At 40.7% G+C, this 276,518-nt stretch overlaps 3 protein-coding genes, 2 long non-coding RNA genes, 1 other non-coding gene and 1 pseudogene across 30 annotated transcripts; 4 read left to right on the forward strand and 3 right to left on the reverse strand.

The window, feature by feature from the left end:
- Positions 1–5,914: 5,914 nt before the first annotated feature.
- Positions 5,915–8,688, forward strand: STBD1 (starch binding domain 1). Of its 2 annotated transcripts, XM_072810832.1 has the most exons (3): positions 5,915–6,116; positions 7,656–7,835; positions 7,953–8,688. In XM_072810832.1, exons 1-3 carry the CDS (start codon positions 5,930–5,932, stop codon positions 8,513–8,515), a joined length of 930 nt encoding a protein of 309 aa, XP_072666933.1. In that variant the 5' UTR covers positions 5,915–5,929; the 3' UTR covers positions 8,516–8,688. The 2 variants fall into 2 exon arrangements, with proteins under 2 accessions (XP_072666933.1, XP_072666932.1); XM_072810831.1 differs by having other exon boundaries at positions 7,656–8,688.
- A 4,105-nt stretch (positions 8,689–12,793) lies between these two features.
- CCDC158 (coiled-coil domain containing 158) lies at positions 12,794–140,206 on the reverse strand. 22 transcript variants are annotated; one of them, XM_072810821.1, is made up of 25 exons: positions 139,981–140,205; positions 135,214–135,281; positions 110,750–110,792; positions 101,845–101,989; positions 94,733–94,950; positions 89,993–90,102; positions 89,551–89,878; positions 89,113–89,189; positions 88,168–88,278; positions 87,424–87,538; positions 80,168–80,287; positions 78,180–78,377; positions 76,334–76,816; positions 72,105–72,294; positions 69,971–70,123; positions 66,910–67,022; positions 65,049–65,207; positions 63,989–64,069; positions 63,082–63,207; positions 27,287–27,447; positions 24,467–24,526; positions 20,526–20,593; positions 17,385–17,543; positions 15,344–15,443; positions 12,794–13,035 (listed from the first exon to the last, which is right to left on the reverse strand). In XM_072810821.1, the coding sequence occupies exons 4-25, from the start codon at positions 101,912–101,914 to the stop codon at positions 12,915–12,917; spliced, it is 3,321 nt and encodes a 1,106-aa protein (XP_072666922.1). In that variant the 5' UTR covers positions 101,915–101,989; positions 110,750–110,792; positions 135,214–135,281; positions 139,981–140,205; the 3' UTR covers positions 12,794–12,914. The 22 variants fall into 22 exon arrangements, 18 of the variants coding, with proteins under 18 accessions (XP_072666922.1, XP_072666914.1, XP_072666923.1 ...); XM_072810813.1 differs by having other exon boundaries at positions 63,989–64,081; positions 139,981–140,203; XM_072810822.1 differs by having other exon boundaries at positions 15,344–15,451; positions 63,989–64,081; positions 139,981–140,202.
- Positions 68,784–68,890, reverse strand: LOC140624076 (U6 spliceosomal RNA). The gene has a single exon (XR_012023611.1). It is a non-coding gene; the product is annotated as a U6 spliceosomal RNA (small nuclear RNA).
- LOC140624028 (uncharacterized) lies at positions 99,856–125,122 on the forward strand. Of its 3 annotated transcripts, XR_012023574.1 has the most exons (4): positions 99,856–99,901; positions 107,722–107,847; positions 114,764–114,843; positions 115,462–115,749. It is a non-coding gene; the product is annotated as an uncharacterized lncRNA (long non-coding RNA). The 3 variants fall into 3 exon arrangements; XR_012023576.1 differs by lacking the exons at positions 114,764–114,843; positions 115,462–115,749 and adding an exon at positions 124,043–125,122; XR_012023575.1 differs by lacking the exon at positions 114,764–114,843.
- A 22,126-nt stretch (positions 140,207–162,332) lies between the features above and the next one.
- LOC140624026 (small nuclear ribonucleoprotein G pseudogene) lies at positions 162,333–163,074 on the forward strand (annotated as a pseudogene).
- Positions 163,075–210,038: 46,964 nt separating this feature from the next.
- On the forward strand, positions 210,039–210,897 carry LOC140624024 (small ribosomal subunit protein eS1-like). Its single transcript, XM_072810833.1, has one exon. It carries the CDS (start codon positions 210,054–210,056, stop codon positions 210,846–210,848), a length of 795 nt encoding a protein of 264 aa, XP_072666934.1. The 5' UTR covers positions 210,039–210,053; the 3' UTR covers positions 210,849–210,897.
- A 7,245-nt stretch (positions 210,898–218,142) lies between these two features.
- LOC140624029 (uncharacterized) lies at positions 218,143–275,245 on the reverse strand. Its single transcript, XR_012023577.1, has 3 exons — positions 274,816–275,245; positions 267,696–267,851; positions 218,143–218,477 (listed from the first exon to the last, which is right to left on the reverse strand). It is a non-coding gene; the product is annotated as an uncharacterized lncRNA (long non-coding RNA).
- Between the last annotated feature and the right edge of the window lie 1,273 nt (positions 275,246–276,518).

Below are 276,518 nucleotides of genomic sequence, written 5' to 3' on the forward strand. Positions count from 1 at the left end.
TAAAATATGTAATTCTTTGAAGTCTGATGACATTATTAGTTTGAGAGCTGAGGGCTGGGGAATGGGACTGTGGACTGGGGTAAAGTTTCATGGAGGTAAGTGGCTTTTAGGAAGTCTCTAGACCAAGGAGTGAAGGTTTCAGCAGGAGAGTCCCAATTTGGCTGGAGTGCAGATCAATGGTAAGGGAATGGCCTGGACTGGTCCTTCGGGCTGTATCATAGTGACCTTGGAGGCTAACATGGGGTTGAATTTAATCTGGTACACCAAAGAGTTGCCCTCTGGAGAGCTGTAGTTTAGCAGGATTAAGTCAGAGTGGATCACGGCCAGAAGGGAGGGAGATGCTGACAGGAACTGGGAAGTGGTTGTGGTCCTCTGGCCAGTTAGGTGGGATCTGAGTGGGGGCAAGGATACTGGAATGTCAGGGAAGGGAGCAAAGCAGAAGCCCAGGACGGAAGAATCCATGTAATGCAGGAAGGACAGATCTCCTGCTAGGTGGATCTCTTCTCCCAGTGGTGATTTCGTTTGTTTTCCCTCAAACCTCAGCTGGACCTCCTTTTCCTCACTCAGCTGATAACATCCCTCCCTGCCCCTTTGGTACCTCAAAGTGTTTCTTATGTTCCTTCTTTCCTCTATGCATGCTTGTCTCCTCTCCTTCATTCATCGGAGGCCAACCCTTGCCCGGGAGTTCTGGAGCCACTGCCTCCTCTTTCCTTATTGAATTCCCATAAACTATTTCTTCTTCTCACATCTTCAGGTGTGATCTTATTAATCTTAAAACTAACACTGCCAGTTACTTTACCAGCAAAATGGGCTTATTCGGGACTAGGAGAGAATTGCAACGTGAATGCAAGACAATCAATGGGTAGCAAAACCAGAGACTAATCTGAAGAACAAAGGAAAGGAACACCCCTTTATAGAGGAAAGGGGCAAGTTGGAAGGACTATTAACAAAAAGTCCATTGGAGTAAACCGGGAGATGGAAGTATAATGGCTTCTCATTGGCTGAGTTGTGACAGTCTCTCATTGGCTGGCCTGTTGCTGGGAGAGAGAAACATTTCTTCCTCCTGGCGGGCTGGTGCACTAGTTGATCACAGATGGAGCTCTCCCTTCTGTCTTCCCAACTCCATTTTAAAGGAGGTTTTCCTTTTATTAATTTTCAGACTTCGCTGGCTCTTTCCTCCTTACAAACACGCCTGGGTAGGTCTTCCTTGGTCTGAAAGAAATTCCTTTGGACCTTGTTCTATTCTTAAAGGATACTTCTATTTCTTTCCCACCCTTAGCCTCCAAATTTCTTAAAAAAAAAAAAAAAAAGATTTTATTTGTTTATTCATGAGAGACACAGAGAGAGAGGCAGAGACATCGGCTGAAGGAGAAGCAGCCTCCATGCAGGGAGCCCGATGTGGGACTCGATCCCAGGACCCCAAGATCATGCCTTAAGCCAAAGGCAGATGCTCAATGGCTGAGCCATCCAGACGTCCCAGCTCCGAATTTCTGGAGAGAGGGCTAACTCAGTGTTGACTTCATAGCCTTCACCACATTTACACCTCAGCCTTCCAAAATTGGATGCTTACCCTCACAAATTCAGTAAAGTCGATGAGCTCCTATATGTCAAATCCAATCACTTCTCTTTTAATATTCTATCCTCTTAAATTCTGCTGAGTGACACCCCTCTCTCCCCTTCCCACCACCTTCTTGCACTGACTTTGGAAACAAGTCTCCCTGTTTTCTCTTCCCTAACTCTTCCTTCCCATCCTCTTTAATCCTCCAGCCCTGCAAACAAAGGTTTTAATTGTTCTGTCTTCATCCTTCCACACAAGGAGGGAGGAATCTTTTCTTGCATGAAGTTAAAGAAAAAAATATGTTACATAAAAGTATACACATATGTATAGATAATAATACTAACATATTACATATAAGTATGAATAAATGTAAATGGTCTTTAAAAGTCCATCATTGACTCCCTAATATGTATATTGGATATTTTAAATTTTTATATATGTCATATATACATCTCATATACATATATATACTTAAAATATATAAGTATACTTAATATATAAACTTAAAATACCCATCCATATCTATATCTATTTATACTCTTCCTAATAGAATAGTAATCAATTAGAAAGTGGGCACTACATTATGGCCCCTAAAATATAACATAAAGATATAATAGCAACATAAGTGGCAATAGGGATGCAGCGTTCCAATCTTCTTGAAATTATGCCAATGGCTGAAGCTCATTTTTTTTTGTAACATTACTGCTACCTCTCTGTGAGGAATTTCCAATATCTCATTAAACTACATGCCCCCAGTTTCAGCTTCCTGCTATTGCCTCAAATTTAACCCATTCCGGGAGAATGCATCATCTTCCTCCCCTGTTTCTACTGAATCTGCCTTTCTCTTCTGTTTCTGTCTTCCTAGGCTCAAAGGACTTCTATATAAAAGCAACAGTGTTTGCAACTGTATCGTGATAAACATGGTACAGTTACTGTGGAAAACATGTTTTTAGAATATGTAGCCAAAGACTTCTAAGAAATATGGCAGTGAGTGGAGTACTGCCTTTATTTTTTTTTAAAGCAGCAACACAGAAATCAATGAGTCAACATTTAAGTTTAGAAAAGCCAAAAGGAAAGACAAATAATGTTCTTTTAAAATGTTGCATGAGAAATATGATGCAAGATAGAAAGAATTCTGATGGGTGGAAAGAACTACATCATTTACTGGTTATATTTTTAATAAATAGCGATTGATGACAATAAACTTTTACTAAGAGCCTTCTAGTTATTAGAAATGGATAGTGGGGCTTGCTTTCTCTGATTTTACAGATCCGTTGAGGTTTCATTTGTGAGCACAATTGATAAAGAAACTTTGACCAATGAAGCAGCTCACAAAGTTATCCGTGAGGAAATAAAAAGAAAATGTTCAAGAATTTTCATACTATATGTAAAATCACTCTACTTGTTTTAGAGTTTGTAAAATTCAAGGACATCCTATGACATTAAGTTTTACTTTGACAAAAGGAGATAAATTCTAAAATTTTCTACAAAATTCTGACCATTAAACAATTAGAGCTATAATAGTCTTATGACTTAAGAATGAATTAGTAAGAGTCCATGAGAATGTTATTTTATTTTATTATTTATTTTTATTTTTTATTTATTTATTTTTTTTAATATTTTTTTTAATTTTTATTTATTTATGATAGTCACACAGAGAGAGAGAGAGAGAGGCAGAGACACAGGCAGAGGGAGAAGCAGGCTCCATGCAGGGAGACTGATGAGGGACCCGATCCCAGGACTCCAGGATCACTGCCCTGGGCTGAAGACAGGCACTAAACCACTGAGCCACCCAGGCGTCCCAAAAATGTTATTTTATACAGTGACATTCACTTTCTTAAAAATATAGCTTTGATATCACTTTTTAGTATTTTCAATTCATCTCAAGATTTTCTTTTTTTAATCTTAAAGTTGCCTGAATTGAGATGAATGAATGGCTGTTGTTAGTGGTTTTAAATTTTAGAGGTCTAAGGGCACCTGGGTGACTCAATGGTTGAGCATCTGCATTCAGCTCAGGTCATGATTCCCGGGTCCTGGGATTAAGTCCTGCATCAGGCTCTCTGCAGAGCTGCCTGCCTATGTCTTTGCCTCTCTTTCTGTGTCTCTCATGAGTAAATAAATAAAATATTTTAAAAATATATTTTTAAAGGTCTTTAAAAAGCTCATCATTGACTTCCTAATTTGTTTAAGACAGGAAACCTACTTAACAAAAAAATAGCACCTACATCGTGCTAAAAAAAAAAAAAAAAAAAGCAAATAGAACCTATATGAAGAGGATGGCATTAAGCTCTTGACTGGTAATACTTGGAGCTTTTAATCCATTCACTCAACCTGTACTTTTTGAGGGACCAGTCTGGGAATGTTCTGAATTCAGCAGAGAACAAAGGACAATAAAATCTACTTTCACGTAGTTTATTTGAAGATAAGGAAAGAAATGAACCAGAACAAATCCCTGGATTCTACAGTGTATTAGAAGTGATGCCCTAAACACTCAAGAGAAAAATAAAGCAGAGAAGGGTCTAGGGAGGAAGGGGTTGTAATTAAAATTGGGATTATCAGGGAAGGGCTGGGGGGCGGGGGGCGAACAGCCTTGTGCAAACCGCTGTAGAGGGTGAGGGAGCAGGGAAGGTTAGTTACCTGGCTGGACATCTGCAGACTCATCGGCTCACCTTTCAGGGCCCAGTGAGGCGTCCTGAGCCCCCCGCCTGCCTATTAAAACGGCCACCTGCCAATCTGGAGTGGTTTGCCTCTGTCTGCAGCTTCTCCCCGTGCTCCCCACATTAGGGCGGGCTTCAGGTCACACCTGAGAAGCTCCTAGGAGGTTGCGAACTAACCGGACCTTTTGTCCTGAGATACGGAGCAATTGAGGGTCCTGGGCAGAGGCTCTGAGGGTGTTTCAAGGAGTCATCCCGACTGCTGCTTGGCAAGTAGCCTGCAGAGGCTCCAGGGCGGAAGCAGAGACAGCAGCCGGCCGTCATCCAAGTGAGAGGGGCTGGTGACGGACCAGGGGGTCGCTTAGAGCAGAGAAGTAAATTCTTTCTCTTTTTGAAAAGATTTCACTTACTTATTCATGAGAGACACACAGAGAGAGGCAGAGACACAGGCAGAGGGAGAAGCAGGCTCCATGCAGGGAGGCCGAGGCCGATGGGGGACTCGATCCCACGACCCTGGGGTCACACCCTGGGCCAAGGCAGATGCTCAACCGCTGGGCCACCCAGGCGCCCGGAGGAGTAGGATTCTTAATGTGGGATTTTGCAGAGAGAGCAGCAGCTGGCTCCTTCCTGCCTACTGTGAGGGGGAGAGCAGTAGCCGAGGGCGACTGGACATTGCTGGGGTCTGCTCCTGGGGAGGGTGTGGCTGCCACGTCGTCGTCGGGCTGCCGGGGCTGCCCCCGCGGGGTTGGGGAGGAGGTGGGAGGTCACACTCCAGGGAGTTGGGCTTGGGCGGCTGCCAGCGTCCCGGAAGCCGGCCCGGGCTCCTTCCCCCCTTGCCTCGCCCCGTCCCTTAGCCTCTGCGGGCGTCGTGGCCGACCCGGGGGAGGCACGGCCCGGCCCTGCAGGACCTGGGCCAGGGCTGCCGTGTGCCCGAACCTGGGGCCCCTTTGAACGATCTGCTTTGCCAGAGGGAGCCCCTCCGTTCGGTCTCCCCGGGCGGCATTGCCCGCGGGCCGCAGCAGTTGGTGCAGAAGCGCGTGCGCGTCGGGCGAAGGGCTCCAGCTGCACACGCGGGCGAGGGGAGGACGAGCTGGAAGTTCTTTTCTCGCGCGGTTGTTGGGTTTGCGAGGGTCTGGTTACGCTCGCACTTCACCGCAGCGCTTAACAAAGAGGGCCGCGAGTTTTATGAGAAAACCCATCCGTGGGATCCCCGCGGGGCGCAGCGGTTTGGCGCCTGCCTTTGGCCCAGGGCGCGATCCTGGAGACGCGGGATCGAATCCCACGTCGGGCTCCCGGTGCATGGAGCCTGCTCCTCCCTTTGCCTGTGTCTCTGCCTCTCTCTCTCTCTGTGACTATCATAAATAAATAAAAATTAAAAAAAAAAAGCCCACCCGTGGGAGCTCGTCCCTGCCGTGCGCAGTGCGGACCGGAGCGCACGCAGTTTGCAGCCAGCACACCCCAGAGCGGTCGAGGGAGGAGCCAGGACTGGACGTGGCTGCGACGAGCGGCCCTGGTGCGTGGATGCTCTCGTCGCCCGGGCGGGGCTCCCGAGGCTGTGCCCGCCCTGCCCCGCCCCTGGAGAGTCCGCGGGAGGAGGCGCCCGGGGCCCGGCGAGGTCGGGACGCAGCGCGGGGCGGGGCGGGGCGGGGGCGGCTGTGCCCGCGGCCGAGGCGCGTCCGGGCGCCGTGGTCCCCGCAGCGGCCGCCTGGCCTCCGCCATGGGCGCCGTGTGGTCCGCCCTGCTGGTCGGGGGCGGCCTGGCCGGCGCGATCTTCGTCTGGCTGCTGCGGGACGCGGCGGCCGAGGGCGACTCGGAGCGGCAGGACGCGGCCCCGGGGGGCGCCCGGCGCGGCGGCGGGGGACTGAGCTGCGGACCGCCCGGGCGGGAGCCGGCCGCCTCGCCAGGTACTGCCCCCCACGGCCGCAGGGCCCGCCGGCTCGGGGCTCCGGGGCCGCGGGGCGGGGCGGAAACCGCGGGGTCCCCGCCGGCCCCGCCAGGGGGATGCGCACCTGCGCTGGGGCGCTCGGGGCGCTCGGGGCGCTCGGGCGGCTGCGCCCAGGTTCAGGGGTCCCGCGACCCCCTTCAGCTCTCCCGCCCCAGCCCCAAGGCCCACGGCCCCTCCCCGCGCCCCGCGGAAGGGCCGGGCCCGGGAACCCCAGGCCGTGGGCACCTCCCGCCGCCCGGGAGGCAGGGCCCGGGCTGGACCCCGGCCACGGAGGCCTCGGCTGAGCCGCAGAGCAGAGCCCCGGAACGGGCCCACCTAACAGGGCATCCAGCCCCAGCGACCAGGACTGACAGCCGGTTCACGTGTGTGCATGTTGGCGACTGCGTGACCGCGAGTAAGGGGAGGAAGGCCGCTGGCAGAAGCCCCAGGCTCCAGGGCGCGCCTGGACTCCGACCCATTGGTGAAAACGACATCTGGGAACTTTATTTTTAGTGGAGTCAGTGTTCATGTGGAGCCATCCGAGACTCTGCCTCTGTGCCTTCCCCACAGCTGGTGTGGGACGAGCAGGGAGCTCATGTATCTTCTTCTGAAAGCCAGCCTCATGTTTTAGGTTGGAAGATGAGGAATTCAGGGTAATGTTCGTGTCTCACGACTCCATTAAAAAGAGACAAAATTAAACAAGGCCAAACCCTCACAGACCGCCCCCCCCCCCCCCCCATCCGTGCTGATTGTATGACTTTGGAGATTTCGGTCTTGTAGGGAGCTATTCCGACGGAGAGTGAGGCGTCCAAGAAGGAAACCGAGCCTTTAGGGAGCTTGGATCGTGTAACTGCGAGAACATTTTTTTTTAAAAAAGTGAACAGTCCCTGTGGGGATGCAAAAAGCCTATTTTTGTTGAAGATATTCCTAACGCATATGGGGTTGGCAAAGAGAAACCAGTCCTCTTCCCCCACCAGCACCCCCAACTCTTGCACAATGACTCACCACTGTTCCTTGTATTCCCCCACAGTGTCAGCTGCTGGGGGTCTGCCCACATCTGTGAGAGCCGATCCCCAGCGTGCATGCAGTTCCTGGGAGTGCAAGTGTACTCTTAGGGTCCGTAGGGTAGCCATGCGGATCTCTGCCGGAACAACAGTTTTTGATGATAGAAGCAGAACAATGTGGCTGCATGCCAGTACGGTCTGGACTGTGGGGATTGAGGACCACGACAGGGTCACAAGTCTGCTTCTACACTTGCCACTTCATTTACACTCTTGGGTGGGCACACTGACGCTCCCGGATATGCCTTTTATTACTGGATACACATGCATATTCTTAAAGTACACTGTTGGTGCAGTTAGTGTCTGAACTGGGTAATTAAGTACTTGCTTTGAATCGAGATGGATTTTGTGAACTGCAGATAGATTAATGATAAAGTCTTCAACAACTAAATCTATTTTCCCAGCCTTTTTTCTCGCAAGAACTGCCTAACACTATTACATTTTTCCTTTTGTTTTAGAGCATCTTCAAGAAAGCAATGGATGTTTGGTTTCAGAGACCAAAGGCCATGGTAACTTGCAGGAAGCAGCACGGAGACTGCAGAGTCCTTCTGGAAAAGACAGTGGTTGCAACAGTTCAAGAGAGCATGTTCCTTCTGGAGGGTTTCCAGCCACAGAATCTCTAGCTGCATCTGAGACTGGTAACTCTCGGGGTTACTCTGAAGTTTCAAGAAATGAAAGCCTTGAATCTGCTATAAGAGAATGGGGATTCCAGAAAGGACAAGAGACACTTGCTAATGTAGCTTCCTGTTTTGCAGAAAAGTTGTATTCTAGCAACCTGGTCATTGACAGAGCGAAGGAAGTGAGCCTTGCACAGCTGAGCAATCAGGACCGGGCTGACAATGAGGACTGGGAAATGGTGTCCAGGCACTCATCCTGGGGAGATGCTGCTTTGGGTGGCAGCCTTGAGGCTCCAGTGGTAAGCCCAAACCAGGAAATGGACTGTGGCAGAAGCACTCTTATGGAACCAAGAGGTCAGGAAGTGGATGTGAAACGGAAAAAGGTAGTAGCGGTGGTTTCGGGGTCCCAGCAAGTTAGCATCAGGTTCCAGATCCATTATATCACAAGCACTGGTAAGCAGTGTATTGCGATCACTGGAGATCACAAGAGTCTTGGAAGGTGGAGTACCTACCTCCCACTCCAGTATAGCAAGGATGGGTTCTGGTGTCGTTCTGTGTCCCTGCCTGCAGATACAGTGGTGGAATGGAAGTTTGTAGTCGTAGAAAATGGGGAGATTACCCGCTGGGAAGAATGTAGCAATAGGTTCCTGGAGACTGGTCGTGAGGATAAAGTGGTACAAAAGTGGTGGGGGATTCCCTGATTGTTTTCAAAGTAGTGGAGAAGCTGTTGTAGAATCTGGAAAAGGCTAAGTTTGTGGGGCACACTGAATAATTTTAAATAAAGTAGAACTCCAAATTTAGCCATCAGAGTTGTTTCAAATTTGCCAGTGGCTTGCATCTGACGTGCAGAAATATAATGTAGATGATGCTTCCAGTGAGCGTGGACTTTTTTTTTCCTGTGGTGTTGATGGGTGGATTTTCGCTGATCCATGGTTACTTCAGGGCTTGGTCCTCTTGGGGAATGACTTGGCTAAGCTTCTGGTGTGGACTGGCCTGGGCGTAGCAAAACCAACTGGCTGCCCAGGGTTCAAGCTTGAGCCTTTGGGTGGGTAATCCTTAAACCCGGGGAGTGAAACAAGTCTCATTCAAAAAGAGCTGCTTTCCTATTGGTACAACTGGAGAAACTCTCTTACTACATGCACAACTTTTTTTTTTTTTTTTTAAGATTTTATTTATTCATGAGAGAGAGAGAGAGAGAGGGAGAGGCAGAGACACAGGCAGAGGGAGAAGCAGGCTCCATGCAGGGAGCCCGATGTGGGACTCGATCCCGGGTCTCCAGGATCAGGCCCTGGGCTGAAGGTGGCGCTAAACTGCTGAGCCACCAGGGCTGCCCCCATGCACAACTTTTTATTTAAAAATAATGCCATATGCAACTGTGATCAGAAATATCTGGTCGCAAGAGGTGATCACCAAGGATATGAACTTGTAAGACTTCCTGATGTTTTACTTTGTTTTGCTTGATTTCACCTGCTAGTTATGGTTTGAAGGTAGCAAGTAAGTCTTTGTCTTAATGATGGCAAACTGGTGCAGAAACAAGGGGCCTAGTTAGAGTCGGTCATTGGGAGGAGCCAAGAGGAGAGGGAATGGGAATGGGATTCCAGTGTGGGCTGAGTGAGTGGCCTGAGTGATGCTCCTACTACTGCCGGGAGGGACTGCAGCATTCATGTCCCTCTAGGGCCTTTGTAGGACCATCTCTCCCCTGGCTCCTGTTCTCTCACGGGTCTGGACTGACAGAGGGACTGATAGCAATCATTCTCCTGCCCTCTCCTCTCAGACCAACAGCTATCTTGGGTAACAAAATTATAACAGGACAGTGATAGAGAAGTACGACTTTGTTCTGAGAAGAAATTAAACTTCATTATAACTGAACAAATAAAATGTGAGTTTTAATATCTTTATTTGATGTTTGAATTACTTATCTAAACCTTAGTACCATAATAGCTTAGATGTAAAATAAAATACCAATATTTTCCTCCACTATAACAGACACATAGGAAAAAAGCAAACATCAAGAGGCAAGAGGGGTCCGTTTTTCTCCTCTCTTTAGAGAAAACATTTTAGAATTCCTTTTTAAACTTTACCTTTTGGGGAATCCCTGGGTGGCTCAGTGGTCTAGCGGTCTAGCACCTGACTTCAGCCCAGGGCGTGATCCTGGAGTCCCAGGATCGAGTCCCACCTCGGGCTCCCTGCATGGAGCCTGCTTCTCCCTCTGTGTCTCTGCCTCTCTCTCTCTCTCTCTCTCTGTGTGTCTCTCATGAATAAATACATAAAATCTCTTAAAAAAATAAACTTTACCTTTTGGGGGGCGCTTGTGTGGCTCAGTTGGTTAAGCATCTGCCTTTGGCTCATGTCATGATCCCAGGGTCCTGGTATGGAGCCCCGTGTTGGGCTCCCTGCTCAGTGGAGAGTCTGCTTCTCCCTCTCCTTCTGCCCCTACTTGCCTCCTCCCAACCCACCCCAGGCTCATGCACACTGTGTGAAATACATTAAAAAAATTTTAAAGGATTTCATTTATTTGATAGAGACGCAGACTCCCCCCCCACTAAGCAGGGAGCCCAATGTGAGGCTTGATCCCAGGACCCCGGGATCAAGACCTGAGCCGGTGGCAGACACCTAACCGACTAAGCCACCCAGGTGACCTGTGAATTCTTGAAAGAAAAAGAAATAGGGGCACCTGGATGGCTCAGTCAGTTAAGTGTCTGCCTTCGGCTCAGGTCATGATCTCAGGGTCCTGGGATCGAGCCCTATGCCCCCTGCTCATGCTCTCTCTCTTGCTCTATGTCAAATAAAGAAATAAAATCTTTAAAAAAGAAAAAGAAAAAAGAAACTTTACCTTTGTTTGGAAGGATATTATGCATGCCTGTACTTGAAAATGAATTTTTATATGTTAAAACAACTTGTAATAAGTATAACATCTTCTGGCAAAACAGTGTTTAATCCTGGTCACAGGCAGACTTTGCTGAAAAGAGCATAAACCCAATGGAAAATAGTATTAGGAAGTGCCTACAAGAACATGACAGTTTGGGGCACTTGGGTGGCTCAGTTATTTGGGAATCTGCCTTTGACTTGGGTCACGAGCTCAGGGTCCTGGGAGTGATCCCTACAGGGGGCTCTCTGGGGAAGGGGGTGGGGAGTCTGCTTCTCCCTCTCTCTCTTCTTCTGTGTTCTTCTCTCTCTCTTAAATAAATAAAATCTTAAAAGAAAAAAAGTTTTTGGCTCATGGCACCTGTATGTTAAATTCACATATACTTTTAATATTCTTCATAATGAATTTTATATTCTACCAGTAAAGTCTTCAGAGAGCATTTATTGTTACTTCACAGAATGCCCAAGCATTTCTATTATGTAAAATTAAAGGTGAAACAATTTATAGTAAAAATATCTTTAGAATTCTTTCACTAGCAATTTCATCATTACCTGATGAAATAAAAATTAATCTTTCAGTAAAACCAATTGTTTGAGATACATATAATATTAAACTTTGTATTTTAAAGAGTTGTTGTAAAATTGGACATGCTTAGAGTGTTAACACTGCCATTTAGGAGAAACAGGATTTAATGTATTCTCTGTGCTGGGTAGGACTGAACCAGCTGCCATCACAGACAGACACCATACCTGTTAAGGCTGCACCAGAAGCCTATTTCTTGCTCACTAAATAATCAGCAGTGGGGGTTTCTGGCAGGAGGGCAGTTCTCACTGCAGACTGTCACCCAGGCTGCTTCTGTCCTGGACATCCCCTAGGACCTCACTGTGAGGAAATGCACAGATGCTTACTGAAGAGTCTGGCCAGAAAGTGCTACGTCCTGCTCTGTCCACAGTCTTTAGTGAGATCTGATCAGTAAACGTGAGGGGCACCGGGGCTGGGAAATAGCCTCTAGCTGAGCAGCCATTCCTCGGTGGCATCTGTACCATGCAACAGGAGTGTGGACTTTTCTGGACAGCTACCCTTCTGCCGGATTGTCCTGTTGTCTCTGGCACGAAGGCCAGAAAGAGTGATTAGAGGACTGGAACTTTCAGCCCCCCACTCCCACTCCCCCCCCCCCCCCCGGCCTCAGAAGGGGAGGGGGGCAGCAGATTAAGCTCTACAAACACTCTCGAAGATCTGCTGAGCTTCCAGTTGGCAAACATGTCTGGGTCCTGGGAGGGTGTCATGCCCTGAGAGGGCATGAACTCTTCATGTACCAGAATGTCCTCCTTTGCCCTGTGCATCTCTTACATTTTGCTGTTCCTGAGTCGTTGCCTTGAAAATAAACCAGTAATAGTAGATAAAGCACTTTCCTGAGTTCTGTGATCTGTTCTAGCAAGTAGTGAAACTGAGGAGGGAGTTGTGGGGAAGTCCAATTTATAGCCGGTCACACACATGTGGCCCAGGACTTGCAATTGCACCTGAGGTGGGGTGCAGTCTTGTGTGACTGAACTCTTAAACCTGTAGAATCTGATGCTAGCTCCGGGGAGTGCTAGCACTGAAATGACCCTTAGGACACCTAGCTGGTGTCCACAATTAAGTTATTGGTGTTAGAAAGCACTCCACATACAAAACCCCCCTAATAAGAAAACCTCATTAAGGCAGACTGAATCCATTCAATCTAGAAGTTACCCACTGGCTGAAGAAGAATACATTTTTTCCCTTTCTTTCCTTATAGTTATTAATACATAAAAGAGAAACCTTTCTAGAAGTTTTGATTAGGGACCCGAGTGTTCTGTTATCTGATGACATGCATTGATACCAATGGAATGATGAGTTCAGGATCACAAAAGGAATCCCTGTTAGCAAGCTGGAGTTTGTCCTTCTGGGCATTATACCACATATTTTACTTGCATGTGAAGTTTGTTTTTGTTTTTAAAGTTGAAAAGAGTAAGTATTGCTTAAGCACTAGTAAAGATGATAAATTATTCCGGCACATTGGTGTTAGCACAAATTAATACTTTATAAGGTAGGCATACTTTCACATCTAGCTACAACGGTTTTGAGGTTTTACTGTAAGAGCATTCAAGAATAATTTATTTCGAAATAGAGTTTACAGGACAGGGTGTCTTTTATTAAATTTTCACATAAAAAGAAAAAAGTACACAGGGCACTAATTATAAGCAATACCACAATTAATTGGGCATCATCCCTCTGTAAAGAATAGGCAAGCAATGTATCATTTTAGTAACATTTTTTCCTGGTCTTTCACTTTCTGTATCCTCTTTTCTTGATTCCTGATCATTGAAGACATTGCTGAAAATGTTGATAAAACAAAGTTAGATTAGCAACATCTACTCTGGCTTTCAATTCTATAATGTGCTTCTTAAAAGGTCACCTTGCTACTAGAGAATAGATATATTCTGAGCTCAGAAGTTCTTAAAATTTTCAAAGTGGCATATTTTTGAAAAGACTGATGTTAAAGAGCTACGGGTAAATCTTTACTCTTTCGGTTGTTTTAAAGAACCTAATTATTATAGAAGCAATACATACTAATTGTAAATAATCTGAACACCTCAGAAGGGTACAAAGAGAGATGAAGGTGAAGGTCAGTGTCTGTCTCTGCTCCCTCAATCTGCTGAACTCCCCTCAGGGGGCATCACTTAAAACAGTTTGGTGAATATCTTCATGTACATGCACGCATGAGCGCACACACACATACACACACTTTTTTTTGCACACGTGGAAATATGTGGCATAAATTGTTCTGTAGTTTGCTTTATTCACTTAAAAAATGTCAATATTTTTCCAGTTTAGCTCATGTTTTGTTCTGACTGCACAGGATTCCATTATATGGATGTACCAACATGTTAGTAAATAACATTTTAAAAAGTTGATTTCTTAGGCTTCTGATTATTGAAAAATAAGTCACGGGGATGAAAGGTACAGCATAGGGAGTATAGTTAATAGTATTTTAATAGTGTTGTGTGGTGGGTGACAGGTGGTAGCTACACTTGTGAACACAGCAGAAAGTATAGAGAACTTGAATCACTATGTGCTACACCTGAAACTAATGTTAACATTGTCAACTACACTTAAGTAGAAAAAGTTTTCTTATTCTCATTTATAAACAATGCTATTTGTAAACAGGCTTTTGTGTGTACAATTTTTTCTTGAACTAATTGCTGTAAATGGAATTTCTGAGTCAAAGCATATGTACAATTTAAATCTTGATAAATGCTCCCAAAATTCTCTCTAAATCTGTTTCATAATTTCCAAGAGACATTCCATCCAGACAATGCATCAAATAAAAAGGTCTTTTTATTTTTTAAACAAATACAACGTATCTCCCATTTGTATTATTGTATTATTATACTGAGTATATACACAGACATATACTCAGAAATAGAAGCCAAAGTGTGAATAAAAATGGGGCCAATAAAAGGCGTGTGCATCTTTTAAAAAATTCACAATAAACTTAAAATCAAATGTTTTTCTTGATGTTTATATACACAGGGATCCGGAATTATCAGAAGGGATGTGGAGTTTTCCCTAATAACAATTTGGTATAGCCTTAGCAGATTAAAAAATGTGGGCTTTCAAGTCAGCAGTAGCAGCTCTAATACTCATTGTGTGACTTACAACTTATTGATTGTGATGTGATCTTCAGTTTCCTCATTTTCGAATGACCTGATATTAGCACCCACCTCCCAATATTGTTATGAGGCTCACATAGAGAAAACATAAGTCAAGCACTGAGTACAGGGCCTGGTGCGTAGCTGGTAATTGCTCAGTAAATACCAATAGCTACTATTATTACTAATAAGGGTTAAACTTACTTTAGAAGGAATTGTTCTTAGAAAAGTATTTATACCCTTCATCTAGCAACTTATATTTCCTAGAGATGGAACAATAGGCTAAGAATAACAAGTATACTCCAAAATTACTTTTTTTTTTTTTTTCAAAATTACTTCTGACAAAGGCTTCTGGATTCATGGATTCATACCAGAAAAGCACAAAACACGATAGCCCTTCCAAATCCTTGGAACATATCCATAACCTCCCACAACCATGGGAACATCCACTTAGAACTTATGCCCCACAAGTTGCCCACCATCTGCAGAGTACGACAGTTTTCATTCAAACAGCTTTAGTACATTTAAAAGTAGTTTATCTTTTTATTTAGGGATTCATTGGGTGGCACAGTCTCTTCTGGTCTATGCTAATTCAACTCCCGCGTAAAGTGAAACAAATTTATTTTTTCTAGCTATCAACTGCAATGTTATCCTGTCATACAAAGGCTTGTGTACAGACCTAATGGAGATGAGAAAGAGTGTGTGTGGGGAAGTCTCATGTGAAAAACTGCTCAAAACGTGTCCTGAGGATTGCTCAGCAGTATTATCACCCTTATTAGATGACAGAATAGAGCGGGGCTTAAGTGACCTCCTCAGGGTTGTACACCAATCCAGGGGTTAGTCATGGGTAAAATCTTCATATTTTGACTGAGGCTTCTGAATTGCATATTCAATATCCTCCTCAGCCAGTTATAGATAGAAGGCTTAACCTGAAGGGAAGGTGAGTATTCTTTTGAGCAAGGAAGATCTCTCTGAAATGTACACGGTACCTTGGTTCTTCATCTGTAAATCTTCTACCAGAGTTTGCAAGCTTTCCAGTCTGTTCTGAAGCTTTCTGCATGTTTTTCCTGTTGTTTCTATTGGCTGAGACTGTGAAGCTATTAGAAAATTGCTTAGATGTGATATTAAAAGTCTGTTCAGTATTTCTTTTTAGAAATCTTCCAATGACAGGTTAAACAACCTTTCCTCTAGAATAATGGAAACTTTAAAACACTATTTAAAAATAAAAAGTGTTTTATCTAAATATTGCAATACTAGTGTATTTGATTGTTTCAAACCAATCTGATTTGTTATTATTTAACTACATTGCATTAAATGGGATGAGTGAGAGGAGTACTTTAAATGTAATGATACATTCTGCATTATAAATGACAGCTTTTCATACCAAACCTGAGTAGCTCCATTAACTTAGGATTTGGAAGAGCAAGATTTAATACTGATACTGCCAACAATTTTGAATGTGTGTGAGACCAAGTACCCATGTCATGGCTGTCACCTGAATGAGGACAGTGTTCTTTGGTGGGAAAGGGTACAGATGCTGACATGGCTGCAGTGAACCTAGAATAAGTGCAGCAGTAGCAAGTCAAGAGGGGCTAGAAGGATATAAGCTAAACTCTAATAAGCATGCTGTTTTGCCAATCCCTAAAAAGACTGATTGGCAATCTTGAAGTTTTAATTTTGATCCTAGTCCCTGCCTTGCTGTATAATCTTGAAAATATTTTTTGGTGGCTCATTTTCCCATTAAAAAAGCCTTTTCAGGGGATCCCTGGGTGGCGCAGTGGTTTGGCGCCTGCCTTTGGCCCAGGGCGCGATCCTGGAGACCCGGGATCGAATCCCACATCGGGCTTCCGGTGCATGGAGCCTGCTTCTCCCTCTGCCTGTGTCTCTGCCTCTCTCTCTCTCTCTCTCTGTGACTATCATAAATAAATAAAAAGTTAAAAAAAAAAAAAGCCTTTTCAGTACAGAGATGCTAATATTAAAGGCAATCATCTAAGAATCGTTTTAGTTCAGAGGATGAAAAACAGTTACTCAGAGAGTTTTCACATAGATAATATGTATGTGATGAATATCTATCTGACAGTAGAAAAAAATGCCATGTTATCATGTAATCACAATAATGAGGTGACCAGAAACATTGTTCTACTCCTACAATAGTCACTGCTCTAATAGTTAAAGAATTTGCTGCTCTAAAGTTTTTAAAAATACTAAAGGATAACTGAGAAACATTAAGAGAGGAAGGAGAACAAAATGCAGGAAAAAAGATGACAAAAAAGAAAATGTATTAAAATCTGTGATTAGGTTTGATTTTTATTTTGGGGTGAATCTAGAAATGTGTGAGGCAGAGAATTTCTCAGGACTAAGACCTGACTTAAGAGTGATGCAACAGTTTGCCCAGCTTATCCCTTATCAAAGGGAACGATGCCAGAGAGCACTGGGGTTATCGGTGTTGCTGTCATATATTGTAAAAAGACATTTCAAGTTTAATTCAACATATACATACATATCTATCATCCACTTACTCATCATGCACTTAAATCTAAATCAAACATTTTTCTCATCTGTTTTAGCAAATATCAACTTAAAACTTTAAAAATGAGAACATTTTGACAAATTTGTATGATAGATACTTGCACTTAAAAAAGCAGAGACTGAAAAGAGCCATAGTTTTAGAGAATGTAAATAAGAAAACTCATAGCATTAAAAAAAAAAAAAAAAAAAAAAGACCCAAAATCTTACCGTAAAATAGGGGGGAAAAGTTCCTTACTCATGTTAGAGAAAGAAAGAGAAAATATTCACATATGATATTTCTGCATATTTATTAAGGAGAGTGTGTGTGTGTGTGTGCGTGTGCACGTGTGCACGCACAATAGCTATTTTATTTAAATAAGACTCAAGTTACACAGCATCAGTTAGAGCTTGCACATAAGATCACCATGAAAAAGTTTATTAATTCTGATTATGGAAAATAACTTTCAATTCACCAGAGCAGGAAATCAATTAATCTCATCAGTGACACCAGATCATTCTTACCTTTAACAGAAGCAGATGAATGAACAGGTTTTGTGGATCTATATTGTGATGTGGAACCTACTGAATCTTCAACTGAACTAGTTAGGAGTGAGTGAACTGGAGACTTCTTAGGAGAAGAATGGAATGAACGAGAAGCTGAGTTTTTCACAGATGGACTTGCTAAAATTTGGCAAGAACAAAAGTAAAAGGACAGAATTAATTAAAAATAGCATACGGGGCAGCCCAGGTGGCTCATCAGTTTAGTGCCGCCTTCAGCTCAGGGCCTGATCCTGGAGACCCGGGATCGAGTCCCACATCAGGCTCCCTCCATGGAGCCTGCTTCTCCCTCTACCTGTGTCTCTGCCTCTCTCTCTCTGTGTGTCTCTCATGAATAAATAAATAAATAAAATCTTAAAAAAAAAAAAAATAAATAAATAAATAAATAAAATCTTAAAAAAAAAATAGCATACTGCCCCTCTTAAAAAGTCAAACTTTCATGAGTGAATGTTCCCAATGATGGGGTTGAGGGGACATTCTGATAAATACCCAAGGCTTTGGGTTAGAACTGCAAAGGTGTAAGACCTGCCCTTGGGGGTCCTGGGGTCCAGCTTCAAATTCTCTTAATTCCTGTTTGGATTAAACTGACCTGGGGCTATGGTGTTCTTAGTTGTCTACCAGAAGCAAGCACAAATGCTATTTGGAGGAAGGCAGCCTTATTCTAGGCTGCAGAGTATCTGTATAATTTTGCAAATATATCTATCATACGATAAAAATAACTAAGCATAGAAGGGGACAAAATGACACAGCAGAGGGCAGCCCTGGTGGCGCAGCGGTTTGGCGCAGCTTGCAGCCTGGGGTGTGATCCTGGAGACCCGGGATCGAGTCCCGCATCGGGCTCCCTGCATGGAGCCTGCTTCTCTCTCTGTCTGTGTCTCTGCCTCTCTCTCTCTGTGTCTATGAATAAATAAATAAAATCTCAAAAAAAAAAAATGACACAGCAGAAAACCGAGAGAAAAAAATACAGATCACAGACGCAGACCCACAAGGTCTAGATAATGGAATCCCAGACAAGCACAGACTTAAGCAGCATTATTTCAAACCCCAAATGGGCTCTTCTTAATAAAGAAAAACCATAACTGGATATAATAAAAACTGCTAAAAAACATCCTCGAAAAACAAACCAGAGACAAAAACAATCCTAAAGCTGCCAAAAGGGCAAAAACAAATAGGTTACATTTAAATGAGCAACCATTAAACTTAGAGCTGACTTCTTAGAAACAATGGAAGCCAAAAAAAAAAAAAAAAGGAACATTTTCAAAGTGAAGGAAAAATGTCAACTGGAAATTCTATACTCAACAAAAATATCCTTCAAAAATGAGAATGAAATAAAGACAACTGCAGAAAAACAGAAACTGAGAGAGTGTATCACCAACAGACTTCCGTTAAAGGAAAAATTAAAGGCACAAGAGTAAAACGATACCAGATAGAAAGTAAATTATAAGTATGTGGGTATAACTAAATGGATGTTAACTGTACAAAATAATGAAAATTATCCATTGTGGTGGTATTCACCTTTATAGTTAAAATATATATGTGACAACAATTATATGTAACTTGAAAGGATAGTGAATGGAATTAAGATGCTCTGAAGTACTCACAACACAGGAGAAAAGGTAAAAGCATTCGTGTGTATTAATCTAATAAGGCAAAGATATATGTTGTACTCTCTTGAGTAATTATGAAAACAACAGTAAAAACATGTAAGTGAAATTTCAAATAATTTAATTTCAAATAAATGCTTTTTCTTCAAAATATTAGTTCATAAAAGATTTCTCATAAGTTAAAGATTATTTAAAAATTAAAAATTGACATTTTATTTAAAACTATTATGTTGGGATCCCTGGGTGGCGCAGCAGTTTAGTGCCTGCCTTTGGCCCAGGGCACTATCCTGGAGACCTGGGATCGAGTCCTGCATCGGGCTCCCGGTGCATGGAGCCTGCTTCTCCCTCTGCCTGTGTCTCTGCCTCTTTTTCTCTCTGTGACTATCATACATAAATTAAAAAAATAAATAAATAATTAAAACTACTATGTTTTTGATTTTAGATATATATTGACAATCTTGTATAAAAACAAGAAAACCTGGAAACTTATCTTTCTTTTATCTCTTTCACCTCACACCTCCATTTTCCTTGTATCCTTGTCCAGATTTATACCTAGACTTCTGTTGAATATCATTTTCAGTTTCATTCTTTCCCATTCATTTCATTATCTTCTCTAGGATGATAAGTTATACCTTCCAAATCTAATATACTCTCTGTAATTATTTTTCATCTTTCTTTTTGTGTCATTTTCTCTAAGAGGTCTGGTGATTTCAAGTCTATGTGATTTCAGTCATGCCTATTGTATTTCTATCTTTCTCAAGGCTTTCTCTTGTAATGTTTATATTTTTCTCTTCCATTTCCAGTCTGTTATGACATTTTGCTTTTCAACAGCTTCTGTTATCTTTCAATTACTTCCTTGACCTCCTTATTTTGCAGACAGGATTATAAGTCTTTGGAAACGATAAAGAGAACCATCTGTCTCAATTCTTTTTGTTTTCATCCATTCAATAAGTATTTATTGAGCACCTGCTATGTGCCTAGTATATATCAGGAAACCAAACAAAGACATCTGCCTTTGTGCAGCTTTTGTTTAGCAGGAGGTGACACAGTCATCTTTATGAACAACATAAATAAGTAAGTTATGTATTGAAAGATACTAAGTGTGATTTAAAAAAAGAAAAAGGGTGACTGGGAGTATGGCAGAATTACAATCTTTACAGAAGGTGGTAAGAGTAGTCTCAGTGAGTAGGTGGCATCTGAGCAATGCAAGGGACAGTGGCATAAAGGCCTTGGAGGATGCAACAGAGTAGAGGAAAGGGAGGAGGGGGAAAAGGGGGAGGAGGGGTAGGAGGAGGAGGAGGAAGAGGAAGAGGAGGAGGAGGAAGAGGAAGAGGAGGAGGAGGAGGAGGAGGAGAAGGAGGAGGAGGAGGAAATGAGACTGGAGAGTTAATGGGGACTTACAGGCTACATACAGTCATACCCGCTTCTACTCTCATGAAAATGAGAAGCCACTGCAGAGTTTTAGGCAGGCCCAATTTCTGTACTTTCATTGACTACTCACCTGTAGATGGGAATGTAAAGCAACTAGATGGATCTTCCAAGTCTCCTGTGTGTAATGTGACTGGCTCTCTGGAACATAAGGATGGTCATGCAAACATTCCATTTCACAAACACAGTGCTTAGATTTATGGACAGAAGCAAGCTAATGCACACAAAAGTGACATCTTAAATATAAACAAAAGATGGCAGCTATGATCCTAAATTGCAGAAATCCTAAAATACCCTAAGGGGGAGATCCAAAGTTGCATTATTTTTTTTATGCATTCAGTACCCATGAACATTCTGCAGAATAGACATGCAGAATGGTTATACAATATTGGTTATACAATTCATTTTTTGGTGATAATAGCTTATAACCCAAGTATTTCTCTCATAGATTCTAAGAGATACAATCCCAGTAGCTTATTTTAAAATAGAAAAAAAAAAAAAAAACCCCACAAAGACAAAAACAGGAACCTCTTTTGGCAACAGCAATATCACTTTACAAAAGTATCACTTAGTTAAATCGAGTTGCAATAAACCACACTGTTCTCTGTGGTTTGGGTAACGGTACAAGAATATTATGGTAGTAGTTTTCTTGCAGGGGGTTTGTAATGTCAACACTGTTTTAATTATAACACTAAGATATTATTATCATCTTTTTAATTCTCAGTCTCTCACGAGTGTATAGTGGAGTTTCCCAGAGATATCACAGTATCTGACACCACAAGAGGTTAACTGCAAATGTAGACATGAGAACCCAGCTGTCTTTTATTAAGCCACATATTAAACTGTAAAACAATGCCTTCTCAACGATTTTTTGTTTGAAAAAGTTATTTTTATAATAAAATGCCATTATGTCAACATGTAATATAGTTATTTCTAAATGTATATCAAAGGGTTTTACATTTTTAAAATGCTTAATATGATAATTTATTTCCCAATACTTAGAATAGCAATAGAAATGACTTATACAAACAAAAGTTCTTAGGAATCTTCAATATCTGTGACTACAAAGGGGGTCTGAGACCAAAAAGTTTGAGAATAGCTACATTAGGAGAAAAGCCCTGGAAAGGAAGTTTCATGGCTATATTATGGATAGCCTTAATTATCAGAGCAGTTTGTTTCTGCTGCAGTAGGCAGTAGGGTGCCTTTGAATAGTCTGAGGTGTGCTTTAGGCAGATCAATTTGAAATTGATATATAGAAGTGACGAGAACATGCAACAGACTGGAAATTCTAAAACAGCCACACTAAACACCATCAAGGCCACCACCATAGCCTAAGAAAGGGAACAAGGCCTAATGCAGTGTGGTGGGCTCAGTAATGGCCACCATGTAGATCTGCTTCTAAATTTCAAAAACATACAAGTGCTACCTTACATGGCAACAGAGTCTCTCTGCAGATGTGATGAAATTAAGGATCCTGAGGTGGGGAGACTATCCTGGGTTATCTGGGAGGTTAACCCAAGGGTCTATAAGAGGTAGGCAGTGGGGGATTTCATTCGGGACAGTGAAGACAATGTGGCAACTCAGCAGACAGATTTGAGATGCTGTGCTATGCTGCTATCTGAAGATGAAGGGAGAAGTCATGACCTAGAGTGCAAGGAATGAAACTCTACAAGCTGAAAAAAGTAAGGAAATGGGGATCCCTGGGTGGCGCAGCAGTTTGGCGCCTGCCTTTGGCCCAGGGCGCGATCCTGGAGACCCGGGATCGAATCCCGCATCGGGCTCCCGGTGCATGGAGCCTGCTTCTCCCTCTGCCTGTGTCTCTGCCTCTCTCTCTCTCTCTGTATGACTATCATAAATAAATTAAAAAAAAAAAAAAGTAAGGAAATGGATTAACTCCAAGAGCTCTGGAAAGAGTGTGGCCCTGCCAACATCTTAACTTCACCCAGTGGAACTGATTGAGGACTTTGGGCTTCCTTGGAAATGTAAGAGAGATAAATCTGTGTGGTTTAAACCACTAATTTTGTTACAGCAGCCACAGGGAATTAAAACAAGCAGCTGGAGAGGATGTACAAAGAAGAAAATGATTTTGAGAACTGTTTTAGAGTTGAAATTAATGAGATTTAGTGGCTAGAGAAACAAGACAAAGGAGGAAGAAGAATCAAAGATAATGTTAGAGGTGCCCTGGAAAGCAGGACTCCATTGACAGAAACAGAAGACAAGATGGGGGGAATGGTTTTGTGAAATGATTGCCTTTGTTTCATTTTGGTCATTATGATCTTCCAGTCTTTATGTTTCAGCTCCTGAAACATCCATATGGAGATGTGTAAAGGGGAGCTAGATGTTTCGAAGCCTTTATTGGAAATCTTCCTTAGGTCATAATGTTGCTCATTAAGTTTTAATAATATAACAAAATAAGAAAAGTCAATTCTCCACAACACTTCTGAGACATGTAGCTCTCAGAATAATTCAAGCACAAAGCCACATACCAGAGGTGCTCATTTCTTTAATTTTTTATTCTGTTCTGGTATATGGATTATATTGATTTAACTTAAAAGGTTGCAGAGGTTTCTAAGTGAAGAAACGTTGCTGTAAGGTATTGAGTAAAAGCAAAGATGATGCAATGACAGTGAACTGTTGTAGTAAAACAGTAACTATGATATTCTTTCTCATTTCTTTATGTGTGAGTTTTTTAAATGGCCAATTTGCCATTGTAGAGAGTATTTAAATGCATCTTTAATCTTCTAGTGTGTTTCATACATTTCAGAGCTTCTATAAAATATGTGAAAACCTCTTCTTCCCACGGCTTCTGGGCAGCTCAGTTAGTTAAGCACCTGACTTTTGGTTTGGGCTCAGGTCATGATCTTGTGGTCATGAGATCATCAGGCTCCATGCTCAGCAGGGAGTCTGCTTCAGATTCTCTTTCCTTCCTCCTTAGCTCTTCCCTCCTTCTTGCTTGTGCTTTCTCTCTTTCTCTCTCTCAAATAAAATCTTAAGAAAAAAAGAAAGAAAGAAAACCTCTTCTTCCCATTTGAACATAGGAAGGGGCCAGGTCCCAGCTTTTCCTCCTCATTCTCTTGCTTCACAAACACACCATTGCTGAAAGGAACAGATTTCCATGACATGCTGGTCATGGAAAAACTATAGCAGAGCTTCACATATCTTAGGGGAGTAGCCGCTCTGTGCCTCATGTTGAGGACTGGGCTCCTTCCCAGAGAGCTCAGTCTAGACACACAGAGGTGCTCATACGCTTGAGCTCAGGAGCTGGCAGGACCAGAGTTCAAACGTGGTTCCACTGTTTACAAGCTATATGACCCTGGCAAGTTGCTTAAGCAACCTTGAGTCTTCATTTCTAACACATATATGGACATAATAATGCGTAAGTCAAAGATTAAGTTAGATAGACTAAATGAAGTAAGTCTAAAGCACTTAGAAAATGTCAATAAAAATATGCAGTAGATAGCTGCAGATACTATTAATAGGCTTCCACGTCATGTAAGATGGCTAGGTGAGAAGAACACGCCAACTCATTTAAGAGAAAGGTACATTTAGAAAGATTCAAGTTCACTGTATGTATTGATCAAGCAGTGGAGACAGTAAGAAAGTATTTATAATACTGTCTTAATTCACTCACGAAACAAACGTTTTACTAAATGGCTACTCTGTGTCAGGCAAATGGCTGGTGCTGAAGACACCACAATGAATAAGCCTCTGCCTAACTGGATTTAAACATAATTCATGTTCATATTCCCAAGATATATGAAAGGCTCTGATATCTCTATTTCTTTTTAGGAGGATAAAAATCTAAAAGATAAAAGTCAGTTTTTGGGCATTTGGGCTTTGGAAGGCAGTCAGTCAATAAACCGTAAACACATGTAGTCTCGCCCACTGTTACATTTTATGGACCTAACGTCGAGGGTGGCACATCACAGGTAGTTAACAATCTATTGAAATAAGGAGTAAATAGTAGAAATGTGGAGTCCTGTACAGTCAGGGGCTGGTAAGGTCATTTCTTACCTGCTAAGAGTGTCACTGGATTTGCTACCTTCAGTGGAGTCCCTTAATGAGTTGTTGCTTCTGTTGGCAAAAGGATGGCAAAGATGAAGGCTACATGGTGTAATTTTTACTTAATGATAAGACAACACTGTTTCTCTGAATGTTGCTTTTACACCAACACTGATTCAAAGAGTGAGACTGGGCCACTGGCTCTTCCAGGTAGAGAAACAATGTGAAGAAAAGCTTAACAACAAAAGGAATGGGCTCCTTTTGGGAACCAGGAGTAGTCTGTTTGGGTTAGAGCACACTATGGGAGCTAAGGGGGCTGCTGATAAGTTAGGGAGCTCTCCTTCAATGTCAGACCAGGGAACTAGGTCCCTACTGCAGCAGGCAGTGTGGGCTGATGAAGACCCGACAGTAATGTCCTCTGTGTCTTACATGAGTAACAAATTAATATTAGCTGTTTTCCTCCTTGGCTAAAAAAAAGGAGGCTGTCTCTGTTGAGAGGTTACGGATTTCATTTCTTTGTGCTCTTTTTAGGATTTCATTTAACAATTCAGCTATTCAATTACTGAGGAAAACACAATGTTCTCTGTGGGGTTCTTAGAATCCTATACTGAGGTTCTTAGACTTTCCTTCCAGACTACTTTCCTCTCAAAAGTTATATAAGCCATTGTAAATGAGTACAAATATAGAAAAAACTCTTCTATATTTGGTATGGCATACTATGTAAATATCTTCATATGGGTAAACAGCAGCAAAATTTAAAATAAGCCAAAAAAAATTCCTGATTTCTAGAAAATACATTACATTGAATCTGCCTTAGATTTAACATAACAGCCTTAACTTTAAAGCCCAAATGCCCATCAATCCCCATGTAAACTGTCCAGACTTCACAAATTCCCTGGAAATCTAAAAAAATTCTTTGGACAATTAATTAGACTCAGAATCTCAGATTTTCTTACCTATAGATTATCTCTAATCTCAGGCTTGATTCAGTAATGCAATATCTTACTCTATCATCTCTGTATAGATAAATGTTAACTCTCAGTTAATTATACAAAGAACAATTTCCAGATTCCATGTATTTTTAGAATAATTAATTGCTCATATGTATTTAATTCTTCCTTAGGAATCCCTGGGTGGCTCAGTAGTTTAGCATCTGCCTTCGGCCCAGGGTGTGATCCTGGAGTCCCAGGATTGAGTCCCGCGTTGGGCTCCCTGCATGGAACCTGCTTCTCCCTCTGCCTGTGTCTCTGCCTCTCTCTCTCTCTGTATCTCTCATGAACAAATAAATAAAATTAAAAAAAAAAATTCTTCCTTAAAGCACAACAATAGATTTTAGGCCTCCAAGCAAATTTTGCAGAAAGCTGCCCCTGGATTTTATCAACTCAGACATGCTTTCATAGACCCTTAAAAGCTTCAGGCTGAGATGAGGCTTTGGTGACAAGGTCATTTGTACAATTACAGCAAATTAACATACATTCTTTAAAGGAAGGAGCCAAATATATTCATGTTCAATACAGTCCAATAGAGTTCAAGTCCACAATTAGTGGCTAAAGTGCTGGAAACCCTTTGATCAGGGAAATCATAGCAATTTTTGTGGAATGATTAGTGCTGGGAGCCAGGGGCTCTAACTGTTACTTTTGGCTTTTGCTTTGCTTCAGAGAAGAAGGCAACTCAATCTATGCCTCAACCTCCTCATTTGTCAAATGAGCTTAGTAATACTGCCCTGGCTTAGAAGGCATATTATAGAGTTCCCACAAAAATGAAAGTGCTCTGAACATATATGTACTCCTCAGAGGAGCAGCCAGTGGAATGTTTCTGACATATGATTCGGAGAATGCAATGTTATGCTACGTAACCGGGCTGTGCTCTTTCACTATTACGACTAATAATACTATTAATATATATTAAATAAATCCAGTTAATATTTAGCTACTTCAGGTTCACATATAATTGGACACCTTAAGAAATTGGAGATTGTTTATATATGTGTATTATTTCAGAAAGTATTACGTTTAGATATTTGCCAGATATCCAGAAAATGAATATTACAACAAGCTGTTACAATACTAAGAACTAGTATACAATTAGTACTCTGTATTAAATACAGTGTATTTACTGTATACTGTACACTGTGTATCATATAGCGTATACTCTATTCAAATGATTTGTTAATCTAATAATAACACACAATAAAATTTTAAAACATTATTTGAAAAGAATATGAGAATCTCATTGATATCTGCAGGTATCTACAGGGAAGGGCTGGTGAACTGGTTCAGTCATTTTTGGGTGTGACCTTTTACTAATCTGGTATAAGTCATTGGCATGAATCCCTAGAGAACCAAGGATTTTCCTATTAGGTTATACCTGAACCCTATTAGATTATACTTGTAATTCTCATGATTCTGGTTTAGCTCCACCATTGAACTGTGTGGCCGCAAGCATGTCAACCTTGTGAAGCTTACTTTCTTCTCACTTTTTTAGATGAGATAAATAAACTCTGCCCTGTCCTGGTTCAAACAGTTGCTGTGATGATCAAATAAGCTTATGGGTGTAAAATCTGTCGGGAACTACAACTTACTATACTAACATGACTTTGGCTAACACCTTGCTTTGACTTATTTCTTTCTGAACAGAGTAACTGTAATGATTGCTCTTCATATCAAGTTGTTTTACTTTGGCTTAGCTCTTCCACTTTCATATTGTCTTCCCTGGTAACATCAGATACTCTTTGAAGTTAAACCTCAACCTCTGACACAATACCACATAGACAACTAATGGCAAACCCCTGATGAGAGCAGCTCTACCATTCTGCAGTACACCTAGTCTTACACAGCCACATATGAGACTCCCAGGGATGGTGCTCTCCCTTCTTCTTCAGGCTTGCCCAGAGGCACAGCTGGTTCCTCGTTGATCACACTTCTCAACTCTTGGAGAAGTTGTTTCAGGTCCCTTGTTGGATCTTCCTTCAATGTGTTAGGTTTCATAGAGTGCTGAATTAAAACAATTCACAAAACACCTTGGTTTTTTTTTTAGATTTGTATGCTATTTTCTATTGTAAAATTAATTTAGCTGGTAAAATAGAAATTATGGAGGAAAAAGAAGAAAAAAATCACCTGTAATCTTACTACTCAGGGATAATCAATAATAACCAATCAATAATCAACACAGTGCTGTATCTAATTTATAAATATGTGTATACTTATTTATGTATCCATATTTATAAATTAGAGGATATACACATAGGATCAAACTATACACATCTATTTTAAATCATCAAAAAGATTTTAACCATGTAGTATGGATAGCACACTATGTCATTAAGTATTTACAGCTATGGGTGCCTGGGAGGGTCTGTTAAGCATCTGCCTTTGGCTCAGGTTGTGATCCCAGGGCCCTGGGATAGAGTCCCTGCATTGGGCTCCTGGCTCTGTGGAGAGCCTGCTTCTCCCTCTCCCCCTGCTTGCCACTATCCCTGCTTGTGCTATCAAAGAAATAACAAATAAAATCTTAAAAAAAAATTTACAACTATGTCCAGGCAAAAAATTTACAACTATGTCCAGGCAAAATAACACAAAATAACTGTGTGTCTCTCATGAATAAATAATTGTATGTGTCTCTCATGAATACATAAAATTTAAAAAATTAATTCTAATACTTTGTTTAGGGCTGAACTAATTTTATAAAGCTACAGAACTTTTGGACAGCTCTGGTGGCTCAGCGGTTTAGTGCTGCCTTCAGCCCAGGGTGTGATCCTGGAGACCTGGGATCGAGTCCCATGTCGGGCTCCCTGCATGGAGCCTGCTTCTCCCTCTGCCTGTGTCTCTGCCTCTCTCTCTCTCTTTCTGTGTCTCTCATGAATAAATAAATAAATCTTTAAAAAAAAATAAAGCTACAGAACTTTAGAAGTAAGGAACTCTTTAGAGATGAATAATTTACTCCCCCATTTTACTGATGAGGAAAGAGACATTCGATATTTTTGAGACTTTTTGTTTTTTAATATTTTATTTATTTATTCATGATAGAGAGAGAGGGGCAGAGACACAAGCAGAGGGAGAAGCAGGCTCCCTGCAGGGGGTCCAATGTGGGACTCGATCCCAGGACCCCAGGATCACGACCTGAGCTGAAGGCAGACACTCAGCCACTGAGATACCCAGGTGCCCCTTAAATGAGTTTTTTTTTAAATGAGTTTTAGATATATAAGTATTCCCTAATAAATATTTATAATATAATAAGAACTACAGATGTTCCCAATAGGCACCTCAAAAAGGGAAACCAAATGATAATCTGAAGTTGCTCTGGAGAGCAGATGGTCTTAGCTGGACACTCATGGATAGAAAGTCATCAGTCATCATCAAGCTACTTTAGCTGGAAGTATCTGTCCCAATGTAGAGTTAAGCCTGCCATATACATTGGTTGCTGAATGAACACCGGCTTTGCTTTTCTAGGGTCCATGACAAACAAGTGTTGATGTTATTGAAATAAGCCTATAATCCTCTTCTCTTCCTAACCCCACTGACAAACTACATATAACATTGAGCTGAAGATATTAAGAATTCTGATTAACTGAATGAGTGGGTAAGTATGGTCTTTCCAGTTTATTGATGGTCACTTTTCCTGGAAATTGCCATGAGTTCAGAGTTTCATAAATTAGACTCTGTTTAATTACTAAATTTGGCTCCATTAATTTAAAATAATAAAGATGTGAACCAGTTTTAATAGACTATTTTTTAGAGCAGTTTTAGGTTCACAGCAAAACTGAATGAAAGGTACAGAGATTTCCCACATACCCCTGATCTCACATGTGCTGAACCAGTTTCTTATGAGTAAGAGCATTTATCTCTATGCAGATGATCTAATTTCACCAAATACTGGTTTTGTCCTGTCTTAACCCTGGTGGACATAATGTCTGCTATGGAATAAGATAAAAAATTTTATAAAAATAAAACTTTATCCTACTGCGATCTTCAGTTGCCTTAGTTCTAACCTTAAAATCTCAGTGTAGCACCTGGACTTTCATATCATCTGCCCATTAACAAGTTTATTTAATAAGCTTTGATAATTATCAAAAATTTTAAGCCTTGACATTTATTATAAATGATAGCATAATAATCTGGAAACAGAAATATTCTTTTTTCTCCCTGAGATTATGGCACTCAGTTTGAGAGTGACTAGTGCTTTATAAGACATAAAAAAAGAGAGGGAAGCAAACCGAAAGAGACTCTTAACTACAGAAAACAATGGTTGCTGGAAGGAGGTGGGTGGGGGATGGACTAGACGGGTGATGGGGATTAAAGAGGGATTAAAGATTTGAGATGAGCACTGGGTTTTACATGTAAGTGATGAATCACTGAATTCTACTCCTGAAACCAAGATTACATTACATGTGAACTGACTAGAATTTAAATTAAAACTTGAAGTAATAAAAAAAGGTTGAAAAGCATTGAATTCTAACATTCACTTAGCAAATAATCATAATCAGCCCTATGACATTCTCTTATTATGACTTCATCCTAACACTTTTAAGAACTTTTGAAATGTATGCTATTCCTCCAATTAAAATGTAAGGTGTTTTACAGAGGAAGGATTTGGTTTGGTTATCACTATATACTCCACACTCTACACTTGGCATGGGTATAAAAATAAAAAAATATCAAGGTTGGAGAGTCTTGAAGATCATCTAGTTCTAGTTTAATCTCCAAACAGAAATGACAACGAGGGATCCCTGGGTGGCGCAGCGGTTTGGCGCCTGCCTTTGGCCCAGGGCGCGATCCTGGAGTCCTGGGATAAAATCCCACGTCGGGCTCCCGGTGCATGGAGCCTGCTTCTCCCTCTGCCTGTGTCTCTGCCTCTCCCTCTCCCCCCCTCCCTGTGTGACTATCATAAATAAATAAAATTAAAAAAAAAAAAAAAAGAAATGACAATGAATTTCCTTTATGGCACCCTAGCAATATACTTATCTGACCTTTGCATGATCACCAAAAACCAAGGCAGGCAGTCTCAATTTTTATATACATTTATTTTTTTTTCATTTTTATTTATTTATGATAGTCACACAGAGAGATAGAGAGATAGAGAGAGAGAGAGAGAGAGAGGGGCAGAGATACAGGCAGAGGGAGAAGCAGGCTCCATGCACTGGGAGCCCGACGTGGGATCCGATCCCGGGTCTCCAGGATCGCGCCCTGGGCCAAAGGCAGGCGCTAAACCGCTGCGCCACCCAGGGATCCCTTTATATACATTTAATCCCTTGAGAGAAAGGCTAATTGAATCTCTTCCATACAACTTATATCCTGGTCATCATTTTACCTTTTAAGTCACAGGGAACAAGTCGAACATAATCCTTTAGAAATTGATGCTTATTTTATCACTTCAACCTCCATTCCCCTAATCTCCACTTTGTAACACACAGCGCAGGCTAAATCTCTTCAAGCCATCTACTCTTTTCATGTGTCATGGGCTCACGATTTCTTAACACTCTGATTGTGTCTCTTTTGACAGACTGCTTAATCAGTGATTCCCTTAAATGCTCATGCCTTAAAACTGAAACAGAGAATCCAGGGAGAGTCTGTGTGGAGAAGAACTGTCCCTCTCTGGGAGGATCAGGATGTTATCTTTAAAACCTTTTTTGGCTGCTACATAATACTGCTGACTCAGACTGAGACCTCAAGGGAGGCCCTTCCCACATGTTACTAATAAGCCACATCTCCCATACTGCAACTTTGTATTTTTGTGTATTTAGTACCAAGTTCTAGACTACATTTATTCTAACCAAACTTTCTCTTCATAGACTTGGCTCATCATTCCAAAGTGTCTACATAAATAAATAAAAGCACCATTTATCTAGTGCTTGTTATGCATCAGGCATTCTACATATTATCTCATTTGAACTTTAATCTTCAAACCACCCTATAAGATAGAAATAATTACTTCCGTTTTAGAAATAAGAAAACTGAGGCACAGAGAGGTTAAATAGTTTGGTAAAATTACACAAAGGACAAATGGTGAGACTGGGATAAAGACTGTCATCTGACTTCCAAGTCCATGATCTTTCCACTTTGGTACACTGCCTGACTCTCACTGGATAAATTCATTAGGAAATGTGATTAGCAGGCTATAAGGTATCCAAATTTAGGATCACAGAACTACAGAATATGGGCAAAGACTAAATAATATAGTTGAGCAACTGACCTTGAGTTAATTATAGCCTGGTTATTACTGAAAGTAATTCACAAATCACATGAGGGCAATTACCCCGAACGCAGAAGCATTAAACAAAGATCGATTTAGAAGTCAAATATACCTCGGGAGTCTTTAAAACCACTAAAGAGTTATTTACACAAATGCCAGTGCTGTTTCCTAACCCATTCTTGAGGTGACAGGGAGCAGAGAGGCAGTGGGGTACAGTGGAAAAGAGCACAGGCTTTTGAAAAGAGCATCATTCTTTTGCTATGTGATCTAGGGCAAGTTACCTTTCACACTTTAGGAAACCTTGCAGGACACCTACTACATGCCAGACACTCCCTTAGAAACTGAAGTAAAATGACAAATATACCTGGCCTGCTGTGGTGACCATACAGATTAATATGAGAGGCAAATGCATGAAAATATAATTTCATAACAAGAGGAATGCTTATTTTAATCTCCATTTCCTCATCTCTAAAAAGGAAGAAAATACCTCTCACTTTACAAGGATGGTACAAGAAACGAGAAGTGCTTAATGTGTGTGCATAGGAAGTATCCAAGAATGGCTGGTTTGCACCTCACTCTTCCCTTAGTATAGAAATATATTTTATATGCTCCAAATTTACTGATCTAGAATCACCGGAGAGGTGCTATAACTTACAGCGCAGCATGTTAGTACCTGGGTAAGCCACTGCTAAGAAGTTATCAGGGCTAGTTGTGCATTCTAGCTACTATGCTCCTCTTGATGTAAGTAGAAATATCCTCATTCTTTCTAGTTGCAGGGGAAAGTTACATGGTCACAGTCAGAAACTCATCTCCTTTTTGTTTCCAAACAGTTTTTTGAACAGCTTCTTATAAGGGTGAGGGAACATGTTTAATAGTTTACCTTTTTTCTGGAACCCAATTGGGAGGAAAGCATTTACCTTCGTGGTTTTACACTAATACCTTCAACACTGACATTCAAAAAAAAGGCAATATGGTAGCTCTAGAATTGATCCTAATATAAGCCTGGAAGAAGAAAATTCTTTCTCTCTTGAGTTTTCCCAGTACGGTAAGTTTAAGTGAGCCATGGGAGTAAATATTAGGAGCAGGATAAAATGAGATTCTAGAGGCTCAAACTAAATCTCAAAAAATTAAATACTTACACAAAGCAAAATAAGCAGCTAGTAAATTGGGGCAAAAATGCGAGTCTGAAAGTTACTGAAAGTTACATCTCAGTAAATTTTATACCTACCACTTAAAGGAAATATTTCTTTGTTATAAGTATGTGTTCAAATAAAGTATTAGGTCTATTATTTAAAAAGAATAATTACTTTTCTATGCAAACAACATTGTTATTTTTAACTAAAGGAAAGGTAAACTTGACACAATAATAACAAATGTTAACCATTCAACAAATGATATTCATTGAGCTCTTTGTGTGTATGGGGTGGCAGTGTGCATACATATGTCCTGAAATATGTATAAGATTTAGCTACCCACAGAGGTATAAGAACTATCTCCAGGTATCACACATATTTAGCCCAAATCAAGGAATCTGAAGGCTGTGGCAAAGATCCCCTAGAGGTTGTGGAACCAAAGCAGACAATGTAATATACCCAGACACTGTCCTAATTTATCAATAAATTTAGAGAATTTGGTTCCTTAGGTCTTGTGCAGAAAGACCTCTGAGAAATGTTAAGTATTTTTAAAAAAAGCAAGTTGTAAACCAATGTGTATAGTAGTACTCCATTTATATTAAAAATCTCTACAGGTACATATTTAACTACTTTTATGCTGAAGATTTGTTTATACATTACTACTGTATCAAAATTACAGGAGAGTGGCTACTTCTTGGGGGTGGAATGGAGAGGAACACAGTGGTAAGTCACTGGTAGAGTTCGGGTTGTTGGGCTGGGCAATGTGTTCAGTTGTGTTGTTATTTTAAACAATCAAATAAATAAAGCCATATAAGGATCAACAATGAGAGTGTCAACTCCAAGGACTGTGACTAATCCAATCCCATGTACCAATTTTGTAAAAGTTCAATGTGTGAACCAAAAGTCTTCTTTAATACAAACACAGAAAGAGGACAGAGAAAGAACATATAAGTTTTCTGGGAATTTTCAGACAGCACAGCACAAACAGACTTGAGTACTAATCCTGGCTCTGCTGTGTACGAGCTGTGGGACCCTGGGCAACACTACTTCTCTAAAGTGCCTTTTCTTCATTTTAAAAATGGGGACAATACAATCTATCCTGCTAAATTATTGTGAGGATTAGAAATAATGTATATAAGGCAAATGACCTATTGTCAGTATTAAATCACTATTTATTTTTTAATCAAGACAGGATCCATTTTGATGAAAATAATAAAATTTTAAATTTCCAACTTAACAAATTAACAAAGAATTCCTAGAAAGGGCAAGGCCTCAAATGAAATTATACCATTCAAGAACATATTTATTGAGGGATTAATTGCCTGATAATATTTTATAGACAAATTAATTCTTGAAGGGTCACTTTAAAAAAAACACTATTTTCTGAATTATACATGTTTTGTTCTGATGATATAGGCATTAAGTTTTCACTTAAAAATTAAAAAAATTAAAAAAAAATTAAAAAAATACATGATGAAAAAATTCTATGTGCCATAAGATAAACACTGTTAACATTTTAACACTTTGAGGTATTTCCCTCTTGTCTTTTTGCAACATATAAAATTACAGAATGAATGGAGAGGACTGTTTCACGCTTGGAAGGCTTCAATGAACAGGAGTATTAAGTCTTCTTCCTTTTCTGCCCTACTCCTTCCTCACTTGTTAGATGCTGCTTTGGGCCACTTCATGGTTGGAGACAAGAAAGGGAGGAAAGCAGAGGAAGAAGGTGAGGCCCTGCTTGAGTGGTCCCTGGGGTGAACTCTGGGGATTTCACTAGCAAGTGAACTGGTGTATGAGCCCTGCCCAGCCCTGGTCTCCCAGCATTTATACCTTGATGAAGATCATGCTGGCATCCCTTTTAAAATGTTTTTTTTTCGGGATCCCTGGGTGGCGCAGCGGTTTGGCGCCTGCCTTTGGCCCAGGGCACGATCCTGAAGACCCAGGATCGAATCCCACGTCAGGCTCCCGGTGCATGGAGCCTGCTTCTCCCTCTGCCTGTGTCTCTGCCTCTCTCTCTGTGTGTGACTATCATAAATAAATAAAAATTAAAAAAAATAAAAAATAAATAAATAAAATGTTTTTTTTCCTAAGGCCTGTAACTGGGCCATGGAAGCACATGTTTTACCTTTGCCCTCCACTAGGGTAGTACCATATGCCACCAAGGCAGTCCTCTTTTCCACTTTGCCCGTTACAGAGAGGCACTTGACTATGAAATTTTCTTGAAAGGACTCATAAATCAAACCCCAGGGGACACTTGTCCAGCTCTGCTAGAGTATTTCCCTGAAGTTCCTCCATCTCCACTTAAGGTGCGGGAGTGTGAAGGGACTGGAGCATACTGGCAAGTTTCTTCTAAACACTTCTCTGTGGGCCTCTTCAACTTTTAGCCTCCCCTGTTAAACCTTGAATTGACTAGCTAAAAGTAGCAAAACTGGTTTCACAATCTTTTAGCTGGTGCTGCATAGGTGGTCTAGTACCTTGCTTTAGGATGTCTGTATTATTCTTGGCTTTGGGGCCTCAGACAAAACGGAGAGACAGGCTATCTGTATATATATACTACTTTTCCTTGGATTTTTAGTCATTTGACTAACCATGAACATTTCCCTCTAAACATTAGTTAAGGGGGCAGCCCCGGTGGCGCAGCGGTTTGGCGTGATCCTGGAGACCCGGGATCGAGTCCCACATTGGGCTTCCTGCATGGAGCCTGCTTCTCCCCCTGCCTGTGTCTCTGCCTCTCTCTCGCTCTCTCTGAATGAATAAATAAATAAATTTAAAAAAAAAAATAAAAAATAAACATTAGTTAAAAAATAACTGTAAATGGCTACACTGATGTTTCATAATTTTTATACCAAAGCCCTATTGTCAGACACTTGTATTTTTTCCATTTTTTGCTATTATAAATAATGTTCAGTGAATATTTTCATGTATTTACCTTTGTAGCTATCTCTGATTATTTTCTCAAGACCAATTTCAAGAAATGATCTTACTGAATCCAAGGGCATTTTTAGGACTTCTGATAACTATCTTCTAGAGAGGTCATTAACAGTCAATGCAGTATGTGAGGAGCTTGTTAGTTGTCACCTCTGTCCTCACAACACGAAAAGAGCTGAACAAGCTTAACAATCAACAACTCTACTTAGGTCCACCTGAGAAGTGAGGTCAACAGCAGAGGCAAATATACAGAATCACAGCTTATAGGAAGAGAAGTCCAGGAATGGAAACCCTTCTTTTAAGCCAGTAATAGGAAGAAAAATTCTAATTGCTAGAGGCTCACATGGACAAACTTATGAATTAAAAACTCCAGGTTGGGGCTGCATACTTCTGTGAGTTTTACCTTTAGGAGCCCCAGTGGGTTCTCAGGGTGAAGACTGCAGAAAAATCTTGTGTTTCTAGCAGGAATAGGGGAAAAGTACATATTTGGAAATGATGTTCAGAGCATTCTGTTCTTCTTAACAAATCCAGCCTTTAAGAGACACTATTAAATCAGAGCCCCTCTACACCTTGGGTTGTATACCAGAATCTTACCAACTGGGAAGGGAAATACCTAACTCAGCCCCTTCCTCTCTCACCTAAAGGTGGCAGTGGGTGAGGGGAGTGGCGGGTAACAAAACTGAGCACTTGGGAGGGCCTGAGCCCAGTGGCACAGGCTCACTAAAAGACTGAGACCTAATCACAGGACTACAGGGAACGCTTCCCTTCTCCCCACACCTTACCTTGACCCATGACTTCAGTAGGCTTCTATATAATAATGAGATTACAACAGAAATAAATGCATGTCAAAGACCCTAAGAAGTCTCTAGGGAAACCCAAAGACAAAAGGGGAGAGAAAACAAGGACATTTGAGGACATTTTAACCTCTGACATCTATAGTTACAGCAAGCAGCATGCACGGTCTAACTCCTAGTCAAATAAACACAAAACCCTCACACTAAAGGCCTATTTATCTCAGTTCTTTTTATTCAGTACATCATGTCTAGCTTTCAAAAAACTTAAATTCATACTAAAAAGACAAAAAAATGCAGCTGAAGAGACAGAGCCAGCATCAGAATCAGACTCAGATATGGCAGAGATTTTGGAATTATGAGACTAGGAATTTCCTTATGATTAATATGCTAAAGGCTCCAATGGAAAAGGTAGACAACATGCAAAAACAGATAGATAATGTAAGCAGAAAAACAGAAATTCTAAGATGAAATCAAAAGGAAATCCTAGAAAAATACTGTAAGGAAACAAAGGAGGTTTTTTTTTTTTTTTTAAGATTTATTTATGTATTTATTTATGATAGACATAGAGAGACAGAGAGAGAAGCAGAGACACAGGAGGATGGAGAAGCAGGCTCCATGCCCGGAGCCCGACGCGGGACTCAATCCGGGGACTCCAGGACCACGCCCTGGGCCAAAGGCAGGCGCTAAACCACTGAGCCACCCAGGGATCCCCAGCCACCCAGGGATCCCCTGTTTCTTTTTTTTTAAGATTTTTATTAAATAAATAAATATTTAATAAATAAATAAATAAATATTTATATTTATTTTTATTTATTCATGAGAGACACAGAGGAAGAAACCTGTGGGGTTTTTTTTTTTTTTTTCCAGAGATAACCAGCATTATGTGAGAATCTTTATTTTGACAAATAAGTGCAGTATAAAATATTTGGCCTGAAAAGTAAAAAAAAAAAAAAAAAAGGAAAAATAAATATGTTTACAAATTATTGTAGAAAGAATGCAAAAGGGTTAAAATTCTCAATGAGGAAAAACCAAAATGTGTCCAGTTGTATAAAGGCTCTTCCCTTATAAGAAATGCGGATAAAGCTGAAGACCCAGTTTGGTTTCGCTGCTGAAAAATGTACAAAATAACTTAGAAAAACCAGGGGAGCCCGATGTGGGACTTTATCACAGGACCCAGGACCACGCCCTGGGCCAAAGGCAGACGCTTAACTGCTGAGCCACCCAGGTGTCCCAAAAGGTCTTTGATAGGCTTATCAACAGACAACATGAACAAGAAAATAATCAGTGAGCTTGAAGGAATGTTTGTTTGGGTTTTTTAAAAGATTTTTATTTGTTCATTTTAGAGAGAGAGCAAGTGAGTGAGAGAGAGGGGGAGAAAGAGGGTACAAGTGAGCATGCGAGCAGGGATGGGTGGAGGGGGAGAGAGACAGAGAGAAAGAATCTGAAACAGACTCTGCACTGAGCGCACAGCCTGACATGGTGCTCAATCCCACATCCCTGAGATCCTGACCATAGCTGAAATCAAGAAATCAAGAGTTGGATGCTCAACTGTTTAAGCCACCCAGGTGCCCCCACTTGAAGAAATGTGAATGGAAATTTCTAAAACTGAAATGCAAAGACAAAAAAAAAAATGAAGAAGATGGACTAGAATGTCTAAGAACTTAGGACCACTGTAAGAGGTGTAACATACATAAAGGGGGTACCAGAAGGAAAAGAAAGAAATAGAAGAAACATTTGAAGTAATAATGGCTGAGAATTTTCCAAGATTAATGACAGACACCAAGCCACAGATCCAGGAACCTCATGAAACATCAAACAATACAGACATCAAAAAAACCTGCCCATAGGCATATCATATTCAAAATACAGAAAATCAAAGACAAAAAGTTTTTAAAGAAGCCAGAGGAAAAAACACAGAGTAACAAGGATGAGAATTACAGCAGACTTCTTATAAACCATACAAGCAAGAATATTAAATATTAAGAGAAAATATTAAGAGAAAACCTCCCACCAATCTAGAACTATATCCTACAAAATTATCCTTCAGAAGTAAGGGAGAAATAAAGACTTTCTCAGACAAAAATTGAAGGAATTTGTTGTCAGTAGACCTGCCTTGCAAGAAATGTTAAAAGTTCTTCAGAGGGGAGGAAAATGATATAGTCAGAAACTCAGATTTACATAAAGAAAGGAAGAATTTAGAGAAGGAATAAGGGAAGATAAGATAAAAAAAAACTTTCTTTTAATTACTGTAACAGCTGTTGTTCAAATAATAGGAATAATGCATTCAGTTATATATACATGATATAACAACAATATATACAATATATATGTGTATATACATATGCTTAGATATAAGTGAAATGAGTGATCACAATGATACAAAGGACAAGAAGGAGGAATTAGGACTATTTTGTTATTATAAGGTTCTTGTGCTACTATCCATGATATGGTATAGTGTCATTTCAAAGTGGACTTGGATTAGTTGTAAATGTATGTTGCAAACTCTAGGGCAACCACTAAAAAAAAAAAAAAAAAAGGAAATAATTTGTATGCTAAAAAGGGAGAGAAGGGATCCCTGGGTAGTGCAGCAGTTTAGCGCCTGCCTTTGGCCCAGGGCGCAATCCTGGAGACCTGGGACTGAATCCCACGTCGGGCTCCCGGTGTATGGAGCCTGCTTCTCCCTCTGCCTGTGTCTCTGCCTCTCTCTCTCTCTCTCTCTCTCTGTGACTATCATAAATAAATTTAAAAAAAATAAAAATAAAAAGCGCCTGCCTTTGGCCCAGGGCACAATCCTGGAGACCCGGGATTGAATCCCAGATCGGGCTCCCGGTGCATGGAGCCTGCTTCTCCCTCTGCCTGTGTCTCTGCCTCTCTCTCTCTCTCTCTCTCTCTGTGTGTGACTATCATAAATAAATTTTTAAAAAAAATTAAAAAGGGAGAGAAATTGACACTATTTTTTAAATGCTTAATTAAAATCACAAAAGGCAGAAAAAAGAGCAAAAAAAACAAAAACAAATGCAATGAGAAGAACAAACATGGTACAAACATGGTAATATTAATCTAGCTATATGAATAATGAATTTAAATATTGATGGCCCAAGTATACCACTTAAAAGACAGAGATTGGGGATCCCTGGGTGGCGCAGCGATTTGGCGCCTGCCTTTGGCCCAGGGCGCGATCCTGGAGACCCGGGATCGAATCCCACGTCGGGCTCCCGGTATATGGAGCCTGCTTCTCCCTCTGCCTGTGTCTCTGCCTCTCTCTCTCTCTCTGTGACTATCATAAATAAATAAAAATTTAAAAAAATAAAAAATAAAAAAAATAAAAGACAGAGATTGCCAACATGCATCAAAACCCAAGACTGACCATATGCTGTCTATAAGAAACCTACTTTAAATATAAAGACACATATAGATTAAAAGTAAGGAGATGGAGAAAGAAATATCATGCTAATACTAATCAAAAGAAAATTGGAGTAGCTACATTAATTTCAGACAGAGCAAACTTCAGAACAAGGAAAAGAGGGGAATTACATAATGATAAAGATATCAATTCTCCAAGAAGATAAGCAATTCTTATCGTGTATGCACTCAGCAGCAGGGCATCAAAATATGAGACAAAAATTGATAAAACTGCAAGGAGAAATGATGAATCCACTATTACAGCTGAAGACACTTCAATAACTATCAACAATGGACAAATTCAGCAAGTAGAAAATCAGTAAGGACATAGCTGAACTTAAAAGCCCCATCAATCAATTGGAGTAATTGACATATGCAGACTCCTTCATCTAAAAACAGAATACATATTCTTAAGTTTACATGGAACATTCCTTAAGAAAAACCACATTTTGGGCCAAAAGTAGATATTAACAATTTTTAAAGAATAAAAAACATACATTCGGGCAGCCCTGGTGACGCAGAGGTTTAGTACAGTCTGCAGCCCGGGGTGTGATCCTGGAGACCGGGGATCGAGTCCCATGTCAGGCTCCCTGCATGGAGCCTGCTTCTCCCTCTGCCTGTGTCTCTGCCTCTCTCTCTCTCTGTCTCTAAGAATGTATAAATAAAATCTTTAAAAAAAAAAAAAAAAGTACATTGTCTACTCCAGTAATACAACAGAATTGAAACTGAAACCAATAATAAAAAGATAGTTGGAAAATTCCCAAATAATTGGAGATAAAATAGCATACTCCTAAATAACACAGAGACCAAAGAAGAAATTTCAAGAGAAATTTAACAATATTTTTGACACAATGAAAATGAAAATACAACTTATAAAAATTTGTGGCATTTAGCAAAAGTAGTGCTTAGAAGTAAATTTATAGCATTGAATGCATAATTAGAAAAAAAGATCTAAAACTAATAATCTAAACATCTTGCAAAGTCTCTTCTTGCAAAGAACAAATTAAATTCAAAGTAAGCAAATAAAATAAATAATAACAATTAGAGCAGAAATCAATGGAATTAAAAATAGGAAATCAACAGAAAAAATCAACAACCCAGGGGATCCCTGGGTGGCTCAGCGGTTTAGCACCTGCCTTTGGCCCAGGGTGTGATCCTGGAGTCCCGGGATCGAGTCCCACGTCAGGCTCCTGGCATGGAGCCTGCTTCTCCCTCCTCCTGTGTCTCTGCCTCTCTCTCTCTATGTCTATCATAAATAATAAATAAATAAATATTTAAAAAAAATCAACAACCCAAAAACTGATTCTTTGAAAAGATCAATAAAATCAATAAGCCTCTAGCCAGGCCAACTTAGAAAAAAATAGATAATATACAAATTACTAATATCAAAATTAAAGAAGGGATATAATTGCAAATCCTAAGGACATTAAAAAGATAAAGATTAGTATTCCTTTATAGGAGCTAATCTAGGATCATGTGTTGCATGTAGTGGTCACATCTCTTTAGTCTTTTTTCACTCTGGAAGGGTGCAGCATGGGTGGGGTAGCCTTTCATAGACTAATTTATCCTCATTCCCACCTCCTCTAGTGTGCCAGGGGTGTTGCAAAAGGCACAGATTGACCACAACCAAACCCCATCCTGCCAGACACATAAAATAAACAAGTGCTGGGGCTCCTGGGTGTCTCAACCTGTCTTCAGCTCAGGGCATGATCCCAGGGTCTTGGGATTGAGCCGCACATCAGGCTCTCTGCTCAGCAGGAGCCTGCTTCTTCCTCTCCTTTCCCCTCTGCCTACAGCTCTGCCTGCTTGTGTTCTCTCTCATAAATTAAATAAATAAATAGATAGATAAATAAATAAGACAAACCTTTAAAAAACAATGAATAAGTGCTTGACTGTGTAGAGAAAAGCTTGGAAGTGATGTTATGCTTTTATACTCTTTTATTTTTAACATAAAAGTTTTAAAGCAGACTGTAAAAATTGAATTTGTTAAACCACTTACTCTTTTCTTGTAATTCTTCCTAGATAGAATGTTCACAAGAAAACATTGTCTCCCACCCAAGATAGTTCTAAGAAAATCTCTCTTAGGTTAGATTTAACAATCTATCTCTTAAGTCATATGTTTTCAAATCTGATTGGTCTCTAAGTAAATCTGTTAAGGACCCTGTTCTTAGATTAAATTTTAAATAGGCAGACACAGAATACTACACTTATGTTAGATATGAGTTATTTAAATAAGTATGAAAAAATTCTAATCGGATTCTGCTTCAAAAGAAGAAAAAAAATATAGAATTATAAACAATTCTATTCCTACAAATTTTATAACACAGATGAAATGGACCAATTCCATAAGAAGAAACAGATAATCTGAACAAGCTTAAATCTATTAAAGAAATTAAATCAGTAATTAATAACCTTTCAAAACAGAAAGAACCAGACCTAAATGAGTTCACTGGTAAACTCTACCAAACATTTAAGGAAGAAATTACACCAATTCCCTACAATCTCTTTTAGAAAATAGCTGTACTTATATGCTATTTCTGTGAGGTAAGCAGTACCCTAACACCAAAACCAAAACAATTACAAGAAAAGAAAACTAAAGGTCAATATCTCTCAAGAGCACAGATAGAAAAACACTCAACAATATATTAGCATATAGGGATCCCTGGGTGGCGCAACGGTTTGGCGCCTGCCTTTGGCCCAGGCCTTGATTCTGGAGACCCAGGATCGAATACCACATTGGGCTCCCGGTGCATGGAGCCTGCTTCTCCCTCTGCCTATGTTTCTGCCTCTCTCTCTCTCTCTCTCTGACTATCATAAATAAATAAAAATTTAAAAAATATATATATTAGCATATATAATTCAACAATTTATGCAAAAAGTTATATAACACAATCAAGGGGGATTTATCCCAGGTAATCAAAGCTAGTTCAACATTCAAAAATCAATTAATTATAAGATTATATTGAAAACTTATGTCTAAAAAAAAACTTCTGTCTACATAAAAACATGCACACAGATGCTTAAAGCAGTTAAGTTATAATAACAGGCTAAAGAAAGAAAATCACATAATCATATCAATAAATGCAGAAAAAGCATCTGAAAAAATCCAACACCAATTTATCATAAAAAGTTCTCAGCAAACTAGAAATAGAGAAGGAATGTTCTCAATTTGGTAAAGAGCATCTACAAAAAACTTATAGCTAACATCACACTTTAAAAAAAAAAAAATGGGCTCCACATCCAGCATGTAGCCCAATGAAGGCCTTGAACTCATGAACCTGAGATCAAGACCCAAGGTGGTATCAGGAGTCAAATGATTAATCCACTGAGCCACCTAGGTGGCCCACATCATACTTAATGGTAGGAAACTAGGGGAACCCTGGGTGGCTCACTGGTTTAGCACCTGCCTTTGGCCCAGGGCGTGATCCTGGAGTCCCACATCAGGCTCCCTGCATGGAGCCTGCTTCTCCCTCTACCTGTGTCTCTGTCTCTGTCTCTCTCTCCCTCTCATGAATAAATAAATAAAATCTTAAAAAAAAAAAAGTAGGAAACTAGATGCTTTCTTGCTAAGATAAAAAACAAGGTAAGAATGTCCCCTCTCGGGATCCCTGGGTGGTGCAGCGGTTTGCCGCCTGCCTTTGGCCCAGGGCACGATCCTGGAGACCCAGGATCGAATCCCACGTCGGGCTCCCGGTACATGGAGCCTGCTTCTCCTTCTGCCTATGTCTCTGCTTCTCTCTCTCTGTGTGTGACTATCATAAATAAATAAAAATTAAAAAAAAAAAATGTCCCCTCTCACCACTTATATTCAAAATCATCCCAGTAGTCATAGTCCTAGTCATACCAAAAAGAAAAGGTGTACAGATTTGCAAAGGAGGAATTAAAACTTTCTTTCTTCACAAATGACATGATTCTTTATGCAGCAAAATCTCAAAGAATCAATAATAACAACAAAACTCCTGGAACAAATAAGAGGTTATTGCAAGGTGGCAGGACACAAGATTAATATACAAAAATCAACTGCTTTCCTATACACCAGCAATGAACAACAGGAATTTAAAAATTAAAAACATAATACCATTTACATTAGTACCAAAAATGTAAAATACTTAGGTATAAATCTAACAAAATATATACAAGACCTATATGAATTACACGACAAAATTCAGACATAAGAAATCAAAGAAGATCTAAATAAGTGGAGAAATATTCCACATTTATGGATAAGAAGCCTCAGTATTGATTCAGTTCTTTTCAATCTGATTTACGAATTCAATGCAATCTCAATCAAAATCTCAGTAATTTAAAAATTTTGTGGATACTGACAAGTTGCTTCTGAAGTTTATATGGAAAAGCAAAAAACTCAGGATAGCAAACACAATCTTGATAGCAAAGTTGGAAAATTGACAGTACTCCATTTCAAGACTTACCATGATAAGACAGAGTGGCACAAAACAAATAAACAAAAAATAAAATAAACAAATAAATCAATGGGACAGAATAAAGAGCCAGAAACAGTCCTACACAAATATAGTCAACTGATCTTTAACAAAACAGCAAAGGCAACTCAATGGAGAAAGGGCGGTATTTTCAACAAATGGTGCTGGGACAACTGGACATGCACATGTAAAAAAAAATGAGATGCAGACCTTACATCTGGATGCATATGGGAGATTTATTCATAACTGCCAAAGTTCAGAAGCAATCAGGAGTCCTTTAATAGGTGAATGGATAAACTGTGGTGCATCCATACTATGAAATATTATTACGTGGCAAAAAGAAATTACCTATTAATTCATGACAAGACACAGAATTTTGCAAATATATTACTAAGTGAAAGAAAATCTGAAAAGACCACATCTTAAATGATTCCTCTTATATGATACTCTGGAAAAGGCAAAACTATGGAGACAGTAAAAAAGATCACTGGCTGCTAGGGGTTCAGAGTAAGGAAGGGAGTAATGAATAGGTGAAAGCCAGTGCACTTGTAGGGTGGTAAAACTACTCTTTATGATACTATACATTTGTATAATGGCTTTTGAGCCACAGAATGGACAACACAAGGGGCCAATGTAAACTACAGACTTTAATAATAATGTATCTATATCAGCTCATCTTTTGTAATAAATGTATCTAGTATCTGCTCAATTTTTCTGTAAACCTAAAACTACTTTAGAAATATCAAGTCTAGGGCAGTCCCGGTGGCTCAGTGGTTTAGCTCTGCCTTCAGCCCAGGGCAGGATCCTGGAGACCCGGGATCGAGTCCCCCGTCAGGCTCCCTGCATGGAGCCTGCTTCTCCCTCTGCCTGTGTTGTGTCTCTGCCTCTCTCTCTCTCTCTGTCTCCCATGAGTAAATAAATAAATAAAATCTTAAAAAAAAAAAAGAAATATCAAGTCTATTAATTTAGAAAGAAAAAAAAAGAAAAAAGAGATTGTGGGGTTTGGAAGCAAAAACAAAAAAATCATGTCAATCTATACATTTATCAGCAGGGTATAATAGAAGAGGGGCAAGAATGCACACCCTATTACCACTTTACCATTTATATGCAAAATTGGTAGTTTATTTTTGCTTTGACATGTAGTTGTTTATAAATTAACTTGAACTTTTTTTCATGTTTATTGGATATTGGCGTTCCTTATTTGTGAATTTTATATCTACAAAATTGGTATCTTCAGTATACTTTTCTTTTAGAGTGTATACTGTCTTCATCCAGATATGTAAAAACTCTCTATATGATAGATACTAGCTCTTTGTCTATTCAAAATATTTTTTTGTTTTTGATTTCCTTTTAATTTTGTTATGGTTTGTGATTAGTTTTGGTGGTCAGTATTAGTTTTACTTAGTCAAAATTATCTTCTTTAATACATTATTATCTAATTCATATGGAAATATTTTGATTTACAATGTGAGTAAAGTACTTCTTAATATTAGAAAATAGCTAGGAAGTGAAAAATTTTAAAACACTGTTTATGTATGAGTCTTGTCTGGCCGGTAGAGAAATAATTAAACATAGCTAGCTCCTCCTGAAGTTACTGGACTCCATTAAAAAACCATGCTCCAGGCAACCCCGGTGGCACAGCGGTTTAGCGCCGCCTGCAGCCTGGGGTGTGATCCTGTAGACCCAGGATCGAGTCCCACATCAGGCTTCTTGTATGGAGCCTGCTTCTCCCTCTGCCTGTGTCTCTGCCCCTTTCTCTCTGTCTCTATGAATAAAGAAAATCTTAAAAAAAAAAAAACATGCTCCCCCCCACCCCAAACTTTTGACCCTTAGGATACATATTAAGGCTATTTCTAGAGGATCTACATTTTCAGGTTAAAACTTCCATATGCTTTTGGTTTCAAGGGAAGAATATAAGCTTATTCTCTTTTTTATTTTTTTTTAATTTTTATTTATCTATGATAGTCACAGAGAGAGAGAGAGAGAGAGGCAGAGACACAGGCAGAGGGAGAAGCAGGCTCCATGCACCGGGAGCCCGACGTGGGACTCGATCCCGGGTCTCCAGGATGGCGCCCTGGGCCAAAGGCAGGCGCTAAACTGCTGCGCCACCCAGGGATCACAAGCTTATTCTCTTCAGTTAAACTTAAGGTTTATTTTGTGATTGGATTAGTTTCCTATTACATTTTGACTCAGAAATCATTTAATGTTAGATTTGTTGCCAAAATGACTCCTAAATTATATCTCTAATGTACTTCTATCTTTTCCAAATATGGTTCTCTCTAATGGCCTCAAGTCCATTACAGGGCAACGTAGGAGTTATGATGTAAGATAAGTAATGTCTAAGGAGACTATGTACTTCTCAACTGGTCCTATCTCCATTCTCCAAAGATAGAAGATAAATGGAAAAGCTAAAAATAAAAGCTTGATCTCATTCAGTTTGAATTAGACTATTCTATTTTGAGAATGTCTGACCCAAGCCTATCTCTTACACTTATATATCTGTTAGAAGACTATAATAAAACTGCAATATAAATATCTACTTAGAATATAAATATATTATTTATATTGTAAACTGAGAATGAGTAGGAAAAAAACAAACACAAAGTGTTGCTAAAATTCTTGCCCACATCATGGATATTTTGGTGGCAAAGATCAAGCATAACTAGTACACATTACATATAATGTATGTGCATAGATCCTGATATATAAATAAAATAAATTACATTGTCTTGGAAATATTTTATTTTTATTTTTAAAGATTTTATTTATTTATTCATGAGAGACACACAGAGAGAGAGAGAGAGAGAGAGAAAGACAGAGACACAGGCAGATGGAGAAGCAGGCTCCATGCAGGGAGCCCGATGAGAGACTCAATCCTGGGTCTCCAGGATCATGCCCTGGGCCGAAGGCAGGTGCTAAACTGCTGAGCCACCCAGGTGTCCCTGGAAATATTTTATTTTTATATGCAAATAGCCTCTATGTGAAACATTAAAATTCTTCTATATCAAGATATCAATGAACATGTGCGTGTATTTGTATGTATATGTGCATATGTATATGCATGTATGAAATACAATATTAGTTCAGGCAGATAATCTATTTACATCATCAATTATTTAAATTTTTTTTATAAACAGCATTCAGTATTGTAGCGTAGAGAAGCAGTAGAGAATAATAGTTAAGAACACGGGATCTAGGGACGCCTGGGTGGCTTAGCGGTTGGGCATTTGCCTTCGGCTCAGGGTGTGATCCTGGAGACCTGGGATCGAGTCCTGCCTTGGGCTCCCTGCATGGAGCCTGCTTCTCCCTCTGCCTGTGTCTCTGCCTCTCTCTCTCTCTCTGTGTGTATCTCTCATGAATAAATAAATAAAATCTTAAAAAAAAAAAAGAACACAGGATCTAGACTGAGGCTGTGTTGGTTAAATCTTGGCATAACTGTTTTTAATAAGTGAATTGTATGTAAGTCACTTAGTTTTTCCAAACCTCAGTTTCTTCATCTGTAAAATATGGATAGTAATAGCACTTACCTTATGTGGGCAATTGTGGGGAATAAATCAGACAATCTACAGAAAGTACTTTGAACAGTACCTGGTATTCAGTAAATTTCAACTATCATTAGAATTATTGAATAGGCAGACTAAAATTAACAAGATAACTGAAGGAGCAATGCAGAAGAATGCAAACAGTAATATTCCACTTTTGAACATTATGTCTACTCTATCTGCAGCCCAACTGAAAGGACACTAAAGGAATTAATAAGGATAAAGAGAAAAAGAAAGAGATAACATTAGATGAATAAGGATAACAAAATTTTAGGAGATGGAAAGCAAATGCATAATTTGTAACTGATTAAGCATAACAAAGAAAGCTAAAACTTAAAGTAGCTGCACAGAAGTAGACAACAAGAAGCAAGCTGCTCTGCATGAGAGTATTCCAAAAAGGGACAGAAATTGGAGGCCTCATGTATTTCTGAAGGCCAAAATAAGAGAAAGAACAGCAAAATGGGAGGGCTGGCTAAAAGTCTATGGGAGAAGCTGTTAGAATCTCCCCACATAGTCGGGTAATCACTCATTCTTTTCCCCTGAATTTAGAGGCTTAATTTCTACATGAGGTTGAACCAGAGGACTTTAGGCTCCAAAGGCTCCAAAGGTTACAAAGGTTGAACCAGAGGATTTTGCTATGTGGCATAGCAAGAGTAAGGTTGCAAAATGAAAACATGAGCACTTAAGTGAGATTGTATGGATATATAGATACCCCAGACTCCTCACCCCACTCATGTCTCAGAATCCTGGCAGGTGATTTATACCTATAAGCCAGTAGTAAGAGACTCCCTCATTAGGAGAACTCACAGGACCAAGAAAAAAACCTACACATAATTTTAGGGTCCCTCAATAAAAAAAGCAACACTTAACTATCTACCAGCTGACAAATCCTGTCAACCTTACAAAGACCTTTTAAGCAGCTTTTTAGGGCTTCAATCTTTTTTTTTTTTTTAAGGATTTTATTATTTATTCATGAGAGACAGAGTCACAGGCAGAGAGAGAAGCAGGTTCCATGCAGGGAGCCTGATGTGGGACTCGATCCCAGGACTCCAGGATCTCACCCTGGGCCGCTCAACCGCTGAGCCACCCAGGCAGGCATCCCTTAGGGCTTCAATCTTAAATATGAATGAAGAGCCAATGATCACTAAACATTGAAGGAAAGTCTTGAATGACAGATTTCAAACAAAAAACAAATTTGAAAAAAATCAATGATTTTTGACCGGAGAAATTACTGAAAAACTGAAGTTAATATTTTTAAACAGAAATGAGAAGTACTGCATCACAAAAGAATATAAAACTATATAAAGAGAAAAGAGATCCTGGAAATTAAAATATATATGTATACACACACACCTATATGAATGATATCAGAAAAAAATTTCAAAAATGTTTAGAAGAAAGAGTTGAGGAAATTTCCTAAGAGGAAGGAATAAAAGATGAGGAGATTAACATGGAAGTTGGAATTAAAGATGACTACACAGGTCCAAGAGGCCTAATAGGTTACTAACAGAAATTCTAAAAAGAGAGAAGATAAAAATGGAGGGAGAAAATGATCAAATAAATGATACAAGAAAATTTCTGAGAACAAAAGAATACAAGAGCCTGCTAGGTACCCACCACAATGAAAAGAAAAAACCCCACAGGCATCATCTTGAAATCAATCTATGAGGGATAAAGACCCTACAAACGCTAAGAAAAAAGAACAAAAACAAGTCACAGACAAAGGCTCTGCAGTCAAAATAGCACTACCACAACAAGACTTTGAGCATCAATCACATGTAAGTGAAGAATAATGGTATTTTCAGACATGCAAAGTTTTAAAACACTTAAAGAATGAAATTCACCCTTTCATAGTTAGCCCCTGCATCATTTGCCCCACCAAAAGAAAGAAAGAAACCAAGAAAGGGAATTAAAACTAAGGAACAGGGATCCCTGGGTGGCGCAGCGGTTTGGCGCCTGCCTTTGGCCCAGGGCGCGATCCTGGAGACCCGGGATCGAATCCCACGTCGGGCTCCCGGTGCATGGAGCCTGCTTCTCCCTCTGCCTGTGTCTCTGCCTCTCTCTCTCTCTCTCCCTGTGTGACTATCATAAATAAATAAAAATTAAAAATAAATAAATAAATAAATAAAACTAAGGAACAGAAAAAAAGGTGAAGGGAATTCCCTGGATTATGAAAGAAGGAAAATCCAAGAAGGCAACAGTGTGGCAAGCCTAGAGAGTGACCACTCCAGATCAGAAGAGGAATGCAGAGGGCTCTACAAGTATTATGCATAACACATGAATATATGAACAAGGAATTGATAAAATATCTGATTGCTCATACTAAAAGGAATTTTATAGTTGTTTTTCAGAGAATGTTTGAGGGATAACTGGTTCTAGATATCTAGAAAAATAACCAAAGTAAAACAAGACAATTATTAAATCTAAGGGCAAAAAGGAAGTATAATCACAGTTCACTGTACAGTTAAGCTAGAGAACAATATTTACATTGTCAATAATCTGAACAATGTGACTTAAACAAATGTGTATGAATATATAATGGAGAATATGCAGGAAAAGAAAAGTGTATATACATGCATGGTTAAAAGAGAGGTAAATTTTTATATTCTATAGCATAAATTTATAGATAATATCTTTTTTTTGTTTTTTTGTTTTTTTTTTTTTTTAAAGGTTTATTTATTTATTTATGATAGACATAGAGAGAGAGAGAGGCAGAGACACAGGAGGGAGAAGCAGGCTCCATGCAGGAAGCCCGACGTGGGACTCGATCCTGGGACTCCAGGATCGCGCCCTGGGCCAAAGACAGGCGCCAAACCGCTGAGCCACCCAGGGATCCCCTATAGATAATATCTAAAATTGTATCAGCAGAAAGTAACAGTAGAAGAGTTATTTTTCCAGTAACAGTAAAACCACCTTTCTGTTCAGAAATTCACTAGAAAAGTATACACATAAAATTTTTAAGTCTTCTTGACAATGTTAGAGAGCGATCAGTATAGTAAAGAATTATGGGCTGAAGTCTGGAACAAAAGAAAATTCAGACTAGGGAAGTAGTTAAAGCCATCTTCATCTTCTCTGGTAACATTAATCAATTCTAAAAGAACCGGCTGAGAGGCTGGGAAGATGAGATGAGCTTTTTTTTTTTTTTTTTTTTTTTAAAGATTTATTTATTTATTTATTCAGAGAGAGAGGAGAAAGAGGCAGAGACACAGGCAGAGGGAGAAGCAGGCTCCACGCAGGAAGCCCAACGTGGGACTGGATCCTGGGTCTCCAGGATCACACCCCGGGCTGCAGGTGGCGCCAAACCACTGTGCCACAGGGGCTGCCCCGAGATGAGCTTTTGGCAGAATCAAGAAGCTAGGGGGATAAAAACTCTATCAAAGAGGTAGAAGATAAGCCAACTGCTAAACCTCAGGCTTCGGGTAAGAGCCTTATCTGAACCATCTCAGTTCTCAAATGAGTTAAAGTGATGTGGGATTGTTAGTGAGCTTACTTTAGCTACCAGCCGGAAGCTAATGTAAATCCTCTATGAAGGAAAATAATGTCATCTAGAAACTAAAATTATCTAATTTTTCATAGTCAATGTCCAGAACTCAATTATTTAGAAAGAAAGCAAACAATGAAAAAAATGGACTAAAGACCTCAACAGACACTTCAACCAAAGAAGATGTATAGATGTCAAAAAAGCATATGAAAAGAGGTTCCAGAGCATATGCCATTAGAGAAATGCAAATCAAAACAACGAGATACTATTATGCTCTTATTAGAATAGCCAAAATCCAGAAAACAGACAACACCAAATAATGGCCAGTATGTGGAGCAGCATGAACTCTCATTTATTTCTGGTGGAAGTGCAAAATGGTACAGCCATTGCAGAATACAGTTTGCAGTTTCTTACAAAACTAAACATACTATTATCATATGATCCAGAAATCATGGTCCTTGATACTTACCCAAAGGAGCTGAAATCTCAGGTCCACACAAAAAGCTGAATGTCTATAGAGGCTTTATTCATAATTATAAAAACTTGGAATCAACCAAGATGCCCTTCAGTAGGTGAATGAATAAACAAACTATGGTACATTCAGACAATGGAATATTACTCAGTGTGAAGATGAGCTATCAAGCCATGATATGAAAAGACATGGAGGAAACTTTGGTGCATATTACTGAGTGAAAGAAGTCAATCTTAAAATGCTTCATACTGTATGATTCCAACTATATGACATTCTGGAAATATGGAGACAGTAAAAAGACCAGTGGTTGTCGGTGTGGAAGTGAATGGGAGGAATAAATGAGAGGAGCACAGGTTTTGAGGGCAGTAAAAATACTTTGTATAATATAATAATGGATATTATGTCATTATACATTTGTCCAAATCCATATAATATACAATATCAAGAGTGAACTTCAACATAAACTATGGACTTGTAGTAATGATACTATGTCAGTGTAGAGCCATCCTTGGTGGCAAACATACCATTCCAGTGAGTGATATTGATAATGGGGAGGCTGTCCAGTGTGGGGAAATCTCTGACCTTTCTCTCAATTTTGTTGTGAACCTAAAACTACTCTAAAAAAAATAAAGTATTTAAAAAAGAAAAAAAAGAGACTGGACAACCACATGACTAAAAGCCAAGAAAAACAATGGTCATAGGCCCATAGGAGATTCAGATAATGTAGTTATCACATACCAATTTTAAAAAATAATGTTTTAATAGTACAACTATGAGAAGGAAACAAGGGAATGGGACAGAAAAAATAATTGAGAAGGTAAGGGATAAAATTTTTCTAAAATCAATGAAAGATATCAATCCAGATTTCTTTTTTTTTTTTAATCCAGATTTCTATTAAGATCAGTGAACCTCAAGAAAAATAAATATAAAGAAGACCACACCTAGGCACATCACAGTCAAGTTGCTATAAACTGAAATAAAGAGGAAGTCTTAAAAGTGGTCAGAGAGAGGTAGCTGGGTGGCTCAGTTAATTAACTGTCCAACTCTTGATTTTGGTCTTGATTTTGGCTCAGGTTATGATCTCAAGGTTGTGGGATTGGGCCCCATGTGGGGCTCCACACTCACATTCAGTACAGAGTCTGTTTTTCCCTCATCCTCTGTTCCTCTCCCTGCTTGCACTCTCTTTCTCAAATTAATAAATAAAATCTTTAAAAAAAAAAAAGTGGTCAGAGAAACAATCACCTCCAAAAGACCAACAGGAACACTTAAAATTGACTTACCAGTAGAAACAACAGACTCCAGAATATAATGTTCTACAATAAATTCAATTCGTTCAACCACCTGACAAATATTTATTGACTACTATATGCTAGATACTGTGCTAGGTACGTTGGGGTACATCAATGAACAAAACAAAGAATATGTTACTTATATTGTATAAAATTATATAGTAAACATTTTTTTTTTAAGATTTTATTTATTTATTCATGATAGACAGAGAGAGAGAGAGGGGCAGAGACACAGGCAGGAGAAGCAGGCTCCATGCCGGGAGCCCGACATGGGACTCGATACCGGGGCTCCAGTACCACGCCCTGGGCCAAAGACAGGCACTAAACCGCTGAGCTACACAGGGATTCCCCTATAGTAAACATTTTTAAGAAATGAAATTATATAAAGCATGCTTAACAGTTTATTTAGGAAATATAGTTCATTTCTGCAATTAGAATTATTTAAAATTTTTATCCAATAGACATAACTGGTACCTTTTCACTGATGCATGAGATTCTTTATAATCAAGTAGAGTTTATTTATTGCACAATTAGACAAATCTCCTAGGCTGGCTTTTCGGTAATAAAAAGTCATGTAATTTCAGAGCTAATGTTTCCCGATGACGCTAGAGGTCATCTAGTCTAGACTCTTCATTAGAGATGAAAAGAGCAAGGCACAATATATTTGGCTTTCCAAGGTCACAGAAGTAAGTAGGGAGACATGCTAATGACTTCTAGTCAAATGTTCTTTGTTGCTGTTTGGTTGTGAGTTTATTTTTTTTGGGGGGGGGGGGATGATTTAATTTTTATCAATATAACATGTACATAATTTTAAAGATAATTTTATAACACTTAAAACAAAAAGCAGCAGTGTCTTGCTCTTTCTCCACCCACCTCCAAACAGAAGCATGTTTAACTTTTATTATTGTTGTTATTTGATAGAATGTTTTTATTATTTGTTGTGTGATAGCTTGTTCTGTGTACACATCTAAAGTGTGTGAGAGAAATCCTTTTCCACTTTTAGTCATTTCGCAGCCCATGCCTTTCATTTAAATGCACAGGTGGGATAACTGGCAGGTCACTAGTGATCCTGTTGCTATACTGTTAACTACTGAAATAGATTTTTATGTGTTATTTTTGGAATATGTTTCATTTCTTTGGAGATGGGGATGAATACCGGTTGCACGGGATTAGTGGTTCCATAAATATGTATCTTCAGAGCAGACAAAGCCTCAATTTTACATTGCAGGGATCCCTGGGTGGCGCAGTGGTTTGGCGCCTGCCTTTGGCCCAGGGTGCGATCCTGGAGGCCCAGGATCGAATCCCACGTCGGGCTCCTGGTGCATGGAGCCTGCTTCTCCCTCTGCCTATGTCTCTGCCTCTCTCTCTCTCTCTCTCTCTCTCTCTCTCTGTGTGTGACTATCATAAATAAATAAAATAAAATAAAAAGTTAAAAAAAATTTTACATTGCACATACGTTTTTCCTGGAGCTTTAAAGTATAAAAAGTTAAAACTAAAATTTTCCAAAGTCTTTAACATTTTAACTAAAAAGAAAACATTTTATGATGACTAAAACTTTATAATTATACATAAATTCATATCCATGAAGAAACAATACACAGCAAATCATTTTCATCTTGGTAGAATATTAGCTATACCACTAATCTGCCTTTGGCATTTGAAGTGATGCTTATTTTTGCCATCTCACCATTTCCTTTGTAATGGAAAGCACTGAACATAAGACAAATAATTTACTTTAATAATTATTATTCATGGACTGGAAGATGGCAGTGGAGTAGGAAGATTCTAGGCTCACCTCATCCCACAAATACAACTAGATAACTATCAAATCATCCCAAATACCCTAGTAATGACACGAAGAGTGCCAGAACAACCTTCATAACTAAAGGTAGAAGAGGTTACATTGAAAAGGGCAGAGAAAAAAAAAAAAAAAGAAAAGGGCAGAGAATACAGAGATGTGGTTTAGGAGACAAATGGATCCTGGCCAGTGTAGTAGAGAGGGAGCCATGGTCATAGAAAAGGGTGAGAGACAGATTGACACAAAAGGGAGTGGACAGGGAAAATGAATCCCCATAGCAATTGGCTTGGAAAACCAAAGGGGTGGAGTTTTGTGACTTCTAGCAATTAATGGGGCTTAAAGTCTAGAGTTTTAAAGGTCAGTGGGCTTAGATGGATAGAGCCCAGAGGGCACTGCACTGCTCTTGGACAGAAAGTGAACAAACCACCTGTGGACACACAGAATGGAAACTGTGGTCTGAAGAGCACCTGGGGCACATGGTGGGGATGTTATTTACTCATCTTGGAGTGTGTCCCAGAGACAGCATTCACAGAGAGATTGCTCTGGGAACAAAGGAACTGGCTGGTGCCATTTCCCTGCCCTCCCCCTCAACGTAAGCACAGGGCCACCTGTGGGAACCAGCTCAGAGCCAACAGCTACCTAACTTGCTTATACCAAGCCCCACTACCCTTCCCTCCACACTGCAGTGTAACTACCCCACCCCTCCTAGTCATGCTTGCCTCAATCCCAGTGTAGCAGGCAGCTTCTCCCAGAAGACCAGACTAAAACACTACTCATACAGTGCCTCCCACCTTGGGAGTTTTGTGAAGCCTTGGTTCCAGTGGTAGTGGCAATAGGTCTTCATTTCACAAATAGACCAGACCACACCTAGTTAAAACATGCCACCATTCAGGCCAGGGACCAAACATTGTCCACAACGGGGAAAGAGAGCCTCTTCAGACCACTGGTCTGACAGATAAAAGTGTCCAGGACAGGGATCCCTGGGTGGCGCAGCGGTTTGGCGCCTGCCTTTGGCCCAGGGCGCGATCCTGGAGACCCGGGATCGAATCCCACATCGGGCTCCCGGTGCATGGAGCCTGCTTCTCCCTCTGCCTGTGTCTCTGCCTCTCTCTCTCTCTCTCTGTGACTGTCATGAATAAATAAATAAAATCTTTAAAAAAAAAAAAAAAAAGTGTCCAGGACAAAACAGCAGAGCACATGCAGCAAACACTGAAGATGCTCTGGGAAGCACCAGGATCTGGGGAAGTGGGGACACCATAAGGCAGGGCACTACAGGACCTCTTCTTCATAAGGCCATTACCCTCAAGAAAATGAGATATAGCTGACTTTTGTAACATGCAGAAATAGGTACAGAGACTTAGACAAAATGAGAAGACAGACAAATGTATCCCAAATGAAAGAACAGGACAAGACTGTGTCCAAAGATCTAATAAGCAAAACAGATATGTCACATGCCTAATGGAGTATTTAAAGCAATGACCATAAGGATACTCACTGGACTTGAGACAAGAGTGGAAGACCTGAGTGAGAAGCTTAACCCAAAGATAAGGAATAACATAGCAGAGATAAAGACTATAATAGAAACACTCTTAATGGAACGAACAGCAAGATGGAAGAAGCAGAGGAAAAAATAAGTGACCTAGAAGACAGAGTAGTAGAAAGTAATCAAGCTGAACAAAAGAGAGAAAAAAGAATTATGTAAAATGAGAATAGACTTAATTAAAGGAGCTCAGTGACTACATTAAATGTAGTAACATTCATTATAGGAGTCCCAGAAGAAAGAGACAGAGAAAAGGGGATAGAAAATTTATTTGAAGAAATAATAGCTGAAAACGTCCTTATTCTTGGGAAAGAAATAGATATCCAGAACCAGGAGGCACAGAGAACTCTCATAAAAATTAACAAAATCAGATCCACACCAAGACATACTGTAATTAAACTGGCAATATAGTAATAAAAGAAAAAAATCTTAAAAGCAACAAAAGTAGTCCTTAACTCACAAGGGATAACCCATAAAACTAGCTGGACATTTCTTAACAGAAACTTGGCATGCCAGAAGAGATTAGCATGATATATTCAAAGTACTGAATGGGAAAAATGTGGAGCCAAGAATACTCTATCCAACAAGGCTATCACTCAGACTAGAGGAGAGATAAAGAGTTTCCCAGAGGGATCCCTGGGTGGCGCAGCAGTTTGGCGCTTGCCTTTGGCCCAGGGCGCGATCCTGGAGATCCGGGATCGAATCCCACGTCGGGCTCCCCGTGCATGGAGACTGCTTCTCCCTCTGCCTGTGTCTCTGCCTCTCTCTCTCTCTCTCTCTCTCTGTGACTATCATAAATAAATAAAAAATTAAAAAAAAAAAAAAAAAGAGTTTCCCAGATACACAAAAACTAATAAAGGAGATCATGACCATAAAGCAACCTTGCAAGAAATATTAAAGGGGACTCTGAGTAGGAAGGAGAGACTAAAAGTAATAATATAAAGGTAGGAAACACAAAAGCAGTAAAAATATTTACAGAATATTTCTGTAAAAAAAACATTCACAGGACTCACAAAATAAAAGGATATAAAAGGGCAGCCCCGGTGGCTCAGCGGTTTAGCGCTGCTTTCGGCCCAGGGTGAGATCCTGGAGACCCAGGATCGAGTCCCACATCGGGTTCCCTGCATGGAGCCTGCTTCTCCCACTGCCTGTGTCTCTACCTCTGTGTGTGTGTGTCTGTCATGAATAAATAAATAAAATCTTAAAAAAATTAAAAGGATATAAAATATAACAACATACACCTAAAATGTGGGAAGGAGAGGAATAAAGAATGGGTTCAAACTTAAATGACCACCAACTTAATATAGACTGCTGTATGCAGAAGAGGTTATATACAAACCTAATGGGAACCATATATCAAAAAACACTAATAGATATGCAAAGAATAAAGAGAAATGAATCCAATATATCACCAAAGTGAATCAGCAAACCATGAAAGACAAGAAAGCATTAGAGAAAATCTTCAGAAACAACCAAAAAACAAATAATAAAATGATAATAAATACATATACAGACTAAATGGTCCAATCAAAAAACAAGGTGAGATTAGATTAAAAAACAAGACTCATCTATATTCTGCCTACAAGTGATTCATTTTAGACCTAAAGACACCTGCAGATTGAAAAGTGAGGGTATGGAGAAATACCTATTGTGTAAATGGATGTCAAATGAAAGCTGGAGTAGCAATACTTATTATCAGACAAAACAGACTTTATTTATTTATTTTTTTATTTGAGAGAGAGAGAGAGGAAAAAGCATGAGTGGGAGGGGAGGGGCAGAGGGAGAAGAAAAGAGAGAATCCCAAGCAGGCTCCATGTCCAGCATGGAGTCCAACGTGGGGCCCAATCCCACCACCCTGAGATCATGATCCAAAATGAAATCAAAAGTCAGACACTCAACTGACTGAGCCACCAAGGTACCCTGGAGAAAATGGACTTTAAAACAAAGATGATGACAAGAGAGAAAGAAGGACACTATATAATAATAAAGGGGACAATCCAACAAGAAGGTTTAACAATTATAAATATTTATGCATCAACCTAGGAGCAGCCAAATACATAAAACAGTTAATAACAACATAAAGGAACTAGTCAATAATAATACAATAATAATAGGGGACTCCACTTACATCAAGAGACAAACTACTTAAAGAGAACATCAGCAAGGAAACAATGGCTTTGAATGACACACTGGAACAGATGGATTTAACAGATATATTCAGAACATTCCATCCTAAAACAGCAGAATACATATTCTTTTCAAGTGTACATGGAACATTCTTCAGAATAGATTACAAAATAGGCCTTAAAATAAGACTCAACAAATTCAAGAAGATCGAAGTCATACTATGCATCTTTTCTGACTACAGTGCTATGAAACTAGAAGTCAACCACAAGAAAAATTTGGAATGACTACAAACACATGGAAGTTAAATAACATGCTATTAAACAATGAATGGGTCAACCAGGAAATTAAAGAAGAAATAAAGTAAGTACATGGAAACAAAATGACAATGAAAACACAACGGTCCAAAAACTGGAATGCAGCAAAAGTAGTTCTAAGAGGGAAGTGTATAGCAATACAGGCTTAACTCAGGAAGCAAGAAAAATCTCAAACAACTTAAAATTACAGCTAAAGGAGCTATAGAAAGGACAAACCAAACCTAAAGCCAGAAGGAAGGAAGAAATAAATATTAGAGTAGAAATAAATGATATAGAAACTAAAAAGGCAATAAAATAGATCAATGAAACCAGGAGCTGGTTCTTTGGGGAAAAAAAGTGATTCAAGTTGATAAACCTCTAGCCAGACTTACCAAGAAAAAAAATAAAGGACTCAAATAAATAAAATCCCAAATGAGAGAAGAGAAATAACAACCAACACCATAGAAATACAAACAATTACAAGAGAATATTATGAAAAACTATATGTCAACAAATTGGACAACATAAAAGAAATGGATAAATTGCTAGAAATATATAATCTACCAAAACTGTAATAGGAAGAAAGAGAAAATATGAACAAACTGATAATCAGCAAAGACACTGAATCAATAATCAAAAAACTCCCAACAAACAAAAGTCCAGGACCAGATGCTTCATAGGTGAATTCTACCAAACATTTAAAAAAGAGTTAATCTGTTCTTCCCCAAATATCCCAAAAAATAAAAAAGGAAAACTTCCAAATTCATTCTGAGGCCAGCATTACCCTGATACCAAAGCCAGATAAAGATATCACTAAAAAAGAGAACTACAGATCAATATCCCCAGGGAACATAGATGCAAAAATCCTCAACAAAATACTAGCAAACCAAATCCAATAATACATTTTAAAAAAATCATTCACCATGATCAAGTGGGATTTATTCCTGGGTTGCAAGGGTGGTTCAACATTTGCAAATCAATAAATACATATATCACATCAATCAGAGAATGGGTAAGAACCATATAATCATTTCAAAAAATGTAGAAAAAGCATTTGACAAAGTACAATATCCATTCATGATAAAAATCCTCTATAAAGTAGGTTTAGAGGGAACATACCTCAACATAATAAAGGCTGTAGATGAAAGATCCAGAGCTAACATCATCCTTAACGGGGAAAAACTGGTTGCTTTTCCTCTGTGGTCAGGAACAAGACAAGATGTCTACTCTCCCCACTTTTATTCAACATAGTATTGGAAGTCCTAGACACAACAATCAGACAGCAAAAATAAATAAAAGGCCTCCAAATCAATAAGAAAGAAGTACATCTTTCAGTATTTGCAGATATACTATATATAGAAAACCTGAAAGACTCCACCAAAAGATTGCTAGAAGTTATAAACGAATTCAGTAAATTTTCGGGATACAAAATCAATGCCCAGAAATCTGTTGCTTTTCTAAGCACCAGTAATGAAGCAGCAGAAAATGAAGTTAAGAAAACAATCCCATTTACAGTTGCACCAAAAATAATGTCTAGGAATAAACCTAACCAAAGAGGTGAAAGACTTTTTGCTCTGAAAACAATAAAATACTGATGAAAGAAACTGAAGACAACACAAAGAAATAGAAAGAAATTCCATGCTCATGACTGGAAGAACAAATATTGTTAAAATGTCTGTAACTACCCAAAGCAATACATGCATCTTATGCAATCCCTATCAAAATACCAACAGCAGGGCAGCCCCAGTGGCGCAGAGGTTTAGCGCCGCCTGCAGCCCAGGGTGTGATCCTGGAGACCCTGAATCGAGTCCCACATCAGGCTCTCTGCATGGAGCCTGCTTCTCCCTCTGCCTGTGTCTCTGCCTCTCTCTCTCTCTCTCTCTCTCTCTGTCTCTATGAATAAAGTCTTTTAAAAAATTTAAAAAAAAAATACCAACAGCATTTTTCACAGAACTAGACAAACAATCCTAAAATTTGTATGCAATCACAAAAGACTCCAACTAGCCAAACCAATCTTGAAAAAGAAAACCTAAAGACATCATAATTCTGGACTTCATGTTATATTACAAAGCTGTAGTGACCAAAACAGTATGGTACTGATACAAAAACAGGCACATAGATTAATGGAATAGAACAGAAAACCCAGACATTAACCCACAACTATATGGTCAACTAACCTCTGACAAAGCAAGAAAGAACATACAGTAGGAAAAAGTCTATTCAACAAATGGTGTTGGGAAAACTGGACAGCAATATACAAAAGAAAGAAACTGGATTTATACCATACACAAAAATAAACTCAAAATGGATTAAAGACCTAAATGTGAAACCTGAAACCATAAAAATCATAAAAGAGAACAGAGGCAGTAACTTCTTTAACATCTGAGAAAGCAACTTTTTTCTAGATACGTCTCCCGAGGCAAGGGAGACAAAAGCAAAAAATAAACTATTGGGGATAGGGGATCCCTGGATGGCTCAGCGGTTTAGCGCCTTTGGCCCAAGGCGGGATATGGAGTCCCTGGATCAAGTTCCACGTCGGGCTCCCAGCAGGGAGCCTGCTTCTCCCTCCTCCTGTGTCTCTGCCTCTCTCTGTCGCTCTCTCTATGTCTATCATAAATAAATCAATCTTTAAAAAAAAAAACTATTAGGGCTATATCAAAATAAGAAGCTTCTGCACAGTGAAGGAAACAATCAACCAAACTTAAAAGGCAATCTATGGAATGAGAGAAGATACTTGCAAGTGACATATCTAATAAAGGGTCAGCGTCCAAAATACATAAAGAACTTATACAACTCAACAGCCAAAAAAAAAAAAAAAAAAAATCCAGTGAAAAAATAAGAAGATATGAACAGCTATTTCTCCAAAGAAGACATCCAACAGCCAACAAACACATGAAAAGATGGCCAACATCACTCATCATCAGGAAAATGTAAATCAAAACTACAATGAGATATCACCTCATACCTGTCAGAATGGCTAAATCAATCAAAAACACAAGAAACAACAGATGTTGGTGAGGATATAGAGAAAAGGGAACACCTGTGTACTGTTGGTAGGAATGCAAAGTGGTGCAGCCACTGTGAAAAACAGTTTGGAGGTTCCTCAAAAAGTAAAAAATAGAACTATCTCATGATCCAGCAATTGCACTGTTAGGCATTTACCTAAAAGAATACTAGAGCCCGGGCAGCCTGGCTGGTTGTTGGTGGTTTAGCGCCACCTTCAGCCCAGCGTGTAGTCCTGGAGACCTGGGATTGAGTCCCAGGTCGGGCTCCCTGCAAGGAGGCTGTGTCTCCCTCTGCCTGTGTCTCTGCCTCTCTCTGTGTGTCTCTCATGAAAAAATAAATAAAATCTTAAAAAAAAAAAAAAGAATACAAGAGCCCTAATTCAAAGGGATACATAAACCCGATGTTCATAGTAGCATTATTTATAATAACCAGGAAATAGAAGCACTCCAAGTGTCCATGGATTGATGTATGGATAAAGAAGATGTGGTATACATACACACAATGGTCTATTAGCCACAAAAAGAATGAAATCTTGCTATTTGCAATAATATGGATGGAAGTGGAGAGTATAATGCTAAGTGAAAGAAGTCAGAGAAAGACAAATACCATATGATTTTACTCATATATGGAATTTAAGAAAGAAAATAAATGAGCAAAGGGGGGGAAAAGAGAAAGAGACAAATCAGGAAACAGACCCTAATTAAAGAGAACTGATGGTAACCAGAGGGGAGGTGAGAGGGGGGATGGGTGATACAGGTGATAGGAATTTAGGAAGGCACTTGTCTGACGAGCACTTGTCTGATGTATGGAAGTGTTACATCACTATATTGTATACCTGAAATTAATAGGACACTGTATGTTAGCAAACTGGAATTAAAATGAAAACTTAAACAATTTCGTTAACATTAATCACACTGAATATTTCATCTATCTTCCCCAGAGGAAGCACCAAATAGTGTAGTAAACATTTTCACTCATCTGGGCTATATAAATCTAAAATCTAGTAATTGAAAATGTCATAACTATAGATGTATTTTTTAATGAAATTCTTCTCAATTTAAAATTATTTACTGCTTCTCCCTCTGCTTATGTCTCTGCTTCTCTCTCTCTCTCATGAATAAATAAATCTTTTTAAAAATAAAATTATTTACATACTAGGTCATTTGCATCACAAATAATGAGACTAGTCGCTTACATGAGACAGGAAGCTGGCTGTGGACTGGGATGATGGTACATTAGAATGAGAATGGGCGGCTGAGGATGGCTGTAGAAGGCGTGGCTTCACAGAAGTATTTGAGGTGTATCCAGGGCCCTGAAGTTCCTAGAAAGCAATACAGAGGTGAGCAAAATAATTGTCAACCTACACCTAGAATTGCAAAATCAAAATGTATTTTGCAAACATAATTTCAATCTTAGATATTGAACATCTACGAAGTCATAAACCAAAGTATCAAGCAAATGCTTCTGAGTTACTCTTTGAAAACTAAGCATATGCTTAAGAAGATGCCTTCACACTGCTAACTGAAAAAAGCATGAGATGTGAAAACACCTCGATGGTATGCTAGTAAGCTGGTTTCTAGTTTTTACTAAAGACTCCATAGTAGTTCTGGCATATAACTTGGAAAGATCCTGTACAACTATTATTAGGACTTTAATGTATGCCTGCAACTTTAAAATAGAGACATATATTTCAATAGAAAGTGTACTGTTTTTAAAGGACACATGTTTCTGTCATGCAGATGAAATCATTTTTGCTCTTCTCCAAACAAGCTAAACATACTCTCACATTGGGCCTTTGCACTTGCTTGAACTCCTTCTGTATGGAAAATTCTTCTTTCTGGTATCCTCAAGGCATACCTGAAGGTGTTTGCCTCTCTTAATCTAAACTTAACACAGAGTACAGTGCTTCATTTGTTACCACAGGAAAGGAGAGGTATAGAATGTAATGATATTTATTCAGATTTTATAATTGCTAGTATCAGATAATGTTGAAAGTACACTTGAATGTATCCAAGGCACATGAAGAAAATATGTAAGTATATCAAAGAATGGCATTATTTTTTGCTTAAATTATTTATATTGAAAAAAAAAAAAGACCTCACTTTTACATCCAAAGTGTGCTGAAGTTTTAGACGCACAGATTCTTGTTCCTGACGCTGTATGATATCTTGACATTCTGCAAACTGCAAAGATGCCTACAATCAAGCAATCACATGTGGTTTATCCTCCACTCTCTCTAATTTTATTTTATTAATCTATAAATACAGAGTTGCCATCTCTCAAAGGAACTTCACCCACTCTCAACACACTAACTTACATTTATCTATTTATTTCAGTAAACTTAGAACAACTGGAGGTCATGGCTTTATTCTCTGTGTCCCCAGTATCTACACAGCATTTAGTTTGTGAGGGGCATTCAAAAGGATGAAGAGATTAAGGATGAAATGACCAAATAGTTTTAGCAATATAAAAAATGTACAGAGAAATAGCCACAACTCAAATTCTTTAATTTTTTAAATTTTTATTTATTTATTTTTTCACAACTCAAATTCCTATCATGTTTTAAAATCAAAGTTGGCATAGGAGGGATCACAGGTCATTTTACCTAACCATAAAAGCTCTAATTTCTTAAGAATCAAGGACCAGTCCGGGTACATTTTTAGACTTCCAGGGTTCTCAGTGACAAGAAAGATTCATTCCTCTATGATAAACGGCAACTACAAATACAGTGTCATTAATCCTTCTCACTCCTTAAGCTGTTTTCTGCCTCCATTTTCTGGACCACAACAAATGTCAGACATTTAGCATCAAGTTGCCATCTTACTGATATTAACAACAGTATTCTACTTAGTGTTCAAGTATTCTGTGGCAGTAGGTCAGACTGCAGATAGATTTATTCAGTAAACTAAGGACATCAGGAGCATCTTATACCTTACTACTCCTGTGACTGTGTTAGCCTGAAAAAGAGAATTTTGTAAAATGTATGCATACTATACTTTAACACTTAGAAGAGCCTTCTCTATAGGATATGGTTTTTCCTTATACTAGGTGATTGTGATATAACAGAGATTTGGTTCCTATCAACATGAGCTTTTATTCAGGCCAAGGCTACTTAATAGCTATTTAGTTGATAATTACTTTACACATTTAGTTAATAACTACCTTATCAAGAGCAACTTCCATATTAGCAACCTTTTCTTTCAAACGGCGTTCCTGTGATCTCAGGACTTCTAGTTCTCCAGCCATCTTGTTTTTTTCTGTTGCAACAGTACTCAATTCCTGGCTTAATTTAGTCTTCTCTTCTTTTAGAAAATGCTTTTCCTATAATTATAGAGGAAAAAATATATCAGAAATAATGTACTGATGTAGATGCTCTGATGTGATGGAGATATGAAACTTATACAAATATCTGAACTACAGTTAATTCATATGTCATTTAATTGCTTATGAGTTGTAGCTGGGAGCCATTAGAATTGTTACCATGTACTCTCTTATTCTTATCACTACTGGCATTATTACCTCTTTCTTGGCTTATTAAATCTTTGATAAAACCTATAAAATATGTAAAATATGTATTAATTTCACAAGTTGTTTCCCTTCGGTTTGAAGGGAGTGTCTGTGGGTTTTAAATACCTTCCTGTGGGTGGGGGCAGACACCTGTGATGACAGCAGGTAGTGACCTCTTATGCTCTAAGTTTTCTCAGGGAGGATGAGGATAAGCACTCCTTTAGGTCCAAATGGGCAAATAATGGAAGAAGAAAAGAAACAAATTTACGATAAGAGAAAAGGAGGAAAGAACCCAAAAAAGGAAGTAAGTCAGTCCATATGATGAGGGCTCTGCATAAACACATACATTTGTACATATTTGGGACTGTTTAGCCTCACTCTAAAAAAGTACGTCAGCAGCTCCTTTTGGGCATGGGAAAGCAATTAACTTGAGCTGCTGTCTTCTATGCATGTTCTTTACTTCCTCACCTCCATTACAGTCAGTTCTCACGTAACTTCTTTTGAAAATGTTGATTTATTTCAAAGTGACTGATGTATCTGGGAACGTCTGAGCACAACACTGATTTCACTTATTATGCAGTTTCATTTATGAGAAATACTAAGTCACACAAAACTGTGCCGAGCTGAACAGAGCTGTGTAGGAACATACAAAAAGCATACATGCACACTCCTCAAACACCCATTTACTACTACCGCAGTTTACCTTGAGTTATGAGTCACATCCATATACATCTAGTGTTACAGAAAACTCCCCTTATACCCCCCACCGTACCTCACAAGCCACAACCCTCTAATGCACACTTCCACAAGCAAACTTCAGGATAAGATAAACTTCTTCAAGATAAAGGCCCATGTTTATTGTATTACTTATGTATTTTTCTCCTCATTTAACCTGTAAAACTATGCTACCATTTTCATTTGGTTTCTATTTTTTGTATGTCATTGATGAAATCTGTTAGTGTGGTACTCCTTTTTTTAAGATTTTATTTATTTATTTATGAGACAGACGGAGAGAGAGGCAGAGACACAGGCAGAGGGAGAAGCAGGCTCTCTGTGGGGAGCCCGATGCAGGACTTGATCCCAGGACCCGGGATCACGACCCAAGACAAAGGCAGATGCTCAACCACTGAGCCACTTAAGCGTCCCTGTTAGTGTAGTACTCCTCATTCCATTGTACTCATCACTCTGTGGCTTTTACTGCATTGTTTGGCAGACCATAGAGATTTTAAGAATACACATCACATAGCACGGTAGCGTGGCCGAGCGGTCTAAGAATACACATCACATAAAATCATTCCCTATCTCTACCAAGAATGCTCTTTTGCCCATTTTCTGCATTTAAAATACCATCTCTTTCAAGATCCTACTCAAATGTTCCTTCAGGCTCATTCTCTTAGTCAGAAATAACCTCATTTCTCAGCTATACCTTGTAATGCTGCTATGTCTTATCCTGCCTGTAGTATATTAAAGAGTGAACAGTATATTGACTCCTTCCACTCTGAGGACAGGGACTTACCTTATTTGCATTTGTCATTGCCTCTTCCAAAAACTGTATCTTGCTCTGAAGGGCATCTATTTGACCTCTTTTAGCTGTGATTTGCTTTTGCATTCCCATTGCCACTTTCATAGCTGGGGGGAGAAAGGAAGTAAACTGCCTTAGTATTTAAGGTTTCTATATTTTGAAAAGCTATTATAAATTGATGGCTAAACACTGTGAGAAGGTGACAAGATTCTCTAAGGCACTTGGACAGTTTCAAGAGAGTGATCACAGAGAAAGATCTTCAGATTTCACAATATTGGGATATAACAATTTTCAGAGATTTTGAGCTGAGAATGATGTTTTGTGATTTCCTTGCTATTGGTATTAATTTCATTGACCATCGTAGTTTACCATCTCCAATGTTATAGAGTATTGACTAACTTCATACTTATACATATAGAAAACATATACATTAAGTCATATAATGAATAATGTATTTTTAAGCATTTTTACTAAAATAATTTTCCAGAAATTCATATTTAAAATGCCACAAAGACAACTATTAGTTATTTGTTCATATGGTATCCTATAAAAATGTCTTAAGTTATTATATAAGGTGTCTATTATTAAGTGATCTTTTTACAGATTCCAGTGATGTCACAAAGCATTCACATTCAATTTTCATTCCTATGGTCACTGCATGTGTTTGGAACTCACTACTATTTCAACAGTCATATTGGCAGTATAAGCATATATGGAATTGTTTTAATAAAACTAGTGATGGGGATCCCTGGGTGGCGCAGCGGTTTGGCGCCTGTCTTTGGCCCAGGGCGCGATCCTGGAGACCCGGGATCGAATCCCACGTCGGGCTCCCGGTGCATGGAGCCTGCTTCTCCCTCTGCCTATGTCTCTGCCTCTCTTTCTCTCTCTGTGACTATCATAAATAAATAAAACTTAAAAAAAAAAAAAAAAACTAGTGATGGGATGAGAATGTTCAAGGCAGGTAGGAGGCACTGAATACTTCAAACATGGCAGGTCATTGAAAAGATCTATGAAGCTCATCCTTGTTTGGAGATTCAAAACCAGAGATCCTGGGAACGCCTGGGTGGCTCAGCACTTAAGCTTTGGCTCAGGGCATGATCTGGGGTCCTGGGATAAAGTCCCACATTGGGCTCCCCGTGGGGAGTCTGCTTCTCCCTCTGCCTGTGTTTCTGCCTCTGTGTCTCTCATGAATAAACAAAAATCTTTAAAAAAAAAAAAATCAGAGACCCAATGTTGTTTCCCACAGTTAGCTGAGGAAAGAGGTTTGAAAATGTGATGGCTTTGAGTAAGGTCCAAATGGAGCTTAGAGGTTAAAAAGAGAAATTGTACCCATCTCTAGAAACAAACTATCGGAGAGGATGAAAGGTCTGACTTCTTTCTAACAAGATATAGAAAGCTTGTTAGAAAGCTAAACTGTCAAAACAGGGTTGGTTTGACAGAACGCACTGCTTTACTAACAGAGCCACAGTCTGACATTTGCTCACCACTCACCTCATTCAATGAAGAATTCTGGTCTTATTAAATGGTTCAATAAATAAATAAATAAATAAATAAATAAATAAATAAATAAGTGGTTCAGGGCTGGCCTTGAAAGCTTATTTTCTTAAATCTCTTTTATTTTAAGATAATTTGAGCAATAAAAATAAGCATTTGAATGTAAACACAGGTTTACCAAGATAATTTAATCACTATAATGTGACTGATGCTGTGGTGGAAATGCCTCAGGACACTGAGAAAAAGCCTCTCCCCGGTGGGGAGGGGAGGGTATGATCGCAAATGGGCCTCCTAAGTGACTTCTCCAAACCCTACCATTTTCTTGGTGTTAACCAGCAAAGAAAAAGCGGAACCTCCAAGAACTGCACAAAATACAGAATGCTTCAAGAATCTATGTGCATGTTGCCGCCTTTTGGCAGGGGCTATGATAATCTTCTCTGCATAGTTCCAATTTTAGTATATGTGTTGCTGAAACGAGCACAAAAATAAATCTTTTCACATTAAAAAAATAATTGAGAAATTTAAAAACATAGATTTACTTAGATTAATATTTATTCTTATAGTCAGCTAACATATTTGTATATGTTTATGTATATATATATGTATATACCACCAATATGAATTATATAAAACAGCAGAATTAATATGGACATCAAGGGACAAAGGGAACAGGTCTAAGTGGTAACAAGAAACCACTCATTCTGGCAGTTCAATTCCCACAGCTCCATCACATTTTTATCCCAGAGAGGGAATCAGGAACTGACAATGAACCACAGATTTTTTTTTTAATTTTTATTTATTTATTTATGATAGTCACACAGTGAGAGAGAGAGAGAGAGGCAGAGACATAGGCAGAGGGAGAAGCAGGCTCCATGCACCGGGAGCCCGATGTGGGATTCGATCCCGGGTCTCCAGGATTGCGCCCTGGGCCAAAGGCAGGCGCCAAACCGCTGCGCCACCCAGGGATCCCACAGATTTTTATTTTATGTTGATAATGAACATGTGAAAAATAAGAGGTTAAATGAAAATTACTGGTAACTTGTATTTTTTTATCAATACTTCCTTAAGAATAATTAATTGGCACTTATAGACATTGAGATCTGTTAGAAATTCCTGAAACAGCCACAGGAAAAGATTCAGATGGACAGCCCGGGTGGCTCAGCGGTTTAGTGCCGCCTTCAATCCAGGTCGTGATCTTGGAGACCCGGGATCAAGTCCCATGTCAGACTTCCTGCATGAAGCCTGCTTCTCCCTCTCTCTGCCTGTGTCTCTGCCTCTCTCTCTCTGTGTCTCTGTGTGTCTCAATAAATAAAATCTTAAAAAAAAAAAAAAGGCAAAGATTCAGATACTTTAGGGATTACATTAAGCACATGGCATTTTCCCTTAAAAACCCTGAGTAGAATGACTACTATCTCACACTCATCATTGGTGCCTATCACTGTGTATCTCTCACATCATGGGGCACTTGTAAGAGGTGGCAGGGGATGTATCTAGGTTTGTGTTTTAGTAAGTCTAGACCAATGGCATTAAAAACAGAAGAATAAAATCCAGTAAAGCATACCATGACCATCGGATCCTTCCATTGACTTTAAAGTATTTCTTGTTTGTTCAAGTTCAGACTGTGCAGATTTTAACTGCATTTTCAGTTTATTTGTAGTAGCTTCCATTTCTTCAGTTTTGTTTCGAAAATTCCTTTTTAAGACTTCATAGTCCTCTGTCACCATGTGATAATAATAGATGGTTACTTTGGTCTATCCCACTGTATGAAGTGTATTTTATTTGTAATTAATGATCACAAAATTTTAGAGCTGGGAGAGACTTCATTTAGCTACATCTTCATTTGTTTCAGAAATGAGATGTACAGTCACATTTCCTGAGTGGAACCTCCTTCTTTACTTCCTTACTATTCACTGCTTTTTTTTCCCAGCCAGTATGATTGGCTTACATCAACTGCATCTTCAATTTTTTTGGATGGTCATATCCACAATAGATCTCACTACCATCTATCTGTAGGTAGGTGAATCTCCATGACATGATAAGCAACCCGAGGTTACTGTGTGTTCTGTCTTTTTAGCTCTAGTTATTACTGAAATACTTGGCATGCACTCGTCATTCTATACAAGAACACACACACACACACACACACACCTATTCAACTTTCAATATATTTATATATGATAGATTCATATATAAAGGGAACAAACAGAGCCAAGCCATCCTTGTACTGAGACATTTCCACATGCATATCCCAGCGTCCCCCATACCACCTGTCTCGTACTGGCTATATCTCACCTCTGGCCCTCAAGCCTGCTCCCCGAATGGTTTTCCTATCTCAGTTAGAGGTGACCATCATTCTACCGATCCCACGGATTTAAAACCTGCAGGCCACACAATCCCTCGAATCATGAAGCACTGTTGTTCAGTTGCAAAAATACTCCTATTAATTCTTTCATTCTCACTGCCACTGCCTTGATTCCAGTTTCATAGCTCCCTGGGAGGAGGCCAAGAGCCCCTTTAACTGGCTGGACTGGGCCCTAGTCTTGCTTTTCTCCATTTACCTGCTGCTGTCCTTTCAAAATGCAAATTTGATAACAATAATCTCCTACTTAATGTCTTTTGCTAGCTCCACACTGTCTGGCTCTGCCTATCTACTCTACCTAATTTCTTAGCCCCCGGGCCTTTGTGCCTTCACTCAATACTTCTGAGGTCACATTGTTATTTCATTCCTTATGCTTTTGCCCATGATGTTCTCTCTGCCTGGGTTGCCCTTCTACCCTTCTACCTGCTAAATCCCTTTTCTTCCTTCAAATTTAGCAGAGGAACTCTAAATCCTATAGGAGACTGATTCTCTACACTCTTCTCCATCTGCACCCAGCACATCATGCTCACCCACTGTCCTGTAACTGATTCTATAGAAGTCTGGCTCCCAAGTAGGTGGGATCCTCACTGTTGTGCTGCTAGGGTCTATCTCGGTATCTGGCCGAATAAATGCTCAGGAATCACTGATTCTGTGTGTGTGTGTGTGAGCGCGCGCGCACGCGCGCACATGCAGTAAATGATACCTGAACCACACTAATCATGAACTAGAAGTGTTTTGTTTCTTTTTTTTTTAAGTGTTTTGTTTCTAAATTTAAGATCTTGATTGATTTTTCAAGAAATCTATACAGTCTGTGTATACACGTTGCTTCACTATGAAACTTCTAATCAAACTATTTAACTCAAAGGACTCAAGGTTTCCACTTCTCTCACCCTTTTCTTGAAAACTTAGTAAAGAGGGGTGCCTAGGGGCTCAGCCAGTTAAACATCTGACTCTTGGTTTCAGCTCAGGTCATGATCTCAGGGTCATGAGATTGAGCCTGATAGTGGGCTCTTGCTCAGTGGGGAATCAACTTGAGGTTTCCTTCTCCCTCTGCCCCTCCCCCCACTCACACAAGCTCATGCTCTCTAAATAAATAAATCTTAAAAAAAAAAAAACAAGTAAGTAAAGAATTTCATGGACTCTGAGGGTTGACTAAAGTTAACAGTTAATGAGTGTAAGATTTGTAAGCAGAAGCAACAGGATTTCAGGGCAGCATAATTATCCCTGTTTACAATGTGGGATGAGCACCCATTCTTTTGCAATAGTCCTAGCATCCACGCTGGATTCACTGGCAGTGCTCCTAGTTGTCAGCAGAATTTGAATTAAAGTAACATACCTGTAAGACCGTTTAGCTCACTCCTACTGGTTTTCACCTCATTCAATAACTGATCTCTCTCCTGTTTGATGTCTTTTACTGCACGGAGGCGTTCAGACCCTGCGTTCACCAGCTTCACCTTTTCCAGCTCCAAGTCACTTACTCGGGCCTCAAGCTCCCGTATCTTTGCATCTTTTTTATCTTTTAAAATCTAAATATAGGGATAAATACAAGGACAGAGTAAGAAGTAAAAAAAAAAAATGTACATGTACCTATAGTTGACATTCTTTCATTAGTATCCTATCTATATTTACTATCTTTTCACTATTTCCTAGAATATTAAATTTCTATTTTATTATCAAGCCTCAACAGTAAATAGGAAAGCAAAAGGCCTTCTATTGATATTGAAAGGCCTTTATTTTAACCTTAGATGTCAATTTCCAAAAAAAAAAAAAAAAGATGTCAATTTCCAGTATTGTTTGCAATAATTCATTATCCCTACTCCTACTATTTTGCATTCCAAAGAGAAAGGTAGTGAGCACCTACTCTGTGCCAGGCACTATTTTACATATTGGGACAGAGCAGCAGGACAGAGACTGGGTGAGGCAAGTGAGGCCCCAGGTGGGCACCTCTCTGAGTTCTGTGTTCTAGCTGCCTCACTAATCTTACCCAGTCCCAGTTATGAATAGCAGGAAATAAAACAATGGCCTTGTCCCCAGGGAGCTTACATTTCAGTGAGAAGAGATAGACAATAACAAATATTTAATAGGTAATAATAAGTTACCAAAAAAAAAAAAGTGGGGAGTAGAGAATGAATGCAAAGGAGGGGCTGTGCATGTAAGAGATAACTGGGTATGTAGAAAAGAACCCAATTGCTATTCTTTTTTTTTTTTTTTAAGATTTTATTTATTTATTCTTGAGCGTCACAGAGAGAGGCAGAGATAGGCAGAGGGAGAAGCAGGCTGTCTGCGTGGAGCCTGATATGGACTCGATCCCAGGACCCTGGGATCACCACACCCTGAACCAAAGGCAGATGCTCAACCACTGAGCCACCCAGATGTCCCCAAATTGCTATTCTTATTAAAGCTGGAAACAAGGTTGGCCGTTGGCTGGTATCTGGGAACTTGGGTTTGGGAGGGTTCCCATCACTCTGAGGAGAGGCTCACTGTGCCTAAATCAGTTCTGCAAACAATGATTTATGCAGAGCACCTGCTTGTCTTCTGGAAGACTGGAATACTTGCCAGACAATGGGGTCTGTGTGACCAGTCCCTACTATAAAAACCTGGGGATTGAGTCTCAAATGAGCTTCCCTGATTGGCAACATTTGATATGTACTGTCACAACTCATTGCTGGGGCAGTTAAGTACATCCTGCATGACTCTGCAGGAGAGGACTTTTGGAAGCCTATGCCAAGCTGCCTCCACATACCTTTTCCCTTTGATGATTCTACTTTACGTTATTTCACTGTGATAAATTGTACCTGTAAGCACAACTATATGCTGAGTCCTAGCAAATGGGTGAACCGGGGTGGGGAGGTAGTCTTGGGGACCCTGACCCTCTGATGAGCAGAAACCTCAAAGAGGGAGGTGAAGGACCAAGCCATATGCCAGGCTCAGGGGCAGCTCTAGGGACAGGTAATGTGTTCAGGAAACAGTAAGGCCATCAGAATGGCTGGTGGAGGAGACCAGAATATGCTACCTCTCTGCCATAAGGATTACTTTGAGCTGATTATTTTGAGAAATGGCGGACACAGGAGAAGGTCTGAAAACAGATAAGTTGCCCTTTAAGGGATATTTATATTTATGAAGGAAGTCTCCATTTATAAAGGTGTCTCCCTTTCTGAAGCAGAAGAGGAAGGATAACTTTAAATTACAAAAGAATCTTATAAATGGGGAAGGCAAGGCTTAAATCTGCAAAACAAACCTCATTCCTGTTTTCCATTGTTTTCCTAGTTGCCTTCCTATGACCTGCCTCTCCCACATCCTTCTTTTAGCTAAAGATGGTATTTAATATTTAAGTCTCAATTCTAAGCCACCTCTCTGAGTTACTCAATAAACTTCTGTTTACTCTTTTCTTGGTCTGTCTTGGTTACAGGGGCTCAACCAAGAATTGAGAAAGCCAGAGGGAGATGGATTTCTCCTGCCCTACACTGAGCATGGGGAGGAAGTAGTCAGAGATGAAGTCACAGAGGGAGCCATGGGCAAGACTGGCCTTAGAGGCAATGTAAGGATATGAGAGTTCATTCTGAGTGACATAAGAAGACACTGGACAGTTATAAACATGGGAATGGTACAATGTTAACACTTTCAAATATAATTCTGGCTCCTGTGAGAAGCATAAGGAGTGGCAGGGGTGGAGGTAGGAGTGTTCTTGCAGTGGCTGCATTCTCACCATCAGTGCATGAGTGTTCTTTAAGTAGGCTCCATACCCAGCGTGGAGCCCAACGCAGGGCCTGAACTCATGACATTGAGATCAAGACTTGAGGCCAATCTAGAATTGGACACTTAACTGACTCAGCCACCCAGAAACCCTGAGTGTTCCTTTTTCTCCATATCCTTGCCAACACCTGTTGAAAAAAATCCCAGTCTTTTAAAGTGGGTTAACAATGCACATGCCCAACTTTTGCCATCATGCACTGTTTGTGGGAATGCAAACTGGTGCAGCCACTATGGAAAAGAGTACAGAATTCTGTTCCACCTGGGTGGCTCAGTGGTTGAGTGTCTGCTTTCAGCTCAGAGGTGATCCCAGGTCTGGAGATCGAGTCCCACATCATGTTCGCTGCAGGGAGCCTGCTTCTCCCCTCCCTCTGCCTGTGTCTCTGCCTCTCTCTGTGTGTCTCTCATGAATGAATAAGTAAAATCTAAAAAAAAAAGTTAAAAATAGAACTACTCTGTGATCCAGCAATTGCACTACTAGGCATTTCCCCAAAGAATACAAAAATACTAATTCAAAGGAATACATGCACCCTGATGTTTATTTATAGCAGCATTATCTACAATAGTCAAATTATGGAAATAGCCCAAGCATCCACTGACTGATAAATGGATAAAGAAGATGTGGTCTCTATATACAATGGAATATTACTCAACCATCAGAAAGGACGAATACCCACCATTTACATTGATATAGTTGGAACTGAAGGATATTATGCTGAGTGAAATAAATAAGTCAATCGGAGAAAGACAATTATCATATGGTCTCGCTCATATGTAGAATATAAGAAATAGTGGAAGGAATCATAAGGGAAGGGAGGAAACGGATCTGGAAAATAAAAAAAGGGAAGGTGGGTGGGGGGTTGGGGTAACTGGGTGACAGGCATTAAGGAGGGCACATGATGAGATAAACACTGGCTGTTATATGTTGGCCAACTGAACTTAAAATTTTTTTTAAAAGAAGATGTGGTATATATATATATATATATATATATATATATATATATATATATATATAAACATGGAATATTACTTGGCCATCAAAAAGAATAAAATCTTGTCATTTGCAATGACATGAATAGAGCTAGAGAGTTATTATGCCAAGTAAAATAAGTCAGTCAGAGAAAGACAAATACTATATGATTTCACTCATCTATGTAATTTAAGAAACAAAACAAATGAGCAAAGGGGAAAAGAGAGAGAGAGAGAGAGAGAGAGAGACAAGCCAAGAAACAGACTCTGAACTATAGAGGGCAATCTGATGGTCACCAGAAGGGAGGTGGGAGGGAGGATGGGTGAAATAGGTGATGGGGATTAAGGAGTGTACTTGCTGTGATAAGCACGGGATGATGTATGGAAGTGCGGAATTGCTATATTGTACATCTAAAACTAATATTACAAAGTATGCCAACTAACTCTTCTTTAGTTTCATAGTTATGGAAGCCAAGATTTAGTGAACAAAGCAGTGTTTTATAGTCAGGTGGTGAGAGGTGGGGTTCAATGACAGGTCTGTCTGACGAGGGAGAAAATACTTCAAACTGTGGGATGAGACATGGCTTCATGAGGAAGCTGGATTTTTATGATTTTTTTCTCTTTTGTATCAGTAGTCTTGGGTCCATCCACTTCTTTTGGAATCTAATAAAAGTAAGGATCCCTTCTCACAACAACATACAAAGGCACTCAGGCACAAATACTTTTAAACAACCTCAAAGGGTCCACAGACCTTCATAGAGCATCTCTTCAGTGACTTAAATCATACTTCCTTAGGAGGGAAATGATATTTCTGAAGTTAAAACTACCAAAAAACCCTCTACAGACCTTGAATTCCTGTAGCTCCAGTCTCCTATCATTGATCTCCTTCTCAAGCTGAGCTTTTTCAACCTGCATGGCACCAGCAGTTCGTCCGTGCTGGCCAACCAACTGTGTCATGTTTTCAATCTGCTGTCGCAGAATCTCAATCACCTTGTCCTTCTCTGCCATCTGTAGCCTGAGGGCCTCACACTCAGTCTGCACATTTCTGAGGTGATCTCCCTCTGTTTTCAAGTGCTGCAGCTCTTGCAATTTCAAGTCCACTCGGGAGCGTAGCTTTGTGATCTCCGAATTGGTAGCCTCAATGGCTCTCTCTTTTTCCTGGAGGGAAGAGGTCAGGTCCGATATGGTCCTCTCTGAGCTCTCCAGGGTCATTTTCTTAGCAGTCAACTCTTCCACCACTTTGCGGAGCATCTCTTTGGTGGATTCAAGCTGAGCCGTCAAGGAGGACACTTTTTCTAGACTTTCATTCTTTCCCTGAATTGCTGCCATCTGATTGTCAAAGAAGAGAAAATTTCATGAATTTGGGCAGAGGGGTGGAAGCAACCTCAAGAGATATAACAAGTTAGCTCACAAACATGAATTCATGAATCTAATAATAATATCTACCTAAACTGAAATCATTTTTATGTCACAACTCTGTATAGACCACAGACCAACTTAAGTTAGTTAGACCAAGGTGGAGAGACATGAATTAAATAATAATGCTCCTCTAGAATGGCTTTCTAGTGTGGGAGCTTTGGAGGTTTCCTCTGAGAGTATTTCTGTACCAATTTAAATTAGGATAACACTGGCAAAAGTGTGGCATGACTGAAGAAGCTGCCCTTCCTAGGGAGGAAGGCACTCTTGCCCCACTATTCCTCCAACTTGCCCCTTAGTTATACCTCTGAGGAAAAAGTGAATAACGGCTTTCATCTAACACACACTCACATTCTCAGGTCCTTGTCCAGAGAAGTGTTAAGAATCTAACTCCCAGTAACTCCCCTCATCTTTCTTCTTGCCCAGGGTGGGCCAAAGAGTAGAAAAATGGTTTGCCTGAATTCTAACCCAAGACTGGTCCCTTTGGTTTGCTTTCACATTTTGGGAAGCTTACTCTTTTGTGGGATGCTTTCTATGTCTCTGTGGCAATACTGACATTGGAATCATGTCCTCTTGGTACTGAAGGTTCAAGGCTCTTAATAAAGCATTGCCACTGGGGCCCCAAAACAGAGTGCATCCATCTTGTCTACTAGTTTCAATCAGTTTAGGGGAAAACCAAATCATTAAAAAAACAAAACAAAACAAAAAAAACGGCTGTTGGATACCTTCAACCCTGCTGTTCCTCAGTTCTCCCTATGGTTTGATGCTTTTTAAAATAAGCATCTATTAGGTTTCTGATTTCTAGGCAAAAATAAAAAGGCAATTGGATAGGAATTTCATTTCTCAACAATGAACAAAAATGAGATAAAGCTTAGTATTTTGATCAGTCAAAAATATAAAAATAAATAACAGGTTTTTATAACTTGCTCAAAGAATCCATAGCTCTATCTTATGGCCATTTTTAGGCCCATACATTTTTTTTAAAAGCTCTACCAATAGGGACGTCTGGGTGGCTAAGTGGTTTGGCGCCTGCCTTTGGCCCCAGGCATGATTCTGGAGTCCCTAGATCAAGTCCCGCGTTGGGCTCCCTGCATGGAGCCTGCTTCTCCCTCTGCCTGTGTCTCTGTCTCTCTCTCTCTGTGTCTATCATGAATAGGTGAATAAAATCTTTAAAAAAAAAAAGAAAAAAGAAAAAAAAGCTCTACCAATAACACATAAAATACATTTTTCCCTCAGAAGAGGCAATCTGAGGAAGCCATCCCATGTCCTGCCTGACCTGCCGTTCCATCTGGCCCTGGCACTCGCTCTTCATGGCCTTGAGGAGTGCTTCCAGGCGCTGCACCTCCATGTTCCTGTCATCGAGCTCCCGCCGCAGGTGGTCAATGGTGATGCTGTTGCCCGTGTCCCGGTCCCACAGACGCTTATTCTGCTCCTTCTCCAGACTCAGCTCCTTCTCTCTTTTATGTAGATCAGCCTACAGGAAATGAGGTATGTTCCCCAACTTGCATTAAAGAATTAAAGCATAATTCTCATTTTCCTTCTATCATTTTTGGACTTTTTATGCAATTTGAGAAACCTTTGACTTTGGAATCTTATTTTCAATCATTCAGAAAAATGATTTACTAGATACGTAAGTTAACATTTGCTTACTTATAATTTCTTACACTACAAGGAAATCTCAATAGATTAAATCCCAAACAATATAAAATGAAAAGAAAAATGCAATAGATTTTTTAAATCATCCTATTTTTAAGTTTTGGATTTTCTAGAAAAGGCATTATTATGCCTCACATCAAGTGTGCTCCTGTAATAAAGAAATGCTCAAAAGCTTAGCAAATAATGAAAGCATAGCAATAGTAATGTGGTTAACTGCCTCAGAAATGACAGAATAGCATTTGGTACTGAGAGTGGAGTAACAGTTGACTATGAATAGAATTACCTTCCCCTTCAGTAGCTAGAAACAATACATAGTGTTTACAGTTAGCAAAAACTAGAGTAGGAGAGACAAAGACACAGAGATCTTCAAAGGATTTATCACCCAAAGGAAAAGGTGAGAACAGATACAAAGAAATGGAAGTGGTTTTTCATTAAAGAGAGAGAGAGAGAGAGCTAAGCAACAGCAAAGAGAAAGCACAAAGAAGATCAAAATACTTCAACAAGGCATTTGAGTTGGACCTGGACCTCACGAACAACTGGGAGATACAGAGATCAGGAAGAAAGGGCTGGCAAGGGGTGTGTGTGGTCTGGTTGGAGCACTGGGCATATGCAGACAGAAAGGATCACAATGGGAAGCTGGGGCTGGATCATGAACAGTCTTGAAAGGCGGGGAGTCTAGCTTTTATGGGGAATGTAATTTTTAAATCAAAGAGTGACACAGAGTGATATTTGAGCAGAGCAGCACTCCATAGGCCAGACTGAGGAGGGGAAAAACTGGAGGTAGCAATCCTAGTGAGAAGACATGCTCCAGGTATTGTGAGGGGCTTGGGCCAAGGGGTAGTGGCGGTAAGAATGAAAAGGAGGGGAGGGCCGTGAGGATCTTTCAGACAATCTGCAAGATTTTCAAATTCGATCTGAGGACCCAGGGAAACATGCAGGTGGAGGGAAAGTAGTGAAGGATTATCCCAAGGTTTGGAACTTGTCACACAGTTGCCAGCTCTATTTTTAGTGCTTGTTCCTCAAACCCTTTGTCAGCCTATGAAAGATGGCTCCACCGGCTGAGGGCGCTACACCCTACAAAGGGCCTGGGAGTGCGAGAGAAATTTATTCTCCTATACTCCTATACTCCTATATTCCTATACTGCTAACATCACACAGAGGAGTACCAATCGTTTCCTTTCCTAAATTTCTCATCCTCTAGTACCTCAAACAGAGCACAGGCTGTTTCACTATTATTGGAATCTTATTTCCTTTCTTTAAAAAAATTTTTTTAACCTAAACTCCCTTTCCAATTGTGTTTTGACTGTTATTTGGCTTCAAAATAAACAATACTACCTCAACTTAGTAGAATACATTTATCTAATTGAAAGGCCATTTGAAGACTAGCTTCACCTAACTTATAAGCTGTAACTGCTTAAGGGAAAAAAATAGGTAAAATTTAGAATATTATTCATATATAAATTGAATAATGTCAAGATAGTCCATTATGTATATATGCACAAATATTATGTAAAATTTGTAATTTTATAAGTAAAACCAATTTTGTGAAATATTTTGGTGAGAAACTTCCCAGAATTAATTGAATTCATATTTAGAGCATAGTCTTACCAACAGCTTTTGAAGCTGATCATCCAGATTTCCAGATTCCTGACTGAACTGGTCACGTTCCGTCCGTGCCTCAGTTAGCTCCGAGTTAGCAAGGACTAACTGCTTTTCAAGTTCTTCTATCTAGAAGGAAAGCACAAATCAATCTGACTATGAGAGTAGGGAATATAAAATAAATACAGTCTCTGGGAAACAAATGCTATTATTTTTGGGGCAAAAATAAAAGCTTATTACATTTTGTAAAGTTTTCTGAACTTAAGATCTATGTAGAATTTAACTTAGGGAAATTAGCCAAAGTGAAATATTTGATATTGTTAGCTATGGGCATTGTCTGTAATCTTTTTCATACTATTCAAGATTTTTCTTGTGTGAATAGGTGTTCTGTCATTTGGTATTTAAGGAAGTTTGATGTGGTATAAATAAAATTCTGCACAGCCCACACAAATGATCTGTACTATATGTAGAAGAGTTATTTTAAGACTATTAGAGTTTCAATAATAAAAGGCAATGAATATAAAAGAATGAATGGTAATAAGGTTTTCATTATTGTCATTATTAGTCAATTTTGAAAGACGAATTAACATACATATACGTATATATATTAATTTAAAATTAATTTAAATTAAATGTATTAATTTAAAACACTTATATACATATTATATGTTTCAATCCTCATTTCCTTCAACTATAAACTGGATGAATACCAATTTTAAAGGTCTGGCATAGGTGCATTTTTCCCTCGTAGATAGGGCAGCTATTTGATCTGTGTAACTATGCATGTCTAAATGTCAATATACCAGAAGGCCCATCATTGTTAATAGCATTCCCACAGCTCTTGACCTGTAGATGCAAAGTAGGCGAAGAGGTTAAGATCTCAGACAATGGAGGCTCCAGGTTTGGATTTTAGCTGAGCCACAAAAATTCATAATTTACATACTGAGATATTAAAATAATGAGAACATATTGATACTTAGTGTGATCACTAAAATACTATTTCATCAGCCAGTAATAAGAAATCCTTCATGACTACATAAATGGTACATATTCCTTCTTACTTCAACAGGCTTCCAGATTTACTATGTCAAGAATAAAACTTATTGGTTTGGATGACAAACTGTGATTAAAATTTCTTAGAAAATAGGGGCACCTGGGTGACTCAGTCGGTTGAGTATCTGCCCTCAGCTCAGGTCATGATCCCAGGGTCCCTGGATTAGGCCCTATATTGGGCTCCCTGCTCAGTGGGGAGTCTGTTTCTCCCTCTCCCTCTGCTCCCTGCCCTGTTCCTGCTCTCTCTCTCTCAAATGAATAAATATTTTTTAAAAATAAAATTTCTTAGAGAATATATGAGCAAGACTAAGTTTTTTTCTTGATGACTCTATTTTTTTCTGGACCAGGTTCATTTAAGGTCTTCATTTATTAATTTAGCACATATTTATTAGTTTTATATATATATATATATATGCAACTACCACTTTGATAAATGCTAAGTATGAATACACAGAATTCATATACCTTTAATCACACATACATATATATGATTTTTAAAAAGTACTTATATAGGATCATCAAACAGTTTCACATTTACCTACAGAGTAGAATCACAGCCTGTAGAGATTGGAGTGTCTATTTTAATATTTACAGTGAATATATTTTAAAAATGACTATGTCTGAATGTATGTTAGATATAAACAAGTATTTCACAAGAATTAAGTGTACATAAAACATTAGGCTATCACCAGAAAAGTTCAAAATTCTAATAATCCTATAAAGAAGTTCTCACACAAAACTCAACCTCTGGCAGGAGTAGCTTTCTAAGGAAAATGGCTGAATGGTATCAGTTGATATAATCTCTTCAGCTCTACTATTATCAGGAAAGCCCAAATCAGCACAAAGTTAGTAATGACATTAGGAATACTCAGGAAAAAGCCCACAAACTTTTACTGTGGGTGGACAAATGTAATCAGAGAGGGAACATGATCAAGCTAGGACTTTAGGTTATGGTCCAGGTTCTGTCACATGACCTCTCTGAGTCTCAGTATTTTTCATCTATAATTTGAAAAGAGTATTCTAGATAATCTTTCCAAGTTCTTTCAATTCTGCTTTTTTATATGAGAAGAACAGTATTAATAAAGCTGAAATCCTATAATTCCCGCCTGTCCTGAAAACTGTATTTTGAGCTATAAATTTAACAAGAGCACTTTCAATATGAAGAGTTACTCGTATGTCTATAAGGTTTTCTAGTCCAAATTTGGCATAAAACTATTGTCTCTTTGAGCAAAATATTTGTCTATGTGCTTTAAAAACTTAAATTAAAACTTGCTATCTTGTCTGTTTTCATTTTTTAAAAAAAATTCTGGATGACCCTTTGATAACATCAAACTGGATGGTAAAATCCATGAGACCAAAGTTTCAAAAGAAAAGTGAGAAAAGAATGAAGAAAAAGAAAAGAGCCAAGTGTTATCTTTTTGTCTAAGTTTATCAACTGTCAGAAGTTCCTCCAGACCCCTGAAGGAACATTGGTTTTGTAGTTGTCAGTACTGACTCAACTGCTATAGCTCTGCTTTTACCTTTCACTTTTTAGAGCAGAAATACTTCTATTACTTAATCAATCAAGAAGAGAAATGGAGAGTGAAAGGGAAAACCACTGAAGTAGCAGCTGAGCTGAACAAACAGCTGTACAAAACACTACAAAGCCTTCTGAAATGTCCAGAATAAATAGTGATATCCAAGATAGATATTAAAGGTTTTTTTCTTTTTCTTTTCTTTTTCCAATAGCAGCACCGGTTTTCCCTTTCACCATCTATGAATCTACTTTCAGTTTTGGATCACTGGACAAATAAGTACTTGGATCTCATTCAAATTTTTACAGGGATTTTTAAAGATGTTACCAATCAAGCCGAATTGTTTTGTTTTCTGTGCTCAAAAAGACGACACAGACATTGGATACTGAGGGGTGCTGTAGGTCAGCACGGGGGTGCATTGGCAGAACTGTGCAAAGAGGTTTGCACAGACTCTTCCTGCACAGAATATAGCTCCAGCCAGTGCTACTAAATCTTTACTTTTTGAGTACAAAATTCAGCCCCAAAAGCTTTCAAAATAGGAAAAATAAACAGAATCAAGATCATGAGATATTTTTGTTGTCAAAAAGCGAAAGTTAAGAGTAAAGCCAAATCTACAGAGCCAATAGTGACAGCTTCTACTGGTCCAAATTCGTAAAGGGGAATTCTGGAGGTTCTCCTAAAATGGAAAGAGAAGAATAGAAAAAAGCATTACAGTAGGGCACTTTTGTAAGCTACAAAAGCTACATTTACAATTTTCTTTGAAACGTAGTTTCTATTTTCTTCAGTATTAAAATATTTTGTTAACCTGAAGATACATACTGCCCTCCTAAAGGACAATTTATGCCTTCTAGTTAGAAAAGTTTTGTTCAGGGATCCCTGGGTGGCGCAGCGGTTTGGCGCCTGCCTTTGGCCCAGGCCGCGATCCTGGAGACCCGGGATCGAATCCCACATCGGGCTCCCGGTGCATGGAGCCTGCTTCTCCCTCTGCCTGTGTCTCTGCCTCTCTCTCTCTCTCTGTAACTATCATAAATAAATAAAAATTAAAAAAAAAAAAAAAAAAAAAAAGAAAAGTTTTGTTCAGACCTATCATGTCATCATTTTTTTTAAACAATAAAGACTTTTTTACGGAAGGAATCTGACCTCAGGAGAAAATACTAACACTGCTCACTAAAGCAGTAGAAGATAAAATAGATTTTAAAATTTTCAGAAGCTGGGATCCCTGGGTGGCGCAGTAGTTTAGCGCCTGCCTTTGGCCCAGGGTGCGATCCTAGAGACCCGGGATCGAATCCCATGTCGGGCTCCCAGTGCATGGAGCCTGCTTCTCCCTCTGCCTGTGTCTCTGCCTTTCTCTCTCTCTGTGTGACTATCATAAATAAATAAAAATTTAAAAAAAATTTTTTTTCAGAAGCTTTAGCAATGTAAACTCAAGTTATATGAAAATAAAAAAAATTAAACAGAAGAATTTTATATTCAATTCATTACAAGAAAAACATTTCCTAACAATATGATTTTTCATGACCCCAAAATGAAATCCTTTTGTTAACTAGGTTGATGTTTTCTTGCTCGGTTACAACCATGCATTGATGACATTTCAGGCCAAAGTACAAGATAATCATCTCTCAGTGTTCTCTGACTAAAGGGAATCACTATTAAGAAAGCCTACTTAACCACCATCTAGTTGCCAACTCCACAGGTTCAATATGTTGTTATAAATCTCACTGATCTAGATTAAAATGAGCTAATCTAATATGCCCCCCCCTTATTTCTATTAAATGTTGACTATTTAAGACTGACAAAATTATTGGTGATCCACTGTTTACATTAGGGCAAAATAAGAATGATTATAACATCATATTTGTATGTATCATTATATATCTATATGGCCTCAAAACATTCATATGAAAAAGTCTACAGTCATTCATCTGTATGCTTATGTTTCTACAATGCCAAAGATAAATATTTATAAAAACTCAAGCTATTTTTTTGTATTCTTTTGATGTACTGTATTCAGTATTTGTTAAAATTTCCCACCATGCTCAAATTTAGAGTTCGGCAGCACGGTGCTGTATATGAACTGTATGTGAACTAGCAAACAACAGGTGACAGCTGATGGAAGGGTCACTTTGCCAAGCAATGTTACAATGGAAAGCTATAGCACTTTCGAATTATATAAGAAGACACAAGCGAGTTGAGTTTTGCTTAGTACTTCATAGCTTTTCAAAGGACTTCTAAATAAATAATGAATACTTAATCTTCTCAAAATGAGTTGAATAGTAATGAATATCAGTTACTATATTGGACTAGAACACAACAGCTCTCTCATTTCCTCTCTTACTGTCAGACGGTCTGTGCTCATATCCGCGAATGTGCCTATCTCCACTAGACTACCAGGGCTCTGGTAGCTTCCACCCTATAATGTGCTGAAAGCACCCCCATGCTGCAGGGTGAGATCAAGACCTTTTATGTAGGCTTGGTCTGCCCAGAAAGGGGTGGACATTCCCGGTATCAATCTTCAGGGGAAAAGCTCACCCTGAGAAAAGAAACTAGAACCAAAAAGCAGGCCTCAGAGAAGCAGAAAAGAACGTATGTTTCTCTCTGGGCTTCTGCTTCTTGGTTTAGCTTTTAAACAGACAAAGGTATGTATAACTAACTAACTAACTAAATAAATAAATAAATAAAACAAACAGTCAAAGGTTCCTGAAGGCTACTCTTAAATGGTGGTGGTTGAAATGACCTTGACAAAAGGATTTAAGCTAAGAGCTAACTAAGCCCAGTGGTCTAGTAGGGCAGTGTTATTCAAACTGCAACCTGCCAGTGAATCATGGTATCAATTTAGTATCAAATCAGCATCCCACATGTAACACGGGTAAACAACATCCTGTGAAACTTGCTTCAGTCCTATGTGTATAGTAGATCAAAAAGTAAGCTATTTCTTACTATGAGGAGTGATCAAAAATGTTTGAAAGCCACTGCTATAGAGGATCCAAATCTCATAACTGAGATTATATAGTTTTATGTTAGTCTTTATTGTTTAGATTTTAGTAAAGCCACGTCTAAATTTTCCATTCTTATTTTAGCTGTGCCACAGGGAATTAAGGTTGAGGTTTTATACCCTGTGCTTAAACTAGAACCAAGGAGGAAGAGTCCCCCTCCTGTGGCCAGCGGGGCGGGGGGGGGGGGGGACAGTATAATTAAATGACTGTAATTAAACGGCTGTCCGGAAGAACTAGAGCTGCAGTATTCAACTGCTTCTTCCCATGTGAAGCTTTGTCCTTGTACTGTTACCCTGTAGAACTGGGCTACTTTTTAGAGGAATCTGGCGGCTTCCTTTATATTCTATTTCTTCCCAATCAGCTAATGTGTGAGAAGTTGGCTAACAATGATGGTTACAACTGGAGGTTCTCAGATAGGTAGGATGACTTATTAGAGTTTTAGGATGACTTATTAGAGTTTGTCTTCCAAACTGAGTCAATTTGTAGATTTGGTGTTTACAAAATAGGACCCTGGGGGATCCCTGGGTGGCGCAGCGGTTTGGCGCCTGCCTTCGGCCCAGGGCGCGATCCTGGAGACCCGGGATCGAATCCCACATCGGGCTCCCGGTGCATGGAGCCTGCTACTCCCTCTGCCTGTGTCTCTGCCTCTCTCTCTCTCTCTGTGACTATCATAAATAAATAAATTAAAAAAAAAAAAAAAAAAAAACAAAATAGGACCCTGGAGTAGCAGGTGTAAACTGGGCTGTCACAGGCAAACAGGCATGCATAGTTGGCTACCCTTCCTACAGGGAATGAAGAACACAAGCTCCTCTGAATGGTAACTCTCTGCTTGATTTTTAGGGTCTCTATTGCTTTGCATATGCTTGAGATTAACAAAAACATAAGCTCTGGATAATCGGTTGATAATGACAGTGAATAGCTCCTTTTTAGCTGTAGGAAAGTGAGAGAACAAAAAAACAGAATATTGGGATCCCTGGGTGGCGCAGTGGTTTGGTGCCTGCCTTTGGCCCGGGGCGCGATCCTGGAGACCCAGGATCGAATCCCACATCGGGCTCCCGGTGCATGGAGCCTGCTTCTCCCTCTGCCTGTGTCTCTGCTTCTCTCTCTCTCTGTAACTATCATAAATAAATAAAAATTTAAAAAAAAATTAAAAAAAAAAACAGAATATCAAATAAGAATATCTGGGTTTAAGAATTGTGTGAAAAAAATAAATAAATAAAAAAAAATAAGAATTGTGTGATAAAAGATGAAACTTATCCTAATTATTTTTTATTTAGACTGATCTTATTAATTCAGTTTGCTAGTCACACAGTGATTAATAACTGGGAGTTGAAGTAAAACCTAGGAGGTACTCTGAAGTAATGAGTGGTAGGGGGAGACCACCTGGTAGCAAAATATTTGTTAGAGCTAATAAGCCTTGTAAAAATAATTTTAGTAGTCTTATTTTAACTTATTTTTTTAAGAAATTTAACTTGAAATATGCAAAACTTTTCTTCTACAGATGAATTAATTTGAGCAAACAATTTAAATTAAAATTGTTTATAACTTAACATATTGATATTTGGTGTCCTCCTACTCCATCTTAAAAGCTGCTTTTAATTTGACATTACTTTGATTCCTCATTTTCAAATAAACTATTAAAACATGTATAATTAAATCTGTGTATAATAGTCTGTGGAAGCACAGCAGCAAAATCTAACCTCACCTTGTCTTCATACATCCTTTTGGCTTCCCTTAACTCCGAACGTAGCTGGGAAACAGTAGATTCCAGATCACTGAGTTGTCGCATATACATTGAATTTTGGTTTCTTGCTTGTTCTCTAAGAAGGGTTTTAAAGGGGAGTAAAAGCAAATAGCAAACTAAGAATAAGTGTGATACCTAAGCATACTCTAGCATTTAGATACTTTCTCTAGTTCTTTTATATGGCATTAATAGGTCAAAAATCTTTTATTTTCCAAAATTGCTTCTTTAAAGCTTCCACTCAATCACATTGTTAAGTGTTAAAACTAGATAGTGTATATAGGAGTTTATCTGTACTATTTTTTTTCTATTTTCATATATGATTGAAAATGTCCCTATAAAAAGTTTCAATTATATAAGCTCAAATTATAAAATTATTTATATGTATTCATGTGTATTCTATTTATATATATTAATACACACACATATACAGTGCGTGTGTGTCTTTGGTTCTATCAGTTGTAATATGAATAATATTTAAAACATCCAATTCCAAGAGGCCTAAATACCTGCAATAATACTTCCATGTAATCATATAATATTATCTCTTAAGTAATCTTTTCCATTCATTTAAATTAGAAATGTTTTACTTCCTTGTGGAATTTTTAGGCAAATTTTAAAAGATTTTAGGACAGAATATTAATGAAAATGGTATCTCTAAAATGAAGATAAATAACTACCAATTTCAAACTACCAGGACAAACATACTGAATGATTTCCAGTTGACTCTGGATGCTATTGGCTTGGCTTCGAGCACTGCTAGCTTTCTCAGTAAGTCCTGTTATTTCGATTTCATGTTCACTTATTAACTGCTCAATCCTATAAAGAAAATGCAGTGCTTGTTATTTGATACATAAGACTTTGCTTGGCTGATTATTCCAAAAATTAATGATTTTCAACACTCTTAAATTTAGTATTTTGCTTTGACTTTGAAGATGCTGCTCATTTTAGGTTTTAGAATTCAGATCTTTATAAAAAAAAATTCAGATCTTTAAAAAAATTTACAACGGTAGTAAGTTACAAGTACTATATATTATGTGACACACATGGGGGGAAGTGTCCTGTAACATATTGCAAACACAACAACAGGATTTTAAATATTCACACTAAATCATAAAGACTTTACATCATAAAGCTTTACATTAAGCTCAAGTCAGGTTTTGCCAACAAATGACTGACAAAGACTCTCTCCTTGACCAAACTTTAGTCAGGCTCCTCTGAGTCTTCTTCTAAGGCCTTGACCTTGGCACCCATCACCCTCCCATCTCACCCCCACTGGCCTGGCCTGCCCAGGCTTAGTAAGAATCTGGCTAAGTCAGTTCAGTGAGAATCTCCCTACCTTTGATGTCTCTACTGTCCCATTCATCTGCTCCTTGGCTGAAAATCCTTACCTTCCTGGTTGTATTAGGAGAGCTGAGCTTCATCTTTGTCCCCTAACACAGAACCCCTATTGCAAAAGCCTTGAATAAAATTTTCCTGAACCTTTTAAACAAATGTCAGAAAAATTTTCCCTTTCACATGAATTTGCCATAAACCTATGAAGAAAACTTCTTTGTTTCAGAATATTTTAGATTTTGGAATTGCTGATAAGGGATTTTAGTAAACCTATGGTTTAGTTCACTATGACTTTCTATACTTTAGTCAGAAACCCACCTATCTTGATGTTGTTGAAGAAGCAATTCTATTTTGTTCTGTGATTCAGACTTCAGTGCTTCAAGCTGATCCTCTACCTAGTTATATAAAAAAGAGATGCTGATTTATGGATTGGTAAATCTACATCTTGGAAAAGTTGGAGATTTTCCAACTAAAGGAACACTTTAGAAAGAAGCAAATAAAAGTAATACTGAAACTTAATACATTTTATCACCATATTTTATTAGATCACTTACTTTGGTTATACTCTCAGGAAGCCATACAGACAAATCAAGCTAGTTCCCTTAATTTACTGAGACGTCATTGTGGAAATAACTTATTTTAGAAAACAAAAGTGAGAACTTGGTTTGCTTTTAAGAACTTAAAAAAATATACACATCTAATACTATTCTCTTAATGGATTTTAATATAAAATTGAATAGTGTTCTCACCACTTACTGGAAATATCCTCCCTTTTAGATAAGAAATTTCTGTGTCTAATTCTCTTAAGATTTTACTAATAGCCGAGCCCAGGTTGCGGAAGTGGAGAGCAGACATGCTGTCCTGTTCATATATTTTCTTGCCTGAGGCTTCTTCAAAGTCAACTAGGATTGCTCGGATTTCTTGAAGCACTCCCTCATGACTAAGCATTATCTTTCTCAGCTGTTCTATTTGCATGTTGCTATCTTTCAGCATGTCCTCCTTAAGGCATTTGGCAGTTTCAAGTTCATGAACTGTATTTTGAAGCTGATTTCTCAAATCCTCCTGGGACTGACTCTCCCTTCGTCTATGAAATAAGTGAAAGAAGAAGAAATAATATTCATAAAGGTCATATTCACACAAGTAATTTTATACTACAAAAAGTAAAATTTTAAAATAATTTTAGGTAACAACTCCCAACCTGATGTCAGCCATGGCATCTCTCTCCATTTGCATCTCTTGAAGTTTTGTTTGCAAATCAATGACTGACTGCCTTAAGTAAAACTTCTGTTTCTCATGCAATTCATTGCTCTAGAAAAAAATGCCAGGTAAATCAGTCTTTACCAGAGGAACTTCTTTTCTTAACGCTAATACTTTCCAAAAATCCATAGATTATTAATTTATTTTTAGGTGTACTTCCTTCTCCTTTCACCATACTTCAGGGCCTAATTAATCATTTCTCACCTAGATTATTGAACTATCAACTAGTCTCACTGTCTCAAGCTTGGCCCCTTTCAATTTATTCTTTACTTAATAACCAAAACACTATTTCTAAAACAAATCAGACTTCTAGCTCAAGATAAATACAGAAATAATTTTTATTTTTGAAAACAGGAAAATTGGTTAAAATTCTATATACAGAAAAGTCCATCCTCACCTCCAACCCACTTGAAAACTCTACAGCAGACAACCACCACCCAAAAGTCAAGGTGTTCTACTACAGAGAAATTCAGGAAGATCTCTAAAATTAGGCACTGAGAGAGACCTCCCAGCCTAACAACTGATACCACCTAATTATCCCAAAGCCAAGCCATCAAATTCTGCCTATTGAGAGAGCTTGCCATCAGCTTTTTTATTGCTCATCCTTGAGTATGAACAAAAATCAACCAACCAACTAACCAATCAACCAACAAATACTCATGGACACCTGAAGGAAGATTATAAAATACAAGAGTCCAAGATGAAACAAAGAAGCAAACACCAGAAAAAAAAGGATCCTAAGAAACAAAGTAATACAGCAATAGAAGAACGCTTCCTAAAATTTATATTTGCAGAGAGAAAATGACTTTCAATGTTACCCAGCTAACGTTGTTCTCAGAATGCAAAGGTCCATAAAATATATGCCTATGTACCTTTCTTAAGTTTCTAAAGATGTACTTTGACTAAATGAAGCAGATCCAGAAAAAGGAAGACAGAAAACAATGAATCCTAGAAATCATGGATCCAATCAGGAAAGCTGTGATGAGAAGAAAACAGTTATACACAGACCTAAGAAATTCATCTAAGCCAGAAAATAGGACAGATGACTCTTGAAGAGTCCTGGATCAGAGGAGGATTTGAGAGAAAACCTACATGACGGTTCTTTTAAAAAACTTTTTAAAAAAGCATATGATAAAGGCATACACTTTCTGGTGAAAAAAACACTACACTGGAGAGCAAGTGTAAAAGGATACTAGTTGATTCTGCAATTGACAATGTCTATAAAGTCAATATAAAGTTAAGGCCCTTTATCTTTTCCTCTTATAGTCCAGGTGAATAACTACAGTACAGTCTGAACTATGGATGCCAACAGTGGAAATGGAAATCTGACGGGATTCCTGGGTGGCGCAGCGGTTTGGCGCCTGCCTTTGGCCCAGGGCGTGATCCTGGAGACCCAAGATGGAATCCCACGTCAGGCTCCCGGTGCATGGAGCCTGCTTCTCCCTCTGCCTATGTCTCTGCCTCTCTCTCTCTCCTTGTGTGACTATCATAAATAAATAAAAATTAAAAAAAAAAAAGGAAATCTGAGAAATATATATGAGATATACTGGATATGGTGATAAAATGACACCAGGGAAGAGGTATCAAGAATAAATGAGGTTTGGGGGTGCCTGAGTGGCTCAGTGGTTAAGCGTCTGACTCTTGATTTCAACTCGGGTCATGATCTCAGGGTTGTGAGATCAAGCCCCACAGGCTCTATGTCTGTTTAAGAGTCTCTCCTTCTGTGCCCCCCTTAAAAAATATAAATGAAGTTTTTGCTTGTGTAATTATGTAAAGGTGGCACCACATACAATTAGAAGGAACACTGGGAGAAGGGTAGGCTTGGGGGAATGATCATGTATCCAGGCAGAAATGTTGAGTTTATAGACCCTCAGACATTTCAAGTATAAATGTCAAGTAGGTACATGCAGTGCTAAAGTAAGAGGTCTGTACTAGAAATATAAGTTGAGTGTTCATTGATATATAAATGGCAACAGAAGCCGTGGGAATCACTATGACTATTTTCAGATGGTTCTACTGGAACAAAAAAACAAAAACGAATAAGCTCAAGGAAAGTCAAGAGAGTTTATTTTCAAGGGACCTAGGAGAAAAGAATACTTAAGAGGAAGAAGATAATCACCTATGTGAAATGTTGCTTAAAATTCTAAGGAAGGTAAAACAGCAATGGGATTTAGCATCATGGCTTATTCCTACTGCAGCACAGATCTCATTGTTACTATCATTTTCTATATAAATATCTCAGCCACAGACTATAAATGTGCATACAGAAATGACCACGTAGGGCAGCCCCAGTGGCTCAGTGGTTTGGCGCCACCTTCAGCCCAGGGTGTGATCCTGGAGACGCAAGCTCAAGTCCCACGTCAGGCTCCCTGCGTGGAGCCTGCTTCTCACTCTGCCTGTGTCTCTGCCTGTGTCTCTGCCTCTCATGAATAAATAAATAAAATCTTTTTAAAAAAAATGACCATGTATTTTCCATCTTTTTAGACCCAGCACCTAGCACATGTTACATAGGAGTTTTATGCTAAATATTGTAAGTATCCTAATAGCCCTGTATTCATTTAGAGATTTAACACATATTTACTGGGAGCCAATCAAGTGTCAGATCCTCTGCCAGAGAATGGACATGGAAAATGAATTAAGTAATGTGGAGGCCGAGAAAATTAAGGCCATTCCACTTTAAGTTCAGCGTTAGCACAAGTCCAGCCATCCCTGGCCCCTGTGAATAAGAGCTGAAATTTACATTACTTCAGTTACAGAAAAAAAAAAACAGTTTACAGCTTAACATCCTAGAAAGCCCCATATTAGAATGAGAACAGAGCCCAAGCCAGGGGCAGGAAGCCCCTATTAGAATAAGAACAGAGCTCAACGCCCTTGAAAGCCCCATATCAGAATGTAAACAGAACTTGAAAAATGGCTCCACCCCTTCTGGAGGTCCCCTAGACCAGCCCTTAAAACAAGCTAAAAACCACCTCGGGGTCCAAGTCCCTGCTCCACTGTGTCGAGTATACTTGGACCCAAGCTCGAGCTTGTAAATAAACCCTCTTCGGTGTCGGCTCCTTGGTGGTTTCTTGGATTCGCAATCTTGGGCACAACAGTAAGGCACTGTCTCTTTCCCTCATTGGTATCTCTGTGCTTCATCCATCTATCCATCCATCCCACCCACCCTCTTTATTTGCAGTCATCACAAAGTATTGTCACTATTTGTTTATATACCAGCTCTTCTTCTTCAAGTCTATGAACTTCTTATGAGTCCTACCTTATTCATCTCTGTATCCTTGTACATGATATAATAGGTAATGATTCTCGGCACTTAATATTAAGTTGTGGTTTTTTTTCCCTAAATGTATTTACACAGTCTGATAAGGTAGAACAATGTGTGAATAAATACAGTAATGTGCTAAATACTACAGTAGACATGTGCACATAGGGCAACAGCTGTACAGAGGAGAATATACTTAATGCTGTTTAGAGGAAAGGATTCAGAGAAGCAAATGCTTAGCTGAGTCTTGATGGATATCAAGAATTTGCCAGACAGCCATATAAAGAAGAGGAAATTAGCCTGAGCTATTTACATATATCTAAAAACCTACTCTTACAACTGCTTTGTAAAGAAAAATGAGCTATCATGATAGCAGGTCAGTAGGCCTGAACCAATTATTATGATAACATTTTGAGCTATTCAAGTTTCATTAAAATTAACCATGAAACCAAGACATTCTATTAACAAAAGGAAAAAAGGTATGTAAACTTCATGTGCCCAATTTTTATTTTATTTTATTATTATTTTTTTTTATTTACGATAGTCACACAGGAGAGAGAGAGAGGCAGAGACATAGGCAGAGGGAGAAGCAGGCTCCATGCACCGGGAGCCTGACTTGGGATTCGATCCCGGGTCTCTAGGATCGCGCCCTGAGCCAAAGGCAGGCGTTTGTTAAACCGCTGCGCCACCCAGGGATCCCATGTGCCCAATTTTTAATACTGAAATAGAAGGCATAAGCCAAATTAGGGGCACCTGGGTAGCTCAGTGGTTGAGCAACTGCCTTTGGCTCAGGGCATGATCCCGGGGTTCTAGGATCGAGTCCCGCCTTGGGTTCCTGCAGGGACCCTGCTTCTCTCTCTGCGCATGTCTCTGCTCTTCTGTCTTTCATGAATGAATAAATACAATCTTTAAAATAAAAAAGAAGGCATAAGCCAAATTAACAAGTTTAACCAATAAATCCATTGTTAAATGTTTTTGTTTTAATTTTTTTTTAATTAATTTATTTATTTATGATAGTCACAGAGAGAGACAGAGAGAGAGGCAGAGACACAGGCAGAGGGAGAAGCAGGCTCCATGCACCGGGAGCCCAAAGGCAGGCACTAAACTGCTGCGCCACCCAGGGATCCCCCTTGTTTTGTTTTAAAGATTTTATTTATTTATTCATGAGAGACAGAGAATGAGAGAGAGAGAGAGGCAGAGACACAGGCAGAGGGAGAAGCAGGCTCCATGCAAAGAGCCCAATATGGGACTCGATCCCAGATCCCGGAATCACGCCCTGAGCCAAAGGCAGACTCTCAATCACTGAGCCACCCAGGCATCCCATGTTAAGTGTTTATTAAGTTTAGGTTCTGTTCCAAGGCAACATGTCTCACTGCCATCCCCAAATGGCATAGAGTACTGGAAGAAAAGAATGTAACTTACTTCGTTTAGTCTTCTCTGCAGATCTTTGACTTGATGTGAATATTCTTCCAAAACACGTTCAATATGTTCCTTTCCAGGGTAAGGGATGACTTTCCTAGGAGAATCAAGTTCCACTTCATATTTGGGGAAAAAAGGAATTTGTGCCAATGTCCCAGCTGAAGATGTGTTTTCAATTATTGTACCACGAACAGATGACATAAAAAATGGACTTGAAGAACCTAAATATTAAAGAATTAACCAACTTTTAATAAAATAATTTTGTGGTAAACATTATCCTAGGTGTTTTCCTTATTGAACTCTGAAGATGCTCAAGGTCTCATGAAAAGAGACAAGTAAAAGATGAGTAGGAGCTTAGGAGAGACAAGCACTAGGTAAAAAAGAGATTTGGTAAAGCTGATGAAGGAGCAGTAGACGTCCACCCTTCATCAGCTTTGCCAACTCCCAGAGCTCTGAGGACACTAAACAAATGATGAGTAGCTTCATGCTGTCCATCTCTGCTGTGGTCATGTCATATCTGCAGAACCCTCAGTCCATGACACCCCCCTGGTGATGTCAGCCTAGGACTCCTCTCTACACCTTCCCCCAGGCCTGGCCCCTGGCTGCTCAGCCTCTGCCCTCAGCTGCTGTCCTGGGCTTCCCTGAATGAAGTAGTCTCCGGGCTTGCAGCTGGATGGAGGGAACCTGACCCTTTCCCTGAGATTCTACTTCTGTTGGACAGAGGGGAATATCTTAAGCCTACCCCGCCTGCCTGCCTTCCTCATCCTGCCTGCTGAGGGAGATGCTGCCCATGTTTCTACGTGTATCCACTCGTTTTTTTGTTGTTGTTGTTGTTGTTGAAACCAGTAATAAAATTTTGCATTCTGGCTATTAAAAAAAAAAAGAGGGGATCCCTGGGTGGCGCAGCGGTTTGGCGCCTGCCTTTGGCCCAGGGCGCGATCCTGGAGACCCGGGATCGAATCCCACGTCGGGCTCCCGGTGCATGGAGCCTGCTTCTCCCTCTGCCTGTGTCTCTGCCTCTCTCTCTCTCTGTGACTATCATAAATAAATAAAAATTAAAAAAAAAAAAAAAAAAAAGAGAGAGAGAGAGATTTGGGAAGAGGGAGTCTCACTTGATAGTGATCAAGTGATACCTGAACTGAATGAGGCTTGAAGCATATTAAGAAGAGGAAGGGCATTGTAGGCAGTGGGAGCACTATCATTATTGGTGAGAAGGCTGGAGACAGCATAGTATATTTTGGGTGATGGAAAGGAAGTAGCCAGATATGAAAATGAAGATATAGGCCAAATTATGAAGGACCCTGTGGTCATGCCAAGGAATCTGAACTTCATCTTGAAAGCTTTGGGAAATCATTAATGGATTTGAGATTTTAAGAGTAGTTAACTAGGTCTGTGGTTTGAAAAGGCTCTCTGGCTTCAGTGTGGAGAATGCACGAGATGAAGATAAAACTGAAGGTAGAAAAACAAGTTGGGGGTGCCTGGATGGCTCGGTGGGGTCCTGAGATCGAGTCCCACATTGGGCTCCCCGCAGGGAGCCTGCTTGTGTCTCTCTTTCTGTCTCTCATGAATAAATTAAAAAAAATTAAAAAAAAAAAGAGAGAATCAAATTGGAGAAGGCTTTCAACAATGTAAGCAAGAGATGGTAAGGGTCTACCCTAAAGGAGAGGCAGTGGTGACAGACTCAAGAGTGTGGATTTGAGAAATACATGTAGTAAGTAAAAGACAGGGAGTTGTTAAAGGTCTCTCTTGGGTTTTGAGCTTCAACATCCAAGTAATGCTGTTTGACTTGTGAGTTCAGGAGTAGGTGCTGCTTCAGAGATAAGGATTTGGGAATCATCAGCATTTGAATTCTAGCGAATCCTTGATGTCAATGAGATCATCCAGGGGCAGTGTATAGAGTGAAAAGAGAAGAGGAATAAGAAGAGAACTCTGACAAAATACCAATAGTTAAAGGGAAGACAAGGAAGGAAAACCCAGGAAGATTCACAGAAAACCCACAAAGATATTAGAGAATTATATTCAAAAAACACCACTGATTTGGACTGAGCTGCAGAGACAGTGTGAGATGAAAAGAGGCCTTCCTATAGGCAGGCTGGAAGCCCCTAGGCTGAAAACATAAGCTACCTTATATGTAAAAGGAAGGTCGTCTTAGAGTTAGACCCAAGAGTCCAGAGAATGGCACTAAGAACCATGGAGAATTATTTCTAGGCCAGAGTCCCAATCAGGGCATGGTCAACTTGTGCTCAGCTAGATTTCAGAATTGTGATGAACTGTGAGCCTCCTGTTTTCCTCATTTGGAATGGTAGTTTTGATGGCGGTTATCCTAGGCCTGCCTGACATTGTATGTTGGCTGTCACAGGTCTTCAGATGAAGAGGAACCCAACTCAGGGAGCTGTATTTAAGGACTTAGAACTGAGGAGCTTCATCCACATCTGAATCTAATTCCAATAAAGAGATTCTGGCCTTTGAATGAATGGATGCTATAATGGGATGAGACTGTTAGGGGCCTTCTTGGGAGGGAGTGAAGGCACTCCACATGTGAGAGAAATGTAAATTTGTGACCAGAGGTAAACTGTGGTGCTTTGAAAATATGTCCATAAATTCTTTGATAGTCCTCCCTCTAATAGGTAGAGGTTAATATCCCTCCTCTACAAAAGGAGAAATGAGTGTATGTGTTAAGCATGTACATATGTGGGGGGAGGGGTAGCAATTGCTTAATATTGCAAAAAGAAACACTGGAAGAATAAAACAAACTCATGAAAATGGTTATCTATAGAGGTATAGGGGATGGGTAGAAATAGAGTAGAGGGGATAGGGTTGGCAGCAAGACTCTACTAAATATACCTTTCATCAGGTTTTTACTGTATGCCGTACACGTGTTATACATATTCCAAAAATAACATGAGGTTGAATACTAACAAAAACAAATAAACCTAAGTGTATATAGTAAGTTGATAACATAATGTCACAGAGAGAAATAGTTCCTTCAAGTAACGTTAGAACATAGTGCTCTGTGTGGTCTTAGTGAGCTTCCCTTGGCAGGTAAGTCGTTCATGGTGGTAGCACTGTTATAATTCTAGAACTATTCTGTATGTACTGTGGAAGAGAGAAAATGAATAAATATGCTGAAAGTTTTGGAAACTAGAATTTTCACTGTTGAGGAGATGTAGATATGGAATGAGGGAAGACGAGGAAGAACTCCATAGTACTGGATCTGGATTTGAGTTAACTATGTGAACTTCTGATTTAAAAAAATCTATTTTGAAACCTTATCCACTGAATGCTCCCAGGCACAAATGTTACCTCAGTAGCAATATGCACATAAGATCCTGGATTCTATATACTATTCCCTTTTGAAAGAAACCAGAGTTCCTTAGAGAAATGGCTCATTCCAGGCCTGGGGGAACAGGCCAAATACAATGTGAGCCCGGAACACTTTGATGTCCCAGAGAGCAATGAAGTGGGTCATGTTTTAAACACAGGGAGGAGGGAGGAGGGCAGGGGGTGGGGGTGAACTGGTGATGGGCACTGAGGGGAGCACTTGACGGGATGAGCACTGGGTGTTATTCTGTATGTTGGCAAATTGAACACCAATAAAAAATAAATTTATTATTTAAAAAAATTTTTTTTAAAAATAAACAAAGGGAGGGCAGCCTGGGTGGCTCAGGGGTTTAGCGCCACTTCAGCTCAGGGCCTCATCCTGGAGACCCGGGATCCAGTCCCGCGTCGGGCTCCCTGCATGGAGCCTGCTTCTCCCTCTGCCTGTGTCTCTGCCTCTGTGTGTGTGTGTCTCATGAATAAATAAAATCTTAAAAAAAAAAAAAAAAAGACACAGGGAGTCAGGTTAAAAGGACTGGCCAGGGGAACCCTGGGTGGCTCAGCAGTTTAGCGCCTGCCTTTGGCCCAGGGTGTGATCCTAGAGTCCCGGGATCGAGTCCCACATCCGGCTCCCTGCATGGAGCCTGTTTCTCCCTCTACCTGTGTCTCTGCTTCTCTCTCTCTCTGTGTCTTTCATGAATAAATAAATAAAATCTTTTTTTTTTAATTTTTATTTATTTATGATAGTCACACACACACACACACACACACACACAGAGAGAGAGAAAGGCAGAGACATAGGCAGAGGGAGAAGCAGGCTCCATGCACCAGGAGCCCGACATGGGATTCGATCCCGGGTCTCCAGGATCGCGCCCTGGGCCAAAGGCAGGCGCTAAACCACTGCGCCACCCAGGGATCCCCATGAATAAATAAATAAAATCTTAAAAATAAATAAAAATTAAAAAAAAATAAATAAAAGGACTGGCCAAATGTGATACAGTTGAGTATTAAAAACACTAGTGGCAGCAAAGCATTATAGCACTTTGAACTAAAGAACTATCTATGGATCCATAGTGATAATAATTAAAGGAAAGTTCTTCTTGCCTGAGGAATGCCAGCTAATAACTACAGTAAAATTAGAAGATCAACAATGTAATCATTAATTTGAGCAAGGCTCTTCAATAGATACTAAAAGCACTGGAAAAAAAGTTACTTAGTACTAGGATATTCACAAACTCTTGCCAAATGAGTTTAATCTGAATCTAAACATGAGAAACAAGTCTGAATCTAAACATGAGAAACAATCAAAAATCTAGAATGTCGGATATCCTATAATACAACTGGTCTGAATTCTTAAAGCCTATGCCATAAGAAACAACAACAAAGGAGCAAGGATGAAGAGAACCACCACCAAATATAAATCATGAACTTTGATTACATTAAAAAAACTAATGAAGACTTTTTATATACTGACAACTAAGTAAATTTTAATATTAATACAAAGAAGGTGACATTGCATTTGATAGTGATTTTCTTATTTTAATGTGGTGATATAGGAAATCATCCTTATCTAAGGAGATGCATGTTCAGATTTTTTTTTTAATTTTTTTTTTTTTTAATTTTTAATTTTTTTTTTATTTGTTTATGATAGTCACAGAGAGAGAGAGAGAGAGAGAGGCAGAGACACAGGCAGAGGGAGAAGCAGGCTCCATGCACCGGGAGCCCGATGTGGGATTCGATCCCGGGTCTCCAGGACCGCGCCCTGGGCCAAAGGCAGACGCCAAACCGCTGCGCCACCCAGGGATCCCGCATGTTCAGATTTTGAGACAAGAATCGTGATGACTTCAATTTCAGGTAAGTGAAATATAAATTGTAGGTACACAAATAAATCAAATATGATAAACATGTTGACAACCGCTACGGCATTCAATGTACTATTTTTTTCAATTTTTCAACAGCTTAAAAAATTTCAAAACAAAATGTTGGGGTCCAGGTATAGGTCACAGAATTTAGCAAAAAAGGGAAAATTTAGTCACATTGTCAAAGTGCTTTCATTTGAGTACTGGGTTCAAAAGCCAGAAGGCAGTAGTTTGCAGAACCAATGGACAGTGGAGATGTAAAGACACTGAATACAAAATTGTCTTTCAGAAGCCACAGCTATGAAGTAAACAAGAGATAGAGGAGGACAGGCTGAGGAAAAAGTTTTATTTTTTGTTTTTCTGGTTTGTTGTATCTGTAGTGTTTTGAGGGTGGAAGAGATTTAGCATTTTTACATAGATGGGTAAGTGCAAATGGCGAGAAGAGACTGAAGCTAACAGAGTGAGTGGGGATAATCTGTGGAGCCAAATCTCTGAAGCAGTGAACGTGGTGACAGTGGGCAGAGGAATTAGGTCATGGGTAGCAAATTAAAAAGCTGACTCTTACACGGAGCTATGAAAGAATGCAGGCACAGATTATGAAAAATGGTGGGTTTTGGAGCAGGGCATGAGAAGGTAAGAGAGTACCAGCCTAAGGGCATCCAATGTCTCTGGAAATTAGGAAATGATGTTATTTGAGAGTGAGAAAGAAGGGGGCAGGGCATGGGACATGAGAATGGCATAATTTTGAAATAAGTATTATGGGAAATGGGAGAGAAATGCCTAAGATCATGAGAAGTCTCCTCTAGCAGTGTCATGGATACAGCAGAGATGGGAGACTGTGAAGTGGCAAACTGGTGGAAAATCCACAATTTGTATATTTTCTCTAGCAGAAGCGTCCAGAAGCCCAGTACAAAAATGGAGAAGGTGGTCAGCCTGATAAAGATGGGGGTTTTCCTATAAGTGTAACAGAATAATAAGAGAAAAAGGACGTTTAAGAGATTGGCAAGTGATTAACTGAAATAATAATACGAAACAGAAAAAAAAATATATGAAACAGAAAGTGAGGATAAGAAGAGGTTTTAATTTAAGAGTCAATTAGAATGGCAGAATCCAGAGCAGTTGTTTTCAACCCTTATTTGAAATCAGGATTACCTGGGGATCTTAAAAAAAAAAAAAAAAAAAAATCCGGTGGTGCCTAAGCCCCATTCCAGACCTAGTGAATCAGAATCTCCAGGTGTGGGTCTAAGCCATATAAATGTTTAAAATCACAAAAAGTGGGGCACCTGGGTGGCTCTGTCAGTTAAGCGCCTGCCTTTGGCTCAGGTGATGGAGAGGGAAGCCACTGCCTAGACAGGAAGGAGCATGCCCAACTGGATGGGGGTGGGGAGGGAAAAGGAGTCAAAATGATAGGGAAATCTGGCTTCAAGTGGACCAGGGAAGAGAAGGCATTAGGGAAACATGGAGCATGTTGAAATTCCTCAACATGGAAACCATTTTTAAACCAAAAAAAAAATAATGTAAAATTTGCTTAAAAATAGGGTATTTTAAAGGACTAAACATTTTCTTCCTCAAAAAGTAGAATTAAAAAAAAAAAAAAAAGTAGAATTTTAAACAATAAACCTTCATGACCACCATCAGTACCCTGCACAGTTAAAACCAAAACATACTAAAAAACAGCAGCCTGGATGAATATTATAAGGGCTGCTTGCAGGTTAGCGCCTGCCTTTGGCCCAGGGCGTGATCCTGGAGACCCGGGATCGAATCCCACATCGGGCTCTCGGTGCATGGAGCCTGCTTCTCCCTCTGCCTGTGTCTCTGCCTCTCTCTCTCTCTCTCTCTCTCTCTCTCTGTGACTATCATAAATAAATTAAAAAAAAAAAAATAAGGGCTGCTTAATTCCAATCCCCCCCCCCATTTTATTTGATAAAGAATACGCACCTCCATTGGATGTGATACCACTACTTGATAAAAGATCTTCATTATTTGGTTCACCAGCTTTTTGTTCCATATTAATTATTGCTACCTCTTCTTAGAGATCTTGAAATAGGAGTGCTTCCCTGTTTGGTTCTTTAAGTTCTTATCTCTAGAAGACAGGGATTTGATCTTTATTAATAAGGTATTATGAGAACAAAATTCACAGAAGAGGAACTGACTTTGTTCATATTTCAAATTTAGTAATAACTCTTCACCAGGAAAATATTTATGCAGAAATATTTTATCACTACATAAATTAATAAGTGAATATAATCTGATTGCAAAAAATTGTTGCTTTTTCATGTCTAAGTAGCTTATTAAAGACAACCTGAAAATTAAAAACTAGTATTTTAATTAGGTTTATGATTAGTACTCGGCTTCAAAGGGCAAAGTTTTTTCTTAAGTCCCTCTCATAAGGTTACATTGTCAAATAACGGTAGAAAATATCTTCATTAAAAGTCACAAACTAATTTTTAAAAACCCCATAAATCAGCAAAGTGGAAATCATTAATAAAAGTTCAAACAGTGCTCATAATTTTAGATTAGGCCAAGAAGCGTTCTGGGTTTGGAGAACAATGGTGGTGGCCTGATTTCAAATCTCCCCCTCATCCTCTGAAAATAACTATAAAATCAACAAGGAGAACAAATGAATAAAAGCACATGGGTTCTATGCCTTCAGCCTCCCTAGATGACAGAGTACTACAACCTTCAAATTACTTGCTAACAGAGGGAAAGCGCTTTCCAAAACTGTTCCCACCGTCTATCTATCAGCCCTGCGGGCACATACGTGTAGAGAATGGATGGAGAGGCTGGGAAACTGAAAGGGAGCAGAAGGCTGGAGGAAGCACAGACATATGCACCCCTGAAAGTGAACAGGAAAAGCCAAGATGTTAGGTTCAGGTTGCAACTAGGTAGTCCACAGCCCTGGCTCCCTAGTACCAGCTTGAAAGTGGGGGCGGGGGACGAGAAGTAGCAGCTTCAGGGAAGCAGTGTTTTTGAAGAAGAGATTATCGCACAGGGAAAGGAGAGAGGAGGGAAAATTCAGGCACCAGCATAACAAAAGAAGCAAGATAGACCAACCCTCCTTGTATCTCTCCCATTCTTCTATTGCCAAGTGTAATGGAAACCACATGAAAGAGGGAAATCTCAGAACAAGAATTCTATCCACGAAGTGACTAGGAATAGATAAAAAGCAGACCAAAAAAATAAAAATAAAAAATAAAATAAAAAAAAAATAAAAAAAGCAGACCACAACTACACAAAACTATTATAAAATGTCAGAAAATGTGAATAAAATCTTTTCAAACATGAAGTTGAAGAAAACTAATATAACACTGCAAGCTGAACTAGGTGTTCCCAAACAAGTACCTGAGAATGTGAAAAATCACCCTTGAATCAGAAATGTAAAACCAAGAAACACATAAACCAAGCAAGCAAATAGGAGGGAAGGAATGAAAGGAGAGTTGGCTGAGGTCAGGAAAGAAAGAGAAGGAAACGACCGACCATATCATATCAGAAATGAAGCCCAATGACAGAGTACACATGAGAGAACAGACTGTAATGAAGACTTAATCAAGATCCTGAAGAAAATCAGAAAAACAGAAGAGAAAAGGCTGAAAGAGGAAGTGAAAGAAATGGGAGACAGGCAAAAGAGGTTGGCCATCACTGGTGTCCCTGAAGAAAAGAAGTCAAAACAGTGAAACAAAACTATTATTTAAAACTATAATCCGGGGATCCCTGGGTGGCGCAGCGGTTTGGCGCCTGCCTTTGGCCCAGGGCGCGATCCTGGAGACCCGGGATCAAATCCCACATCAGGCTCCCGGTGCATGGAGCCTGCTTCTCCCTCTGCCTATGTCTCTGCCTCTCTCTCTCTGTCTCTCTGTGACTATTATAAATAAATAAAAATTTAAAAAAAAAAATAAATAAAACTATAATCCGGGGCAGCCCCGGTGGCGCAGCGGTTTGGCGCTACCTGCAGCCTGGGGTGTGATCCTGGAGACCCAGGATCGAGTCCCACATGGGGCTCCCTGCGTGGAGCCTGCTTCTCCCTCTGCCTGTGTCTCTGCCTCTCTCTCTCTCTCTGTGTCTATGAATAAATAAATAAAATCTTAAAAAAAAAAAAAAGGAGGAAGCTTTTAAAAAAATAAAAAAATAAAAAAAAATAAAACTATAATCCAAGAAAGTTTCCTAGAAATAAAGGAAGCCATGAATCTACACATTTTTAATACTAGGGAATAGCGACGAAGAATGATCAACTCTGAAACATATCTTAATAAAACTACATTAAGATTTTAAAGATATGAAAACAAAACAAAACAAAACAAAACAAAACAAAACAAAAAAAAAAAAGATTTTAAAGATATGGCTCCCTGCGTGGAGCCTGCTTCTCCCTCTGCCTATGTCTCTGCCTCTCTCTCTCTCTGTGTCTGTCATGAATAAATAAATAAAATATTTTTTAAAAATAACATGCAAAGCAAGGCAATAGTAGAGCAGAATTTTAAGGAAACACAAGGAAAGAGCACACAAACCAAGGACCCTATATCCAGCCAAGATTTTCAAAAGAGTTAAAGCTCCCTCTGCGTAGTTCAGTCAATTAAGCATCTGACTTCTGGTCAGGTCATGATCTCAGGGTCCTGGGATCCAGCTGGTATTGGGCTCTGCACTCAGCTTCTCCCTCTCCCTCTGCCATGTCCTCACCCCAAAACCTGCTCATGTGCACATGAGCACTCTCTCTAATAAGTAAGATCTTTAAAAAAAGAGTCAAAGCCATAAAAAAAGTTTTGAAAGTGCCATAACACTGTATATATGTGCCCCTTCTGAAGAATCTTCTAGAGGAGGTGAGGCTTTATCCAAGCAGAAGATGGCTGGCAAGTATGGCAAAGTGTGAACAACTGGTGAAATTTTTTTGTTTTTTCTATAGGCCTTGTATTTTCCAAAATAAAACTTAGGACAAAAATGAGCATTAAAAAAAATCAAAACACCATGACTGAGGAAAGCGTGCAAAAGGTCTGCTGATGCACATGACCTATTCAGCTGTAAAGTTGAGACTAAAACATAGGAGGGGTAAAGGCATTGAGAAATAACATATAAATATTATGTGTGTGAAAAAGAAATACAAATGTAACTCAAAATGGGAAAATAAATGACAAAAAGGGGGAAAGTATAAGACCACTGGTTGTCAAAAAGTATCATTTAAAACTGACAGAAAGCAAAGAGTTAAGAATATAAACAGTCTGTAGGAGTACTACAAAAAGCACTAATGCAAAGGTAAGCACTAGAATAAAAATACAAACCTTCTTAAGTGACAAAAAAAATTTTTTTTCCTAGAGAGAGAGAGAGAGCAGGGAGGAGAGGGAGAGGGAGAAAGAGAATCTTAAACTGGTTCCATGTGGAGCTTGACAGAGGGTTTAATCTCACAACCCTGAGATCAAGACCTGAGCTGAAATCAAGAGTCAGATGCTTAACCACGTAAGCCACTCAGGTGCCCTGACAAAGAAGTTTTTTGTTTTTTGTTTTTTTTTTATTTATTTATTTATTTATTTATTTATTTATTTATTTATTTATTTATTTATTTATTTATTTATTTATGATAGTCACAGAGAGAGAGAGAGAGACAGAGACACAGGCAGAGGGAGAAGCAGGCTCCATGCACCGGGAGCCCGACGTGGGATTCGATCCCGGGTCTCCGGGATCACGCCCTGGGCCAAAGGCAGGCGCCAAACCGCTGCGCCACCCAGGGATCCCACAAAGAAGTTTTTTTAAAGAAAGAGAAGAAACACACACAAAAAAATAGTAAATATAATATATAGTAATCATATCACCAGAAGATGATGTGAGAATAATGTGACAGAATTTAGACCAAATACTGAATGTGACAGGACTTAACCTGCTTATTCAAAGAAAAGGATTTTCAAATTGGCTGTTAAAAATTTCAATTCTATACTCTATACAAAAGGACACTTAAAGGCACTGATTCAAAAAGACTGCAAAAAAAGTGATAGACAAAAATTTGCCAGAATGAACACAGTAAGAGAGCAATGGTTAAAATCCTGATGCCAGGGATCCCTGGGTGGCGCAGCGGTTTAGCGCCTGCCTTTGGCCCAGGGCGCGATCCTGGAGACCCAGGATCGAATCCCACGTCGGGCTCCCGGTGCATGGAGCCTGCTTCTCCCTCTGCCTCTCTCTCTCTCTCTCTCTCTCTCTCTCTGTGACTATCATAAATGAATAAAAATTAAAAAAAAAAAAAAAAAATCCTGATGCCAGACCAGGTAAGTCTTCAAGGCAGAGAATTAAATAAAACAAACGGCATTTAAAGTGAAAAGCCACAATCCACAATAAAGATCCAGTACTTCTGATCTTGTGCCATATAACACAGCACCCACCTTAGATAAAATATACATTACAGGAGATACAGTAAGAATCAGAAACACAGTGATGATAAGACTTTAACAGGCTGCTCAGTATGAGATAGGTCACGCTGACAGAACATAAGGATATAAAAAATTTAGATGAAATCACTGAGGTAGACTTTTTCAATATACATCAAACACAAGACTTTGATAATAGAGCATATACCTTCCTCTCAAGCACACATGTAAGGAACACTGACACAAAACCAATCATATTCTAGGGCAAAAATAAAAGATTAGCAGGTTCCAAGGCACCTTGGTGGCTCATTCAGTCAAGTGTGGGACTCTTGGTTTTGGCTCAGGGCATAATCTCAGAGTTGTGAGACGGAGCCCCATGTCAGGCTCTGGGCTCAGTGTGGTGTCTGCTTGAGATTCTCTCTCCCTCTCCTGCTTCTGCCACCACACCCTATGCTCTCTCTCTCTCTCTCTCTAATAAATAATCTTAAAATAATCAGCAGGTTTCCATAAAGTAAAAATATTACAAACATTTTCTGTTCACAATGTCATAAAACTAGAAATGAAAAGTAAAACCCCAAAGCAAAAAGGCCTTTCCACCTGGAAATTCAAAGAACTATTAAACAACTGTGTGATAAAGGGAATATAAAGGAAAATTAAAGAATTTTCGTAAAATAATGACAATGAACACAGTACACGAGAATCTGAGAGACAGTAAAGTGGTGTAAAAAAAGAAATTCCTGGCCTTAAACACCTGTTTCAACAAAAATGAGAGAATGAGCTAAATTTCTATGACAAAAAGAAGAAAAAGTAAAACAAAAGAAAGCATATCATAGGAAATAATAAAGATATAAACAGAAATTAATGAAGTAGAGAACAGAAATACAGTAAATCAAAGTAATGAATCAGAATCCTGATTCTTTTTTAAAAAAGCAAATAAATACAGGCAGGGACCATTGAAGTGATAAAAAAAAAAAAAAGGAAGGTCAAAATGCTTATCATTTTTACAGTAATTCATGATTATAAGCATTTTTTGTAAAACTTTGTAAGCTAAAGAGAATTTTTATTGAACAGAATTCCTTTTTATTTCACTCACAGTTTTTCCCTTTTGATTAATGAGGTGCCATCTGTCAAAACTACAGTTAGATAAATTCTACCTTAATGTATCTCATACTACCATTTTTAAGAAATAAGTAGTAGCTAGGGAGACATTTCATAAAGAATTAGAATAAATGTAATGTTAGGATTGCTAGGCAACTCAGATGTTCTAAATAGAAGAAATTGGTATGGGAGTGGGGGAGGGAGGCCCTCATTTAAACAAGTCTTATCAAAAAACAAAAAACAAAAAAAAAGTCTTATCACGAATGTTTGCTATATAACTTACATACTAAAATGATGCATTTGAGGATTCTTTAGGATGATGAAAGATACTAAGAAAATTCAAATTACTGAGTAATGTTAATATTATAAAATACAGACAGATCAAGAATATGAAGGAATGAGCAGGACATGAGCAGGACACGGTTGGGAAGTTACACACTGATCCACTCTCCTAGATACCAATGTTTTTGGTGTCAAGCAGGAAATAGAACCTACGAGTAAGGTAAGTAGAACTGAAACTAAGAGTTGGAGAAGAGAAAAGAAAGGAGGAGGTTTGACTTTAGAATATTCTGATTAAAAAAAACAACATGTACGGGGGCACTTGGGTGGCTCAGTCAGTTAAACATCTGACTCTTGGTTTCAGCTGAAGTCAAGATCTCATTAGTCCTGGGATCAGCTCATCTTGGGCTCCAAGCTCAGTGGGGAGTCTGCTTGAAGATTTTCTCCCTCTGTCCCCCCACCCCCAACTTGCGTGTTCTCTCTAAAATGAACAAATCTTAAAAAAACAAACAAAACAAAAACCCAAGTTTGTTTATTTTGGATAAGATGATGAATGTAATAAACTCATTAATTCAGTATACCATGATAGGTGGCAGCCCTTCAGAAGGAAATTTTTTTCTTAGAAAATTAACAGTTTAAAAAAAGAAAAGAAAGGGATCCCTGGGTGGCGCAGCGGTTTAGCGTCTGCCTTTGGCCCAGGGCGCGATCCTGGAGACCCAGGATCGAATCCCACGTCGGGCTCCTGGTGCATGGAGCCTGCTTCTCCCTCTGCCTATGTCTCTGCCTCTCTCTCTCTCTCTCTCTCTCTCTCTCTCTCTGTGACTACCATAAATAAATAAAAAATATTAAAAAAAAAAGTTTAAAAAAAAAGAAAACTGATAGTTTAAGGAAGACAGCATAGATTTATTTACTTAAACAAGAATTTTTAAATAAACATTTATTTTTAAAGATGTTTAGTTAAAAAAATAAAAAATAAAAAAAATAAAGATGTTTAGTACTTCCATTTGCCAATGCTACCAGTTATGAAATCTGCCTTTTAAAAAGTATTAGACTAACCATATCCTCAATTTGGTCAAATCACTCAGTATTTCTCTACTTCCATGACATTAAGAATTGAAACATTATTCCTATTTCCAGGCATAAAGATTACTAAAATATTAAAGATTTCTGGCAAAAGAAACTTTTTTTTTTTTTTTTTTGCCACAGTAAGACATGAAATTGTATTTTGTTGATTTGGGGATAATAACGTGGACTTACATGTGTTTGATTAAATCTCTGGGTATAGTACAAAGCTGAGATCTTGGCCTCTTCAGGTATGCCCAACACTTATTTTGAACAATTCTGCTATATTTAAAATTATGAACAGGTTCACATTGAAAAAAGCCTTAAATTTCTGACAAGTAACAGCTAAGAAAGGATTCTACTATGATTATCCAATTGGAGTGTTGTAGAAAAGGCCTTAGAAACCACAGACCATGAAAAGACTTTTGTGGAGGATTCCTACATATATCAACTGATGATTTAAGTCCTTAGGATGCTGAACCCATCCTACTTTCCACGAAGCCTGAGACTGGAAATTTTATAAAATTGGTCCATACTCTCCCATCCAAGTACTAACCGCGCCTCTCAAAGAACAAGTCTGAAGGGTTTGTTTTCCTTAGGAAATTCTAAGGCACCCCCAAGACTGATTCAAATACAACATACTTAGGCTAGTGCAATCTCAGAAATGCAATAAGAACAGTTAATGCCAAACACTGCCTTAGGGGCAGCCTGGGTGGCTCAGCTGTTTAGCGCAGCCTTCAGCCCAGGGTGTGATCCTGGAGACTCAGGATCGAGTCCCATGTCAGGTTCCCTGCATGGAGCCTGCCTCTCTCTCTCAATCTCTCTCTCTCTCTGTATTCTCATGGATAAATAAAATCTTAAAAAAACAAACAAAAAAAAAACACTGCCTTCACTGCCTGAGTTACTGTTAAGTGCTCATTAACTCCACATTGCTCTTAATGCTTGCTTTCTCAATCACATTCTTTCTCTCTAGTTCTTGTTCCTTGACTATCAGGGTTCAAATCCTAGCTCTGTGATCTACTGGCTTTGTGAGTGTGAGAACACTATTTAACCTCTTTAATACTAAAAGATGGAGATAAAGAGCGTGCACCTAAAAGAATAACTCACGGGCAGTCTTACTATATAGTACTTGCAGCAATCCCTATGCAAATGGTATCCCATAATAGTGTAGTAATACATCAACAATACTGTCTTTATAATTTAGGCAGCGTATACTAACTCACTTTCCTGTCATAAACGGCTATATCTTTCTATTCATCAAGAAAGAAGCTATTAAGTTTCATATAAGTCCACTAACATCAAAGAACATAGGTTTTTTTTTTCTTTTAATTTTTATTTATTTATGATACTCACACAGAGAGAGAGAGAGAGAGATGCAGAGACATAGGCAGAGGGAGAAGCAGGCTCCATGTACCGGGAGCCTGACGTGGGATTCGATCCAGGGTCTCCAGGATCGCGTCCTGGGCCAAAGGCAGGCGCAAAACCGCTGCGCCACCCAGGGATCCCCAAAGAACATAGGTTTAAACAGCATTGAATAAACACAGATACTATTATCCTCTAATACAGAAGTACGCTATTTAAGATATATTTCTCTAGTACATAATACTGTCTTGTAAAGAGGCAGCATGAAAGGAGGACAAGATTTAAAACCAGGAAACTTAATTCTGTCATTGGTTACCCGAGAGGAGGAGCAAATCTTTTCCTATCTCTGAGCCTCAATTTCCACCATTACTAAATGAAAATGCAGTTGTATCTTCCAAACTTTTTTTTAAGCAGAGGAGGCCTTTCTCTAAATTGTCAGAGTCCCAACCACACACCCTCCCCTCTGCCTCAGAGACACCTTTATGGAATGCAGATGCTCTGCTGAACAGGGTTTGAAAACCACAGAGAGAAAGCCCTTGTAGCTTTATTATCTTAGAAATTCCAGCCAAGGCCTTCATCAAGCTCAAGGCTTCAGGCTCTAAAATAAATAAGATATAGGTAGGCATAAATATAATAAATCAGTATATTGGTTTTATATGTTCACAATTCTTAAATATAATCCAAAGTAAAACAAGAGATACCTTAATATATGGAAATTCTTATTTTCACTTATCCTATTAACACCTGAAAAAGAAAATATTTTAAAATCTGTGTATTAACAGATAGCCATACTTCATTACCTAAAACTTATTATTTTTAAAAGTTCAATCCACAAGTTCATTTTCATCACCTAAGATCCTGACAACACCTAACACACACACAACCATCACCACAAAACCTTTAAGTTCTTTTTCCTTTGTGCTTATCTTGCATATGAAAGTATATTTAAATTAATAGCCTATGACACTTACCTAGGCTATGTTTGTACAACAGAACATGTCTAAGTGTATACTCCCTATTGGTCCAATGCTAATTCTGATGGTACAGATCTCACTGGCATTATTAAGATAACACATCAAGTAAGCCACTTGCCCAGATCTTTCCAGACCAGATCTTTCTAGATATAGTCCAAATTGACTTAAATAGACCACCTGAATGTCTTCTAACCATTTAAATTGCTTTTCAATGTTTGGAGATGCTTTGACCAGGCAACAGTTCTAGAGCTTGGTTACAAAAGTTGCTAAGCAGAATTCCCATCTGGTGAGTCAGAAATAGACCTATAAATTTTAAGCAGTGGAGCTGAGATTACAACCAACCAGGATTTTGGGCATATCTTAGTGCAATCTGAGTGAGCAATTGCCATGTTGGAAAAATAAATGACAATATCCTAAGTGCAGGATTAGGCTTAATGAACAGAGGTAGGTGCTAGTTCAGGGTGGAGACATACTTTCTAAAAGCTAGAGCACCTTGAATATATACGTGGAGAACTTCCTTGTGAGGTGTTCAAGCTGAGAGGGGATGAGCATTTGCTGGGATGACAACTGCCACTGGGTGTCCTCTCAAGAGCAGAGCATTAGACTAGAAGATCTTAAGTCACAAGGAAACAGTGCTAGAATATGAAATTTAGTTTTACTTCTATTCTTTCATGCTTTAATCAGCTCTTGCCAGACCTATTACAAAATACTTCAAAGTGACCTTTCTAGCGTCTGTTTCTTACAATCTTTAAGAGTTTCCTTTAGGGATCCCTGGGTGGCGCAGCGGTTTAGCGCCTGTCTTTGGCCCAGGGCGCGATCCTGGAGACCCGAGATCGAATCCCACATCGGGCTCCCGGTGCACGGAGCCTGCTTGTCCTTCTGCCTGTGTCTCTGCCTCTCTCTCTCTCTCTGTGACTATCATAAATAAAAAAAAAAAAAAAAGAGTTTCCTTTAAAATCAGACTCTTTTGCCATATTGTGTTCAAAGACTAAAATCTGAACTAAAACTGGCACCCAAAGCCCTTTAGGATCTGACCTAATCAACCTCCCAGCTTCATCTCCTGCTTTTCCCCTGACACATTCTCAACTGGAGTCTACCTGCTATGTCCTGAGGGTATCCTGCTCTTTCAGAATTCCGCTTTTATTTATACTCTTTTTTAGTTCTTTCTCTCCTTCTTAGCAAAAACCTGCAGTTCAGTTTTTAGGGCTATGGAAGAAGAGGTTCAATACTATATTGCTGGTGACAATGAACATTGAAAATCAATGTTCAATAATTAAGGGAAAGAAAACTGCCCAATGCCTCTGAATAAAATAATTTACTAGAGGGGACTATATTTGGAAGGCATGCTCTCCTTACTGTTCCCACATCAAAAGTAATAAGCTTCAATCATTCATGCATACAAAGCATTCGGCAAAGGGCCTGGCTGGTACATAGTAAACATTCAGTAATTATGACTTACCACTACTGGGATTCTGATAGCTTACAATGTAGGGCTGCTATGAATAGTGCTTTTGTAAATACTAGAGATAAAGCTAAGATCAAGACTGATCAAATTTCTTCCCTCACAGATCTTATAATCTAGTGGGAAAAGAAAGACACTAAGGAAACAAATAAAAAATATAATTTTGGGGAGGGATTGGGTGCAATGCAGAAACTACCACAGAGAGTGGTATACAGAGAGATGGAGCTGAGGCTACTTTAGTTAGGGCAGGTCAGAGAAGACCTTTCTGAGGAGGTGACATGTGAGCTGAATGTGAAAAAAGAGTCACCCCCACAGAGAAGGGAGGAAGCTCCTAAGAGGAAATACCACATACAAAGGTCTTGGGATGAACAGCAGTGTTTGCTGACCACAGAAAGGAAGCAGTGAGGCTGCCACATAGACAAGGGAAGGTAGGAGACCTGCTTACAAACAGTTGTTTATCGTGCCCAAAGGGGCACTTATTGCCAGTTTCTTTCCTAAATTTTCCTGAGAAAGTGTTGGGGAGGTTGGCAGGGGGTAGAGCTCATAGTACCTTGACAAGGACTTTGGGGTTTATTCTAATTGCAATGGAAAACCACTGGAGGATTTTAATAGGGGGCATATGATTCTCTAGCAGTCAAGTGAAATATATACTGAGCTGAAGTAGAGGCCAGTTAGGAGGCCATTGGAGTAGCCCAGCAAAAGGACAACAGCTAACTCTAGAGTGGGCCAGGGGTCAAAAGTGGGTTGGTGCTGGGTTTGGGAATGGGGACTGACTGCAAGTGGGTACAAAGGCTCTTTTTTGGGGTGATGGACATTTTCTAAAACTGGATTGTAATAATTGCGCAACTCTGTACATTTACTAAAAAGCACTAGATTTTAGGGAATCCCTGGGTGGCTCAGCGGTTTGGCACTTACCTTTGGCCCAGGGCGCGATCCTAGGGTCCCGGGATCGAGTCCCGTGTCGGGCTCCCAGCGTGGAGCCTGCTTCTCCCTCTGCCTGTGTCTCTGCCTCTCTCTCTCTCTATGTCTATCATGAATACATTTTTTTTAAAAAAGCACTAGATTTTACACTTAAAACCAGTGAATGTTATGGTATATAAATTAGACCTCAGAAAAGCAGTTCAGAAAAAAAGCTGATTGACTATTCTTTGCATGTACACTGTTGTCATGTTTTGTGGAGTAAGAGTGTGTGGGGGGGTGCATATTAGCTGCCTGGGTCCTAGAAGTCAGCCAGTTAAACCTGAACACTGTTTTTTTCCTGCACCATGAAAATTCCAAAGTGTGTTCATTCAAGTGTGTTCACCAGAGGTTGCTTTTGGCCAGATTTTAACATCCCCACTCATGGAAGCACTTCTGTATTGCCTACTTTCTCCAAGCTTGGACCTCAATCCTCAGATGTTCAAAACTCTAATTTAATATACATATAATGGATACCCAATAACATATTAGATAAGGACCAAGATTAACTCACCTTTATTCCCTTAACCAGAGCAAATACAGTGACATATTAATAGAAATACAAATAAAAGTCTGAAAATTGCTTTCAGCGTTAGACTAGTTCTTTCCTATGCACCTAATTTATTTTCACTTCTTTATTTTATTTTTATTTATTTATTTTTTATTTATGATAGTCACAGAGAGAGAGAGAGAGAGAGAGAGGCAGAGACATAGGCAGAGGGAGAAGCAGGCTCCATGCACCGGGAGCCCGACGTGGGACTCGATCCCGGGTCTCCTGGATCGTGCCCTGGGACAAAGGCAGGTGCCAAACCGCTGTGCCACCCAGGGATCCCTTATTTTCACTTCTGACCAAATTCTTTATGGAAGTCTTTTCCTTGAGATTTACAGGGTTCAGGAAACTATTTAGTGGTCTCCACTACTACAGACCTGTCACTGTCCCAGCTGGGGAGCTTTAAAATATACACCAATATAGGACTGATTCCATGTGATTTATAACAATTAACATATGGATTAGCTTCCTGCAGTGGCTGTAACAAATTACCACAAGCTTGGTGGCTTAAAATAAGGGCCATTTATCCTCTCACGGTTCTGGAGGCCAGAAGTCCAAAAGCAGTCCCACAGGATTGAAATTGGGGTTGTTGGCAGGGCTGTGCTCTCACTGCAGGCTCTAGAAAAGAATCTATTCCTTGCCTCTTTGAGTGTCTGTCGGACGCCAGCATTATTTATTGATTTATGGCCTCATCACTTGGATCTCTGCCTCTGTGGTACTGCATTCTCCCCTTCTGACTGTCTGTATCAAATCTCCTCTCTCTGTCTCTTAGGAGAACACTTGTGTTACATTGAAAGTCCACCCAGATAATCCAAAATAATTTCACCATTTCAAGATCTTTGACTTCATCATGTATGTAAAGACCCTTTTTTCCTTATAACGTTTACAGGTACCAGGGATTGCGACCTCATGTTTTTGGGTAGCTCTTATTCAAACTACTATACCATATAATTTGGGGTCACCTGGTTTGGGAATATGTGGTTCACAGAGGCCTGATTTCATTAAGTGTGCAGTTTTAAAGTGAGTGATTCTAACGTACTAGACAACACCAAGTCTTCTTTGTCAAACACATTAATAAGGACTGTGCACACACCAAATAAATTGTCCATTTCTGCCCTCAATTTATTTGGAGAGTATCATAGTATCTCTATGGCATAAAAAAAACATTTTACCCACAACACAAATAGATGACTGTGTAAGATTAAAAACAATATGCTCCGGAGGTGGGAGGACCAGGTCTCTCCCACCACTCCCCCCCCCCCCACACACACACAGGCGACTAACACACAGAAACAGTCCTGCCTACCTAGCTAGTCTCTGGGATGCCTGGTAGGCACTGGCCCTTTCTTTCCTGAATCATCAGCTGATAGAGAAAGCAAGAAGTGGTTGCCTAGTCAAAAACAAAAACAAAAAGATCCCGAGAAATAACAACAGGCCTCATTTTTCTTCTATTTTCCCCTGACCTTACAGTACACCAAGATGCAAGAACAAATCCTGGAACGGCCTGAGTGCTGACCTGGAACAAAATTTTATGGAAAAGGCTGGACTCCCTGTTTCTGACTGATGCTCATAATAGGGCATAGCCAGAATCTTTTTTTTTTTTTTTTTAATTTTTTGCATAGCCCGATTCTTTTTTTTTTTATTTTTTATTTTTTGCATAGCCAGATACTTTTTTTTTTTTTTTTTTTTTAATTTTTTGCATAGCCCGATTCTTAAGGTCACTTGCAGAAAGGGCTCCAGCTGAAAGAGTCCCTACGCACATCTTTTTTTTTTTTTTTTTTTTTTTTGTCCCTACGCACATCTACGACAATCTCGTTTTGGACGACAGGTTGGTGACTGTCCACGGCTTCCCTAACCCACCCCCCTGTGCATGGGAGGCGGCGTAGGAACAAGAAGCGCTCCTGTTGGGACAGCATCGCAGTTATTACCCTCCCAAAAGGGGAATGCTTTGCGGAGGGTCCTTCGGTCCGAGTCCCAGCCGCTGTCCCCGGAAGTCCTGCGATCCCCGAACACGGCAGCTGTCCCTTCTGCGAAAGAAACGACTTGTTGGGCATCTGCCACGTGCGAAATAAACGGGAAGGTCCGGAAGGTTCCAGAAATGAAGAGGCGCCGCTGCGGTCCTCAGGAGCGCGCGCGACCCGCCCCTCACCCGGTCTCCGCGCCGAGCCCCGCCCCTGTACCTGCGAGCGGCGCCGCATCCTAAGAAACCTGGCGCGTCCCGGCGGGGGGGGGGGAGGGGCGGCTCCTCCTCCTCCTCCTCCTCCTCCTCCTCCTCCTCCTCGGCGGCGGCTCCTCCTCCTCCTCCTCCTCGGCGGCTCCTCCTCCTCCTCCTCGGCGGCGGCGGCGGCGCGACGCGCTGACCCGGCCTCGCGGCGCTCGCCCTGCGGCCTCCGCCTGCCCCACCCGGCCCGGGCAGCCGTTGGCCACCGCGGTGTGACGTGGCGGCTCCTCCCGCCCGACTCCGCCTCCCGGACGCCGTCGCGGGCAACTGACGTAGACGCCGGCGCCCGAGCCCTGGCCGCGGCCGCTGCCTACGTCACCCAGGGGCGACCCCGCGTCGGGCGCCCGGGCGTCGCGTCCGTCGAGGCCTGTCGCTTCCTCACTCCGCCGTCACCGGGTGTCCGCGTGCTGCGCCCCAGCGGTGCCGCGGTCGTCCCGCGGGGAACCTTCCCGGACCCGTGCGACCCGCGCCGAGCCCTGTCTCCGGGACGCCCGAGGCCCGGCCAGATCGTGGCGCGTGGCCCGTCGCCCTCCACCCGGCGCAGCTCTGCCTTCGTGCTGGTCCGCTGTGTCCAAGGCCTGGCGGGTCCAGGCGCGCCCGGACCGCGGACTCGGCCCCCGACAGCTGCTCCCCGCGCCGCGCTCTCGGTTGCGCTCGGTTGTCCTCTCCAACAGACAGTTTATCAGGTCAGATGGTCCATGACACCGACCCGCTGCGGCCGCCCGAATTAGCGCCCAAGGCGGGGGGGGGGGGGGACTCCAGGAAGGCCCGAGGGTGACACATGCAGCATCAGCAGCCGCGGCGCACACGCCAATGGCAGATTAACTTTCTGAGTCTAAACTGATCGGAAACGTTGATAAATGCCGCATTCCTTAATGTAATCACGGATTTTATTTAAATTTTTTAAAGATTCTATTTATTTATTCATGAGACACAGAGAGAGGCAGAGACACAGGCCGAGGGAGCAGCAGGCTCCATCCATGCAGGGAGCCGGATGCGGGACTCGATCTTGATCTCGGTGCCATGAGTTCGAACCTCACGTTGGATATAGAGATTACTAAAATAAATAAATAAATAAACTTAAAACTATTTTATATTTATATTTCCATGTATTTTCACATGTTGTATGAAATTACGCGCCCTGAATTTTCTTACGCAGTTCTTTGCGTTTGGAAGTGTCTTGCAGTTTTACTTCTCAATATTTTTGTATATTGAATTAAAAAGAGTTTCTGAGCTGTTGAGATAGAGAATGTAAAGATGTGAAGTGTTGTGCCCAAGATTGCGAATCTGAGAAGCCACCGAAGCCACCAAGGAGCCGACACCGATGCAAGCGCACGAGGGTTGATTTACAAGCTCGAACTTGGGTCCAAGTACACCCGACACAGTGGAGCAGGGACTTGGACCCCGAGGTGGGTTACAGCTGGGTGTTTTATAGGCTGGTCTAGGGGATTTTCAGAAGGGGTGGAGGAATTTCTCAAGTTCTGTTTACATTTTGATATGGGGCTTTCAAGGGCGTTGAGCTCTGTTCTCATTCTAATATGGGGCTTTCTACCACCAGTGTGGGCTCTGTTGTCTGTTTTTTTTTTTTTTTTTTTAACGTATCTTTCTTTTTTTTTTTTAATTTTTATTTATTTATCATAGTCACAGAGAGTGAGAGAGAGAGGCAGAGACACAGGGAGAAGCAGGCTCCATGCACCGGGAGCCCGACGTGGGACTCGATCCCGGGTCTCCAGGATCGCGCCCTGGGCCAAAGGCAGGCGCCAAACCGCTGCGCCACCCAGGGATCCCCTCTGTTGTCTTTCTCATATGGGATTACCTGCCAAGGACATTGAGGACATTCTGCAGTTTTTCCCGTAAAGTTCAGCTCTTATTCACAGGGGCCTAAGATGGCTGCACTTGTGCTAATGCTAAACTTGTGGTGGAAAAAAATAAAATAAAATAAAAATAAACTTGAGGTGGAATGGCCTTGATTTTTCTCGGCCTCCACATGAAGGGGTCCAGTTTTCCTCATTCACTCAGTCATTTCACATTTATTTATAAAGTACCTGTCACATGCCATGTGAAGGTGTTGAAAATAGAGCCATGAACCAGATCAATTCTCTATCTTCATAGAGTTTATGTTCTTGTAGAGGAAGATGAACAATGCACAAAGGGACAAGTTCAAATATGTCTGATGATGGTAAGTGTTATGGAGACGGGGTAAGGAAATTAGGGAGTGTGGGGTGAGTCAACACTAAATGAACAAGTCTTTTTTTTTTTTTTTTTTTTAATTATAAAGAGAAAGGAAAAGAGTTTTATTCAAGTTCAAGTTAGGACACAGCTGCCTGGGAGATACACCATCCTCATAAAGAAGAGTGCACTGGGGAAAGAATGCTTGATAGTTATATACAGCTTTTTTTTTTCCACATAAAGAGTTGCAAATCATCATGACGAAGGACATTCCAGAAAGTTACAGGCTTTCTCTTATGTGTTTAGTATGTGCAAGGCGGTATGACTTTAATCTTATGATTAAAGAATGGCTTTTTTCTTTTTTCTATCTTTACATTTGGAATGTTCCTTTTCAGTTATATTTTAATGAAACAGATGTACAATGTGTAGCATGGGGCAAAAATAGAGCCCATGTTTTGAAATTTTGCTGAGTCATTTTTCACCTTGGTAAATGTTAAAGTATAGCTTCCCTGAGAATCCAGAAGCAGGGCCTCCAAACATGAAAAGTCAAAAATGTTATTTTATCAGATGCCATTTCATAGTGTCCTCTGAGAAAGCCTCATTGTTAAAATGACATTAAACAGAGACCCATAGGACTGGAGGGAGGAGCCATATGTACACCAAGTACATGGTTGGTGTATTTGAGAATGAAGCAAACGGCCAGTGAGGCCTGAGCAGAGTGGGCCAACAGGAGAACATTGGGGTTCTAGACACTTAGGGACTACGCCACCAAGAACTCTTTGGTAAGAGTCTATGTCTAGGTTCAGGGTTGTTATTTATTTGTCCTCCATCATTGGCTCCTACTCTGGACCAGATTCTGTGCTGGGCATTGGGTGGGGAGAAGTGGTTATAAAGAAGCTCCAGTTTCTGCCTTCAAGGAGCCAGTATCATCCTTATTGGTGTCAATACAAATGGCTGCTGGCTTTTATGAGGTCCATTTAAGAAGGGTGGGTTGATTCAAGGGTGGTTCAGAAATAAGGAACCCAGATCTGGTCTGAGCTTTGACACTGACTATATAACCGTGGGCAAGCCATTTAACCTTTTAGAGCATTAGTATTTTCATCTGCCAAATGTTAGGTATAGACATTGCTGCAAACCATTTTTTTTAACTAATAAAAAAAAGAACTATAATTCTTTAAAACCAAAGAACTTTATCTTAATACAAAAGCATTTATTAAAATTGTACCAGAAAAGCACTTCATATATCAGAATCATGACACACTTGTAGGGTCACTTAAAATTTAATTCATGATTTGCTTAGTAAAAAAAGATCTTGCAAACTCAAAATGGATGAAAGATCTAAATGTAAGAGAAGAATCCAAAATCCTAGAGAATACAGGAAACACCCTTTTTGAAGTTGGCCACAGCAACTTCTTGCAAGACACATCTATGAAGTCAAGGGAAACAAAAGCAAAAATGAACTATTGGGACTTAATCAAGATAAAAAGCTTCTGCATAGCAAAAGAAACAGTCAACAAAACTCAAAGACAACCTACAGAATGGGAGAAGATATTTGTAAATGACCTATCAGATAAAGGGCTAGTTTCCAAGATCTATAAAGAACTTATTAAAGTCAACACCAAAGAAACAAACAATCCAATCATGAAATGGGCAAAAGACATGAACAGAAATCTCACAGAGGAAGACATAGACATGGCCAACAAGCACATGAGAAAATGCTCAGCATCACTTGCCATCAGGGAAATGCAAATCAAAACCACAGTGAGATACCACCTCACACCAGTGAGAATGGGGAAAATTAACAAGGCAGGAAACCACAAATGTTGGAGAGGATGCGGAGAAAAGGGAACCCTCTTGCACTGTTGGTGGGAATGTGACCTGGTGCAGCCACTCTGGAAAACTGTGTGGAGGTTCCTCAAAGAGTTAAAAATAGACCTGCCCTACGACCCAGCAATTGCACTGTTGGGGATTTACCCCAAAGATACAGAGGCAGTGAAACACCAGGACACCTGCACCCCGATGTTTATGGCAGCAATGTCCACAATAGCCAAACTGTGGAAGGAGCCTCAGTGTCCACTGAAAGATGAATGGTTAAAGAAGATGTGGTCTATGTATACAATAGAATATTCCTCAGCCATTAGAAACTACAGATACCCACCATTTGCTTTGACGTGGATGGAACTGGAGGGTATTATGCTGAGTGAAATAAGTCAATCGGAGAGGGACAATCATCATATGGTTTTATTCATATGGGGAATATAAAAAATAGTGAAAGGGTTTATAGAAGAAAGGAGAGAAAATGAGTGGGAAATATCAGAGAGGGTGACAGAACATGAGAGACTCCTAACTCGGGGAAAGGAGCAAGGGGTGGTGGAAGGGGAGGTGGACAGGGTGACTGGGTGATGGGCACTGGGGGGTGCACTTGATGGGATGAGCACTGGGTGTTATACTATATGTTGGCAAATTGAACTCCAATAAAAAAATTTACAAAAAAAGTTCGTTTCATAAATCACAGTTTTGTAAATAAGTGATAGATAAAAAGATATAGATTATAGAATTTTTTTTTTTACTTTTGTGTTTCCTTTATGATTTTGAACTTAAAGATTTTTGCCAAATCTCTTCAAAACTAAATGCAATGCTAGACCAGAATTGTAGAGTAGCCTGGATTTTTAGGGTATTTTCCCTTTCTGACTATAGGTTTAAGATTTCCTATAGTAAGTCTTATCTGACAGCCATATTTCCCCAGTGCCTGGTACAATGTGGACACAAAGAAGTGACTCAAAATATAATGGAGAGGAAATAAATGGCAAATCATATCCAATACTTTTTTACAAGTTGATAGGGTAAAAATTATTAAAGACCATATAGTTAAAGACCATAGAATGTTCTGATATTCTTCTCTCCACCAAGAATATAAGAAATATATTTAATAAGAAAGCTTGAATTCACTCAGCAAACATTAAACACCAACTATAGGGATCCCTGGGTGGCGCAGCGGTTTGGCGCCTGCCTTTGGCCCAGGGCGTGGTCCTGGAGACCCGGGATCGAATCCCACGTCTGGCTCCCGGTACATGGAGCCTGCTTCTCCTTCTGCCTGTGTCTCTGCCTCTCTGTCTCTCTCTGTGTGACTATCATGAATAAATAAATAAAATCTTTAAAAAATAAAATAAAAATAAAAATATTTTTAAAAAAAACCCACCAACTATATACCAGGAACAAAATAGATGAAACCCTGCCTGCAGGGAACTCAAGATTCTAGTTGCAAGAGACGGGTCATAAATAATCATGATGACCTAGTTAACATATTAGAAGGGATTAAGTGCTATGGAGGCAACGAAAAGGGAGCATGGGATGGATGGAAATTTAAATGGGGGAGGGAAGACTCACCTTCTTCCCAGGAGTAGAGGAGAATAAATTTCTAGGAACATTTCCCAGCAGGATCAGCTAAGATGAACAATTTCTAATTTGGGGTTTTCTTTTGAAACGAGTGTAAAAGAAGACTTTCATATGCCAACCTAAGTGCAGGGAAGTCTCTGCTCTGTAGAGTTGATTGAGGTTTTTGAGATCAAGTTTATTGAGGGGCGCCTGGGTGGCCCTGTCGATTGATCATCTGACTCTTGATTTTAGGTCAGGTCATGATCTCAAATTCCTGGGATTGAGCCAGATGTGCTCAGTGGGGAGTTTGCTGGGCATTCTCTTTCTCCTTTCACTTTAGCACCACTCACCCTGCACTCAATATCTCTCTCAAATAATCTTTTTAAAACAACTTTATTGACGAGATCCTTGGGTGGCTCAGTGGTTTAGCGCCTGCCTTCAGCTCAAGGTGTGATTCCAGATGCTAGGGATCGAGTTCTGCATCGGGCTCCCTGCATGAAGCCTGCTTCTCCCTCTGCCTATGTCCCTGCCTCTCTCTCTGTGTGTCTCTCATGAATAAATGAATAAAATCTTAAAAAAAAAACTTTATTTAGGTAAACTTCATGTACAATATAATTCATAATTCATTCATTTTAAATGTACAGATTGATGACTTTTGAGAAATGTATACACCTAGTATTTAGCTCTCTAATCAAATGTAGAATATTTCCATCTATCCAGAAAGTTATTTTGTGGTCACTCTCTCTTTAAAAAAAAAAAAAAAAAATTATTTGGAAGAGAGAGAGAAAACGAGTGAGGGAGGGGCAAAGGGAGAGGGAGAGAATCACAACCCAATTCTCCAATGAGTGTGGAGCCTGAACACGGGCTTCATCCCAAGCCCCTGAGATCATGACCTGAGCTGAAACCAAGAGTCAGATGCTCCACCAACTGAGCCACTCAGGCGCCCTCATCACTCTCTCTTTCTTTTTTTTTTTTTTTTTTTTTTTTTTAATTTTTTTTTTTTTTTTTTTTTTATGATAGTCACAGAGAGAGAGAGAGAGAGGCAGAGACACAGGCAGAGGGAGAAGCAGGCTCCATGCACTGGGAGCCTGATGTGGGATTCGATCCTGGGTCTCCAGGATCGCGCCCTGGGCCAAAGGCAGGCGCCAAACGGTTGCGCCACCCAGGGATCCCACTCTCTCTTTCAATACTTGTGGAGGCCGAGAAAATTAAGGCCATTCCACTTTAAGTTCAGTGTTAGCACAAGTACAGCCATCCCAGGCCCCTGTGAATAAGAGCTGAACTTTACCTTACTTCAGTTACAGGAAGAAAACAGCTTACAGCTTAATGTCCTAGAAAGCCCCTATTAGAATAAAAACAGAGCCCAAGCCAAGGGCAGGAAGCCCCTATTAGAATAAGAACAGAGCTCAACGCCCTTGAAAGCTCCATATCTGAATGTAAACAGAACTTGAGAAATTCCTCCACCCCTTCTGGAGGACCCCCTAGACCAGCCCTTAAAACTAAGCTAAAACCCACCTCGGGGTCCAAGTCCCTGCTCCGCTGTGTCGGGTACACTTGGACCCAAGCTTGAGCTTGTAAATCATCCCTCGTGTGTTTGCATCGGCGTCGGCTCCTTGGTGGTTTCTCGGATTCGCTATCTTGGGCACAACAATTTAACAATTTATCTTTACCTTTTATAAGTACTTTAAAAAGTTTGTTATTGTGGTAAATGTGCATAACATAAAATTTACTACTTTAGCTATTTTTTAAAAGTAGGTTCCACATGTGGAGCCCAACACGGGGTTCAAACTCATGACCCTGAGATGAAGACCTGAGCTGGGACTCAGAGTCAGATGCTCAACTGACTTAGCCACCCAGGCACCCCACTTTAACCATGTTTAAGTATACAGTTCAGTGGCATTCACATTGTTTTATAACCATCACCACTATCCCTCTCCAGAACTCTTTCATCTTTCCAAACTGAACTCTGTAACCTTTTTTTTTTTTAAGATTTTATTTATTTACTCATGAGAGACCAGAGAGAGAGAGGCAGAGACACAGGCAGAGGGAGAAGCAGGCTCCATGCGGGGAGCCCAACGCGGTACTCGATCCTGGGACTCCAGGATCGCGCCCTGGGCCAAAGGCAGGCGCCAAACCGCCGAGACACCCAGGGATCCCCTAAATAAAATCTTTAAAAAAAATTAAAAGAAAAAAGGTAGTAATGTTAAATTTTATATAACATTATTAAAAATTCTATTGATAAGCTAGAATTAGAATAACATTAAGTATATTCCTTTTCATTTAAAGACTGGATAACAGTCTTCGAGTGGATAACAATGAAAATATAGAAGAAAGCCTACTTCCTGTCCGTTTTGAGTCAAACAAGTGGAAATTTGATTGGAGAGTCAAATTTCAAGATGAGAAGTTTGTCCTATGGGACACTTGGTGTTTTCTTCTAACAACAACAACAAAAATAACGTCCTTATACCACCACCTGAACACTTCTATGTTTACTGAAACTGCTTAAGGCACTGCTTCTCAAAGTGCCTACTGTGGCTACTCAGCAGAATCGCCCAGAGTTTTAAAAAACGCCAATGCCTGTGTCTCATCTCCAGGGATTTTGCTTTAATTGGTACAAGATGGAGGCTATTCTATGTAGTTACTCCTTGGTAATTAGCCATCTGTATGGTATTTCTAAGTTCCTACGTTTTATCAGCTGCAAGCCTGCGAGGATTGGTGGAGTTTTTCTGCTGAACTGAATTCTGCATAGCCGTGCTCACTGTGCAGAAAGGTTGCAGTGCTTCTACTTGCTTTAATCCATTTTCTCTCACTTCCTTGCTCTTTTTCTCAGAGGAGGCAAGTAGCTGCCGTGACAGCAGCAATAGCTGATCATCACAGCAAATACCAAAGAAAAACTCAGCTACCTCCTGGATATTTTTGTTCCACTGAGGATTAATTTACCGTGCTTTTTTTCATTTTTCTCTCCATCCTGCAAAAACTTTTATTTTTTCTTTTCTTTTTTTTTTTTTTTTTTTGCAAGAAACAAACCATGAACTTCTTGCTGAGAAACATAAGCAAAGAGTTTTAGCACAGCTGCTCTGTCTCTTTGGGACAAATTAGAAAATTCTGAAGCAAGCAGAAGCATAGTAAGTGCTTTCTTTTAAAGCTACTTCTGGGCAGAGGGGAGGCTATTGTAATGGTAAATTTCACTTGGAGAGGAAGAAAGGGTTGATAATCAATCAAAAATTCGGTATTCGTTTGAGGTTTTCAATTCTCTTGCTATATTGTGAAACTTTTAATTTTCTCTGTAAAATATACAGAAAAAAGTTTTGTGTGTGTGTGTGTGTGTGTGTGTGAAATAAAAGCAGTTTTGAGAGTGACATAGAAGTTTTGTTTTGTTTTCAAACGGAGTGGGGAGATACCTAGCACTGCGGGGCTTCAGTGAGATCCCGGAATCCCAGGAGGAGAATTTACATTCAGAAATGTTGAAGTGAAAAATCCTCCTGGTTCAGCATCTTGGAGTTAAGCTCAGAAGAACATTTTACATCTGAAAGAATTCGTTTCTCCAAACCTCGCTTTTGGCCGGCAAGTATCACGAAGGATGGGATCAGATGGTATGAATAGAAGCACTGCTCTGAATCGGCTTCAGGCATTTAACATTTAACTGGAGGGATCATGCGTTGGGCACGATGAAGACCACGGACAACTTCGATGAGACTGCGGCCACATTAAGCCTTAACACAACCCTCAGGGGCAGGTACGTTTATCTGGAAGCATTCCTGCAGGGAGGAGCTCCCTGGGGCTTTACTTTGCTGGTGGCCTGGAGCACGGAGAACCACTAATTATCTCGAAGGTATGTTTCATTTTGTAACATTGTCTTTACTCACATTGCTTTTTCAACTTTCAGACTCTGTCAGGTCTGTCAAAAATGCAACCATAATGCCAAGGATTGCCTGAGTATGGCTTAATTTGCTGTTGCATACCTTTCAGATTATATCTGCAAATATTCTGTATGGCTTGGCGTCTGAAAGAAAAAAAATGTGTCTAGCTCATTGAGTCTATGAAATCCCCGGGGAAATAATGTGCTCGCTCAATGGATAATCTCTCTTTGTGAATGAAATAGTGTAAAAGCAGCTACCACATGATCTTTTCAGTTGTGAATCAGATTAAAGATTAACAACATGAAGTAGTGGCATGTATATGCCTTTTTTTTAGCATAAGGCTAGAAAAAGATCTGGTCTTTCTCCTGTCAAATGACAATATCTAGCATTCTAGGATATTTTAGAAGTTGTTTATAATTCTGGAATAATTGGTTACATAAATATTTATTGCTTTTTGCACACTCAGAAAGGAGAAGTAAATCAACTTTCTGTATAAATCAAATGCAAAACACCATTTCTGCCTTTTTTATATACCTATGTTTTTAAACCAATTTTTAAACCGTCATCAATAACACATCTCAGTTCTTTTTCTCTCGTATGACTAGGTATACCCACTGAATGAATCTTTTTTATGTATTAGGCTTAGTATTGCTGCCTCTCTTTTCAACTACAGAGATGAAGAGAGATCACAGAAATTCCTTCTAAATGTTCAGGACATTAACAGTCTAAAACAATGGAATATAAATGCTTCTTACACATATGCATTACTTAAGAAGCATGTGTAATGGAGGGGACAAGTGTTTTATTTTGAGGCTGGGAAATGGATAAATACACATTTTGCCCAAACTCTGTAACTTATTTAGGTTAGTTTCCATATTCCTAAAAGTGTATGTTTTGAGAGGGATGGAAATGGACTCTTACGTGAATAATTGGTTTCCAGCAGTCAGCCAAGATGTGCAAGATGTAAGGTTTGTGACTTTTCCTTGTCTTTTCTAAGAAAACAAAAGATATATGTATACATATGTGTATAAGTTAGGAAGGTATCCAGCTATAAGTAACTGCAAACCTGACTGGTAATGGCCTAATTAAATTGGGGTTTGTTTTTCTCGTATTGTGAGATGTCTGGAGGTAGGCTGTCTGTGCAAGGGGCCACAGGTCAGTTGTGTCAACACGGACTTCGATGATCTCTCCACTCTGCCATCCCTATGATCTTGGCTTTTGTCTTCGTGGTTACATGATGGATGCCATACCTCCAGTATTACATCTTTATTCTGGGCAGAGTTTTGGCATTTTGTTTGGAAAGAGAAACCCTCCCTAACAGACTTTTGCCTATATCTCATTAACTAAAATTGTGCCACATACCTGTCTTCAGACCAGTTACTGGTCAAGGGTCATGAGATTATCATGACTAGTTTAGACCAGTCAGGATTTCTTTCCTGGGTTCTGGAATAGGAGCCTACCTTTCCTGATGTCAAGGAATCTCTGCCCATTGTTTGAATAAATTGGAGTTCTCTTTTCAAGAGGAAGGAGGAAATGGGTGCTACATAGACAACCGAGAATGTCTGCTACAAATATAAGTATCATATCTGAATTTTAGAATTCTGGTTGTATACCCAATTTGCATGGCCTTATGTGACAAGATATTATGTGTCTGTATGCTGGAATGCAGTTTGCTGTAGGACAAGCCAGCTGCTACCACTAATGAGCCACTCCTTTAAAGCTCCATTTAATCTCCTTTATCAGAATGTATGGGGATTATTAAATGAGACAGTGCATTTAGCACAGTTAGCATAATGCCTGGCACATAAAGGAGCTCACAAAAAGATCTCAGCAAAGATTATGGTTATTGCTTTTTATTATTTTAGGGGACATTTGTATTAGGATACAGATTTGGCTGCTATACAAAGATGCAAAATAACACTCAAATAATATGTGAGTTCCTATCATTCTCACATCACAATCTGAGCATAAACCAAACTGAAAGATGGCTTCATGATGTCAGAGACCGAAATTCCTTCTATTTTTCTTATGTTCATCCTTGAGGGGATGCCCCATCTGCACAGTCAAAGGTGACTTGCCACAGCATCTGCTCTCCAGGGAGGAAGAAGTGGATAAGGAGCCAATCAAGGCAATCTCTTTCCTTGTGAGGGTATAGACTGGTGCCATCTGCTCTGTCCAGTATGGTAGCCACCAGCCACATCTAGCTATTTACATGTCAACTGAAAGTAAAATTGTTGTGCCCAAGATTGCGAATCCGAGAAACCACCAAGGAGCCGACACCCATGCAAACACACGAGGGTTGATTTACAAGCTCGAGCTTGCGTCCAAGTACACCCGACACAGCAGAGCAGGGACTTGGACCCCGAGGTGCGTTTCAGCTTAAGTTTTAAGGACTGGTCTAGGGGTCCTCCAGAAGGGCTGGAGCAATTCCTCAAATTCTGTTTACATTTTGATATGGGGCCTTCAAGGGTATTGAGCTCTGTTCTTATTCTAATAGGGGCTTCCTGCCCTTGGCTTGGGCTCTGTTTTCATTCTAATAGGGGCTTTCTAGGACATTAAGCTGTAAGCTGTTTTCTTCCTGTAACTGAAGTAAGGTAAAGTTCAGCTCTTATTCACAGGGGCCTGGGATGGCTGTACTAGTGCTAACGCTGAACTTAAAGTGGAATGGCCTTAATTTTCTCAGCCTCCACAAAATGAGGGGCACCTCAGTGGCTCAGCAGTTGATCTTTTTGGCTCAGGTCATGATTCTGGGGTCCTGGGATCGAGTCCCACATTGGGCTTCCCACAGGGAGCCTGCTTCTTCCTCTGCCTGTGTCTCTGCCTCTCTCTATGTATCTCTCATGAATAAATTAAATCTTTTAAAAAATTAAAAAATAAGTAAAATGAAACAAAATTTAAAATTCTGTTCCTCATATGAACTAGCCACATCTCAAGTGTCGCATTCCTTCAAAGCTCTTTTCTGCCTGGCAAACTGATTTGCCCAAGCTCCATTTCTTCCTTGCTCTCTGAAGTTTTCTTGGTTTCATCAAGCTGCATTAGGTGGTCTCTCTTCTATACTCTTAGAATGAGATTACAATGATTACAATGATTTTTTTAAAAAGATTTTATTTATTTATTCTTGAGAATACACAGAGAGGAAAGAGAGGGAGAGAGAGGCAGAGACACAGGCAGAGGGAGAAGCAGGCTCTACGCAGGGAGCCCGACGTGGGACTCGATCCCGGGTCTACAGGATCACGCCCTGGGCTGTAGGCGGCACTAAACCTCTGAGCCACTGGGGCTGCCCTGATTACAATGATTTTGCAATGAATTACATGCAATGATTACATGAAATTATAATTGTTTAGTCATGTTGACTGTCTTCTCAGAAGTGTAAGAGCTTCTTCAGGGCGGGACTGTTTTCATTTCTACCACCTCTAACACAAGTTGCCCGGTACGCAAATATTTGTTGAGTAAATGAGAAGACATGTCTTATTCATCTTGCATTTCCAGGATCTACTGGAGTGCTTGGCACAGCATATGTGCTCAGTAACTTCTATTGCATTAGTAAGCTTAGATGAAACAGAGCAGTGTGCAGGGGAAGGAGGGGAGGTAGTGTCCAATGAGATGAAGATGCCTGGCAGATCTCAGAGATGGAGCGTTTATTAGTTTCCCATTGCTGCTGCAAAATTTACAACAAACGCAGTGGATTAAGCCATGGTTAGCATAGGTCTTCACTGGGCTAAGATCAAGGTGTCGGCAAGGCTGTGTTCCCTCTGGAGGTTGGAGGGGAGAAGCTATTTCCTTGCCCTTTCCAGCTTCTAGAGGCTGCCCCCAGTCCCTGACATACAGTCCCCTTCCTCCATCTGCAAAGCCAGCAACAGCAGATTAAATCTCTTGCTCTGATCTCTAACTTCTGCCTCACTCTTTTAATTTTAAGGACCCTCGGGAGTATATTGGGCCCACCAAGATAATCTCCCTGTTTTTTTTTTTTTATTTTTTTTATTTATTTTTATTTTTTATTTTTTATTTTTTTTTTAAATCTCCCTGTTTTAAGATCAGCTGAGTAACAACCTTAATTCCATCTGCAAAGTTCATTCCCCTTTGCCATATAATCTAACATATTCACAGTTTCCAGCGGTTAGAACATGGATGTCTTTGCAGGGAGAGGGTTTTATTTTGCCTGCCACCAACCATTTGAGCCTGATGAAAGTCCATATAAGTAGGACCATATTAGAGATGAGACCGAAGTGAAATTTAGTAGTTGATCATGCATATCCCCGATCTTTCTTTTTTTTTTTTCTAAAGATTTTATTTATTTATTTATTCATAGACACAGAGAGAGAGAGGCAGAGACACAGGCAAAGGGAGAAGCGGGCTCCATGCAGGGAGCCCGATGTGGGACTTGATCCCGGGTCTCCAGGATCACACCCCAGGCTGCAGGCGGCGCCAAACCGCTGTGCCACCAAACCGCTGCGCCACCGGGGCTGCCCATCCCTGATCTTTCTAGGACAAAGAAAAAAGGGACCACCAGGTCACGGGCACACCAGCTCATACATGGTAGCCAGATGTCCCCTATTCTCTCAAAGTAGGGTGACCCCTGTTGTAGGGGAAGGGAAAGGATAGTACACATTGAATCATACAGGTGGAAGGCATCTACACTTATATAAAAGCAGTTATGAGCTGCCAGGTATCATGACAATATAATGAATGAAGTATTTTTTCTTTAGGTACCAATGAGGCAGGAGAATGAATGGGGGAAGGAACTACAAAAGGGTGGCAATAAAAGAAATCATTTTCAAATCTTTTTCTTTGAGATTTAATGTCCTTGAAAAGAAAAGGGGTGGGGTGGAAGAATAAGCCTCTGTAATCTGCGAACTTCAAAAAGAAAGGGCAACTTTTTTTTTCCAGTAGTGATTGTATGTGGAAGCTCAAGTAATTCAATAGTTTGGGAAGTTGGCAGCATGATTATTATGACTCACTCTGCATTGTGGCTGAAAACAGCAGCTCCACCTGCAGTAGGAATGCACCTGTTCCAGGGTTCATAAATCAAGTTATAAGTATAATAGCAATAAAGAACAACTAATGTCACTTACTGTGAGCCCTTACTCCTTGACAGGCTCTATTCCAAGACATCCACATGTGTTAACTCATTTAATTTCCATAGCTCCATGAGGAAGATGATAGATTTTGCAAATTTATCCATAAGAAACTGAACACGGTATTTGAGTAACTTTCTGCAGCATACACAGCTAGTAAATGATAGAATTGGAATTTGAATCCAGGCATTCTGGTTCCCCTGGGTCTATGCACTTAACACACTATACCATTCAGTCATCATTGCCTACTAGATATTTGGCTCTGTCTAGATTAAGAGCTATTACTTGGGTAAGATATAGGATTGATCTTTTGCTTTGTATGTTTTTAAATTTGTTAGAGGAAAACAATCTTTAAAAAAAAAAAAGAACAACTTTGTCCCATAAGGTACCATAAAGTAGGTATGACTACTGCTCAAGCAATATTTTTAAAGTAGTTCAAGACCCATACAAGGAGGAGTCACTTAACAGCTCTTAATAAGTATCTTTGTGGTGTCTTCACTTGGAGAGGCACCTTTTTGTGTACTTCAAACATGGCCTTCTGAATAAGCCATTGCTCCAGGCTCTTATGTCATCAACACTCAGACACATATTCCTTATTCCTGCTCCCCTAAGAAATGTCTTCACTTTAGCTGGACTCTCTTTGTGTATAAATCCTGTGGTTCCATCTTCCATACCATTGCCTTCTCTGAAACTCCTGCTTATAACACCATCATCTTGTCTATCCAAATCACAGCCTACCTCTAGCCCTTGCCTATCAGGGCTCAGCTAACTAACCCCATCCCGTCCCCATCTTCCCATTCTTTCTCTGTAGGAGAAGTCAGAGGCATCCTCAAACATTTATCTCCAGGCTTCTTGTTGGCTGACACTACTCAGATTTTTAAATGGGTTCTTCTAGCCTTAGTGATTTGATCTAATCTGTGAGTCCTCTTTCTTATTCCTCCTCTCCAGAGAATCATCCAAAACATCCCAGTTGACCTGCCTTTTTAAATTGAAATGAACTAGGGGTGCCTGGGTGGCTTAGTCAGTTAAGCATTGGACTCTTTTTGGCTCAGGTGGTGATCTCTGCATCTTTAGATCAAGTCCTGCATCGTCTTTAGATCAAGTCCTGCATCGGGCTCCAGGCTCAGTGCAGATAGAGTTTGCTTGAGACTCCCTTTCTTTCTCCCTCTGCCCCTCCTCCCTAAAATAAATAAGCAAATCTTTAAAGTGAAATGAGCTGCTTTACTGCACTGTGAGAAATATCACTTAGATATTATTATTATTATCACTGCACTTAGAAATATCAATAGTTCGTAAGTTAGGAAATTACTTGTTTAGAACATAATTGAATTGTCTGGATGATCATGTTGAGATTTCCTCATTTCTGGATTTTCTATATCCATCCATCTAGATTCAGCACTTTCCATCAGCTTCCTTAGTGCGCCTCCATTTCAACATAGCAGCATCAGCCATTCCATCTCTCTTGGCCCATTTCTTCCGCACTAAAACAGTCTTTACTAGCTCTTCAGCCATGGTCCCTGAGTTCGATTTGAAATAGATTTCTAGGCAGTTCCCCAAGACCTTGGGCTGGTTGATTTAGTTCACCCCAAAGTCATCTATTTCATTTCTTTCCAAGTACCAAGCTAGGTCAGCTTGTTATTGACCTTTTAAAACAGCCACTTCTTTTATTTTATTTTATTTTATTTTATTTTATTTTATTTTATTTATTTATGATAGTCACAGAGAGAGAGAGAGAGAGAGAGAGAGAGAGAGGCAGAGACACAGGCAGAGGGAGAAGCAGGCTCCATGCACCCGGAGCCCGATGTGGGATTTGATCCCGGGTCTCCAGGATCGCGCCCTGGGCCAAAGACAGGCGCCAAACCGCTGCGCCACCCAGGGATCCCTAAAACAGCCACTTCTCTGTGAGTTTCTTTCTTCACTGTTCCTGCTTTTTCCTTTTACATCCTTTGCCCTTCCTGCCAGGGGAGCCTCCTCTCTCTACTGTCCTTTGTCTGTTCCCTCAAATCCACCCCTGTCCTACACTTGTGTAAACTGCTGCTTCCTCTCCTCTCTCCAACACCTTTATTCATACCATTTTCTAATACAGGTAATTGTTTGCATTTGGTATCTTGCCAATAAGTTATACTGTCTTTACAGCCAAATTAGGTATACTCATGCTGTGTATCCTGCTTTTCCCATTGGGAAAGTGTGAAACTTCCCATTTCACACACAATGAATGCTTAATAAATGTGAAATGATTTATAGGATTTTAGAGCTATAAAGAATTTCAACAATCATTCAATCCAACTTCTTCATTACACAGAAAACTGAGACTCACAAAAGTTTTTTTATTTGCCAAGATGGTTACCACCTTAGCAAACAAATTGCGTGTGTGTGTGTGTGTGTGTGTGTGTGTGTAAAGCTTAGCTAGTGAGGGAATAACTGCTTTTTGGTTGTGCTATTTATACTTTCAAATGAACCCTAGGTCCTCTTAGGCTATTAACTTCTAGAAGCTAAGACTGTTTCCCCCTCCTTCCCTTCCTTCCTCCCTCTTCCCTTCCTTCGGTTCTTTCTGTTATGCACAGTGCTTAAACTATGCACAACAATGACAATGAAAATATATTAATGAATGAAGAGGAAGATGAATGAATACTAAAGAGGATCTTCTTTAAAAATCTTTGTTTGAGGGATCCCTGGGTGCCACAGTGGTTTAGCGCCTGCCTTTGGCCCAGGGCGCGATCATGGAGACCCGGGATCGAGTCCCACGTCGGGCTCCCAGTGCATGGAGCCTGCCTCTCTCTCTGCCTCTTTCTCTCTCTCTCTCTGTCTGTGACTATCATAAATAAATTAAAAAAAAAATTAAAAATCTTTGTTTGAGGGCAGCCCTGGTGGCTCAGCGGTTTAACGCCACCTCAGCCCAGGGCCTGATCCTGGAGACCCTGGATGAGTCCCACGTCGGGCTCCCTGCATGGAGCCTGCTTCTCCCTCTGCCTGTGTCTCTGCCTCTCTCTGTGTGTCTCTCATGAATAAATAAATAAAATCTTTAAAATAAATAAATAAATAGATAAAAATCTTTGTTTGAAAGATGTGCAAATGAGATACTAGAAAAACCTCTTTAAGAAAATGAGGCAAGTAGGTTGAGTTTGATTCTTCTTCTTTTTTTTTTTTTTTTGATTCTTCTTTTAATGATATCTTACACATACGTAATGTTTGGTAAGTGTTGAGTTGATTTAGATTGGAAAAAAGAAAAATCCATGGTTTTATTTAAGTTTTTAGAAATTGCCTAATTTAGAAATTGCTTTAAATATTGTGTCTTTTTTTGTCATGAACTAAGCTCATGATCCCATCAATATTGTTAGAAATAACTGTATTCAAATAGAGTAGCATGCCGAGGTGGTGTGCCAAATGTATATTAGCATTGGTAAGAATTCTGTTTTCTTTCAAAACTAATAGATTCTCAAGGCATTGCCTCCTATCCAGGGAACACAATTTAAGGAATATTCATCTGTCTCATTTTAATGAACCCACAATGTGACTGGAGATGCATAATGAGAGACTTCCTATCTTTGAAAAAGACAAAACCCCAAAGAACATTCTGGGTGCTAGGTAACCCACAGACCGATTTTTCCATGTCTCTCCCTTTGATGTACTTCCAAGCAGCAGACATCTTGATCCAAAGAGCCACAGAGTTGGTGTTCTCTTTGTTCCATCCATCTCTCATGCACTGACATCCCAGCCCCTTCTCAATGAGAGGAAGTGAGGCCAAGTTTCTCTGCCGAGTCTAAGCACCATTTCCCCCATCTTCTAATGACTTTCCCCACAAAAGATAACTTGTGTATCTTGATCCACTGAATGGAAGGGACAGTTCTTTCCTGCCTTCAGAACAGGCTTTTCTAACTTGGCAGATGAATGTGCAGAACACTCTGTCCTAGGCAGCTAAGCCTGAATTTGCTCTTCCTTCAATCACATTTTTTCATTTCTCAGCCATCCACACATCTATTCATTCTATCCTTCTCTATTTTGAACTGCATTTTACTTACAGATTTATGGGATTTATCTAAAGTCTTTATTTTTAATGCTCTTTGGTATGTTTGTATTGATTGAGGGTTGTGATTTCTGTTATCTTTTTTTTTTTTTTTCTCCATTTTAGGCAAGGCTGCCCAGTGTAGCACAATATACATTCCAGACAATGTAGGGCTTGGAGTGAAAATGAACATTTCATTTCTACCATAGTCTCTACTGGCTATGTGACCATGGGGAGTGACTTAGCTTTGCCTGTCTCCTTGCCTTTAAAAATGAAACATTTTACCTAATGGAGTTGTTATAAGTATCCAATGGGTTAAGCTAAACAACAGTGCATGGAAATGACGAAACACAATCCAGAATTTGGTTATGATATGATGTGGACTGGTGGGAGAAAAGTAGGTATCAAACAGAAGTTAGCAACCCATATGACAAAGATGATATTTGACTGATTTTTGTGTCCTGGCAGCCCTCATACTGAAACACCGATCAGGTAATTCTCTGCCTTCATAGCACTTACATTTCAGTAGAGAGCGGCAATAAATATGTTCTGTTCATCCGCGATAATTTCAGAATTGGTGAGTGTTACTAAAAAACAAACAAGATGATGGGTTGCAGAGTGGTAGCATTTGTGGGGTAGAGGTATGAGAAGCAGGGTTCACTTTAAATAGGTGATTAGAGGGATCCCTGGGTGGCGCAGCGGTTTGGCACCTGCCTTTGGCCCAGGGCGCGATCCTGGAGACCTGGGATCGAATCCCACGTCGGGCTCCTGGTGCATGGAGCCTGCTTCTCCCTCTGCCTGTGTCTCTGCCTCTCTCTCTTTCTCTCTCTCTCTCTGTGACTATCATAAATAAATAAAATCTTTAAAAAATAAATAAATAAATAGGTGATTAGAGAAGAGTTTTCTGATAAGATCACATCTGAGATGGGGCACCTGGGTGGTTCAGTTGGTTGAGTGTCTGTCTTCAACTCAGGTCCTGGTCCTAGGGTACTGGGATCAAGCCCCATGTTGGGCTGCCTGCTCAGAGAGGAGTCTGTTTCTCCCTCTCCTTCTACTCCTATGCCAACTGATGCTCTCTCTCTCTCAAATAAATAAATGAAATCTTTTTAAAAAGTCACATCTGAACTAAGACCTGGTGGATGGGAAATATGAAATCAGACACTCAAAGAGGTTTGAAAGTTGGGATAGCACAGCCCCGGTGGCTCAGCGGTTTAGCGCTGCCTGCAGCCCAGGGCGTGATCCTGGAGACCCTGGATCGAGTCCTACGTTGGGCTCCCTGTATGGAGCCTGCTTCTCCCTCTGCCTGTGTCTCTACCTCTCTCTCTGCATCTCTATGAATAAATAAATAAAATCTTTAAAAATTTTTTTAAACATTGGGATAGACAGTAGAGCCTTGGAATGTTCAAAACAAAAATAAAGTCAGTATTATTGGATTATAGTAAGTTTCTTAGTCTGTTCAGATGCTTTAACAGAGTACCATGGTCAGAGTGCTTTATTAACAATGGAGATTTATTTCTCACAGTTCTGGAGACTGAGAAGCCCCAGATCAAGGTGCCTGCAGATTCAGTGTCTGGTGAGGGCTGGCTTCCTAGCCCACAGATGGCCAAACGGGTGAGGGAGCTCTTTGGGGTCTAAGGGCACAGGTCTCACTCATGAAGGCTCCACCCTCATGACTTAATCACCTCCAAGGCCCCAACCTCCAAATACCATCGCATTGGGGAAATAGGTTTCAACACATGAAGTCAGGTGGAGAGAGGGCACATAGTCTATAGAAATAAGCAAGAGAGAGAGTGGTATGATATGAAAATGGAAAGGTAGTCAGGGGTCAGATCATATTGCACATTGTAGGTTTTAGGAGGATCTTGGGCTGAGTTTCAGTATAGGATGTGAGTGTGCATCACATTATGAGTCTTCTTCTATTTATGGTAAGACGGACTCATGGTGTGTATTTAAGCCCTGGGAGATTTTTAGTGCTGGTTCTTGAAGCCACCTTCTCTTCTCTCCCTCATGGATTTCTACGGTACTTCTTGGGTCTACAACAAGATAAGGCCTTCCAAAAGACAACTGTCAAAGTTTATTATAATTAATGGAGTGATATACAAATAAATCACAAATATTCTTGTTTTGATTAGTTGGGAGACATTTTTCTCTATCACATAACTGTTGATTAGAGGGTTATTTATCACTTCAAGCCAACAAGATCTGCTGGGGTTGCTTTTGTCACAGTAATATGACTAATCTTATTGAGGTCCTGCTCTGCAACAGGCATGCTGTCTCACATAAACTTCACAGAACTGTGAGGTAGAGGTCCCATTATTATTTACATTTTATAGATAAACGGGAAGCTGGCAGAACTAATTAGGTACTAATCTAAGACTTCTTTTTTTTAAATTTTTATTTATTTATGATAGTCACACAGAGAGAGCGAGAGAGGCAGAGACACAGGCAGAGGGAGAAGCAGGCTCCATGCACCGGGACCCCAACGTAGGATTCGATCCCGGGTCTCCAGGATCGCGCCCTGGGCCAAAGGCAGACACTAAACCGCTGCGCCACCCAAGGATCCCTAATCTAAGACTTCTTTAAATGTAAGCTTGAGAAATACTTTTGAAAGTGAAAGCTGCATTGTCATTGTGCAGTTCCAAAGAATACCTCCATCTACTTCATCCCAAAGTCACGATCAACTGGTAGAAGGAGTGGGATGTGTGAACTGTGGGGAAAAAATCAGGTAGCTCAATGGCATCTTGAAGGTAGCTAGTACCATGAAATGAGGAACATTCCTGCGATGTCAACCTCAGGAATTAAATTGGCCTCCCAACATCTTCCCAGACCCTCCTTCCTGCCTTTGTACTTCTGCGGTGTTCTAACCTTGGTCTCAGTTCACCTCACTGATTGTTGTTTTTCAATGGGGATTTTGCTGTATTTCATCTTAATGTACAGTCATCAATAGTGCCTTTGTTTCTCTCTTAGGCTTTTGTCTCCTTAGTTGACTTAAACTCTTGCTGCCCATCAGCCTAAACCCTGGGGCTTAACTCTTGGGCTGCATACATTCTGTCACCTGGATAGGCCATGATAAATAAAACCTTAACTCTCAAATCAGGTCAGTTACCCAAGGAAAAACACTAAAACATGAAACAGTCGAAAGCTAACAGAGGCTGGATCCACTTAGTTTATCCATACAACCTCAGGCTTGAGGTTCATGCTGATAGAGCACTGATTTTCTTTTTTTTTTTTTTTTTTTTTTTTTAATTTTTATTTATTTATGATAGTCACAGAGAGAGAAAGAGAGAGAGGCAGAGACATAGGCAGAGGGAGAAGCAGGCTCCATGCACCGGAAGCCCGATGTGGGATTCGATCCCGGGTCACCAGGATCGCGCCCTGGGCCAAAGGCAGGCGCCAAACCACTGCGCCACCCAGGGATCCCCGAGCACTGATTTTCTAGGGTACTTCAAGTTCATGCCTTCCAGCGAGGTGGAGATCAGCTCCACAACAGATGGTCTTCCATGGAGGAGTCTCCATTGTAACTAACTTTATTTCATTTGTCCCTTTCTAGCTCTTGCTTACTTTATGATATAAACAAATTACTGAGTATTTTCATATCACTCCTTAATAGCCAGTGCTCTTGGCTTGGTCTGCTGCTTAGCTTACTCTCTTCATGCTTAACCCATCTGCTCTGGTTCCATGACTCATTAGTCCCACCCTCCCTGAAAGGCATACTCTCTAGCTCTCCTAATAGTATGTTCCCTTGGAATAATCCTGAGACCTCCAAACACAATTGTTCAAAGCCATTGCTGCCTAGTAGTGCCTAGTTCAACTGGCCTCATCCCTCATCCATTCTTGGCTCCTGGCAATAGTTCAGACAGATCCTAGAATTGTAAAGATCTCAAGACTAAAGATAATGATGGCAGGAATTCGGAATTAAAACACAAGACAATTTAAGTGGAGTAAGTATTCTTCAGGTTAGTTGGACTAAGTTAAGTGTCTAGCACTTTGGGTATTATATTATATTCTAACCACACGTTTGCTAGAAAGTAGGAAGAAAGATTAAACTTCTAGAAGTAACTGTCTTATTCCTTTGCTTTAAAAAGTTGAAACTTTTAATGGAAGAAGTTGTATAGGCATAATTTAAGCTTTTATCATCTTGTGTGTGGTCCTCTGAGAAATTCACATTTTGGGGGGTTGCCTTGTCTCAGGGAAACTGGGGAGTGAGCTGCTGGAATTCAGACACAGGATCTGGTTGGGTTCCAGCAATAAATACACATATTGGGAGCCAAGATAGGATATTAAAGGAATGGGACAGTGAGTAAATTTTGGGGAATGAGTTCACAGAAAATACTTGACACTTTCATTTTTGGATTTTGGTGGTGGCAGGGGGTTATTCTTCATATTTTCACATTTGAGTAGCAGGTGAAAAACCAGACAACCATTGACCTAGGTAAGTATAAGTAGCAGGAAAGTTAGTTTTGTTCTTCAGGATTGCATTATGGTTGCATCCTGGTGCTCTTGACTCAACATTTACACTTAAATGAGTTGCTTAGCAGTGTCTTGTAAGAATTACTATCACAGCTTTCTGTGCATATATAAGTCGATGCATTTGACCTTATGAAGAAACTGTGGTGGGGCATCTGGGTGGCTCAGTGGTTGAGCATCTGCCTTTGGCTCAAGTGTGATTCAGGGTCCTGGATCTAGTCCCGCATCAGGCTCCCCACAGGGAGCCTGCTTCTCCCTCTGCCTGCCTGCCTCTCTCTGCCTCTCTCTCTCTTTGTATCTCTCATGAATAATAAATAAAATCTTTAAAAAAAAAAGAAGAAGAAACTGTGGTGTGGGCCCTTACAGTGTGCCAGGGTGTAGTGCCCATTTCTGGACCCAGGCACTGTAAGGTACTGCAGTCAGCTTTCCTCTTGATAAGGGAAGGCAAAATAAAGAGGGGAGGACTGCAGGTAGAAAGCAGGAAATGGACACATAGTAACAATATTTATATTCACTCAGTTCTGTGGGTTGGATAGATACTATGTTAAGTTCTTTTATTTATGGTTTTGTAGAATGAAATTTGATGAAATGAAAAAAGAGATTGAAAAAAGATTTTTCCTAAATGATAGAGCCTGGATTTAAAGCTGTTTCATGTGTTCACTGGCATGTTCGGTCCACACATTATTTATCAAATGCCTAAAATATGACAGCATGGAGGAAACGACAGCAAACAAGGTCTCTGCGCCCAAAGGGCCTGTGTTCTCTGCTGCTGCTTCTACCACCTGCAGCGACCAGCACCGCCACGTCCCATTCCCTCACCTTTCACGTCAGGGCATGTTGGCTTGACCTCCAACTGTCAGCATCCTCAACTGTCAGCATCCTCAACTGTCAGCATCCTCGTCTGTTGGGTTAAGGACTCTATTTTGCCTCCCCTTTGCCGCCTGTTTAAGGACGCTCGGAGCAACCCTCCCCACGTGCCCGACTTAAGCTGAGAACCGTCGGGCTCTGGCGTGGCCTCTCCTCTCGCTGCCTCTGCGCCGCGTGGTGGGAGCTGCCCGGTGGCCGGGGCTGCGCTGGCTGCGCTGGCTGCGCTGGCTGCGCTGGCTGCGCTGGCTGCGCTGGCTTGCAAGGGCTTCTGTGTGGACTGTGCCTCTCCTGCCTCCCCGCCCACTTCCCCCTCGATTTTCTGCACTTTCTAGATACGCTAGTACTTGCTTTTGAACTCTTGTCTCGGAGTCTGCTTCTGGGGAAACCCCAACCAAGACTAGCACCCCTTGGCGAATGCTAACTAAGGAAAAGTCTGAGCCTGAAGTGAATCTGATTCCAAAGTCTCTGGTCTTTCCACTCCGCCACGGGATTCGAATCAAAGGGCCCCAGTAGTATCTTAGACCTACGTTTTCTTGGGTGCTAAGAAAAGGAGAAATTCATTCTTGGACTGCCTTCCTCTTTCTTCACTGAATGAGTTGATGAATCACACTGTTTTTATCATCACTTCTTTTTTCTGTATGAATCAAGCTACAAGAAAATTTCTCTTCCCCTTTGAGAGGACAATCCAATGTCTCTTTTGTTCTGTAGATCGCTTTCTTCTAGAGGCTCTACAGGTTACTGGTTAAGGAAAATGTGCTCCCCTGTGCAGAATAGACAGGGAAATCTAATTCTTTGGGAGCTCTCTGAGCAGATTTCTTTTCTAGAATTTTGTTTATGAGGTTTCTATTCTTTCTGAGTTCATATGATAAACATACACGAGAAGAAAGTGGACAACATACTGTTTTTCAGTCCAGCATATTTGACATTATACCATGGCAGTGGAATGAGGTTCGGCACCTAAGCAAGCAATAAAATATAGTATAATTTCTAATCCATCCCAACCTCAAAATAACACAGTGACTTTTTGACAGTAAAATGCAGTGTTTTTAAAGTAACTTGTACCACTGCCAAATTCAAAGCAAGAAGCTTCTTTTGAAGCCATTCCCCTCAATATGAATATGCTTAAAAAAAAAAAAAAAGAAAACGAATATGCTTTGACTCACTATGTTGTTGTCTTTTTACAGTTTCCCTGTTTTTTGTTGAAGTTCACTGAAGATTGACAGATAGTAGCTTCATGTGACAGCCATTAGCCTGGCCAACCTAAACCTCAGCATGATCAGGAATGGATAGAATAATGAATAGATTTTACATAATATAATTCATGTTGTCAGCCACATGAAATTGGCCATTCAAGAGAAGCTAAATATGCTTCTGGTCCTCTCTTCTTTAATTCACATTCGAATATGACAATGCAAAAGGCATTATTCCTTTTTTGTTTGTTCATTTTTTTCAGAGTTCATTTTTTTGAACTCTGAATAATGGAGCAATGAACTTTACTTAAAAAGAGCAAGTGAAGAAGGTATTTGCCTCTTTGTACGAGTAGGGATTAATGAGCATTTTAAAAAATCATGTTTGGGTGTATGTGAGCATAAGGAGTAGCATTTCATCATAATGAGGGAGGTCTTGGCAAGTCAGTGTTCACTTTAACTTTATGATGTTGATTGCAGAACACGTTGATGCCTACTCTAACTGCATGTGGAATAGAAAATAGATTCAGAAAGTGGCAGAGAAGAAAATTATCTCCCATCTTCCCATCTCTCAAGTGCAGGAAAAATTCTTCTTAGTCAAAGTTCCCTGGCTTGTCCTACGTAAGCTGTCACTCCATGGAAGTGAAAAATACACCTTGCTATATGTTGCTGGTGAGAATGTACAACGGTGTAGCCACTTTGGAAATATGGCGGTTTTTAAAAATGTTACTTTATCACCCAACAATTATACTTCTAAGTATATGTACCCAGGAGAAATGAGAACACTTCTGTAAAAAAGACACACTCAAATGTTCGTGGCCTCATTGTTTACAATAGTCACCAAGTGGGAAAAAAATCCAAATATCCATCAACTGGATAAATAAAATATGGTATACCTATATGATGGAATACTGTTTTAGGGGAAAAAAGGAACTGAATGCTGACAGATGTTACAACATCGATTAACCTCAAAAATATTATGCTCAGTTAAAGAAGCCAGACACACACAAATACACATATTATGCAATTCCATTTATAGACACCACTCAAAAGAGGCAAATCTGTAGAGATAGGAAGTAAATTTCTTTCTGTGTGAGGCTAAGGATGGGAGTAGAGAGTGAATATAAATGGGTACGAAGTTTCTTTCCGAGGTCATGGAAATGTTCTAAAATAGATCACAGTGATGATTCCACAACTCTTTATATTAAAAATCATTGACTATAGGGAAATAGCTACTTTTTTTTCTGGTAATAAAATGAGAAGGAACAAAAAAAGAGAAAGATAGAAAGTAAATAAGAATCACAAAGTAGATTATTACTCACCATGTATTGATTTAATTAACTGAAATTTAAAGTAGTAGAGGAAGATGACCAAAACAAAGATCTAAAAAGCACAACGGAGACCTAATTACCTAAAGAAACAGGAAAATCTAAAAAGTTGTTCATAAGTCAATTTAGGGAATGAGAAAGAATATGCCACATTCAGAAGACCTAGGCAGTGGATTCTAGGATTTTCTCTGAAGGAAGAATAAAGAATGCCTTTCTTATTGTCAAATACCAGGATCTTAAATCTGTATGTTTGATTTTGCCCATGTTTTGTGTACCATATGTTTCTGGAAGAATGAAAGTGCAGTGTCCTAGGAAAGCAAAATAATGTAAAACATGAAATTTTTGGCTAAATTACTGAGGTTAGAATTAAATTCTTCAGTAGAGTTTGAGGACACACAGGCATTTAACATTGTGACAAAAATATTATGTTACAGAAGAGTAAGGTGTGCTGGCACTTTAAGCTTGAGGAATTTTTAGTCATTGAGACTATGGAAATTTAGTGAAGTCTTATCACATTGGGGTTATAAAGGTGAATCAGCTGGTAAGCTAGTTAGCTTATAAAGAAGGCAAAGAAGCATTTCAGGATGAGGGGTGAAAAAGCTTTTCACAAGGGCGATCTTATGCTTTGTGAAGCCATGTGGGGGGCATGGGCCACCTGGGAGCAGGAGCTTCTTGATCACCAGTGATGCCTAGTTGCTCCTCCTGACCTGTGGTATCTGTCTTGGCTGTCCACTCTGACTTCTACTGGGGACCCTTGACATGAAGGGAAAGAAAATTCTCTTAAAAGTCTACAAAATCCCCTGCCATCCTCCATTCTAGTACCTGCTGGTCAAAACTTTCTCAGATTCAAGGAATCTATAGTGAATGTATACATGTACAATTGCTAAAGTGTGATGACTGTCCACTCATGGAAAGAGATGATGGCTATCTTTTGTGCAATTAACTAATCAATGATTATCTCTTTTTTTTCTGTTATGGTTTTTGGCTCTCACATGCACTAGACTTAATTCAGAATTGTGTGTTCTTGAGTGGTATAAATCACATTTTCCTATTAACGGTTTACTTTTGACTTCTCTAAAGTTTATAACTGACAGAAAGAAAGATGGTGGTTGGGGCTGTTGGTGGGGAAAAATCATTGGTTATAAGGAAGTGTGATAATGAAAGAAAAACTAGAAAGCAATCTAGTGAAGCTTTACAAAAGTACAATTTTTTTTGCCATTTTCTTCTGGGAAAAAAAAAAAGTCCTCCACAAAGTAAATATTTAAAATAGTTCATAGTACTAAGCCTGTGAATGTTTGCTCTGTAGTATACTAGCAGTTTCACAACCAGAAATTCTGTATCTTTGAAGAATTCTAAAAAAACAAAAGTTTATAGTAGAATAACTAGAAAAATAATTCAGTAAGATGACAGGATATAAGATAATTTTTTAAAAAGCCAGGATCGGGATCCCTGGGGGGCACAGCGGTTTAGCGCCTGCCTTTGGCCCAGGGCGCGATCCTGGAGATCGGGGATAGAATCCCACATCAGGCCTGCTTCTCCCTCGGCCTGTGTCTCTGCTTCTCTCTTTCTCTGTGTGACTATCATAAATAAATAAAAATTAAAAAAAATAAAAAAATAAAATAAAAAGCCGGGATCTCCCCTATGAAAAAGGAATAATAATGATAAAAAAAATAATAATGGAGGAAGGGGACCAATTTAAATAGTGAAAAGAAATAAAAATTGCTAGGAATTAACTATAAATGTTCAGTCCTTTTTTTTTTTTTTTTTTAGTACTTTTTGATAAAAACTAAAAACTTCACTGAGGGACATGAAAAAAAAAAAAAAAGACCAAATGGAAAAAAATGACATGTTTTAGGATGGGAAAATTAAATATTGTCAAGACCTTAATTCTTCTCAATTAATCTATCAAATTCCAAAAATTCCCAGAGGTATGTTTTAGCAGAATAAAAAAAAATTAGCCATTTTTGGAGAAAATATATAAATAATGAGTGAAGAATTTCTTTAGCAAATATTAATACTTGTTTTAAAGCTATGGTATTTTATTTTATTTTATTTTATTTTATTTATTTATTTACTTATGATAGTCACAGAGAGAGAGAGAGGCAGAGACACAGGCAGAGGGAGAAGCAGGCTCCATGCAGCGGGAGCCCGACGTGAGATTCGATCCTGGGTCTCCAGGATCGCGCCCTGGGCCAAAGGTAGGCGCTAAACCGCTGCGCCACCCAGGGATCCCTAAAGCTATGGTATTTTAAAAGTATGGTTCTCCAAGGGAAAAAGATTTTCACAAAATACTTTTCTCCAAGATAACCTGTACAGGAAAGTTTGTAGCAGTTGTATTGATAATAGCTTCTGAATAGAAACAATCTAAATGTCTGACAATGAGAAATGGTTAAAGAAATGGTGGTATATCCACATAATGGAATACTGCTCAAACATAAAAAAGATAAACTCATGCAGCAAAATAGATAAACTGCCAAAACTTTGTGCTGAGTTAAAGAAAGGATTCCATAATAGAGTACTTACTGAATTATTCAATTTGCATGAATTCTTAGAACTGGAAAGTCTAATCACTGGTGAAAGAAATCAGAACAGTGGTTGCCTCCGTGTTGGAGGCAGTTGGGAACTGGCTGAGACACAAGGCATCTTTCTGGGTGACGGAAATGTTTTATACCTTCATAGTGGCATGGGCTTTCTTTCTTTCTTTTTTTTAAACAAGAAGAGGCAGAGGGAGAAGTAGGCTCCATGCAGGGAGCCCGATGTGGGACTTAATCCTGGGACACCAGGATCACACCCTGGGCCGAAGGCAGGCACCAAACCGCTGAGCCAGCCAGGGATCCCTGGCATGGGCTTTCTAGATGTATGCTTTATCAAAACTCATTGAATTGTACCCCTAAGATCTGTGTATTTTACTTGATATAAAATACACTTTATGATACCTTAAAGTGTGACGCAGGAAAAAATTGACTGGCCACTGGCACCAAGGAACAAAATGAAAAATTTAGAAATGGATCTACTTTTTTTTTTTTTTAAGATTTTATTTATTTATTCATGAGAGAGAGAGAGATAGAGGCAGAGACACAGGCAGAGGGAGAAGCAGGCTCCATGGAGCCTGATGTGGGACTCGATCCCGGGACTCCAGGATCACGCCCTGGGCCAAAGGCAGGCACTAAACTTCTGAGCCACCCAGAGATCCCCCTGGATCTACTTTCTAGATAAAAATTGAGTATATGATGAAAGAAGAATTTTAAATCAGTGAGGGTGGGTGGGAGGAAGGATTATTTAACAATGTTGGAACCAGGAAAGATAAAAACTGGAACTACTTCATTCCTAATACCAAAATAAAGCCAGATAGATGAAAGATTTTCATATAAAAAGTGAAATAAATGTATTTTATACATTTCTTCATTGTTTGAATTCTTTTAGCAAGCACACTTTTCAAAATGTTTTGATTATGGTAGAACATACATAACAAAAATGACTATTTTAACCATTTTTATGTGTATGTTTCTGTGGCGCGTTATTGTTCAACAATCACCAATCAGCATCCGTCTCCAGAATTCTTCATTTTCCCAAACTGAAACTCTGTATACCTATTAAGCAACTCCCCATTTCCTCTCTTCCCAATTCCTGGCAACCTCTCCTCTCAATTCTACTTTCTCTCCATATAAAATTGACTACTCTAGGTACTTCAGCATAAGTGAAATTATGCAGTATTTGTCTTTCTGTAACTGGCTTATTTTGTGTAGCAGAATATCCTCAGGATCCATCCATATTGTAGCATGAGTCAGAATTTTCTTCTTTTTTAAGGCTAAATATATTTCATGGTGTTTTGTCTTTCTGTTCATCCGTTGATAGACACGTGGGCTATTTCCACCATTTGGCTTTTGTGAACAATGCTGCTATAAGCACAGGTGTACAAATGTTATTCAGATACCTTCTATCTTAATCTACTCAGTCTGCCATAACAAAATACTGGGTAGCCTAAACAACATAACTTTATTTTCTCATAGTTTTTGGAGGCTAGAAATCCAAGATCAAGTTTCTGACCAATTTAGTTTCTGGTGAGAGCTCTCTTCCTGGTTTACAGGCCGGGATGGTGTAGGGTAGGGTAGAGTTTGAGGGGAAGATCAAGTTTCTGACCAATTTAGTTTCTGGTGAGAGCTCTCTTCCTGGTTTACAGGCCGGGATGGTGTAGGGTAGGGTAGGGTTTGAGGGGAGCTCTCTGGTATCTCCTCTTATAAGAATACTACGTCTAAAAAAAAAAAAAAAAAAAAAAAAAAATACTACGTCTATCAGACCAGGTCCTGCTACCTATGATCTCATTTAGCCTTAACCACTGCGTTAGTCCAAATACAGCCGTACATAAGAGTTTTGTGGGAAGGACAAACATTCAGTTCACTATACCTTCTTCCATTTTGATAGATGGTGGGGGGTGGGGTGGAGGTGGAGTGGGGGTGATAGATACCTAGAAGTGGAATTGCTGGATTATATGGTAATTCGTGTTTAATTTTTTAAGGGACTTTTCCTTTCCAATTTGTATGCCTTTTATATTTCTTTTTCTTGCTTAATTGCTCTGGCTTGAACTTCCAATATTATGTTGAACAGAAGTGGTGAAAGTGAGCATCTTTCTCTTATTTCTATTCTTAGAGTTAAAACTTTCAGTCTTTCACCACTGTGTGTATATGTTAGCTGTGAGTTTTTCATATATGACCTCTATTTAAAAAAAATCTATAAAAGTGCTAAAATAAAATATAGATAAATATGTATGTCATTTGGAGGAAGGAAAACATGAAAAACAAAGGCAAAACTTCAATGGGAAAGAAAAGGGTGATAGGTTTGATTATGTAAAAAAAAAAAGGAAAGACGGATGCCCGAGTGGCTCAGCGCATGATCCCAGGATCCAGAATCAAGTCCCACATCGGGCTCCCTGCATGGAGCCTGCTTCTCCCTCTGCCTGTGTCTCTGCCTCTCTCTGTGTCTCTCATGAATAAATAAATAAAATCTTTTTTTTAAAAAAAGGGAAAAAAAAGAAAGAAAAGATGTATATGGCAAAAGCTCCATAAAATAAAGTGGTATGATAAATAGGGGTAAGGTCCTTAATATGAGAGCTCTTACATATAAAAAAGGAGAAAAAGCTACACATAAAAGCTAAATTGGCAAAGGACATGAATATGCAATTCACAAGGACGGAATAACAGAGAGTCAAAGAATATCTAGGAAAAGCATTTATCCTCCCCTATAATTAAAGCAATAAAAATTGAAATAGAATAAAAATAGAATTTTAATTCAAAAAATATTAAACCTTTTTTCTAACGTATAAGACTGACAAAGATCAGGAAGAGTGATAACATATACTTGGTAGTAGTGATTTTATGCATTTTTCATGATAATACAAATTGGTTGAGTCTGTTCTTAAGGCGCCACGTATTAACTTTAAAAAATAGGCATACTCACTAATTTTATAACTCTGGATTTATCCTAAAAAAATCACACAAGATAAATGTACAAGGATGTTCACTAATATGTTATTTAAAAGGGCAAAAAGTTGGAAAAAATTTGAATGTCCAAAACTATGGAACCACTAAAAATGATGATACTGGTGTAATATACAATGTATATACACACACATATAGGTATATCTCTTTATATATAAGTATTGGAAAGATATATACACATGTTATATATATATATTTGTATTTATGTGTTTTTAGTGAAAAATAAGTTGGTAAATAATATTGCTAGTACAACTCCAGTTTTTACTTACGTGTTTTTGACAAAATTTAGGAGGATATAGATAGGAAAGTATTAAAAATGATTATGTCTGGATAGTGGGTTCTTTTTTTAAAGATCTTATTTATTTATTCATGAGAGACAGAGAGAGAGAGAGAGAGGCAGAGACACAGGCAGAGGGAGAAGCAGGCTCCATGCAGGGAGCCTGATGTGGGACTCAATCCCGGGTCTCCAGGATCACACCCTGGGCGGAAGGTGGCGCTAAACTGCTGAGCCACCTGGGCTGCCCCCGGATAGTGGGATTTTAAGTGATTTATATTTTCCTCTTTTTTCATTTTTTTCTTAAGATTTCTAGAACAAATATGTAGTCTTGTTGTAGTCATTATTTTTGTTAATTAAAAAAAAAGTGATGACTTTTTAAAATTGTGGTAAAATACACACACGTTTACCAGTTTAACCATTTTTAAGTGTACAATTCAGTAATATTCAGTACTCTTATATGACCACTACCCATCTTCAGAATATTTTTATCTTTCCAGACTGAAACTCTGTACCCATTAAGCAATGTTTCCATTAACCTCTCCTCTAGTGATGACTGATTAAAATAAAAAAAAATTCTATACTTAGTGATCTTTATCCATCCTTTCCCCTTTTCAACTACATACATACTTAATAGAATTTTAGGGACACCTGAGGGGCTCAGGTTGTGATCCTGGGTCCTGGAATCGAGTTCCACATTGGGTGCCCTGCAGGGAGCCTGCTTCTCCCTCTGCCTATGTCTCTACCTCTCGTTGTGTCTCTCATGAATAAATAAAATAAAATCTTTTTTAAAAAATAACAATTTTATTGAGATATAATTCACATACTATCATACATACACTTTGTTTTTTTTTTTTTTTTTTTTTTTTTAATTTTTTTTTTTTTTAATTTATTTATGATAGTCACACACAGAGAGAGAGAGAGAGAGGCGGAGACACAGGAGGAGGGAGAAGCAGGCTCCATGCACCAGGAGCCCGATGTGGGATTCGATCCCGGGTCTCCAGGATCGCGCCCTGGGCCAAAGGCAGGCGCTAAACCGCTGCGCCACCCAGGGATCCCCATACATACACTTTGGAAGTATTTTTGCCCTCTTTGTCTTTTTTTTTTTTTTTTTAATTGGAAATATTGTAACCATGCATGAAGTATGATGTTAGGGTGAATGTTCTTGAATTTCTTTAGGAAAGATTATAGAGAAATAATTTTAAGTGAATTTTACCTGCTAGAAACATGTGTCTTGTTTGTGTGTGTGTGTGTGTGTGTGTGTGTGTGTGTGTGTGTGTGTGTGTCTTGTTTTTGGAAAGGAGCTCTGGTTACCTTCAAAAACTGTTCAAACTGGATTTAGATCCAGCTCCCCTCCAAAAGTTGAGTTAAACCCAAGAGCAGGAATCCATTAATTGGTCAACAGCAGGAGAGGAAGCAGGGGAATTGGAAAGGGCGGAGGGCAGCTGTGGTTCATTTGGTAGTTTAAAATTGGCTTTTCTTTTATTCTCTCATTCCTGCTACCTCCATAGAATCCACGAAGAATGGGGATGTTTTCTCCTACATATTTGATTATAATAACAGGCCAAGATCTCTTTGAACATAACCAGTAAAGAAAAGAAGCATCCGTGGCCATCAAACTGGGTAAAACAGTAACATAATCTCTGGTTTGTAGTTTGAATCCTATTTAATTATAATTGTGTGGAATTGTACAGTGAGAATGCTTTGGGAATTTTTAAAGCAAGAGTTTTCAAAGACCGCATTCCTCATTAGACCTTCCCCATTAAGGCATGCTTGAGTGATGCTACACAGCCGAATAGTTGGGATTTTTTTCCCCTCTTGTCATAGTCTGAAGACAAAGGATTCTTCCGCTTGCCAAAGTTCCCGGGAGCCTAGGTTGAGCAGCTGTGACAGCCCTTCAGCAGGGAGCTTTCTATTCAGACTTCGTCAGGCCTCATTCACTAAACAGGATCAAGTTGGAGCAGGAGAAAAAAGAAAACCAACCAGTGGAGGAAAATCCCCCACAGCCGGATGGAGTGCCGCGGGGCCACTTTCCTCTTTGGCTGCTGCTGAGTCATGATGCGGCCTAGGCTCGACCACAGAAGAGCATAAAATCCTCATTCTGGCTGCACTGTGTGTTCTCGGTCCTTTGGCTAAAGGATGTCAGAACAGCTGAGCAAATATACTGCATTAGGATTGCGATTTACTTGACTTCTCCGAGAAGCGGCAAGTGTTGCGGCAAAGAGCTGGGGCCTGCAGTTGGTAACCAAAGGTGCGGTATTGGCGGCCTCACACCCCGGCGCCTTGTCAACCTCCCCCAGCGTCCGCCCCATCTGTAAAGTGTCCACGACGTATCTGCTCCTTCTCAGTCACAAAGCTCTTGTGAGGCTCAAATCGGGCCAGCTCAGACGCTTGCGCAGTATCAGGGCATACCAATAATTCATTATCAGTACAATTTTTAAATTTGAATTTAGAAGTTGTGTGTATATGATTCTCCTGGATTATGTGTATATGGTCTTTAGCCATTACCAAAAGAGAAAACTTTTGAATATTACCCAAGGAAAAGTGCCGAGGGCTATGTAGGTTTTAAAAAGTGCCTTTAGGGGTGCCTGGGTGGCTCAGTGATTGAGCATCTGCCTTCGGCTCAGGGCATGATCCTGGAGTCCTGGGATGAATCCCACATTGGGCTCCCTGCACGGAGCCTGCTTCCCCCTCTGCCTGTGTCTCTGCCCTCTCTCTGTGTCTCATGAATAAATAAATAAAATCTTTAAAAAAAGTGCCTTTAACTTATGTTAAGATGAAAATGGCCTCTCCATTTGTCTTCAATTTAGTAAAAAAGTATATTTGTTAATGGACATATCTGCAGGCATCCTTCCCTTTTGTGTAAAATCTGGCATAGCATACTGACTGGGAGCATAGCTCTAGAGTCAGAATTTTTGGACTCAGATTTGAACTGTTACTTGCTGGCAGTGTGCCTTGGGAAAGTTATTTAACCTCTATTTTTTCTTACTTTTAAAAGTGGGGTAAAAAAAAAAAAAGGGCAGCCTTGGTGGCTTAGCCGTTTAGCGCCACTTCAGCCCAGGGCATGATCCTGAGGACCTGGGATCGAGTTTCACGTCCAGCTCCCTGCATGGAGCCTGCTTCTTCCTCTGCCTGTGTCTCTGCCTCTCTCTCCTTCTGTGTCTCTCATGAATAGATAAATAAAATCTTAAAAAAAAAGTGGGGTAAAAGAAGGTGATCATTACTTCATGAGATCATGTGAGGTTTTAATGAGTTCATAGAAGTAAAGCTCCTAGAATAGTAGCTGCTGAACAGTAAGTATCATTAGTATTATCTAGTAAATTGAAAGTGTTTTGAGGAAGAAGGAGAAAGAGAGAGTCAAATAAAACTCCCCTCCCCACCCAAACAAAACAAAGCAGAACGAAATAGGAAAGAGTCATCAAGAGAGGTTAAGACAGGGATCCCTGGGTGGCGCAGTGGTTTGGCGCCTGCCTTTGGCTCGGGGCACGATCCTGGAGGCCTGGGATCGAATCCCACGTCGGGCTCCCTGCATGGAGCCTGCTTCTCCCTCTGCCTGTGTATCTGCCTCTCTGTCTCTCTCTGTGTAACTATCATGAATAAATAAATAAAATCTTTAAAAAAAAAAAAAGAGGTTAAGACAGTGGGAAAAGTAGGGATCCTGGTAGAGACATAGAGGCATAAACACATCAACATAGGCACCAAGATAAAGATGCTTTCACCCTTGTCTTTATGACCTTTAGGTTTCTTGCCAGTAAATGTTTTGAAAGCTGTAGTGCTTTACACCATACGCAATGTATTAGTTTGCTAAGGCTGCCCTAACAAAATGCCACACACACACTGGGAGGCTTAAACAATGGAAATATTTCTCGTGGTTCTGGAAGCAAGGAGTCCAAAATCAAGGTGGTAGGCAGGTTTGATTTCTTCTGAGGCCTTTCTCCTTGGTTTGCAGATGACACCTCGCTGTGTCCCCACGCAGTCTTTCCTGTGTGTGCACATCCCTGATGTTTCCTGTGTGTCCAAATTCCCTCTTCTAAGACACTGGTCATACTGGGTTAAGGCCATATGACTCTAATAACCATGTTTTAATTTAGCTGTATCTTTAAACCCTATTTTCAAATACAATCATATTCTTAGGTACTGGGGTTAGGGCTTCAACATATGAATTGGTAGAAGATGGTGTATATAAATTAGCCCATAACTGGGTATAAACGATTTTTTTTGCCCCATAGATAATGAGAAATTAAAAAATATATATGTTATTTATTTATTCATGAGAGACACAGAGAGAAGGCAGAGACATAGGCAGAGGGGGAAGCAGACTCCTCACAGGGAGCCTGATACGGGACTCGATCCCAGGACCCCAGGATCATGCCCTGAACCAAAAGCAGACACTCAACCGCTGAGCCACCCAGGTGTCCGATAATGAGAAATTAACTAAAGGACCAGAATTTACTCCAATATCATATAAAGGAGTCAAAGGCAGTTGTGAGTTCAAGTAGAAAAGTTTGTTTGACTATCTCACATGGTACTTATTTTAATCATGAGAAGGGTAGCTGACTTGTATGGAGATACTTGGAATTCCATGGAAAAATAATGGATGTTTGACAATAGTTTTCGATTTGGTCCATAAAGGGCTTAGAAAGTAGAATTTGTGTCAGATAGGAAACCGGAACCTACCCTAGTTATTTCGGCAGAGGAAATTTAGCATAAGGAATAAGCATAAAGATATTTATTATGACTTGCTCATGAGATGTAATGTAGCAAGATATCACCAATGAATTGGACACATGTGATATACCATGGGATGTCAAGATGATCACCATCTCTGAGGACTAGAATGTGACAAAGAGCAGGAAAGCTGACATAGCTCTGGGGGAACAGACTGAAGGGGTACTGTTGTCCCCCTGTTAGTTGAAAGCAAAAGCCTTATCGTGATACTTGAGAATTGTTTGATGGGCAACAAATTAGATCAATTGCTGTATCCCAGATGCCAGACACTTGCATTCATTTGCTCAAATAACTACGTCTGGAATAGCTTGGCAGTGCTTGATAAAGTTTATAATAACCCACGATCATTATCCAAGATGAATACATCTTCTGCGCAGACCAAATAGACAAGCTAAATTGGAATGTTAGGAATCACCATACCTGCATCTTGTTAAGTCTTTCGTGGTAGCATTAATCTTGTTAATTATCCTAGGGATGTGATATTGTTTTTAGTTTATTGCCTAGAGTGGGGTGGAGGGAGTTCCATGAGCTTCCACTTGGCCCTTCTATCATACTAGCTCTTTTGCCACATTCCAGTGTAGAGGTTAGACCTGTTTTTTTTTTTTTAGACCTGTTTCCAAGCATGTTTCCATCAATTATACATCTAAGAACTAAGGAAATAACCATAGAGTGAGTCTTGTAAAGTAAACTTGAGCCCAAACTTCATTTATCATCTGAGCACCACGAGTCCTCTCTTTGCGAGCTTCAGTGGTGTTTTGTGTATCCAGGAATTCACATCTGTTTAGAATCAATTTCAAGAAATTTTCAAAGTTCTATAGACTCATTTCCTTCATTAAAAAGGTCAAGATAGGGATCCCTGGGTGGCTCAGAGGTTTAGCGCCTGCCTTTGGTCCAGGGCATGATCCTGGAGACCCGGGTTCGAGTCCCACATCAGGCTCCCTGCACGGAGCCTGCTTCTCCCTCTGCCTGTGTCTCTGCTTCTCATGAATAAGTAAATAAAATATTAAAATAAAAAAAGGTCAAGATGTCACCTATTAGCAAAGTTGATCCACATCACTTGTTTATCCAAAGAGCTAGTATACATGCATATGTGTGGATGGGTGGATGGATACCTACCTTATTCCAAAAACAATTTAAAGTAGCCACTAGTCTAAGAAGTTGCAGTAGCCAAGGAAGTGCACTGTTCAGATCTTCCTTCAAGAGAAACTGCTGCAAAGAAGATAGTTGTCAGACAGCCTCCAACTGTTAACACCTTGTATCTGCTGTAGTGTTCATGCCAAGGCCGTGTTCCCCAGGCTGCTACAGGTGGATGGCTGAGCAGATGAAGGATGAAGGCTGGGTCATTCTTGCCTGATGCTTGCTATGATAGACAGTCTTTGCTCTAAGTTCAACCTGGGTGGGGCTTTCTCAGGATTGTACCCTTCCTCAGTCCTCCTTCCTTCCTGCTCTCCTTTCACAGGTGTCAGATTTGCCTGTGGTCAGAAGGCTCTCCCCCCTTATTCCCAACCCCTCCCTGCTGCATCTTCCTTTGGTATTTCCCCAAGTACACGTCTTGCGTGTTGAGTTCCACTTTGGCATTTGTTTCTCCAAGGACCTGACCTGACACAGAAATCACCTAACATGCAAAAAAGCTGAAGTCCATTGAATATTAGGTTGTTGACAAATATAAGATTGCTGGGCTTTGGGGAACAATTTTACCTATTTCTAATAATAAAAAGTTTTTTGAAAAATTAATTAAATATGCCATACATAAAAGACCTGGATAGAGCTGAGATTCCCCTCCCACCCTGGGAAAACATCTATGCCTTAAGTGAGAAAGTGTCATTTCTGAAAATAAAATTTTAAAGTGGATGCAGGAAAGAGACAAAATTTCTGGCATGGGTGCAGAAATGGAGATCTTTTCTTTTTTTAAAAGATTTTATTTATTCATGACAGACACAGAGAGAGGCAGAGACATAGGCAGAGGGAGAAGCAGGTTCCCTGTGAGGAGCCTGATGCGGGACTTGATCCCAGGACCCCAGGACCCCAGGATCATGACCTGAGTCAAAGACAGATGCCCAACCAGCAAGCCACCTAGGTGCCCCAGAAACAGAGATCTTGAACAGCATTGATACATTTGTGTAATCTTTATATATTTTGGTTTCCACGTTATATCATAAAGAACTAACATAAACTCTAACGTGTCAAAAATGAAAAATGTGAGGTTCGTGTGGTACTCTCAACTCCTGGAAATATATTTTTTCCTTCTTTCAAGGATCAGCTAAAATCGAATTTGGCATTGTTTGTCCTTTGTTGCCTAGGCATTCGGGTCAGACTATTGTCTGACCTAAGTGAGGTGGTGATGGACAGTTCTGTGGAAGGCTTTATTACAACTGAATCAGATACACTGAAAGCAAAATTGTTTTTCTCTTCTCTCATGACATCTGCTCCTTTATGTTCTTCCACTTTCATGTTCTCTTCCAACAGGCCTTGTAAATTTTCAAGACATAGTGCAATTTAGTGGGATGGAGGTTTTGGTTACAGAAATAGTTGGGTGAGTCCTTGTCTTCTGCCCTGTACATAGACTTCCCCTGTAGCCAGGAGCAGAGTCAGGAGGTTTTAGGCCTTGTCTGTAGTATTTTTTACCAAGTGCGGCAAGAGGGGCCCTGCTGTTTCCTGGATGCTTTATTTGGCCTTTCTGTCCATAATAATGATTCATTTCTCTTGGAATCATCTAAAACATTCACCTTGTGCTAGTAACAATAAGCCCACATCTAGAATCAGCAGAAGCCTTGCAAAAAATAATCACACTAAACAAAACTAAAAACAATAAAAACCAAGTTCTAAGGGCAATGCAAAAATCTCTTTGGCTTGGTAAATTTTATATTTTAGCAACAATAACAGATAAGGAAGGACTATGCTTGGATTTGGGCCGAAGAAACAATGACAATATGGCATTAAGAGAAAGCAAAGTACTGCTGAAATAGTACTATTTCAGCAGTACTTTGCTTCTCTGTGAAGAGAATAAAAGAAGGAAATTATTTTTTGGGCAGCCCAGGTGGCTCAGCGGTTTAGTGCTGCCTTCAGTCCAGGGTGTGATCCTGGAGACCTGGGATCGAGTCCCACATCAGGCTTCCTGCATGCGTGGAGCCTGCTTCTCCCTCTGCCTGTGTCTCTGCCTCTCTCTCTCTGTGTCTCTCATGAATAAATAAATAAAATATTTTTAAAAAATTATTTTTTGCATTTGTGCTTTATGCTAACCCTTTTGCTGGATGATTTTTAGTACATATAACCTTGGTTCTCCCAGAACACAGAATAGAAAGCATGTTATCTCCATTTTACTGATGAGTAAACTGAGGCTTAGAGAAGTTACCCCAAAATTAGTCCCTCTGGGGTTCAAACCTAGGCCTGTCTCACTTTAAAATATGGATGAAGGAGAATGGTCATGGAACTATAAAGGATAGAGCAAATACTGGTAAAAGAAACTAGCACTTGAGGCAGCTAAGCAATGAGTTCGAGTGTAGAGCAAGCAAAGGCCAAGGCCCTTGGTGATTGCCCTCCATGCACATTGCTAATCCTAACGAGGGTCTCGAGACCTTACAAATGAAAACAGAAACTTCAATTGGCAATCTTCAAGAAATAAATAAGGTAAAAGGGAAAGCATAGGAAGATCAAGATGAAGATATATAATCCCAACTTTTATAAACTTAGTCATAATTTGAATAATTCTGGTGACCTTTGCATGCTGAACCTTCATTTGTACTGGGTTGAAAAAGTTAGAACCAGAACTTAGAGAAATGACTTGATTATAAGGCTGACTTCTAAGGAGTATACCCTGAACTTTCCAATACTTAATTTTGAAAATAGATATGATAGGGATCCCTGGGTGGCGCAGCGGTTTGGCGCCTGCCTTTGGCCCAGGGCGCGATCCTGGAGACCCGGGATCGAGTCCCACGTCCGGCTCCCGGTGCATGGAGCCTGCTTCTCCCTCTGCCTGTGTCTCTGCCTCTCTCTCTCTCTCTCTCTCTGTGTGTGACTATCATAAATAATTAAAACAAAAAAAAAAGAAAAGAAAATAGATATGATAAATCAACCCAATAAGAGGATATAACAATTGCAAAAATCTATGCACCTAATATTGGAGCACCTAAGCACATAAAGTGAATATTAACAGGCTTAAAGGGAAAAATGATGATAATATAATGATAGTAGGGGACTTTAACAACGCACTTAAGTCAATGAATAGATCATACAGGCAGAAAATCAATAAGAAAGTAGTTTCTTAAAAAAAAAAAAAAAAAAACCAAGAAAGTAGTTTCTTTAGATGACGCATTACACCAGATGTATATAACACATATAGAACATGTCATCCAAAAATAATAGAATACATATTCTTTTCAGGTGCACATGGAACATTCCCCAGGACAGATCACATGTTAGGCCACAAAACAAGTCTTAATAAATTTAGAAGATTGTAATCATAACCTTTTGGTCACATCTTTTTGCTTTTCTTTTTTAAGATTTTATTATTTATTTGAGAGAAAGAGAGACAGATATCAACAGAGATAGTGAGAGAAAGCATGAGTGGAGAGAGATGGAGTAGCGGGCTCCCTGTGGAGCAGGGGCTTGATCCCAGGATCCTGGAATCATGACCTGAGGTGAAAGCAGATGCTTAACCAACTGAGCCATCCAGGTACACCGGTCACATCTTTTACAACTATAACAGTATGAAACTAGAAATCAATGACAAGAAAAACACTGAAAAAAATCCACAAACACATGGAGACTAAATGACATGCTACTAGACAACCAATGAGTCAACACAAAAGAAAAGAAAAAAAAACATGAAGACAAATGAAAATGAAAATACAATAGTCCAAAATTTGGGGGACACAACAAAAGTAGTTCTAGGAGGGAAATTTAAGTGACACAGGCCTACCTCAAGAAATAAGAAAAATCTCAGATAAATAATATAACTTGCACCTAAAGGAACTAGAGAAAGAAGAACAAACAAAGCCCAAGGTGAGTAGAAAGAAGGAAATAATGATGATCAAAGCACAAATAAGTGAAATGAAGACTAAAAAAAGCAATAGAAAAGATCAATGAGACCAAGAGGTGGTTCTATGAAAACATAAAATTGATAAGCCTTTTTTTCTCAAAATTGACAAACTTTTAACTAGACTCCTCAAGAAAAAAAGAGAAAATAAAACATGAAAGAGAAGTAACAACCAACAACACAGAAATTACAAAGGATTATAAGAGACAACTATTAAAATGTATATGACATGCAGTGCCTGAGAGGCTTAGTCAATTGAATGTATCCAGCTCTTGATTTCAGCTTGGGTCATGATCTTGGGGTTGTGAGGTTCAGCCCCACACACACATCGGGATCTGTGCTCAGTGGGAATTCTGCTTGAGATTCTGTCCCTCCATCTTCCTCTGCTCCTCCCCTCCACACAGTCTCTCTTTCAAACAAATAAATCAATCTTTAAAAAAGAGAAAACTTATATGCCAACAAATTGGGCAATCTAGAAGAAGTGGAAAAATTCCTAGAAACATACATCCCAAAACTGAATCAAGGAGAAGTACAAAATCTAAACAGACCAGTTACTAGTAACAAAATTGAATCTGTAATCAAAAAACTCCCAACAAGCAAAAGTCGAGGACCAGATGCATTCACAGCTAAATTCTACCAAACATTTAACAAGGATTTAATACCTATTCTCTTCAAATTATTAAAAGAAGAGAAGGGAAAGTTTCCTAATATATTCTACAAGCCAACATTACCCTGATATCAAAACCAGACAAAGACACTATAAAAAAAGAAAAAAAGAAAAAAAGAAAACTCCAGGCCAATATCCCTGATGATAGATGCAAAAATCCTTGACAAAATATTAGCATTCTAAATCCAAGAATACATTAAAAAATTATTCACCAAAATCATGTTGAATTATTCTGGGGATGCAGGTTCAATCAACGTCATATATTACATCAACAAAATGAAGAATAAAAATCATATGATGATCTCAATAGATTAAGAAAAAGCACTTGACAGAATTCAACATCCATTCATGATAAAAAAAAACAAACAAAGTGGGTTTAGAGGGACTATATCTCAATATAATAGAGACCATTATGAAGAACACAAAGCTAACATACTCAATGTTGAAAGATGGAGAGCTTTTTCTCTAAGATCTGGAATGAGACAAGGATGTTCACTCTCACTTTTATTCAACATAGTGCTGGAAGTCCTAGCCACAGCAGTCAGACAACAAAAAGATATACTGTATTGGTAAGAAAGAAGTTAAATGGTCACTATTTGCAAATGACATAATACTATACATAGAAAACCCTAAGGACTCCACAAAAAATCATTATAAGTAATGAATGAATTCAATAAGTTGCAGGATACAAAATGAATACACAGAAATTGGTTGCATTTCTATACAATAATAACAATGTACCAGAGAAAAGAATTTAAGAAACAATTCCGTTTACAATTGCACCAAAAAGATTAAACTACCTAGGAATAAACTTAATTAAGGAGATGAAAGACCCCTGCCCTGAAAACTATAAAACACTGATGAAAGAAATTGAAGATGATGCAGACAAATGGAATGGTATTCCATGCTCATGGATTGAAAGAACAAATATCATTAAAATGACCATACTACCCAAAGCAACGTACAGATTCAATGCAATCTCTATTGGAATATCAATAGCATTTTTCACAGAACTAGAACAAATAGTACTAAAATTTGTATGGAACAACAAAGGCCTCTAAAAAAGCAAAGCAATCTTGAGAAAGCAGAACAAAGCTGGAGGTATTACAGTCCCAGATTTTAAGATATACTACAAAGCTGTAGTACTCAAAACAATATGGTACTGGAACAAAAATAGACATGTAGTTCAATGGAACGAAATGGAAAACCCAGAAATAAAGCCAAACTTACGTAGTCAATTAGTCTGTGACAAAGGAGGCAAAAATATGCAAAGAGGGAAAGATTTTCTCTTCAATAAGTGGTGTTGGGAAAACTGGACCACTTTCTTACACCATACACATGAATAAACTCAAGATGAATTAAAGACCTAAATGTAAGACCTGGAATCAGAAAACTCCAAGAAGAGAGCATAGACAGTAGTTTCTTTGACATCAGCTGTAGCAACATTTTTCTAGATATGTCTGCCTCTTCTTTTAAGATTTTATTTATTTTTTTCATGAGAGACACAAAGAGAGATGCAGAGACATAGGCAGAGGGAGAAGCAGGCTCCCTGCAGGGAATCTGATGTGGGACTCGATCCCAGGACTCCAGGATCACGTCCTGAGCCGAAGGCAGACAGTTAACCACTGAGCCACCCAGACATCCATAGATATGTCTCTTAAGGCAACAGAAGCCTTAAGAGACAAAAGCAAAAGTGAAACAAAAGCAAAAGTAAACTCTTGGAACTACACCAAATAAAAACTTTTATACAGTGAAAAACACCCATCAATAAAACAAAAAGTCAACCTACTGAATGGGAAAACATATTTGTAAATGATGGAATCAAAATTAATATTCAAAATATATAAAGAAGTTATGCAACTCAAAACCAAGAAACCCCTAGTAATCCAATTTAAAAAATAGGCAGAGGACCTGAATAGACATTTTTCCAAAGCAAACGTATATAGGGATCCCTGGGTGGCTCAGCGGTTTAGCACCTGCCTTCGGCCAGGAGCGTGATCCTGGAGTCCCACGTCAGGCTCCCTGTGTGGAGCCTGCTTCTCCCTCTGCCTGTGTGTCTCTGCCCCTGTATGTGTGTGTGTGTGTGTGTGTCTGTCATGAAAAATAAATAAATTCTTAAAAAAAAACAAAAGAAAACATATATAGATGTCAACCAGGCACATGAAAAGATGTTCGACATCACTCATCATCAGGGAAATGCAACTCAAAACCACAATGAGATAACCCCTTACACCTGCCAAATGGCTAGAATAAAAAAGACAAAAAAGAACAAGTGTCCGTGAGAACATAAGTTGGTGCAACTACTGAGGAAAACATTATGGAAGGTCCTCAAAAAATAAAAAATAGAGATACCATATGATCCAGTAATTCTAGTACTTGCATAAAGAAAATGAAAATACTAATTAAAAAAGATATATGCACCCCAATATTTATAGCAGCATTATCCACAATACCAAGTTATGGAAGCAACTTCAAGTGTCCATTGATAGATGAATGGAAAAACGTGTTTGTAATAAACACCATTTATTGAATACTTCCTGTTCCAAGACTGTACATCTGAAAGAACATCTGAGAAAGATACCAGGGATCTTGTTCCTGAACAGATTGAAGTTCTCAGGTGCTTTGGGCATCAGAATTATCTGGGAAGAGTTGAGGATTGTATCACGTAGGCTCTGGAGTGAGATTGCCAGTTTTTGCAACCTATCTCTGTTGTTTGTTAGTTGTGTGATCTGGGACATGTTACTTAGCCTTGGTAAGCCTTAGTACTTCTGTTGGCAAAAATTAAGTGGGGGTCAGCCGGGGAACAGATAGATAAGGGAAGAGAGAGAAAATAGGTCTCTTATTAAGGGCGTTGTGAAGATTGACTGCCATAATGCTTGACAGAGTTTCAGGCATATATTAAGCATGCAATAAATAACTATCAGCTATTTTATCATTAACAGTATTATTTTCTTTCCTTTATCTAGAGTAAGGTATTAACTGATCAAAATGTGTCACGTACCTAAGATAGATTGGTATAAAACAAGCAAAAACCAAAAACAGACGGAGAAACACAGCTTTGCGCAATAACTTAAAGTTCTTCATCAGCTAAAAATTACAGGAGATACTGTTAAATAGTAAAATTAACTGACTTTCCATTCTTTGTTATTTCATTCAATAATATTTACTATCAAGTACTGTAATAAATACTGTTCCAATAAAAATAGATCTAATTTGGGACTTCCTTTCAATAACTATGATCTTTTTTTAAATTTTTTTTTATTTTTTATTTATTCATAGAGACACAGAGAGAGAGAGAGGCAGAGACACAGGCAGAGGGAGAAGCAGGCTCCATGCAGGGAGCCCGATGTGGGACTCGATCCCGAGTCTCCAGGATCGCGCCCCAGGCTGCAGGCGGTGCTAATCCCCTGCGCCACCGGCGTTGCCCCAGTAGCTATGATCTTGTCATAGAGATGAGTGGGTATTATAATTGGGAAGCAGTGATGGGACACTGGAGGAAGACTTCTTGGGATCTGGCAACATTCTGTTTTTTGACCTGGATAATAGTTCTAGAATAATTAAGTTATGCATTTATGTTGTGTGTACTTTTTTGGTGTGTTTCTTAGAGGTATAGTAAAAAAGTTTCTAAGTATAGCATGTGAACTGTATCTCAATTTAAAAAATTATGAGATATTCCTGACCTTGGATTAGGGAATGGTTTCTTAGCGAGGGCATGTAAAACACAAGTAACCAACGGGGGGGGGAAAAAGATAAATGGCTTTATCAAAACTAAAAACTTGCTTCAGAGGACACTCAAGAAAGTGAAAAGATAACCCGCAGAATGGGAGAAATATTGGCAAATAATGGATCTGATTAAGTCTACTATCTAGAATATATAAAGAACTATTATATTTATCAGTTATACCTCAATAAAGCTAGAATAATAAAAGAAGATAAACAGCTATTAAAACTCAACAATGGAAAAAATAAATAAATAAAACTCAACAATGGGCTGGGCCTACTGCGGGAGTGTGAGGGACCCCACAAATTCCGTTTGGAGGCATCTTGAGTTCACTGAGTAGACGCCATGAGTGAAGCTCACCCTCCCAAGTTGAAAACATTTATGGACAAGAAATTATCATCGAAATTAAATGGCGGCAGACATGTCCCAGGAATATTGCGAGGGTTCGGTCCGTTCATGAGTCTTGTGATAGATGAATGTGTGGAGGTGGCAACTAGTGGGTAACAGAACAATATTGGAGTGGTGGTAATACAAGGGAAGAGCATCATCCTCTTAGAAGCCTTGGAACGAGTATAAACAATGAGCCTGTTGGTCAGAAGAAGAAAACTGCTTCCGGGCAGCCCCGGTGGCTCAGTGGTTTTGTGCCACCTTCAGCCCAGGGCCTGATGCTGGAGACCCGGGATCGAGTCCCACGCTGAGCTCCCTGCATGGAGCCTGCTTCTCCCTCTGCCTGTGTCTCTGTCTCTGTCTCTCTCTCTCTGTGTGTGTCTCTCATGAATAAATAATAAAATAAAATCTTAAAAAAAAAATAAAAAAAACTGCTTCCACATATCCCCTGTCCATAGTACCTGCTTTACTACAATATAAAAATCAGGTCACCTGCATGTTCATATTGAACTTTTTTGTTAAATAAACTTTTATAATAGAAAAAAAAAACTCAACAATGAAAAGAGACAAATAACACCATTAAAAATGAGCACAAGATTTCAATAGACACTTCTCCAAAATGATATGCAAATGACAAAATAAAAAAAAACATGAAGAGATGCTCAACATCCTTTGTCATCAGAGAAATGCTAATCAAAATTGTAAACCACAATGAAGTGCTACTTCACACCCACTAGGATGGCTGCAATGGTTGGCAAGGATGTGGAGAAATTGAAACCCTCATGCATTGCTGATGGGAATGTAAAATGGTGTAGTCACTTTGTTTTTGTTTTAAGATTTTATTTATTTATTCCTGAGAGATACACAGAAGGAGAAGCAGAGACACAGGCAGAGTGAGAAGCAGGCTCCATGCAGGGAGCCTGATGTGGGACTCAATCTCAGGTCTCCAGGATCAGGCCCTGGGATGAAGGTGACGCTAAACTGCTGAGCCACCTGGGCTGCCCCGGTGTAGCCACTTTGGAAAACAATTCGGTCGTTCCTCAAAAAGTTAACATATAAAAATAAATAAATAATAAAATAATAAATAAATAAATAAATAAACAAACAAACAAATAAATAAATAAATAGTTAAACATTAGAGTTAATGACCCAGAAATTCCTCCCCTAGGTATGTACCCGAGAGAATGAAAATATGCATCCACATAAAATTTTATACATGAAATACATGTATAAGAATATTTATAGCAGCACTATTCAGCATAGCCACAGAGTGGGGAAAAAACCTAAATGTTCACCTACTGATAGATAAACAAAATATGCGATATCCATACAATGGAATATCGTTTGATCATATGAAAGAATGAAGTAACTGATCCCTGCTGTGTTACCGATAAAGCTTGAAAACATGCTAAGTGAAAGAAGCCAGTCACAAAAGACCATGTGTTGTATGATTCCAGCTGTATGCAATGCCCAGAACAGGCAAATCCATGAAACAGCAAGGTTGTCAGCGGCTATGGGGACCAGAGGCTGGGAGGTGGGGCGGGAAGGACAAGGTGTGGGTGGTTAGAGGGCGACCACTAATAAGTACAGAATTTCTTTTTGGAGTGATAAAAATGTTATGGAATTGGATAGTGGTAATGGTTGAAAAACTGAACATACTAAAACCACTGGCTTGTACAGTCTAATAAGGTGACTATTATGGTAGATGAATTATATATCTCAAATAAACTATGAAGCATGGGATAGTTTCATGCTTAGAATGGTTATATTTGACTACATTACACAGATGTATGTATGTATGTATGTATGAAGAGAGTAATAGGAAATAAATTTGGAAATATGAATTGATATCAAATTATAAAGGTATGGCTGGACAGCTGGCCGTGGAGAACCATGAAAGGTTATGGAGAAAGTAAGTCATGTGATTAGAGTATGATTCAGGAAATTTAGTCTAACATCATTTTTATCATCATTTCTGCATCCTCCCTTGGCTTTGTTCCAGAGAGTATAAGTGATTCTGTACTTGGCAGTTTAGTTTTGTGTTAAGGAATATATGTGACTTTAGAAATTTTCTCCCAGAGGACTTGATCCTATTAGCCTGGCAAATTTAATTATACAAACCTTCATGAAAATGTAAAGCATTACCGATATATATAGACATGACTTCTTTCACAGTGATAGATGAGAGGGAGATTTTTGTCATGTTCACTAAATGCACACCCCTGATTTGGAAATAGGAAAGGGAAAACATGAGTATATCAGGCCACAACTTGATGGGACACTTCCATTATGATAATTCAATGAGAATTGTCAAAAACTGTGAAGGGTTTGAGAATTTACCCTACTAGCAAGCTAACAAATAGCCTGCCACAGTTTCATAGTTACTCCTAGAAGACACAAAATTCATGGGCCAGAGGCAAAGGACTGTTATATTCTGTATTTTACCACAGTCAATATCTACTTTAATGGGAGAGTTAAGTATTTCCAGAATTTTGAGAAATATCAAGTTAACATTTGGAAGCTCTAATAAATGTGGTATAAAATAAAATACTGAATGCAGAGGATGTATAAAATCTGTATCCCACATTATTTTTTTGAGTATATGCTGACTGGACATTTTAAAAACTTATAAAGCTTATAAAACATTTTAAAAGCTTATAAAGCAAATGTTGGCTTTTAAAAAATTATAAGGGGATCCCTGGGTGGCGCAGCGGTTTGGCGCCTGCCTTTGGCCCAGGGCGCGATCCTGGAGACCCGCGATCGAATCCCACGGCGGGCTCCCGGTGCATGGAGCCTGCTTCTCCTTCTGCCTGTGTCTCTGCCTCTCTCTCTCTCTCTCTCTGTGACTATCATAAATAAATAAAAAAAATTATAAGCTGATGTTTTATATATTATATTTATTATTATTATAATATATAATAATATATTATAATAATATAAATATATATGTATATAATATTTAGTATATAAATGTTGGCGGGTTAAAAAACTATAAGCAAAAAAAAAAGCTAAAAAACAAACAAACAAAAAACTATAAGCTGAAATAGAATGTTAAGGAATCCAATGCAAATCACTTGAATTTATACACACCATTTAACCTTCTCTTTAAAAGTTTTAAGTAATCTCTGGGATCCCTGGGTGGCGCAGCGGTTTGGCGCCTGCCTTTGGCCCAGGGCGCGATCCTGGAGACCCGGGATCGAATCCCACGTCGGGCTCCCGGTGCATGGAGCCTGCTTCTCCCTCTGTCTGTGTCTCTGCACCTCTCTCTCTCTCTCTGTGACTATCATAAATGAATAAAAATTAAAAAAAAAAAAAAGTTTTGAGTAATCTCTCCACCCAACATGGGGCTCAAACTCACAATCCTAAGATAAGGAGTCAATGCTCTTCTGACGGAGCCAGCTAGGCGTCCCTATATCTAACATTTAACTTTATCAATGCAGTTCTTCAGGAGAGATACACCAAAACGTGTAAATTGCAAATTCATTGTTCACACCACTCTTCTTTTTTTTTTTTCTAAAAATTTTATTTATTTATTCATGAGAGACACACAGAGAGAGGCAGAGACACAGGCAGAGGGAGAAGCAGGCTCCCTGCAAGGAGCCTGATGCAGGACTTGATCCTCGGACAAGGACAAGGATCACCGCCTCAGCACAAAGCAGATGCTCCACCGCTGAGCCACCTGGGCGTCCCATATCAACCTTCTTTAATTCAATACTCCCAGGTGGGGAAAAAATACGGGGAATGAAAAAACATTCATTAGTGAATTCTCCTAGTATTTTCTACAATATCCCCGAAGGTCCATAGGATTTAATCAGCCCGAAATGATACTTTAAAAAAAAATCTCATTAGAGAAATCACATGAAACAATCTTGCCTGTATTCCAATGTATTTTATTTTATTTAAACCTAATGAACTGCATGAGCATACAAAACAATCTTCGAGCAGCTGTGCCAGCAGAATATTTCTACAAACCAGGCAGCACGCTGAAGCCTGGCATAGGCGGGGAATGAGACTTCAGTGGGGCTCTGGGATCTGAACCTGGAGTCCATTTTTAAAGAGTCATTTGAAAACTGTTTTGTAATAATAATAACTAATAAGTTACCTAATTAGGTTAGAGAGGCCTGTGTGTTTCATACATACGGAGACATGATCTCTCTACTCTTTTCCTAGACTCCCAAAGCCATTTGCTTCAATTAGTTGACCTCCACTAAAAACGGAAGGATCTGTTTTCTATAGTTTTCTAAATGCTGATCATCCATTATTAAAGAGGCTCGGCCTCCAAGCATCAGATTACTGAATTTCTTGTAAACCGGCTTAGTGGCAACAAAATCCAATTCATCTCTAGATATTGGGTTTTTTAGCTGAGTCCTTCCATTTTTCTGTTTCTTGGTTTAAAAAGAGCTGTAAATAAGTCCATGGGCCTATTTGGTTATCAACTTTACTCACTTTCAAAAGATCTGAGCATATAATGTTTTGTTAACCTACCTTAGATATTTGCCATGTCTACATTTATTTTCCTTTGGTGTACTGAAATGTATTTCTTTCTCTTAAGCATAAATTAGCAAAAGATCAAGAATTAGGATATGTAGCCTCTCCTTTCTTTTTTTTTCTTTTTTAAAGATTTTATTTATTTATTCATGAGAATACACAGAGAGGAGAGAGAGAGAGAGAGAAAGAGAGAGACAGAGAGAGAGAGAGAGAGAGAGAGAGGCAGAGACACAAGCAGGCTCCTTGCAGGGAGCCTGACGTGGGACTGGATCCGGGGCAGCCCGCCTCTCCTTTCATCTCTTAATCCCCCATGTATATCCTAGTGCATTAAGATAATGCTTCTGGGAACGTGTTACAGGTTTCTACAATGTTTGTGAGTGCTGGTGAGTGAGGATAGGTTTGGCTACAATTTCTGTGAGTCTGGAGTTCCTATGAATTTGGAAAAATAAGTTAGGATTAAAAATTATAAGAGAGGGGTGCCTGGGTGGCTCAGCGATTGGGTGTCCATGCCTGTGGCTCGGGTCATGGTCCCAGAGTCCTGGAATCAGAGTCCCACATCAGGCTCCCTGTGTGGAGCCTGCTTCTCCCTCTGCCTATGTCTCTACTTTCTATCCTGTTGATTACCTACTCCGGGACAGTTCATATAAATGGAATCATGCATGGTGTGGCCTTCTGTGATTGCACCTCTTAGCGTAATGTTTTCAAAGTTTATCCATATTTTAGCATGCATCAGTACTTCATTTCTTTTTATTGCCAAATTATATTCCATTAAGTTGATATACCACATTTTAGTTATCCGTTCATCAGTTAATAGATATTTGGGTTATTTCTACCTTTGGCGATTATGAATAATGCTGCTACGAACATTCATGTACAGAGGGTTTGTGTGGACATGTATTTTTAGGGTGGATATCCATATCCACATATCCCTTCGATATGTAGAGTAGAACTGCTGGGGAGAAAGGTAATTTTTTAAAGTTTTTATTTTAATTCCAGTTAGTTAACATGCAGCATTATATTAGTTTCAGGTGTATAATATAGTGATTCAACAATTCTGTTCATCAATGCTCATGATGAGTGCATTGCTTAATCCCTATCACCCAACCTTAATCCCTATCACCCTCCCCCCAAAGGAAGGTAATTCTTAATTTAGAAATATCACCTTTACTAACTATCATGTTAAAAAGTCCTCTTATTGGGGTATCTGGGTGGCTCAGTTGGTTGGGTGTCTGTCTTCGGCTCAGGGCGTGATCCCAGTGTCCTGGGATCCAGCCCTGTATCAGGCTCCCTGCTCATCTGGGAGCCTGCTTCCCCTTCTCCTCCCGGCTTGTGCTCTCTTTCACTATCTCTGTCTCTGTCTCTCTCTCAATAAATAAATATAATCCTTAAAAAAAATAAAAGTCATCTTATTAATAGTGTGTATCTAGTTTAACTGGTATTTCTTGGTCCTGTACCAACCTTCCACCCCAACCCATGTTGTGAACTAGTAGGTGAACCACAGAAAATTGAATTGTACTAAATGTTTAGTCTCTTCAGACAGGGTCATACTTACATTGAATTCACTCTGATTTATTATTTTGCTACTGCACTTGGAACACAGACAGTATTCACTGAGAATTGGAACTCTAGAGTGGAAACAGAGGTTCCCTGTTTCCATTAGTCAACTCTCAAAGGAGGGATGGAGCCAATTTCAGATTATTCTAGGGCCTTTACTTTCTTAGTTCTCTGCCATTTTTTTTTTTTTTTTGGCCTTTTTGCTTTTCATTGGTGTCACTTACTGAGCTAAAAGACCTGAAACACAGATAATTCAGTCAAAGTATTTATATAGTCTTTTGGTGAAAAGAACTTTTACTATGCATGTTATGGTTTTTATGTGCCCTGTAAATTGTGTTTATCCTGAAACTAGGAAGAAGTTGCAATCTACTTCTTTCAACCTGTATCTTAGTTTCTAGTATTGTGCAGTTAGAGGTATTATTGAAGATGGTAACAAAACAAAACAAAAAACCACACACATTATGAGAGACACATCATTTATGTGTGTAAATTTAATAGTATTTATTTTTTTAAAAAGGAGGTTGCTAAGTGAGAATAAGGATCACTAGGAAGATTTTTAAAATCTTAGACCATGTTTTTATCATTAAAAATAACTTTATACATAGGTGCTCTGGTTATGATTTCGTAAAGTGAATATGACCTTGGAGTTGAGATTTTAGGATTAATGGACTTGTCAAAAGTTTGATTTTTAATGAGCCTAAGCTATTTGAACTCTGCAGACATTAACAATTTTCTTGTGGCATGTATATTTGAGTAGAAGCTTATAAAGAGTAGGCAGTGAGAGGGATGCTGTTTGACTTTTAAGGAGAACATTGCTTCATTGGAGAGGAATAAAATATGGACTCCCCTTTATGCAAGGCAGTTTGCATTTCTATTGTCCAGATTTCTTAAGAAAGTGATAAAGCATTAGCCTGACCAGGTTTCTTAAGAAGCCAATAAAGCATTAGCTCCACCGTATCCAATATTCCTCATTTATGGACTTGGACTCTTGGACTCCTTGGACTCCTTGGACTCTTTTCTACAGAATGAAATTAGTTGATTCATAGGCTGGCCTGAGGTTTTGAACAGAGAGCTTTGGGGAAATATTTAGGAAGTATTCCAGTAAGCTGTCAAGACTGTTGACAGGTGGCCAAGCCGAGGGAAAGAGTATTAGTAACAATAAGAGCTCACACTTACATAGCTCTTTTTTTATTATTATTTTTTATTTTTTAAAGATTTTATTAATTTACTCATGAGAGACAGAGAGAGAGAGAAAGAGAGGCAGAGACACAGGCAGAGGGAGAAGCAGGTTCCATGCAGGGAGCTCAACGTGAGACTCGATTGATCCCAGGTCTCCAGGATCACACCCTGGGCTGAAGGCAGCTCTAAACCACTGAGCCACCCAGGGATCCCCCTACTTACATAGCTCTTAATCATATGTCAGGCAGTTCCCTAAGTATGTGAGTATTAACTCAAATAATATCACAGCAATCCTATGAGGTCAGTCAATTTTTATCTTCAATTTAGAGGAGGGAGCTCAGACATAAATAAGTTAAGGATCTTGCTCGAGACCACACAGTCATGATTTGAATCCAGGTGGTCTATTTCCAGAGTTAGCACCCCTAAATAATAAGTGTTCTTGCACAGACTGGGAACATGGGGAAACTCTCATGCCTCTGGCCAGAGCTCTGGAAGAAGGAGGGAGTGCAGGTTTCAACCCCCTGCCAGAACTTTGCCAAAATGAACTGGTGAACTGAGGCATTGTCTCGGCCTTTCACTGCTTGGATAATTTCAGAAGGCAAAAGTAGCATAAATTACATGGCATTCTTTTGTGGCTAGAAAGGATTAGTATGGTACAGATCTTGCTTATCTTTAAGATATACCTGTTATTATTGTTTTTTTTGTTTTTTTTTTTTAAGCAGAGAATGTGTGCTCTAGTATACAATATTGTCTTTTATTATGGCTGGTTTGCGGAAACTGGCAAAAGAATCAAATTAAAAGGAGTAAAAATTTGAAGATGAAAAAGCAAAATCACAAGACCACAGCCAAGTGAGAAGAATGCAACTTGTGTGCCTCTTTGATCTCTGGTGTGACCTTTAATCTCCAGTACTGAAAATTTACAGTCTAACTGTGGCATAAAGAAACAAAGAGGCACCACGTCTCCATCTCCATTTCTGCTTTTCAAAGTGGCAAGAATGTCAAATGAAGATAAATAAATCCTGTTAGCAGCTTCTGGAAGCATAGTATTCTTTGAAAGAGTGAGTCAAAACATGAGCTAGGGTTTATGACTCAGAGTGAACAAAGGTCCTCTTGAAAACAAAATGAGGTTTTAGAATTTTGAAGGAAGCTTTCTTGAAGAGTAAGCATAGCCCAAAATGGTTCTACCCTTGGGACTCACCTTAATTAGGGACAAAGACAAAGAATCAATTTATAAAATGGGTACTCATTGGTATATGAGAGGTGCATTCAGCCAATGGAATAGTTAGACTCCATTTCAGCAGCTGAAATCAGCTTGTTGAGGGCAGGCACAATGTATACATTAGCCACCTGTACACCCAAATTCATAGTAGGGTGCCTGTTACCTAATAACAAGAACAGCAGCAGAAATAACAACTACCGTTCCCTGACATTTTCCATGTATGCTCTGTTTTATCACCTTCATTTTATGAATGAATAAACTGAATCTTGGAGAGTTAAGTTAATTGCCAAATATCATACAAGTCATTTAACCACAAAGTCTGTTTTCGTAGCCACTGTAGCCCATGATGGCTGATCTTCCTTTGCATATTAACCAGCTCAGAGCATGAGACACAAGTGGATACCTTCTGGGTTTCTAGGAATAAATATCTCTCTGGTGATAAAAAAAAAAAAAAAAAAAAAAATCCAGTAAGAAAAATCTCTTTCTACTTTGGGTTTCAAATGCAAGTGCATCATCCAGGGTGCTGCTGTAGCCATCTTGTAGTCTTGAGACATAGGTCAAGAAAACAGGTGGGAAGTTGACTCAGAGTCCTGACATCAGGGAGCCCTGAGCAACACTGGGACCATCCATTTCTTGACTTGTCATGTGAAAGAACAAATCCCCCATTGTCCAAGCCATTTTTAGATGGGCGTTCTGTTATTTGTAGCCAGAACATCCAAACTGAAATAGAGAGTAATTTTGGAAAAACATCCTATGGGGAGTGATCATTAGAATTGTCCACTGAAGCCTGCAAAAGAACAGGAGTCCCCAAAAGAACAGGAAAATGCACTTTGGATGCCATTTCTGGAAAATGAAGTCTTTTAAACAAAAGTCCTAAGGGTCAAACACCCTGGCCCAGATCTCAGACCAGTTTGCTGCTAGGTAAGAGTTTCTGTTAGGTTGTAGTGTTGCAATGTGTTTCTTGAATGGCAACGGGCTCATTAGTAAATTTGAAGCATTTCCCTAGCCCTTTGATACACGCGAGGCAGAAGGAAGCATTTTCTTCCAGAACTGCTGCCCTTTCATTTGCTTCCTCCCACCTTCCCTGCATTTGCTGGTGTCTGCTGGCGGGGAGGCATGTTTCAGCCCAGTGATGGATGTGCTAACGAGAATCAGCCTGCTTTGCAGAGCTTTTCAACTGCAGCAAGTATGCATTCTGAAGGTCTGAATGACTCGTTGATTGAAACATGATTGGTTGTGGGATTTAAAAATGAGATTCAAAAGGTACATTACAATTATACTTTATTGTACTCTTTATTTTACTTTATTATACTCTTCTTTTTACTCATTTTATACTTTTTAAGTTTGTAAAATTATTTTAGAATTCAGTACCCAAAGCACCATGCAGTTCCTGGAGCTTTGTGTGTTATATATAATAAGTTCTTGATAAGAAAATTCTGATAAGAGAGAAAGAAAAAAAAAAGAAACATGCTGCATAGAGTCTCGTCCTAACTCTGCATTAATAACTGTCACCCAGGGAAAATTGATTTTTTTTTCAAATTTCCATATTTGACTAAATCATGTGTATAATCCTGTTCACGTAACCTTAGAGTTTAGGCACATATTCCCATGTCCTGTGTGGTGGCTCCTGAAGGGTGTGAGTCGTCCCTACACTGCTCTCAGAGAAAAATCCAGAAACATACAAATCTTACTAGAGGTATACTTTCAATGCAGTTTGGTTCTGGTGGTGGGATTCTGTGTGGAGATGCTGGATAAAATCCAGGATACCTATTTAAGTTCAAATTTCAGGTAGGCAAGAATTTTATTTTATTTTTTAGTATAAATATGTTGCAAATACTTATGGGGCATACTTATACTAAAATATATATTTATTATCTATTTGAAATTCAAATAAATTTAACTGGGAGTTCTATATTTGTATTTGCTAAATCAAGCAACCCTAACTCTGGTGGGAATAATTGATGGTAATGGCATTTGCCTAAGTTGCTCAAGAAAGGATAAAGGAAAAGCTACTGGAGGTTTCTGTAGGTTTGATAGATCTCATGTCCCATCAGGGGGCTGAGTAGGTTCAGCCAGAGGTGAGGGGAGTGAAGACAGATGCAAGCCCAAAATTGGAGGAGAAAAATGCCCTCCATCTTTCTTATTTTCTATTTACCCTTGAACTTCTCTTCTGCCCCTTTCCCTTTTATATCTTTAATTGGTTTTAACAAAAAATGAAAATGTTAACTTTTTTATTATAGGCTGCAGTTATGATACCATTTTATGGTCTTTATTCTGAATTTTGAAATGAGAGGTTTGGCCCTTATTCATTTTTCCCATTCTCCATGCTCACTGCCCCCTCCCTGATTAAATTGATTTCTCCTGGTGTGTACCCCAGATTAATTTCCCCCCAATGTGCACTAGCTGTCTCTCAATAGAAGAATGGTTTCCAAATTTCTCAAACTCTTTCTAGATTTCCAGGCCTTTCCAGATTTTATTTATGTTCATCATTCAGTTGTTGTGTTCATTTGTACACTCTTTACCCACATGGCATGTCTTTAAGGAAGTAAATAAAAAGTATGAGTCTTTACAAGACATGGAGGGACAACATGGTACTTGGGTTTTCACCCTGGTATATAGCCAGCTGCCTGTGGCCCTTCAGAAGTAGAATCAACATTGTGCACTGCTGGTTTGTTCCTGTTTGTCAAATGAGATCACCTAACACCTTTGGATTGGGCAACTGTACTTTCCCACAAAGGGAGAGAACTGTGGAGCTGAAGAAATCGGGGAGATGTCTCCCAGATGGTGAACATTTTAGGGCACAAGACCCTTATGCTGAAAGCAGCAAGAGATGAATGGGGAAAAATAACGTACTGATCATGACACACACATGGCATGAGGGATGGCTAAGGTGGGTGCATAATAATAAGGGATGCACCCCAATACTGGCAACTTGAGAGCAGCCACAAACCCTGGCTTTTTGGTTGTTTGTTCTGAGATGATCAGCAGGAGGGTTCTGGGATGCCCTCTGTATGGTGCTCTCTCCATGGTCCTGGTGTGATTTTTTTTTTTTTTTAAGATTTTATTTATTTATTTATTTGAGAGAGAGAGAGAGAGAGAGAGAGAGAGAGAGAGAGAGAGAGAAAGAGAAAACATGAGCAGGAGTAGAGGCAGAGGGAGAAGCAGACTCCCCACTGAGTGGGGAGCCAGACATGGAGCTTGATCCCGGGACTCCGGGATCATGACTTGAGCTGCAGGCAGATGCTTAACCCACTGAGCCACCCAGGTGCTCCCCACCCCCCTTTTTTTCCTAGTGTGATTTTTGGTACTCAGACATGCAATATGTGGAATTTAGCAAATGGAAGTCATCAGTCAATGCCAGTTCTAAAGGGGCTGTTTAAGCTTGTCACCTCTGCAGTCTGATTCAAAGGGTGAAAGGCTCTTCTCTTTTTGAGAAACTCTATGTAACTGACTTGAAATTCCTGCTTCTAGAACCAAACTGAGTCCAAAATATTCCTTTGGATTAACTTTCTTCTATGTGCTAGGCACCAGGGATCCTGAGAAGAATGAATGGCCCCCATTGTATGGGAGATTAGAGATCATTCATGCCAGGGTAGGAGCTCGTTGCCGTTGCCGGGTGGGAGATACTAAGGAATTCAGCAACAAGAGGGAGACTATTAATGTGAGTCAGGCTGTAGGCTTGGATGCTGTAAGAGCTGCTGTTGGTGCCATACCCAGGTCCCCTTGGTTGACTGGTGTGCCCACCCCTGAGCTGTTGTATTGGCTGCTAAGGCTCCTAGCTATACTCCTTTATGGAAAATTGCTCCCTGCTGAAAGAAGCAGAAAATGCCTATGGGTTACACACCATCCCCTTGGGGTGCCGAGAGCCAATACTTGCTTCTTTCGCACTCTTGAGTGTGAAAATCTGTCCCTCTTGCCTCAAAGGGTACAACGTGGTGCTGCTTTAGGAGTCCTGTGGGATCAGGCTGAGGATAGACTTTAGCTGGAACCATATTTTAACTTCTGCACCATGATGCTCCCCTCGCTTCTATATATAGGTGTCTACCAAGAACATCTTTCAATAAATCACTTGCACATGAATCCCTGTCGTGGGCTCTACTTCTGGGCAATCCCACCTGATAGTAGAGGATAGTAGAGTTGATGTTCTTCTGGTGTTGTGGGCTTTTATTTCTTTCTGATATGAGAGAGATACTAGATAAGGTAGTTGAGAAGATTGGTAAACATCTGATGTGGGGAGTGTGTGGTTGATGGGAAGGAGATGGCATTGATTGTCAACTGAGGTGAGAGATCATGACATTTTTGTGGCACCAATCTGTATTGGTATCATTTCCTTTAGCTCTCAAAGCACCCTATTCCCCCTTGTGACTCTTTTTTGGTTTGTTTGTTAAAACGGTTTTATTTTATTTATTTTTAAAAAAGATTTTATTTATTCATGAGACACACACACACACACACACACACACACACACAGAGGCAGAGACATAGGCAGAGGGAGAAGCAGGCTCTATGCAGGGAGCCTGATGTGGGACTTGATCCTGGGACCCCAGGATCATGTCCTGGGCTGAAGGCATGCACCAAACCGCTGAGCCATCCAGACGTCGCCCCCCTCCCCCTTGTGACTCTTATTGCAGTGGTAATCAAACAAAAAATTTAAGTAATTCATTGCTTAAGGTATGTCTCATCTGATGAAATGTACTCTAAGGATAAGGACCATCTCTGTATCCCTAGCTCCTGGCATAGTGTCTTATGCAAAGAATGTGCTCAGTTAAATATTTGTAGAACAAGTAAATGAATGTATAGTATAGGGAGCTGAGAATGAGGAAAACCCCAGTTCTACTTCTAGATCTGTGTGTGTGTGTGTGTGTGTGTGTGTTCAAGATCACACCTGGCTGTGTGATCTTGAACAAGTCATGTCAGCTCTCTGAGCCAAAATACGTTTTTTTAAAGGATTTTATTTATTTATTCATAAGCGACACAGAGAGAGAGAGAGGGAGGGAGGCAGAGACACAGGCAGAGGGAGAAGCAGGCTCCACACAGGGAGCCCGACGTGGGACTCGATCCCGGGTCTCCAGGATCACACCCTGGGCTGCAGGCAGCGCTAAACCGCTGCACCACCAGGGCTGCCCCCAAATATGTTTTTACTCATTTTAACATTGTATGAGTTCTGATTTCACAGCATATCAGCCAAACACTTTAATAATTCTTAACCTCAATAATATGTCTGGGCTTACTAAACTGTTCTTTCAGAACTTTTTTTAAATAGCTTATTTTTAGAGAAACTATTTTCCTTTGTGTTTCAGTAATTTATTGCTAAGTAACAAATAATTCCCACATTTAGTGGCTCAAACAATAATTTATTATCTCAAAGTAAGTAGAAAAAGTAATAGTAGAAAATAGAATGGGGAACCACTGGTGGGTTTTGAGCCAGGTAGTGTGTGATTTGAAGTCATCAGTCCTTTCCCTCTGTATGAATTCTAGTTTGTTCTCTTGCCTTTAGTCATGTAGGTTTATATTTTCTAATTGTGAGACAGAAAAATTAATTTTATATGATCAGAGATAGGATGCTTCTTTGGGAAGCCTTTTATTTCATGTTTACAGATTGAGAATTTGTACTTTTTGTTCCCAAAGAGGTCATACAGAGAGGAGTAACAGCTTTGTCCTAATTGTTGATGTTGTACGCCCACCTTCCCTGACCTGGACCGAGGCTTACATGGATAGATAGCTCAAGGAAGATGGATGGATGATTGGACTGTAGGGAGAGAGACCGTGAAGGAGGGATCTTTCCCTTTTCAGCAGTGTATAAAGATGGGTTGCCTTTTTCTTTCCTTATGAATCACAAACTTGGAGTTCAGAAGTTGCATGGTTAATTAATGCTACCTGGATTCCAACCTCTTAATTATCAAATATATTCTAGTTTGACAAAATAGTTTGGGTTTCTGCTTATCTCCCAAAGACACAGGGAAAGCTAGAGAGATTTGGGGTATTACCAGCAGATAAGAGGCGTTATTTGCTGAATAAAGAGAGTAGCTAACAAAAGTGAACTTTGCCCTTTCAGTATGGGAATACTCAATAAGGCCTGAATCTTTTCTTTTGTGTTCTGGTTTTATGCAAACACAAATTACACTCTTGTTGACTTCACGGTAACCCATGAAACTGAAGAAGGGGAAATCTGAGTCCCATAGAAGGCAGTTTCACTAAACCTGCCTTTTGCACTTGTGATGGAAACTGAGAACACCTGTATTTTCTAACCGATTTTATGAAGGAAGAAATGTCCCCAGCAGTAATCGACTCAGGCACGTGATATGAACACACAAAGCTAAAAAGTAGGATGGGAAGTAATCTAAGAGAGCATTCAGTTCTCCCTCATTGCACAAAAGAAGAAAGTAAGTAAGGCCCACAAGAGTCTGTTCCCACCTGCCATCGGTCTTCACTAATTGAGCCACATGGCATCATGGAAATAACAGGCTTTGTGGAGGTCTGGGTAGGAATCAGAGCTTGCCACTTGCCACTGCTGTGGTCTTGGGCAGATCATATTCTCTTCTCGAGCCTTCTCTCATCTGACCCTGCTTCAAGGGCTGGTTGAAAATTACATGGCATAACATGAAAAGCCCTGGCACAGAGTAAATAGATGCTCAGTAAATAGTATTATGATTAGCTCCTTTTTGCTGCCAGTGACGATACAGAATAGAAACCCTCTCAACAAATACTCAGTATAACTATAAGATTTTATTTTATTTATTTATTTATTTATTTATTTATTTATTTATTTATTTATTTATTAAATTTATGATAGTCACAGAGAGAGAGAGAGAGGCAGAGACACAGGCAGAGGGAGAAGCAGGCTCCATGCACCGGGAGCCCGACATGGGACTCGATCTCGGGTCTCCAGGATCGCGCCCTGGGCCAAAGGCAGGCGCTAAACCGCTCTGCCACCCAGGGATCCCAACTATAAGATTTTAAAATGTCAACCAATAGTAAATGTATTTCAAGCAATGTTCTCTACACCAAAATTCCAATATAATTCAGGGTAACAAATACTTGTATATCAAGTGTTGTGTTAGGCACTATAGTTGACTCAAAAACTAAATAAGAATAGGATATGGTGTCTGCTTTTAAGGAAATGAGAGTAGGCATGTGTACATGGAGCCATATTTCACTTGATCTTAGCCAAAAGGCTGAAAAGCAATAACAGCCGTGTTTCAGCAAGGACTGGGTAAATTCCATTAGAGAAGAGTGGACATTGGCCTCTAGATGCACAGAAAAGGCTTCTGGATGAGGGGCTCAGGGAAGTCTTCATAGAGAAAGACATTTCAGAGGCTTCTTGGAAGGTTGTAGAAAAGGGATTGGGGAACATTTCTATTGAAAAGAGCTTCTTAAGCACACACACAATTATAAAATATATTTCGATTTAATAAACTATATAAATGAGAATAGAATATGCAAAGGGAAATACTTAAATTTAGTAATAGTAGCCATCACTTATGAAACAGTTGTTATATGCTAAGTTCTTCTTCTATATTCATTCTTTTGCTTATTATACAACCCTATGAGCTAGATTATTATTATTATCATCCCCACTTTACATATAAAGAAACTGAGGCATAAAGAGGTTAAGTGTATAGCCTAAAGGTCTCATGGCTGGTTTGTGGCAGAGCCACACTTGGACTCATGTCATTTGACTCCAGAGTCCATGCTCTGGTTTTGACATTTCTGATGAGTTTTTTGTCCTTTTAAAACAAATTTGACTTTCTCTTTTTGTGCCCCCAGATCCACACTCTGGTTTCACCCTGTTCTGGGCCCCAGGAAGCTGGGTTCTCTTGGACTCTATCAGCCTGATCTCTTGACTTCTGGTTTCCAGTTGGAATGAGTAGAAAGGAAATTGGAGAGTGGGCCTTACATTTAGTAGGGCTGCTTTCCTTCTTCTTTTTTTTTTTTTTTTAGGATTTTATTTATTTATGCATGAGAGGAGAGAGAGAGAGAGAGAGAGAGAGAGGCAGAGACATAGGCAGAGGGAGAAGCAGGCTCCATGCAGGGAGCCCGACATGGGACTTGATCCTGGGTGCCCAGGATCATGCCCTGGGCTGAAGGCAGCACTAAACCGCTGAGCCACCCGGGCTGCCCCTGCCTTCCTTTGTTGAAGGAGAGGCTCCTGCTGGCCAGCCTCCCCTACGGTGACAGATCTCATGTCTCAGAGCCACCATCTCTCCTGTCCTTGTCCCTGGGAAGCTGTTGCTGACCCCAAGGTGCTCCACTGTCCCTTGTTGTTGTTAACATCAACATTCTTCATGAAGAGTGGTCTTACCAATTTACACTTCTACTAGTAGTGTGTGAAAGTTCTAGTTGCTCCACACACTTGTCAACTCTTGGTATTTTCTTTTTTAATTTAGCCATTCTAGTGAGTATAAAGTGGTATCTCATTGTGGTTTTATTATGCCTGACTCTGACAACTAAGGAAGTTGGATACCTTTTCATGTGTTTATCATTTGGCTATCTTTGGTGAACTGTCCAAGTCTTGTGCCCATTTTAAGTTGGGTTTCCTGCCTTTTTCTTATTTTTTAAAATTTTAATTCCAAGAGTTATCATATAGTGTTATATTAGTTTCAGGTATACAATATAGTGATTCAACAATTCTATACATTACTCAGTGCTCATCGTGATAAATGTGCTCAATCTCCATCATTCATTTCACCCATCCATTTCACCCGCCTCCCCTCTGGTAACCAGTTTGTTCTCTATAGTTAAGAATCTGTTTGTTGGTTTGTCTCTCTTTTTTCTCCTTTCATTCATTTGTTTTGTTTCTTAAATTCCACATATGAGTGAAATTATATGGTATTTGTCTTCTCTGACTGACTTATTTTGCTTAGCATTATACCCTCTAGGTCCACCTATGTTGTTGCAAATGGCAAGACTTTTTAAAATATTGTTTTAAAGGTTTTATTTATTTATTCATAAAAGACACAGAGAGAGAGAGGCAGAGACACAGGCAGAGGGAGAAGTAGGCTCCAAGCAGGGAGCCCATGTGGGACTCGATTTTGGGACTCTGGGGTCACACCCCGAGCCAAAGGCAGGCACTAAATCGCTGAGCTACTCAGGGGTCTTGCAAATGGCAAGATTTCACTCTTTTTTTATGACTGTATAATATTCCTGTGTGTGTGTGTGTGTGTGTGTATACCACATTTTCTTTATCCATTCATCAATTGATGGGCATTTGAGATGCTTCTATAATCTGGCTATTGTAACTAATGCTGCAATAAACATAGGAGTGCATATCCTTTTGAATTTCTGTTTTCGTGTTCTTTGGATAAAAACCCAGTAATGCAATTACTGGATCATTAGGCAGTTCTATTTTTAACTTTTTTGAAGAACCCCCATGCTGTTTTTCAGAGTGGCTGCACCAGTTTGCATTCCATTCAACAGCACATGAGGGTTCTTTTTCTCCACATCCTCACCAACACTTGTTGCTTGTGTTTTTGTTTTTAGCCATTCTGACAGGTGTGAGGTGATATCTCATTGTGGGTTTGATTTGCATTTCCCTGATGATGAGTCATGTTGAGCATTTTTTCATGTGTCTGTTGGCCATCTGCATGTCTTCTTTGGAGAAATGTCTGTTCATGTCTTCTACCCATTTTTTCCATTGGATTATTTGTGGGTTGTGTGTGTGTGTGTGTGTGTGTGTGTGTGTGTGTTGAGTTGTATAACTTCTTTATATATTTTGGAGACTGACCCTTTATCAGTATGTCATTTGCAAATATCTTTTCCCATTCTGTTGTCTCTTAGCTTTGTTGATTGTTTCCTTTGCTGTGTAGAAGCTTTTTATTTTGATGTACTTACTGTCTTTTCTTATTGATTTGTGAAAGTTAGTTATATATTATGGGTACAAGCCCTTTTCAAAGATATGTATTGCAAATGACTTCTTTCAGTCTGAGGCTTACCTTTTCATTCTTGTAATATCTTTTGATGAACAGATGTTCTTAATTTTAATATACCCTAATTTACAAGTTTTTATTCTTTATGCTTACAACTTTTTATTGTTTTTAAAGAAATGTTTGCTACTCCAATATAAGGATGTTTTCCTATGCTTTCTTCTAAAAGTTTTATGGTTTTATCTTTCACATTTGGATCTGTAATTCATCTGGGTTTGATTTGTGTGTGTGGTATGAGATTAAAATTCTGATACTTTTCTCATATGGATATCCAGTGGGCCCAAAACACTTTCCCTTGGTTTACTACAATGTCACCTTTTCATAAATCAAGTTAACTGTATATGTCAGTTCAAAAATATCCATTTTTGAATTCTATGTTCTACTCCATTGGTCAGCTTGTCTATCCTCATGCCAATATTGTACAATCTTGATTATTACAGCTTTATAACAAGTCTTGACATCTGGAAGTGGAAGTCGTTCAGCTTTGTTCTTCTTTAAGATTGCCTTAGTGATTCTTGGTACTTTGCATTTTCAGAAGTATTTTAGAATCAGTTTGTCAATTTCCACAAAGAAATGCTTGGATATTGATTACTATTGTGATGAATCTATACATTAATTCTGGAGAAATTAACATTTTAACATTGTTGAGTCTTTAATCCATGAATCCATCTTTCCATTTGTTTAGGTCTTCTTTATTTTTGCCCAATAATATTTTATAGTAACCAGCCTAGAGGTCTTGTACATTTTTTATTAGATTTATTCCCAAATGTTTGATGTGCATCAGTAAATGATATTGTTTTAAAATTTTGTTTTATGCGGGTTTTTTGTTGCTAATGTATAGCATTTATTCATTTTTGTATGTTGATCTTTTATCTTGTAAATTCACTAAAGTATGATAATTATAGAAGGCTTTTTGTAGATATCATTTACTAATTTAAGAAAGTGACTTTCTATTCCTAAGGTTTTGTTTAAAACCATGAGTGGGTGCAAACTTTTCATAAAATGCTTTTTCTGTATCTCTCAAGATGTCCACTTCTGTTTTGACTCAGCTCTAGATTCCAATACTATAGCCCTTTTCACAGATTTGGCTGTGCCCCCTATTTATAAAACTCCAGAAATAGAAAGCGGATAAATATGGACTTGAACCATGGAAGTGGCTATTAACCATGGAAGGAGGAGATGAATGTGAGAGACCTTGGTGCTTTATAATAGAAAATATTTTGTATTGCCACAAATGGGTTTAAATGAACTAGAACCAGGGATGCCTGGGTGGCTCTGTCAGTTAAGTGTCCAACTCTTGATTTCAGCTCAGGTCTTGATCTCAGGGTCATGAGTTCAGGCCCTGTGTTGGGCTCTACACTTGGTATGGAGCCTAGTTAAAAAATAATAATAAATCAGCTAGAATCAAATTTCTTAATTTTTAACACTCCTGCCTTTTTGATAAACATAAAAATCCCTCACACCTTTGTTTACTATTTGTATTATAGAAACAATAAGCAATTTCCTAAATGAAAAATTTATTTTTTTCCAAATGTAAAATTTAATGTGGATTATGCATTTTTTTTCAAATCATACACACAATAGTCCCCCTTTCCCAAAGTTTGAGATAGCCTCCCTAGAAGAATACTCTCCCTCTCTACTCCTAATTAAAAATTATTGAAATAGTGTCCATACATTACCACTACACTGAGGAGGTACTGATCAGCTGGTTGTACAATCTGTCTTTAATATGGCCTGAATGCCTTTTGATGGTTGGGGTAGAGAGAAGCATATGAAGACTCTAACTAACAATGGAGTTTTATTATTGAAAAGTGCAGAGCTGTCAATTCTGGCCCAAGTTGCAGATGGACCTTGAAGAATATACACTTGCAAGTTTCCAAATTTACCATTTCAGTTTGATATAATACAATTACTTCATTCTTTGAGCATTAGACTTGGGTTTAAATGAGCCCCAAAGCCCTCTTGTAGACATAAGACAATGCATAGAGGGATCCCTGGGTGGCGCAGCGGTTTGGCGCCTGCCTTTGGCCCAGGGCGCGATCCTGGAGACCTGGGATCGAATCCCACATCAGGCTCCTGGTGCATGGAGCCTGCTTCTCCCTCTGCCTATGTCTCTGCCTCTCTCTCTCTCTCTCTCTCTCCGTGACTATCATAAATAAATAAAAAATTAAAAAAAAAATCTTAAAAAAAAAAAAAAGACAATGCATAGAGTATAGCTTTGAGTTTCCTTTTCATTCTGAGAACTACTTTGTGTACTTTTTCTTTTTAAGATTGTATTTATTCGAGAGAGAGAGAGAGAGAGAGAGAGAGAGATAGCATGAGCAGAGGGAGGGGAAGGGGCAGAGGGAAAGGAGCAAGCAGACTCTCTTCTGAGCAGCTCAATCCCAGGGTCCTGAGATCATGACTTGAGCTGAAGTCAGTTGGTTAACTGACTGATCTACCCAGGCGCCCCTGAGAACTACTTTGTGTACTTGTGTTCTATTAATCTAAGGTGAATCTGATGGCTGAAAGACCTCAAATCATGCAGCCAGGCAGAGGGTTGCCTCTTAGAAACCCTGTGAACTTAAGATTCCTTATATAATAAATGGCAGTAATAATAGTACTCACCTTACTAAGGTTCTTTTTTTTTTTTAATTTTTATTTATTTATGATAGTCACAGAGAGAGAGAGAGAGAGAGGCAGAGACACAGGCAGAGGGAGAAGCAGGCTCCATGCACCAGGGGCCCGATGTGGGATTCGATCCTGGGTCTCCAGGATCGCGCCCTGGGCCAAAGGCAGGCGCTAAACCGCTGCGCCACCCAGGGATCCCTTACTAAGGTTCTTGATTAAATTAAAAGGTTTAATGAAATGTCCTTCCATTCCTATTTTCCTAAGATTTTGTGTGAAACATGAATATGTGTTGAGTTTTATCAAATGCTTTTATTTTGGATCTTTTAAGATATCCACTCTGTTTTACTCTAGGGCCTAATATTATAGGCCTTCCCCAGGGTTTGGCTTTACTTCCAGTTTATATATGTATAATACTTAGCCTAGCAAATAGTGGGTTCTCAATCATATCAGTGAATATTATCAATATTCTTAACAATAAATGCAGGAGACAGGGAAAGGTATGTAGAATACTATATCCTGAATTTGGCTAAAGGTACAAGTACCCTTTCCTCCCCCAATGCCATCCTACCTTATTCCTGTTTCTCTGAGGCAACCATTCAACAATTAACTATTTTTAAAAATATTTGCCACCATATTTTTAATAACCTGCCTATATGGCTTTTTCTTGATTTTCATCAGCTGTCAGTATATCTATCATCTATTATATAAGATGAAAATTTAGCTCTTAGAGTTCTTTCCCCACATTCCCAAATGATCCCATTTATGTAAAGATAATTTAATTATATATTTTTATATTTGGGCCTTTCCATAATAACCAAAAGGATGGACAAAGGCATAATATTGTGGACACTAACAAAAGAAACCTAGATTCACATTATTAATGTTGGACAGCATTGGGCTTGAGTTGTGAATGAGGCAAAGATAAATTTATAATAAAAGAATACAATTTTCAGTGACAATAGCCTATTCATATAACTTTAAGCCACAATAGTTTGAAAGAATAAAACTAGAAAATTTTAGTCACCTCTGTTAGTCCATATCTGATCCAACAGAAGAAAACTAAGAAAGATGTGAAAGAATAATGTCATGAAGAAAAACCCAAACGTGCCTTGAGATAAACTCATGTGACCACATATGAGTAACATACACAAAAAAAATCACCTTATATTAGGTTACCAAAACTGTTTTCTAAAATGGTTGCATCACTTCACTTTCTGAACAGATGGGAATGAGGGCTCCAGGTTCTCTACATCCTCACCAACACTTCGTTAGCCATCTTTTGATGATAGGAATTCTAGAGGGTGTGAAGTGATATGCCATTGTGGCTTTGATTTGTATTTCCCTGATGGTCAGTGATGTTACGAATCTTTTCATGTGCTTATTAGCCATATGTGTATCTTCTTTAGAGAAATGTCTATATAAATCCTTTATCTATTTAAAAAATTGAGTTATTTGTTTTTATTATTGAGTTCTTTTTTTTATTGAGTTCTAAGAGTCTATATATTCTAGGTACAATCCCTTATAAAATATATGAATTACAAAGATGTTCTCCCATTCTGAGTTCTGTCTTTACACTTTCTTGATGGTGTCATTTGAAACACAAAAGTTTTAAATTTTGATAATGTCTAACTTATTGATTTTTGTCTTTTGTTACTTGTGCTTTTATATATTCAAGAAACCATTGTCTAATTCAGGGTCACAAAGATTTATGCCTGTTTTCTTCTAAAAGTTTTACGGTTTTAGCTCTTATATTTAGGTCTTTGATATGTTGAGTTAATTTTTTAATATGGTATGAGGTAATGATCCAACTTCTTTTCTCCATGAATATCCAGTTGTCCCAGCACCATTTGTTGAGATGATTGTTCTTCCCCCTACTTAATTATCTTGATGCTCTTGTCAAAAATCAATTGACCATAAATATGAGTTTATTTCTGGACTCTTAATTCTATTCCATTCTATTTATGTCTGTCCTTCTTCCAGTACCATACTGTATTAGCGACTTTTTGATAAGTTTTAAATAAAAAAATGGGGGAACCACTGGGTGGCTCAGCGGTTGAGTGCCTGCCTTCAGCCCAGGGTGTGATCCTGGAGTCTGAGGATTGAGTCCCACATCGGGCTCCCTGCATGGAGCCTGCTTCCCTCCCTGCCTATGTCTCTGCCTCTCTCTCTGTGTCTCTCATGAATAAATAAAATCTTTTAAAAAAATGTTAGTCCTCTAATTTTATTCTCCTTTTTCAAAATCATTATTGAATATTTTAGATTCCTTGAGTTTACATATGAATTTTAGAATGAACTTTTCAATTTCTACAAAGAGGCCAAATGGGATTTTGATAGGGATTACATTGAATCTGTAGATAAATTTTAAGGAATATTGCCATCTTAACATTAAGTCTTTTGATCCATGAACATAGGATATCCTGCTGCTTATTTAGGTTTTCTTTAATTTCTTTTGACAGTGTTTTGCAGTTTTCAGAGTATGTTTTGCACTTCTTTTTTTTTTTAGTTTGTTCCTAAGTATTTTCTTCTTTTGATGTCTTTATAAATGGAGTTATGTTTAAACTTCATTTTCAGATTGCTCATTGCAAGAATATACACATCACTTTAAAAAAATAAATTTGAATGTCTTTCTTCTGGTGTACAGTCTGCATTTGCTGCAAACTTTGCTTATTTTATTTCCCTGTTTTGTTTTACTAATTAATTTGCCTGCTTGACTCCTGACAACATCTGAATTTTTGGATCCTGACTTAAATCATTTAAAAAGTTCTTCGTATATGGATTAGAAAGGATAATCAGCAGGTACTTCTTATACCCTTTAAATATTCCATTGGGAAGTTTTGAACATTTATCTAATAATTTTTTCTATATGAAGTTTAATGTACCCCAATGTGAACTTGTTCTTATTTGATCATTTAGGTTACCCTGGGTCCAGAATTCTCAGCTAGAGAGGGATGATGAGATACGTGTTGTTCTCATCTTCCAAATTCTTAAATGATGCCAAAATCAGGTTACTCTCAGCAAAGCTGAGAAAAATATGAACACTTTCAATGTTGATTGAGGAAGGGTTTAAATGGGTACTTTCAGGTACCGTTGATGGAACTGTAAAATAGTACAGGCTCTTGAAAGTCAGTCTGACAATAACAAAGATAAAGGTTGTAAGTTTTAACCCTATAATTCTTCCATAAATCTACCATAAAAATTCTAATATTTATATATGGAGTCTTCACCAGTATTATTTTATAGTATGAAAATGTTGAAATCAATTTATATATATCATAAAAAATACTTCTGCATAGAAAAAGTTTAGCAGGGAATATAACAAACTGTTAATAATATTCTCTGAGTAATTTGAATATAGATTATTTTAACTGCCTTTAGAGTTTACTTATTTTTCTAAAGTTTTAGATTATAATGTGTATTACTTTTATCACCAGAAAAATATATTATTAAAAACAGTACTTTGAGAATTTTAGAATGCTGTCCAAAAGGCCTGGAATTTTTATTGGTAAAGCATTTAGCCAGTGTCTGCCTCACCCCGCCCTCAGAAAGGAATGTTACAATGGTGGTGCTGAATGCCAGCTTGAGGATGGAGATTTGTTACCTCTTGCAAGTGTGCCCATCCTTGGGCTTCTCTTGCCCATCTTTTTGCTTCTCTTGCTAAATAGAAAACCTTTCCCTCTCAAAGCCAACAGGGAAGAGGTCAAGTGGGATTTGGAAGAAACTAAAAATTCCAGGAGTCTTTTTCCTCTAGCTAATAAGATTGGAATTTGACCTCTCCTAAATTAAATACATCCTCTCTGTTTTCTGTTTTTAGACAGATACCTAAAATACTGTGTTCATTCATTCTTTAATTTCAAACTATTGTTGAAGTACCTATATATTCACAGCAATGAATCACAAACCTGATGGACATCATGATACCCCAAGGGCTTGTTAAACTCAGATTGGCAGGCCTGATCACTAGAGGTCCTGATTCAGTAGGTCTAGAGTGCAGGCCAAGAATTTGCATTTCTAAGAAGTTTGTGAGTGATGGTGAAGCTTCTGGACTGAGGACCATGGTACAGGAAAGCAAAAGCAAGGGAGATCGCAGGGTGTAGATGAAGAGGGGTACTAAGTGAATGGGCCTTTAAGGGATCTCTGGTTGAACCTTATGAAGTGAAACTGGCTGGCGTAAAGTCAATGTGATGCGTAATGATAAAGAGTTAAGAGCACAGACTTTGTACTGTACAGACCCAAGTTTGAATTCTCTCTCTGTGAGAGGCAAGCTGTGTGATTTTTGGTGCTTAACCTCTCTAAGCCTCAGTTTCCTTAATAAAAGTTATTGTTTTATAAGGTGACTGGAAGAATTTGAGATAACAGATCTAGTAGTCAATACAGTGTTTGATCCATAGTGAGAGCTCTATAATGTTAGCTCTCACTGTTGCTTTCTTGACCCTGTCATGACTGTAATCCCTTGGAAATGCTTTTAGTGGATGAGACATATACAGATTTGGACACACTGGTTTTTGCTGCCATGTACATTGACAGTCTGAGTTTTTGAAGACTTGACCCAAGTGTGCTATGAGTGTTATTGTCCAGAGAAGTGGTGTGGTGCAGAGGAAGGAGCAAGGGGCTCTTGGTTTTGGTCTGAGTCTAGTTTCCTTATCTTTTAACTGAAGGGAGTTGAGCTTCAGATTTCTTAAATGTCTTCCAGCTCTGAGATGCAGGTTTCTCATTGCCAGATCAACGCTATGAATTTGGACTTTCTTCTCTCTCTCTTTTTTTAAAGATTTTATTTATTTATTCATAAGAGACACAGAGAGAGAGAGAGAGAGAGGAGGAGACACAGACAGAGGAAGAAGCAGGCTCCATGCAGGGCGCCCGACGTGGGACTCAATACGAGTCTCCACGATCACACCCTGGGTGGAAGGCAGCACTAAAGCGCTGAGCCACCGGGGCTGCCCTGGATTTTCTTCTCTTAAACACAAGGTGGCAGCAGAAGACAAGACTTGGCTGCCATTTGCCTGTAGGGTAACCGAATATTCCACAGCTTGCTGGATGGGTAAGAATGCAAATGAAGAAAAAGAGGGCAAATGACTTAAGGTGACAGCCTGCTGTTAGTAGTTTCTATGGGACTAAAGTTTAAAGTCCTTAGAATGATTCTTATATCACTATAAAAGAATTTTCCCATTCTTCCAATATATCCACAGAAGGTAAGGAGCCACTACTTAGTACTTACCTTTTTTTTTTTTTTAAGATTTTATTTATTTATTCATGAGAGACAGAGAGAGAGGCAGAGGGAGAAGTAGGCTCCCTGCAAAGAGCCCAATGGGAGACTCGATCCTGGGAATCTAGGCTCAAGCCCTGAGCCAAAGGCAGATGCTCAACCGCGGAGCCACCCAGGCATCCCAGCACTTACCATTCACACACACAAAGACACACTCGTATACATGCACACCCTTTCCCAAGGCCCTTTTCATCATGGCTACTGCTTTTCAGAAAAATGCCTGCCAAGTTCTTATCTGTGATAAGCTGGGGGCTACACAGCAGGGTGGCAGCTGTGCACTTTACAAAATAAAACAGCAATTTCTTTCTTCTAAAATCTGGGAGGATTCTTTCTTCCAAAACATGGGTGCCTGGTAGTACTTACTCAGGGAAATGAATTTCAAATTGTCATTCCATTCAAATGTGTCCCAGTTTCAAACTGTGGTGGGCGATGCAGAGCAGTGGGTTGGGACACCAAGATCCTTGGTTGGTTGCTGACCACTGGCCAGGTGGGCTGGGAATGGGTAGGGAAAAGGCAGGAGACTCACTGTGAAGTCAGATGGGTAAACCTGTTGCAGAATCTAAAAGCTAGAGAAGATGCTGCTGAGGATTTCTAGGGGCAGAGCCCAGGGTCCTGGTTCAGGTGCTGGCCAAGTGATCTTTAGGAAAGGAATTTCTTTTTTTTTTTTTTTTTTTTTAGGAAAGGAATTTCAACCTGAGGCCTAAGGGAGTAGCCATGAGCCCAAAGTAGATCACCTTTCTCCAAGGACTTCAAGACAAAAGTCTGCCTAAGTATACGGATGGAAGTAGAATAGAAAGGGTAAAAGAGAGTGTCATGTGTCAGGTTAAAGATCTGGCATATTGTCTAGAGGGAAACTGACATATAAACTTGAGAGGAAGTTGCTTAATGGCTTAAATATATGCCATATGGCTGGAGCAACTTGAAGCTGTGTTTATAATCTCCTTCAGCGGCGTTCAGCCCATTCCTGAGATGTGCTCCCATGATTGTAAAGAATGATTGGCTATGATCTTAAGCAGATTCTTGGGATACTCTAGTTCTCTGTGGGGAGGGAACAGAAGGCTGTGTTATTGTTAGTCTATGAATTGAAAATTCTCTTTCAGAGAAAATTCTCTTCCTTCTTTTCTTTTTTTCCCTGCTAAGTGGTAAGAACAGAATAATGAAGGACAACAGCCACATGAAGCTAATAGATTTGGAATGTTGACTATTTCCTCAAAATTCCTTTGCTTCCCACCTTCATGGGCCTGCTTTAAACGTTACACCCTTTGCAGGGTGTTTGGGGATCAAGGCACAAGGAGGGAAAATTCTTCATCTTTGAATTTGGTGGCCTTTGGGGGAGCCACTACCCAAATTACTGCCAAAGTGGATGGGTTTGACGGGTTAGGAAAATTAAACATGGCCCTAAGGGGCTCAGGGTGAGGGGAGTAATGCAAAAGACTTGGAATACACATTTCTCTTATAGTTTGATGAAGTGTTCCAAAGGAAAGAGAATTAGCAAAAAATCTAGTAAAGACCGTATCACAGACCTGAATTACTACTAAATGAAGAGAGCTTTATGGAGGAGCTATGGAAAATGGTTAACATCTTGCTAAAATACTGGGAAGAAAGAAGCAGAACTGAGTCTTGGATCATAACTGATTTCCTTGGCAATATCATAAAAGATAGAGCATCCCCACATCTGCAGTAACAAGTCTTATAAAAGGCTTCAGTGCTTTGCAACATGCCACTTGCTTCGGGCTATCCTGGTGTTAAGCTGGAGCAGGTGGTTGATTCTGTGCCAAATATTTGTCCTGGAGGGATCCCTGGGTGTCTCAGTGGTTTAGCACCCACCTTTGGCCCAGGGCATGATCCTGGAACCCCAGGATCGAGTCCCATGTCAGGCTCCCTGCATGGAGCCTGCTTCTCCCTCTGCCTCTGTCTCTGCCTCTTCCCCCACCCCCCCCACCCCCGTCTCTCACGAATAATAATAATAAAAAAAGATTCGTCCTGGATTTCTGTTGACTTCAGAGGGTCCTCCACGGAGCTGTCGTACTGTTGGGCCTTTCATGACTCCCTAATAGATGTTTGCATGTGTGCTTTAGCCCCTGTGAGGGAGAGAACCCCAGGTAATCACCAAGAAAAAGGTGTTCAAGTTGACTATAAAAGAAGGAAGAGGGGATCCCTGGGTGGCGCAGCGGTTTGGCGCCTGCCTTTGGCCCTTGGGCGCGATCCTGGAGACCCGGGATCGAATCCCACATCGGGCTCCCGGTGCATGGAGCCTGCTTCTCCCTCTGCCTGTGTCTCTGCCTCTCTCTCTCTCTCTCTCTGTGTGTGTGTGACTATCATAAATAAATAAATAAATAAAAAATTAAAAAAAAAAAAAAAAGAAGGAAGAGCTGGTTGCTGATTCCACTTTTAAAGTTTGGGGAAAAGAGTACTTCAGTCTCTTTGATCACATTTACAGGTGATCACTTCAAGAGTGAAAGGAGGGGCTGGGCACTCACCGAGGGAAAGTCTTTAGAAGAAAATAACTTTATTGTCACCAGCAAACACTCGCAGAGACAAATCTCTGTCCTCTCCTGGTAGGCATTGAGAAAATGCTGAAGATGAGGGGGAAGTTTAGAAGACTTGGGACTTTGCTTTTTCTTATGTGGGTCAGACATTTTTTGTTTAAAGATTTTATTTATTGGGGAGAGGGCAAGCTGGTGGAGGAGTAGGGTCCTCAGCTCACGCCCCACCAACTCACCTGGGTAACTTTCAAATCATCCTGAACACCCACAGATCCTACCTGAGATTTAAAGAGAGAACAGCTGGAACGCTACAGAGAGGAGGGATTTCACTTCTAATAAGGCAGGAAGGCGGGAAAAAATTAAAAAGAATCCAGTGGCGGGGCGGGGGCGGGCCGCGAGGAGCCGGGCTAAGGGGGGCGGCGAGAGCCTAGGCCAGGAGAGCCCAGCCCCGGGGACGGGGAACTTTAACAACCCGCACCGGCTTCTTCCCAGACAGAAAGGCGCTGAGCAGGGAACCCGGGCAGATCCCCAGGGCGGCAGGGACACCTCCAGTGTCCCGGGGTCACCAGCAGAGGAGGTGCGCCCGGGGAGAGCGCACCCACCACCCACCCCGCAGCCGATGTCGGGAAAGGGCCGGAGCGCGCGGCGGGGCCTCGGGGAGAAGCCGGTGGGGCAGGGGGCTCCGGGCGGAGGGGCTGCGCCCTGCAGGATTCCAGGAGCAGGATTCCAGCAGCACAGGCCCCGTCCCGGGGCGCCGGGGACACAGCCCAGGATCCTGCGCTCCCCCGGGACAGACGGAGGCGGGGAGGGCACAGGACGGTGAGGACGCTCCTGCCACCAGGCGCCCCCGAGCTGTGCAGCTCAGCGCCCCGGCCCCGGGAGCATCCAGGCCAGTGCGGACTGGGAGACTGCGGGTGGTTACTGCGGGAGCTGACTCCAGGGCTGGGGACCTGGCCGCCGCCAGTGGTGTTCCTCCTGGTGTCGCCGTGTGCTTGGGACGGAGCGGGCCGCCAGGGAACAGGGCCTCATGGGGTAAACAGCTCCCACTGAACCCGGCACCCAGCAGCGGGGGTGGGGAGAGCATCTCCCCCAGGTGCCCACACCTGAGAATCAGCACAGCAGCTGCTCCCCCAGAAGACCAGCTGGAAGGACAGGGGAAGAGCAAGTTCTTGACTGAGCAGGGTTGGAAGCTCCAGGGGAAGTTGAGGGATTTACAGTTTATAGAACCAGAGGGTAGCCTTCCTTTTCTTTCCTTCCTTTTTCCAGTAAAACTTGTTTTTATATCAGACTGTAAATATCCAATTTTTTTTCTCTTTTCCCACCTTAACTACAATATTTTACCACCTCTTCATTTTTAAGGTTCTTCCTTTTTGACTTTCATATTTCTACAATTACACGTCCTAGATATATTTGCCACTGCTAGATTCCCTTCAACATACTCAGCTTAATTTTGAGAGATATACAAGATATGTTTTGTTTGTTTTGTGTTTTTTGTTTTCTCTGCCTCGTTTTATTCTACAATGGTGGAAGTTAATGCCTTCTTAAACATGACCAGCATGCACCCAGACCCAGTGGTATACCGTGCTGGTTCATTCTGCGAAATACCTCATTCCCATTCTGCCCCCCTCTTTTATCTCATTTATGTTTTGGTGGTCATGTTGGGGCCCTCTCCAAGTATTTCTGGTTTATATAAATTTGGGACTGAGCATCTTCTAACATACAGAACTTAATATACTCAGAACCAAGATGGTAGACCATATTCTCCCTCCACTACAACTTTGTCACCACCTCTATCTCCTTTTTTTCCTTTTCCTTTTCCTTTTATTTTTTCTGTTCCTTTTCTTTCTCTCTCTTCGTCTTTAGGATTCCTGGCCTTTTATTTTCTACTACTTTGTTTTAAAAATTCGTTTTTCACTTTAGTGGTCCTTTTGTTATATTTTGTTCTGATCTTTGTTTTCAGTTTCTGGTCTCTGACTTTGGCAAAATCATCTAGGGTGAAATTTACTTAGGTCATGGTTGATATTCTTGACTCAGCCCGCTCATACAGCCACTCTGCACTGAGCAAAATGACTAGAAAGAAGAACCTACCACAAAAGAAAGAATCAGAAACAGTACTTTCTGCCACAGAGTTATAGAATTTGGATTAAAATTCAATGTCAGAAAGCCAATTGAGAAGCACAATTATAAAGCTACTGGTGGCTCTGGAAAAAAGCATAAAGGAATCAAGAGACTTCATGACTGCAGAATTTAGATCTAATCAGGCCAAAATTAAAAATCAATTAAATGAAATGCAATCCTAACGATGAGGGTTAATGAAAGGTAGAAGAAAGAGTGAGTGACATAGAAGACAAGTTGATGGCAAGGAAGGAAGCTGAAGAAAAAAGAGAAAAACAATTAAAAGACCATGAGGAAAGGTTAAGGGACATAAAAGATAGCCTCAGAAGGAAAAATCTACATATAATTAGGGTTCCAGAGGGTGCCCAGAGGGCCAGAGGGCCAGAAAGCATATTTGAATAAATCATAGCTCAGAACTTCCCTAATTTGGGGAGGGAAACAGGCATTCAGATCCAGGAGATAGACAGGTCCCCCCCTAAAATCAATAAAAACCTTTCAACACCTCGACATTTAATAGTGAAACTTGCAAATTCCAAAGGTAAAGAGAAAATCCTTAAAGCTGCAAGAGACAAGAAATCCCTAATTTATTTGGGGAGAAAGATTAACAGCAGACCTCTCCACAAAGACCTGGCAGGCCATAAAGGGCTGGCAGTATATATTCAGAGTCCTAGATGAGAAGAACATGCAGCCAAGAATACTTTATCCAGCAAGGCTCTCATTCAGAATAGGAGGAGAGATAAAGAGTTTCCAAGATAGGCAGAAATTGAAAGAATATGACCACCAGACCAGCTCTGCAAGAAATGCTAAAGGGGACTCTTTCAAAGAAAGAGGAAGCCCAAAGAAATAATCCACAAAAACAGGGATTGAATAGGTATTATGATGACACTAAATCCATATCTTTCAATAGTAACTCTGAACGTGAATGGGCTAAACGATCTCATCAAAAGACGCAGTGTTTCAGACTGGATAAAAAAGCAAGACCCATCTATTTGCTTTCTACAAGAGACTCATTTTAGACCTAAGGACACCTACAGCCTGAAAATGAAAGGTTGGAGAACCATTTACCATTCAAATGGTCCTCAAAAGAAAGCAGGGGTAGCAATCCTCATATCAGATAAATTAAAGTTTATCCCAAAGACTGTAGTAAGGGATGAAGAGGGACACTATATCATACTTAAAGAATCTATCCAACAAGAGGACCTAACAATCATGAATATTTATGCCCTTAATGTGGAGCTACCAAGTATACCAATCAATTAATAACCAAAGTAAAGACATGCTTAGATAACAATACACAGCACTTTCTGCAAATGACAGATCTTCTAAGTACAACATCTCCAAAGAAACAAGAGATTTATTTATTTATTTATTTATTTATTTATTTATTTATTTACTTTAAATAAAGTTTTTTTTTAAGATTTATTTATTTATTCAGAGAGAGAGAGAGAGAGAAAGGCAGAGACACAGGCAGAGGGAGAAGCAGGCTCCATGCAGGAAGCCCGACGTGGGACTCGATCCGGGTCTCCAGGATCACACCCCAGGCTGCAGGAAGTGCTAAACCGCTGCGCCACCTGGGCTGCCCGAAACAAGAGCTTTAAATGATACACTGGACCAGATGGATTTCACAGATATTTATAGAACTTTACATCCAAATGCAACTGAATACACTTCTTCTCAAGTACCCATGGAACTTTCTCCGGAATATACCACATACTGGATCACAAATCAGCTCTCAACTGATACCAAAAGACTGGGATTGTCCCCTGCATATTTTCAGACCATAATGCTTTGAGACTTGAACTCAATCACAAGAAGAAATAGAAGACACTCAAACATGTGGACGTTAAAGAGCATCCTGCTAAAAGATGAAAAGGTCAACCAGGAAATTAGAGAATTAAAAAGATTAATGGAAACTAATGAGAATGAAGTTACAACTGTTCAAAATCTTTGGGATACAGCAAAAGCAGTCCTAAGAGGGAAATACATTGCAATATAACCATCCCTCCAAAAATTGGAAAAACTCAAATACACAAGCTAACCTTGCACCTAAAGGAACTGGAGAAAGAACAGCAAATAAAAGCTATACCAAGCAGAAGAAGAGAGTTAATAAAGATTCAAACAGAACTCAATGAAATAGAGACTATAAGAACTGTAGAATGGATCAACAAAACCAGGAGGTGGTTCTTTGAAAGAATTAATAAGATAGATAAACCATTAGCCAGCCTTATTAAAAACAAAAGAGAAAAGACTCAAATTAATAAAATCACGAATGAGAAAGGAGAGATCACTACCAACACCAAGGAAATACAAACGATTTTAAAAACATATTATGAACAGCTATACGCCAATAAATTAGGCAATCTAGAAGAAATGGATGCATTTCTGGAAAACCAAAAACTACCAAAACTGGAACAGGAAGACATAGAAAACCTGAACAGGCCAATAACCAGCGAGTAAATTGAAGCAGTCATCAAAAACCTCCCAAGACGCAAAAGTCCAGGGCCAGATGGCTTCCCAGGGGAATTCTATCAAATGTTTAAAGAAGAAACAATACCTATTCTACTAACGCTGTTCTGAAAGATAGAAAGAGATGGAGTACTTCCAAACCGTTTTATGAGGCCGGCATCACCTTAATTCTAAAACCAGACAAAGACCCCACCAAAAAGGAGAATTACAGACCAATATCCCTGATGAACACAGATGCAAAAATTCTCACCAAGATAGTAGCCAATAGGATCCAACAGTACATTAAGATTATTCACCATGACCATGTGGGATTTATCCCCGGGATGCAAGGCTGGTTCAACACTCATAAAACAATCAATGTGATTCATCATGTCAGCAAGAGAAAAACCAAGAACCATATGATCCTCTCATTAGATGAAGAGAAATCATTTGACAAAATACAGCATCCATTCCTGATCAAAACTCTTCAGAGTGGAGGGATAGAGGGAACATTCCTCAGCATCTTAAAAGCCATCTACGAAAAGCCCACAGCAAATATCATTCTCAATAGGGAACACTGGGAGCCTTTCCCCTAAGATCAGGAACACGACAGGGATGTCCACTCTCACCACCGCTATTCAACATAGTACGGGAAGTGCTAGCCTCAGCAATCAGACAACAAAGGAAGAAGAGGCATTCAAATTGGCAAAGAAGAAGTCAAACTCTCCCTCCTTGTAGATGACATGATACTGTACATAGAAAACCCAAAAGACTCCACCCCAAGATTGCTAGAACTCACACAGTAATTCGGCAATATGGCAGGATACACAACCAATGCCCAGAAATCAGTGGCATTTGTATACATTAACAATGAGACTGAAGAAAGAGAAACTAAGGAGTCAATCCCATTTACAATTGCACCCAAAAGCATAAGATACCTAGGAATAAACCTAACCAAAGATGTAAAGGATCTATACCCTCAAAACTATAGAACACTTCTGAAAGAAATTGAGGAAGACACAAAGAGATGGAAACATATTCAATGCTCATGGATTGGAAGAATTAATATTGTGAAAATGTCAACGCTACCCAGGACAATTTACACATTTAACACAATCCCTATTAAAATACCATGGACTGTCTTCAGAGAGTTGGAACAAATAATCCTAAGATTTGTATTGAATCAGAAAAGACCCCAAATAGCCAAGGGAATATTGAAAAAGAAAACCAGAGCCGGGGGCATCACAATGCCAGATTTCAGGTTGGACTACAAAGCTGTGGTCATCAAGACAGTGTGGTACTGGCAGAAAAACAGACACAGAGATCAATGGAACAGAACAGAGAACCCAGAAGTGGACCCTCAACTGTATGGTCAACTAATATTCGACAAAGCAGGAAAGACTATCCACTGGAAAAAGGACACTCTCTTCGATAAATGGTGCCGGGAAAATTGGACATCCACATGCAGAAGAATGAAACTAGACCACTCTCTTACACCATACACAAAGATAAACTCAAAATGGATGAAAGATCTAAATGTGAGACAAGAGTCCATCAAAATCCTAGAGGAGAACACAGGAAACACCCTTTTTGAGCTTGGCTAAGCAACTTCTTACAAGATACATCTATGAAGGCCAGGGAAACAAGAGCAAAAATGCATTATTGGGACTTAATCAAGATAAAAACTTCTGCACAGCAAAAGAAACAGTCAACAAATCTAAAAGACAACCTACAGAATGGGAGAAGATATTTGCAAATAGCCTATCAGATAAAGGGCTAGTATCCTAGATCTGTAAAGAACTTATCAAACTCAACAGCAAACAAACAAACAATCCAATCATGAAATGGGCAAAAGACATGAACAGAAATTTCACAGAGGAAGACGTAGACATGGCCAACAAGCACATGAGAAAATGCTCCGCATCACTTGCCATCAGGGAAATACAAATAAAACCACAATGAGATCCCACCTCACACCAGTGAGAATGGGGAAAGTTAACAAAGCAGGAAACAACAAATGTTGGAGAGGATGTGGAGAAAGGGAGACCGTCTCGTACTGTTGGTGGGAATGTGGAAGGAGCCTCGGTGTCCATCGAAAGATGAATGGGTAAGGAAGTGTGGTATATGGGGCAGCCCCGGTGGCACAGCGGTTTAGCACCGCCTGCAGCCCGGCGTGATCCTGGAGACCCGGGATCGAGTCCCACGTCGGGCTCTCTGTATGGTGCCAGTCTCTGTCCCCCTGCCCCCCTCTGAATAAGTAAAATAACAAAATCTTAAAAAAAAAAAAAAAAAAAAAGAAGTGCGGTATATGTATACAACGGAATATTACTGAGCCATTAGAAATTAGAAATACGGGGATCCCTGGGTGGCTCAGTGGTTTAGTGCCTGCCTTTGGCCCAGCGCGTGACCCTGGAGTCCCGGGATGGAGTCCCACGTGGGGCTCCCGGCATGGAGCCTGCTTCTTCCTCTGCCTGTGTCTCTGCCTCTCTCTCTCTCTCTCTGTCTATCATGAATAAAGAAATACATAAATCTTAAAAAAAAAAAAAAAAAAAAAAAGAAATGACAAATACCTAACATTTGCTTCAACGTGGAACTGGAGGGTATTACGCTGAGTGAAGTAAGTCAATCGGAGAAGGACAAACATTATATGGTCTTATTCATTCGGGGAATATAAAAAAAAAAATAGTGAAAGGGTTTAAAGGGGAAAGGAGAGAAAATGAGTGGAAAATATCAGAGGGTGATAGAACACGAGAGACTCCTAACTCTGGGAAATGAACAAGGAGTAGTGGAAGGGGAGGTGGGCAGGGGGATGGGGTGACTGGGTGATGGACACTGAGAGAGGCACTTGATGGGATGAGCACTGGGTGTTATGCTATATGTTGGCAAATTGAACTCCAACAAAAATATATACAAAGAAAAGATTTTATTTATTTACTCATGGGAGACACACTCATGGGAGACACACAGACTGAGGCAGAGACAGAGGAAGAAGCAGGCTCCCCATGAGGAGCCTGATGCAGGACTTGGTCCCCCTGGGATCATTACTTGATCCAAAGGCAGATGCTCAACCACCGAGCCACCCAGGCACCCCTGGGTCAGACATTTTTGACCTTTAAAAAGTGGTATAGTCCTGTCTAGTCATTTGCTAATCATTGTAATATTCGGCTGCTACAGTTTCTAGCCTAGGGTTAAAATCCTTGAGTTTATTGAGGACCAATGATTCACATTAAAACTCAATCAAAAGCCAAAGGGGGGCACCCGAGTGGCTCAGTAGTTGAGTGTTTGCCTTTGGCTCAGCTTGTGATCCCAGAGTCCCAGAATCTAGTCCCGCATGGGGCTCCCCACAGGCAGCCTGCTTCTCCCTCTGCCTATGTCTCTGCCTCTTTCTGTGTGTCTCTCGTGAATAAATAAATAAAATCTTTAAAAAAAAAAAAAAACTGATCGGAAGCAAGAGGCAACTTAATTGATTTTTTAATTTCTAAAAGCCTAAGTATTTAAGTGAGAAATATGAAACATAGTAACGTTTGGTAAGACTTTAGAAAAGAGTTTGGAATTTTCTCAAAAAGTTAAACTCAGAGTTATCATATGATCAGGAATTCCATTCTTTGATATATACTCAAGAGAAGTAAAAACATATATCCACAGAAATGTTCACACAGCAGCCCCGGCGGCACAGTGGTTTAGCGCCGCCTGCAGCCCAGGGTGTCATCCTGGAGACCCTGGATCGAGTCCCACGTCGGGCTCTCTGCATGGAGCCTGCTTCTCCCTCTGCCTGTGTCTCTGTCTCTGCCTCTCTCTCTCTGTGTCTCTATGAATAAAATAAATAAAATCTTAAAAAAAAAAGAAATTTTCACACAAATGTTCACAATAGCATTATTCATAATGCCCACCCAAATTAGGAAAACCCAGATGTCCATTAACTGATGATGGATAAACTAAATGTGATATATCTATGGTGTGGAATATTACTCAGCCATAAAAAAGGATCAAGGCACTGATAGGTGCTACAACATAGAGGAACCCTGAAAACATTATGCTAAGCGAAAGGTCATGAAAGGCCACATAGCATATAACTCCATTTATATGAAATGTCCAGAATAGGCAAATCATAGAGACTGAAAATAGATTAGTGCTTGCCAGGGGCTTCATGTAGGGGAGAATGGGGAGTGACCGCTAATGGATATGAAGGCCTCTATTGGGGTGATGAAAATGTCCTGAAGTTACATAGTGGTGATAGTCACATGACAATGTGAATATACTAAAAACTACTTAATTATATGATTAACAAAGGTGAATTTTATGACACGTGAATTTAATTTTATGACATGTAAATTATATCACAATAGAACATAAAACATGAAATTTTATTCAAGAAATATACTATTTGAAATATGACCCAATTACAATGAAAAATGAAGTATTGGGAAGGAGAAAAAGACAATGGAGAAAGGTGGAAGAGAAAATATTTTAAAAAGAACAAAAAAATTTTAGCAGAAGAAAGAAAATGAGACTACAAAAGGAAAAAGGGAGGCTGATTCCATGATTTTTGACATAATAGAATATTTCTCTAATTGTTCACCAAGGGTCATTTGGGCTGTGGTCTTCAAATTGTTACTACCTATTTATTATTGCTTTTCTAACTTCTAATTAACAAATTGACCATTGTTTGCTGTCTTCTAATTGCGCTTTGCCCTTGAACGCTTCAATGGCTTAGTTTTCATTTCAATGGAATTAATGAACTGAGGACGTGAGATTTGTCTCAGTTTGCAGTATCAGGCATTAACTAGAGTTGGAGATTACATTTAAAAACCATTTAAACTGAAGCTGAAACCTGTCTGGATAAAGGTTCTCCATTGCTAAATTTAATTCCATTATTTACAGTCACATTGAGAAGCCCCGCATTGAGATGTCATTCCTCTGAGGTAGGATAGGTGATTTATCACTTTTGAAATTATTCACTATTATGAAATGGATAATTAATTCAAGATTTTGGATGTGGATTTGTCTTGACCTATTCTCAAAGGCCAGATGACTAGAAAGCTCAGCTTATTGACATAGGGCCTGGCATGGACTATGATTACACGTGAGTCACTTCTAATAATCAGAAATGATACTTCATAATGAAGCAAAGACAATGAGAGAGGTTGGGAAAGTCAGATTAGTGGAAAATTGTGAACTAGCAGTAGACTAAGAGGGGATGGGGGTTCTGGTCCTCCTCCTCTGGTCCACACATAATCTTCCCTCTCCTTCACTCTCTATGGTCAATCAGTCATCGAGGCTGCTAATTTTACCTACTACTCTGCTCAAACTCACTCTTTTTTGTCCATCTTTTCTCTCCATTTTTCTTCATCTGTAGCTTGGTCTATTGAAATAGTGTTGCTACAAATTTTCTAGTGTCTAATCTTGCCCTTCCTAAAATCTACCCTTCACATTATAAAATATTTCTTTTTTAAAAAATATTTTATTTATTTGTTCATGAGAGATACAGAGAGAGGCAGAGACAGAGGTAGACTCCCCGCAGGGAGCCCAACACAGGACTCAATCCCAGGACCCCAGGATCATGCTCAACCACTGAACCACCCAGGCGCCCCTGAAAATATTTCTAAAGTTCAAATCATATGATTACCCTGCCCCACCAGGTCTCCTGTTTGAGAGCAGATGAACCTCTAAACAGAGATGCTCATGGTGTGAAGGCCAGGGTTCTCTTGCAAGGCCATAAGACTTTACCTTACTTGAGCCTGTACCTAGAAACCTAGAGAAATCCCTGTACTGAATGGCCTTAGTCAGTTGACACTCCAGTAAGAGCTGTTTGGTCACAATTTATGAGAAAATGACTATGATTTTTTAAAAAGGAACCCCCCCCAAAAATAAATAAAATAAAAAATAAATTAAAAGGAAACCCAAACCATTAGGTAATAGACATAATGCAGTGAGTACCTGACAGAAATCCAAAGTCCCAGTGCCAGTCCCTGGGGAAAGTCCAATAAATCAGTGCACTTGAGGTTCATCTTCAGTCCTGGTCCTCCGAGTGTCTAGTCCTGGGGTCCCTTTCATGCATTACAGCTGCTACCTCCAATTCTGGCCCCAGTCCACAAACACAGGGGAAATTCGTGAAAGAAAGGGGAAAAAAAAAGTATTACAGGGAGGCCTGGGAACCTGCTCTGAGCCGGCCAAACTCCCAGCAGGGAATTTTGTTTCCAGCCAAACTTTCATCATACTCAGAATTCAATGATGTGTTATTCATATTCTCACTTGAGGAGATTCTGTCTCACTCTGTGAAACTTCTGTTCATTTCATTACCATTAGCCCTGTCTTCAAATATGTTCCCTGGTGTTACGGATTTGGTAACTTTCTCACCCTGATCTTACAAAGGGATTAGATACTTAGTGCTCAAAGATACCATTTCAAGGGTAGCAATAAGGTTTTTTGTAAGTAACAATTGCCTGGTCTGTTCTGTTGTAGAGTCTGAACTTTGATAAGTAGAAAATGCCTGCCAGTTCTAGTGGGGAAGAGTCCGTGTATTTGCCCATCCTGGATCACACCCTCACGGTCCAGGAACTGGAGAGTCACCCTAGTTTATTTGCAGTGGGCATTGAATGGGTGTAGGCAAATTATCTGGACTATTAAAGACAGAATGTCCAGAGAGGCCCACTCCCTTCACCATTCTGAGCAGTAAAGCTGCATGCATCCCAATACAGAATAATCCTAACCCTGCATGCCTAGCACACTGTTCTCAGTTCTGCTAATCTAAATTCTCACTGGGTTGGCTTCTCGGACTTTCTGACTTTGTCATTTTTCAGATGACGTGCTAGATAGAGAGGGAAGACTTGGGATTCTTGTCCTTTGAAATGAAATTTAAAGAATCGCTCTTGGTAAAGCTGCTGACTTGCTAGAGAAATCTCAGGGCTTTTTTATTTTTCTTTTTTGGACATGAAGGTTTCAATGACCCCAGTGGCTGGTATTTTGAGGTCATTTTGGAAATTTCTTCAACATCATGGTATCTGTTCTCTACTTCCCAGGTCAATGAGGACCTAAGTGTGCTAGCAGAGAGAAGACACAGCCAGATGTTTGCAGAGTGGGATACTAGGCCAGAATGTGTGACCTTGGGCTGATCCTTGAGCCAAAGCCCCCCAGGTACCCCACCTATAAAAAGATGTGGGTCCAATGATCTACTAGCGGCCTCCCTGCAACATTGTGGCTACAACAGAACAATGGCACATTAGGAACAGACTCAAAACCGTTTTTCCTTCCAAAGCAAATGTTACGAATTATTCGTGGTAAATTTCCTTAAACAAAACAAAGCAAAACAAAACAAAAAATTCCTTAAACCAGTTTTTCTAAAAAAAAATCCAGAAGGATGTATTTCAAAATGAGATGTATTTGTTAGAAGGAAATATCTACTCAATTCTCAGGAATGGCAAGATTGTTATTTGGATGCCGTGTGCGTGTTCGTGTTCCCGGTGCAGAGAGCTACTCTTACTAATCACTTCAAAGACCAAATTATCTCAACTTCTGATAAATAGGGAAGAAAGAATCAGTGAACCTGTTAGAGGTATTTTGAGGAGGCTCCAGTCTCCGGAATCTTTTAGGTGCTGATCCCCTTGAGGGCAGGGACCCTGTGTATTCCTTTGCGCAGGCTCCTCCAACCCGACTGCCCGTCTGGCACGTACCAGGCACAGTGAAAGTTTGTTGTGCTTAAGTGAGAGCCTTGCTCAGGTAACTTTCGGGGAGACAAAGGTGGAGGAAATTCTCATGAAGGCACAGGGTTTCCTTTCATTTGTCTCTCCCTTCCTTCCTTCCTTCCTCCCTTCCTCCCTCCCTCCCTCCCTCCCTCCCTCCCTCCCTCCCTTCCTTCCTTCCTTCCTTCCTTCCTTCCTTCCTTCCTTCCTTCCTTTCTTCCTCCCTTCTCTTCCCCTTTTTTTCCCTTTTCTTTTTTCTTGTGCGTGTTACATAATCTGAATGATTTCAAAGGCTCCGAGCGGCTCCTTGCTCTTGTTAGCGCTGGAAAGTGAACGTAGTCCCGAACCTGCAACCGTAACAGGGTTGGCCCCAGACCTGGAAGCTTATTTCCGCGCGGTCTCTGGGCTCCCCCGAGAGTGTGGAGATCGGTACAGGCCGGGGAATCAAACCCTTGAGGGCTGTAGTAAAATTCCTCTTATTGGAAGTGAGGTAGACCTGATCAAGCAAAAAGAAGCTATTTAATGGATCCCCTCGGGAAGGGCAGGGCCAGGTGGACCCTCGAGAGGACTGGAACCGGGACAGGAACCGAGCCAGGAACCTTCCTTCCTCTCCGACGCGGCTGGGGACTCCCCCCCCCAGACTGGGAATCCCGGGGAGGCTCCTGATTGGCTCCGCTTGGGTCACCTGGGGGTCCCCGGAGTCTCGGCAGCCGCCTGCAAGGGGCAGTTCCCCCAGGGAAGGGGAGGGCCTTTCCCAGGAGAAAGGAGGGCACCGGTAAACCATCAAGCGCATCACCGGGGGCCAGGAGTAGTCCCGGAAACCAGGGACTGAAAGATCGCGAAGCCCTGGTTTTGCACCTCAATGTGCAGGGAGTGCATTTAACTTTAGTGACTTTAACTCTGTGCACTTGGATAATTAGGAAAAAGAAAAGAAAGAGACAAGAATAGGAAAATCAATTTAGCTTAACGTTCTGTACGGAGTATGTGAGCTGAAGTGAGAACAGTGGGTGACATCAATCTCATGGTCTCATTTATTCTCATTTCCCCGCGGAACGGGTCCCCCCCCCCCCCCGACTGAGGGTACCGTCTAAGCACACTTGGCACCTCAATTCAAGCCAACTCCTTCATTTAGTGCTGAAGCAGAGAAGCAGAGATCATTCCCAGTACGGGGGAAAGTGTGCTCTGCTCACAAAGAGGCAGTTGCTGAAAGGCAGGTGCCTTTCTAGACTTTTCAGGGCAACTTTGACCACATGTGATTCTTACCATTTACACTGATTTTAGAAATTAAAGTCCTATAAGATGAGGTGCTTCTTATGTTTTTGTATGTGCATCTCAATGTATTTTATTTTTAAAGGTTTATGTATTTTAGACAGAGAGAGAGTTGGCGGGGAAGCAGAGGGAGAGGGCGGAGGAGACTCTGCTGAGTCTAGGCTAACTCGAGGCTGGATCTCAGGACCCTGAGATCATGACTGACCTGAAACCAAGAGTCCACGGCTTAACCAACTGAGTCACTCAGGCGTCCCTGAGTGTATTATTCAGGTGATATCTCTTTACTGAATCTCTTTCCTGTTTATGTGAGTATCAGATAGAAATTGGGATGACTCATGAGTAGATTGGGGAGGTGTGAGGTGTGGCAGTATTGCAATATGGGGTTTTGATTTGTGTAGGGCTTCTTTGCGTGTGTGTGTGTGTGTGTGTGTGTGTGTAGAGCTTCTTATATGTTAATCATTCTTTAACATTCTGCTTGATGCTTTAATGGGTGCATTTGATTAGAGACTCACAAGGCTAGTTTCTTTTGAATCATCTAATTCAGTCTTCCAGCTAATTATTAAATCCCAAAGGATCATCCAGGGTGGGATTGAATAACCCAGTAACTTGGGACATATCTCATTCAGAGCAAGCCTCTTTGATCTTCAGATAACATTGACTGTTAAACTGATGTTTCCTATACAGTGAGCTCTATTCTGAATTCCTGTAATTCATACCCTTTGATATTCAATGTGCTCCCAGATCAATTGGAAATCACCTAATCCCTCTTCCTGTTGGCAACATTTCAAGGCTTTGAAGAGACCAGTCATGTACCTCCAAGTCTCCTTTTTATTTTCCCTGCTTTATTTTCACCAGTTTTTCCTGATGATAATGGTGGTGATGATGATGATACTAACAATAATAAGCAATTTACTGGTTACATATTATGTGCCACCGTGTCATTCTGAGCAATTCATATATATTAATTCATATAAATCCCTTAACAACCCTATAAGGTAAGTACTATCCCTGTTTTACAGATGAGGAAACTGAGACATAGAGAAGTTAAGTAAGGTGCCCAGAGTTCTACAGGTAGTAAGTCACAGAGCCTAACTTTGAACTTAGGTGGTTTGGCTCGATAAGACTCCTCTGATGTGATCCAGATTGCCCCATCTCTGTCAGAATGATGTCCAGAAGTAAATACAGTGCTACAGACACTAAGGAGTGCATTTTTCTACGTACTAAATTTCTGTTAATGCCACCCAAGTTTTCATCAGCAGCATGCTGTACTTCATAAACACTGAAGCCAACGGGAGCTCATCAACTTTTTTTTTTAACCACCAATGTGGTTATGCCTGTGCTCGTGCAATGTGTGAAGTTAGCTCAGACTAAGCCAATTAGAATAATCACTACAGCTTCCCTCAATATTTTGGTGGCTAAAACTAGGGAGCACATACATAGAAGAGAATTCTCACTGTGTGTGAGAATCAACAACTTCTGTTATAGCAAAGTCCATCATTTCCATCTTTGGATCTGAGGTAGCTTTCTGTAGCTGCTGTTAAAGTTAGAAGAGTTAATCAAATCATATGGCTTCACTAGTATTTGGTTCTATAATAAAAGCCTTTTATTTAAATCATTCATGATCTAATCTCTAACATTCCCTTTGATTGAAGTTGATTGTCTTTGTAAAACTATTGAATATCTTTGTAAAAATATTGACCAATGATTAAATATGGTGGACAGAAATCGATGATAGGCAATAAGCCCTGGGGTTTTAGGTAACCTGAAGGCTGCTGTGTTAATTTTTAGAATTTAACATTTATAATTTGCTGTTACAAACATGTTAGCTAACTCTGGAAACTGGCTTAAATTGCTGGGGCCTAAATAAAATATCTTGAAAAAAAAATAATGACACCCAAGTCAGTAAGACATAGTTTGTTTTATTTTTGAGTGTTTTAGATGGTCATCCTGACAGCTATGTTCCAAAACTCCTAAGATCACAGTTGAATTTTCTATAAGCCCAAACCACCCTGCTTCCACAGCAGATTTCACGTTGTAGTGCAGAACATTAACATGGTTGAAGCGGGGATGACAAAGCACTGCAGCCCACTGATATCCAGGATGAATAGGAGGTGATGTGCATGATTGATACAAAGTTGCCCGTGTTGCTAAGTTTTCAAAGTTTTTAGTTTCAGTGTAGACTACTGGACTTCAGAAGTGTCATTTATTGATTCATTCCATGAACAATTACTGGCTCACAGGCCTATTGATAAATACTGGGAATACAATAAGACAATCCTCTACTAACCATGTGATCAAACTTACCATGGCCACTAATGAGTATGGGTAACCAAATCAGCTGTCAAAGATAGATGGTAACTGCACTTGTGGTAAGCATGCATAACATTAAACTTGTCCAATCACTGTGTTGAGCACCTGAAATGAAAGTAGCATTGTGTCGGCTTTACCCAAATAAAAAATTAAAACAAAACAAAATAAACAAAATCAATTTCATAATGTGCTCCTCATGTGATATGCTAAGTAAGACACAGTAGTTTCTTTGCCAAATTGGTTTAACTTGAATCTAAACATGAAGAAGGGGATCCCTGGGTGGCTCAGCGGTTGAGCGCCTGCCTTTGGCACAGGGCTTGATCCTCGAGTCCCGGGATCGAGTCCCACATCAGGCTCCCGGCATGGAGCCTGCTTCTCCCTCAGCCCGTGTCTCTGCCTCTCTCTCTCTCTCTCTCTCTGTGTGACTATCATAAAAAAAAAATTAAAAAAAATTTTTTTAAAAAAAGGAAAAAAGTCAATATTAAGAAAAGAAAAAATAAGAAAAAAAGACAAGGAACTATTACAGTATAAGGAGGTTATAGAAACATGATAAATACAGTAGCTGAGTCTTGATTGAATTCTGAATTTTTTTTAAAGCTATAAGTTATTGTTATGATCATAGGAAATTCAAATATATATTATATATATAATCTAGTATAGTATAGTATAGTATAGTATTAAGGTTATATTTTTTGGAGTATGATGATATTGTAATTATATAAGAATGCCTTTATTCTTAGGAGGTACATACTAAAGTATTGAGATATAAATGTCATGATCTCTAAAATTTTCAAATGATAAAAATTTTATATCTATATTAATCTATACTAATAGATGTATAATTAATATATATTAGGGATCCCTGGGTGGCGCAGCCTTTGGCCCAGGGCGCGATCCTGGAGACCCGGGATTGAATCCCACGTCGGGCTCCTGGTGCATGGAACCTGCTTCTCCCTCTGCCTGTGTCTCTGCCTCTCTCTCTCTCTCTCTGTGACTATCATAAATAAATTTAAAAATTTAAAAATATATATATTATACATAATATATTAATATCTATTATAGTTTATATTACACATTGATTTTAGATTTTATATTAGTAGGTATATTTTATATTAATAGGTATATTAATATCTATAGTTAAACCTTGAACAACATAGGTTTGAGCTGTACAGGTCCATTTATATAATTTTTTTGATAAATATAGTACAGTACATAAATGTATCTTCTCTTCCTTATGATTTTCTTTTTTTTAAAGGTTTATTTATTTATTTATTTATTTATGATAGACATAGAGAGAGAGAAAGAGGCAGAGACACAGAAGGAGGGAGAAGCAGGCTCCATGTTGGGAGCCTGATGTGGGACTCGATCCTGGGACTCCATGATCGCGCCCTGGGCCAAAGGCAGGTGCTAAACCACTGAACCACCCAGGGATCCCCTCTTCCTTATGATTTTCTTAATATTTTTTCCCTAGCTTATTTTAAGAATACGGTACATAATACATATAATATACAAAACATGTATTAATAGACTGTTTATGTTATTGGTAAAATTTCCAGCTTTTAGTAAAGTTTTGGGAGTCAAAAGTTATAAGCGGATTTTCAGTTACACACGGTGTTAGTGCTTCTAACCCCCACATTGTTTGAGGGTCAACTGCATATTGCTGTGTTTCTCTCTATATAAGAAAATTTTATTAGTTTTTTAAGGCTGCCATAAGAAATTACCACAAAGTGGGAAGCTTAAAACAACAGAAATTCACTTTCTCATTGCCTGGGAGACCAGATGTCTGAAATCAAGGTAGTGGCAGGGTCATGCGCCCTCTGAAGCCTGTAGGGGAGGATCATTCCTTGCCTCTTCCAGGCATCACTCTGATCTTCGCTTCTTTCTTCATGTGATATTCCCTACTGTGTATTTGTTCAAATTTCCCCCTTCCTTAGGATCATTGGATCCTAATCCCATTATGACTGCATCTTATTTTGATTATATCTGTAAAGACCCTATTTCCAAATAAAGTCATATTCATAGGTACTGGTAGGCAGAAACCTGGGGGGGACACTATTCAATCCAGTACAGCACATAAAGATTTTTTAGAGGAAGAAGAAAGGACAGAAGAGTGCACAATGTGACAAAATGTAAACAGATGGTGACTTTGGGTAAAAGGTGTTTATTTTATTTATTTATTTTTAAATATTTTATTTATTTATTCATGAGAGACACAGAGAAGCAGAGACATAGGCAGAGGGAAAGCAGGAGCCTGATGCAGGTCTTGATCCCAGTATTTAAGTTTTCTTTTCTTTTTTTTTTTTTTTCCAGTATTTAAGTTTTCAATATCCCTCATGAATAATTATACTTAGGAGGATAAACCTGTTTCACAGACTGTAGTTGTTTCAGTTGTTTCCTGATTTTGCCCATAGGTTTACTGTTATAGTTTCCAAGATGTAAGTAGTTGCAGTTGAAGTAGATTCTTGGTGCTACCCTGAGTCAGAGTTTAGGAGAATCCAGTGAAAATTTTCTTATCCATCTGTCCCTACTTGTTAAAGTACAGAGATTCGCAAACTGTAGGTGTATTGATATCACCTGGGGGGTGCTTGTTAAACTAGATTGTTGGGCTCCGTCTCAGAGACTGGGGTAGGGCTCAGAAATCTGTATTTTTGCGCAGCAGCGCCATGGCGGTCGGCAAAAACAAGCGCCTTACGAAAGGCGGCAAAAAGGGAGCCAAGAAGAAAGTGGTTGATCCATTTTCTAAGAAAGATTGGTATGATGTGAAAGCACCAGCTATGTTCAATATAAGAAATATTGGAAAAACACTAGTCACAAGAACTCAAGGAACCAAAATTGCGTCTGATGGTCTCAAGGGTCGGGTTTTTGAAGTTAGCCTTGCTGATCTGCAGAATGATGAAGTTGCATTTAGGAAATTCAAGCTAATCACTGAGGATGTGCAGGGCAAAAACTGCCTGACTAATTTTCATGGCATGGATCTTACCCGTGACAAAATGTGCTCCATGGTCAAAAAATGGCAGACCATGATTGAAGCTCATGTTGATGTAAAGACTACCGATGGTTATTTGCTTTGTCTATTTTGTGTTGGTTTTACTAAAAAACGCAATAATCAGATTCGGAAGACCTCTTACGCTCAGCACCAACAGGTCCACCAAATCCGGAAAAAGATGATGGAAATCATGACCCGAGAGGTGCAAACAAATGACTTGAAAGAAGTGGTCAATAAATTGATTCCAGACAGCATCGGAAAAGATATAGAAAAAGCTTGTCAGTCTATTTATCCACTCCATGATGTTTTTGTTAGAAAAGTAAAAATGCTGAAGAAGCCCAAGTTTGAATTGGGAAAACTCATGGAGCTTCATGGTGAAGGTAGTAGTTCTGGAAAAGCTACGGGGGATGAGACCGGTGCTAAAGTTGAACGAGCTGATGGATATGAACCACCAGTCCAAGAATCTGTTTAAAATTCAGACATTTAATGGTGACCAATAAAAACATATTTGTGATGTTTAATTTCTTATCATTCTTTTTAAATAATCAGGCTCGGTGAAGCAGATGTTTTGAACTGACCGTGTGAACTTTTCAGAACTATTGTATGGATCTTATCCATTGCTCTTGGCTACTAAATAGCTGCAAAAGGGTAGTGATCTATTTTAAGCTGTAGTGATCTGGATGGAAGTGTTCTAGATGGTTAATAAAAGGAAACTTAAAAAAAAAAAAAAAAGAAATCTGTATTTTTGCAAAGTTTCCGGGTGAGACTAATGTTGCTATCATGGGGATCACATTTTGAGAATACTAATACAGAGGAAGTAATTTGGTTGGGGGGTGCTTTTCTTTTTTTTCCTTTAAATATTTTTATTTATTCACATGAGACACACGGAGAGAAGCAGAGACATATAGGCAGAGGGAGAAGCAGGCTCCCCGTGGGAGCCTCATGTAGGACTCGATCCCAGGACTCTGGGATCAGGATCTGAGCCAAAGGCAGATGCTCAACCACTGAATTACCCAGATGTCCCTAGGCATGTTTATTGTACCATTCTTTTCCAACATTCTAAAGGTTTGATGTATCTCAAAATAAAATAAAACATGGGGAAAAAAATGCTATACAAAAAAAAAAAAAAAAGACACTGCCCTTGTCCAGAAGGCTATCTTGATGTTATGGAGGACATAGTATAGGGACATGTATCATGACAATCTCAGTACACATGTGACAGGAACGGAGACAGTGGTGTTAACTCGGCTTGGGCACATTAGAAGGGTTTCCATGAGAAGTGATACCCAACTGAACCTTTTGAAGGATGGCATAGGAGTCGGCTGCAGGGTTGAGGGCACACTTGGGGAATCGTCAGGAGGAAACGCAGGAAGCATGTCATGGAGGGTGCTGCATCGAGAGAAGCCTTTCACCAGGAAGACAAGGAGCAGCCAAGGCAGGGTTCTTTTTTTTTTTTTTTTTTTTTTTTTAAATTTTATTTATTTATGATAGTCACATAGAGAGAGAGAGAGAGAGGCAGAGACATAGGCAGAGGGAGAAGCAGGCTCCATGCACCGGGAGCCTGATGTGGGATTTGATCCGGGGTTTCCAGGATCGCGCCCTGGGCCAAAGGCAGGCGCCAAACCGCTGCGCCACCCAGGGATCCCCAAGGCAGGGTTCTAAGCATGTAGAACCTGAACACGTTTTTGTTTGGGGGCTAGGAGTGTAGAGAAGCCTGGAGACAAGCCAGGTTAAGGGACAAGGAGATTAAAAAAAAAAAAAAAAAAAGGATATCAGAGGGGGGAAGGATGTGTGAGAGCTGAGGAGGAGCTAAAACCCAGAGGGTTTGGCTGCTGACCACATGAAGGGAGGAAGGGGAGCTTGGGGGCCTGAGTGGTTGGTGCCACCCTTCCCTGCAGGGAGTGCAGGAGGAAGAAAGGAAGGGCTGCAGGCAGACAGTGGTCAGGTAGATAGAGGCTATGCTCAACTTGAACATGTGGAACTTGAAGGCCCAGATGAGGGCCTCACGTGAGGTGATATGGAGCCCAGGAAATGGACTTGACAACTTAAACGCATATCATGTTAAGTGAAGTCACAGATTCTGAGATGTCCCAGTTACGGTGTGGAGATGATAAGAATGTAATGACAAGGGGCACCTGGGTGGCTCAGTGGTTGAGCATCTGCCTTTGGCTCAGGGCATGATCCTGGAGTCCTGGGGTTGAGTCCCACGTTGGGCTCCCCCTGCCTGTGTCTCTGCCTCTGTGTGTTTGTGTCTCTCATGAATAAATAAATAAAATCTTTTAAAAAAATGTAATAAGGGGATCCCTGGGTGGTGCAGCGGTTTGGCGCCTGCCTTTGGCCCTTGGGCGCGATCCTGGAGACCCGGGATTGAATCCCACGTCGGGCTCCCGGTGCACGGAGCCTGCTTCTCCCTCTGCCTGTGTCTCTGCCTCTGTGTGTTTGTGTCTCTCATGAATAAATAAATAAAATCTTTTTAAAAAATGTAATAAATAGAAGGCCAGGTGTGAAACTCTAAGAAGCCCGGCAAAACAAGAAGGCCCATGGGATCCCTGGGTGGCTCAGCAGTTTAGTGCCTGCCTTTGGCCCAGGGCACGATCCTGGAGTCCCTGGATCGAGTCCCACGTCCGGCTCCCGGCATGGAGCCTGCTTCTCCCTGCTCCTGTGTCTCTGCCTCTCTCTCTCTCTCTCTCTCTGTTTATCATAAATAAAGAAATCTTTAAAAAACAAACAAAAAAAAAACCACAAAAAAAAAAAAAAAACCCAAGAAGGCCCAGCAGAGGAGACCAAGAAGTGGAAGAGAGATGGGAAGAAAGCCAGGAGCCTGGCCTCAGGCAAGTCCAAGAGAGGGGTTTCTGAGGAGAGAAGAGGCGGCAGCTTCAGGCAGTAGAGCTGCAAGCACCAAGACTCACACCAGTCCTTTCCATTTTGCATGGAAAGTGGGAGGCCTCAGAGAGCAGTTTCAGTAAGGCAGAGGCCAGATGGCCAAGGACTGGGCATTTAATAAAGGGTGAGGCTCTCTTTCTCTCTCTCTGTCTCTCATGAATAAATAAATAAAATCTTAAAAAAAATTAAAAAAAATAAATAAAGGGTAAGGAAGCACAGAGCCAATCGAAGCAGAATGTTCTTCCCAGAAACGTGGCAGAAAAGCACAGAGAGATAGGGCAATCGTTAGCAGGAGGCAGAGGGTGAGGGCCAGTGTTTGTTATCACTGGAGGAGAGAGATTGGGGAGAGTGTGTAGGGTGAGGAGAAGGAGCCAGCACAGAGGTCAGGCTGAAGATCCCAGAGAGCAGAGATCGTTAACCAAGAGAGTCCTGAGGAGCTGGGACCTGGAGCACAGGTGGAAAGAACCCCATTTTCACTGAGGTGGGGAGGCGGGGGTGCTAGAGGAGATGGAAGGTGTGGGCCTCAGACATCGTTGGGGCCTCGTGACGGATGGGGGAGCGGAGGACAGACACTTGGCTGGGTCAGACCCATGGATATCCTGAGTGGGGCAGGCAAGAGAAAGGAGACAAAACCAAGGTTACACATGAAGGGATTTGGAAGCAAAATGGTAAGCAAAATAAAAGGAGAAAATGAAAAATCAGAACGACACGTAGAGTTGGAAGGAGAGACAGGGACCTCCATATTATCTGCTCAGGGGACCAGTATTCTTCCTTGCTGGGTGAAACGTGACTTCTTCCTGCAGGTCCCCACATGGGGGTATTAGGTGTCAGCATGAACCGCTCTGAGGGTTGCTTCACTAGGTTCGTGGCCAGGATTCCCAGAGGACAGGCTTCCATTGATACCACTGGTCCAGGGAGATGGGTTGTGGGCAACCCCGAGAGCTGTCTGTGTTTTTGTTCGTGCGAGGGCGGAATGCTGTCTCTCCCTGGAGTTCAGGACCTGTTAAGTAGCCAGGTGTTAGGGTAACCCGCGGAGGGCCGCCTGCTCGGAATTTACGAGAGGTGTTGGCTCACAAACAACACTTCAGAGGTAGGCATGACTGGCCGCAAGGCTCACATCATTTCCTCTGAAAGGAATTTCTCTATTTCTCGCCTAATGTTTCCCTGGCAGCAGTGCCATTGGCAGTGCCTCATGCGGTTCCCCAACCTCCATCCTTCCGGGTCTGAGTCTAGTGCAAAGGAGCAACAGCTTCTATCCCAGCTCCAGCAAAATCCAGTCTAGACTGGCTTAGGGGAACATGGTATGCTGAACGCTGAGGCCCAGGTCATGTTTTCGCTGGAACTGTCTGGGCAGAAAGTGGCTAAAAGGGGGTCCCACCAAGGAAATATGGGTACAGTGAACGGAAGACCATCGGTAAATGGATGTGGATAGGCCAGACCGCCGAATTCATAGCATCTGGCTTAGGTCCAGAAACTCTTGGCAGGGTCAAAAAAAGTTTTAAAAATGATTATAAATGCATAGGAAGTTGCAAAAAATAGTACAAAAGAGTTCTGGTGAATCCTTTACCCAATTGCCCTGAATGATTGCATCTTACATAATTGTAGTATAATATCAAGTCCAGGGACTTGACATTGGTACAATGCGTGTGTATAGTTCCATGCCATTTTATCACATTTATAAATTCATATAATCACCAGTGTAATCAAGACACAGGACTAGTCCATTCCCCACAGAAATCCCCCTCATGTTATTCCTACAAAGTCCCTAACTTCTGGCAACCACTAATCTGTTTTCCATTTCTAATTTTGTCACTTTGGTAATGTTATATAAGTGCTGTTCCTTTTTATTGCTGAGTAATATTCCATGGTGTGGATATACCACAGGTTGTTTAACCACTCACATACTGGGGAATATTTCTATTGTTTCCAGTTATGGGCTATTACAAATAAAGCTGCTGTGATCAGTTGTGTACTTATGTGGAATATAAGTTTTCATTTCTCTGGGGTAAATGCCCTGGAGTGCAGATGCTGGGTCATAGGTAAGTATGTTTAGTTTTTATGGGCCTGCTTCTGCTGTGCAATTCTGCTATATGTTTAGTTTCTATTTTTATTTATTATTTTTTTAAAGACCCAGAATAGCCAGCACAATATATTTATTTTTTATTTTTTTATTTTTTATTTTTTTATTTATGATAGTCACAGAGAGAGAGAGAGAGAGGCAGAGACAGGCAGAGGGAGAAGCAGGCTCCATGCACCGGGAGCCCGACGTGGGATTCGATCCCGGGTCTCCAGGATCGTGCCCTGGGCCAAAGGCAGGTGCCAAACTGCTGCACCACCCAGGGATCCCTATGTTTAGTTTTTAAAGAAGCTACCAAAATATTTTCCAGAGTGGCTGTGGCATATAACATTCCCATCATCAATGTGTGAGAGATTAAATTTCTCTGTTCCTTTGCCAACATTTGGCATTATTGTTATTTTTTATTTTAGTTATTCTAACAGTTATCTAATGGTATCTCAATGTGGTCTTAATTTGGTGAGCCCGGTCAAACACCTTTTCACGTGTCATAATATATTCTCTTGGTTTGAATGTCTCTTCATGACTTTTGCTCAGTTCCCAATTGTGTTGTTTGATATAGAATTCTGAGAATTCTTTCAGTAGAGTTTTTCAAGGTTCTTCAATCTCACTCTTCTAAGCACAGAACCTAATCTAATTTAGCCTTGACTAGCAGGGTGTTGACTCTCAATGCATCCTTGCTTCAGCATGGAGGCAAGTATCCAATTATTATTATTTAGCAGGGGCATTTCCTCACCCACATGACATTTGAAAATATTTTGCTCTATCCTCTGTTCTTCCCTGGCTATGCCCTGAACCTTACCCACATGCTATCTCCAGTGTAGTCTAAGCTGTAGTTTCAGATTCCCGCCTGACCTCATCATGGCTTTGTGAGCTGAAACTGAGCCTTGGGAATTGTACCTCTCTTCCTGGATCCACGTGTTCTGGATGCCAGATGAATGAATGAATGAATGAATGAATGAATGAATGCATACATGAATGAATGAATCAATCAGTAACAGTGGGCTCCTATGCACTGCTATTCTATGCAACAGCCAATTGGGGATTTGTGTGTTATTCCAAAAGACAAAGAGTAGATCAGAAAAAGCAGAAACTTAAAAATCTTAACATCCTAAAACAGTGGCCCCCTTTGAATATCGTCCATTTGCAGCCACAAGAAGGCAAGTAAAGAATGAGGGTGAGAAGGCCTCCAAGAGGAAGTCTTAGGTACATGGTATGCCGTGCAGGACAATGGCCTCCCCTGACGCACTTGGAGTTTCTGGAAGGTTATTTTTAACTGCCACATTGTAAAGTCAATGTTTGCACTTTGATAAGTGTCCTGTCTAGTGGCCTGTTCTAAACTCTGGTCTGGGAGGTCACCCTACGAGCCTTGGAGTGGTTTGTGAGAGCGAAACTGAGTGAGTGAAATATAATGATCCTGTAGCTGCCAGGCTTGAAGGTCATGACAGAGCCAACTATCAACATGCATCGTGTCCCACTGCTTGCATCACCTGGTCATGAGTGGTCAGTGGAATTTACGGAATGGATTGTTCTCTTGGAGTCACCCAATATCCCTGAACAATGAAAGCACACATCCGTAGTTTTATATAAGAGCTGAGGAGGAATGTTTCTTCCACTTAACCAGAAGCAGGGAGCTCTCACTGATGCCCAACTGCCTGCCAACTGCCTGCCTTCTGTCCTTCTGTCTCTTTCTCCTTCTCCTCTCCTCCTCCTTGTCTCTCCTCCTGCCTATAAAGCAGGAAAGAAGAGGGAGGAAGTGAAAGAAAGGTAGATCCATTGTACATGGGCCATCAGGGGCGTGATGCTATAGGTTGGTGGGAAGATAAATATGAAATATGAGGGAAAAAGGATACTCTGGGTTTTTCACTTATAGCATTCAGTTTTACTTCTTTGTCAGTTTTTCTCCTTGAATACTCTTGTAGAAAAAAAACGGCATTAAAGTATGAGGTAATGGGGCAGCCTGGGTGGCGCAGCGGTTTAGCGCCGCCTTCAGCCCAGGTCGTGATCCTGGAGACCCGGGATCGAGTCCCACATCGGGCTCCCGGGGCATGGAGCCTGCTTCTCCCTCTGCCTGCGTCTCTCTCTCTCTCTCTCTGTTTCTGTCTCTCATGAATAAATAAATAAAATCTTTAAAAAAAAAAATCTATGAGGTAGTGACTGTGAGGCCCTACCCTACCTACTCAGATATTGAGATTTAGAGGCCGAGAGAGTTCCTTTATCCAGCTGTGACATGTCAGGGCTTTTTGGTTGTGCATAACACAAAGCCCAACTCAAACCAGGGTCGACCGTAAACGACTGAGCGCCTCAGCCCTGCTAACTCTGGAAGCAGTGGTTCTAGGGTAGATTTGATTTGGCACCCTGCCACACATCTTTTCTTTACCTTCTGTGGTGTCCATTTCAAAATGAGGCTGGTTCTGTGTTTTGGTGTCATCTCCAGAGGGAGGAGGCCTATCCTGGGTGTCAGCTGAGCGCCCCCGACTAAGCCCCTTAGGGAAATGTTGTGCTGATTGGCTGAGGCTGGGCTTTCCTGGGCAGGTCAGGCGGCTGCATGGTGGCTCACCTGACAGGAAAGGAGGTGCAGTCACCAGGTTTGCTTCACGGTGAAGGAAGGGGGCAGTGGATCCTGGGCATCAACCCCAATGCCCCGCCCCAGCCTCCACCGCTACGTCTCCTTAAAAAGCTCATTCTAATTGCCTGGACTGATGAGTGAAACTCCTTTAAGAAGGCCTCAAGACTCTCATTCTGAAATTTGAGAATTTACACGGAAATGTGTCAAGGGAGTAAATGTTTTGCTATTGGAAATGTCAAGTGAGCTAAGAAGTAATTTTATTTCTCTATAATTGAATTAAATTAATTCATGAGCCCTAGTTTCTTCTTGGTAATAGAAAACTAAATCTTTCTAATTCAAAGTAAATTCAATTACTTCTGATTTAAAACCCAGTCTTCCCCGCCCCCCCTTTTTTGAAAAGCACTGGTTAGCAGTTAATGGCTGTTCCTCCAGTGACTTCAAGACACCAGGACACACAGGCCCCTGTCCCCCCTACATATCCTTAATCTTCTTTTCAGCTCTTCTGCTGGAGAATTTGACTTTACCATGATGATCTGTTTTGGGAGCTTTTCCTTTCCCAGAACTTCATAATAGTCCTAGAAGAACAAAAAGAAGGTTTAGAACACACAGTGGCAAGTACCATCTCCCTGATGGGTAGGGGGAAGATGCCTGCCAAGCTCCTCCATCTAGGAGACAGTGGGGGCTTGTTTCTGACGTGGACACTACTGGGGGTGCTGCCTTGCCAGTCAATCAAGACCAGCAGATTCTCTCCCAGATCTCCGAAACATTAGACAAGACCTGTGGCAGGATGTGACTCTAATCTCAGGAAATCCACGTCTTCATGAGTAAATTTTTAGTTCAAGATTCTTCTCCTTCTCTCACTCTTTTTAAAATTTTCTTAACCTCCGGGTAAGATGGTCTCTGTTCCTGGCATTCTTATGTATGATCTGGACATTTAAGGAGTGGGCAACTAACTGTGAGGTCTTCCTTGTGGCTGTTGGCATCTGTCCTCACTGCCATCGCCATGATGACCTCAGTATACCCTGCCCTTGGGCTTCCAGTTACATACACAGAGATAAAGGCATTCCCAGTCCACTGGCTTGCTCTCAGCCACTCTTGCCCAGTCTCATGGGGGAAGCCATGGGAAAGCATTGGCTGCTCTTCTATGTTGCTCTGATGCTATGGGAAGCATAGACATGTGGTGGTAAGTTGATCTTAGATGGTCTCTCAGCTCAACTTGTCCTGCTCTAGCCCCTTGTGTTGGCTTAGGCTCTCTGTGAGAATATTTCCTGGCAGGATTCTTGGTAGGGAGTGGAGGCACAAGTCTCCTGCTCCTAGATCCTCAAACCCTTTTCTTAGGGTTTCTATCACCCCGACCTCCAGCGTTTGGATTTTCTATCAGCCACTCTGACCAATGACTTAGCCTCTTTCTTGCTTTTCTTCCAGTGCAGCAGAGATTTGATTTTCTTCCTTCCTTCCTTCCTTCCTTCCTTCCTTCCTTCCTTCCTTCCTTCCTTCCTTCTTTCTTTCTTTCTTTCTTTCTTTCTTTCTTTCTTTCTTTCTTTCTTTCTTTCTTTCTTCTTTTTCTTTCTTTTTTCTTTCTTTCTCTTTCTTTCTTTTTTAATTACCTCTCTGTCTAGCTTGGAGGGAGGGAGGGGGAGGTTTACATAATTTTCATTCTTTTGAAAATCTTTGTTATGACATAAATCCTTCTGCTTAGTAGTTTTGCTCTAGGTCTGGATGTTGACTACAGTCATGGGATTTGGAAGTATTTTCTCAGCTTTAGCAATACAGTAGAACTTTCTTATAAAACAAATGGTATAGTATACTCAAGGTTTATTTATTGATTTTGTTCCTATAAACACACTTAGCACAATTTCCCCCTTTCCTGGGGCTCCTGGTCTAATTCTCTGAGGGTGAGTGGTGTTATATAGAGATCCGATAGCTACCTTTTCCTCAGAGATTCTCTCCTTTTAAGGTTTTATTTATTTATTTCGCAGAGAGAGGGAGCACAAGCAGGGGGAGTGGCAGGCAGAGGGAGAAGGAGAAGCGGACTCCCTGTGGGTTTGATCCTAGGACCCTGAGATCATGAGGTAAGCCAAAGGCAGATGCTTAACCGACTGAGCCACCCAGGTGCCTCAGAGATTCTCATTTTTAACAGTGAAGAAAATAGTCTTGTCTGAAAAAGTCATCGCTTACAAGGCAAATGTGCAGGCATTTAGGAATAAATGACAACTGTCTGCTGTTTCAGTAAGGCACAGATTAACACAGTGTTGGATAAACATCATGTAAAGTCTGATTGAAAACTTTTGGTGGGTGGTGTTGCAATTTCAAGTTCATTTCTCATCTTTTGTGGGGGATCTGCTTCATGAAGAGGCACCTTCAGTTTCTAGGTCCCTGGAGCAAGCTTAAATCAGCTGCTGAGATGGCCAGCTCCCAGCCATGGCTTGACTTTTCCTTCTCCAGGGTCTTGGTAATAGATATACACCTCTTGCTTCCTTCAATGTTTAACCAAGAATAAATATCACTGAAATGGAGAAAAGGGTACCTTAGGGTGAAAACTTGCATATAGTTCTGTTATATTTACTACCTTCAGGTACCCTTCCTCTTTTCTAGGTGGATGTTGAATTGAACATTCTAGGTAAATAAGCAATAAACACTTATACTATGAAAAACATGACTTTGAGGAAGAAAACCCAGGGAAAGGAACACACCACATGGGATCTTTAACTCACACCCATACAGGCTTCCAATAAACTGATCATGGAGCAGAGAGGACCAGATGAACAAATGACACTTAGATGAGAGCCCTGCTCGCTCTTTGCATCCTTGTCCTGTGGACAGAGGTGGTCACACATAGGAGGCTGGATACTGAGTAGCTGTTCCTTGGAGGAATATCCTCCTACGTAGCATCCCAGTGGACTAAATGTATAAAAAGGAAAAATTGCCAAGAAATGTACTTACTTTCCCAGATTGCCATCAGGCATGTTAAATTAGCCTGAAACAGTGACTCCCAATCTTCCTACTACAGTAATAGCTATGCTATTTGCTTGGCTTTTGCAATTTGGACTTCCAACACCCTCCCACTCAGAGTGTACGTAGAGTAGAATCTTTCTTACAAGGTAGCTGATGAGATGACAGGATTTCCATGAAAACATTTTTTTCTTTAAATTTATTCATGAGAGACAGAGAGAGGAAGAGACACAGGCAGAGGGGGAGGCAGGCTCCATGCAGGGAGCCCTATGTGGGACTCCATCCCGGGTCTCCAGGATCACACCCTGGGCTGAAGGTGGTGCTAAACCGCTGAGCCATGGAAACATTTGTTAAATGGTGACTCTAAAAACACTGATCATTGGAAATACAATCTAATAGGATAACCCAGTCAAATGAGGGTTTGGCCTGTGTCCAAACACCAGCATCATAAGTGGGTCAGCTATATCCAGCCTTCAATTACAGACATATAATTCATCCCTTGGAGATGTTTGTGAGAATTTTACACCACCACACAAATAATTTGATGGTACACTGCAGTATAAATCAGTAAGAACACAGGTTTTGTAGTCACAGCCTTGGGTTTAAATCGCAGCTCAGCCACTTTCTTAACCCCCACAGGATACTTTAACCCTGTCCAAATTTGAGCCTTCCTTCCCTCCAGCGCACTGTGAAAGGGATACACATGTGTCAAGAGATTTATCCTCTCAGCCTGGAAGTGCTGTGATAGTAAAAAGATTGGAAATATCACCATCATCTGAACTTGTGCATCCATCAATCATAGTTATATTTTCCCCTGGTCTTTGTGTAAAGATGAAATGCAGGTTCCTCCTCCCCCACTCCAAAAAGCATTCAGTAGGATGATTGGTAAGGGATTACAAAATGACAGCATGCCCCTTGCACATAGTCCTTGGCCAGCCAGCCAGTTCAGCTAGCATTTGGAAGATGTCTAACAGATAATTACCTCCCACTCCATTACACAAAGAGAATCCTGAAAGCCATCAAATAAACAACTCCTTGCCAGGAACATCAATGATGATGGCCATTGGAACCAACCCCAGCTTGTTATGTCCATTTGGTCCTGAAGTCTTCCTTCTTTTATAATAAGTAGCCGGGAAATATAAACACTTCAGTATCTTGTTCCACTGGGAATAAAAGAATGTCCTCAAGACACCTGGGATGGTTCAGTGGTTGAGAATCTGTCTTTGGCTCAGGGCGTGGTCTTGTGGTCCTGGGATCGAATCCTACATGAGGCTCCCTGCATGGAGCCTACTCCTCCTTCTGCCTACGTCTCTGCCCCTCTCTCTGTGTCTCTCATAAATAAATAAATGAAATCTGCCTCTCAAAATAAATAAATAAATAAATAAATAAATAAATAAATAAATAAATAAAATCCTCTAATTTTAGAGCCAGCTGCAAATTCATTTACAATACACAGGAAGAATCAAGCAGGAATTTATCTTTTCGTAAAGAGCAGGTCTTAATGAGCTATTGTTTTGTTTCATTTTACTTATGGAAAGCTCATAATAGTTGACTTCATGTTCTGTCTGTAGGGACATTTTTTAGGGTCAGAGTAGTGGTAAGACTATACAAGGCAGAAGCATACTCAAATCGAAATGAACACTTAGGGGATCCCTGGGTGGCTCAGCGGTTTAGCGCCTGCCTTCGGCCCAGGGCATGATCCTGGAGACCCGGATCGAGTCCCACATCAGGCTCCCTGCATGAAGCCTGCTTCTCCTTCTGCCTGTGTCTCTGCTTCTCTCTCTGTGTATTTCTCATGAATAAATAAATAAAAATCTTAAAAAAAAAACAAACGAAATGAACACTTAAAAACCTATAGAAGGTTTAGCAATTTCCCAGAGCAACCCAATGGAGTCAAAACCCATTGTTCTCATCACTCTAAAGCCCATTTCCAGGCTGTTTCCCTTTGTCTTCAAGGAGCCAGCTGCTCCACTAGCTCCACAGATAGGTGATCAGGGGCTAAAGACAGATGAAGAGTCTCCGTCTCATGTTAGAGAACACTGTCATAGAAAGGCTGAAAATGAGTTCACAACTGGTGCAGAATGTCTAAAAGCAACATACCTTGCAAAAGTTTTGTATTTAAAAAACAAAATAAGCATATAAAACCACCACCCTCTCTTAATGACCCAGACAGCTGTTTGAATGTGAACAGTAATAACCAAATATTACACGTACTTAATTTTTTTTTAAAAAAGGAGTTAGCATTCAATGTGGGAAGCTGTCAACTAAGAGGAAATTAAGGAAGGCTTATTTTAGTCAAGTTTTATTTTTGCAATGATAGAACACACTCCTATATCTGGGGTTGTTAGTGTCTCAGAGCAGAAATGAGAATCTGGAGGCTGGGCTTCTGACGCTGCTGTGCAACTATTTAGCTCTATGACGCTGAGCAGGGGAAAGGAAATCTCACATCGTCTTCATTTGTAAAATTTGTATTTATAAATTTCAAGCATTCATGGAGTGACATTCAGAGACCCAGGGGTCCAGTAAAGGAGATTTTCCATGGGAAGACCTAGCCCAGGATGACGTATATAATAGGTACACTCTAAGGGGGCATTCTGGTGTGTGTGTAGAGCACTGATGCCCAGGATTTCAGAGCTGGGTGGAGCCTTAGGGGGTTATTACATGTCTTTCATTTGTCTTTGCTTATCTCCACTCTGACTCATTTGCATTCATTTCACAGATTAAACTCATAAAACCAGCTTATCCCTGCATTCCCAACCTATGGGAGGTGGGCATGACCCTCATTGGAGCCCTCAAGTTCAGACGTATGTGCTACCACAGTCATGTCACTTGCCATATGGCAGATATATCAGCTCTTTAGTTGTCGGTTTCCCCATCACCTAGAGTGCCTTGACATACATATGTCACCTCTCTTTTTGAACTCTATACTCCCAAGATCTAGCACAGTGTCTGATGCAAAGCAGAAGCTCAGTAAGTAGTTATTGTCACTGTCAGCTGAAACATAAAGATGTAGCCCACTCCAAGTGAACTTAGACTTCGCAGACACATACTAGGTTAGTAGAAAAGTGGTATCTGCGTGGAGCCTAGACAAATGTTGGGACACCAAAGGGCAGGCATCTGTCACAGTTATCCAGCACTGCAGGGGTGGTCAGCTCCATTACCCTGCAGCTTCTCATGAAGCTCACAAGAGAACTGCAATTTCTGATGAGTGCTCTGCCCCTTGTCCTGAGTCTTCTCTCCCTGAAAGCCAGTCCAGCTCCTCCCCAAGGGGGCCAACTCCTGCAGGCTACACTTCTCAATCTCCCTAGTCAATTGGCTCCTGGCAGGATTTGACCAATGGGAGATGAATGATTGGAGGAAAGGAGGGTGGGAGGCAGAGCCAGGCTCTTTCTCCTGTCTCTTGATCTCAGACAATGTGATGGTGGTTTTGTCTTTTCTAGGGCACTAGATCCTGCCTGCCATGGCTCCAGGAGGCAGATCTATGCCATCTTTGGGGTGGGAATGGGGTTGCATGTGGTTTCCCACAGTGGCTTGGGAGCTCATTCGCTATCTATATAACGAATTCCCCTGTTAATGTTCCCTGAGTTCTAAATCCTTAGAGTAATTTCTGTTTTCCTGGATCAACCCTGACTGACTCTCGTACCACAGCTAGCAGGAAATTAATACAGCAAACAGGTATTGACCACTTATTTTAGGATATTAACTGTGCTAGGCACTGAAGATAAAAAAATCAATAAGGTGTTATCTTTGCCCTGGAGAAGCTTATGGTCTGATTGACGAGATGGACATGTAAGCAAAGAATCTATGATGCAGTGAAACAAAGTTATGAATGAAGTTTACTAAGTTCACAATGGCACAGCGCCTGGAGATAGAAATAACTAACTTGGGGTAGGGGAGAATCAGAAGGAAAGGGCTTTAGGAAGGAGTTATTTTATTTTATTTTAAAGATTTTATTTATTTATTCATGAGAGACAGAGAGAGAGACAGAGACAGAGACAGAGACAGAGGCAGAGGCAGAGGGAGAAGCAGGCTCCATGCAGGGAGCCTGACGTGGGACTTGATCCCAGGTCTCTAGGATCATGCCCTGGGCCAAAGGCAAGCGCTCAACTTGGGATTCGGGATTCCCGAAGGAGTTCTTTTAATATAGTATTTAGACACTATACAGGCTCTGGAAACTGCTAGATTCAAATCCTGCCTCCAACATTTATTATCTGTCTGGCTGAAAACAAGTGGGGTTTTTTTGTTGTTGTTGTTAGTCTGGTTTTTTAGCCTTATTATATCTCAGTGTTCTTACTGGTTAAATGTGAGTAATAATAGTAACTACATCATAGTGTTATGTAAAGATTACATGACTTACTAGATATAAAACATTTGATATAGTGCCTAGCTCCTGGAAGCCCTAAAAAAATATTAGCTATTATCATGATTATTGTTGCTGGAACAGAGAAGGAAGTATAGGTGTTCAGCTCCTATGGCATATGGTAGGTGCTCAACAGACTCTAACTGACTCAACGAATGAATTGACTAAGTAAATAAATGAGTGAATGAGTTTACCAAGCAAATGATGGACAGTGGAAGAAGAGCATTCCAGGCATTGGCCAAAAACCTGGTGGTTTGGAACACCGTAAGGCTGGTTGGCTTGGGTCCGGGTGTCTGTCTTCTACGTGTTTAGTTCATGTGAGGTTTTGCCCCTGAACTCACCTCGAACTACAGTAAACAAATCAAGCTCCTGGTCTGCAAAGTTGACCTGTCTCCTTCCCCTTCCTAAAGGCTCTTCTTTTCAAAGTCAGCAAAACATATTCAAGGAAGGGAGTTGTGAATGGGATGAAGTGAGGAGAGTTGCCAGATGTAGCAAATAAAAATATTGGACATTAAATTTGAAATTCAGTTAAACAGCAAATCATGTTTAAATCTTAAGATGGTTGTTTTGAAGTCTATACCATGTACTCACTGATCATGACCCATTAGCATTTTTTTTTTTTTTCTAAAAGGAGAAATTGGCCCTTAATAAGGCATGCTTCATTGTCCTTGTTTCAATTTCTTCCTTGGGGACCATAGAAAAGATTTACTCTTTAGCTCAAGTTTTATATGATTCAAGGGCCCCCATAGCAAATGGTCTAAGAGCTAATCAGTTCCAGGTCAATAGCAGTTCCCTCTAAAAGATCATCCTGGTCCTGCCTGGCCTCCATAGTTATTCTGGTCTGAACAGAGCACACACAGCATTTCCTCTTTCTAATTCATGTCTGACACTTGGAAATGCTACTTGCATTGTCAGCTCTCTTTCTTTTTTATATCCCTTTCATTTTCAGTTAGATTATAAAGGAGTAAAAACCAAATGTTTTTATATCTTTCAAGCCTAGCACATGGTAGGTGCTCAATATATTGGTTTTCTTTTTTTTTTTTTTTAATAAGCCAGCACATGAAGAAAAAAACTAATATTCCCATTGGATATTGCTGGCCATCACGTGTGTTGCCTAATGGACTTTGGAGTTACACTGAGTTTGAATTCCAGTTCCCTGCTCATGTTTAATATTGGGCTCTGGGACAAGGTACTTCACATTCCCCCTTTGTAAAATGGGTACAACACTAGCTGATCTCTTGGAATTGTTATTTGTATTAGGTTGATTAACTTTAGATTAATTAGCACCTGGAAAACACTTCCAACAGAAATTAGAGTGAAACTGATGGCAATTAGTAAAATGGAGGGGACCGTTCCATAATATTCTGACCCCCATTTTATTCCCAAACTTCAACTGTAAGAAGTAGAAATCAGATTTGGTAAGACATTTTACATTAGCTATTTTATTGGGCTGATTTAATGTTTATAGAAAACCAATCTACACTAGAAACCAGCCTCTCACTGGTGGTTCATGGTCATTTAATGAATAACCCATAACCATAAAATAAGCAGAGAGAGGTTGGTGGGGAGGCATGCTACAAACAATTCCATTTGAGTCACTTGGTTGTTACGGCTCCTCCATATCCATCTCCCTGCTTGCAGCACAGAGTTTTGAGTGATTGAAGTCAGTTTGGGCAAGGATTCCAGATAGGGAAAAGCAAATACATAAGTCAGAGGTCAGGAGAGAAGAATAGGTCAGAGGGGGAGGAAGAAATGCTGAGCTGATAATTGAAAGATAATGGATGTGGGGGTGGGCCACAGCAGCATAATAACAGGGGGAGCCAGACACCCCCAAGCTTTCTCAGACATCTGCGCAAGAACCAGGGTTACAACTCCTCTTAAAAGAAGGTCTATAGAGCATGGATTTCTAAACATTTGGGCCACCCAGTATGGAATTTTGGGAAATGACACTGTTGAGTAAAGCCATTAACAAATTACTTTACTTTCATTTCCTGCACTGGCAGGACCTTCTGTGTTTATGCCTCCCTTAGTAGCAACTGGAAGTAGTAAATTTGCTGACAAGCATTCGTGTGTAGTGGGCCACTTGATGGGATTTTCATCATTTTTTTTTTTTTTTATAAAAAATGATCCCAGATGATTAGTTGAAAGATTGCTAGGAATCTCTGGAATCTACCCCTCAGTTGAGCACACACAGGTTTCATTTTAGGGTAGAGTCAAGGTGAAGAACTTAAGAAATAAGCCATATAGATTTCTTTACTTTTGTAAATATTTAAATTTTGTAAGAGGCATCCCAGCTTGCTCTCAACTAAATAGGAAGCTGGAAATCTGTGAGGTAGTGACCAAGGATAGGTTCTGAGGTTAGACTTTCTTGACTGGTCACCTAGCTCAACATTTGCTAGACATTTATTAGGGATTGTGACCTATCCCTCTGTGCCTCTGTTATTTCATCTGTAAAGTGGATATATAGTCATCCTCATTTCATAGATTGTGAGGATTCAACCAAATAGTAAAGCAACTAGACCCTGGCCTAAGGAGAACGTCAAGTTTAAATATTCTTTTTCTTTTCTCTTCTCTCTTTTATTCCAAACTCCTCCCAACTCCAAATCCACCCCAGTAATTTTCTAATTTGGGACAGAGATTTTCTAATTTCTAATTTTCTAGACTTATGAATAGTGTAGGAGACCTGAAGGAGGATAGTCATGTGGCTACCTTGAAGAAAATGCTCCAAAACAAAAATATCCTTCAATGTAAAGACCATGCAGTAAATGTGTACTTGGATAGTTCAAGGAATCTTGAGGAAGCCAGGGTGGTTGAAGTAGAGTAACCCCAAGGGAGAGTAGCAAGAGAAAAGGTCAAGGAAACGTAGAGGGGCAGATTGTGTGATTGTAAAGGACCCTGAAGGCCATTAGGAGGACTTGAGCTTTTACCCTAAGTGGGTTGGAAAGCCATTAGATGGTTGTAAGCTGAAGAATGACATGTTTGACTATGTTTTAAAAGGATCACTCTGGCTACAGTGCTGAAAATAATTATGGGACATGTATGAAACCATCACATTGCGTCCCTTAAACTTACATGGGTTATATTGACATATAACCCATGTAACAATATCTCAATATATTGACATATAACCCATGATAACAATATCTCAATAAATTTGGAAAAAAATAAAAAAAGAAAGAAGGAAGGCAGCCCGGGTGGCTCAGTGGTTTAGTGCCTGCCTTCGGCCCAAGGCGTCATCCCGGAGTCCCAGGATCAAGTCCCACGTTGGGCTCCCTGCAAGGAGCCTGCTTCTCCCTCTGCCTGTGTCTCTGCCTCTCTCTCTCTCTGCATTTCTCATGAGTAAATAAATAAAATCTTTAAAAAGAAAGAAAGAAAGAAGGAATACACTTTATGGGGTAGGGATGTGGAGTGAGTAGAAGGAACATATGGGTAGAAGCAGCACACTAGTTCAGATCCTACTAAATATCCAGGTGAGAGATGATGGCAGCTCAGAGCAGATCAGTAGTAGTGTAGGTGGTGAGAAATAGTCAGATTGTGAACATATTTTGAAGGTAGCAATTTAGGCTTTGCTGACAGATTAAATGTGTAAGGTGAGAGAGACTTCTTTAAGGTTTTTGATGCAAGAAATTGGAAGATAGTGGTGCTATTTGCCATTAAAAAAAAAAAAAAGGTTCAGGAAGAACACCAGGAGTTTAATTTTAGCCTTGTAAAATTTGAGGTGCCAAATAAACATCCATCAGCAAGCAATTGAATCTGTGAGTCTGGAGTTCAGATTAGATATAGGCTATATACAGAGAAAAGGGGATATGGCTGGGTAAGGATGTAGGATTGGGAGTTTATGATTTTATTTTAAGATGGGAGAATAATAGAATGTTTTTCCATGGATGAGAATAATCCAATAGAATGGGAAAATGTGATAATGCCTGAGGGGGGTGGCAATCACTAGAATACTATATTTAAGTAGATGACAAAGGATGGGATCTTGTACACAAATGAAAACATTGCTGTAGCTGGTCCACTGGTAACAGAAAGGATGACAAAGTATATGTAGATAGAAAGATCTATGTGGTGGTACAATTTGGAGGAATTGTCTTCAGATCACATGTATTTTCTTGGTGAAATGGGAAGCAAAGTCAGTGTGAGGATGGTGGTGAAGGGTGGAAGGTTTCAGGAGAGTGACAAAGCCATGATTGCCCAGGGGAATTGAAGAATGGATGGATTTGGGATTGCCAAGTGAATGCATTTAGAATTGCCAAGTAGCATTAAGGGCTGACTTGAGGTTGAAGGTCATGGATTTAAACCGAGAGGAGCCACTTTCATCTGTGCAGATAAAAGTGTAGAAAAGATAGCTCAATTTAACCAAGATTAGGATTTTGCCGTTGACTGTGAGGAAAAGAGAGAAGGACAAGAGAGCTGAGGATTTATGCAAATAACTGACTATAATGATAGCTGATGGACATTAAGATGGGTAAGGAAGTAAGCACGAGAAATGAGTAAGAAGGGCAGCCCTGGTGGCGCAGCGGTTTAGTGCCGCCTGCAGCCTGGGGTGTGATCCTGGAGATCCGGGATCTAGTCCCACGTCGGGTTCCCTGCATGGAGCCTGCTTCTCCCCCTGCCTGTTTCTCTCTCTGTGTCTCAATAAATAAATAAATAAATAAATAAATAAATAAATAAATAATCTTAAAAAAAAAAAGAAAGAAATGAGTTAAGAAGCAGTGAAAGAGCTATAGGACCAATGAATGGCAGGTCCCCATGGGATCAAGAAATGGTTGAAGTCAGAATATTAGAACAAATGATCTGAAAAGAGAAGAGGGGGGAATGCAAATCAAAATCACAATGAGATATCATTGTCTTCATACCTACTAGGATGAATGTAATAAAAGAGTTAATAAATGGGGAGGATGTAGAGAAATTGGAACACTCATTCAGAGCTGGTGGGGTTACAAAATGGTGCATTGACTGCAAACCAATCCGGTAGTTACTCAAAATGTTGAATATAGAATTACCAAATGACCTGACAATCCCATGCCTAGGTAGAGACCCCAGATAAATGAGAGCATACATCACATAAAAAGATGTACCCAAGTGTTTATGGCTGCATTATTCATAATAACCCCGAAGTAGAAACCACCCAAAAGTCCATCACCTGATGAATGGGTAAATAAAATACATCCGTATGATACAATGTTATTTAGCAATAAAAAGGAATGAAGTTCTGATGCACGCCACAGTTTGGAAGAACCTTGAAAACATTACACTAAGTGAAAGAAACCAGTCACTAAAAGGCCACACTTAGTATAATATGAAATGTTCAGAATAAACAAATATAGAGAGATGGAAAGTAGATTGATGGTTCCCTAGGGTTGAAAAGAGTTGCAGGCTGATAGGCACAGTGGTTTTTATGCAGGGTGGTGGGGGCAGCGATTAAAATATTTTTAGAGTCCATTGAGTAATGGTTGTACAACTCTGTGAATACGCTAAAACCATTGAACTGTGTACTTCAAAAGGGTGAATTCTATGGTATATGAATTATATCACAATAAAGCCATTACCCTCCCCCCCCAAAAAAAATAGGATGAGGTGGTCAGAGAATGGGATGCTTAAAACTGGGATTATGGAAGTTTTGCACATTGGTAATAACAGGGGTCTGACTGTGGAAGCCAGTAGCTGGGATGACTTAGAGGAGAGAGTCAGGACATTTCCAGAATGCTGCCAGAGTGCTGGAGGAGCATCCATGAGGTAATGGGCATCAAGTGTGGTGGCAGGAGTAATGTTAGGGAGGGGTCTGACAGGCAGGTGGGGGAGGATCTTCAGGGAATGAAGGGACCTGAGGACCTGAGGATTTGCAGGTGATCTCCACAAAGAAGCATCAGAGCTAGTGGAAATCCAATAGCAGGCAGTTCAAAACTGGTGTGGTGTTGGAGGGAATGCTCTGGAATTTGGGTGTTTGTGAAGGACTTAAAATATCCTGAAGTATTAAGTGCTTACTGTATTTTTTTTCCTTCCTTCATTTCTTCATTCATGCAACACCTATTTATTCTTTTTCTGGAAACTTACCTACGCATTTGGCCATCTCTGTGGATGTAGGCAAGCATGGTAGAGCTGACTCAGGATGGCTGCCCTGTCCTGCTACTCTGTGATGAGATCCGTTCAATGAGCTCCCTCAGAACCTGTTGCCCCCTTGAGGCTACACTGAGCAGTAGGTAACCGTTCCTCCTGGCAGCATACCTTCTGTCACGAACACGGTGAATGGCTTCATTTCTTGAAGGGGTGGGTGCTGCCTGTTTATAGTTGGGTGAGAGAATGAGTGACAGGCTTTGGCTTTGGAGGGATCTGGTTTGGATGGGGGCTCTGCTATTTATAACCTTGAGCAATTTACTTAAGCTCACTGAGACTTAGTTTTTTGGTTTTTTTTTTTTCAACTACTTGCCTTTTTATCTTTCTCATTCCACCGAGACTTAACTGTACAGTCATCTACTGATAGGATCTTTTTAACTAGTCAGAATTTGCTTTCCTGATTTTAAATCTTGGACATCATCTTATTGGTTCTCAAACAATCTTATCCTAAGGAGGCAAATGCCACCCAAATCAGTAATGCCTCAAAGCAAGAATTTTTTTTCCATTTTCAGATTGTCTTTTATAAACACAAGGACATGCTTTGCTTATTCATAGTCAATCAAAAAGTAAAGTTGATGGGACACTTGGGTGCCTCAGTGGTTAAGCGCGTCTGCCTCCAGCCCAGGGCATGACCCTAGAGTTCGGGGATCGAGTTCCGCACTGGGCTTCTTGCATGGAGCCTGCTTCTCCCTCTGCCTATGTCTCTGCCTCTCTGTGTCTCTCATGAATAAATAAATAAAATCTAAAATAAATAAATAAATAAATAGATAAAGTTGAAATACTATCACACTATATTTGGTAATTTGTCTTGCCACTAATGCCATGTTATGGGTTAAACAGTAGAGGATCGGGGACCTGGGTAAATATATTAAGTATCATTTTGTTTTCATAGTCCAGTTCCTGTATAACAAGTGAAGGAAAGGAGGATGACTATGAGATAACAGGAGAAAATGCTCAGATTCACCCCAGAATGTGGTAGATTTTGTCATGACCAAGTGCCAAAGTTCTCACTGCTCTTCCAGAGCTTCAAGAATGAAAACACCATTCCCCCCTCTCAATGTGATCCTTAGTTGCCAGCTGTCTACTAGGATGGCCAACAACTGCTCATCACGGGGCTGGCGTTTGCGTCCCCCAGGTAGGGACCGTGGGAATGGCCAGGTACGGTCTCAGCCCCCGGTGCACACAGCAGCGAACAAGACCTGGAAGGAAGCGAGCAGCTCAACGGTCATAAACTGGGGTGATGGGGGAGAGGCAGAAACAGGCTTTAATTTGCTGCCTCGTTTTCTGGACAATGATAAAGAACCGGTTCTTTTCGGACGGTGGCTACACAGACCTCACATCTGTCGATAAACCTCAGAACCTGCTGCCTCTGACCTGCACTCGTGCCAGAGGCAGGAGGCCCGCCGCCGAGCCGGGCAGGCCGAGACTTAATCTTATTGATGACGAAATATCTACCTTCCAAGCGTTGGTGAGAATTAAATGACGTTATGCCAGTCGGGCCCCTAGTAGACAGTAGGCATGTGCACAAATGTCCTATTCTCTCCCTCTCTCTTTCCTTCCTTGCCTTCATGCTGATGTTGCTTTTACTGTTTGATTTCCGGCTTCCCACAGTTTCAACATCTGGCTTCCTCTTCAGCAGCCTTTTCCAGTCTTATTTTATAAACTTTTTCTAATTTTAACCTTTAAAATAACCTGTGAGATATATTGCAGAGGTATTAGTGTTCTAATTTATGGAAGATAATATAGGATACTGAGAGTAACTGACATTTACCAGGTATTTACTAAATGACATTTTTCTAAACACTTTATGTACCTTGACTTACTTAATCCTCACAATAATCCTGAAACGGATATTATTAACCTTATCTCACGGAAAGGGAAACACGCACAGGGAGGTTGAATAACTTGTTGAAGGTCACATAGCTTCTAAGCAATGGGGCAGGATTTGAACCTGGGCGGTCTGGTTCCAAAGCTTAAACACTATATGGCTCTGATAGAAGGTAAGTAAACAAATCATTATTGAGAACTCCTGAGTGAAGAAATCCTTTTGCCAGTTACTGCTCAGGTATCTTTTTGGCCTCCGGAATGTCATGCAGCTTGAAAATGTTGGTAGTTCACAATAGTGGCTAATAGAATACGATTGTTATCGTCTACAAGAGGGGAGCCTGTGTGATTTTTATTACCTGGCTTCCTCCTAGCTCAGCCATCCCTGAGAATTCTTTTGTAAAGACAAAGAAGTCAGTCCCTCCAAGATAATGGCAATAAGACTAGCCACCCTTGTCATATTACAGTTCTGCTTGTTTTGAAGCCAAACTTTTCTCAATATTATACACCTAAAAACCTAGGAGAAACTTTGGAAAACTTTGGGAAACAAATAGTTCATAAAGTTAAATGAGCCTCATAATGATTCTCTGCCTCCAGCAGACTTTTCCTTGGGAAGCAGAAGAATATTTGGCCTATTAGGCACTCATGAAACTCATCTCAGAACAACAGGATGAGGGCTGTTGTGCTGAGATCAGATGGCTTACGTGGGGTTTTTAGGAGTGGATGATCAAACATCCAAAACCTCTTGAGATTTGTCATTTTTTCTTCCTGCTGCCACTGATTTTAGCTTTTCATCACTAGAATTTCTCCCAAACCAAGAATAGAGAAAAAAAGAGAAGATAAGACTAAAGCCTGATCATTTTAGCATGTCAGAAGCTTGGATGCAAATTTGATGAAGGAAGAGTTAGAAATTGTTACCTAAAATGAGATCAAGTATATATATTTCACATGTGTGTGCATGTATATGCATTTAACTATTATCTCATGATTCCTATTTCTATTTGGTAATAAGACATAGACTTACTCTGTACATTTATGAAATACCTGAGATAATAGGTAATGTATAGACTTTATTTTCCAAAGATCTGAGCTCTCCATTGATGTGGTTAATAATTCAAAGAAGTGGGGCACATTGGTTAAGCGTCTTATTTCCTATAAGGTCATGATCTCAGGGTCCTGGGAATGAGCCTCGCGTTGGGCTCCCCACTCATTGGGGAATCTCCTTGTCCCGCTGCTCCTCCCCCTGCTCATACTCTCTCAAATAAATACATTAAATCTTTTAAAAATGATTCAAAAACATTCCCTTTCCCTTTTTGTAAAATACATTCTCCGTATGTGTACATTTTAATAGATGTTCTATACATACATGAATATTGTACATAATATATTATCTTTCCATGAATAAACACAGCAGAATCAGTCTAATAAATGAAAACATTATGACTTGAACAGAAACAAATGGGGCAAAGGGTCTTTCTTAGGAACACGGAATAACCACGCTAACTAAGATACCTGAAATTATTTGAGGGATGGAGTGAAATACACATAAAGGCCTTTCAATTTAAAGAAATGCCCAGGTCTTTCTTTAAGTGGAGCAGAAGGAGGGAATTGAGGCCTACCTGGGATCCAGCTAGCCTTGGCCTCATGTTCTCTGAAGAGAATTTCTCTTTGTGGTTCAGTGGGACAGGGTATGTAATGACTGCAGGGGCTCAGGAATTCAATGAGAGGGAAAGCAATACCAGTATATGCTCTGAGGAGGCAAAGATTCACATGTGTGGGGCACCTGGGTGGCTCAGTGGTTGAGCATCTGCCTTTGGCTCGGGTTGTGGTCCCAAGGTCTTGGGATTGAGTCCTACATCAGGCTCCCTATGGGGAACCTGCTTCTCCCTCTGCCTGTGTCTCTGCTGCTCTCTCTCTCTGTGTCTCTCATGAATAAATAAATAAAATCTAAAAAAAAAAAAAAAAAAAAGAACATTCACATGTGCGGGTGCACACACACACGCACATAGACCCAAACTAGAGAGTTTTGCCCTTGTCACAGCCTGGGGTTCCCAGGGCTCCTCCACACATACAAGGGACTCTGAGAAACTGGTTTGGGGCTAGAACAACCACACAAGCCTCTAAGATGGGAAAGCCCAGTAGCTGACTTACAGAATTCCACTACCAGAAGCTCAAAGGACTCAAATTGCTCTCTTCCTGTCAGTGATGCTTGCTGGACTTGCTCTTCCTTCAATGTCTTGAAATGGGGGTTGGGCAAAGGAAGAAGCAGGGGACAGGTAAAGGGGCCTCTATGAGGGTGCTCATTCTACTACATGCAGTCAGGAGTGGAGGATTGAATGTGTAGAACCCCTTTACCTCCTTCCCCCTATAAATGATGATGATGATGGTGATTAAAGGTAACGTTTGTTGATCCCTTACTCTGTGTCAGGAATTATAATAAGCTTACCATTTATTATCATAATTCACTTTCATTGTCTCCATAATTCTCCGGGGTAGGGGCTATTATTATCATCTTTTCTGTTTTTCAGGAAGTTAAACTGAATCTTAGAGGAAAGGAATAAGTTGCCTAAGGCCACACAGGTAGTAAGTTACCAGTAAGTTATGTTAGATAGAATAACACACCCTACCCCACCCGGATGTCCACATCTAATCCTGGGAACCTGTGAATATGCCACATGGTACAGGTGAATTCAGTTGCAGATGGAATTAAGCTGACCTTGAGATTGGAAGAGCTTCTCCTAGATTATCTGGGTGGGCCCAATGTAATCATTAGGGTCCTCATAAATGAAAGAGGGAGGCAGGGTCAGTGTCAGAGTAATGCACAGTGAGAAAGACTCAACTGGCCATTGCTGGCTTCGAAGATGGAGGAGAGGTGTCAGGAGCCAAGGAACGTGAGCAGCCTCGAGAAGCTGGAAAAGGCAAGAAAATGGATTCTCCCCTAGAGTCTCTGGAAAGAACATAGCTCTGATAACACCAGGTGTTATCCCCGTGAGACCCATTTTGGACTTGTGACCTCCAGAAGTGCAAGATAATAATTTGTGTTGTAGTAATAGGAAACTAATACAGTGATAGAGCTGAGGTCCCAAGTCGGGCGCTGAGGTGGGCCCTTAACACCAGCCTTACAGTGCGGAGCTCTGGGGAGCCCTAGGAAAAGGGAGTAAGTAGTACAGGCCTCGGCAGGAGAGAACGAGCCACTCGGCCTAGCAGCTCCACCGGAAAGGCCCTGTGCCTGAGAAGCCTGGAGAAACACCAGACCACATGAACACCTCAGGAATGGCAGACCTTCTGAACCCATCAAGTAAGGGAACGTAGGGAGAGCTAGGGGCAGGGCGAGTCAGTGCTCATCCAAACGTCCCTGTGACCTCGACATTTCCTTGTTTACGCTTATCCTTCAAACACACATTGAGTATCTGCTCAGTGTAGGTACTGCATCGGGTGCAGAGGATACCAAACAAGGAAGTGGCGTCTGGTCCTTCATGGAGGTAACGGTCTAGTGGGGGGATACAGTCAAATAGGGGTAGCCCTGAGGTAGAGCCCATGAGAAAAAAAACAGGAAAGGCATGAGACCGGTCTCAGGGGTCCAGCCATGGCTCCCTGGAGAAGGTGATCACCAAACTATGTCTTGAAAGATGACATGGAGGCATGTGGGGAGCTGAGGACTGGAGAGGAGACAGCTACGTATGGAAAGTTCTGGAGGCATCTAGAATATGGCTTACCAAAAAGTTGTTCACAGATTCGCTATTGCTAAAGTGGAGAGGTAGGCCAAAGTGAGGCAGGAGAGGCAGGCAGGGACCAGGGAAAATGAAGAGCTTAGATGCTGAGCTCAGGAATCTGGATCTTCTATAAAAATGTGGAGCCATGGTAGGGTTTGACATCGGGAAGTGCTATAATAAGACTTGCTACAATTAGGCCTCTCTGGCTGCCTGTGGAGGAAGAATGTGCATCCAGTGGCAAGGCAGGTGACTAGACACCTGGTCAGCAAGAGCAGCTAAGAGGTTGTTCAGTCCACCCTCTTTGGTTCCCCAACAGGCAGCCGTCTAGAGAACAAAAGGGCCTCACTGAGGTATGTGAAGACACTCACTGAATATTGACCCTGAATCTCTTTACTTGGAGGAACCTAAGCAAGTATAAATAATAAAACTTTATAAAAGCCTAGAACTCTGTCTTTTCCAGGTTTGGCTTCCTTTCCTAACCTTAATCCACAAGATAATGTCTTCCTGGGACCTAGCCAGACGCATTGCCCTCAGCTCCCTTCTTATATGGGAGACCTTGCTGTGTTGGGGTCTAGTCTCAGGCTCACCGCTCAATGCTGACATGAGCGAACTCTCACTTTACTTTTTCCATCCCTGACCTGAAGTCTACCCCTGGACTCAGGCCTCAGAATTTCTCTGCCTGGGGCCTCATCTCTAAACCGCCGAGCCACCTGAGCTGCCCTAAAAAAATTTAAGTTACAGGGCAGCCCCGGTGGCACAGCAGTTTAACACCGCCTGCAGCCCGGGGTGTGATCCTGGAGACCTGGAGTCCCACGTCAGGCTCTCTGCATGGAGCCTGCTTCTCCCTCTGCCTGTGTCTCTGCCTCTCATTCTCTCTCTGTGTTTCTATGAATAAATAAATAAAATCTTAAAAAAAAAATTTAAGTTACAATTGTGACCCTGTGCTAATCTTCAGAACAAAGAGTTAATTATGTTGACTCTTCTAGTACTAATTTTCTCACAAAATTTTAGGATAATACAACATTTTAACCTTCATACTCTGCCTCTTTAGAAAGAGAGTTAATTATACTTGTATTTCATTTTATATCCTGCCTCTTTTGAAAGATGTTCTACTTAACTATGCATTTGATTTGCATTTGATTTGCTTGTTGTATTAGGTATTTGCAACCTCACATCCAATCAGACTGACAAAGACATGGATAACAATAGCAGGAGAGGTGCTAGTGCTAAACTACTTGAGTGGGACCTGATTTTATAGCTAGTTGGTCTCTCCACTAGTGAATATTTTTTAATTATGAAGATTTAGCCTCCCTATGAAACCTTCTAACTGTGGAGACCCAAGTAATGATTACCCAGATCATGAGAATCCCCATGTGTGGAAGGCATTTCTTGCAGTTAATCTTATTCTTGGCCTTTATTATTATTTTTTTCCTTTTTGCTTAGATTCCTTCAGCTATCTCCTTTATTTTTGGTATTTATGGAGAGTTTCTTCAAATCATTTGTAAGATGAGTCAGGATATATATAAACAAACAAATAAACACTGATGACTCAATCTTTTAATTACCCACAAACTTGTTCTTTTTGGAATCGGCCATGTTGGGGGAGAAAGTCTGAGAAACCTTTCTTCAGGCAGTGACGGAAGTTGAGTGACTAAGTTACCTCCACTGAAGCTGATCTTTTATCCTACCTTTTGAGATCAATTTCTTCCATCCAGTGAGCAGTAAATCAAGAACTATGGACACGACTTGGCTTTTTAGGGCTGCAGGTCGTTTGGATGGTCCATTGTGTCACTGGGTAACTTCTGGCCCTGGAAACTTCCTTCCAAAGAAAGACTGTCTTCTATTTCACTTATAAATCAAGTTAACTCCTTTTCTTTGACCTTAAGAAAATAACCTCTTTCTTCCTCCCAGCAAATTTCCTTCCCTTGGTCTCTGCAGTTACTTACACATGATTCTTGTGGTAGGAACACAGTCAGAAAAGTGTCAATCTTATTAAATAAAACTTTCGAATCCTGAAATTCTGGAAACACTGTTATAAAGCCCTTGCTATGTATAAGGAAGCTTCCATGTGTTAGTTCATAGAATCCTCACACTAACTCTGTATAGTGAGTCCTCTTGTTCTCTTATTTAGGTTGAAGAAATGATGCTCAAAGATGGTGTATATTTTGTCCAAGGTCACCCAGGACTGGAAGTGAGAATCATAGAGTGTAGAACGTGCAGTCTTTATATACCACACTGCCCTGCCTCCACCTCTCTCAGGCCTTCCATCCAGGTTATGAACCTTGAAAAAGAAATAATATACTTCCTATTTTGAAAATGACAAACAAAAGTGATTACTGTATAACTCACATCTGTACTCTCATGTCACTTAGTACAGCTCATGGGAGTCTCTCTCTGTTTTGTTTAAAGTCTAGCAGTTTAAATCTAATCCTGGCTTCTAAAGAATACTTATTAATTTTCTAGGACCTAAGAGCCAGATCCAGTTCCTGGGAGGAACTTTTATTGATTTGGCTTGATTTCATTGTTCCCACTTTACATATAGTTTTTTTTTTTTCATTTTTTAAAAAGATTTTATTCATTTATTCATGAGAGACACAGAGAGAGGGAGAGGCAGAGACACAGGCAGAAGGCAGGCCCCATGTAAGGAGCCTGACATGGGACTCGATCTCGAGACTCCAGATCACACCCTGGGCCGAAGGCAGGTGCCAAACCACTGAGCCACCCAGGGATCCCCTACATATAGTTTAAAACCAAGAATGCCCACCAGGCTGTGAGTAATGATAATCCCTAGTGAATAAAAAGCAACACTCAAAAGCTTTGCTTTCGAGATTCTTAATATATTTTTGATCTACTCAATCTTTTTCTGTATCTTGCTTATTGCTTTAATACAGTTTTTGTACTTCTGGAGAACCCATTTCTCCTCAAAACACCAACTGTACAAAACAGCAAACAGCACATGTCACATTGTATTGACCATGAATTATTCAGTTACCTCCTTCCTTCCTCCCATACTTCTACCTTGTCATCATCCAGGAATGAACACCGTCAGGAAAGGAAAAAACATTCAAGAATTTAGACATTGGAAAAAAAAAAAAAAAGAATTTAGACATTGGAAGAGCGCCTGGGTGGCTCAATAGGTTAAGTGTCCGCCTCCAGCTCACGTCGTGATCCCAGGGTCCTGAGCTGAGCGGGGAGCTTGCTTCTCCCTCTCCCTCTGCCTGTGCCTCTCCCTGCTTGTGCTCTCTCTCTCTCAGATAAATAAATAAAATCTTAAAAAAAAAAAAAAAGAGCTTAGACATTAGAACGCAGGTGAACTTCAGTCGTGGTAGGCTTGTAGAGGGCGGGCTCAGTTTTCATCACCGCTCCAGACAGCACCGCACAGACGCAGAAGCCCCCGCGTGTTCAGGCCCAGCAAGAGGGGGGCCTGCAGGCTATTCTCCTGGGTGAGCCGTGACCCCGTAGAATAGCTTCAGAGTTCTTAGCACCTCTGAAAGGGAATGATGGGGACACAGAAGTACGGGCTGTCAGATTTCTCGGGCACTTGAATGGTTCAGCAGGCAAGTAAAGAACTGTTAGTTTAGGGCCAAGATGGGGGTGTTCCGAGGCAGAAGCTTGAATTTCAATCCCAACTCTCTGGTTTCACTGGCTTCGCAACCTTGAGCAAGTAAGTCATCTGACTCCTCTGAGCCTTGGTGTTTGCACTCATATCTAAAGGAGATTATAATATTTTACTGAGTCTCTGTGACTTTAAAGATGATGCGGTCAAGTTCTTGAAACACAGGGACGCCTGGTGGCTCAGCAGTTGAGCGGCTGCCCCCCTCTCAGGTTGTGGTCCCAAGGTCCTGGGGTCCAGCCCCTGCCCCTGCGAGGCTCATGTGTTCTAGTGGGGAGATGGACAATGAGCAAGATACACAAATAAAACATACAGAGAGTTAGAGCATGACTTCAGCGCTAAAGAAAAAACAATAAAGATAGGAAGGAAGATAAGTGATATCGGGGGAGGTTGAAATCTTAGAGGATGTGGTCAGGAAGAGCCTCTCCCAGAAACTGAATTTGTATAAAGGCTCGGCACAAGGGAGAAAGGCACATGATGACCTGGGGGCGCAGCAGGGACAGGGATTGAGATGGGAGTGTGCCTAGCACACTCCGTGGGCCTCCAGGAGGGGAGGGGAGGCAAGGATGGTGGGTGCCAGCGTTGAGGAAACAAAGAGGAGAGCGGTAGGAAGCAGAGAGGTAAGGGGGCCAAATCCAGCAGGTTCGCTGCGTACAGAGAGACAGGACTTGGTTTCTACTCTGAGTGTAATGAGTAGGCATGCAGGGACCTGTGACCGGATCTAATGGGAATTGTAACAGGGTCACTAGGTTACTGCCTCATAAGCCAATGATGTAAGATGGAAAAACAGGGCTAGGGAAGCAGAGAGACATGGCATTTTAGTATGGAGGGTGCAAACCCCGGAGAAGCAGACCACAGGAGCAAGCCACAAATGGCAGCGTCGCTTTTCTTCATTTAGACTAAGCTAGAGGGGTCGAAGAAGAGGGAGGGAGACGGCCTGGCCTCCTGTCCCTCCACACACCACATCCAGCTGCTGCCCGGCCACACATCACTCTCGCATCTGTGCCTATCGCTACGTTTTGAAGGTTTTTGTTTTTGTTTTTTTTAAGATTTTATTTATTTATTCATGAGAGACACAAAGAGGCAGAGACACAGGCAGAGGGAGAAGCAGGCATCCTGTGGGGAACCTGCTGCGGGACTCGATTCCAGGACCCCAGGACCATACCCTGAGCCAAAGGCAGATGCTCACCCACTGAGCCACCCAGGTGTCCCTATCGCTATTGTTTTTAATGTATTTCCATCATAGCATGCACTGTCCGGCTTTGAATCTCTCTCTTTGAAGTCAGCTTCCTCACATTCGTTCAACAAATGTTTATCCATCACCAATTATGTGCAGGCACTCTGTTAGGCGCTAAATTTATAGCAATGTAAAAGATTACAGATAATTCAAAAGTCAGTCCCTCACAGGGTCGTCAAAGAAAAAGCAATGTAATCCCATAGGTGTGGATACATTCAGGAATTGAGAAGGAAAAAGGCCGGCTAATTTTCCAGGGGGTCTACTCACCTTCTCTCTAGTTTATTAGCTTAGGGATTTCCCACCAGCTGTACATGGTGTATTATCTAAAGTCATTTAACCTGTTGACAATCACATTCTTGGAATAAGTAAATTCTCTTCAGGTGAAATTGGACAAACAATGCCCGTGACCTCTTTAGCCGCTCAAGTATTGGTCCAAAGGTTTAAAATAATAAGCTTCATTTTTCACCCAGTCTTGTTGACAGACAGTATCAGCAGGGCTCAGAGTTAGGAGCAGCGTAATCCTCTTTGATGAATAGTTCAGGAAAATTATTGTTAAACCCTTTGTAAATATTTTTCTAAAGTCATAATAGTGATGTTAGATAAACTGTGTGAATAATTGACATAAACTTAAGATATATGCATTTAGTTAGCATCGGAACACTGAAATCAATTACGTCATTGCCAGGGCATCAGCCAATGTGCCTCATCTCAATTTATGGTCCGTGATAACAAGTGGAGACCACAATATAGATGAAGGTAGTTCGCAGCCTTGTTTTAGCCAAGTTTCAATTTTCTTGGCAACCAGGTTTATTACCCCAGTGGTCAACAAACAATATCCACAGATGGTAATGCCACCCAATAGAAAGTTGACAAAAGGGCCGGTAGCAGCAAGGGAGGAAGAGGGGGATGTTGGGGTCCTGAGTGTCCACAAACGGATATAGAGTCCTTAATCTGGTTAGCTACAAAAGTTAGACTAGGCAGCTACACTTTGTGCCCAGCTGGCTCAATTCAAGGCCTCACGTGGGCCTTTTGGGTCTCTACCTTTTGGAGTAGAGCCCCTGGATGCATCCTAGTAGAGACCAAACCTCCCTTCTCTGATTCCATAGAAATTGCCTGACTTCCTGGAGAGAGTTCTTTATATGGATGAGTTTAAGCACCCTAAAGCCCAGGTGGCTCAGCGGTTTGGCACCACCTTCAATCCAGGGCCTGATCCTGGAGACCCGGGATCGAGTCCCATGTCGAGCTCCCTGCATGGAGCCTGCTTCTCCCTCTGCCTGTATTTCTGTCTCTCATGAATAAATAAATTAAAAAAAAAAAAAAAAAGGATCCCTGGGTGGCTCAGTGGTTTGGCGCCTGCCTTTGGCCCAGGGTGTGATCTTGGAGTCCCGGGATCGAGTCCCACATCTGGCTCCCGGCATGGAGCCTGCTTCTCCCTCCTTCTCTGCCTCTCTCTCTCTCTCTCTCTCTCCATATCTATCATAAATGAATGAATAAATAAATCTTTAAAAAAATAAAATAAAATAAAGCTTTAAGCACCCTAAGAACACAAAGAAGCCAGCCTTGTTTTCATCACCGCAGGCTCTCTGACCTACCTCTCTCTGTGCATGCCCTTTAATACAAAGATATGAAACAAACTAAGACAATATTAGAATGTAAACTCAGTAAAGGAGAGAATACAGTTTGTTTCCTTCACTGACATTTATCCAGTCCTAGAACAGTACCTGACACATGATAGATGCTAAAAACAAAAAAAACAAAAAACAAACTTGGTAAGTGAAGGAATGAGTATGTTTGCCAAGTTTCTGATCTCAAGGAGTTTAAAACCTAGAAGAAGGCATAGGTCATCATCAGAAATCCCCTCAGCAAAGGTAGAGATTGTGGGTTGTTTTAAGACAGGTAGAAATCATTTAGGGGAGAGAGAGAGAAAGCAATTCTGTCTGGGTTGATGAGAAGTTTTGAAATAAAGGAAGGGTGTTTGTCGGGAAAAGGAAGAGTAAAAGAGAAACAGAAAATACCAGATAGGGCTTATGTAAAAGATTAGTGTTTGAGAAAAGACCTAGGGCAGCCCGGGTGGCTCAGTGGTTTAGCGCCGCCTTGAGCCCAGGGCGCGATCCTGGAGACCCAGGATCAAGTCCCACGTCGGGTTCCCTGCATGGAGCCTGCTTCTCCCTCTGCCTGTGTCTCTGCCTCTCTCTCTCTCCCCCTGTGTCTGTCATGAATAAATAAATAAAACCTTTAAAAAAAAAAAAAAGAAAAAGAGAAAAGACCTAAAAGTCATCTCTGGTAATAATTAAAGCCCCAAGACAGCGTGAATCAGGAAGAAAGAATATGGAGAAATTTAAGGATCCAAATATAAGAGAATCAAAACATAGTAGGTGCCCAGCTAATGTTTGATAAACAAATACCATTTTAAAAAGGCATCCCAGCCCCCACTTTTTTTCAATTTTATAAATAACTATATTAATTTTTGAATGTTTATTTTATTTATTTTTAAGACTTTTATTTCTTTCTTTCTTTGACACAAGCAGGGGGAGCAGCAGGCAGAGGGAGAGGGAGAAGCAGGCTCCCCACTGAGCGGGAAGCCTGATGCAGGGCTCAATCTCAGGACCCTGGGATCATGACCTGAGCTGAAAGCAGCTGCTTAACTGACTGAGCCACCCAGGCACTCCAAAATTATATTGATTGACTTTTTAAAATGTAAACATTTTAAGCCTCAAAGGTCTGTGCAAAGAGACTATGAGAAATTCTGCAAATACAAAAGGTTATAGGAAGAGTTTGTGGGAACAGTGAACAACAGTGACACTCTATAACATTCTTCATAATGTTTGCTTTCACAGAAGTCAGCCATGAGACAGATATAATATATACGAATGAGCTTTCTTGACTTCCTTTTTTACATAAGAAACCAATAATTTCCCAGGACCTGTTTCATTCTCATTTTATTGAAAATGTTGCCAAATAACATACAGAGGGTTCAGTTCCACAAACTGTAACTTGAGCAGGACCGTGTCACTAGAGCTCTTCCTTGTATCCACAGTCTCTTGCTCCAAACCTGGTGCTCAGTAGATGCTCAGCAATACTTGTTGAATGAACCAATATTTTTGGAGGGGTCCTATGTGCAAAGCTCTGGGGGACGAAAAGGTGGCACAAGGAAAGAAGGAGTCATGCTTCCCACCTTCAGAGAGTTCACAGCCCAGGCTGAGTGTAAAGCAGGACTGTGGGCGGGGAACAGGTGCACACAGGGGACACAGCTCTGCTGGAAGGCCGGGTGTCATAACCACAAGCAGCGCGCCTAAGTAGCATAAGCATAATACACTATTTAGGTGCCACTTCACAGTTTATATAGTATTTTATTATCTGATTCTCTAAAAATGGGGAAGAGTGGGGTTACTTCTTAAAGGACAGATTGCAGGGGTAAGGGCTGGGGCAGTGTTGATGAGAGGTCTGGTAACGCTTCAGAGAGACAGGATTTGAACGTGGCCCCAAAGGATGGGTAGAAATTAGAGGTAACCTTCACTGAATACATGCCGTGTGCCAGGCTTCAGCATTTTACTTGCTTGCTCAGTAAATGATGAACTCAGTCCTCACAACAATCTCTGTGGAAGGCTCCGTTTTCACCCAGAAGAGGAAACTGAGGTACAATAGAGTTAATGAAGCTGCTCAAAGTCACACAGCTAGTGGCAGAGGCAAATGGTCTGTTTCCAGAACACCAGCTCTTTTTTTTTAAAGATTTTGTTTATTTATTTATTTATTTATTTGAGAGACAGACAGCATGAGTAGGGGGAGGGGTGGAGGGAGAGGGAGAAACAGATTCCCCATTAAGCGGGGAGCCCAATGTGGGGTTCAATCCCAGGACTCTGGGATTATGACCTGAGCCGAAGGCAGATGCTTAACTGACTGAGCCACCTAGGCGCCCCTCAGAGCACCAGCTCTTAATCACGGTGGCATATTGGGGTTTGCATAGGTGGCTCACGGGTGTTACAGGTGTGGGGAGCAGTTCAGGTAGAAGGAAAACCTGAGCTGCTGGTATAAAGGCCTTATGGTTAGAGCATGCCCAGTGTGTTTGGGAAAAAGCACATGTATAGAAGGTTGGCAGGGAAGATTAGTAGGATGAGAAGCGGAGAAAGGCAGGAGGAACTAATCAATAGGGGATGGCTGACTATACCATGTTACATTCACACCAAGATGGTAGAGTAGAATATTTTATGAATGGAAAGATCTTCATGATACATGATTTATGAATATAGTAGTTACCATTTTTAAATCTTATCATAGGCCAGGAGCTGTGTCAACCAATTCATGCAGCTTATCTCATTAATCTTCATGGCAGCTCTCTGGGGCAGGTGTGACTACCCCCCATCTATTAATTGTAGATGATGATCATGTCTGAAGCTTAGACAGCGTTATGTGACTTCCCCTAACTCATGTTCTCTGTTTCACTCCTCAAACTTGTAACCACCAATTAAAAATAAAGGGTGGCAAGGGCCAAATTTACAAATTAATTACAGGAATTTGGTCTATTTTATATATATTAGGACCTATTGAAGGTTTTTGAAAATTTGGGCAATTATAGTGAATAATTATTGAAAAAAAAAAAGAAAATATGAATCAGGTTTTATGTTTTTGTTTTATTTTTTTCCCTTTTTATTCTCTTTCACCATTATTGACATTCCACAAGCATCCATTGGCATATGACAACTGGACCAAGCATTCTTTTGTCTATTGGTTTCCAAAACATATCATCACCTTCTAACGTACTATAATCAGTTACTTGTTTGTTATGTTTTGCTTCCCGGCTCCTACCCTAAGCATCAGAAGAGCAAGGGTTTCTGTTTTGTTCACTATTACAGCCTTAGCACCTGGAACACTTCCTGGCATGAAGCACGTATTGAATCACTTTGTTGAATGAATTATAATTTTTTTTAATAGACTTCATTTTTAACAGCAGTTTTAGGTTCACAGCAAAATTGGGTGGAGTATAGAGAGTTCCCATATGCTCTCTGCCCCTCCTCCCTTGGGTAGAGTACTCCGTTATCAACCTCCCCCTCCGAAGTGGACGTTTGTTATAGTCCATGAAACTACACTGGCTCATCATTATCCCCTGAAGCCCGTAGTCTGCATTCGGGTTCACTTGATGGTGTGACGTCATGTGTGCACCCTTCTGCTCTCACACAGAGTCGTTTCTCGCCCTAAACTTACTCATCCCTCCCTTCCCCCTGGCCTGAGCAGCCACTGAGCCGTTTTGCAGTTTTTCCTTTCTGGAATGTCATGGAGTTGGCATCACACCATACACAGCCTTTCAGGTTGGCTTCTTTCACTTGGTAATATGCATTCAAGATTCTTCCATGTCTTTCCGTGGCCTGGGAGCTCTTTTGTTGTTGTTTAAGATTTTATTTATTTGAGAGAGAGAGAGAGAGAGAGAGAGAGAGCGAGCGCACAAGCAGAGGGAGAGGGAGAGGGGGAGAGGGGGAGGGAGAGGGGGAGAGGGAGAGGGAGACGGAGGGGGAAAGGGAGAGGGAGGGAGAGAAGGAGAGGGAGAGGGGGAGGGAGAGAGGGAGAGGGGGGAGAGGGAGAGAGAGCACAAGCAGAGGGAGAGGGAGGGGGAGAGGGACAGGGGGAGGGACAGGGGGAGGGGGAAGCGCAGGGAGCGGTGGGCTGGACCCCGGGCCCGCGCTCTCCGGTGGTGAAGGACGCGCCGCTGCCGGGATGTGCCAGAGCTTCCTTACCCAGTGACTTCTAATTTTAGACCAAACAAGGAGATACGGAGAACTCAATCTGTAAAGGGACGAAACAATTGTTTTGGGCGGACTTGGGGGGCTGCAGCTGCACCGGGGTGGGCGCTGCGCGGACCAGTCCTGGGCGGCTCCAGCCGCTGGTTCCGAGCGCGCCGTGGGCAGCTCAGAAGGGGGGCCGCTTCCCTGCTGAAAGGACCCTACAAGCGCTTCAGGCTGCTGGGGCGCAGGTGGGCTGGCCCTGGGCCCCCACTCTCCCTCCTACACCTCTGCACCCGCCCCCAGCCTCGTCCCGCCTCCTGGGAAGAGCCGGCATCTGTGGCTTGTTCTCTAAACCTCCCTGCGTGGATCCTTATGCCTCCTCCGCTTCCCCCTGCCACCCCTGCCCTGGTTTTTTTTTTTTTTAAAGAATTTATTTATTTATTTATTTATTCATTCATTCATTCATTCATTCATTCATTCATTCATTCATTCATGAGAGATAGAGAGAGAGAGGCAGAGACACAGGCAGAGGGAGAAGCAGGCTCCATGCTGGGAGCCGGATGCGAGACTCCATCCCGGGTCTCCAGGATCACGCCCTGGGCCCAAGGCAGGCACCAAACCGCTGCGCCACCCAGGGATCCCCCCCTGCCCTGGTTTTTCTCCTTACCCATCTTGGGGTTGCCAAGAGGAAGTTGGGTGAAGATATTTCAGACACCACTTTCTTTTGAAACGCCGGCGTCCCCAGCACGTACTGGGCTCGGGACAACTCTGCCTCAGGGCTCTTCCTCAATTTCTGGGTGTAATGAAAGATGCTCTGATCCCAGATGTGGTCAGAGCTCTGTGAAGCCTTGTCTTATTGTGGAACTAGAGAAAGCAGTTGACTTGGAGCTTTAGGCGGTGTTCCACCAGCCTCGCCCACACCACGACAGTCCTCAAAATGAGCAAATTGCTTCTTTTGTCTCGTCTTGTTTTCTTGCTTGTGACTGTGGTGGTTCTTTTCCAAGAAAAGATTTGGGCTGTGATTGGTTATAATGCCTTAAAGTAAGAGGTTTCTTACTCCCCGGGGAAACCAGCATCTTGGTGGAGGAAATTATTTACAAAAAGGAGAAAGGAGTTAAAAAAAACAAACTTTTTTTTTAGCACTGTTACAAACCAAGCGCCACTCTGGTGTTTTACACGTGTTAGTTCATTTAACCTCACAAGAATCCGGTGAGATAGCTATCACTATCTCCACTTACAGGTAAGAGGTTGCAGAGCTGGTAGGTGGAAGAAGCAGAAGAGAATGTAGATACCCCTGGTTCTGCTCCACCGTGCCTCTTGGAAGTCATTATCTTGACTTACTAAGCCCTAGGCCTGCACAGTTTGCTTATTTGGATATTTCCTCACTAATCAGGTTTTGGCGGCCTTACATGACAACTAAATGTTATAATATTTGGGAAAGTTCAGGTTGACTGGAACTATAGGAGTCATTCATCAAGCTACACTATTATCAGGACGTGAAAAATTAGCTCATTTTTTCATCACTCATAAGAGACTCTCTTAAGGGACCATTCGTCCCTCCATTCATGTATTCCTCAAACTTTACTGAGTGAGCTCTTGCTCGTGGGATCCGCGGCTAGTCCCAACCTGAAAACACGGACCTGGGTGTGTCACCACGTCCCCAGGCTCTAGTGACTCTCCTCATTGCTAGGCTGTGTCTGTTTTTTCCTCAGGGCCATTAGACATTGCTTCTCGGGTGGCCAGGGATGTAGGGTGGCTCAAAACATAGAATTAGATCAAGCCAAGGGCTGATCTGATTCCAGGGCTGTCATCTAGCTGTGTGACCTTGGGCAATTTACTTAACCTTACTGAAGATTTAGTTTCCTTATCTTTAAATGGGGCTTAAAACATCTGCTTTACAGGGTGATTGGAAAGATGAAATGAAATACTCCACATACTCATGGTAACAAGCTGGTAACGATAGATGCTGCTGCTCTTTGTATTATTGGCCAACTCTAGGCATAAGCCTATTCCTTTTGGGTCATGATTTGAGTAGAGCGAGCAGTCATCCCAAACATGGTGCCGGATTTCTCACACAGATGCATAGGAAGTCACAGAATCATGAGGCCTATTCCATGTGCCTAGAAGAGTGTTGAAGGTTTCGCTTTGGCACTGGCACCCAAAGCCCAACTTTAGAGCACTGGCATTTGTCTGCTGAGGAGTACTGGTGGAATCCATACTCTTGATTTGTTTTGATGGGACTCTAGTGATAGATTAGCTTTTGGAGGGGGCTGCTCTGTTTCCCTGCTATGAAAAGTAGTCACGAAAAAAAAAAAAAAAAAGAAAAGTAGTCACGTTGGCCTCCTGTTGTGCCTTCCAGTTAAAGATGACACAGATTTGAATTACTTCTAGCAGAACAGGAGACAGTCCTGGAATTGAAATCTGGCCTTGTCATTTGCAAGTTGTGTGACCTTGGATCTCTCTAAGCCTCATTTTTTTTTCATTTATAAAATAGAAATAATAATTCTTGCCACAAAAGGGCATTATATGGATTTAATGAATAAAGTATAAGTACATAGTAGGTGTGCAATATTTGATCATTATTATTCTGGATTAGGTTAGAGGGGCATGTTGGCAATATGAAGGAATATTGCCAAAAATGCTGATTGCCTGGTTTTCAGGAAGCCCCCCCTACCATCACACCCCACCATTTATTCCCTTGATGAATATCATCTGCTATCATTAAGGAGCTGGTCACCAGCCTTAAAGGTACAGAACTGACTAGTCATGACAGTGCCCAGGTGTTTATGAAATTTAGGAATGTTAATTTACATTATCCAAACCTACAAGAAATTGAAGGATATATACCATAATGTCAATGTATTAACTCATTTTGAAAAAGATAACTCTATGTGGAACAAGTATACCAAGTGGTTCAAGAATCAGTATACCTTATCTGACAGGAAAACTCATTAAGAGGTGTGACCATGAGGTCAGGTTGTTGCGTGGCGATCTTCAGAGTGAAGGGAATGGGTCTGAGGCCTCAGCATATGCTGGCATCTGCTCTGATGGCCAGATGGCCCAGTTTCCACCAGGGACATGTCTGCCAGGTGGCCCAGATGCTCACTTTGGTGAGTGGGGACTCTTTCCCCTCTGGCAGGCAGGGAGACATGCTGCCTAAACTCTGCTCCCCAGTCTCATTTTTTTCCCTGTGTCTCCATACCAAATCCCCTTTCTGATTGACATGTTCTTTCTTTAGATATGCTAATGTGATCGATAAGGTTACTGAAGAGTCCTTGCATTCCCTGCTTCTGGTGTGGGAAACATTTTGTCTCTAAGATGCCTTTTGAATATGTCTTATCTCATCTATTATGCATAGATTTTTTATAATTGAACTCTCAGAGTTTGAGGAAAAGGAGGCTGTCTTTACTTCTCACACATATTGAGAGATGGGGATTATAAACATGCCTTGGTAGACTTGGATGGACATTTCTACCTGACCTTTCAGAGACCTGGGTAGAAGCAAGCCTCTTTGCTCTGGATTAATCTGGTTTAGTATTGAGTAGAGCTGTCATTTTCTTGAGAAGTCTTGACTTTCTATCTAGGCACCTGTCATGTCCTGAGATTTCATTTCTATCTGCTTCTTTATGATAGAATAACTAGCATATTTCATTCTTTAATTCTCCTTCTTTTCCCAAGTGATCTCTGTACTTTTAAAAAAGTTCAAGGTGGCTTCTTGGAAGCATAATTGGAGGGTCTGTTTTCTAGAGAAATCCTTTGTCTAGTGAGAATTTACATATAAGCAGCTCTAGCTATACGTGCCTCTTTTTTCCCTTAAGGTCAGTTTTGGGTAGGTGAGGGCAACACCTCACATCCATCGTAGAAATGCCAAGAATGTAGAGCAGAGAAGTGGTGTTTGTATAAGTTTTGAGGTCTTACCCAGCGACCCAAAACAATCAAAAGTAGAAACACCTTCTTTAAAGGCTACAGTGACAAGAGAAGTGCAAAGTCTCAAGTAAGCTGTGGGTCAAAGACCGTACAAGATCTGTTGACCAATGAAGAGGGCAGAGTTTAGTCCTCCAGGAACAGGCAGTGAAGGGACAGTGTGCGTGCTGCCGGAACAGAGAATGTATTGGGTGCTGGGTATACAAAGAGGGAAGGTCTACAGTCAGTGATAGATAAATGGAGAAGAATGATAAAAGAAGGAGTGGGCCAAAGAAAAGACCTTCCAAAAGGAAAATAAACACCTTCAAGCTAGGGGAAAATTGAAGAAGGAAAATGTTTGTGGAGTGCAAGGACAGTACAAAGGATATAAATTAGGAAAGCAAACATGTACACAAATAAGAGTCAATACTCCAAACCCTCTCTAAAATCAATAGTGACTTTATCTGGCAGAGATGTATAAAATACAAGTCTTAGAACCAAGCGACTGTTAAAATGGAAACAAAGGAAAAGGTCTTCAAGTTTAACAGTCTCAAAGGTGATGTCAGGTGCTTTTAATACAGGGAATATTCACAGCTGTTTGCAAGTAACCTAAAATTTAAGTTAAAAAAAATAAGAGGCGACAATTCCACTTCAGAATAGACTGTTGGGGTTCATTGCTGGGTATTCATCTAAACTCATGTTCTTGCCCTGAGCTGGGACTTCGATTTCCATCTTGAATTGGATAATCAGAATGGTATTGTGCCCAATGGATCTTTAATCCCGATTTTGCACATGCAACCCCCATTCTTGGCAAATCCAATCTCCCAACCTTCTGCATCAAGGTGAGATTTTTTTTTTTTGCCCAGGACCATCCTATTCCTAAACTTGGAATCAATGGCTTGTTGGCCTGTGTAGCTAAGAGAGGTTTAGGGGTATATTTCATGGTGTTTTGTCCTTGTTTGCAAGGCTCACCTAACCTACATGAAGGCAGCATGAGAGTCAGATTTCATTCTTTCTAGGAGAGAGGATGCATGAGGTGGTGATGCAAGTTTGCCTGGATATGAAGTCTGATGACTTTTTTATTTGATTGGCTCTGTGACCCTGGGCAAATCATTCAATCTCTCTGAGGACTGTGAGAATTAAATGAGAAGTACATATATATAGCATGGTGATGGACTTTCCTGAAAATATAATGCATATGTATCAAGTAAATTACCTCTTGTGAGAAGTCTAATCTCTAGAACTAAGCATACGATTGGAGGTCCCAGTTAATGGGAGGACTATGGTGAGGAAATGGGCTTTCTGGGCATAGGAGGCAGTATGCTTGTTCAGAACAGTAAGCAGAGGGTTGGAAAAAGGGAGCCCCTTTCCATTTTTTTTTTTTAAGATTTACTTATTTATTCATTCAGAGAGAGCGAGAGAGAGGCAGAGACACAAGCAGAGGGAGAAGCAGGCTCCATGCAGGAAGCCTGATGTGGGACTCGATCCCGAGTCCCCAGGATCACACCCTGGGCCACAGGCAGCGCCAAACCGCTGCGCCACCGGGGCTGCCCCGCCTTTCCATTTTTTAAAAAATATTTTATTTGTTTATTTATTTGAGAGAGAGAGAGCATACACGAGCAGGGGGAGGGGCAAAGGGAGAGGGACAAGGAGAAGCAGACTCCCTGTTGAGCAGGGAGCCCAATACGGGACTTGATTTCAGGACCCTGGGATCATGACCTGAGCCAAAGGAGGTGCTCAACCAACTGGGCTACCCAGGTGCCCAGAGCCCCTTTTTAGAATGAAATCTTACTTCTAAACTTTCCCAGCATTTCTGCAAATTTGATAGAGCATTTCCCCTTCCCATTCATTCTATGAGTTGATAGTATTGGAGAGGATTTCTTTTTTCATTTGACTGACGATATGTATGTGAGAAATAGGAATTGATCACATTTTACTGGAAAAAGAGAGACTAAGGAGAAAGGAGGGTCGAATTAGTGAAGAACAGTAAGCATCTGCCTAAAATATGTGAACTGCCATGATTAATGGGGATAAAATGAGAATCTAGGTTGTCACTTTCCGTCCGTGGCTCTGCCTGGGGGAAGAAATGAAGGAACCGCATCCACAGATGTATAGTGACTTGCCCAAGGCTGAATGCTGATAGCCTAAGTGAGAAGCTTGGTCTCTGAGAACATAGGCCTTGGGGTCTCTTGGCACCTCAGGTAGCGAACTAATGCTTTCTCCTCACTGCCTCCTCCATTTAGAAATATTTGTGATGCTTAAAAACAACAACAACAACAAAACCAGACAAAAACCAAACACTAGAAAAATCCCATCAATTGATTTTTAACTTGTCCAGGAAAAACTGCTAAATGAAATGATTCCCACTGACCTTGAACTTCCTGTGGGGGTTCAGAGCAAACGCATGTCACTGCTTTGTGCATCCAGCTGACATGAGGCTCTTCATTAGCCTCTGGAAATAAAACTATTTGTTCCTTTATAGTTGTTACCTACCTCTAGCAAAAATGGTGATGAAATTAAGTACAACCCTTTGGCCCGCACTCCCCCTTAAAAACCCATCCCACATATCTGAGGGTTAGCAGAACAGTTCTTTTTATAAACAGGTGGGATGACATTATTGGAATGGAATGGGATGTGTGGCTCACACATTTGCTACTTCAGTGTCAGATTTCTGTGTTCTAGATTGAGTTGTGAGACTATAGCTCACTTAAGATTTGCAAGTCAGCGATCTCAAAAGAAGAATCTGGTAATGAACAAAATACATTTTGAGTCCCTTTTAAAGGATACAAAATTAATGCTATTAACTATTAATTTAAAAAAAGGATTTTGCAGATCAGTTCTGTTTTTAACTCATCCATTCCCTACCTCCTTCACACTATTTTGCCATCTCCCCTCTATACCACACTACCTGCCTGAGTCTATTCCCTTAAAAAGCATCTATATATATATTTTTAAAGCATCTATATTCTTAAAGCAACTTATTCTGATTAACCACTTGAAGTCCCTTTTCAGCTATTTTAAAGCAGTTTAAAGAAAGAATTTATTAAGAGCTTTAAAGGGTAAATTGAGGGACGCCTGGGTGGCTCAGAGGTTGAACATCTGCCTTTGGCTTGGGGCGTAATCCCGGAGTCCCGGGATCGAGTCCCACATCGGGCTCTCTGCAAGGGGCCTACTTCTCTCTCTGCCTGTGTCTCTGCCTCTCTCTCTCTCTTTCTCTCTCTGTCTCTCATGAATAAATAAATAAAATCTTAAAAAAAAAAAAGAGTAAATTTGAATAGATCTCCCTCTATTCAAAGCAACAAAGTTTGAAGGGTGGTTGAACTTTTCTGGAACATAAAAAGCATCTATTTTTTCCTTACAAATTGACAACCTCTAAACCAGATTATGCCAACACCAAGTTGCCAGTTCTCAGCTATGAAATCCTAAGCTTCAGCATGCCAAAGGGGAGTCCCTGTCATTTGGATTCCAATCTCATCTCTGTTGTGTTCTGACCATGGTATCACAGGCACAAATCAATCTCCCTGAGACTAAGTTTCATCTTAAAATGTAAACCAGTTGATAATATCTTCCCTACTCAGTTGCTGTAAGGAAGAAATAAGACAGTGTATTTGAAAACACTTCACTGTAGTAAAATATTAAACCACTATTCCGTGAGGAGTATGTATTGTACAGTCTCAGCTCATGAAAATCTACCTGGTTGCCTTCTCTTTTGATTGTCATTAAATATGCACCGATTTGATTTATTTGTACAAATGAGAACACATGGTTTTAAAGTTTCTGATAATAACCATTTTGCTTAAAGGAGATGTAGTTTTAAAGGAGTAGTATCAACTTGGCCAGGGTTCAGAATGGGATTTTTTTTTCTTTTTGTTTTTTAAGACCGTCTTTGGGGATCCCTGGGTGGCTCAGTGGTTTAGCGCCTGTCTTTGGCCCAGGGCGCGATCCTGGAGTCCCGGGATTGAGTCCTGCGTCGGGCTCCCTGCATGGAGCCTGCTTCTCCCTCCTCCTGTGTCTCTGCCTCTCTCTCTCTCTCTCTCTCTCTGCCATAAATAAATAAATAAATAAATAAATAAATAAATCTTAAAAAAAAAAAAAAAAAAAGATGGTCTTTCCTGGAGAACTTAAATAGAAAGAGTTCTGATTCTGAAACAAGTTGTAGCTCATTGGTGAGAGGCTGAGCTGCAGGAAGAGGACCTTCAGGCTGCAGACCGGACTTTCTAGAAAGTGACTTTCATCTTCTGGGGCATCTTTGTTCCATTGATTCAAATGCTTAGGTTACTTACATAGGCACATGTGGCACAGGCTGAGCAATTGAGAAATGCAATGTTCTTTAGATTCCACAGTGTGCAGCCTTTGGAAAGTTCTGATGTCCAAAGATAACTCTTAAGTGGGCGGGTAGTGGGAGTTGAGGACAGTTAGAAAAGGAGCAATGATCTTTTTAGAGACAATTGCACAATTGCTCTTGAAGCTCCAGGTACTCACCTCTGTGTGCAACACATGTGGCTTCCTTCACCTCTCCTGGACACAGAAGCCAAATGAGAAAGATTTGTGTAAGTTCCAAGAATTGCCTCTTAAGATATAACAAGGGGGCTCCACTCTGGCCTCCATACTGAGTCCTCTGAGGAGGCACACGGAGGGGTGTGTTGTACCTGCGCCCTCTGGAGACCATGAGGCCATGGTGGTGGCTGGGATGGCAGGCAGTGGCACCCTTTTGGCTTCTGTATTGGAAGCTCTTCACATCTCGTTTTATACCTCCCACTTCCACATGCTCCCAGAAGGCTTGCGTTGACCCTCTTGTGGTCCCTGAACCCCCCACCCCAACCTGCCCCCTGGTCAGTTGCCCCTAACCATTACTTCATTCGTCCTTCTCCTCTTCTGCTCTTGGTGGTTCAGAATTTGAGCAAAACACTGGTGAGTAGCAGGGATGTGAGTAAGAACCTGAGGCTGAAGTTCGATTTGCATCCCAGCTGGGGACCCAGGCTCAGACTTCCCCAGAGGGGGAATCGGTATAATTGAGAACTGTGGTAACTTACCCTGTAAACATTTTTTCCACTTGAGCAAGTGGTGGAGAGGAAGGGAAGGAGGCAACTGCGGTGGCCTTCGACCCCCAGGAACTTTTCCGAGAGGCCTGGCATCATGGGAATGTGCTCAGTATGCTTTGAGGAGATATTTCAATCCTACTGGGACCATACGCAGAGGAGTTTTTGGCTTCCCTGGAGTTCTAGGTTTGAATGTCACTGTCTAGGAGTCTCGTATTTGGTTTCCTAATCAGTTGTTCCTTCCCATGGAAAATTCACATAAGATGTTATTAGGTTTCCTGTGAGGTATGCAACAGGACTCCCTTACTGTAATGAGAAAAGGGAGGTTTTTCTTTTTTTTTTTTTTTTCCTGTAGCCCATAATGATAACCACTATTTTTACTCAGCGGATTACATATGCTCACTGGCTATGCATTGGACGCTAGCCCGCATGCAAAGGAATGCCATACTGCTTCCCAGCAGAGGAGGTTTGATGATGAAAGCCCTGGTTTCATTCCGGGGATAACACGGCTTTCCTTTGAACAAAGTATTCCAGGCAGGAGTCACCACTCCGTGCCCGACCACTAAGGAATGGCACTCAAATATCTGTCTGAGCCTGTGTAAAGGATGTGGAATCCGAGTTCTGAAGCCACTCAGAGGTTGCAGCGGCCTTCCCCTGGGCTCCAAACGTGGGTGCATCGGCTGGAACAGACAGGTTTGGGTGATTCCGATTTAGAATGTGAACCACACGTTTTGAATCCTGCATCCTTGAGTCAAAATGGCTTAACGCTGCTCCTTGTCAAACGTGGCTCCCCGATTTAAACACAAACAAGCCAACGCCTGGGTCCCACCCCGAGTCCTAATTCAGTTGGTGTAGGGTGTAGCCTGGCATTGGACATTTTTAAAGCTGCTTTTATGCTATTGTGCCGTCAAGTTTGAGAACCCCTGGTTTGAGCCGTAAGTTGAGGTGATAAAGAGAGACCCCAAGGAGGTAGGAACTAACAGGTGAAAGAAAGCCACACAGAGTGGATGGGGTCATTCAGATAGAAGCAGGGGGAGAACCAGGAAGGCAAATCAGGAGAGGCCTGAGGCAGGCCAGAGCCTTGTGCGTGGCAGAGAGCTGAAGAGCAAGCGCGAAGACGCCTGCTTCAGAGCTTTCAGGACTGTAGGATCCAGAGAAGCCTGCTGGGAAGGTTCATCCCACCAGTGGCTCCTGCTCCTGCACTTCTGTGAGGCCTGTTTCTCATTATTGCTGTAGAGCCGTGGAATCCTTTCCGAAAGCTCGTGGAGAGCTGTGGCTACTGCAGGGCAGGGGAGGGGTGGTCCAGGGCCGCGCTCGTCCGCCGCAGCCCCGTGAATGTCCGTGACCAGTGACCAGAGCGGCCACCACACACTGTGCCATCGGGAGCTCGTCTTGTCAGCAGGTTTGAGCGAGTCACACACGCACCCTACCACGTTGCCAGGTTCACTCTATGTATCATTTCTGGACGGTGCCCCCAGGAAACAAACCAGAAGGAAAGATGGTTTGCTCAATGCCATTGAACTTATTCATGCTACGTGAAGACGTAGTAGAGTGGAACAAGCATGTGCGCGTCTATCTATCCTCAAGGAATATTCATTTACTCTGTCAGTCCCGGTTTTTAAAAAAAGTCACACCTTGTATAGCCATAGCACAAAGTCCCACCCTTCTTGGGAGTGAGGGATAAACAGTTTCCAGAAAGAACTGTTAAATGCCATCCATTGAAGACCCTCATTAGTCCTTAATTTTACTAAGGACCAGCCTCTTTGTGCTGTGGCCTGTGTTAGTAAAATGTTTGTTCAACTGTCTCGCCGGGCTAGAGGCCCACCCTCTCTTCATTAGCTGCCTGGCTGCTTCCTTCACGCGGTTGACCCTTGAGTGACATGGGTTCAAACTGTTCGTGTCCATTATGCATGGATTTTTTTTTTTATCGGTGTTCAATTTGCCACCATATAGAATAACACCCAGTGCTCATCCCATCAAGTGCCCCTCTCAGTGCCCGTCACCCAGTCACCCCCACCCCCTGCCCACCTCCCCTTTCACCACCCCTAGTTCGTTTCCCACAATGCATGGATTTTTTTTCAGTAAACTCAGTACAGTGCTATAAATGTATTTTCTCTTCCTTATGATTCCCTTAATATTTTCTTTTCTCTAGCTTACTTTATTATAAAAATATAGTTAGTAACACATACACAACATATATTAATAGACTGCTATTAGTAAGGCTTCCAGTCAATGGTAGGCTATGAGTAGTTAATTTTGGGGAGAGTCAAATGTCATACACAGATTTTTGACTATGCAGGGAGTGGGTGCCCCTAAGCCCTGCATCGTTAAGGGGTCCACGGTCACAATTTATCAGTGCATTTGAGAAAAACAATTTTTCCACCCCCCCTCATGCTGCTGTCAGACTCCTGTGTGCTGTTGTTTGCTTAGTGGGTAGGAGGCATAAAATTATCCTGGGGGATGGTTGCTTGGTTAATGTGCTTATTGTTTAGGGGGGAAGATTGCTGTGTTGTTTTCTTGAAGACTGTTCTAAGGAGCATTTTTAAAAGGATTGCTTGGAATGTTTCCTTAAAGGTGTCTCCTGGGAATCAGCCATTGTATTGTTCTCTATCGCAGGGCCTGTAAACCCTGGACACCTAAAACAGCCTTCCATGATATTGGCACAGGGGTAAGACATCCTCATAACCTTTCATCCTTTACCTGCATAACTTAAAGGAGCAAAAGGTGAAAGAGAAGCAATGTCCAGCGCCTGGAACGGCTCCTGGCACATGATGTGTGCTCAGTGAATATCTGTGAAATGAAAACAAAAATATGCCCAACGGCAGCGGGGTAGCCTGGTGGTGATCAGCCCCCACTCTCTCAGTCATTTGGTGTGACTTGGAATCCCAGTTTTATCTTTTGCTAGTTGCGGGGCCTTAACCACTACCTTAGTTTCATCATCCGTAAGATGGGCATAACAACAGTATCTTCCTAGGGGTGCCTGCGTGGCTCAGTCTGTTAAACAGCTGCCTTGGGCTTGGGTGGTGATCCCATGTCCTGGAATTGAGCCCCACGTTGGGCTCCCTGTTCAGCGGGGAGCCTGCTTCTCCCTCTCCTCGGCACTCATTCTCTCTCTCACTATCTCTCTCTGTCTCTCTCAAATAAATAAATAAAATCTTTAGGGGCGCCTGGGTGGCTCAGTGGCTGATCATCTGCCTTTGGCTCAGGTTGTGATCCCAGGGTCTGGGGATCGAGTCCTGCATTGGGCTCCATGCAGGGAGCCTGCTTCTCCCTCTGCCTGTGTCTCTGCCTCTCTCTCTGTGTCTCTCATGAATAAATAAATAAAATATTTAAAATAAATAAGTAAGTAAAATCTTTAAAACAAAACAAAACATCTCCCTCACCGGTAGGGTACTGGTAAATTGCCATACAAATGTTAGCTACTGTGAATTATGTTATGAGACAGGGTAGTCCTGAGATCCAGCCCCAGGTCCCGCTCTGTGCTCAACAGGGAGTCTGCTTCACATTCTCTCTCCCTCTGTCCCTCTTGCTTGTGCTCGGTCTCTCAAATAAATAAATAAATAAATCTTAAAAAACTAAAAAACAAAATGAAAGAAAAGACCTGATCAGAAAAAAACAAACCAGGGCAACCCCGGTGGCGCAGAGGTTTAGTGCCGCCTGCAGCCCAGGCCGTGATCCTGGAGACCCTGGATCGAGTCCCACATCGGGCTCCCTGCATGGAGCCTGCTTCTCCCTCTGCCTGTGTCTCTGCCTCTCTCTCTCTCTCTGTGTTTCTATGAATAAATAAATAAAATCTTTAAAAAAAAAAAAAAAGAAAAAACAAAAAAAAGTGAAAAGAACTGATCATTTGGTGTGTTCATATTTTATTCAATTTTTCCCTTCTTACTTGTCAGCAGCTTTCATGTTTTCCTGTCTTCATCCTGTAGCAGGTTTTCCTCAAAATCAGCTGTGGTGCCTGTTTAACATGCAAATCCCTGTACTCTTTCGAAATCAGACTGGGGGTGGGGGAGAGCCTGCTCCTTTACAAACTCGCCAGGCAATTGTAACACCCAGAGAGGCTTGCAGCTTGCAGCGCAAGGGGAGGAGATGTGCTTCGGCCCTCCTCTGGCGGGGAGGCCATTCCTACGGCTCTTTCTTTGTCTGTTTGGCCCACGGAAGACCCAAAAGGATGGGATCAGTGTCAATTTGAGTGACCCTGTGGTTATTCCTCAAAATGAAAGACTAGCTTCATGCCTCTTCTTGGTCATGATATATAAGTAAAATTCAAAATTCAGATTTTCAACTTGAGAGATCGGGGATGGTTCTCGTCTTCTCTTTACATTTTCACACACGTTTTAGAACACACCCCAAAGGCACAGAAATGTTCAAAGATTGCAATAGTATGTGGCCTGCCTTCTTTCCAAGGGCACAGGAGCTTGTCGCAGTTTCTAAGAATAGGCCTTTCTTGTACAGGTCACTAGGCAAGAATGGCCTCCGTGTCACTCTGTTTACACAGTTTCACATCTGACACCTTCATAACCACAGTGCTGACTTGGTGAGGCGGGAGGACCAGCTTCAGTCTGCGGGAAGTGCATCCCGGGCCTGCAGCCCCACAAACACTGAACATTGAGCAGCATCCCTACTGAGACCAGAGGTGTTTGGATTAAGGGACCTTTCAACCTTTGCTTCTTGATTTCTCATCCCCTTTCCATCACTGTCTCAAAGACAGGGACAGAGGTCAAAAACTCAGGTCCTTGTACGAGATACTATTGAACAGAAAAATAAACTCACATTCAGAAATTAAGACCTACAGTATTGTGTTTTGTTTTATTTCATCTGTCTTGCATTTTTCCCCTTTGCAAGCATGGGAGTTTACAAGGCATCATATAGTTGCAAATTTGTCTCAAAGTCAGGGACAGAGGTCAAAAACTCAGGTCCTTGTACGAGATACTATTAAACAGAAAAATAAACTCACATTCAGAAATTAAGACCTACAGTATCGTGTTTTGTTGTATTTCATCTGTCTTGCATTTTTCCCCTTTGCAAGCATGAGAGTTTACAAGGCATCATATAGTTGCAAATTTAGTTTTGAGACCTTTCAAGAAAGTGTTCTGAAAAGGCTGACTTATCCTTGACCTTTTCAGAACAGCCATCCAATAGTGAGAGGCTTTTTCTTTTGTGTAATAATTCACAGACACCCCTGTCCTGTCCCCTAAATGCAGACAATGTGGGTGGTATTAGAATTATTTCCTTGGGATTAACATTCTAAAATTAAGAGGATAAAAGGGTGGGGGCACTTGATATTGAATTTATGGAGGTGATTGAACTGGACTGACTGAGCAGTCACATTCATAAGATTCATAGCGGGCTCTGAAGAAGTAGGTCAATTCAGCTCAAATGTAGGATATTATCTCTAGGAATCAATTCTGCTTTATGAGTATCACCTGCCACCTATAGATAAATAATTTTAGGAAGCTTTCACTTGTTGGCTTTGGGCATTCCAAGCATTTCATCCTCACATTTAATTCTTCTAACAACCTATGAAATAAGTGTTACTTTTGTTATTACTGTAATAGGCGAGGGCCAGACTTCCCATAGCGTGGCTGGCCAGGGGAGCACATCTATGAAGTGTGGATTTGAACTCCAGTCCATCAGATACAAAAACCCAAACATTTAAGCCAGTAGGTAGGTGTTCAGAGGAGCTGGTTTTCTATGATTGCTCAAAACCCCTAAACAACATGGGTTCTTCAGCCTCTGGGTGACCCATGGTTTGGGTTCTGCCAATGCTTTTATTTGTTTTGCTTTAAAGACAGTCACACACTGGTGCCTTTTATTTTCCCCACAGTGTTGATTCATGTTCCCTTAAGTAGATTAACCTACCCAACTTGTCTATCTCATTTGATGGGAGCAAGTCCACATGCCAATCAAAATAGAAACGGGAGGGATGCCTGGGGGGCTCAGCGGTTGAGCGTCTCCCTTTGGCCCAGGGCGTGATCCTGGGGTCCCTGGATCGAGTCCCACATCGGGCTCCCTGCATGGAGCCTGCTTCTCCCTCTGCCTGTGTCTCTGCCTCTCTCCTTCTGTGTCTCTCTGAATAAATATATAGAATCTTTAAACAAAACAAAAACAGAAATGGGAGAAACAACACAGCAAGAAGGGAGAAGTGATGGAGGGTTTCATGGTTATTAAGAAATCAGTACAGCCTGTCATTTTCCCTTTTCCCCCAAAACAAAACAAAATACACCACTGCTTGATCCCAGTCATAATATGTTCTCTAATGTCTAAACGGTTATGATACCTAATTAATCTAGAAATGTTGGAACAGTTACCATTTTGTAAGAGAACACCTAGAGTCTGTCACTTCCCTCCCACAAAGTAGAAGCTTGGTAAGTGGTGCTGGGTGTAGTGCTCGCCTTACGAGTCCTTACCCCTAGCCCTGGAAGGCTCCGTCCACGGCAGATTGATGCCACAGAGGCCTGCTCCAACTCCTGGAGGAGATGGAATTTGTCCCTGAGCCCTGTTCTTGCCAGCGCCTAGTGACTCCCTGGCTTCTCTCCAGTTCAGGACCCCGTCTATCTCAAATTTTTCTTCTCCTAGGAATTGTTCCTCCACACCCATCTTTTTTCCTGGTTCCTCATTCAGACATACCTCTCTGTTTCTTGCTTCCTTGGAATCTCGCTAGGGGGTGACTTCCAAGCTCCAAAGATATGGCTTGAGAACAGCCGAAGTCCTTTGGGAACAATGTAAGCTTACACTAGCAACATGGTGGTAGTAAAATGAGTGTTCATATTTTTAAAAGCCATTTCGCGGGTTACCAGGATGGTGTTCCATCTATGACAGATTGACACATTGGTGGGTCTTGTCATTAGAAGACTTCAAGTCAGGGGGGCGCCTGGGGGGCTCAGTTGGTTACGCTCAGGTCATGATCCGGGGTCCTGGGATTGAGCCCCAGCCCGGGCTCCCTGCTCAGCGGGGGGGGGACCTGCTTCTCCCTCTGCCTCTGCTGGGCCCCCTGCTTGTGCTCTCTCTCTCTCTCTCTCTCCCTCTCTCAAATAATAAACAAAATCTTAAAGAAGAAGACGAAGAGGCAGAAGCCTTCAAGTCATGGGCCGAAGGTGACCTCAACCTCCAAAGGCTGACCCTGGCCGTGTCAGCCACACAGGCTACGTGGCTGACCCTGCTCCGAGCAGTGGCCGGAGACGATGGGCCCTGGGGAGGAGGCTTAGAGGCACCTCAGGTATCCTGATGGTGTGGCTGAAATACTCATTTCACAATCTTGAAAATCATCTTACAGAGGCGTCATGACGATTCAAATGTGAATATCCACATTTGAATGGAGTGAAAAGAGAGTGATCGGTATGTTCCAGGTTTGGGGTCGCCCCTTGTACGCTGCCGCCACGTGTGCACGTGCACTCACAGGCCCTACTAGAGCTTACGGAAATACAGCAGGTGCGGTTATATTCGAACTTCAGAACAGTTTTTCAGTAAGAGTGTGTCCCTGATTTTATCTAACAACCCCAGTCACACGATAACTTAGATATACAGGAAAAAACACATTGTTTCTTTACTCTGAACTTAATTTGGTCTCCTCGCAAACTCCCCTTGCCCCGAGCAGGGAAACTAAACGATACACCCTCATCCCGGCCCAACTGGAAGCTGGACTCGTCTCGGTTGTTGGAACAGTCCCTTGGGGTAATGCTCAGTCTCTTGACATACGTTGCTCCCTGTCTCAGATGTTATTTTTATTTCCAAGGCCCGACTGCTTTGCCTAAATAGTGTCTGAAGGTCTGGGAGGTGAGTGCGGGTCCTTGAGCACCCTGTCCCCTGGTGTCTGGGCTCTGTCCCTGGTCACCCCTGTCACTGCTGAATCTGGTCACTGTGTTCAGAGTTGGCCTGGACCATGCCCCTGGGGATCCCTAGGAACCTTCCCCCCGCCAGATGTAGGCTCTGATTTGTTCCCATTCATTTCAGATACTGTCTGCCAAGTTGTCCATCTCAGCAACGCCTGGCCCAGGGGTCTGCCCCAGGATCCTCTCACACCCTCACCTGCTCATTCCACGTCTCCTGGCTGGCATCTCCCATCTGCCTAAATTAAGGTGGGCCAGGCCCTCCTCACAGTGGCCTTTCCCTAGAGATTCACAGGGTGCAGTGGAGCCAAGATTCCCCGACTCCCTAAATATCACCCTCATTTACCTCACATGCTTGGCCTCTTCTCCCTGAGGCCAGAGAGGTGAAACTAGACTTCTCTCTGAAAGCTTTGCTCTGACCTGCCACCATTGTTCCGCTCATTCCCGCAAGACCCTGGAATGGCAAGGACTGGCCTTTCGCGCTCTTGTTCTGCTGTGTCTCCCTTCTATAACTGCAGGCCTCCTGGCTACCTTAGATGGGAGGGGTATTCCCCTTGCATTGTGCGAAGAGCTGATACTGGAATCCTCCAGAATTAACCCTGGATAGGTTATAGTGGTCGATCTCAAAAGTGTGGCATGGACCAGGGACTCCTATGAAATGCAAATTATCTGGCCCCCCTCTAGATGCTTCTGTACTGTATCAGATATTCTGGGGTGTGGGCCTAGCAGTGGGTGGTTTACCGAGTTTTCTGGGTGATTCTGGTATACCATAAAGAGCCACAGCTTTAAGGATTTCAACAAAATTTCTCACTCCCTTGCTGATGGTTTGTTTGTATGCCCCCATCTAGTTGATTTATTAACTTGCTAGATACACTTGAAACATTTTACAGTTAAAAACAAGGAATCTGGAGCCTTAAAGGGAATGGCAGTTCTGACATAGGGTACAATGTGGATAAACCTTGAGGACTTTATGCTAAATGTAACAAGCAGCCACAGAGAGGCCACTGCTGTCTGTTCCACTATGGGAGGTACCTAGAGTGGTCCATTTAATAAATCTGGAAAGTAGCATAGCGATTGCCAGGGCCGGGGGGGGGGGGGGGGGGCTGGGCAGCTATTGTTGATCCCCGGGTGACTCAGTGGTTTACTTAGCGCCTGCCTTTGGCCCAGGGCGTGATCCTGGAGTCCCGGGATCGAGTCCGAGTCAGGCTCCCTGCATGGAGCCTGCTTCTCCCTCTGCCTGTGTCTCTGCCTCTCTCTCTCTCTCTCTCTCTGTCTTTCTCTCTCTCTCTCTCTCTCTCTGTGTGTGTGGGTCTTTCATGAATAAATAAATAAAATCCTTTAGAAAAATTAAAAAAATACTGTTACTAAAGCAAAAAGTAAAATCATGAGTTAAAAATGGCTTAAAAATGGAGATCCCTGAGGGTGGCTCAGCATTTGAGCACCTGCCTTCGGCCCAGGGTGTGATCTCAGAGTCCTGGGGATCGATTCCCACCTCGGGCTCCCTGCATGGAGCCTGCTTCTCCCTTTGCCTGTGTCTCTACCTCTCTCTCTCTGTATCTCTCATGAATAAATAAATAAATAAAATATTTTTTAAAAATGGCTTAAATTCTTAAGCCAAAAGGTGTTGATTTGAGGAAAGGTCATGTGGCTGACTCAGTTGGTTGCCCATGGAACGTAATCCTGGACTTCAGATTTCAGATGTAAATTTTGAAACAGATGCCCCTGGTAAATTTGGATATTTTACAGGATTTTAGTTTAGTTTCTGAGCTAACTAAAACATGAGAAGAACCCGGTCAAATAGACCTGAGTCTAGAGTTCAAACAGAATAGTTGGTCTCAGCATGGCTATTGAGATAAAAAATAATATATACTTGGAATTTTTGCATATCTCAGGCTAAAAGCCTTGGGCATAAATGAACTCCTGGTGGCGTTTATCCTTCTACCTGAAAAGTGTTGGCTAGCCATCAGCTTCTTCCCATCTACCAGAAGGATGAGCCCTGGGAAGGGTCTGGCAGTTCAGTCTATTGGTGTGAATAGAAGGTCTTGCAGGTCCCTTTACTGTTCTACTCTTAAAATCACTTGGCAATTAGTGAGCCCGTCTTCCTTACAGGCAGCAACAAGAGGTTGGTATTGGCAGACGGTAGGGCATTAGATACCCATCCACCTCCTGAGAATATATGTTAATTGCTCATGCAATAAAATAATATTCTTCTCTATAAACAGTTCATGTTTTCTCAATCTTGTTAAAAGGAGAATGAAAGCCTTTTTAGAGAACTCTTAAGTAAAAACAATGAATCTACTATGCAGCACACAGTTTCAATAAAAGTTCCCTACAACTTCTTTATAATCCACTTGCCACCAGGAAGTCTCCTGGTGCATTGCTTTAAAAATAAAAGTACCTGTGGGGTGCCTGGTTGGTTCAGTTGGCAGAGCATGAGACTCTTGATTTCAGGGTCTTGAGTTCAAGTCCCACATTGAGCAAAGACATTATTTGAAAAAAGAAAAAGTACCTACGTAATAAACATCAGCTTTCAATACCTTACCACCGCCACCAACCCTCATAATGTGAAATATGAATACCCAGTCAGAGTCTAAATTGAGTAAGGTTCATTATGCTCCTTGTTAAGAATTAGAGTTTATCATAGTCTTATTTAAGACTTAAGAAAATACCCCATTTGCTAATTTTAAGAGAGGTTGTATAGTCCGATGGAAAAATACCTGGGCTTTGTAATAGCCCTGCCTTTGAATCTACACTTTTCATGTCTTAGGTGTGGATCTAGCTGCATAACCTACTGCAGTATGGTTTTCCTTAGTTGTATGGTTGGTATAAATTTTATCTTAATTGTATATCAGAGGATTTTCATATCCTTATATGAGATATTCTCTACAGAGTAGCAAGTACATGTTTGGCATATGTATCCATCTAGGAAATACCAGGTATTGAAAATAATAGATATGTGGAAATAGCAAGCATCAGAATCTAAAGAAGTACTTGGCTAAGCTTGTGGGCTCCATCTTATTGTTGGATTCACCATAATTCTTACTGGTTGTACCTTTATTTATTTAAACCCAGTTTTGGGCAGCCCTGGTGGTGCAGCGGTTTAGCAAGTCCCACGTCTCGCTCTCTGTGTGGAGCCTGCTTCTCCCTCTGCCTGTGTCTCTGCCTCTCTCTCTCTCTGCATCTCTATGAATAAATAAAATCTTAAAAAAAAAAAACCCAGTTTTATTTTTTCAGACCTGAAGCAACTAAATCTATTATTAATTTCTCATGGTTAAGATTTGAACAAGGCCACAACAGGCAAAACTTATTGATGATGGAGGTCAAAAGTGGGGGATGGGGAGTCTGGAATAGGCTGGAAAAGTCTGGAAGGAACCTTCCGCAGATGCTGGACATATTCAATGTCATATTTACCATTTATATAAGATTAGTGTACTTTATATACTCTGTATATGCTACACATCTTAATACAAATTTTATTTTTTTTAAAGATTTTACTTACGAGAAGCGCAGAGAGAGAGAGAAGGGCAGAGACACAGGCAGAGGGAGAAGCAGGCTCCATGCAGGGAGCCCGAAGTGGGACTCGATCCCGGGTCTCCAGGGTTACAACTCAGGCCGAAGGTGGTGCTAAACCGCTGAGCCACTGGGGCTGCCCTTAATACAAATTTTAAAAATGATTTGAAATAGGTGCACATAAGGCTTGGAAGGTCTACCTACACATGCCAAATCTACTATGAAAGCTATTCAAATTTATTTTTAAAATGCAACTCATTGAATTTAATAAAATTCTTTGCAGAATTTGAAAACTACCTCTTGGCCTGCAAACACTTGTTTAATCTGTGTTCAAATTCTGAATGTTTTACCTAAGAATCTGGTCTTCCGTCTTCTGGAAAAACATCTGATCTGGCAGCAGTGGCTTGGAGCTATGTGTACCCAAGTCAGGTGAGGTGGGGCCTCACAGCTTCCTATGATCTTAAACCTGCCACTTTGATTGTTTATTCTGTCTGCCTGGCCTGGTGGGCATCTGAGTTTGCCAGTCTTGGTAGCTCAAGTACGGGTTGGCTAGTTATCTTTCTTTTCCTTTCCAGCCGATTGTCCAGACTGAGTCTTTCCCGGGAGAGTGATGGTCGACCCTTTCTAATACTAAACTAAGGCAGGGAGTTACTGTGTCTTGCACTCCTGACCTTTCCAGGGCCTGTCATCGCAAGCATGCATGAAATGCTTGCCAAGTGACTGAAAACCCCTACATACTGTGCTGACTGCCCACTCTTCTATGTCTCCTGTCACGTTTCTTTTCAAGGCATGTGGGTTCACGAGCCCCACTGTGATCCAAACTGCCTTTTTCTACCACAAGATGGAGGACAGGGAAAGTGAGAGGAAGAATGTTCTCCACATTGTCTGTTTAAATTATGATTTGAAGCAGGTTTTATTATACCAAATTATCATCAGGCTAATTGCTTGACAGCCTCTCTCGTTACTGTTGGCTGGCGCCATCAAACTGATCTGCTCTGCTGATAGCTGGCTGGGGGCGGCATGGCACGTTCTCCCTAGGGAGAAATCTGCCAGCTGGAACAATACCCCAAACTCCTAAATATTGTATATGCCAAACACATCCCATTTTTAAGTCATAACAAATCTAACAGATACACTAGTGCTTAAGAGCATATACTGTGAAATCAGGCTGCCTGGGTTCAACTCCTGTCATCACCACTTGCTAGTTTTATGATCGTGGGCAAGTGTTTAACCTCGCCTTAGCTCTACAGCAGGTATTATAGTCATAGTACTTTTCTAGTAGTGTTGTTGGAAGAATTGAAACAAAATATGTGAAGTACTTAGTATCCTTCTTGCTACATAGTAGGTGCCCTGCTCACAAGCTAAGTCCATATGTAAGTATAGAAATGGAATTCATTTTTATAGTAGCTGCGCAATTTTCCTAGAGATTGAAATGACTTATCAGTAGTGTTGTAATTAGTGTTCTGTAGTACTCTTTCTCTTGTTTCCTTTTCATCCCCAAAGATAAAATGTGAATCCAAATATAATTCCTCTATCTGCTATTCTTAGCACTAAATGGTAACTTGGGGTTCGCCATCTGGGATGTCGGGACTTTGAAGGCATGACTGAGCTCAAGGCTGTGGTTTGCTGCCTTCTGGCCACTAACATTCTTGTGAAGAAATATCTAGGTTGCCCCAGAGGATCAGAGAATATGAAGAGAGAAAAGGAGAACAGGAATGATATGTTCCTTTGGTTTGTTCATCTCTGAGGTCAAAGGTAGCACCATAGAATCAGAATTTAAATCGAAAAGCGTGGCTCTCATGAATAACACCAGCAACGAAAAAAATATCATGCCTTCGGATTTCTGATTTATGTCCTACAGTTATTATGCAGGAAAGATATTGCAATGTTAATACTTTGGACTTGATTGACATCTTTTATGACTCTAGGAGGCCTAAAGGCATTATCTCATCAACCTTGATGTTGGTGTGTGGTCAGATTGGAATAAAAAAATGTTTGCCTGAGTACAAAGTGAGCATGGCTCAACTGCTCCTGCGTCCACTTCCCTTAGAGTGCCCTCAAGGATCTCACTCCTTCAGACATACTTGTAGTTCTCCAGCGAATACAGTTTCCCATGAAATTAAACAAAAATGGGCTAGAAAAGAGAAACTGAGCTTATTAAGTTTCTTTTTAGGCTTACTGCCCAGTTTTCTTTCAGCCTGGAACTTCTATGTGGGGATTTGCAGAGTTGGGCTAAACTAATTCTGAACTTCATAGAAGTTTTATTTTTTATTTTTTGCCTTACACATCATCACCTTTGTCATTATCACTATCCTTGCCAGTGTGATCTATTCTACATTGCCTCTTCCTTCTAATGAAACAGTGTGATTTCTAGAAGTAAGATGTGCAGGGTACCAGTTCTACCTGAATTATTTAGGTGACTATCAAGTTTAATCTAGTTATTGAGCATCTAATATATGTCAGTCATTGCTCTCGATGCTTAGGAGTCAGGCATGATTAAAACAGACATCTCTGTCCTCAGCGAGCATTCTTGTGAGCAGAGGAAATGACTAACACACACAATACATATGTAAATTATACAGTATGTTAGAAGGTGGTGAGTCCTCTGTGTAAAGAAAGCAGCCCAGAAGCCAAGAGGTTGTTTCTATCTCCTCCATTCATAAAATTCTTTCAATTCCTCCTGGGAATGTTGAGGACAAACTTTTAATTTTTTTTCAAACTTTTAATTTTTAAAAAACATACTCTATATAGCATAATGTATAGAGAAGTTGAATCACTATGTTGTACACTTGAAACTAATGTAACAGTGTGTCAACTATACTCAAGTTAAAAAATTAAAAATAATATAAAGATAAAAGCATACTCTGTAAAAGTACTTTGAGCTTCTGGAGCATATCAGAAAAACATAAGGCCTGGCACGTAAGTGCCCTGCAGGCAACCAAATCTACTTTATGCAGTGGATGAGTCTACCTTACACGGCTGGAGAACAGTGTAACCATGATGCATGGCCACAGAGAAATTGAAAATAAGTGAAACCACATTTTCTTCATTATGTTGTAAGGCTTTCTCTCCACAGATCCTTATCTCTAACCACAAACAAGCACCCTACAGGAACATGTGCAAATCATTAAGGAAAAATACCAGTGGAAATCTGGTGTTCTGGAATCAAGGCTCTCTATCTTGGTCTGCAGTTTATCAATAGTAACATAAAACTCTCCTGCCTGTGGGTTTGTTTTTAAAAAGGTAATCCGAAGAAAGCAGGATGTGGGGCAGCCCCGGTGGCTCAGCGGTTTAGTGCCGCCTGCAGCCCGGGGTGTGATCCTGGAGACCCGGGATCGAGTCCCACATCGGGCTTCCTGCATGGGGCCTGCTTCTCCCTCTGCCTGTGTCTCTGCCCCTCTCTTCGCTCTCTCTGAATGAATAAATAAATAAATCTTGAAAAAACAAGATGTCCCTGAGTAGATGAGCTGCTAGCTTTTAGAGAAAAGGAATAGTAAAATGCCATATTTCTTTAAAATCTCATCTAGTGATCTTTTTTCTCTTTACCACAGATATTAGTGCTGTTCTGGATTAGAGTGAGGACTAGAGCCCAGAGATGATAAGCATGTTGTTCAAGGTCACTTAGCAGTTCAGTGGCAGAACTAGAAGGGAGAGGCCAAGCCCCACCTCTGGGCTCCACAGCTCTGCTTCTAGATTAGACCATCGATGTGTCATCAAAGACGAACTGGGTAACCTTCTACAGCCAATTGCCAGGGAAGCCAGGTAGGAAATAAATGAGAAGTCTAAGATGTTTGTGAAAGTGTCTCCGGATTCTCCATTAGAAATCTGAAGTAGAAGAAGCAGGAACTAGAAGATGGGGGTGAGGGCAGGGGTTTCTGGGGGCAGAGGGTGTCCCCAAGCAGACAGCGTGGTGTGGGTAGTCTCTTTCCTAATGAGGGGGAGCTGGTGCACATTCCACCGAAGTAATGTGCAGTGACCGTGGCGGGCGTCACTTCCAGAATTGAGGACCCGAGCAGACGTCACTGTCGTTCTACCCATGAGTGGCCGCCAGACTATGACAGTGGGTGATAGGGACACTCAGTGAGCTGTGTCCCTTCACGTCCCGGTGCAGGTGGGAGAGTGCTCATCCCGCCCATGTCACTATTACCGGGTAGTGTCTGGGCTCTTCCCGAGGGCGGGCACTGTGCCAAGTGCTTTACTTATATTATCGTGTTTGGTCCTCACATCAGATTCTATTATCAGCCCCATTTCTGAGGAGAGAAAACAGAGGTTTGGAGAGGTTTAGTAACCAGCCCAGGGTCACAAAGCCGGAGAATGCCAAGATCAGGATTCAAATTCTCCTTGGCGGAGGGTGGTGGCCCAGGGTGGCGGTGCAAGGCACAGGCCCTGCAGTCACGTGGCCACAGTGTGACTCCCGACCCTGCTGCCTGCTGGAAATTGTTCAACACGTTGCTTAACCTTCCCAAGCCCCTGTGTCTTCCTCTGTGAAGTTGCAACAATAATTATAGTATTTATAGAATTGTGGTGATGATTAGAGAATGAAACATAGTGACTGGTGGCATGTGATTCATTACCAGTTGTTAGCTGTAGTTCAGCTGCGGGTTAAATCAGTGCAATTGCTATTGCAGTAGAACAAAAATGGTAAAATACTAACAATTTAGTATGGCTCAATCTAATACCACATAGATATCCATTCTTTGTAAATATAGTAGTGGTTCCCTATTCATCTCAAAATTTGTGAAAAGGCAGGTGATTAAGTGCTTCAACATCATTTTTTTCTTTTACTTGTCTGCTTCTTTTAGCTTCTCTAAAGAATCACATGGAGAAGTCTTCTCTTCTAATGTCACAGCAGCCAGGAGGACCTTACACAAAACATGCAGTTCCCAGAGCCACTAATCTGTTGAGGATGTTGCCACCAGGGACTTGGAGGAGAGTGGGTTTGAAGTGAGTTTGGATTGCACAGAGCAGCACTAGGAGGAAAAGACTGATGAAATGGAGAGGGAGGAGATTTCTGGCCCCTTTAAACTAGTGTGTGTTCTGCTGTTTGACGGAATGGCATTCCCATTGTAGATGGGGGATTGTGATAAACAGACATTTGTCATTCTGCCCCTTGGAGGCAAGCTCCTGGTCCCCAGCAGGAGGCTGTTAACTTTGACACATTCAGAATGAATATTGTGGCCTGACTGCTCTTGACTTCTGGGTTGGTGGGGGTAGTGTCTGATGGAAGGACTTGCAACTTAGTTGTGTTTGGGGTGAGAAGTTGCAGGGTGAGGAAGGAAAAACTGGGATAAGAATTTTGCCTTCTAAAAAAAAAAAAAAAAGAATTTTGCCTTCTTAGAAGGAAAGACAGCTACTTTGGGGACAATGCGTCTGTGGTGCAAGATCCAGTGGCATGTTTCTCTGCTCTGCAAGATGATTTTTCTGCCCAACACTGACTGCTGTTCTCATCCTGCACTTGCTTCAATCCTATTTCCTTCTAATTCACGTTATAGAAATCTAAATAGCTCTGCAATTCAAGTGGAACATTCTGGAGAGACAATCTTTCTTGTTAATATAGTAACTTTTAATTTAATTTAATTTATTTATTTGAAAGAGAGACAGAGATAGTAAGAGAGAGAGCGCAAGCAGGGAGGAGAGGGAGAAGCAGGCTCCTCACTGAGCAGGGAGCCTGACTGGGGCTCAGTCCCAGGACCCCAGGATCATGACCTGAGTTGAAGGCAGATGCTTAACTGACTGAGCCACCTAGGCACCCCAGGAACTGTCTTTTTTTTTTTAAGATTTTATTTATTTATTCATGAGAGACACAGAGAGAGAGACAGACAGACAGAGAGGCAGAGAGGCAGAGACACAGGCAGAGGGAGAAGCAGGCTCCATGCAGGGAGCCCGAGTGGGACTCGATCCCGGGACTCCAGGATCACGCCCTGGGCTGAAGGCGGCACTAAACCACTGAGCCACCAGGGCTGCCCCCAGGAACTGTCTTTAAATAAAATTAGTCTCACCTTTGAAATGTGATCACATTTTCAAGGATTCTTTAGACTTTCTTGGTGTCTAGAATGGAGATTACTACTATACTGAGAGTATATGCCCTGTGATTTCAGACTTCTGCTGTGTATGTGTGCACACACACAAGTGTGTATCTGGGGGCATGCTCCCTTTCTTTCTTCTTTTCTTCCACATCTAAAAATTAAAAGTGTTCTTAAGATTTTTTAGCAAGGTTTACAGATTAGCCTTGGGTCCTATAATTTGTTTTTTTCTCACCACAGCAGCTGTTAACTAATGAAAATGCATTTACATACCCACACACTCAGACACACTTGGAGACTGTTTTTTTTTTTCTGTGTGCACTATTCCTTTTCTCTCTCTTTGTGTCTATGGTTACTGTTAGGCTGACCCATACAGTCTGGGGCAAATACCAAAACTTGAATCAAGTGCTACTTCTCCATACAGCTGCAAAGGATTGCAGTTTCAGAGGCTCAGATGATAGATTTAAGCAAAATTCCTCTAGCTTGTAGTTTAGGAAACCTATAAAGATTCTATCCACAAAGGTGAGCTCCATGGCATTTGACTGTACTGAATTTTAAAATGCAGTGCTCTAATGTTGTTTGTTTGTGTGTGTGTGTGTGTGTGTGTTTAAATAAACACTATGTTCGTAAATTACTCTGGGTTGATTTTTACAGTATTGAATTTTTACAGCATTGAATTTTATTGTTGGAAACAAGGACCATTGAAAGATTTTTCTTAATTTGATTCTCCCTTGCCTTCTCCTGGTTTCTGTGAGGAGCTGTTGCTGGCAAAAACCATAATTAATTATTAAAAACTGAACTTCTCCCGGGATGCCTGGGTGGGTCAGTGGTTGAGCATATGCCTTGGGCCCAGGGCATGATCCCAGGGTCCTGGGATCGAGTTCCTCATCGGGCTCCCTGCGTGGAGCCTGCTTTTCCCTCTGCCTGTGTTTCTGCCTCTCCCTGTGTGTCTCTCATGAATAAATAAATAAAATTCAAAAAAGCCAACTGAACTTATCCAGCCCGAAAGGCAAGGGCTGGGAGGAAGAGCAGACAGGGGCACTCCATGATCAAAGCTGGCAAAGCCATTCATTCTTCCTTACCTGCTTTGTCATTAGGGTGCATGCTGTCGCAGTGAGTCAAGGGACCCAGGGGAGACCCTGTGTGGGGAGGGCAAAGATGGCTTTACCCTTAGCACAGGCTCTCCTTACAGCAGCTTGACAGCTTTCCCGGTGCGCGGGCAGGACAGAGCTCAGGGCCTGGCCACTGCAGAAACCGGTTCTCGGGCACTTCCTCTTCCAGGGGGGCCTGCTGCTGTCAGGCAGGCCGGCTGGCCATTGGCTGGGGGGAGGGCAGTAACCCGAACTGCCTTTTGTACTTGCCTAATCAGGGCAGCCCTTTGATTGCAGGTTCCGAGCAGAGGTGCCTGGCGGTGTGGGACACCTGTGTCTTAGCTCCCGCCTTCGCCTTCCGGGCGGTGGGTGAGAAGCAGACCTGTCCCACCTCCCTTGAGTCACCGAACCCCCTGGCGGCCCAGCGCGGCCCAGTGGCACGCTGGACAGAGATACCTAACAGATAACCGAGGATAATGGAAATGCTGGCCTAGACTTCCCTTAAGGTAAGTCCATTTTAAACCAGATCTTTCTCGACATTATCTCTACATTGATCACGACAGAAATGCCAGTAGTGAGGAGGTAAATGAAAGAGAGGCAGGGAAGTTGTTTAGCGTAGACCTTTATGATGAAATTGCTGTGGTGTTCAGCCACCAGATGCACTGGCAAAACGATACCACGGCATACGTAATGATGTAAATGGGGGCAGGAGGCTTAACGAATTATTGTAACCCTTGCAGGCAGTTGACACTCATTGTGCACTCCTTCCTATTTGATGAGAAACTCAAGTGATCATAGAAGAAAGTAACTTTCAATTAAGGCCAGAAATACATATGCCAGCTCATACAATAAAATAAAGTTAGTTTGAGTATCTTGGCTCCTTTCGATTATGCAACCCCAGGATTTATAGTGTAATTCTGATTCTCACTTATTTTTAAAGCTGTCTTTAACTTTTCCTCTTGTGATATGAAAGCAGTTTTTCTTTTTATGGTTTGTTCAACATGGTAGAATCAGTGAATTTCACTTCAGTGAGGGGGTTGATTGTATCGGCTTGGCTCCCTTTGCTCATTCTGATGTTAAAAAAAAAAAAAAGGCAGGTTCTAAAAGCAAGCACCTAAATTTGAGCAAAGTGAGATACTTAGGAATATTAAGCTCTATCTTTTTCTTACATTTTTTTATTTTTTTATTATTTTATTAAGCTCTATCTTGATTTCATTTTCCTTGTAGTTTGATTGACAGATACTTCAGGGATCATCCTGTCTCCCCTCTTGGATTGCTGTCAGCATACATGTAGTTCCAGGATTTAATAATTTGAAGTTGGTAAAAAAAAAAACAACTAGTGGTTTGGAACCAGTGCTTATACCCCTGCCTGTTTTGTTGTGATAGGGAGGAAGTGATTTCCTCTTTGATTTTGATATTTTTAATGAAAACTCTCTATAAATGGGTAAAGGTCCATTTATAAATCCAAAGAGGTTCTGAGACTACTATTCCTACCATATGGATTCCAAAGATATAAACACCTTCACGAAACAAAGATTTCTTCATTTACCAATTCCAAATGGTTCTGTTCAAGTAGTAAATGATAATATAGAGAATAGATAGAGGTGGTAAAAAAGCAGATAAGCATTTAGAAACCCTTCACTTGCCATCTATGCGAATTATCCTGAAATATATCTTTTTCTTCCAATATTTGT

Source organism: Canis lupus, chromosome 33 (genome assembly GCF_048164855.1).
Source record: "Canis lupus baileyi chromosome 33, mCanLup2.hap1, whole genome shotgun sequence".
Taxonomy (NCBI): domain Eukaryota; kingdom Metazoa; phylum Chordata; class Mammalia; order Carnivora; family Canidae; genus Canis; species Canis lupus.

Coding starts and splice junctions, on each gene's coding strand:
- CCDC158 (XM_072810817.1), bottom strand. CDS start 101,914: ATGGAACAAAAAGCTGGTGAACCAAATAATGAAGATCTTTTATCAAGT. Junction 67,023..69,970: donor GGAAGGATCCGATGGTCATG/GTATGCTTTACT, acceptor TTCTCCCCCCAG/CTATGAAAGTGGCAATGGGA. Junction 27,448..63,081: donor CAGCCAGCTTCCTGTCTCAT/GTAAGCGACTAG, acceptor GTTTTAATTCAG/CACTCTATGAAACCTAACAC.
- STBD1 (XM_072810831.1), top strand. CDS start 5,930: ATGGGCGCCGTGTGGTCCGCCCTGCTGGTCGGGGGCGGCCTGGCCGGC. Junction 6,117..7,655: donor GGAGCCGGCCGCCTCGCCAG/GTACTGCCCCCC, acceptor CTTTTGTTTTAG/AGCATCTTCAAGAAAGCAAT.
- LOC140624024 (XM_072810833.1), top strand. CDS start 210,054: ATGGCGGTCGGCAAAAACAAGCGCCTTACGAAAGGCGGCAAAAAGGGA.